Source organism: Lagenorhynchus albirostris, chromosome 3 (assembly GCF_949774975.1).
Source record: "Lagenorhynchus albirostris chromosome 3, mLagAlb1.1, whole genome shotgun sequence".
Taxonomy (NCBI): Eukaryota; Metazoa; Chordata; class Mammalia; order Artiodactyla; family Delphinidae; genus Lagenorhynchus; species Lagenorhynchus albirostris.
This window is the reverse complement of record NC_083097.1, coordinates 148,834,783-149,123,140: the sequence shown is the minus strand read 5'-3', so window position 1 is coordinate 149,123,140 and position 288,358 is coordinate 148,834,783. Positions and strand designations below refer to the sequence as shown.

Genomic DNA, 288,358 nt, shown 5'->3' with positions numbered 1-288,358 from the left:
TTGTCCCCATCACATTAATGCCTTTGTAGGGACGTGTTCGTTCCAGCTGTGGCTTTTCACAGCTTCCCCTCTGGAAATCACGCAGGACGTATCCCTCTGGGCACTGTGGGAAACTGTTTTCTCTCCTGCAGCCCTGCAGGAGCTGCAGGCCATCCCCCAGCAGGAGCCCGTCTGTGGCAGGACCCTGCGGAGCATCATGGGTCTCTCCTGATTCTTTAAAGTGCCAGGGCTCACTCTTGGGGTCGCTGCAAATTCAACCAGGAAACAAGAGGGGGAGGGAGGAGCTGGGGACTCTCAAGGAGACCTCCTTCTCTACCAGTGATGCTGGAATGTGTCCCAGCCACGATGGCATCAGAGCAAGGCCTCCAGGTGGGCTTCCCCAGCCCTCGCATGTGGTTTTAAAGCTCTGAAGTGGTTCTGCCTTTAAATACACACAACCCCAGCCTGGTCTCCCAACCTCACCAGCAAACTCACCATCGAATTAACCTCTGCCTTCAAAACAAGTATCCATTGGAAGGAACAGGTAAAGCTCTCCGACCCCTCCCTCCCCTCTAGGGCTTCTCTCAAAAATAATAGTAACCATCACAAATCCTTGCCACTGAAACAAGAGAGGATGTTACTTTAAATAAAAGGACACTTGTCCAAGCAGAAATAGCAGACATGAAGGAAGAGATAGCCATGGCCCAGGCGGCTTTGTCCAGCTAGGAGGGTCCTGCAGACTTCACCCTCATCTTGCCATCATCAGAGCATCCTCCAGGGCCTGGCGTCTAGGCTTGGAGGCCAGCTAAGATGGGTCCCAATCAACGCTCTGAGAATGGTCAAGGGATGTACAGAGCTGCTGCCCGTGCCCCTGGGTCTCCTACAGTTTATCCAATTCCATGTGGCTTTTGTTTAGGAGTTTCTTGCGTGTGGTTTCTGCAAAGTAGAAGATACTACCCAGCCCAGACCAAGCACGTGATAATTTCTCCTCCAATCCCTGGTATGCCAGGTGTGTTTGCGACGCTGGCTACATCTGGAAGTACCTGCTGTTACTGCTCCAGCAGTGGGCTGGAGATGCAAAGCATTAGGTTTAACAGAAAAACAAATGTCTTTAGAGAAAAGGGAACACTCTTGCACTGTTGGTGGGAATGTAAATTGATACAGCCACTATGGAGAACAGTATGGAGGTTCCTTAAAAAACTAAAAATAGAACTACCATACAACCCAGCATCCCACTCCTGGGCATATACCCTGAGAAAACCATAATTCAAAAAGAGTCATGTACCAAAATGTTCACTGAAGCACTATTTACAATAGCCAGGACATGGAAGCAACCTAAGTGTCCAACGACAGATGAACGGATAAAGAAGATGTGGCACATATATACAATGGAATATTACTCAGCCATAAAAAGAAACGGAATTGAGTTATTTGTAGTGAGGTGGATGGACCTAGAGTCTGTCATACAGAGTGAAGTAAGTCAGAAAGAGAAAAACAAATACCGTATGCTAACACATATATATGGAATCTAAGGGGAAAAAAAAGGTCATGAAGAACCTAGGGGTAAGGCGGGAATAAAGACACAAACCTACTAGAGAATGGACTTGAGGATATGGGGAGGGGGAAGGGTAAGCTGGGACAAAGCGAGAGAGTGGCGTGGACATATATACACTACCAAACGTAAAATAGATAGCTAGTGGGAAGCAGCCGCATAGCACAGGGAGATCAGCTGGGTGCTTTGTGACCACCTAGAGGGGTGGGATAGGAAGGGTGGGAGGGAGACGCAAGAGAGAGGAGATATGGGGATTTATGTATACGTATAGCTGATGCACTTCGTTATAAAGCAGAAACTAACACACCATTGTAAAGCAATTATACTCCAATAAAGATGTTAAAAAAAAGTTAATAAAATTATAAAAGAAGGAAAGGAAAAAATAAATAAATTCAAAAAAAAAGAACCATATGTCTTTGATCTTGACATTTTGGTGAACTGTTAAGACCATTTTTCTTGTTATAAAAAACCCACTTCTAGAACAAAAGCCATGGTGGGTGGATCCATTTCCTATGGCTGCTATGAGAAATTACTATAAACTTGGCGGCTTAACAACACAGTTTTATTCTCTTACAGTTCTGGAGTCAGAAGTCCAAAGTCAGCCTTATGGGACTAAAACCAAGGTGTAGGCAGGGCTGGCTCATCCTGGAGGCTCTAGGGGAGAACCTTTTCTTGCCTCTTGCAGCTTCTAGAGGCTGCCCTCATTCCTCAGCACGTGGCCACATCACTCCCATCTCTGCTTCTGTCATACAGCAACTTCCCCTCTGACCTGACTCACCCTCCATCCTCCGTGGAATTACACTGGGCCCACAAGGATAACACAAGTCCACCTGGGGAGATGGAAGTGAAAACCCATTGTACACGATGGGGTTCAGGACACATTACCCCAAAATATGGTACCTTGGTACATTAAATACCTTAAGCTGAAGGAGTTTGAGAAAACAACAAATGCAGGGTCACTCTGACCTGCCCCCAACCCTTGCCCTTCTTCTCTGAAACAAGCCATGAAACTCCCAAGCAAAAGGTACCCTCCCTGTACCAGGAGGAAGGAAGATATTTTTACCACCAGAGACAGGAAATTTGGGGCTGAGCTGGCTGTATAAAAAACCGTGTTAAATTCACCTTTATCATTCTAGTTACTTCTTCACCACTTGCTACCCCAAGGCCAGACGCCACCGGCAATTCTTCATTTGCTTCTTTGTCGAAAAGGTATAAAAGTTTCCTACCCTGGTCACTTTTTCAGGTCTTCATTCCCATGGACATTTTCTCCTGTTGATCTGTGTTGGTCCGTTTAACTGCCAGACGCAGGCAGGAACCCTAAGAGAGTGGAGGAAAACATTTTCCTCCACTACATACAACACAGTCTGATAAGGGCAGCAATAGAAGTAAGATTAACGAGGGGGAGGGGTCTGAAATTAAAAGACGAGGGAATCCTGTGCACATCATTGGGGCAAAGGCTTGGAGGAGTCTGACAGTCTGGTGTGCCTGTGAGCTTCAAGGAGCTGATCTGCTTCTCCACTGGTTCCCCCAGGCTGCTTGAAGGTAAGATGAGGTGACGTGTGAAAAGCGTTTTGTGAACCGCAAGCCCCGCCCCTCGTGTCTCAGCACCTCCTCCCTGCTCTGGTTGCCAGATGAAGCGAAGTGACAGAACTTGGGGGAAAAAAATTAATAAAAGGTCAACGCGTAAATCTGATCATTTCTCCTTAGGTTAAAACCCTCCCATAGCTGCCATCCCTCTACAACAGAAGCCAAAGTCCCTTCCTGTCCCGGAGTGGGCGGCAGGGGCAGGGGGAACAGAGTGACCCAGCTCTTGCCCACGTGACTCCCCTGGACCCATCTGACTCCCTCCCACCCCTGCCGTCTCTCTATTCCTTGAACAGCCCGAACCTGCTCTGACACTTGCTAGACCCTCAGTGTGTAACGACCTGCTCTGAATCCTCTCGCCTGTCTCTTTCTTGGCCTTCAGCTCAGATGTTCTCCTCAGAGGCCTCCTCTGACCATCTAGCTGAAGGGGTCTCCACATCGCCACTCCGCCACACACCCCAGGCCCATCGGCCTCAGGTTCTCTTTTCTTTTCCTCCGGTAACAAGTATCATGATGTGGAGTTACTTTATTCCGGTATTTACTTATTTGTCTCTCAAATGGGTTATAAGCATCATTGTGGGGACAGGCACGATGCCACTTTGGCTCACCTCTGCATCCCCAATGCTTAGGTGACGCTAGCCTGTGCAGACAATCAACATTTGAATGATTATTCCTGAAGGAACACATGAATGAGTGAAATTAAAACGAGCCCGCCAGTGCTCATGGCCTTGTCGCGTGCAAACCAAAATGGAGGTTTATGAACATTTGAGCATTTTTATATCAGACTATGTTCAGTTCTCTCTTCCGGAAAGTCACACAGCTGGTGAGAGCACTCACACATTCTGGAGGAGAAAAAATGAGCATATTGCTTTAGCGTTTATAAAGAATTTCAATGCACTTTACCTTGTTTTTCTTTCCATGAAGACCCCGCATGTTAGCTGGTATTTCATCATTTTAACACATGAGAAAACGGAGGCCCAGAGAGGCTGTGTAACTTGCCTGAAGTCACACATCTTAGTCATGGTAGACCCAGGCTCCTAGGGATACCTATGTTTAGAAACACTCTATGCAGTGCCCTTCTCTCTGTGAACACTAATTTCTGCCCTTTGTTATTAATTTACCTGGACTTAGGCATTTCCCTAAGGTATTAACAGCCTAGAGGGGGAAATGGATTCTGATGGATACCAAGTTATGGTTGGTTCTGCTCTTATTGTTTCCCGTCTAGCAGCCAACCTTCCTCCCCCCGGGTCACAGCCCTTTATTTTCCTTTAAAGAAGCATCCCCTTCCCCATGCTCAAACCGTGTAGCTTGGTAGGGCTGCCTGCATCCTCCCAGGATAGGTATGTGATCCTTATCTGGTCATGTGAAGTCACAGTAGTTGGGTCCGTTCAGGTACCTGATGAAGGGAGACCAGCAAGCAGCAGTCCTAGGATTTTTTCTGGAACATTTGGGAAAAAGAATTTTTCTTTCCTCAAGGCATTGCTTATCTGCTGAAATATAAGTTTAAAGTTACCAGTGGCTATGTGAGAATGAGCCCCACACAACAATGAAGCAATTTCTCATTGATCTTTCATTAGCACCTGGATCAAGCCATGCCTGAAGCTGAAACTCCTTAAGGCCAGTCAGAGTTGGGCCTCTGATACTTACAACTGAAAGATTCCCAGTGAATGCAAGATGTGTGAGTTATTACTATCTCGTGCAATAGGAACACACTGTATGGGACCTCACCATTTGGAGGCCAGGAAAGCCTCATAGAAGAAAGGAAATTTAAGGTTGAACTTAAAGGATGAATGGGGATTCTTGGGCAGATCTCCTGGTGATGGGAGTAACATAGATAACAACATTGCCGTGGGATTAGGCCCAGGGTTGCTTGACCACAGAGGTCTTCAAGAGGGTCACGCCAAAGAGTTTGAGTTTTATTCTGCAGGCGGTAAATTCTCATTCAGGAACTTTCAATGGGGCGGGGGGAGGGGAGCAGTGGGGAGGGGCTGGATTTATGAATTAACACACTGCTCTTTAGAAACCACCCTAGAACAGGTGATCCCGGCTTCTTCCCTCCTGGAATCCTGTCATCTCCTCTGTGGGCGGATTGGCCGCCCCCAGCCCCACCTCAGGCTGCAAATGAATGGCACTGACATAATTAAGCCATGCTGGGCAAAATTCCAGATGAGACCCAGCCAAGGCCCAGGAAAACTGTGATTCTATGAGAGTCTCTTAATTTCTTTCAGACTCAGGAATTCTCCTTTTGCTCATTTCCACCGCAGAAACAAAGCACGACACGCCTGTAGGAGCAGGCTCTTCGTGCTGTGGGGCGCTGGGTTCTGGGGGACTACGTGGTCCCTCCAGCAGCATTCATGGGCCTTCCTTGCTGGCTGTGACCCAAAGACTCAGAAGATGGGGTACCCACCCCAGCTGCCTTCCTCTTGACAAAGGAAGACCTAGGACAGAGGAAGAAGCAGGGAGCGGGACTGAGCCAGGAGGACGGAGCTAAATTGTGTCTTCATGAACATCTTAATTGTGCAAAAAGGCCTGGTCTCACCCTGGCTTGGAGAGGGAGGAAACTGGCTGTGAGAGTCACCTGGGAACCTGCCATGGGTGTCAGGATAGCCCCACACCCTCTGAGCTTAATGTCCACAAGCAGATGCCGGCGTACTGCCTGGGGGTGGGGTGATGGCAAAGGCTGAAGCAGGGAACTAATATGTGACCCTCACCCCGCCTCTTTGCGCTTGTTCATCCTGTTGCCTCCAGCCCACGCCCACCAGCTCACAGCATTGCTGCCCGGCTGGCTCCGAACCTTCCTGCAGCCCACACGCCAGCTGGACCTGGGGGCAGGTGGCCACTGAGCCTGAGAAGGAAATTACCCACAGTAGCTGGGGCCTGATGCAGCAGCGAGGGCCAGTGGGCTGAGAGGGAAGATTCCAACTGTACCTGACAAACCTGGTTACCCCTACTTTTTCTTAGTTTGCTGCTCTCTTTACTCAAAACAACTCTTCTCCCAGAAATCCATATGCTCCCTACTCTTCTCCTTCTCCTCCATCTCCATCTCCATCTCCATCTCCTCTTCCATCTCCTCTTCGACCTCCACCACCTCCCCTCCTCCTCCCCCTCCCCTTGTCTTCCCCCTCCCCTCCTCCTCCTCCTCCCCTCCCCTCCTCCTCCATCTCCTCCTCCCCCTCCCTTCCTCCTCCTCCTCCCCCTCACTTCCTCCTCCTCCTCCCCCACCCTTCCTCCTCCTCCTCCCCCTCCTCCCCTCCTCCTCCTCCCCCTCCACCCCTCCCCCTCCTCCCCCTTCCCTCCTCTTCCCCTCTTCCTCCTCCTCCCTCTCCCCCCTCCTCCATCTCCTCCTCCCCTTCCTCCCCTCCTCCTCCATCTTCTCCTTCCCCCTCCCCTCGTCCTCCCCATCCCTTCGTACTCCTCCTCCCCCTCCTCCTCTTCCCCCTCTACGCCTCCCCTTCCCTTTGTCTTCCCCCTCCCCCCCTCCTCCTCCTCCATCTCCTTCTTACTGGCTGCTGCCTGGGGGTTGCTCTCAGCTCCTAGGAGTCATTCTCAGATTCTTGCCACATGACCCTTCCGTTGACACTCTCACAACATACACATATATATTTTAAAACTCACTTATTAACGCTATCTCCCCCCTCTAGAACATAAATTCTATGAGGGCATGGATTTGTGTGGGTTTTCCCTAGCATCTAAAGCAGTACCTGATACACAGTAGTAGCTTAATAAATGTTTATTGAACAAATGGCTATAGGGATTAAGAATGTACTCTAGAGACACAGGTGGGGTTCGAATTCTAGCCTTAGCATCCACTAGGTGTATGGCCTGGATCCAGGTGCCTGACCTCTTTGGGCTCAGATTTCTCATCTACAGAGGGGAGGTGGTTTTCCTAGGATTGTGGAAAGGCTTCAGTGAGATCGTGCATGGAAATCACATTACAGGGACCTGGCCTTGAGTGAGCGCTTAGTAAATGTGAACCACTCTGGTTATTATTTCCTTCCATAGTGGCAGATAACTGGCCATTTTCTTATTGTAGCTCTCAACATGTGGACAGAGAAAGGAGTATTTCAGCCTAGTAATTTGCTCGAATTGGCACCACGAATGAGTGACCAGTAGGATTAGAACCCAGGACTGAGTTACTCAGGAACAGGCCCCACAAGGTAGGGATGATGGGGAGAGAGGGGAGGGAGGGGAGGGAGGGGCAATGGGGCAGCTGTGAGGCTGTCACAACCGACTGAGAGCAGGCACGGTCCAGGGGACCTTGTGGGACATGAGAACGGAATATGGCCTTTCCCCTCACAGAGTCAAAGGGAAAAAAACACCCCAGGACATTTTTGTACAATTGTCTATGAGCATAACAAACTGCACATTGTTGCTGCTTCCATCTGTTGTGTGGGCGTCTGTCTTTGCCTGCCCAGTGTCTATCCCCCATCCATCCATCCAGTCCCAGTGCCCTGATGTTGTTTTGGGAACCAGTCCTTCCCCAACCTCAATCCATGTGGTTCTAGTGGAACTGACCACAATTCTCTGCTTCAAGAGTGGACCTTGACAGTGATTGGATCAGGATATGTGACCCAGCCTGTGCAACGAAATCAGTCCTGGAACTGTTGCTGGAACTTCTGAAAAACAGGCTCTCTTTTCTATTAAGGTTGCTAAGCTAGTAGGATGCGAGCGGGGGCCATATGGAATCCCCTTAATAGGAAAAGTCTAAATAGGAAACCAAAAAGCCAAAACAGAAGAAAAGCAATGGAAAGAGATAAAGAGAAAGGAAAAGTAGGAGAAAGAAAACAACTTGGTGACATCATTTAATGCCCTGGATCCAGCCATGCCTGAAGCTACCCCTGGACTTCTCATTTGCATGAATCAATACATTTCTTTTCTGCTATAAGTCAGTTTGTGTTGGGTTGCTATCATTTACCGCCAAGAAATTTCTAATTAATTCACCTACTCCCCAACCTGACTAAGCTATTGAGAAGCTTGTAGTGGGTTCAGAAGTTTAAGAACACTAGGGAGAAAGAAACTACCATCTACAGAAGACCTAGCATATCCTAAACCTTTGCCAGAACCAACTTATCCTTCCCCAAACCCTACGAGCTAGAAGTTATTATACCAACATCACCAATGGAAGAACAACTGCCCAGTAAAATGATTTCCAGAGCCAGGTTGCAAAGCTGAAGGTCAAATCCTACACCCTTACCCCTAACAGTGCAGCCTTCCACAGATGAGGGAGGAAGATCTTTTAAAAGAAAGGATTTTGAGACTCACCATGAAGAATGAAAGTGGTTCTGTTAGGCCAAGATGGGCTGGGAAAGGAGATCTAAGCAGAAGGGACAATGCAAAAGGCAAGTTCAGAAGCAGGACCATTCAGAACTAGTTTAGAAAACAGCACCAAGACCAAACTGGCTTGAGGCTAGAGCTCATGTAGGGACAAGGTGGGAGAGACTGGGAAGCAGGGAGCCACCAGATCACCAAGGCCTTGAATGTCACCCAAAAGCATTCGACTGTAACCTCTGACTTCAGGGAGCTTTGAAAGGTTTTGTGATTTGGGAGGATATGCGGGGTGGAGCATGGGCTGGGTGAAGTGAGGCCAGTTGCGGATGCTTGTAAATGGTCCCAGATGAGAGAAATCATGAGGCCCCAGTAGGCAGGGCACAGAGGATCAGGTGAGGAGGCAGATAGGAAGAAAATCGTAGAGGAAAACATGTCCACGTAACCTGACAAGTGATGGATTGAAAAAGGAGTCAGGGAGACCTCCAAGTTTGGAATTATTTACAGGAAACAGTGAATTCAACTTTTCGACACCAGAAAGTGGAGGCACAAGCAGACAGCAAAGATGGTGACGTCCCCTGGCAGTGCTGTGAGCCTGGAGGGTAGACTGTCCGGCTAGCCATGGATGGGCAGGTGCTGAGCAATTGATCTCAGGAAAGAAAGTCAGGGATGTGGAATGAATTCCGGGAGACTAACGGCATGAATGGGGTCTCATGACCCCTGCCCCATCTGCCATCACTGCCAGACTGAAGCACGGAAGAGGGAACCTGGGGGGACCCTGACCTTAGGGTCAGGTAGCAGGGCAAAGGCTCCCTCCCTCCCACTAACGAGTATGTTTCCATCCCTGTACTGCTGCGTGGCCTCCCTGCTGTGTGATCTTGGGCAAGTAACCTTCTCTCTCTGAGCCTCAGTTTCCTCATCTGCAAAATGGGGTTCAGGGCTCCTACCTCAAAGGGCTGTTGTAAGAAGAGATGAGCATACAGTACGTTCACAGCTCTTTGAAGCTGTGTAGTTTCCTTTTTTCTAACCATCGCGTCTGATGAAAGAAGGAATGTTTATTCAGGGACCAAAATTTACCTGCAGACCTGGTAAGAACAGCATTTTTATGGCCTCGTTCCTCTTGCCGCAGGGACAAAAAAGGCATTTTATGGTGCAAGAACATTTCCACTCAGTTCTTTTAAATCTTCCTTGCAAGGCTCTGCACAAAATCACTCAGACCGTAAACAGAATTGAAAAAATGACCGAGGTGATTTCCCCTGGCACCCCGAGCCTCCCACTTACCTTTGCACGGTGTTCACGTTTCTCTGACAGCTGTTCCTAGGAACCTAAGGTCAAGGATGTTCCAGCGCATGGGGTTTGATGCACAGCTGGTTGAACAAAGTCACTGATTATTTCCACTAGTGTTTGTTCCTGATCAAACGGTTATCAGTCGATGTGGCTTTGACCTCCCGAGATGCTGCTGTGTTTTTCCAGCTCTGCACATATGATATGCCAATTTCAAAATGCATTCATTATTGTTGCTGCAATTTCAGCCCTAGAGCAGGGGTCACAAATTCCTGTTCCCTCAGGGACCAAACTGAAAAGTGAAGAGTGAAGTTTGCTGGGTGTGAGGTAATAGGACGTGAAGGGACCTCTGGCTAAACTGCTGAGCCAGGCCTCCCCCAAGTAAGGCAGCTTCCCCTGGGCTCCACCCGATGGCTGCCACGTACAAAAGTGATTCTAGTGTTGCTGGAACTTTCCAGTTTTCTAAATAAACCGGTATTGTTCCATGAAAATTTCTGTTTCGGGTAAGGCAGCAAAATCCTCAGGCCACCCATTTTCAGATTTACCCCAAACAACTGTATGGTTGTTTAAGTTAAAAAAATAACAGGTAGCACTTGTCTGGTACTCTTCAGGTTACAGACTACTCTCCCATGCTGACAGTGTGGTTTCTAATTTTTCTGAGCCTCTGCTCTGGGATAAGCCCCATGCTGGGGTCTAAGGGTGCAGAGACAGAGCAGACTCATTCTTATTCTTGGGGAGGTCGTGGTCCTGCCAAAACACTCCCTGCGATGGTATCATCAGGATCTTCATTCCTCCCAGCTGGGACCCCAGGCGTGAAAGGGAACCACCACCTTGGTTTCTAAGCCCCAGTTTCCTCATCTGTACCATGAGGCTAACACCATCTAATTGGCAGGAATGTGGCGAGGACTAAATGAGATGGCAGATGTAAAATACCAGCCCAGAGTAGCACATAAATATTAGCCTCTATTTCTTTTTTACCTAAAACAGCACAGGAAATTCAGAAGCCCTGCCTTTAGCTCTCAGGTTCTGAAACCTAAGGCTCATGACCCAAGGAAGAAGGAAGCGTCCATGTAAAGAAGAGTCAGACAACCTTGGATCCAAATCCTGGCTCCACTACTCGCTGTGACCTTGGACAATTCCTATAACCTCTCTGACCCTCAGTTTCTTCTTCTATAAAAAGGGGAATAAAACCTACCTCATAGAACGAGCATGAAATGAAGTCACATATAGATAGCAGAGCCTCTGGCGCTTAGTAAACACATAGAAAACATTCCCCTCTTATTCCCTGTGTCCCAGGGGAGAGTACCTTAAGTCCCCAGGTTTCACTGACTGTGTACCACACCCGCCCCTTCTCCGTTCTCAGTCCTGGCTCTTGGACCCTTGCTGGGGCTTAGCCTTCCCTACCAGCTCTTCAAGGAGGAGGGTCTATACCCTCCTCAGCCACAAAGACTCCGCATGTCAGGATCTAGAAGAGTACGAAGGAAACTTATGACCTCTAAGCCACCGGAGAGGCAGGAGGTTTGGGGGAAACCTTCGGATTCTGGCAGGAAGTCCAGAAATGGAAACCAACCTCCTCCATGCCCTTGTGAATTTGATGTAAAACTCAAGTGAGGAATACTGACGGGGCTTGTGGGGGCAGGGTTTCATTTGTTTAGAAATCAGGAAACTTGCCTGCATCTCTGCATCCAGTGTGTGAGGGTAGACATTTGACTTAAAGCACTGGATCTCAGCCCTAGCTGCACAATGCAGTCATCCTGGGAGCTTTCAGTTCTGCTGATGCCTGGGTCCCAGCCCCAGAGATTCAGGTGAGATCGGCCTGGATGCCATCCTGACACCAGGTATTTAAATTCTAATGTCAGCCAGGTGAGTGTAATATGCAGTCAGGTCTTGGAACCACTGGAGAGGAGAGGTGAGGACGACATAATTTCTCACCTTCTGATATTCCTAATGCTAAATTCCATTGATGCTGAGATGCAATTTTCTTTTCACATTTTAATATCTCTGAAATAATCATGTGTTATAATCACTGTGATAAGAAAAGGGCTGCGTTGTAATTTAGTTGACAATGTTCTTTCTGTCTCAGTGATATCTGGAGTAATGGTGTGTCTTATAATCAACAGTGAAATATGACCTTAAATCTTAATTATTCTCAGGGAGGCAGAGAGGAAGAGCAAGTTGCCACCCTTGAACCTGCGTCAGATTTGCCTGAAGGGCTGTTCACACAGTTGCTAGGCCTCACCCTTCAGCAAGTTCAGGGTGGGGCCCAAGAATTTGCATTTCTAACAATTTCCTGGGTGGTGACGCTGATGCTACTGCTTCTGGTCCTGACTTTGAGAATCGCTGGTTAAGTGAGCAGTCCTGGTGCTGAATATTTGTGTCCTCCCAAAATTCATGTTAAATCCTAAAGCCCAGTGTGATGGCATTAGGAGGTGGGGCCTTTGGGACGTACTTAGGTCATGAGGGTGGAGCCATCATGAATACAATTAGTGCCCTTATAAAAGGGAACCCAGGGAGCTCCCTGACCACTTGTGCCACATGAGGTTGGCCACCTATGAACCAGGAAGCAGGTTCTCACCAAACACCAAATCTACTAGCATCTTGGTCTTAGACTTACCAGCCTCCAACACAGTGAAAAATAAATGTTTGTTGTTTAAGCCACCCAGTCTATGGCCTTTTTCTATGGACACTGGAGGACAATGATATCTGGGAAAAGAGATAATGATGGAGACTGACACAGCTTTTGATGCCTGGGGCTGGGCTAAGTCCTTTCCATGGCTGAATACACTTAGTCCTGACAGCAATCCCATAAAATTGGTGTTACAATTCCCCCATTTTGCAGAGAAGAAAACTGAGTCCGTGAGCGGCTAGGACAGCCAGCAAACCTAGAGCCGGGATTTGAACCTAGGCAGTTAGACCCACTACACATTTCCACAGCGCTGCCCCTTGTAAGTGGCATCAACTTGGAAAGTCACCTCCTTTTCCTCATTTGTAAGATGTGGCTACTGGGCTTTCTTCCTCTCGAGGGGTTGTCATAAACAAGCTAATCTTTCAGCCTGGAGCATCCCGTAAGTGCTCACTGCGTGGTAACTTCTATTTCTACCTATTTTTCTCCACTTCTGCTCAACCACAGGGAGGCAGTGTGATGTGGTGACCAGACCTGCCCTTGGGAGTCGAAGAATAGAGTTGACAATAATTTTTGCCACTGACATTGGCCAGTGGGAAGTCGCACTGGTTGAGCATGTGTTACACATGGGGACCTACATGGCCCCCAAACAGGGGGTGGCTGAGATTCAAGGCCATCAGGCCTGGAAGGCATTTGCCTGAGTGATACCAACTCTTTGTTTTACAAGTGACAAGACTCAGGTTGGGAGGAGAACAATGACATTACCAGGGCCACAGAGCTTAACAGTCATTCAATATTCAACACAAATTTATTGGGTACCTGCCATGTGCCAACCGCTGTGCTGGGCGTGGGGAGAGAGGGCTGAAGCAGATGCACCCCAGGACCTTGCATCCTAGTGTGTGAGTGGAGGGATGGAAGAGGGAGAGGCATAAGAGAGATTAATAAACCACACATGAGTGAGATATGTGATAAGCGCTATCAGGACTATAGTCTGATTTGCCAGAAGGGCTGGCAAGGTCATCATAGATAAGGATGGTCAGGCTTCTCTGAGGAGGTGGCATTTAAGTTGGAAATTGGAAGACAGTGTGTGCATGAGCTAGTAATAATAACCAATTATTCCTTAGCACTGACTATGTGCTGGATACTGTGCTAAGTTAAATGAATACTTATCACAGCCCTTTGAAATAATTACTATTATGATGCCCATTTGATAGAGGAAATTGAGGCTTAAAGGGGTGAAATAGCTGGTCCACCAGAAGCAAAGGGACCAGGATTCAAACCCAGGAGATCTGATGAAACGGGGTGCCCCCAGCCACCGCATTTGACAGACTCCTGGGACCAAAGCCCAAGGCGGAGGGAACTGGGGTGATCACGGGACGCGCTACAGTACAGAGGCAGCCAGAGCTGGATGTGAATCCCTGGTACGTGACCTTGAGCAAGTTACGGTAACTCTCTGATGTTCAGGTTCCTCCCCTGTGAAATGGAGAAGATAACAGCAATGTTTCCCCTGGTGGGAATTCAGCCCCAGATCTTTCGCTGACACCCATCCTGATTTTTCATTGTCTTGGAAGAGTATGAAACAAATCCATCCTCCACCAGTGGGTTCTTGTCCCCCATCCGTGAAAAATCTTTCTTTCCTCCTGACTTTGTGCTTGCAGGATCGGGCTGGTGAGAAGCCGGGTCTGTAAGATGTTGCAAATTGAAATGATCATCTGCCCTAATCCTAAATCCTCTTGTCCTCATCTGGGGATGCCTTAGCAAGGGAGATACCAAAAGTAAATTTGCAGAGCGAATTTTCTTTTCATCCTGTAGCTTTTTCCTTTTGGCTTCAGTCAGAGTTGGCAGAATTGGCTTCGGTTTCCAGCCAGAATCCTAAAGCAGTTATCACATATGAGCTTACACACATACGGCTTTAGTTTCTGAATCATTTTAACCACTCAGTTTATAAATCCCCAGCCTCTCACATTGTACCACCTGCTCCCCCCCTACCCGTAAGTAAACTCTGAATCCAGTTCAGTTCAACACTCACTGAGCACCTATCCAAACCCAGACAGCTAGATGGTGCAGGGAGATTCTGGGACAGTTCTGTACAAACACCTGCCCTTGGGTGCCTGCCATGTGCCAACCACTTGAGGAGTGCTTGGTATCCTGAAGGTCAGATCTGGTCACTCCTCTCCTTCAAACTTTCCATGGTGTCATGGAGACAGCCTTTTCTTCTTGGGTACACAGCTGAACCACATTTCCCAGCCTCCTTTGCAATTAGGTGTTACCATGCTTTCTGGGTTGAACTGTGTCCCATAAAAGTGTATATGTTGAAGTCTTAACCCCAGTACCTGAGAGTGTGACCTTATTTGGAAATAGCGTCGTCACAGATGTAATTAGTTAAGATGAGGCTGAACTAGAGTAGGGTGGGCCCCAACCCTTTATAACTGGTGTCCTTGTTAGAAAGGGAAATTCAGACAGAGACGCACACACAGGGAGATCACCACGTGGAAGATGAAAGCAGAGACTGGGTGACTCTTCTACAAGACAAAGGCACACCAGAGATTGCCAGCAAATTGCAAGAAGCTAGGAGATGGGAGCACGGAACACAGAACGTGGGCAGGAGCATGGAACAGATTCTCCATCACAGCCCTGAGCTGGAACAAACCCTGCCAACACCTTGATCTTGGACTTCTAGGCTCCAGAACTGATAGATGGTAAATTTCTGTGTTTAAGCTGTCAAGCCCATGGTACTTCGTTCTAGCCGCCCTAGCGGACTAACCATGTGACTGCATAGTAACAGACAAAATGCGATGGAAAGCTATATGTGCCGTAGACAGCCCTTGTCCCTAGAAACCTCCCACGCGTCCCCTTCCACCCTCCATCCTCCCTCCTGGATGTGGACACACAGACAACTTGGAAGCACCATCCTGAAGGTGCCATGGCTCCATCAGCCTGGGTCTCTGCATGACCGCGTGGAGCAGAGCCACCACCTCCAACAGTGACTGGATCTGATGTGGTAGAGAAATGGACTTCAATTTCTTAAGCCTCTGAAATTTGGGGGTTCATCTGACAACCCTGTTTAAGGTAGCCACCCCTCAAAAGAGGAACCCTCCTACACTGTTGGTGGGAATGTAAATTGGTGCAGCCACTATGGAGAACAGTATGGAGGTTCCTCAAAAACATTAAAAATAGAGTTATCATATGATCCAGCAATCCCATTCCTGGGCATATATCCAGAGAAAACACTGATTTGAAAAGATACATGCACCCCCAATGTTCATAGCAGCAACACTATTTACAATGGCCGAGACATGGAAGCAACCTAAGTGTCCATCAACAGATGAATGGATAAAGTAGATGTGACATATATACAATGGAATATTACTCAGCCATAAAGAGACTGAAATAATGCCACTTGCAGCAACATGGATGGACCTAGAGATTATCATACTAAGTGAAGTCAGTCAGACAGATAAAGCAAATATTATATGATATCGCTTATATGCGGAATCTCAAAAAATAATACAAATGAACTTATTTACAAAACAGAAATAGACATAGAAAACAAACTTATGGTTACCAAAAGGGAAAGGGGGGTAGGGATAACTTAGGAGTTTGGGATACTACTATATATATAAAATTGATAACCAACGAGGACCTAGTGTACAGCACAGGGAACTATATTCAATATCTTGTAGTAACCTATAATGGAAAAGAATCTGAAAATGAATATATATATAAATATATATATATGTATAACTGAATCACTTTGCTGTATACCTGAAACCAACACAACATTGTAAATCAACTATAGTTCAATAAAAAATAAAATCAAGTAGTCACCTCTCCTTTTCCTTCATAGCATTCAGCGAGATGTCTAGCCATATTTTTGGTTTGCTTCCTTGCTTATTTTCTGCCTCAGCCACTTGATCCTAAGTTTCACAGAGGCAGAGGGTCTGTTCACAGGGCACTGTTAAACAATGCTGTTAGTTCAGTGCACTGCCAAGTGCCTGGTGCCTAGCAAGTTCTCCTTCCATGACTCTGGATGGAATATTCTGTCTGGTGGGAGGAAAGCATGGGGAACAGACAACCACTACTCACTGTGACATCAAATGACCAGGGTTTGAACAGGTCCTGGGGAATGATGCCTTTGGGGAAAAGAAGAGAAGGGCAGAACAACCTCAGAGAGGGGATGATCCCTGAGTGGGTGTGACGGGAGAAACAGGGGTCACTGTGGGAGCTGGAGAAGCCTTCCGGGCAGAGGGACAGCTCAGGTGGCGGTGAGAAGGACCAGAGGGCACGTATGTCCCGCAGCTGAAAACTGGAGTGCCGGCCACGCGTGGGCAGAGGAAACTCCAGGGGGTGCAGATGCACAGGGTTGCAGGAGCTGGACCATGAGAGCCTGGAAAGCTCAGATAAATGTTCACTTAACTCCACCCACTTTCAAACTTCTCAGACCACACCCTATAGAAAGAAAACACATTCTACAACTCAATCCAGGACACATGCATTCAAGTCTGAATGTAACAGAAAAAGTCTCAGTACATAGGACTGCCTTTTAGAACTGTAAAAAATCTTGTATTTTCTATTCTATTCCAAACTATTCTAAAATGCTGATCTCTTATGCTAAATGGATTTCACAGTACTACTGGGTTGTGACCCAGAATCTGTACCTCTCTGCTTCCGGCCACAGAACTCCTGTAGATGGGTTCTGAGCCAGCGTGGGGAGGGGAGGAGAGGATGGATGAGGGGAGAGCAGGGCAGCCAGCCCAGCAGGAGATGCAGGGCAGCCCAGGCCAGGGGCGTCTGCACAGGGCAGTGGCTATAGAAGTTGGGTCGGTGGGTGAGATCCTGGGAGCGGTGGGTGCATGGGAGGTTGCAGGACCTCGAGTGTAGGACTTGGCCCTGGTTCTTTCTAAGGACCTGGCTGAGTGCTGTGGGGAGAGTCCCAGGCCGTGTGCTCCCCTGGGGGGCCTTGCTGACTGATGCTTGGACTGCTTCTTTGGAGGGGAGGGTTTGCTGAGGGGCTGAGAGCGCACATCAGCCTCGGGAGTGACTGGCATGGCTCAGTGCCCACCATCAGGGTGACTGGCAAACCCTTAACACAAAGCCAGGCTGGGCTGTGTGAGCATGTGCGTGTATCTGCATGTGCGTGCTGTGTGAGAACATGTGTGAGAGAGTTGTGTGTGTGTAAAGTATGAGTGTGTGAGGGATTCTGAGTGTCTGTGTTCCCACCTCAGTGACTTGAGGGTAGCAGTCCCTTCCCTGCGGGTGACTTCGTGAGGCTCTTCTAGGAAAAGTGTAGAGACTCCCCGGCACATGGCCGGCGTGCTAGGAGCAAATCGTAGCTGCCCATTTCAGGAAGAGGAAAGCTCTGGGCTTTACTTCATTCCCACTGGCACCCCTTGGGCTGATACCTGAAACGATTTACCTCCTTCTAAACCTCTCGAACTGTGGAGGCTGCGGCAGTAATCATTTATCACTCTGCACGCCTTTCCCCACTCTCCCCTGTAGGCCCTCTCTCCACCCTGGTGACTGATGGATCCTAGGTGACAAACCTCGAGACTAAGAGCTCCCCGCTGCTTTCCCAGGCATGGCCCCTCTGAGGCCCCCATGTCTGCATCTGTGCAATGGGCACATGACCCATGCCTCCATTTGCAGGATGAATTTGTGAAGAGCTAGTGAATGACACACCTGGAAAGTCTTTGTCAGCTGTGAAGAGGCTCAGGTGGTGACAGGATAACTGGAGATGGCGGGGATGATGGCATCTCAGGCGAGCCCCTGACAAAGTCCTTGCAGAGAGCTGGGAACCCAGAACAGCCCAGCCTGCTCAGGACGCTGGGGGTGGGTGCAGGGGCCACAGGCTACAGAGAGAATCCCTCCTTCCTTCACGCCTCCCTGCGTCCCGCCCCCCCCACCACCTCCTGCTTATATTTGGGTTTGGATGTGATCAGAGGAAAGGGGGCAGGTGTTGCTCCAGAGAGGGCCCTGGGTCCTGCCAGACAACAGCTCGGGCCCCCTAAGTACCTCCTTTGGCTCCAACAGAGCCCGAGGCAGGACCTGAAGCAGCATCTTCACCGCCCCAGCCCCAGTCTCTGCAGCCAGCCCTGCTCCCTGAGCCACGGGGAATAACTTCGCAGCCTCCAAGAGCTAGAATTCTCCAATTCTTGCTGTCACCCGGTTCCCATGGCAACCCGAAGCTCTCCTTTGCCACCTTTGGGAATGTCATTAGGCTGTGAGGGGGAGAGAGCAAACAAAGGGAGAATGTCAGGCTGCAGCAGCGTTTAGGAGGATGGCTCTGCGGGGCAGAAGCTCTTTTTGTAGCAGTTTTTTTTTTCTTTCTTCTTAAGTAAAATATACAAACCATTTCATTATATCAAACGAACTAAGTCCTTTCTTTTCTAAGGGAAAAAGCAAAACTAATAAAATTTACTTGAGTGCCTCACCGAGGAACCGGAAAATAGATGCTCATGTCTTTAGAACAACAGTATAAGGACAACAGGGACTCCACATGCTCCGTCACCTTAAAGACTCCCAACCACCTCTTTTCCTGGTGAAGAAACTGAGTTTGAGAACGATAAACAGCCCTCTCAGGTCACAGACCAATAAGGAGAGGGCAGGGATGTGAGCCCATCTCAGAGACCTGCTCAGCATGGGATGTGCCTGCCAACGTGCTGTCCTGGAAAACAGTGATCACGTCATCAGCACCGGATTTAAGAGCCAAGCGCCTGTGGGAGTAAGGAAGGGCTGCTGAAGGTTTTCTTTGCTCTCTACCCCCCAGGTCTACTGAATCAAACCTGAAAGCAGCCAGAGCCCCAGGTATCTCTGGAATTCACGCCCATGCCATCTTCCAGCTGGATGACTTGAGCCTCCTCTGTCTTTGTCTCCTTAACTTCCATCTCTCCACCCCAATGCCCACTTCACTGAGGCCACAGAGTCTATGCAAGCATGGTGTGGCCACGTCATCTCACATCTACTTGGACAGCACAGGACAAAGTCCAAACTCCTCAGCATCAGCCTCAGGGTCCCCCGTGCCGGGTCTACCATCAACCCTCCAGCATCATCCCCCAGAAATGAGCCCTTCAGACTGAGCCCTGCGTTGTTAACCAAACACTCCCTGTTCCATCTTACCTCTTTTTCTTTACTTTAGTTGATTCCTCTGCCTGGAAAAGTTCCTTTCCCCATGAGCCACATGAAGTCTGATTGAACATCCAACTTCAGCCTGTGTCATCTCCCTGTGAGATTTTCCCTGATTTCTGCTCCCGTCCACCTCCATGCAGACTTAAATCCATCCCTCTTCTCAGTCCTTAAAATATTTAGACTTGTAGCACTTACTTCCTTGACTGAAATTACATACATATCTGCCTCTGCTGCTAGACTGTGAACGCTTTGAAGACAGACTGCATCTGGTTCATTACAGTAATCTGAGCACATAGTAGATGCTCAGGAACTTTTAAATGATTGACTGATACATACACACACACACACACACACAGAGATGGACAGTGGAAAGAAGAGAGCAGGCAAATGTGATTCGAAGTCATTTTAAGCTCAGCCAACAAGAGGTGATGCCAGGATGAGCTACTTTTCAATTTGAAAATCTCTTCAGAGTTGTTGCAACATGATTTATGTGATATAAACGAGTCCAATCTGATGTTGGACCAATGACCGGGCTCACAGCACGGTTATCCAGGCATGCTGGAGGGTTAGCAGAATCTTGTCTTATCTAGTATGGCATCATTAACATCTCCAGCTAGTCCACCCACTTAGAGAAAAATCTATGGCCTTAAATGCATTTATTAGAAAACCACCCAGATTGACAAGAAAAGGACTTAGCATGCATCTATAAAAAAGGCAGAAAAGAACAAAATAACTCACTCTCTGAACTAAAAGAAGCAATTAAGAAAGATAACAGCAGAAATTAATAAAACAGAATACAAACAAAACAAAATCAGCCAAAGATTGTCCTTTGAAAAGACCAATATAATAGACAAATTTCTGGGAAACTTTATCAGGAGAATCAGAGAGAAGATATTAAAAAACAACTTCGGAAATGAGAGAAGACAGGAGCTATAGATAAGAGTGATATCAAAAATGTATTTAGGAATGCTAGGTACTACTTAATGTCAAAGAATATAAACTTCTAAAGGAAATGAATAACTTCTTAGGAAAATATAAATTATTAAAATTCATTTAAGAAGGAGTAGAAAACATGAATAGATCAGTAAACATAGAAGAAATTGAAAAGGTAACCAAAGAACAATTTCTTAAAAAGGAAATAAAAACTCAAGTGATTTATGGTGAGTTCCACCAAATTTTCAAAAGTAGATGTTATCTATGATATATAAACTGTTCTAGAACATAGAATAATGTGGAAATCATTTTTCCTTAAGCTCTGAGCAAAATCCTGACATCAAAACTAAAAAAGGAAATAGTAGGCCATATTCACTCAGAAACATAAACATCCTAAAAAGTATATTAGCAAAGTAAATATACTACCATATTAAAATCATAATCCAAGGATATTTTACTATTGAATATCAGAAAAATCAATATATTCACCAACCTAACAGATAAGAGAATAAAATATGATTTTTTCAGTAGATGTTTCAAAAGCACATGGTAAAATTAAAAACCTGTTTCTGCTGAAATAAAGTCATAACCTACTAGGTGATGTTTAACAAACATCAGACAGGCTGGTGAAATGTAGAAGCATTCCCTCTTAGGACTTGAACAAAGTAAGGATACTATCTTTATCATCCAGCTACATAACATTTTACTCAATGTCCTGCCAAAGCAACAAGGCAAGAAAAAAATAAAGGAATAAAATTTCAAACAAAGACAATTGTCATTACTTGTAAGCAATATTATTATCTCCCTAGAAAATTAGCTAAGAAAATAACAGAGCTAATAAAAGACATCAGTAAAGGAGGAATAGGTAGATATCTACAAAACATTAAAAAGTTAATAATTTCCTTGACTACATAATAATCAATTATAGAATAGAATTAACATTTTCACTCATAAGGAAAAACAAACATACACACAAAAGCTAAGAATAAACCTAAGAAGAACTGTACAAGACTTAAATGAAGAAAATTATTAAACTTTATGAAATGAAGGTTAACAACAATAAAAAATCCTGAATAATGGAGATTCATGCCCTAATCCTGTATGGGAAGATAGATTATAAAGATGTCAATTCTCTCCACATAATCCTCATACTCAAGGTAATCCCAATCATAATTTGAGCATGACTTTAATGAAATGTAATAAGTGGACTTGACATTAAAAATGCATTAAAATTGCTAGGAAAATTTCAAAATGAACAATAATACAAAACTTGCTATACCACATTAAAAAAAACACTATAAAGCTATAGTATATATAATACAGTGTGTTTAGTGGCTTAGAAATAGACAATCAATTAATAGAACAAAATAGAAAATATGTAAATGAACCTGTATACATTTAAGAACTTATTTTATAATAACGTGGCCAACTCATTAAACAATATTTTATTCTCAGTTGGAAAAAATGAGAATGAAAGTAAAAGATTTATGGAATATCATCATTAAAAAATAATGAAAAGATTACTTACTGACATAGAACGTTTTCCAATATATCAATATATTATAAAGTGAAAAACGGTAAGTCATGGAAAAACATGCATACTATAATTCCATTCTGATGTAAGATGCAGGTACATTTGTACATGTTTGAATGTAAATGCATAGAAAAGAGTCTTTAAGACAGATGTGAAGCTATTTACAGTGGAGACTTTTAGAGAGGAAACTGGAATGTGGAGGGGATATGGAGAAAGTTCTCATTTTGATCTGTTTTGTTCTAGAATATTTTAATCTTTCAAACTGAAAATGTATTCGTGCATTTTTAAAAATTTTATGCATTCAATAATAATTGTCCAGGAGGAAAACCAACAAAAAACAAAGAGCAATTCCATAATACACCATGGGAAAGACCCTGGGTGCCTACAAAATAGACCTGGAGCTTTGGAAAGCTCAGGAAACTCTGTGGACTCATCCTCTGCATGCTTCAGGCCTGCCCACTGTCTTCAGACACAGTCCATTATATCTAGAACAAGTTCCACCTCTGTCTGGGTCAAGTTCAAGAGCTGTCCCCTTGAATTTGGCCCTCACTCAGATGAACATCTGGTTCCTGGGACTGCCTTCACCCATGGACTTCATTCTTCTGACATTCCCTAGCTTTAGCTCCTCACCCCCAGGCCAGTCCTGGCTCATCCAGCCCAATGGGGGAATCCAGACCTTCCTATCTGAAGTGTGTAGAAAGTAGATGCCAAAGTCACGGCTCCAAGGCACCTGAGCCACGTGCACCACCCCCCAAGGAGAAGCAAGAAACCACATGGCAACCTCAAGCATCCATCTCTTGTCATCACCCCCAGCCTTTTACATCATAATTATTTTCACACAGCAAACTATTTCCCACTAGAATGAGGGACAACAGGGACTTGATCTTGTCCACCGTTTATCCCATCCCCAGCACCTGGAAGCATGGCTGGTAGGCACTCAAAGAACTCATTGGGTGAGCTCAGGAAGTCACATGTCCTGTCTTTAAATCCACCCAGTGTGGTCAGTTTCAAATTCTGGAGACATGTACGCTCAGCAAACAGAAAAGGAGTAGCTTCCTCTGCCTTGCCCAGCCCTGAGCAGCTGAGCACCCAGAAGGCCTGGACCTCTCCTGATAAGATCTTCCCTTCTGATTTCTGGCCTCTCAGGGTTGGGTGCAGGATGCCCTTCTCCTGCCTGGTGGGCAAGTCCCATTTCCTCTCCCCAGAATTTTTCAACAAATCGTGAAGCACCTTAACTTGTAGGCCTCAGGCCATTTTCCTCCTCTAAGCCTGAGTTTTCATTTGCTGAATAATGTAATCCCCAAATCCCCATGTCAAGGACAAGTCAGGACTCTGCAGCCAGCACCATTCCTGGCTTCTGGGACAGCAGTCACGGAATTTGCATTTTTCTGCGAGCTTGGTCTCATAAATTCCCCCAACACACCCTGGCTGAGGATTTATCAGACTAAAGATTTTCTATATCTCCTTTCCACAACCAAACTCAAAGAGAATTTCTAATTTTCTGCCGAGCCCCAGTGCTTCTTTCCCAGGGTTTTGCTTCACCAAAAATATTGATTTCTTGAGGAAAAAGCCACAATCGATCAAGCTTTCCCAAAAGCCTTAATGATCAGAGCTTCTGCCAGGCTGAGCCATGATGGTTGATGTTCCAGCAGGAGTTGAGGAGGACTTTGTCACAGGACACAGCCGTACGCAGCCCCCCAGGAGGGAGACTAACAGGTACCTCGTTAACTGGTTCACTCTGCACGGAGGCGAGAGCTCTGGGCGAGGAGGCCTTGCAGCTGGAGAACAGAAAGGCCTAAGTAGGGGCAAGAGAAGCAGACCCTTTGCATCCTGTGAGACTGCGGGAATGAGGGCTAACTTCCCTGGGCCTCAGTCTCCTCATCTGCGAAATGGCTATAATCACGCTCCCCTCCTGCAGTTCCAGGACTGTTACCAGACAGAGTGATCAAATGTGCCCAGCACAGACCCAGGTGCCCAACAACTGCTTCCTTTCCTTTCCCTCTGGACTTTTATAAGCCTGGAACTAATTCCCCCACTAAGAAAATGAGCCTCTCACACAGTTTTTTTGTTTTTGTTTTTGTTTTTCTTGGAATCATGTGAAAGTATCAAACCAAAGTTTCATTTGGAGCATGGACTTTGCACTTAGCACTGGGCCAAAGCAGCCCAGGAGATGGTAAAGAAACCTAAGTGGCGTCTGCTGCCCGGGGAGAATTTATAAGTTGCTTGAAAACTTAAAAGGGAATATTGGCCAGTAATGGATGCCTGATAGAGGCAGCTTTGACTCCGAAGCCCTGGGGACAGAGTCTGGCGCTGGCTCCTGCCAGCCGTGCCATGTGGACCATTCCTTAGTGTCATGGAGCCCGCTTCTGTATCTATGGAACTGACTTTTTGACATCCACCCTCTGGGGATGTGGTGGAGATTTTTTAAAACATAAATAAAATGGTGCAGGTGAAACATTCAGTATTGTGCCAGGAGTGTAGCAGACATGCCATCAATGCTTTTTGAATTTTATGACCCAACAGTCGGGGAATAATTAAGTGCAATGCATCCCAGGTATGCTGGAACCGCACTAGATGGAAATGAACGGAAAATGCTGAGGAACCGCAGCCGTGGTCCTTGCATCTCGATTCACAGCGGCTTTTGCTGTTGCCCTGAGAGTCCTTCCTAGCAGGAGGCGGCAGGCACAGGTAAGCAGATAGACATGTACTGCCATGCAGGACATACTTGGGTTCCAAATCCAGTTTCACAGGTCACCTGCTGTGTGACCTTGGCTGGGTAGTGGACCTCCTAGACCTCCGTATCTTCTCGTGTCTATAGGATGGCCACCATGACAGTCGCCTTCGCACAGGCTGGGTGAGGATGAAATGGTGTAGGATGCGTGGGACTGGACCACGGTGAGGCTCAGGTGTGAGTTAATATCAGGAGAGTTTCTGAGCCTGTTCCTCTTTAGGAATGGGGCTTCCCAAGGCCTCGGTGAGAAGCAAGGAAGAGAGTTGAGGAGGGGAGGAAGCGAGAGGGATGGAGGCCCCTCACACATGCAGCGTGAAGGGACCGGGAAGGGAGTCAGCATCACACCAGGAAGAGGGAGAAGAGAAGTGGGGTCCCTCAAGCCCCGGAAACTCCTCAGTCCCAGGTAAGCCGGGACAGTTGGTCACCGTAAGGGTGTGATTGAAGCAGCAGCAGTACAGGAAGGAGCTGGGCCCAGGCAAGAGGACAGTGCAGGAGATGCAAGGGGAGCACTGGAGGGGTCCGGGCAAGGTGAGCTAAGCCCCAAGGAGAGTGTTTCCCAGCCCTGGGGCTATTGTTCAGAGCAGAAGCTCAACACAGGGCCTTTGTTGTAAGGACATCTTGTCAACCACCTCCCTTGCCCTACACACCCACTAGCACCCTGCCTGGGTTGCACCAATATTGTTTCCCAAGCTGGTGAGTTTCCTGCCATGGGACTGCCACCAAGAGAGGGGATGCTGGAAGAGCCACTGGCCCTTCCTTCCAACTAGTGAGAGCCCAGGAATAAATAGAGATGCTAGGAGGAAAATGAGGCATCAAGATTAGAGGACAGAACAAGGAAATGGGCGTGTGCCCAGCCCCCCAGCAAGGAAGCACTGACAGCTGAAATCCTCAAAGGGATTTGTAATCAATGTGCATGTGTTTCACTTCACAGTCTAACGAATGTGACTATAACTGCATAAACCATGACAGGCAGTAATAATCACGAGGACAGCTAACATTTCTGAGCATTTACTGTGTGCCAGGCACTGACGGGTTATATCCTCTTTAAACCCTCAGAGCAATCCCATCACAAAGGTACAATCTCTGTGCCCATTGTAGAGATTAGGAACCTGAGACTTCCTAAGGGCTGCTCACTTGCCAGGATCACCCGGAGCAACCGAAGAGCTCAAAGGGCTGATTGGCCAAGTCTGGGCTTTGACCATTTACACCTAAGAACTGCAAGTGGGGGAAGCAGCTAGGGTAGGGGGTCCCTGGAGAAAGAGAACCGAGCATGGCTTTCTTGACATAAGAGAAGCCTTTTCTTATTTTTATTTTTTTTTGCAGTACGCAGGCCTCTCACTGTTGTGGCCTCTCCCGTTGCAGAGCACAGGCTCTGGACGCGCAGGCCCAGCAGCCATGGCTCACGGGCCCAGCCGCTCCGCGGCACGTGGGATCTTCCCGGACCGGGGCATGAATCCTCGTCCCCTGCATCGGCAGGCGGACTCTCAACCACTGCGCCACCAGGAAAGCCCGAGCAGCCATTTTTGACCTCAGCCATTTTGTGATCTAAGCCCGGCCACAATGCTTGCCTTTGAACAGGTCTCAGTAATTAATGATCTTAAGGGAACAAAGAATGCAGATCAAGTGGAACTTAAAAGATGATGATGTTGAGTTTTTCTGACCCTCATGACTTCAATCAACTAAAGCTTGGACTCTGTCAACCGCCCAAGCCCCTTCATAAATATGCATGTACCCTTAGCTTAAAATTTCGCCCAGTTTTGCAGTTTGCGAAGACACTGCTTTGAGAAAGATTCCCAGTGTTCTCCTTACTTGCTGCAAGTAATACATCCTTCCTTCCCCTGATCTTTGGTTTGGCTGTCTCTTTTGGCTAAACACCCAGCAAGAGGTGAACCCAGTTTCTTTGGTAGCACCCCCAAAATCAAGATCTGTTACTCAAATAAGGAGGAGCACAGCTGAGCAGACAGCACCCAAGCCCACAGCCCACTGTACCTCAAGACACACTATCATCCAATGCTTGCCTTTAGCACCAGCTGTACGCAGTAAAATCTAATCTAAAATTAAAGGCTTGCCTCAGCCTTTTTATGTTTCAGTGGTAGAGTCATTAAAAGTAAAATATCTTCTAGAGGCACAGTCATTGGCCATACGCTCCACATCATCCAGCCCCCAAGGGCATGCTTTCACATTTCAAATTTTCCGCAGTTCAGTTAAAATAGTTGTGTCTGACAATGAGTCAAGAACTCTCCCTCAACCTAAGAAACGTCTTATTATTTCTTTTCTTTCTATCTCCAGGAGAACAGGGTGTGTAATTATAAGAACCTAATGATGAACCCCTTCAAAAGAATCAGGCTGCTTGGGCTGCGTTTGTGGCGTTGGACTCAACAGCACTGAAAACCCTACTTGCACCATATTATAATTATCGTCATCGGTCATGATCCCTTTGAAGCACTAAGCGGGGACATTTTCTCTGGAAGGGAAACAGAGCAAACCCTTTCTCAATGACAAGTAAGTAGCAGCACGAGAGGCAGATGGCTTAGTGGTCTGAGTCATCCAGATGAGAGTTCTGATCCCAGTCCTGCCCTCAGCCTTGACCTTGGATGAGTCACCTTGGATGAGTCACTTAACAGTTCAGCGTCTCGGTTTCCTCATCTGTAGAGTGGGGATGAAATGGTTTCCCTCACATCATCGTGTGAGGTTAGCAAAACAATGCATGTCACAGCAAGTCCCAGAGTGCCTGACCCAAAAGAAACACTTGCTAAATGGTAGTGGCATTTCAGGTTGATATCTTTGTATCAATATTATTTCGTCAAATGAAGATGATGGGCTGGCGCACTCTCGGTAAACTGCTGAGTCCTCTTATAAGCTATTGTTCGTTGTCCAGGTAAGAAGCTCACCTCTTAGACCTGAGGAAGTTACCCTCCCCCCAACCTCTTCCTTGGGAGAAGCCCAGATCATAAAGCTCCAAGAGACATGAAAAGACCAGCGGCTTAGGTTCCCTGGCCTCAGTTTCCCCATCTGTAAAGTTGGCTGGTCATCTTTACTCCCTGGTTCGTTGTGAATATTAATAAAACTATATGAAGTGTCCTCCTCAGCACCCAGTACCTAGTTGCTGCTCCGTCAGGGAGTTTTCTCCCCTCTGGTGCCCGCTAAGCCATCTCGTGCTCCCTGCACTCCTACGAGGGAAGCAGCACAAAGATCTGTGTTCCCACTGGATCAGAGAGGTCAACGGACCTCTTTGATGACTCTCAGCTGGCTAAAGCTGGAATGCAAACTCGGTCTCTGGGCTCCTATGCTCTTTCAGTGCTCCAAAGCCACTCATTCATTCATTCACTCAACAAAGATCTCCTGAGTGCTTCCCACGGGTCGGGCTGTGGGCTGGACTACTGCACCAGTCCAAGCTTGGTTTAACCAAGGTCTGAGCCCGGGTAGTGGCCACACAGAAGGGTAAGGGGGGCAGCTTCTGTGTCTCTCCTTTCCATGCCTCCTCCTCTCTCTTCCCTTCTTATTCTTCCTCTTATTTTCTTCTCTCTGGGGCTTCACTACCCACACAGCCACACTCTGATGAAGTTAATAATCAAGGCGTCAGCTTTAAATACCAGTTAGCTCAAGGAAGAGAACCTACTTGCCAAAAAAAAAACCTAACAAAAGGAAAATTCCAGTTGAGCTAACCCACTACCATGTGCTCAGACTGTACGACATGGTTATATTTCGATTCATTCATTTTCATTCATTTATTCTTGAAACAAGTATTTATGCGCATCTCTCTATTAGGTGTTAGACATGGTTCTAGGCCAGAGGTCAGCAAACTTCTTCTGTAAATGGCAAGATCTGTGAATATTTAAGGCTTGTGGGCCATGTGGTTTCTGTCACAACTACACATTCAGTGCTGTTATTGTAGCATAGACAGTACACAAGGAAACAGAGGTGGCTATGTTCCAGTAAAATTTTATTTACGGAGAGAGGGGGGTGGGCTGGAGTTTGCCCACCCCTGCTCTGGGCACTGGGACCCAGAGGAGAAGGAGACCCAGGCGCCCCTGTGGAGGTCAGTGTTTGAATGTGAACCTATTTCCGGATGAAGCACTGTGATAAGAGCGAGGATAAAGGGGGCGATGATGATGATAGACAGCAGGTAATTATAAGGAGCACCTACTACACGCCGGAAACTTCACCTGAGTTATTTCATTTATTTTTCCAACAACCCTGAGAAGGAGGTATTATGTATCATCATTTATAGATGAGAAAAATGAGGCTCAGATGGGGAAATGACTTGCCTGGACCACATGGCAGTGATGGGTGGAGACTTTGAAGGGGAGAGGGCTGGTGTGCAGACAGGGCCTCCGATGGTGACCCACTGCCGAGCTTGGTGGAAATACCAGTTGGGGGAGCCCCTCTCCTCCTGCCACAGAAGACAACCCCTTCTCTCACTGGACAAAGCGAGCATGAATCCCAGGAGTGTCCACTGTCCTGGAAGCATCCCCAGGGCAGGAACTGAGTTTTGTCCACTCTATCTCCCCAGGGCCCTGAAGGAGGTCCTGGAAATCTTGCTGAGTTGTTGGCTAGCTGCCTCCCCCAAGGAAACACAGCGTATGTGACTGGATCAAGCAGAACTCCCTCCAGTTTTGACTCCACCCTCCTAAGAGCTCATCAGCTTGACCTAAGGGCAGGTGTGTGTGTGCCCCACTCTCAGGACTGAAGGCTGCATCCCACACTCTCACTGAAAGGGAGGGGATGGGGCTTCTAACCTGCTCAGGTCACTGCAGCCTTAGCAGCAGCTGTCACAGGAAGAGGTTAAAGAGGGAAAAGAACTTTCTTTAACACACACCCAGAGGAACATTCATTTCCTAGTAAATCCTAACTGGTAAAAGCAAAATCAGCCAACGCTTCCATAAATGAAACATCACATTCATCTTTTGTGAATCCATTCTGATCTCTCACTTTCCCAGTACAGCAGGCAGATGTGTGTCGAGTAGAAACGACTGTCCAGGGTTACTTATTCCTTTATTTTAAAAAAATGAACAGAAACGGTAATCAAATTTTTTTGCCCATTAAAAATTTCATTTTCCATACCTATTATAACTAAGGTCAGAAATGCAGGCGTTGGATGAAATTAATTGTTTTTTACTTCTGCTTTTCAGTCTGCAATGGCACATTTGTGAGCTTCCTAGGAATGAAATGTAGTAAGTAGCCTTTCATCACATCTCAAAGAGTTCCAGCCCACAGGATTGATTATTGTGACGATCGCTTTTCTGAAGCATGTGCCCTCTTGGGGTGGGTAAGAGTGGTCCAAAGAGGTCCAAAGAGGGACACATTTTAAATCATTGACATTGAGCTGACTGCCAGTCTGTTTCTGGGTAAATTCATGTCATAGAAATCTGCAAGGAATTTTTTTAAGAGATAGAAAACAATATATTCCTTTTGACACTATCTGGATGCCAGGAGTATGTTTCCAAACTTCATCTCAAGCACTGGGCCCAAAATGTGTCATTACCCTGCAGGCTGCTAGTGGAAGGACCGTGTACAAGAGAATGTGTGTGGTAGGATTCGGTCTATATTCAGAAAAAAGAATTTAAAACACTCATTATCTCAATTCCTCTCTCTAGGGGAAAAAGCAGTTGTAGGGATGCCAAAAACTGTAGCTATATCTGTTTGCAAGCGTTTTCTCTTTTACATTCATTTAAAGGAAAGCTATCATAGGGAGACCTGAGCTTATCACATTGTTTTCCACCTTCATCTTTTGTACCCACTGATCTTCTTGTGTTAGATGCCCTTTCTCACTATTTCTGCATAAAGGACGTCTACTTTTCCTTTCAAAATGCAGCTCAGAATTCTGCTTTGAATGTGGTGAGTTAACTCCTAGCAGACACCAGTTCTCCCAGAAATTACCACTATAAACTACGCACAGTATATAAAAAAGCAACTACATTGAAGGCTCTGGAGACTGATCGAAAGCAGGCACATTTTGGAAGGGAGTCAAAACATAGAAAGGACTGGAACAGGGTGAGTTCCCCATTCTTGAAGCTTTGGTCTGGGGGTGGGCTGTGATCTTGGAGTGGTGATAGGAAACCCACCGTCTTTCTGAGCAGAGGAACAAGCAGATAGAGCCCATCAGAAAGTGAGGGGAGGAATCTAGGAGAGGAGAGAGCTAGAGAAGGGGATCCTGAGTATAAACTTCGTCCATGTGCCTGGTCAACCCCATGGACCATGCATGCCTGGGGAAGACTTGAAAAGCCCAATAAGGATCAAATACTGCCCTGAGAATTGGCTGGCCACACCCACAGGCAAGCCAGAGATGACAGTCTGAATCTGACTAACTGTCTGCTTAAAAAAAAAAAAATCAACATTCTTGGGAGGGATATACCAGCAATTAGGAGTTTCCACAGCATGAAAACCAAAGTGTTCAGGGTAAAATCCAAAATTACTCAATATATGAAGAACTAGGAAAATACAACCCGTTTGCAAGGGAAAAGAAAGCCGAAAGTGGTAAAACACATGATGATTCTGATGTTAGAATCATTAGAAGAAAACTATAATTGTGCTCAGTGAGGGAAGAGAAAATATGCTAAAGGTGAAAAGGAAATATTAACAGAGAAATAGAATGTGTGTGTGTGTGTTTATACCAAAAGGGAAATCCAGACCAGAAATACGTAATATTTGAAATTTAAAATACACTAGGTGGATAATATTGGACTTCCAGCTTTAGCTTAGGATATAGAAAGCTGGAAAGAACACTGTTCTCACCTTTACAAAAACCACAACAAAATCCAGACAATCAGAAAAATTAAAAACACTTCTTGAATTCATTGCATACAGACACTGGGCCTATCATATTCAAATTGTTGAAAACTTAAAACAGTACCTTGGAGGTAGCCAGAGGAGAGAAAGATACATTGCATTCAAAGGAACAAAGATAAGAAGTCCTACGGGTATGATTAGAAACTATGCGATCCAGAAGGCAACAGAGTGACATCTTTAAAGTGATGAAAGAAAAATGCTGCCAACATGGCACTTTATACCCAGCAAAGACACCTGTTAAAAAGGAGAGAAATGGGCTTCCCTGGTGGCGCAGTGGTTGAGAGTCCGCCTGCCGATGCAGGGGACGCGGGTTCGTGCCCCGGTCCGGCAGGATCCCACGTGCCGCGGAGCGGCTGGGCCCGTGAGCCATGGCCGCTGAGCCTGCGCGTCCGGAGCCTGTGCTCTGCAACGGGAGAGGCCACAACAGTGAGAGGCCCGTGTACCGCAAAAAAAAAAAAAAAAAAAGGAGAGAAATGAAGAATTTCTCAGACAAACAAAAACAGAGAATTCATTGCCAGCAGACCTACACTATAAGAAATGTTAGATGTTCATCAGACAGAAGGAATATAATCCCAGGAAGAAACTTGGAACTACAAAAAAAAAAGAAAAAAAATAGGGGGTTGGGGAGAGGAAGCACTAAAAGTAGAAAAAAATGAAGTTAAATATCAAGATCATTTTTTCTTATTTTTAGGTGCATCAAATCATAACTGACTATCTAGACCAATAAGAGTAGAAATGTGTTGTGTGTTTATAGCATATAAGAAAAGTAAAATGTATGTTAACAGTAGCACAAAATACTGGTGGGAAGAATTGGCTGTGTACTATTGTAAGGTCCTTACACTACAAGCAATATAATATTGAACAATATCATACTTGAAGATAGATACTTCTGCTCCTCAAGACACTGTTTAAAAAATGAAAAGAAAAAAATAAATTAAAAGAACAAAAAATAAAAAAACAAAAAAAGAGACAACCACAGACTGGGTGAAAACATTTACAGATCATATCTCTGAGAGAGGACTTGGATCCAGAATATATAAAGAACCCTCCAAACACAATAATAAGAAAACAAACAATGCAAGAAAACATGAGGGAAATAGTTGAACAGACACTTTATCAAAGAATACGTACAACTGGCAAATAAGCACATGAGGATACGCTTAATGTTGTTAGTTATTAAGAAAATGCAAATTAAAGCCGCAGTGAGATACCGCTTTGCATGTATTAGAATGGATACATAAAAAATTCTTTTGACTTTCAACATCAAATGTTGATGAGGATGAGGAGCACCTGGAACTTTCATACATTGCTGGTAGGAGTGTGAAATGATACTGTCACTGTAGAAAACAGTTTGGCAGACTCTTGTAAGGTTAAATAGACACACATCACAGGACCCAACAAATCCATTCTTAGCTCTTCACCCAAATGAAATGAAATGTGTATGCAAATGTTTACAGTGGCTTTATTTTCAACCAACAAAATCCAAATACAAGCCTAAATATTCTTTAACTGGTAAATGTAAGAACAAATCAGTACATCCTTACAATGGAATACCACTCGGCTACAAAAAGAAACTAGCCCTTGGTACATGATCGAGATTCAATGGCATGGAAAAATCTCAAATTCATCATGATAAGTGAACGGAGCCAGCTGCCATATATACTGCATAATTCCACTTATATGATATCCTGGAAATATAAACTATAGGGACAGGAAACAGATCTGTAGCTGCCACGGGCTGAGAGTGGGAGAAGAGTTGACTACAAGGGACCTGGGGCAATTTGAGGGATGATTAATGGAATTGTTCTATATCTTCATTGTGGTGATGGTTACACAATTCTATACATATGTCAAAACTTGCAGAGCCATATACTAAAAAGGGTAAATTTTACTGAAGGTAAATCATACCTTATTTTTATTTATTTATTTATTTTTGGCTGTGTTGGGTCTTCGTTTCTGTGTGAGGGCTTTCTCTAGTTCCGGCGAGCAGGGGCCACTCTTCATTGCGGTGCACGGGCCTCTCACTGTTGCGGCCTCTCTTGTTGCGGAGCGCAGGCTCAGTAGTTGTGGCTCACGGGCCCAGTTGCTCCGCAGTATGTGGGATCTTCCCAGATCAGGGCTCGAACCCGTGTCCCCTGCATTGGCAGGCAGATCCTCAACCACTGAGCCACCAGGGAAGCCCTATTTTCTTTCAAAGAAAAAAGTCACTATAATGATTGAAAGTAGCCATACACATTCTGCGTGAGTCCATTTATATGGAATCCTAGGAATGGCAAATTAATGTATATTAATAAAATTTGGATCAACAGTTGCCTGAGACTGTTGGCTGGGTGAAGGAGGCATGGACTGGAAAGGAGTATGAGGCGTATTTTGGAGATGATAGAAATAATTCTGTATCTTGATTGTGACACTTTTCCATGGATGCATACACATCTGTCAGAAGTCTCTGAACTTTATCTTTTAAATGGATGCAGTTTATTGTATATAAATCATACCTCAAGGAAGTTGATTTTTAAAAATCCAGCTCAAATTTTGTGTTGCCTGTGAAGCCCTCTAAGACCTCCTCAGGCATCATGGATTCTCCCTTCCTCTGGACTCCATGGATATATTCTATACATGGGTACCTTTCACAGAAGTGGCTTTTCATGTCTCGTTCTTCTCCAACACCCAGCACAGAGCCTAGAATTCATTCTTGCAAAATAATTATTTCATTACAAATATGTAATGCACACCTATTAAGAGCTAGGCAATGACTGTGCCTTCCTGAAGATTACAGTACAGCTGGAGAGAAAGATAATAATCTCGTAGATAAGTAAACATAACTTCTCTGAGCCTCAGTTTCCTCATCTGTAAAATAGAGGTAATAATAACCATCGGGTCGTTGCGAAGATTATAACAACCTTATAACATTATATGATGTTATACTAATGTCAGTGCCTGACACATAGTGAGTACTCAGTAAGTGGTTGTCATTATTAAATTTAATTACTACTGTGACAATGGGTAGGAAGGAAATTAACTTCATTCAGTGATAGAAAAAATGAGAAAGTACCTACTTTAGAAAGGGTCATGGGGTACCTTTCTTCGAGGGGACATTTAAGCTGGAACTTGAAATCTGAGAAGGCACCAGCCAGGCAAACTCTGTTCCTGGCAGATGAAAAAGCCTATGTGATGCTCTTGAGACAGGGAGTTGGTGGGCCTCTTGGAGAAGCTGTAAAGGAATCAGGTGTCTTCAGCCCAAGCAGGGAAGGGGAGAGAGTAGAGGAGATGAGAGAGAGGCAGGGGCCCCCGCACCAGGGCCTCATAGGCGCTGACATGGTTTGGGCAAATCTTGGTAAATGTTGGATGGATAGGTGCCTGTGTTGATGGATGGACAGATGGAAGGATGGATGATTGGATCGTTGGGTGGATGGATGTGTACATGGTCAGATGGATGGCCGCTCAACTCAGAAGTCACACAGATCTGAGTGAGCCATCTTTGCCTCTAAGCAGCTATGCAAACTCAGGTAAGTACCTTTCCCTATCCCAGCCCCTGCTTCCACATCTGCAAAAATATTGTTTATAAGAGTAGTGATGCCACAGGATTATTGAAAGAATCAAGTAAGATCATGCACAGAGGCTTCCATTTAGTAAATTTCTTCCATTTAGTAAATTTCTCTCACTGTCTCCCCTCCCCCTGCCGTGTGCATGCATGTATGTGTGTGTGTGTGTGTGTGTGCGTGTGTGTGTGCATGTGTGTGTTTCATACACCCAGGTCAGGAGCCTTGCCTCAGCTTGGCAAAACCAGAAACAGGACTTGGTGAAGCAACTGGAGCCGACTGGGCTCAGAAACCATCAGACTCGCCAGGGTTGGATGCATAAACCGGAAGTCATGTTCTGTCATGCCCTGAGGAGGAGGGACTGGGCCATTGAATGAGGACATTCTTGGAGGTCATCGGAAGCTGACTAAGGCAGGGCAGGGTCAGGGAATGGATGGACCTCAGCAGCAGAGCAAAACGAGGGAAAGGACAAGGAAAATGGTGAACGTGTACGCAAGTCTTCTTAGGATGGGAAGCACTTACACAGATTTTCTCATTTGATCCTCACTACAAAGCTAGGAGGAGCGTACTATTTTTATCAACATCCCCATTTCACAGATGACGAGCCAGAGGCTCAGAGAGGTACGTCAGGCTTCCCACCAAGGCACCCGGTTCAGTTAAGGGTGTGCTGAGAAAGTATGGGTGGCCTTGGCATTGCATTTCTGACTGTGGGCAAACTCATCTGTCTTCTCCCTGGCAACAAACAAATGTGTACATTTTCTGTGTGTTCTTTGATATGGGAAATGATAAGAAGCACCAGGGCGATTAATTTACTCAAGGTCACCCACTGGTGAGTGGTGGAGGGGAGATTCAGACCCTGGCTCCCAAGCCCACCCTCCACGTCAGGGAAAGCCCTGCTATGCACACACCCGAGCCCCAAGGTCTCACTCCATGGCCACCCTGCTCTCCTCACCTCCGGCAGGATGCAGTCGGTCATGAGTCTCTTTTACCCTCCCACAGGCCTGGCGGGGCAAATACAACTCCATCCACTCTAGAGATGAGGAAATTAGAGAGCCCTTCATGCCCGCTTCCCACTTGTAGAGCTTTGTCCAGGCTGTGCCTTCTCTGCCTACCCAGAACCGGGGCAGTGGGGCTGGGATAGAAGATGCTTGGTTCTAGAACTTCCTGGGGCCCTCGGTCAGCAGCTCCTTTGCAAGCCTGGTGACCACTTCCTCACCCAGCCTTCCAGGCTCAGCTCAAATCCCACCCCTTTTGTCCCACCCCCAGAAAAACCTAGTGATTCCTCCTCACTCCAAGGTTTCCTTACAGCAGCTCCTCCTGGGATTATAACTGGCTCTGCATCAGCAGCAGCCCATTCTGGAAAGAACTTTGGGGGGAAATATCTGCAGGGTGGAGGGCCATGCACAGGGCTGGGATTTATTGGGACACAGAATTAACAGAACTTGGAGATGAAGTGGATGTGGGAAGAATGCTAGAGGAAGGAGACATAAATACTCCCAGCTCTCTGGTATAAGCAAAGGTGAAAGACGATGCCATTTGCTGAGAGGGGATGGAGGAAGCCAGCTGGGGCATCCGTGGAGGGGCAATTGGAAGTCCCATGAAAGCTGGAGTTCCGGCACCAATGACAACAATCTCACAGCAAAGAAATCTTGACAAGGTGTTGAAACCTTTGGAGGCAGAGTCACCAAAAGGCACCCTTTCCCTCAAGTCCCAGCCATTACATTTCTAGACCTTTATTTAGATGATGGAAGCACCTAGAAAGAAATGAAACCAGGAATTTTCAGTGTGGATGAGCTCAGTCGAGCTCAGATGGCTAGGAAATGACCTACCTTTTTGATTCCAGCTGCTGTCTAATGAACTTCCTGTTTGTGGGGAGGAAGTAGAGAAGGGGAGGGGGAGGGGAGATGAATGTCAACAGCATCTGGGGTGCTGGGCTAAGCATAGGGTTGGCCTTGGAGTCAGCAGGTCTGCGTTCTCACCCCAGTGCCACCTCTAATGAAGGCTGTAAGTCTGGCGCTTTCTCTGGAATGCCTGGAAACTTTCTCCTTGTTTCAAGTCCACTTTCTGTGACTCTTGTCTCACTCTCAGCAGAGTTAGACATTTTCCTCTTTGCTCCTCAGCACCTTGTTCATCCCTCAATTACAGCAGCTGCCCTATTTAATTATGATCATTCCTGGTCAGTGGCACCAGTAGAAAGAACCAGGAAATCAAACAGTCTGGAGTTCCTGTTCCAAGCTCTTTCTCTCACTACGTGTGACCCTGGGGAAGTCCCTTTTCCTCTTTGGGTCTCTAGCCCTCAATGTTGTCAGGTTTCAAACATAGGAAGAAAAATGCACATAAACTGCTTGTTATCATTATGGGCACGTGTTAACTGTGCAATAAAGATTAGGTCCTTGCCCCAAGAAGATGGGAAGCTCTATTAGGATTGGGACCCTCTATCTTCTGCATCTCCAAGGATCTGGACTTTGCCACCAGCTTGAAGTGTGTTCATGTCCTGGCTCTGCCCCTTACCAGGTAAGTGACCTTAAGGCAGGTCATTTTATTTCTCTGAGCCTCAATTTCCTAATCTGTAAAATTGTGGCTTTTGTTAGGAAAAATCATAAATGTGAAGTGTCTGGTGATGTCTGTCACTCATTACTATAAAAACCTCAAATTGTTGAATTAAGCCTTTCAAACTGCAGAGTCTGAGATCAGGAACTGTTTCTATCTTCACTAGTGTAACCCCAGGGCTGCCATGTTCAGTTGCACAAATTGTGCACTGCACTATCCCAGAGCACCCTTCATACAGATTTGATGTGAATTGTGCCAACTAGAGTTGTACAGTGCATCAGCCCTGCAAGCACCATGCCTGGCATTGTTCTAGGTGCTATAAACAGAATCAATTCCTGCTCTCATAGAGCTTATATCATAGTAAGGGGGGGGGAAATAAACAAGACAATAAATTAAATGTTACCAATAAATACAAGAGGAAAGAGGGTGATGTGACAGACAGTGACTAGGCTAGGGAAGCCTTTAAGGTGACAGTGACATGAGCTGTGGCATGAATGTCAGCTGTGCAAATATAGAGTGAGGTGTTACAGGGAAATCACAAAGACAAAGCATGAGTGTGCAGAGAAGTGGGCAGAGGGCCAGCCATCGTGGGCACACAGTCCCAGGTAAGGACGACATGCCCTTCTAAGGGCTCCAGGCAACCTCAGGAGATTTCCTTCAGGGGCAGGACATGATAGAGTTTGTGATCTACAAAAGGGAGGGGTGGAAGCAGGGACCAATCAGGAGGCTGATGCAGTCATCCTGGTGGGAGATAAGGGCCACTAGGACCAGAGGGTGAGTATTAGAATTAGAGAATCCAGTTAGTGCATATCAGAAGTAGAGAAGTAGTAGACACAAATGAATGGGCTATGGAAGAGAAGGACCGAGAATTGTTCTCATCTGGGGTGGATGGAGAGCTACTCATGGAGTTGGGAAGCCTGGAAGAGGGATGGGTTTGAGGAGAGTTTGCAGTGCTATGAGGCAGCCTCGTGAAGCTGATGAGTCTCAACTGACGCTCAATAAAACCCACTGGATGAATGAATGAATGAACGAACGAAGGAACGAGGTTCCATGTCCTCTCTAACCTGGGGATAATAATCCCTCCCCTGAAGAGGGATAAATGGTCCCAGTGGTCTGACCCTGAGCTGCCCTCTGTCCTCCCATCCACACCCTCCATGGTGGATGGGAGGTGGCATTCCTGGTGTCCCGTGGAGGGGCTGGGCCTCTGCAGGACAGAGCTGCTGCTCTTTCCCTGTGCTTTCCTGTAACTCCCTAACCCCACTGTTCACCACACTTCTCTGCTCCCTTCCCCCCATTTTGGTCTTTTCATTTTCTGGCAGGTGTCATCTAACACCGTGGATTTGTGAAAATGTCAGTGCTCTTCTTTCTGCCCCATTTCACTTTAAATGCTCTTCAGAGAGACCTGCAACTTCACAGCAGAGCTATGGGACCAGAGAGAATTGGGCTTAGATCCTGTTAGTCACAAGCTGTGCTGCCTTGAGCAAGTCGCTTCCTGTCTCTGAGCCTCAGTTCCTCACCTGCACGATGGGCTACTGGTCCAGCCTGAGAGCTTACCCTCGGATGGACCCTAGACCTCAGCAGAAATTCTGGCCCAGAAGAGCAGCAGATTGAATGCTAATGCTCAGCTTTCTCCCAAATGAATGTAAGACCCCAGGAAGCTCGCTTCCCGGATTCAAACATCTACCCTTCCGCTGTCAATTCGTTCAGAAAGTATTTCTTGGGCCTGTCCTGTGTGCCAGGGCCTGGACCAGATATTGGAGCAGATGAAGTGTTAAGTGAGATGTGGAATCCCGGTTCTTGGTAAAGGAGAGTCATGTCAATGGGCAGAGAGGGGACTGCAGGATGACCTAGCAGTCAAAATTCACCCCCAGTCAGCCTCCAGGAAGGCTGCTGAGAGGAGGGGTGTCTGAGCTGAAACCTGGAGGAGAAGAAGGAGCTCCCAAGGTGAAGGTGGGGGACATCATGTGCTCTGAGGCAACCAAAAGCATGAAGCTTAGAGAAAAGGAAGCACAAACAAAAAGGAGGGAGGAGGAAGCATGAACTAGGGAAGCAACGCCATCCCATCAAAGAGCGCCTTGCTCCTTCGGTATACTATAAACCACTAACTGTTAAAAAGGGATGAACTTTAGAAAAATATAGTATAGTTTTTCTGCATTTATATTATGCAGCTGATGTAGAATATCAAAAATTCTTTATTTTGAAAAACAAGGTAATCAATTTGACATAATTCATATATATTGAACCTGTGGTACACACACACAATAAAACTTACATTCAAAAAAAAAAAAGAAGAAAAAAAAGAGTGCCTGGCAGCTTCAGGCCACAGGCAGCAGTGCTATTCAACTTAAGGAGTATCCTAAGGGCACTGGTAGTGTGCGTGGGCTGTGGCAGGAGCACACGATCTGATTTCTGGGTGCTTTGCAGAGAATGAATTGAGGATGGTAGATGAAGCAGGGAGTGCTGAAATCAGGCACGAAATCAAAGCAGAATTCCCCTTCCACTCACGAGCCCCGGAATCAGAAGGCCCTCGGTTTAAATCTCAGTTCCACCACTTAATATTTAGGTGGAATTGGATAAGCCACTTTTCCTCTCTAAATCATGGGTTTCTCGCCTATAAAATGGGAGTAGTTATAAGATGCACCTTGGAGCTGCTATAAAAAATTAAATGAGTTGATCCACGGACAGTGGTTGGCACAGAACAAGTGCTCGGTAAACGGAAGCTATTACAATTGTTCCTGGTGCGTGTAATCCCCCACCGCCCTAACATACCTTTGGACTTCAGGGTATGTGAAGTCCAAAGTCCCTCCCCATTTTCACAGCCAATTCCAAGGCAACAGCTGTGAGCAGGTCTGGGTTGAAGGGTGAGTGGCAGAGAGGCCTCAAAGGATTTGTGCTGTAGCTCCGTTGCCTAGCAACAGCATCAGCTTCTGCATCGTTGCAGAGCCAGGCCACATCAGGCACCCTCAAAACAAAGGCAGCAGCAGAGATGACTCACAGCCAGTCTTTGGGAACTGGTGGAAGCAGGGCCTTTTTGTGGGGGGGGGGGTGAGGGGGATCATGTATACCCAAATTCTAGCTCTAGGGAGGGACCAGCCTCAATTCTAGCTCCTGCTTTCCCCCCAGGGGACCATCCTTCTCACCATCCCCTGGGCCTTCTGGTACAAGGTGGAGACAAAGAGTTGATTTTGTGCCCACTGTATGCCAAAGAACTCTGTGTGCACTATGTGTACCATCTTCAGAACGGTTCTTTTTCAATTTACCATGGAGGACTCCGAGGCCCGGAGAGGAAAGCATTCACAGTCAGAGTCTAGCTAGCCTCAAAGCCCATGCTCTTGTCATTATGCTGCAGGGTGCCTCCCAGATCCTGTTCCCCGGCCGTCACCCATCTGCAGAACTCTAGACCCAAATAGGCAAGCAGTCCTGGCACCCATGGAGGAACCACAAGCTCCACACTCAGGAAGATCCAAACTGGGCTCGTCTCCCTCCCTCATCCAGCTCCCGCCCCTCCTGAGTCCTCTTCTCTGTGATGTGGCGCCAGTACCTACCGGGCAGCCGCATCGAATAAAGTAGGCGTCATCGTGGGCCTTTCCCTTCCTCCTCGACCTCAGTGCCACTCACCAAATCAGCAGCTGTCCCTTTCTCCCCCCACCCTTTCTTCTCAGTTCATCTTTCCAACGCTCATCTAGCCACGGTCTCCTGGACGGTATGTGCTCGCCCCAGGCCAGCCTCGGCCTCCCGCCCCATGCCCCATCCCGCAGCTCCTTCCAAAGGCCAAATCTGACCGAGGCACTTTTTGCTTCAACCCTATGTGGCGCCACCAACCACAATTCGAAGCCCAAGCTTCTTACCAGGGCCTGCAAGATCCCTCACAATCCGGTCCCCATGCCGGCTGCCCACAGCACATGCACAGACATTCATGCACACACATGCTTACAGACATGAACTCACACACACACACACACACACAGCCAGCCTGGAAGCGGGTCCTGCTCTCCATCAAGCCTTCAGATGACCGCAGCACCGGCCAGCACCTGGATGCACAGCCTCATGAGAGACCCCGACCCCAGAACCACCCAGCTAATTCACTCCGGGATTCCTGACCCACCGAAACTGTGAGATAATAAACGTCGGTTGTAAGCTGCTAAACTGTGGGGTAATTTGCTCCACAGCCATAGATAACTAATACCGTTTCCTAGAGTAGATCACTTAACCTCGCTATGCCTCCATTTCCTCATCTGTAAAATGGGGTTAATAAGAACACGTGGACAGGACTTCCCTGGTGGCGCAGTGGTTAAGAATCCACCTGCCAATTCAGGGGACACGGGTTCGAGCCCTGGTCCGGGAAGATCCCACACGCCGCGGAGCAACTACGCCCGTGCACCACAACTACTGAGCCTACGTTCTAGAGCTCACAAGCCACAACTACTGAAGCCCGTGCGCCTAGAGCCCATGCTCTGCAACAAGAGGAGCCACTGCAATGAGAAGCCCGCGCACCGCAACGAAGAGTAGCCCCGCTCGCCACAACTAGAGAAAGCCCGCGCACAGCAACAAAGGCCCAACGCAGCCAAAAATTAATTAATTAATTAATTAATTAATTAAAAAATAAAGAGTTACTGACTAGGAACTGCTTATCACAGTGCCCAGGGTGTATGAAACATTCAATAATTATCAGGTATTAGCATGATTTCTATTATTATTTATTCTAAAAGGTTTCATTTTCATTTCCGAAGACGCTTTCATTTCCAAAGTGTGACTTTCCTGAGTAACACTGAACCGCATCTTTAAAATTGGGGGTACTTTATTTTTAAATATAGCTTGTTATGTTTGATAGTTTGTGGAATAACATCTTCCAATATTCTCTATATTCAATGCTAAATACCAAAAAGAGAACAAAATTAAGGGCTTGCGCAATACCCGAACAGGTGTTCTCAGCTTATTATGTCTTCCATAAAAAGCCTATGTACCGTGATCGCTGGAAGTCAATGCCATGACTCTGCTGAGAAAAAATTTCAGCCCGATGATTCACAGCCTTTTCCTGCAAAGTGACGCTTCCCCTAAAAAACAATAACAATAATAATAGGTAACCAATCTCTCGCGCCTAGTTCTCACTCTGCTAAGTGCCTTACGTGCATAAGCCCTCACGTTCAGGAGCATCCGGTCAGGGACCGATGGGGAACTTGAAGCTCAGAGAGCGAAGCACCGTGGCTGAGGTCTCCCAGGGAACAAGCGGCAGATCCAGGACACAAGCCCGCTCCATCTGACATAAAAGCTGCTGCTCAGGGGCGTTTCGAGACCGGACCCCTCCTCTCACCTCCCCAGGCACTTCCAGAAAGGCTGCCATTGGCTGTGGCCAGAGCTGTACGCCTGCTCTGAAGTCAGAGGCACTTTTTTTCTGAGGCTACATCTTTAGAACACGCTCCCACCTGCACTGCAGGGACACGGGGACGCAGGGGGCCCTCCAAAGCTGGGGGCCGCCTTTTGCTTCAGGGTGTGGCACATGTCCCTAACCCCCATGCCATCCATTCGCTGCCCCACAGCCCTCTGAGGCCTCCAGATCCGAGGAGGGCCAAAGGCCCGGAGTGAATGAAAGTGCCGGCCAGTCACAGCTGCGTGATTCCAGCACCCCCTTACTGAGACGTCACACAGGCCAAGGCACCAGAAAGCAGGAGGGGCCTGGCCCCTTGGCTCAGGACTTCCGCTCAGAGCTCTGCCACCAGCACCCTCCTTGAACTTGTCTGTTTGGCAAGTCCTGTTCCAGCCACCCTCTCTTACCCAATAGACACCCCAGCGGGTGGCTGGCTGTGGCTGGAAGCCAAACAGTGACCTCGCCAATGGTCATCAAGAAAGCCGTCTCTTCTGGCCCTTTGTCCTGGGCTCAAGGACAGGAGAAGGTGCAGGACTGAGACTCTGGCATCTATGTGAGGCCCATCAGACGTTAAAGTTCAAATGCTTTGGGTCCATCTGCCAAAACGTGGACTAGTTTTCAGACCATCTTTCTCACCCAGGAGGAAGAAGCACACACCTCTCAATTAGAGCCTGAAAGAGGGCAGGCTCTGCTTCTTGTTATCTCCCAGAGGCAGGGGGACAGAGAGCCTTTATGCACCTGGAGATGTGCTGTTTGCACATTCTTACAGTGAGAAAGCCAGACCCTGAGAGCGGGCAGAAGAGGCCACATAGCTTAACTCTCACCCCGTTGCCTCCTCTGTCTCCTTGTGTAGGGGATACTCAGCTTCTCCTTGCATACCTCAACTGACGGGGAGCTTACCACCTCCCAAGATGGCCCTCTCTGGAACCCCGATTTTGGAATCAGAGCCCTGGATTGGATATTCAGTTCAGCACATGACCCTGGGGAAGCCACTTCACTCCTGTGGGTTCCAGTGTCTCCCTTTCCATAAATAGGGCTTGTGGTCTCACAGGTCTGCAGGGAGATTCAAATACAATATTGGCTATGCATGTACTTTTGAAATGGAAAGCCACGTGCAGCAGTGAGTGTTATTTTTGTAGTAATTGCTGTCATTATGAGGCTGTCATACAGCACAAATTGTTCCGGAGCTTCTCTGATGTAGAGCCCACACTCGCTCCCCATCAGCTCCTACGCTCTGGATCTTCCCGCTGTGGGTTAATCACAGCGGTTGTGGTGAGAGAGAGAATATTGGTCAGCTTCGTGAAGACGCCAATCCAATCTGAGAATCGTCATTCTGGAAAAATATGGACCGAGGGTGCGCTCACTTAGACTCCTCACTAATGAGCTAATCACAAGGCCACGTGCACCCAAGAGAGGTACGTGCTCTCACCACCCCCCTCTCTTTCTTTCTGTCAGCAAGCATTCTAGTGCCTTCTACAGGAGAAACAGAGAGATCACCCAACATAGTCCCAACACACGGCACCCGTCTACTCTGTCTCCTGCTGATATATTTCCTTCTCTCCTGCTTATCGCTATCAGACGTTTTTTATTCATCCATTTGTTCCCCATCTGTACTCTCCTGCTACAACAGAGCCTTCTCTGTCATGTTCTCCACTAGGTTCCCAGTGCCAGCCCAGGACCTGGCATATGAGATATTGAATCCATGTTTGTTGGATGAATTTATAAATAAATGGTGAGCAAAGTGCAGCCTCTGAACCCAAAGAATTCTGTCCGCTTGGGAACAACAGACAAGCATTCAGGTGGTATCAATTCAATGTGATCATGATAACAGATGAACAAGGAATAGTAGGGACAAAACAAAAAGAGACAGGAACTCTGCTTCCACGGAGTCCAGGAAGGCTTCCCTGGGCAGAGACTTGAGTTGGGCCTTGAGGGGTGAGTAGGAGTTAGCCAGGTGCATGACGAAACTGTGGTGCAAAGAACCAGGGTATTGAACAACGAGATGCATTGGTGGTAGGACACACTGTTCCTTATGGCTTCAGCATAGGAAGAGAGCTCTGGAGCACTGAAAGAAGTGAGGCTGGGGTTCTGTTCCTAAAATGCAAGGTCAGGACTTGTGTGCTTCGCAACGTGGTGTTCTGAGAGCTCTGAGCAGGAGTGTGGTGGGATCAGAATCACAGTTGGGAAGATCACTTCGGTGCAGTGGGTTAGAGAGGGGGTGACTGGAGACAGGGAGGCCAGGGAGGAGATGGGTCCAGGAAAGGGGCAGGTCCAGAAGGGGGCAGGTCCAGGAGAGGGGCAGGGCCTCCTGAATGGGGCAAGGGCAGGGAGTTAAGGAGATGGGAATGAGAATGTCTAGAGTCAAGATGAGAACAAAATTAGGAACAAAGAAGAACTGAGAGATTTTTAAATGAAAAACTCATCTGCTTTATGATGTTAGCACTAGTCTAGATTCCCCAGGTAGAAAGGGAGGAGCTGAGACCCCATGTTGATATTTACCATGTGCCAGATACTTTTCGTTCGTTGCTTCGCTCAGTCCACGAGGTGGGCATTATTCTCTCCATTTAACAGACAAAGAAACCGAGGCTCAGAGAGGTTGAAGAATCTGCCCAAGTTTTCACATGGAGGGCAGAGCCAGGAATCAAACACAGTTCCTTCTGACATTAAAATCCAAGTTCCTCACCTTATATCACCTGCCTCCCAGAAGACTCAGTGGGGGACAGGTTTTGGAAAGAGGGGAAGAAAAGAAAGTAGCAAGGGACAAAACTGTGCTGCCTGCTATGGTCTGAATGTGTCCCCCCAGAATTCATACGTTGAAATCCTAACCCCTAAAGATGGTATTAGGAGGTGGGGCCTTTGGAAGGTGCTTAAGTCATGAGGGTGGAGCCCTCATAAGTGGGATTAGTGCCTTTCTAAAAGAGGCTTCCGGGAGCTCCCTTGCCCCTTTCGCCATGGGAGGACACAGAGAGAAGGTGCTGGCTTGAACAAGGAAGAGGACATTCCCTGGAAGGCAGCAACCATGGTGGCACCTTGATCTTGGGCTTCCAGCTTTTGGAATCATGAGCAACACATTTCTGTCATTTGTAAGGTAGCCAGTGGGTGGTATGGTGTTATAGCAGCCCAAACCTACCAAGACACTGCTCTTGGAGCTCACCTTCAAGGGGATCTTTCTTTCTCATTGCCAAATTGTCTTGTCTAAATGCCAGTAGTAAAGAGAACAAATTATCTTTTTTCTTCTGTGCTAATTATGCTAACATCAAAGATTTTTAAAAATCCTTCCTCATTCCTGATTCAGGCACTAATTTCCTTTTCATACTTTATTTAAACTGAGAGTGTGGAGACATAAACTGTGACCTGCTTTTCTCCCTCTCTTCTCGTGCCAATTGTTGGAAAAACCTTTGGCTTTAAAATGAGAATTTCAAAGCAGACGGTCCAAGTTCTTAAAGAGAAGGAAAATCCCAGTTATTGAATAGCCAGGAGAGTGCTATTACTGTAGGTGCCTTCTATGCAAGATTGTTGAATCGTGACGTGTTATCATCTTCATTTTACAGGTGAGAAAACTGTGAGTCAGAGGTGGACTTTTTCACGCAGGGTCACACTGGTAGGCGAAGACGGAGCATGTCAGGTCCATCATGTGGATCTATGCCGGCATGTGGCAGAGCCTATGGCCATTTCCTCATCGCTGGGCACAGCTTGGGCACTGAACAAATGTTTGCAAAATGCACGTGTGGGTAGACACATGAGTGTCATCTTGCTCACTGTGACATCAACTTCTATGCCTGCATTTTCATTTCCAAGTATAGGCCTGATACCTAGTGTTTACTCCATCCGGGTTTGTTGAGAAGACAGACGAATCATGTCCTCATCGGTGCAGAGTGGCAGAATGGTGTCCTGCTGGGGTTCTAACAATACACCCATAATACAGAGCTGTCCCTGCCCAGGTGACCACGACCGACAGAGGGCCGAGCCATGAAGGTGGGCTGGAGTAGAGCCACTGCATAGAAGACAGGCTTGGAACTCACCAAACCCATTTGTCTAGATTCCGAGGCACAGAGCGACCTCCCGTTTGTACACAGGTGGAGCCACGTGACTGGAAGAGAAGGTATGACAAGAGCAAAGGTCTTGAGTCAGAAGCTAGCAGGATGCATGCCTGAGGTACAATAAGAAGGAAAGTGTAGCTGGAGTCCACCATGGTCACTTTTACCTGACATGGCTTTTTTGAGGGTCATACAAAGTTAGATAAGGGAAAAACCTCAGGCAGCAGACTCCTCTTTTCCTCCTTCTTGGACCTGTGGCAGAGAGATGGACCAGCTGAAAAGATGGGCAAGAACTTGAGCTTAATGGGAAGTCGAAGATGATGGGATTGGAGTTGATGATGGTCCAGGAGTGTACCACTGGGTGGCTTTCAGTTGAAGTGACAAAAAAAAAAAAACGCCCTGACTCTGGTTCCTGTACTAAGAACATGGATTTATCTCTCATAGAAAAAGTCAGAAAGTAAGTGACCCAGGGTTGGTGTATCAGCTCAACAATGTTAGTGAGCTAGATCAATACCCCTTGAGTTCTCTTGTCCTTCTTCTCATGGTTACAAGATGGCTGTCATGGCACCAGGCATCACAGCCTCACTTGACCATCTTCAAAGACAGAAGGCAGAGAATAGTAGTGACATGGTGGAGCAGAGTTTATCCTCACATGCCTCCTTTTCATTATGGAAAATACATTTTCCGGAATCTTGTCAGCAAATTGACTGGATCACTAGTCATACACTGGGAAGGGACTAGTATTTTAGATTGCTGTGGTCACCATGCCCACAAAGTCACTGCTCAGTCTCTAAAGTAATTGGTCAGTTCAGGATAAGTAGACAAATAAACACATTGAACTAATCAATCAGGAATAACAACTCATCTTTGAACAGTACTTTATCATTATAAAATGATTTCACATATATTGGCTCCTTACATCCTCATAGCCAACTTTTCAAGAAGGGGATATCATCCCCATTTTACAGATGAGAATACTGAGGCTCAGAGAGAGAGTGACCAGCATATGGCAGAGCTAGATTCGTCTGACTCAAAATTTCCCCCGCTGCATCTACTTTCTCTTCCTCCATCCAAACCATCTGCCTGGTTGGCTAAGGGGACTGCTTGGTTCCCATTGCCCAGAAGTCTCCTTCAGAAGGAAAGGGAGGGGAATCCTGGGCTGTTGATTCCCTACTGTGTGCAGAGAACAGATACACAAAGGGCAGAATGATGTCTCTAGATGGTCATTTGGGGTTGGTTCACATTCTGGGTTCTACTGACCTTTCTTTAAACAGTTGGAGCCCTTGGCCTGGCCTTGAGGGGAATCTGGGTTGTTTAAGCAGGAAGACCAAGAGATAGACATGGTGGATGTGTACTGACTCCCAAAATCAGCTCTGGAGAATCAACAGGGGAGGTTGTGCAAGAAGTTTGGTGCAGGGCTTCCCTGGTGGCGCAGTGGTTGAGAGCCCGCCTGCCGATGCAGGGTACACGGGTTTGTGCCCCGGTCCGGGAAGATCCCACATGCCGCGGAGCGGCTGGGCCCGTGAGCCGTGGCCGCTGAGCCTGCGTGTCCGGAGCCTGTGCTCCGCAACGGGAGAGGCCACAACAGTGAGAGGCCCGCGTACCACAAAAAAAAAAAAAAAAGAAGCTTGGTACAGAGTTTATGGACCTAGATTTGGAAAAGAGAAGAGGGGGACAGTTAAGCCTCTCCTGCCCCTTCTTGTGCCCCAGGCATGGAAGGAGGAAAGCCAGGGTGTGGAGGATAAGGTGGAACGTGACACCACATTGAGAAGCACAGACCAGCATCAGGAAAACAGGAGAGTACCTACCGTTCTCAAGTCAGGGACTCCCAGAGGCAGCGACACCCACCCCACCTGTGGATGGTCCAGCAGAGACTTAGAGAAGCTGAGCCACATCCAGAACACCGCAGGAGGACACCTCCTTCCAGCAGCCAAGGTCACATATAAGCTCTTCCACCATATTCCTAGACTGAAAGCTGGGGCCTGTGACACCCACAGGGGATGCTTTGGTGCTGAAGGGTGGCCCCAGCATCTAGGACTCAGGTGGACAGGTCAGAGTCAAAGGTCCCACCCCTGATGACAGAAGCACAGTCTCTTTGAATCTCAACAATGAGTCTAGAAAAACATATATTGGCATTTTACCATGATACAGAGCAGGTAACAGACTCAATGAAGTTCCATATCAATTACCAAAAGAAGGAGGTAGGATTTGAACCCAGGATTGTCTGTTCTTTTTCTGCCCTTGAAAAGATTGTTCCGAAATCACAACGTGTCTTCTTCATACCATGCATGTTGCTTATTCATCATTATTTTCATCTATTATATATTATCACTACTATATCTTTTTCATTGTAGAGTATCGTTCTGTCTTCAAGGATTAGGAGTCTCCTGAAAGCAAAGATGCAAATATCTGGAGGAGAAATAAACTAGCCTCACCTGTATTTTAATAGGCTCTCAATCCTCAAACTTGTCCAGAAAGACCTAGAGGCCTGGGGACAGTGATTTCCTCCATCTGCAGATGCCTCCTCACTTGCTTCCTGGCCCTGCTGTTTCCTCCCCTGGGGAATAGCATTAACTGTCTACTTTCTTTCAAAAACAGAAAGACACAAGAGTCTCGTGGCAAAACTTTAAAGTATATCTGATCTGATAACCAGGTAGACAAGCACAGTCGCTTTAGAAGCCGTGTTCAGATCCCAGGTAAACTTCTCTTGCTCTTGGGAGGGGGATAATCTTTGAACCTGGTGACTAGTATCCTCTCTCCTCCCTCCCCATCTTCACATTACTTTCTCTGCTCCTTGCCGTCCCCTCCCCTGCCCTTGGGCCCATCCTGCTGGCAGCCTCAGGGATTAACGTGGGCAACTAAAGCAGGAAAAGGGGGACTTCCTCCTGGCTTTTAAAAACCTAAACCCTCAGGACAAGGAAATCTCCTTACAGAGCAGGCAAAATATTTAGGAGAAAACACGAGGCTGTACGAACAAGGTCTCCCCTTCCTTTGTAGCTCACCACCCTGCAGATCAGAACTGATTTTTTCCAGACTGGGGATAGCTCTCCTCTGAAGAGAGGGTCTTAGAGGAGAATCAAGATACTCTGGGTGGGTCCTAAAGAAAGAGCCCTGATCTCTCTCCAGGCTAAGCCCCAAGAAGGGAGCCAAATCCCCAAGATGTCTGTGCGATTCCAGAGGAGAGGGGACCTGCCCCCTTGCAGCCCACAGGAGCCCAAGAGAGGGGAAAGAGACCACAGAAAGTGATACATGGTGTATCTTGGAAACAAGTCTATGAACAGCCTCACACAGATGTGTCAGGTACCAGGAGCTGCGGAAACAATGAAATAACCTCTGAACATCCAAAGAGCCAGAGACTCGGTCAGGGGCCAGCAGAGCCAGCACTGCTGAAGGAAAGCAGCCCTTCATTCTCTCTCTCTTCTGTCTCTGTCTCTGTCTCTCTTTCCCTTCCTCTCTCTCTCACTCCCTCTGTTTCTCTGTCTCCCTCCCTCCAATGTCTCTCTCTGTCTCTTTACATGCGCGCGCGCACACACACACACACACACACACACCATTAGAAAATCTCAGACTGATCCTTCAAAACATATCTACATAAGAGATTGTCCCACTAGTATTATTATTTTCACATCGACTTTCTCACCATCCTCACACCCTGGACCCAGCCATCACCGTCTCCCCTGAGACGGTGCTGCATGAGCCTCCCACCTTATTTCCACACTTATTCCACTACAGTTTTTCTGGCCACAGCAGTCAGCGTGATCCTTTAAAAACAGGTTAGATCATGACATTCTTCCTCTGCTCGGAATCCTGCAGCAGCTTCTCATCTCACGCAGCACAAACTGCAAATTCTCTCTGTGACCTACAAGGTCGTACCTGCCCGCCCCTCAGAACTCATCTCCCAGTTACATCCTCCGTGCTCACGCAGCACCCGCCACTCTAGTTCTCCTCAGACACACTGAGCTCACACCCCACCTCAGGGCCTTTGCACAGGATCTGGAATTCTCCCGGGCTGGCATGGACCTTACTCCCTTAATTCATTCAGGTGTCGGCTCAAACACTACCCGAGAACCCAATCTCTATAAGCTCTGAAAGCATGGTTTTGTCTAGTTCTTTCAAGTCTCTATCCCCAGCACTTCGGAGAATGCCTGACATTTCCTTTGTGATCAATGACTATTTATTGGATAAACAAATGTCCCATGTTGACAACTAACCAAGGGCCTGTCGAGTAAAATGCTGAGGTTTTTTTTAAAATTAATTAATTTATTTATTTTTGGCTGTGTAGGGTCTTCGTCGCTGCGCCTGGGCTTTCTGTAGTTGCGGCGAGCAGGGGCTGCTCTTCGTTGCGGTGCGCGGGCTTCTGACTGCGGTGGCTTCTCTTGCTGCGGAGCATGGGCTCTAGGCACGCAGGCCTCAGTCGTTGTGGTGCACGGGCTTAGCTGCTCCGCAGCATGTGGAGTCTTCCCGGACCAGGGCTTGAACCCGTGTCCCCTGCATTGGCAGGCGGATTCTTAACCACTGCACCACAAGGGCAGCCCAGCCCCCTGAGTTTGAAAGGATGTAGTCAAAGACCAGAGTAGCCAGGCCCTTCTCCAGATCTTAGGCTCCACCCTAGGAAGAAGCAGGGGAATATTTGATGGTGTCCACCACCCTAGAATGGGGACTAAAGATAGAATTAATGTAAATATAGAAAATGAAGTTATGTTTCTTGCCCTAAGCTTGTGGTCTGAGATTCTCAGTAGGCACACTTTCCTCGAAGCAGAAATCCTCAGCCAGTTGGTGGCAACCTCTCAACAGCCTCAATGATTTTCTGTTGGACCCGCTCACCTGCTTCCTTCATTTCCAGGCATCCTTAAACAGCACGGAATCCCTTCAATATGCCATACGTAAGCTGGTGTCAATACTAGGCTACTATCAATAATAACGATGAACATTTATTGGACTTTTACAGTTCCAGAAACTGTGCTAAAGGCTTCCTATGGGTGATGTCCTTTACTCTTCCCAACGGCCCTGTGAGGTTTGTAAGGCTTGCACTATTATTAATCACCTGTTACAGATGGTCCCTGACCTAGAAGCACTCCGAGTTCCATCAGGAAGACAAAGACATGAATCAATTACCATAGGGCATGAGCTTGAACAGAAGGAAGCACAATGCTGCAGGGACACAGACGGAAAGCTGATTAATTCTCTTTAGGATGGTGGGGGGGCGGTCAGCGAATTCTGCCTTTTGCAGCTACCAGAACCCTTCCAGCCTCTTCCTTTCTAAGGCTTTCAAATCTATCGTGCCCTCTCAGACACCCCATCCTTAGCTCTTCCCATGGCTCCTCCTTTTTTAGCTCCAGTCTCCTTCCAAATGTCCCTCCAAAGTAGAGTCCCATCTCCCCCACTGGAATGTAAGCTCCCTGAGGGCAGGGCTCCCTCCTGTCTGGTTCATTACGGTATTCCCCAAACCTGGGTAAGTGATTGACACAGCAGAGGTGCCCAGTAAGTATTTACTGAACAAATGTCTGTATGAGTGTGTGAGTGAGTTAACTAATTGAAATTACAACAGGCTCAGTAGGCGGGGAGGAGGGAAGAGAGGAACAGAGAATTCTCCTTTTTGAATGGGTAAAGCTGGAGGGAGGTTGCCAGAACATATGGCAGGGAGGAGCAAAGACCCACCAAAGATGTCCTCTGCCTCACTCTGCTTAGGGAGCCTCATGGTCAGTTCTCCTAGGCCCTCGCCCCCAAGCAGAGTTCTTAGAACATACTAGTCTCCTGATATTTGACGAATGAGGGAATGACTAGGAATCACCCCAGCTGAGCAAATGCATAGCCAGATGGTGCTGCCTCTCCCTAGCATTCCTTCCTCAACGAGTAAATGGTCAGTTCACTGTTTTTCTCACTAGCCCATTCATTGGAAGTTTTGATGTCGGGCAGATCTGTGTTGGTACCCCAACTCAACCACCTTAGACAAGCTGCTAAGCCCCTGAGCCCCAGTTTCTGCACCTGCAACTAGAGGTAACAGTACCTGCATGAGAGCTGTGAAGACTGAAAGAGATGAGGCCTGCAAAGCCCTCTGCATGATGACCGGTACATAGTAAGTGCTCAATAAAACACTGGATCAATGAAGGAATGGATGAATGAATGAATGAAAAAGGGAATACATATTTTTGGCTAGACCTTAGATTTAGTAAATTTGAGACAACTTGATGCAAGAGAGGCTGCAAATCCTCCTTTCCAAACATCTTGAGAGGTAGTGCTTATTGAAAAGCATACTGAAGACTCTTGACAGACTAGAGTGGTGGCTTTAAGGGCATGGGCCAGGGATGCTGATGTGATGATTGGCATCATCCTGGCCCGTGTCCTGGCCAACACAGGCAGAGGGCTGCCCCAGCACACGGAAAAGGGACCCCACAGAGGGGCCTGGGGGCTTGAGGCAGTGCCCCCAGCAAGCTTGTTGGCCCTTTGCAGACTTAGTTTAGTTAAGTCTGAGAGTGTGGACTCTGGAACTGTCTGGGTTCAAAAGTCAACCCTGCTTCGTATTAATTGAGCAGGTTTGTGCAAGTCACATGACCTCTCTAGGCCTTGGTTTCCAAATCTGTAAACTGAGAATAAAACAGCATCTGCCTCATTGGGTGGTGGTGGGGACAAGTGAGCTCCCACGGGGACAGCATGAGAACAATGTCTGGCACACTGTAAACACCCAAGAGACAGATATTGGCTGAAAGTACAAATAAAAAGCTTCTGGCCTTATGTAACTACCCTCCACTCAGTGTCTCCTGTGTTCTGGATTCTGGACGTGGAAGACGCAGAGATAAATAAGCTATGACCTCATTGCTCCCAGGCTGGTAAGGAAGGAAGCTGTGTAAACAGACAGTGGCCCCCGATGACACTGGGGCTGTGGTGGAAGAATAATTAACACGGGAGACCCTCAGCAAGGGCACCCAAGCCAAGCCTGGGAAACCAGAGAGTCCTTCCTGGAGGAGGTGATGAACTTCAAGTGGGAAAGGGCACGGAGCCGGGAAGAGGGGAGGGAAAAGGCATTCTAGGCCAAAGACTGTGAGAGCCGTGGCCCAGAGGCGAGCATGGTTGGCACAGCCAGGGGATAGGAGGACGAGACCATGAGGGCAAGGTGGGAGATGATAGCTGTAGGAATCTGCAGAGCACACTCTGTGCGCCAGACCCTGTGCTCAGCATGGGGGGTACGGGGAGAGCGAACAGTAGCAGCTCTCCTGGGGCATACAGTCTAGTTAGAGAGATGGAGACCTAGATTATGATATTATAGTCATAATAATAATGCAGTACGGCAGGTGCTACGGCTGAGCTTTGCCCAGCGGCTGTGGGGATCCCTAGCTAAGCACAGGAGAAGAGTTTTGAAAGACTTCTCAGAGGACAAAATAACTGCAACGATCTTTCTTCTTTCCTTCCTTCTCCCAAGAGGTAGTATAGGATGTGGCTGAGAGTGCCAACTCCCTGTTCATATCTCCGTTCTGCCCACTTAGCAGCTGTGTGACCTTGGCCAAGTCTCTTAAGCTCTGTTTCCTCATGGGATTGTTATAGAATTAAACAAGCTAATATATTTAAAGTATTTAAAACCACACCTACCACAAAAGTAAGTGCTCTCTGTGTTGGATGTGGTAGATTCGCTTATTCAGTATCTGTGTATTAAAGTGCACCGCTTGTCAGCTCAGACATTGCTCTAGTCACGGGAGACATGATAGGGGACCAAATAAACAAGGTCCTTGCCTTCATGCAGTTAAGATTCTAGGGAGGGAAGATAAGTAATAAGGATGCAAACAATAGATGAACAAGATAACGTGTGCAAGTGGTGATGGCACTACATCAGAGGAGCGGGTGACTTAGATAGTCTGCTCCGGAAAGCCCTTTTAGATGAGCTCATTCTCTGAGCATAAGGAGAAGCCAGCCGGGGAAGAGCTGGAGACAGAGAGAGCCAGACATTGGCCACGGCAAGCCCGATGAGCCTGGATGACCGCATGAAAAATCAGCTCAAGACTTCCCACTAGGATGTCTCCCAAGATGTCAGGAGCCAGCGTGGCGTGTTCAAAGAGGGGAAGGAAGATCAGTGTGGCCAGGGCAAAGTTCAGAAGAGGAAACATGGGAGGAGATGAGATGAATAAAATATGGCCCAGAAAGATGGGATGTGATGGAGTTGGGGCAAGAAGACCCTTTACGTGGGAGACTCCTTATGGGCAAAGGTTCAAATGTGTGGGTCTGGCTTGCTCACGGCTGCGGCTGGAATTTAGGGTGGATGGTGAGGGTAATGGTTGGAGAGGACGTTGCGCGGATAAGAGGGTATTTGAGCTCTAGCTTCTATGCGACGAGAGCCACCACAGACCAAACTCGGTGTTTTAGAAAGATCGCTGTACCATGTTAGTTTCCTCGGGTTGCTGTAACGAAATGCCACAAACTGGGTGGCTTAAAACAGAAATTGATGGTCTCACAGTGCCAGAGGCTAAAAGTCTGAAGTCAAGGTGTCAGCAGGGCTGTGCTCTCTCCGAAAGCTGGAGTGGAGAACCTGCCTTTCCTCTTCCGGGCTTCTGGTTATTTGACGGCAATCTTCGGCATTCCTTGGTTTGTCCAAGCTTCCTACAGACCTTCAATCTTTACCTCTATCATCACATGGCTTTCTCCCTCATATGTTTGTGTCTTCGGTCTTTTTTTTTTCCTCTTCTAATGAGGATACCAGTCAAATTGGATTAGGACCCACCCTAATGACCTCCACTTGATTACTTATTTCCTAGTAAAGTCATATTCACAAGTACCAGGAATTAGGATTTCAACATATCTTTAGAGGATGCAATTAAACCTATAATAAGTATGGATAATATCAGAGTTGTCTCTGACCCAAATTAGCAGGTATCTGTATGCTGGAAAACACAAGAGGCTGGCCTTGGAGAAAAGGTGAAGACCCATGGGAGCTGTTTTTTTGCAGATTCCAACCATAAGCATTTGCCTTTAAGACCTTCTCGGACTTCCCCAGTGGCACAGTGGTTAAGAATCTGCCTGCCAATGCAGGAGACACGGGTTCAAGCCCTGGTCTGGGAAGATCCCACATGCCGCGGAGCAACTAAGCCCATGCACCACAACTACTGAGGCCGTGTGCCACAACTACTGAGCCCTTGTGCCACAACTGCTGAGCCCGCGGACCTAGAGCCCGTGCTCTGCAAAAAGAAAAGCCCCCGCAATGAGAAGCCCACGCACCGCAACGAAGAGTAGCCCCCGCTCACCGCAACTAGAGAAAGCCCGCGCACAGCAATGAAGACCCAACGCAGCAAAAAATAAAATTCATTCGTTAATTAAAAAAATAAAATAGAGTCCATAAAAACAAAAAAGACCTTCTCAAAACAGTGTCTGGTGGGATTTGTTGCCTGGATCCACACAGCTGCCACCTTCCCGCTGATGATATGAATCAATAATCTTTTCTCAAAGGCTGTGAAAGTCAGGACCTTATCTCCTGGCTGGAGATGGCTTTGCCTTCCCCGACTTCAAACGCACTTCAGAGGCACACACTGTTTGCCTGCTACCTCTGCCTGAACAGCAGCGGGCTCCAGGGCCTGTATGCCGGCCACCCCCAAGAGGGGCACCTCTCTGCCTCTCTGGTGTCGGCGGTGGGAGGTAAGAGGAGGTGGTGGGGTGGAAGACTGAGACTTCCCACGCTCTGCCATGTGCCCGCACGGGTGCTGGGCTCAGGAAAGAACCAGAATTTGAACCCAAAGGCACTAAACTTCTCAGCCTTTGACACAGTCACGCCTCACCCATCCCACTCCCCCCCGCCCCCAGCCTGGAAGCGCTAAATAGGCTGCAGGCTTGCAGAGCCCTCCTAGATCCTTTGCATGTGTCAGGAGAGACTAGTTGCTGTAACAAACACATTTCAGTGGATCATCATGAGAATGGCTCATTCACACAGAAGTTCAAAGTGCGTGTTCCTGGGGGGTAGATTCCCTGGGTAATAAGGAAGAACTGTGCGGGTCTAAGGTTTTACCCTGCTCGCAAGCTAGCAAGTTGGCTTGCCACCATCCCGCGGATGCTGGCAGAAGGCACAGGACTCTGAGTCAGAGACAAGGGACGTGAGTGTCAAGTTCACATTGGTTCTCCTTGTTGCCAGGCTCCACAGCAGAGATGCAGAGCAGCCCAGGAGGGTGCTGCACAGCGGGCTTACATCACAGACGAGGAGCCCCATGCTTCTGGAACCCAAATCTTTTGGCCTGGGTGGTAAGTCGATCTGATCTTTGCCCTGAAAGGAAGTATTATCTTTATTCTACCAGGCAGCGAGCAAATCTTCCCTCTGCTCCAGAAGCAGACACCATCTTTATCTCCCAAAGCTGTTCATTGTACAAACATCCTTGAAAAAACAGTCTGGAACAAAAGCTGTCAGTGCCTCTGCTCACAAGACATACAGAAAGGAGAAAGTCCCATGAACAATAATCTCCCAAGAGTAGCTCCCCAGTAAGCAAGGACTCAAGGGCCCAGGTTCCTTCCAAAGCCTCCTCCATATCCTGAGAGCTTTCTCTATACAGATGGAAAATGGGGGAAGAGGATAAAGGATCAAAAGGGAGAGAGGATCTAACAGTGTAGGCTTGAAGGAGTGTGCTGGGATTTCACTTGCCAGAACTCGGTCACTGAGCCATGCTTTCCACGGGAGACTGAGAAGTGTAGTGTAGCTTGTGCCCAGAAGGAAGAGAAAAAAGGAATGCTTTGGTGAACCGCTAGCCAGGCTCTGCTGTTCTGCTTTTTTTTTTAATTGAAGTATAGTTGATTTACAATGTTGTGTTAGTTTCAGGTGTACAGCAAAGTGATTCAGATTCTTTTCACATTCTCTTCCCTTATAAGTTATTACAAAATATTGAGTATAGTTCCCTGTGCTATACAGTAGGACCTTGTTGTATATCTATTTTATATCTAGTAGTGTGTATATGTTAATCCCAAACTCCTAATTTATCACTCCCCCACCCCCTTCCCTCTTTGGTAACCATGAGTTTGTTTTCTGTGTCTGTGGGTCTATTTCTGTTTTGTAAATAAGTTCATTTGTATCCTTTTTCTACATTCCACATATAAGTGATACCATGATATTTGTCTTTCTCTGTCTGATTTACTTCACTTAGTATGATAACCTCTAGGTCCATCCATGTTGCTCCAAATGGCATTATTTTATTCTTTTTCATGGCCGAGTAATATTCCATTGTATATACCACATCTTCTTTATCCATTCATCTGTCGGTGGACATTTAGGTTGCCTCCATATCTTGTCTGCCATTCTGCTTTAATTCTAAGCTAAACTTTACAAAGATCCTCCAAGGATTTCCAGGAATCTCCTGGGAAATAGAGGTAAGGATAATGGGGAGTGTGACTGAGAAACAGAAAGAAAGAAGGGAGGACCACTCCTCTGAGTATATAGTATATAGTATAGTATAGTACTATTTAACAAGAGTACTAGATTTGAAAAATAAGAAGCACAATTTTAAATCCTTGAGACCATACTTCCCTAGAATGACAACCATCCCAGACTGAGTGTTTCTCGAGATGCGGGACTTTGGGTATTAAAACCAGGAGAGTCGTGGGTCAACTGAGGCAGCTGGTCATCCAATGTCTTGGCTGTGTAGTCTCAGGAAATGATTTCCTCTTTCTGAGCCTCACTTTCTTCACTTAGGAAGGAGACATACCCTTGTAGGCTACCTTACAGATATGTGATGAGGGACCCAAGGAGATGGTGCATGGAAACATCTTTTATAAAGAATCACATACATGTGAGTGTAGCTTGAAATATGTTTTTAGAACCCAGAAGGTTGAAGTGGGGCAGAGGGAATTGGATCCAAGTAGGGGGAAAGCTCAGAGACGCCCTCCTTGAACAGTTTAACCTATAAAATGAGGAAACATGAGATTCAGGACAATAAGCCAGAGGAAACGCACCCAAGCCCCACCCCAGAGAGTCTGTGGCAGAACTAGGCCTCTTAGCAGTGAGTTCGGTACCTTTCCTCTGCCTCTCGTGGAATTTCTTGCCTTCTATTCCCTGTATCTAGCAGGACCCTTGTGGAGTCCACGACACCCCCGCAAAGATGAGTACTCAAAGCCATTCTTGTTGTAGATGGGGAGACTCCTTGTCAATGTTCAAACCCACATTCACCCAGTCCTCTGGCTTTGTGGCCACCAACTGGTTGGGAAAGGAAATTTTTGTCCCTGTCATGAGTATTTATTTCCTTCGGTTAACTCTGGCATTGTATTATGAGAGCCCTAAAATATCGATATTCCCCATGATTTGGAGTCAATAGGGAATAAAGTACTTTGCACAAATCCTGGTTTATAACTCAGATATTTAAAAATGAACTCCAGCATTTCTGTTCAAATTTCAAATAAAAACCTCATATTCAGTCTGGGTCTGCTCAATTTTCTAACCTTCACTGGAGTATAAATATGATTTGCTTCTTCTTGAGTCCAGAAATTTGCTTTACTAAGTCTCCTAACCATTTTTGTTTAAAAAGGCTAATTTATCACGGCAGCATGTGTAGGGTTAAGCGGAGAATCTGCTCAAATGGACTGCCCCAATCTTTATCTGCGATGAAACACTTACATGCTTCATCATGAACACACCATCATGTATTGACAACCAAAATGGAATTCATTTTTTTTTCTCTCCAAACCTGGTTCTCTTCCCAGGTTCCCTGTCCTAATAATGCCAGCACAGTCACTTAGATGCCCAGAAACACAAGACTATTCTAGACTCTTCCCTCTCCCTCACCCCCGCCCCCACACACTCAATCTGGCAGGTGCCTCATCATTTCCGTCTCCTCAAATATTATCTTCTAAATCAGTTGACATTGCTGCAGCTCTACTACTTACTTAGTTCAAGTCTTATCTTCTTTCCCCTGGCCTATTACAGTAGCCCCCCGACCGGGTCCTCTGTCCCCCGTTCTCCCACCTCTGATTTCTACACTACCTAGGCGCGGTCACACATCCTTCTGACTGTCTGCATTTTTCTTGATTTTACATTTCTCTCCTTCCTCCCTGATTCTTTATGAGCATCACCCACCTCGGCACTCAGCCTAATGTGTCTCATATGTGGCCTTAAATATGCGCTGATTCTTCTCAGCTAAGTGAGGTTGCTTGGTATAAAATGAGTTTTAATTTAAATAAATAGTATCATGCTATTACGTTCATTTGGTTTCCCTTCTCTTTCTCAGTTTTGCTGCACGGAGACCTTTTCGTGTAGCTGTCAATACACTGAGTTTGTGGTTTCTGGCTTCCGCAGAGTATTCCACAGTGCGCATCCACCATATTTTATTTGTTCTTGCCCCAGTGGTGACCACTCAGGTTGCCTTCCATCTTCTCTTGCCCTTCCATTCAGACCCTAGCAATGACCATCCTAAGACATGCTCCTTTGCAGACCTTGGAAGCGATTTATCTGAGCTGTATACCTAGGAATGTGTCAACGGGAACATATGGCATATGGACATATGCATGCTTCATTTTGCTAAGTGATGCAGAGCACTTTCCAGAAGACTCTGCCAGTTTATGTTCCTGCTTCTGAGCAGGGGAGTTCTGGTCTCCCCACATCCCCATCGGCATGTGGAATTATTCACGTACTAATGTTTGCCAAATTAATACATGGAAATCCGTTATCACAGTATTGTTCTCACTTCCATTTCCCTCATTACTAGTGACTTTGAGCCCTCCTTCATATAGTGCTTAGCCATATGAATTTCCTCTTCTGTTCCACTCCTTTGCCCAATGTCCTATTGAATTCTGTCTTTTTTAAAAAAATGATTTGTAAGAGTTCTTTACATATTACAGGTACCAGCAACTTGTTGATATGACATACTGCAAAAATCTTTATACAGCCTGTCATTTGTCTATTAACTTTTCTGGTGCAATTCGTCATTGAGAATGAATCCTCCATTTTAATGTCAGATTCATCCAGATTTTCTCTATGGCTTGTCAGGACACCCCTTTTCCCCCCAGTTTACTCCTGGTCCCAACCATGTGATGATGGCTGAGACAGCCACGTGCCTGCAGGGTTATCTTGGCTTTGTGGACACAAGCAGTTGGGTCACAGGTGGGCACCTGGCCCCACTGGGCCAGTGATCCCATTATTAAGGGAGGCAAAATGGGGGCTGAGTGCAAATCAATCAGTCTCTTTCCAGGTGGCTGTCAAATTTGGGAGCTGTTGATGACTATTTTCTACAGGGTGACACCAAAATGTAATAGGTATGTGGAGAGAAGCAGAGGAAGGGCAGGATAGGAGGGCATCACAAATTTCCTTCCCATTCTCTGGTTCCTGAGTTCCAGCTCCGTAGAACGACCCAGCATATTCTTGACTTGTATTTTCCAGTTACCTTACAAAAAGCCATATTTGGGCATTCAAACACCATTTTTAAATTAACCACATCCTTTTGCCATATCTACTGCCATTTGCTTAATACTATTCTTTCAATTGACCAGATATTTTTTCTTAAAACTTTTGATTCAAAGAGGAAATTTCAGATCAAGACTGTAAGTAGAAAGTTAGCAGTATTTGCTACACCTAGAGGTAATGATGGAAGTAAATAGAAATAAAACGATGTAAATGTTAACTAGATGCTGTCACATGCTGAAGAAATGCATTCAGGCAGAGCAGACCTAAACTGAGACTTTCTTCTCAATGTAATCAGGATTTATAGAGATTTAGGGAGATAGTAACGCTTTCTTGGTGTGATTCAATGTTATATAGTGCCTTCTCTCCAACCTCCTAAAAGCATCTCCCTGTCTCAGTGGTACCTTTAAAAGCTAGTGTTCTAATAAATCTTTCCTCTCTCCCTCTGACAGGTTTTTATTTTTCTTTTCCTTAATCTATGTTTAATAATAGGTTTCTGATCATTGAAACGAAAAACATAACAAAATGAGGTTCCTGCAGTTAAGGGGCCCAGTAGTTCTAATTTATCATTAAGAACCAGGTTTATGGGAAAATGGTTGTAGATCACCTTCTGGGACAAGTTGTCCAGGACTCAGGCATAGGAACCCCTCCTAGAAGCAAGGGGGTCTGGGAAATGTAGTCCAAAGCTCAACAGCTGATTCTTTGCAACAACTCTACACCATGGAGTGAATGCATGGATCTCTTATGGATGGTGTCTGCCACACACTGTCACCAACAGCTCGCACAGGGCTGAATATGTTATAGGAGCTCAGATGAGAGAGGGAAGAAAGGTAGGAAAAAGGGACAGAGGAAAAAAATGTGCCCTATTCCTTTCCTTTAGGTGAGAAAAATTCTATTCATCCTTAAGTCTCATTATTTTAAATGAGCATGAACTACTTTTTCCACAGCTATACGGATAGTCAACATAAAGCAGTGAAAACCTTATGGTTTTATTAAGCAGATTAATTTTCACTCCCAGAATCTTTCTGGGAGTATATCATATATAGATTAATTCCTGAAAGGTCACTTGAAAAATACTTTTCTATAAATTAAATCTTGTCTTCCCCTGACCTTCATGATGCTATCAGAGTTGAGTTTCTCTGGGAGCATATTTCTAAGTCCTATCATCTTTAAGAATCCAGTGAAACATAATATCACAAACTGGAGCGTGTGTGTGATGGTTCTCAAAGCAAGTCACACAATAAAATGGCCTGGGACTAAGAATTGCTCTGAGGTTGTATTAGTTTTCTAAGCATGCAGTAACAAATTACCACAAGCTGGGTGGCTTAAACAACAGAAATTGATTGTCTCATAGCTCTGGAGGCCAGAAGTCTGAGATGAAGATGTTGGTGAGGTTGGTCCCACCTATTGACTATGAGGAAGAAGCCATCCCATGCTTCTCTCCTGGCTTCCGGTGATTTGCTTGTCATCTCTGGCATTCCTTGGCTTGTGGATATATCGCCTTGATCTCTGCCTCCACGTTCACATGGCATTCTCCCTAGGGCATGTGTGTCTTTGTGTCCAAATTTCCCCTTTTGATTGGGACACCAGTCATGTTAGATTATATGACCTTAAAGATCATCTGGAAAGACCCTACAGTATTTTCAAAGAAGGTTGCATTCTGAGGTTCTGGGGGGTTAGGACTTCAACATATGAATTTGTGGGGAAGCAATTCAACCCATAGCAGTCATTGTCTCAAAACCAAAATGTTTAAAGGAGAAATAGTAGGGACCATGTAAGAGAACAAAATGAACTGCACGGAAGCCAGCCAGCCTTTGTGATGCCTCCTGGTCCACAGCTAGAGAACAGAAAATACTTCTGATTTCTCCAACCTTCTTTCCCAGGACTTAAAATAGCAACTGACCCCTAAAACAATGGGCTGCGGGCTTGTCGAGAGGATTAGAAGGTGGGTCCTAGAGGTGGAAGGCTTGGGCTCTGATCCAGGCTTGCATTGAACCAACTATATGAATTTATACATGAGCCTCTGTTTTCTCATCTGTAACCTAGGCTGATGCAGACCTCATAAGATTGTCCCGATGATTCAGTGAGCAAAATGCCTGGTAAGTAGTTCCCAGCAGGCATTGCGTTAAGTGCTGGGTACAGAGTGGTGCTTAGGACAAGCTTACCTTAAAAGAGTTGTATGGTGACCCTCCACACGCCCATCGCCTAGATGTGATCAGTGCTTTGCTGCATCTCCTCCATCACATACCTCTCCATCTCTCCGCCCCCTCTAGCCTTCTGTTACTCCATCTCATTTTTAATGCATTTCAAAGTAAGTAAGTTGCCAACATCAGTACTCTACCTTCTCAACATTTCAACATGCATATCATTAACCAACGTTCAATATATTTTTTATTTTGAGATAAAATTTAGTACAGTGAAATGCACAAATCTTAAAAGCACCCATTGGTGGGTTTTGACAAGTGATACCACTGAAATGCAAGCATTTATCAAGACACAGAACATTTCCATCACTCCAGAACCTTCCCTCATGTCCCTTCTGAGTCAATCTCCACATCCGCCTACTCCCCAGAGGTAGCCGCTGTCCTGATTTCTATCATTAGAGACAAGTTTTGATTGTTACAAAACTTTATATATGGAATCAGACAGTAGGTACTCTTTGAGGCAAGCTTCTTTCACTCATATAATGTTTTTGAGATGCATCCATGTTATTGCATGTCTCAGTGGGTCGTTCCTTTTGTTTCTCAGTCACCTTCCATTATATAGATAGATCACAGCTTGCTTACCCATCCTCTTACTTATGGACACCTGTGCTGTTTCCTGTGTTTTGGCTGTCCTGAAAAACTCTGCTATGGATACTCTTACACGAGTCTTTGTGTACACATGTGCTTTCATATTTCTTGGGAATGCAATTGTGGGTCATAAGGTAGGGATATGTTTAGAGTTTTTTTTTTTAATTCCAGAATGTTCTACAAAGTAGCTAAATCATTCTACACTGCCTTCAATTTCCTAAGATTTTGAAAAGGGAAGATCACCCTGGTGGCCTCTGAGGAAGGTAAACTGGAGGAGGAAGGGCCCAGACCAGGCAGGTGATGGACTGAGAGGCCTTTGCAACATTCTGGAGTAGGTGACAGGAGCTGCACAAGTGCCTCCTAAATCACCAAGACCTTGCTCTTCTTTTTAAAAGGTTTATAATGCAGCAGGATTTTGCTCCTGTGTGTGTGCTCAGAATAATCCCAAACTACTACCAGGACACAAGACAGGGCTGAGAGAGAGAAGTCTTCATTCTGAATTTGTACAGTAATTTCTTGGGAGAAAAGCGACTTATAAATGTGGACTATCTTAACATTTGTGCCAGTGTATTCTCTTATTAACTCTAACGAGGTTTCACCTATTTAATATGGGAGGGGGGCCAGTCTGGGCTGAGAAATGAGGAGATTTCCGGGCTGTTTCTCCATTCCTTCACCGCCCTGCAGCTGGTACAGTGAATGGCCTCCCCAGCAGCTCCCAGCAGCAGGGTGTGGGCGCTGCCCAGAGAGCTAAGCCTGTGTTGGGGTCTCCAGCCCTCTCAATGAAGCTGGGAACCCCTTAGCCAATTTTAATCAATCCCTTTTTCTCCTATACTAGCCGGCAATCTTCAAACTGGGGTGGGGTGCAGATCCCTGAGAGGATGTAAAGTCTCGGGTTTTAGGGAATCAATTTCCAGATCTTCAGCTTCCAAAAGCCCTTGTTTCTAAAATGGGCCCTCTGGTAACTTCCAGGGTCTGCCTGTTCTTTTCCACCTTCTCTTTCATAATCACACCTCTTGCACTTAACAAAAGAAAGGCTTGCTTCTCCTCCTGCTTATTATTGCTATAAAGGGCAAAGATCTCCAGGACCAAATAAAGGGGAAAAATTTCAGAAGGACAACTCCAGAGTCGGGGAGCCCCTTAGCAAAGACCTATAGTGAGGAAAACTGGAACAACCTCTTTGCAGGATCCCCTAACTTTATTCAACTATCTATTTATCTGTCTCTCCATCTATCGGTCTGTCTATCTAACTTAGAATTGTTTATTTTTTAATTTTTATCGAAATATAGTTGATTTACAATGTTGTGTTAGTTTCAAAGTGATTCAGTTATACATATATATATTCTTTTTTAGATTCTTTTCCATTATAGTTTATTATAAAATATTGAGTATAGTTCCCTGCGCTATACAGTAAGTCCTTGTTGGTTATCTATTTTATATACTAACCTAGAATTAGAATTCAGAAGTGCAATAGTTGTCTCATGGTCAAGTTTATTTGAACTAAGTGATGCAGTCAGATGTTTTCTTTCAAACACTTTTTTTTTTTTTTGCGGTACACGGGCCTCTCACTGTTGTGGCCTCTCCCGTTGCGGAGCACAGGCTCCGGACGCGCAGGCTCAGCGGCCATGGCTCACGGGCCCAGCCGCTCCATGGCATGCGGGATCCTCCCGGACCAGGGCACGAACCCGTGTCCCCTGCATCGGCAGGCAGACTCTCAACCACTGCGCCACCAGGGAAGCCTTCAAACACTTTGATCTGGCTGATAGTTTCAGTAAGTGGCCTTGCCATTTAGGCATGGGGGCTGACATTTTTCAAAATTGAAAGCACTAAATGTGCAGCTTCAAGATTTCAAAGAAAATATATCTAAATCAAATACTTATACAATGAATAATAAGGTACGTCTTTTACAAGCATCTAAACTCGTGACTTAAAATAATTTACGTTATTAACCTGAAAAAATGTGCAAGAGAAAAAGCTTTTTAAATTATTATTGTTTCAGGGGGATTTGGAGTAAAATTTTCCAAGACCTCTGCCTTGGGATATCACCCTTCATCCAAACTGGCTTCTCAAGGTGTTTCTTCCAAATAAATACTATTGTGCTCTTTTCAGGTGGAAGTCTGGAGAATTGAATTCTCCCCAGCTCATAACTTAAGGGGAAAGAAATGATAAAGCTGTCCCTTTGCTTTTGGGAAAGGAAATGCATTTGCAAAGGATTTGATCAGCCACAATAAAGCTGCCTGATGGGCCTTGATGAAAGGCTGGACATATCACAGACCAACAGAATCACAGGGTGCTCTTTTCGGCCAATCCGTATCCCGAAGGCCTCCATTGAAAGAGGCTGTCTTACCAGAATTGCAGGAAGGGGCTGCAGGCCGAAGCCCAACCAAAAAGTACCACTTGGTGCTTTTCACCCAACAAGGCTTTGCCACCTTCACTTGGAGGACAGCTCTCCTCCAACGAGGAGGCGTCCGTATCAGCAGCGGCCCCTCTGCTTGCTTAGGAAGTGTGGAGAAAGGATGCACCTGACTGCAGGACTGGCTCGAGCCCAGCTCCACCGTTCATGCGTGTTGCTGAGAAAAAGGTCAAAGAACAACTAATTAAAAGCACCACTTCTCACGCTGGAGAAAATACAATAATGACTTTAAAAGATTTTCCTGTTTTCTTTCCAAACGCAATTAGATGCCAAGCACCTTGACTGATCTCAATTCCAAATAGCTGATGCTATTTTATCTAACTCAGGATTACAAAAGCGTTGGAGAGCTAACAGCAAATATGCTAGGGAGAAAGTTTGTTTTCCAGCTCATCTAGTCCACATGAAGTTTTTCTCCTATTTTTTTTTCCTCCTGGCCAGCTCATGGTTGGGCTGCGGTGGTAGGTGTGGCAGTTGTTACTGCCTGTGGAGTGTGCTCCCCTCACCACACTGTGAAGCTCCCGGCACCAGAGTTCATGGCGGACTCCCTTCCCATGGCCCCCTCTAAGCTGTGTGTAACACTGCATCCTGCCTTGCAAGGGTCAATCTGGGAGCTCTGTAAGGGTGGCACCAGGTCCTCCCACCTGTGAGTCCCCAGCAGCTGATCCAGGCAGCCTGGGCACTGCCTGAATGATTACAGGACATTTAAAAGGTTGAAAGAGCATCCCTCTGGAGCTCTACGTGTTTGGCATCTGTCACTATCTCCTTGAAGGTGGGGTCTGTATTTTAGACGTCACTGGCTCCCCAGTTTCTAGCGGAGACTCTACATTTGGGAGGTGATCAGTGAACACTGAACTGGATGGATCACTCAACTTTGTGTTCATTTATTGTAACAGTTACACAGTGACTAGTTGCTACATACAGCTCAGAGAAAGAACACAGCCCTTGGGTTCTGCATTCATTTGCTAGGGCTGCCAGGACAAGGACAACAGACTTAATGGCTTAAAATAACAGAAATTTACTGTCCTCATCGCTCTGGAGGATAAGTCCGAGATCAAAGTGTTGGTGGGTTGATTGGGTCTGGGATGTGAGGGAGAGTCTGCCCCGCCCCTCTCTAGCTTCTGGTGGTTTGCAGGCAGTCTTTGCGTGTCTCAGTTTGTAGATGCATCGTTCCAATCCTCTGCCTGCACAAGGTGCTCACCTCGTGTCTCTGGTTCTGTGCCCAAACTCACCGTTTTTAGAAAGACACCAGTCACATTGGATTAGGGGCAACCAATGACCTTACTTTAACTTGGCTACCTCCCTAAAGATCCTATTCCCAAGTAAGGTCACAATTTGAGACACTAGGGGTTAGGACTTCAACAAATCTTTTGGGGGGACACAATTTTAAAATTTTATTTTATTTTATTTAATACAGCTGGTTCTTATTAGTTATCTATTTTATACATATTAGTGTCTATATGTCAATCCCAACCTCCCAATTCATCCCACCACCACCCCCACCCTGCTTTCCCCCCTTGGTGTCTGTACATCTGTTCTCTAGAACTGTGTCTCTATTTCTGCCTTGCAAACATGTTCATCTGTACCATTTTTCTAGATTCCACATATAAGCATTAATATATGATATTTATTTTTCTCTTTGTGACTTACTTCACTCTTTATGACAGTCTCTAGGTCCATCCACATCTCTACAAATGACCCAATTTCATACCTTTTTATGGCTGAGTAATATTACATTGTATATGTGTACCACATATTCTTTATCTATTCCTCTGCTCATGGACATTTAGGTTGTTTCCATGTCCTGCTATTGTAAATAGTGCTGCAATGAACATTGGAGTGCATGCATCTTTTTGAATTATGGTTTTCTCTGGGTATATGCTGAGTAGTGGGATTGCTGGGTCATACGGTAATTCTATTTTCAGTTTTTTAAGGAACCTCCATACTGTTCTCCATGGTGGCTGTATCAATTCACATTCCCACCAACAGTGCAAGAGGGTTCCCTTTTCTCCACATCTTCTCCAACATTTGTTGTTTGTAGATTTTCTGATGATGGCCATTCTGACAAGTGGAGGTGATACCACATTGTAGTTTTGACTTGCATTTCTCTAATACTTAGTGATGTTGAGCATATTTTCATGTGTTCATTGGCCATCTGTTTGTCTTCTTTGGAGAAATGTCTCTTTAGATCTTCTGCCCACTTTTTGATTGGGTTGTTTGCTTATTTAATATTGAGCTGCATGAGTTTATATATTTTGGAGATTAATCCTTTGTCCACTGATTTGTTTGCAAATATTTTCTCCCATTCTGAGGGTTGTCTTTTCGTTTTGTTTATAGTTTCCTTTGCTGTGCAAAAGCTTGTAAGTTTCATTAGGTCCCATTTGTTTATTTTTGTTTTCATTTCCATTACTCTAGGAGGTGGGTCAAAAAAGATCTTGCTGTGATTAATGTCAAAGGGTGTTCTTCCTATGTTTTCCTCTAAGAGTTTTATAGAGTCTGACCTTACATTTAGGTCTTTAACTCATTTTGAGGGTTCTTTTGTGCATGGTGTTAGGGAGTGTTCTAATTTCATTCTTTTACATGTAGCTGTCCAGTTTTCCCAGCACCACTTATTGAAGAGACTGTCTTTTCTCCATTGTATATCCTTGCATCCTTTGTCATAGATTAATTGACCATAGGTGCATGGGTTTATCTCTGGGCTTTCTAACCTGCTCCATTGATCTATATGTCTGCTTTTGTGCCAGTACCATATTGTCTTGATTACTGTAGCTTTGTAGTATAGTCTGAAGTCAGGGAATCTGATTCCTCCAGCTCCATTTTTTTCCCTCAAGATTGCTTTAGTTATTCGGGGTCTTTTTTGTCTCCATATAAATTTTAAGATTTTTTGTTCTAGTTTTGTAAAAAAAATGCCGTTGGTAATTTGATAGGGATTGCATTGAATCTGTAGATTGCTTTGGGTAGTATAGTCATTTTCACAATATTGATTCTTCCAATGCAAGAACATGGTATATCTCTCCATCTGTTTGTGTCATCTTTGATTTCTTTCATCAGTGTCTTATAGTTTTCTGAGTACAGGTCTTTTACCTCCTTAGGTAGGTTTATTCCTAGGTATTTTATTCTTTTTGTTGCAATGGTGAATAGGATTGTTTCTTTAATTACTCTTTCTGATCTTTTGTTGTTAGTGTATAGGAATGCAAGAGATTTCTGTGCATTAATTTTGTATCCTGCAACTTTACCAAATTCATTGCTTAGCTCTAGTAGTTTTCTGGTGGCATATTTAGGATTCTCTATGTATAGTATCATGTCATCTGCAAACAGTGACAGTTTTACTTATTCTTTTCCAGTTTATATTCCTTTTATTTCATTTTCTTCTCTGATTGCTGTGGCTAGGAGTTCCCAAATTATGTTGAATATTAGTGGCGAGAGTGAACATCCTTCTCTTGCCCTGATCTTAGAGGAAATGCTTTCAGTTTTTCACCATTGAGAATGATGCTTGCTGTGGGTTTGTTGTATATGGCCTTTATTATGTTGAGGTAGTTTCCCTCTATGCCCGCTTTCTGAAGAGTTTTTATCATAAATGGGTGTTGAATTTTGTCAAAAGGTTTTTCTGCATCTATTGAGATTATAATATGGTTTTTATTCTTCAGTTTGTTAGTATGGTGTATCACATTGATTGATTTGCATATATTGAAGAATCCTTGCATCCCTGGGATAAATACCACTTGATCATGGTGTATGATCTTTTTAATGTGTTGTTGGATTCTGTTTGCTAGTATTTTGTTGAGGATTTTTGCATTTATATTCATCAGTGATATTGGTCTGTAATTTTCTTTTTTTGTAGTGTCTTTGTGTGGTTTTGCTATCAGGGTGATGGTGGCCTCATAGAATGAGTTTGGGAGTGCTCCTTCCTCTGCAATTTTTTGGAGGAGCTTGAGAAAGATAGGTGTTAGCTCTTCTCTAAATGTTTGATAGAATTCACCTGTGAAGCCATCTGGTCCTGGACTTTTGTTTGTTGGGAGATTTTTTTTTTAATTAACTTATTTATTTATTTTTGTCTGTGTTGGGTCATCGTTGCTGCTCCTGGGCTTTCTCTAGTTGTGGCGAGTGGGGGCTACTCTTCGTTGCGGTGTGTGGGCTTCTCACTGTCGTGGCCCCTCCTGTTGCGGAGCATGGGCTGTAGGCGTGCAGGCCTCAGCAGTTGTGGCACATGGGCTCAGTAGTTGTGGCTCTCAGGCTCTAGAGCTCAGTCTCAGCAGCTGTGGCACATGGGTCCAGCTGCTCCGCGGCATGTGGGATCCTCCCCGGCCAGGGCTCAAACCCGTGTCCCCTGCATTGGCAGGCAGATTCCCAACCACTGTGCCACCACAGAAGACCTGTTGGGAGATTTTTAATCACAGTTTCAATTTCATTACTTGTGATTGGTCTGTTCGTATTTTCTATTTCTTTCTGGTTCAGTCTTGGAAGGTTATAGCTTTCTAAGAATTTGTCCATGTCTTCCAGATTGTCCATTTTATTGGCATAGAGCTGATTGTAGTACTCTCTTATGATGCCTTGTGTTTCTGCACTGTCCAGTGTAACTTCTCCTTTTTCATTTCTAATTTTATTGATTTGAGTCCTCTTCCTTTTTTTCTTGATGAGTCTGGTTAAAGGTTTACCAATTTTGTTTATCTTCTCAAAGAACCATCTTTTAGTTTTATTGATCTTTGCTATTGTTTTCTTTGTTTTTATTTTGTTTATTTCTGCTCTGATCTTTATGATTTCTTTCCTTCTACTAACTTTGGGTTTTGTTTGTTCTTCTTTCTCTAATTCCTTTATGTTTAAGGTTAGATTGTTTATTTGAGATTTCTCTTGTTTTTTAGATAGGATTGTATTGCTCTAAACTTCCCTCTTAGAACTACTTTTGCTGCCCCCCATAGGTTTTGGATCATCGTGTTTTCATTGTCATTTTTCTCTAGGTATTTTTTGATTTCCTCAGTGATCTCTTGGTTATTTAGTAATGTATTGTTTAGCTTCCATGTGTTTGTGTTTTTTTACAGTTTTTCCCTGTAATTGATTTCTAATCTCATAGCATTGTGGTCAGAAAAGATGCTTGATATGATTTCAGTCTTCTTAAATTTACCGAGGCTTGATTTGTGACATGAGATATGATCTATCCTGGAGAATGTTCCATGTGCACTTGAGAAGGAAGTGTAATCTGCTGTTTTCGGATGGAATGTCCTATAAACATCAATTAAATCTATCTGGTCTATTTTTTTTTTTTTTTTTTTTTGCGGTATGCGGGCCTCTCACTGCTGTGGTCTCTCCCATTGCAGAGCACAGGCTCTGGACGCACAGGCTCATGGGCCCAGCCGCTCCGCGGTATGTGGGATCCTCCTGGACCATGGCACGAACCCGTGTCCCCTGCATCGGCAGGCGGACTCTCAACCACTGCACCACCAGGGAATCCCTGGTCTATTTTGTCATTTAAAACTTGTGTTTTCTTATTAATTTTCTGTCTGGATGATCTGTCCATTGGTGTAAGTGAAGTGTTAAAGTCCCCTACTGTTATTGTGTTACTGTTGATTTCGTCTTTCATAGCTGTTAGTATTTGCCTTATGTATTGAGGTGCTCCTATGTTGGGTACATATATATTTATAATTGTTATGTCTTCTTGTTGGATTGATCCCTTGATCATTATGTAGTCCTTCCTCATCTCTTGTAACATTCTTTATTTTAAAGTCTATTTTATCTGATATGAGTATTGCTACTTCAGCTTTCTTTTGACTTCTATTTGCATGGAATACCTTTTTCCATCCCCTCACTTTCAGTCTGCATGTGTCCCTAGGTCTGAAGTGGGTCTCTTGTAGACAGCAAATATATGGGTCTTGTTTTTGTATCCATTCAGCAAACCTGTGTCTTTTGGTTGGAGCCTTTAATCCATTCACATTTAAGGTAATTATAAATATATATGTTCTTTTACCATTTTCTTAATTGTTTTGGGTTTGTTTTTGTAGGTCCTTTTCTTCTCTGTGTTTCCCACTTAGAGAAGTTCCTTTAACGTTTGTTGTAGAGCTGGTTTGGTGGTGCTGAATTCTCTTAGCTTTTGCTTGTCTGTAAAGCTTTTGTTTTCTCTGTCAAATCAGAATGAGATCATTGACGGGTAGAGTAATCTTGGTTGTAGGTTCTTCCCTTTCATCACTTTAAATATATTGTACCACTCCCTTATGGCTTGTAGAGTTTCTGCTGAGAAATCAACTGTTAACCTTATGGGAGTTCCCTTGTATATTATTTGTCATTTTTCCCTTGTTGCTTTTAATAATTTTTCTTTGCCTTTAATTTTTGTCAGTTTGATTACTATGTGTCTTGGCGTGTTTCTCCTTGGGTTTATCCTGCCTGGGACTCTTTGTGCTTCCTGGACTTGGGTGGCTATTTCCTTTCCCGTGTTAGGGAAGTTTTCAACTAAAATCTCTTCAAGTATTTTCTCGGGTCTTTTTCTCTCTCTCTCTTCTTCTGGGACTCCTATAATGCAAATGTTAGTGTGTTTAATGTTGTCCCAGAGGTCTCTTAGGCTGTCTTCATTTCTTTACATTCTTTTATCTTTATTCTGTTCCACAGCAGTGAATTCCATCATTCTGTCTTCCAGATCACTTATCCGTTCTTCTGCCTCTGTTATTCTGATATTGATTCCTTCTAGTGTATTTTTCACTTCAGTTATGGTATTGTTCATCTCTGTTTGTTTGTTCTTTAGTTCTTCTAGGTCTTTGTTAAACATTTTCTTGCATCTTCTCGATCTTTGCCTCCATTCTTTTTCTGAGGTCCCCAATCATCCTCACTATCATTATTCTGAAATCTTTTTCTGGAAGGTTGCCTATCTCCACTTGATTTAATTTTTCTCTGGGGTTTTATCTTGTTCCTTCATCTGGTACATAGCCCTCTGCCTTTTCATTTTGTCTACCTTTCTTTGAATATGGTTTTTGTTCCACAGGCTGCAGGATTGTAGTTCTTCTTGCTTCTGCTGTCTGCCCTCTGGTGAATGAGGCTATCTAAGAGGCTTGTGCAAGCTTCCTAAGGGGAGGGACTGGTGGTGGGTAGAGCTGGGTGTTGCTCTTGTGGGCAGTGCTCAGTAAAACTTTAATCCACTTATCTGCTGATGGGTGGGGCTGAGTTCCCTCCCTGTTTGTTGGCCTGAGGCAACCCAGCACTGGAGGTTATAGGCTCTTTGGTGGGGCTAACTGTGGGCTCTGGGAGGGCTCATGCCAACAGAACTTCTGCTGTCAGTGTCCTTGTCCGGGGTGTGGGGGGAAAATATTTCAACCCACAACAGAGTTCACCAGACCTAGGTACATTTCCAGCAGTGGGACCCTATGCTCTAGGGTCCTAAGAGGATACACCCCCTACTTGTGTGTTTTTCTGCAATATAATGTAAATGAATATTCTTCCCCTACTGTCAGAGCACCTTGGAATTCCCAAAACATCTGGATCCTTTCTCAAAGGACCTTTCTAGCCATGTATGAAGTAGGGATCAGGACCCCCACTTCACAGATGAGGAAAGTGTGGCTCAGAGAGGTGAAGTGACCTGCCCTAGGGCCCGTGGGCAGAGAGCAGTGAAACTGGGATTCAAATCCGGGTCTGTTTGACTCCCAGCCCAGGACTTGGATGCCACCTATTTGCTGACAGCGCCTTCATTTTCTCTTTCAAGAGCTCACTGGTCTGAATTGTGTTGTTGTTGTTTTTTTTCCTTGTTAATTAGTGGGACAATTTGCATAGAAGGGAATAAATTGCTGACATAGAGAGACACATCCTCCTAATCAAATGTGTTTGTTTAAAGCTGCAGGGGAAAGAGCTGACCTGTGGAGATGCTGTGGATGCTGTCATCCTGCAGGAGAGTGGGACTGGGGGCCTCCAAGCCAGATGGCAGAAGGCCACAAGGAGGATGGAGGATGGCGAGGGTGGGCACAAATGGACTCCACACAAGTGTGCAGAGACGCACACCTGGGTGCCAGAGCAGCAGGGCGGGTGTAAACCTCAGCACCTGACCCCTCTGAGCCTCTGTTTCTTCATTTATAAAATGAAAGAATAACAATACCTACCATATATTCTACTGTATATATAAAGAATTATAAAATAAGTAATGTAATAGAGGAATAGACAAGGAGCTACGGAGGCCCAGAAGAGGGGCAAGTCTGTACCACGAGGCTGACGAGAGTGAGCCTGAGAATGGTGAGAAGGGCAGGGAGGGTATGAAACTCACTCTGTAAGTTCAGGTGGGCAAGATCGCTCTCTTTTTTTCCCCCAAACTCAGTTAAACTCCTGTCTTGAGCCTTCATTCTGCTGGGCCAGCAGGAGATGTAGCCTCAGCCATTCAAGGAATTTGGTTCTGGGATCTGAAGCATCTCTTAGAGACACAGCATGCCTGTCTCCATGGTCTTTTCAGTCTGCTTTTGAGCCACAGATGAACCCCTACAGCCTTCTGGATGAAGACTGTACAGCATGTCCATTCTCCGGACATGCCTTTGCTCTCTGGGGCCTAGGTGCCCTTGGGTGGGGGAGGGGGCACTTGGTGCCCTTAGCATGCAGGGTCCCTCTTCTCTCTGAGATCCCCAACCTCTCTGCTCCATCCGCTGCTCCCTTCAGCCCAGGGGATCCTTTCTGGAATGAGACAAATCTTTCTACATGTTTCTTCAAAACACTTCATCTGTACCCAGGAATTATCTCCCCTCTGTGGTGTAGATTTTGGAAACAAAAGCAAGAAGTTCAGGAAAGCGCTTCCTGCTTTCCTTCCTGCCTTATCCTTTTCCCACACAAGAAGGATACCTATTTCAATAAGGCATGGTGAGGAGGATGGAGAGAGGGGAAAAAATGAAACAGTGTCCCAGCTTACAGGGCATTTGAGGCTGTGGGTGCTGTGAAGGGCCATCTTGGTGGGACTGAGTGTGTGTGGTGAGGGGGGTGTGGTCCATGGAAGATATGGGGGGGTGGGAGGAGCCAGGGTGCAGACTGCAATGGGCTTTCAACGTCAAGTCTGGGAGACTGGATTTAATCCTAAGGACCAGGAGGAACATTGAGAGGCTACAGGCAGGGGAGTCATGGGGTCCATTTAAGCCAGTGAGAAAGCTGGATGGGAAGAAAAACTAAAGGAGGGAGATTGTAAGGAGGCATCTGAGGGAAGAGTGAGGGGGACCTGGACTCAGATTCTGGCAAAGGAAGGGGCCAACTCAAGTCACTTTGAAACTGGAATGGTCAGAACTTAGCAGCCGATAAAATGTTCATTGATATAAAGGGAAGCATCTAAAATGGCACCTGGGTTTCCAGTCTGGTGACATCATCACCCAATTTAAAGCACATGGGCATATAACATAGTTGGGGGAAATATGATGAAGGTTCCTGGGAACATGTTCACTTTGAGGTGCCCGCAAGGGTCGTCAGTTAGCAAGAAACAGCATGAAGAGATATATATGGGTATGAATCTCAATAGAAAGATCTGGGCTGGAAACAGACATTTAGAAGTTATTGGCATAGAGATTTTTTTTTCATCCATCCCTTCAACCATCCATCCAGGAGATCACTGACAAGTAATCTGATGATAAAAATAGATTGTAGCCATTCTGTGATACAGGGATACACAGGATTTGGGGGGACTGCCATGGAGAATCCTACCCAGTTTGGAGAGATCAGGGAGATCACAGAAAAAGTGACACCTGAACTGAGTCCTGAGGTGTGAATTGGAAAGTGCTTGATGGATGAGAGAACTTGGAGGCTGAGGAGGTCACCTGAGGATGGAGCTGGAATCATGAACATAACCCCAGAGGAAGGTCATTGTCACAACCAATCCTAAACAAGGCATGGTGTTCAGATGGAACATGGATTTCATTTATGTATTGGTCATGGTAATTCTTTTTACTGTAACAAATAAAACCCAGAATTTCATTAATAACACCATAAAAGTTGTTTTTCATTCATGTAACAGCCCAGTGTAGGCAGGCGGCTCTCCATATGGTGATTCAGGGATCCAAGCTCCTTCTATCTTGTGGCTCCATCATCCCCCCAAGAGTCCTCAACTTTACAACATCGCAGAGTAGGGAGGAGTGGGAAGGAAGAGACAATAGAGATTCTGCACTATCTGCTTAAAAGTGCCATCCTAGAAGGGACACACATCATTTCTACCTTCCACTCACAGTCGAATGCTGAAAACTAGTATATAATGAAGCTTAGAAACAAGAGTGGGTGAGAAAGATAATCCCTTACCAACTGAAGCCCTCATGGTGACAACTCCATGCTATAGAAGGTGGTCATGGACTTTCAATAGAACCAGGGATCTCTGTCACTCTCAGCATCAAAGTGAGTGATAGAGGGAGCATGGGTAACTGTTGTAGGGGAAGATGATTTGGCTGCAATAGGGCTCAGTAAGAAAGCTGATGTGACAGATTCACAGTCTTCCACGGGTGCAGATAGGAGTAGTTATGGTGCGTGGCCAGTTACTTCCAACCCAAGCGTGATAGCTCTTCCTCAAATTTGCCTTTTAGTGAAGCCCTATGGATTCATGTTGGGGCCCCAAGTAGAGTGTGCAGGAGGTAAAGGTGCTGTCAATATAATAAAAGAATAAAAGAGCTGTTTGGTTAAAACTCTGTAGGGCACAGGAAACACAAGCAGTCCTGCAGTGGTCCTCTGATGATAGACTGAAATACAAAGAGAAAAGGGCATCTTCTCCCTTTACCCCACCAGAGCCTGAGGAAAGTGGAAACTACAGGACCCCAGGGCATCAGTGGCCCTGCCCATCAGAGTCTGAGAAATTCTGGGTATCCAGGGAGCTCAGTGGATAACAGACCCAAGCAGGTTCACACCTGTTCTCCAGCACATGTGAGAGTCCACCTGGGCTAGGAAGAGTGGTCTTCATAAGAGGATGGAATCTCCCAAAGGCAGATGGGGACAGGTGTCTATGACATTTAAGGTGTTATTGTTATTAAGACCCCATCATTACTCTCAGTGGTGAGGCCTGAGAAACTCAGCTTAAATATAACACAATGCATTGAGTCATTCAAAAATGTTAGCTTTCAGAAAATAAATGGCTCTCTATATATGTCTTACAACGAAACACAAAGCAAGATGGTTACCCTAAAACACAAAGTTTACGAATCAAAATGTGTCTCTAGTGATGTCAGAAATTCTAAATGTCAAAAAAGGCATGTATCTGAAACATTACATGTATACGAGAGATGAATAAGTAAATATATTGTAAATAATAGTCATCTGTCTCACTGTCAGAGAAAGAAATTACAATCAAGCAAAGAGAGGATGTTAGAATAAACCCTTTACATTGGAACCAGAGGTATCAAAATAAACTTATGTTTGATTTTGATAGAGATAGATAGATAGATGATAGATGATAAAAGAGAAATATGGAGAGAGAGAGAGAGAGAGAGAGAGAGATGGAGAATGACAGAGAGAGAGAGAGAGGTGTGTGTGCGTACATGGACTGCTGTACCTCCATCATTTCCTAACTCTGTCCACTGAGAGGAACTAGAAGCAATGGCACTCCTCTAGCACAACTAACATCAGATCTTGGTTTCTAAATACGATTTCTCAACAAAAAAGAATCAGAGCTCCTGGGAGTCATGGTTGATTCCAGGACTGGGAAAGGGAGAACACAAGATGAGCCTGGAGCATCTTGTAGTGTCAGAAACTAAGAAAGCACTGAAAACAAGTGGGATGTGTATAAAATAGATGACTAATGAGAACCTACTGTATAGCTCAAGGAACTCTACTCAGTGCTCTGTGGTGACCTAAATGGGAAAGAAATCCAAAAAAGAGGGGGTATATGTATACGTATAGCTGATTCACTTTGCTGTACAGCAGAAACTAGCACAATATTGTAAAGCAACTATACTCAATAAAAATTTTTTTTAAAGTTAAAAAAAAATAAAGTGAAGAAAACAGAAGTGGGATGTGTCAAAAGGACACAGGAACCAACCTGAAAGAGCTTCCAATTACAAAAGCTGAAACAATCTGAGCAACAAAATAGAGTATTTGATTACAACCCAAAGAATATATAAATATCCTTGAGTCCACACTAATAAAATGAATGATTAAATCAACACATAAATGGGGACAAGAAACAACTCTTCCTTTCAGAAGAATTCTGATAAATAAAAGTAGAAGAAATAGAAAATTACTACTAGAACACTACAGTAGTAATTGCTGCAGGCAAGACCCACTGATGTATGCTAAAATTAGTGTCAGAAAGTTTAAGGAGAAACAGGATATTTGTACATCCTCCAAGTACCTTCCCCCCAATTTTTACTAATTACAGAGGGAAACATGGTAACATTACAATGGAGAAACTTGGAAAACACCACCTAAACTGAGGGGTCAAGGTTAACAACACTAAGAATAAGACAGATCAATATCACATACCCCATAACGTGATGCACTAAGAACAGCATATCCCCTCAGAATCCCCAAAATCATATCTTCAGTGTAACTATGGGAAAACAGCAGACAAACCCCAAATTGAGGGACAATCTACAGAACAGTTCTCTTCAAAAGTGTCAAGGTCATGAAAGACAAGGTAAGACAGAGGAACTGTCACAAATAAGAGAAGACTAAGCAGACGACTAAATGTAACGTGGGATCCTGGAAGGATTTTAGTGGAAACCTCGTGAAATCTAAATAAAGTCTGTAGTTTGGTTGTTTCTTTTTTTTTTTTAATGCATGTAAGGAGTTTGATCAAAATTGTTTCTGGAAATGTGATGGAGACCTCAAAGCAATATTTAATGTCTTAGCAGCTGCATGGCACAGAGATATCCGCTCGGTGCTTTGTGACCGCCTGGAGGGGTGGGATAGGGAGGGTGGGAGGGAGGGAGACGCAAGAGGGAAGACATATGGGAACATATGTATATGTATAACTGATTCACTTTGTTATAAAGCAGAAACTAACCACCATTGTAAAGCAATTATACCCCAATAAAGATGTTAAAAAAAAAGAATAAAATTACAAAAAGTGACATTAGCAACCATTCTAGAAGAAGCACACAGCCTCTGTAGAAATACAAGTAAATTCGCTCTTTTTCCTTAAAAAAAAAAATTTAATGTCTTCATTAAAATGATATATTTGTGTCTTAGTTTAGCAAATAAAAACTGTTAGTAGACAGAGGAAGATGGGGTGCATGTGGCTCTGAGTCAGGGAGTCTGCTCTGACGATCTCTGGGAGGCCTGGAAAGAAAGGGGTGTGCCCATGAGCTTCCTAAGGGCCCATGGGAGGTAATCGACTTCTGGGCTATGGGCACTTCACAGCCACTGCATTATTTTAAGCCACGGCGACTCTACTGGGTCGGGGAGGGGGGTGTTATTTATAAATAATTCCAATTTACAAATAAGGAAACTGAGTCTGAGTGAGACTTATTAAGATATAGCAGCCACAATTTGTTGAGTGCCCGCTACAGGTAGAAATTTATTATTTCATTGCATTCTTGCAAAACGAGGTAGATACAATTATTATGCCCGTTTTAGAGACTGGGAAGCTGCAGCTTAGAGAGAGGAAGGGAACTGGCCAAGGCTACAGAGCCAGGAGGAGCAGAGCCTGGGAGCCACACTTCTCCAGGGCTGTCTCACCCTCTGCCACGCACCCCACTTCACACCCAGCCCAAACCCAGCACAGAGCCCACCATGGACCTAGAACTGAAGCATAATTACAGCAAGTCAGTTCGCACCTCCAGACACCGTTTCCCTTGGAAGGAGACAGTCAGTTCGCACCTCCAGACACCGTTTCCCTTGGAAGGAGACAGTCAGTTCGCACCTCCAGACACCGTTTCCCTTGGAAGGAGACAGGGAGGCAGAGGCACAGACAAGGACAGACAAGAACAGAGACGAGACAGAGCAGAGAGTCTGAAAGAGGTGTGGCCACCTCTCAGGGCAACTCGGACTCATGGTCTCTGGGGCTGGGTTCTCAGAAACACATCATTTCTGACAAAAGAGCAGAGTCAGATGAACACCCCTCTGTGCCAGACTGCATCTCGCGGCATTGACATTGCCAAGGAAACCAGCCCTTAACGGTTCCCGAGAGCTAGTTTTCTAAAGAGACAGTGTTGTATACTTCTTGAAAAAATTATCGGAGATTTATTTCTTTTCTTTTCTTTTCTTTTTTTTTTTGCGGTACGCGGGCCCCTCACTGTTGTGGCTTCTCCCGTTGCGGAGCACAGGCTCCGGACACGCAGGCTCAGCGGCCATGGCTCACGGGCCCAGCCGCTCCGCGGCATGTGGGATCTTCCCGGACCGGGGCACGAACCCGTGTCCCCTGCATCGGCAGGCGGACTCCCAACCACTGCGCCACCAGGGAAGCCGGGAAATTTATTTATTCTTCCTCCACATGAATTCCCCCTGGGATTAAAGCCCATCGTAGGGGTGGAGGGGGGATAAAGTGATTCACAGCAACTCCAAGTGGTCTTTCAATTTTCCAGAAAAATGTACATCTCCCTAATATGTTCAAACCTGATTGACTGCTGGGATCACCCCAGGCGCCATTCCTGCCTCTCCCCAAGGTGAAGCGATTGTGCCTTCATTTATCTCCCCCCACCCCCCTGGCCTGGACCGTGAGCCCCAGGGCAGTAGCAGCAGCTTCCTGTGCGCTGCTTAATCTTCGCATCCAGCACTGGCACTGGGGAGACATCCCAGGGGCATCTGTGAGGGGCAGCCTTGGGCTGTCTCCTCGGCACCTTTATGAGGCTGTTCCCATGGCCTGGGAGGACGGCTCTGCGGTGTCTTCTCTCCACCTCCTGATTTCTTCCTGTCAAAATGCAAAATCCTTCAAGGTCCAGGTCTAAGTTCAGTTCCTCCAAGAACCCCAGGTTGGCACCCCACTGCCACGCTCTCCCCTCCTGAGAACTTTTGTCCCAGCTCCTCTCCTGCACACCTGATTGTCTGACCTCCCCCAAAACTGTGACCATCTTGAGAGAGGTTCCCACTGCTGGAGAGCAGATTAAAAAATGAGCAAAAGCCACGAACAGATCTTGTTCTACAAACCAAGGCACTGTTTTTATCATCATCTCCTGGTTCCCCTTGGCCCTTTGTCAGCCAGCAGGGCCCTGCAAAACCCCATCCTCCAAAACCCAGGGCAGCTTTCCCCTGACCAAACCCCCTTTGGTTAAACTCTTCTAGAACCAATCTCCCACTCCTTGGATACTTGTGGGAGGAGTTAAGCATCCTCCTTTTTTCTGATGAGAAAATTCCAACTCCGCCAGGAATAGCACATGGCCCCAGGGTCGCTCCTAAAATCAGAAATCTCTGTCCCCGTCTCCTGTCCCTGACGTTCTCCCTTCCTTCCAGTCGTACTCCCAGAGCCTGTTCATTCCAGAGAAAAGATAGCTTTCGTTTATTTTTTGAGGCAATGGAGTGGCAAATCCATTTATGACAGAATGTTTGAACATGTGTTCACTAAGTCTTTAGCTGACTTTGCGTAATTGGGAAAAATAGTGGGTGTTTATGCATTGGCCATAAGGATGAGGCTGCCTCTGAGAGTGGGAGGCCAGCCCACAGCCTGGCCCTGCCTGCCCAGCTCACCAGTCCCTGAACAGAGGCTGCAGTCTAAGGCCTTATGGGTGCAGGTGCGGTTGTCTAAGGCCCATTTGTGCTCAGCCGCCTTTGTGCAGGAGCCGTGCTACCTCTCTCCTCCTTCCCTCCAGCAATGCCTGCATGGTCACCACCCCCAGTGCAGCAATGAGGCTGGGGAATCAGCCTCCAGCTCTGCCCACAGTCAATCTTGACCTCTCCCCCAGTGGTCTGCCATCTGAGGTTGAGAAGAGCTGTGAACACAAACTAGAAACTCCCAAGCAAAAGGCAGAGATAAGCGGTTACTGCTGGAATGGCACTGTGGTTGAGAAGCTGGTACCCAAATATGTGGGTTGGAATCACGCCTCAGCCGCTCCCTAACTTCAGGCCTCAGGTGGAGGTGCTGCACTGCTCTTTCATCTCAAAATAGGTGTGATGATGACATGATGACAGTGATGTTGAGTATGGGGGTACCTACCTCACGGAGATGGCGGAAGGGTTACAGGAACCAGGATGCTCAAAACGCTTAGTGCTTGGAATGTAGAAAGGGACCTTTAAATGGTTTGCTATCCTTAACATTCACTGCTGATACTGAATTCAGGCTGAGAATAAGCTAGTTCGCTTTTATAAGTGTGACGTGACTTTCTGAGGCATGAACCTTGACGGCATTGCTTTGGGGTCTTACAGAAGCAGTCGAGGGGGACACACACACCTGGGTTTGAATCCCAGCTCATCCGCTGTAGCCCCAGGGCAACTCTCCATCCCTCTGAGCCTCGGTCTCTTCATCTGTCAAATGGGGACCAATAATCTCTACCTGCCTAGGTAATAATAAGCCTTAAATGAGCTCATTATGAAAAGGGACCACTCATCACCCACCAGCTTCCTCCTTAAGCTATTGGCCAAATGCATTCTGTCAATGGCACCCTCAGACTCTTCTTGTGCCAATGTCTGTTTCCACATCCGACCCTACCTGCAGACTTCAGAGAGTGAATATGTGTCATTCGTGGCTGAATGCCCCATGCCCGGCACAGCCTGGCCCTCTGCAGGTGCTCAGCAGATGCTCATAGGATGAAGGATGTTGGGCTGCAAGATAAGAGCCAGGTGCACCTCTTGGTCCTTTGCTTTTGATCTCAGCATCATTTCAGACCCATTCGGCTGAGGATGGAATTCCCTCCACAGCCCAGATCCAGCCCCAGCCTAACAGGACACTCTGTCCCCAGAGCTCACCCATCCTCAGGGACCCCTGCCCCCAGCATCATCCCCAGCAGGCTCACTGAGCAGAAGATAAAGAAAAATGCAAAGGAAGGTCAAGACCCAGACACATCTATCTTTATTTGTTTCCTGTCAGAAAAGTCCAAGGATTACACCAAAAAATACTTCAGCCTCTGCTACCTACCGACAAAAATACACCACAAAATTATAAAGCGCTCAGCAGTTTTGCTAGGGACAACTTGTTATTCCGCTTTAGATGACCAATGAATTTACAAGTGACTCGAGGTGACTGAAGGGTGGGGAGGGAGGAAAGGTCAGATGATAGCTTTCAGCAGACTAGTTTGAGCTACGCTTGTCTTATTACCCAGCTATTATGTACGATGATTTCAGCATCATAGCAAAGCCACACACAACAAAATGCCCTTTAAACGGCCTGTTTGAGCTTCGAGGGGAGCCAGTACCACATCTCATACAGCCTCTCCCAGCCAGTGCTGGTTTGCTGGACCTGAAGCCAACGCCACACAGAGGGGCTCTCCCCAAAACGTTTGCGGGAGCGCCTGAGGTGGGACCAGGGCCACGGGAGGCCTGGGCAATGTCGGATGCTGCCACCTGGCTAGGAGCTTCCAGAACCAGACTGCGGAGTTTGGACGGTGCCCCCTGTCAACACAAAGGAGTGGCCAAAAGACGGCCACAGGTCTTAGCTTCCTTTAGAAATGATTTGGCTTTGCTGCAGCTCCAGTGAAAAGTCTCCCTGGCTGTCACCTGAGGTTCCTGGTTAGGACCCTTCCTGTTCTTCCTCGTGTTATTAGCACTTTGGGAAACAGCAAACAGACACAGATTTTAAACTTGGTGCTGTGCTTATAGCTTGGCCAAATGTCACATGCCCACGCTGGGCTTTCTTCCCGCAGCCTCTCCTTTCTTCTCTTTCTACCCTTTCTGTCTCCTGGGCAGTACCCAGGTGTAGGGCTAGAAACACAAGAGAAAGACAAAGGAAGTCTGTCCGCTGCTCGGTGTTTCTTATGCCCTACACATCCCTAGGCCATGCAGCCCGGCCCCAGCTCCGATGCCCATACAGACGAGTTTGTGCTAACTTTGCAAAACACACGACGTGGTGGAGGCTTTTCTCTCTGGGTTGCATGCATCCTGGGCTTATAAATGCCAAAATCAGTCCTTCTCTCCAACTCAGAAGTTCCTAACTTCTGGTATTCCTCCCCTGCAGACCGGAGGCCAAGGCAAGCAGCCCGCCTGCATCACTCACAAGTTCTGGACCTTCCGAAGCTCACACGGAAGCTACCCTCTCTCGTCTAAGAGGCCCAGAGCATCTGTGCTCTTTACTACCCTTCAGTGTCTTCCAGGTGCAGCCAGTCTCACCCTTTTTTGTTCATTTTCTTTGTTTCTTTCCTCTTCCGTTTTTAAATTTTCCTAACAAATAATAAGCAGTGGCTTTGAAAATATCTTACATGGGAACAGTCAACACGAAACATGCCTTTGTACATGAGCCTGACTCGGGGACGAATCAACCATACCAAAGGACGAAAAGAAATATTGATTCAGACAACTCCAGTGCAGGAGATTTTCGGTGAGATACCCCCACCCCCACCCCCGGCCCCACCCCCGCCCCCATATCCCGGGAGTACAGTGTTGTCTTCTTGTAACTGGAGCTTGGCTTAGCCCGCGGGGGTCCCCCTCTCCGCCCCCGATTCTGGCTGGGGGTGGGCCTCTAATGGCCCTGGGTCTTGGGCGGCTTGGGCTCGTGGATGACGGCGGCTGCCGACAGCCACGGCCCGATGGCCCGGGCAGTGCTCTGCTTGGCCACGCTGTAGTGGCTGATGACCGTGTAGAAGCGGCTTCTGGAACTGGGGTCCTGGGATGAGTAGTAAGCATCCAGGGAGGCCGGGATACAGCGCTTGTGCTGGGGAAGAGAGAGACAGAGTCAGGGGTAGCTCGATGGACTGCTTCCGACCCGCCCTGCAACACGGCCACCCCACCTGGGGCCCACAGGCACGCCAGGCTCTCAGCCAGAGGGCGGGGGATGGTACCTGGCCTGCGCCTGGCCCTCATCAGGCCTTCCCCAGCGTCATCACCATCATCAAAGCTGCCACCTACTTGAAGCCAGAAGAAACTAACCTGATGCTAGGTTGTAGGTTCCCAGAGGTGGAGAGGTGGTAGGAGAAACGGGTGAAGGTGGTCAAAAGGTACAAATTTCCAGTTATAAAATAAATAAGTCCTGGGGATGTAATGCATAGCATGGTGACAGTAGCTAATAATACTGAAAGTTGCATTTTTGAAAGTTGCTAATAGAGTAGATCTTAAAAGTTCTCAACACAAGAAAAAAATTTGCAACTATTCAGGGTGATAGATGTTAACTAGATGTATAGTGGTGACTATTCTGCAATATATACAAATATTGAATCATTATGTTGTATACCTGAAACTAATATAATGTTATATGCCAATTACACCTCAATAAAAAGTAAAGAAGAAAGAAAGAAAGAAAGGGAGAGAGAGAGAAGGAGGGAGGGATGGAGGGAGAGAGAGAGGAAGGAAGGAAGGAAGGAAGGAAGGAAAGGAGGGAGGAAGGAAGGAAAGGAGGGAGGAAGGGAGGAAGGAAGGGAGGAAGGAGGGAGGGAGGGAGAAGGAGAGATGGAGGGAGGGAGGGAAAGAGAGAGGGGAAGGAAGGAAGGAGGGAAGAAAGAGAGAAAGAAAAAGAAAGAAAGAGAAAGAAAAGAAAAGAAAGAAAGAGAGGGAGGGAGGGAGAGGAAGGAAGGAAGGAAGGAGGGAAAGAAAGAGAAAGAAGGAAGGAATGAAGGGAGAAAGAGAGAGAGAAAGAAAAGAAAGAAAAAGGGAGAGAGAGGGAGGGAGGAAGCTGCTGATGATACTAATTCAAGGTCAACATCCTCTGCTTACTGACTGCGGGGTTACAGTAGACACTTGGTAGGTCTTTACCTGGCTGATTCACCCACCCCCTAACTCCTCCTCTGGGCCACTGCCTGCAGCCAACTGCTGTCCATTTCATTCCCTTGATTGGATAGTTGTAACTCTTTTCTCTTATACCAAAAGCCTTGGTTCCTGACAACATTAATATCATTATATATTTGCATTATCCTACAATATATATCAAATGGTCACAAAATAACAGCAATATTATGAGTAATAGACTACTGAAGGAACTATAGGATTTCTCTGCAGCTCTCTGTGTCCTTAGAATATATGCCACTGAGGGTGTACAGTCAATATACTGCATTCTACAGTCATTTGGAATATTTATTTTCTTGGTAAGTTTATGTTCCCAACTTGATATACAGCTAGATTTTAGCTTGTTTTTAATTTCAGGAATTATTTTTTTTTATTTATTTTTACAAATACATCAAACACTGATACACATCAAGGACGAATGTAGAGCAAGATACATCCAGAGCAGCCCTGCTCCCCAGCCCTATTCTTTCTGTCCCCTCCCTGCCCACCTGAGTCACCATTTTTCTTAGTTTTTTAAATTTATCCATCCAGCATTTCTTTCTGAAAATAGAAGTGAACATCCCTGGCCTCCCCTTTTCTCACTCCAATGTGGCACCTTCTTTTCTTCACTATTATCCTGGAGGGTATTCTGTGTCCATGTCTGGAGCCCCCCCCCCACTCATTTTCACAGTTGTTTGAAATTCCATTGTGCGGATACATCGTAGTTTATTCCACTGTCTCCTATTGACAGTTGTTGCCAATCTTTCCGAACCTCAGCTTCTAACAACTAAAAATGTCATCTTAGGAAGTCATGTAGCATAACCAGAGGACATGTGTTTTTTTGTTTTGTTTTTTTTTGCAGTACGCAGGCCTCTCCCTGTTGTGGCCTCTCCCGTTGCGGAGCACAGGCTCCGGACGCGCAGGCTCAGTGGCCATGGCTCACGGGCCCAGCCGCTCCGCGGCATGTGGGATCTTCCCGGACCGGGGCACGAACCCATGTCCGCTGCATCCGCAGGCAGACTCTCAACTACTGCACCACAAGGGAAGCCCTCAAATTAGTGTTTTCATTTTCTCTGTAGGGAGGTTGCCATACCCAGTGCCATACCCATTAGTGTTTTCATTTCTCTCTGTAGGGAGGTTGCCATACCCAGAATTTAAATGTTGATGAAAAGAAGACATTGATAAACCCTTTAATTGAAGCTGACAGTCACCTGGGCCACTCCCCTGCCAGAAGTCCCTTACCTTATAGACAAATCCTTCTGGGCAGCTGTGGTCATAGGTGAAGGCTTTGTAAACCACCAGGAACACGATGCAGGCGAGGAAAGCTAGGGCCAGGCTGACGAGGATGGTGACCTGGAGAAAACAAAACAGAATCCTCCAGCCTCAGCTTGCCTGACTTCATTTCACGTGGTGCAGCCTTCGAAACCCAGAGCCGATAGGCAGCCTGGTATGTTAGAAAGAGTAGGGGGTGGCCAGGGGCCCAAAGAACCAGCTCTGTCTCAGCTCTGTCACCAACTTGGAGCGTGAGCCTGAGCAAACCATCTGCAGTCTTTGGGTCTCAGTGTCTCCTTCTTCCAGAAACTCTCGGAAGCTCCATCTTGGCCCAATGTGTGATTTCCACCCCCTCCCCATTTACTTTTCCTGTTAACTCTGTGGGGGCAGGGGGATGACCATTAAGCCCTCACTTATGGTGTTCCTGCCTCCCATCACCTCCCTCCCTGCCACTGCTGAATTCCAGTCTCAGGTATCAATGCTCATTCCACCTCCACTTGGATGTCCAGTACTCACCTGAAGTGCGTTCTCAAACAAAACTCTTGCCTCCCTCCCATCCCAAACCTGCTCCACGCCCCGCATTTTTACCCATCTCAGGAAAGGTCAACCCCACCTTTGCAGTCACTCAGGCCAAAAAGTTTGAAGTCATCTCTGACTCTCTCTTCTTCTCACATTCTACGTCCTAGTTACTGGCAGAAGCTGTCATTTCTGCCTTCCAACACATCCATAATCCAATCACTTCTGACCCCCTAAATCATCTCTTTTACGGCCAAAGCTATCATCACCTCTCACCTGCAGTACTGAAACTGCCTTCTAACTAGGGGCCTCCTCTAACCCCTACATGTATTCACACACAGCAACCTGAGAAGTCCATTCAGACTTGAACCCAAGGCATGTCCCTTCTCTGCTCAGAAGCATCTAATGGTCTCCAAATTGCTCTTAGTGAAAGCCCAGCTCCTAACCGTTATCAACAAGTAAGCTTTAAAAAAAATACAACACCAAACAAACTGAAGTCACCAACAGGATTTACCAGAAAGGACTAAGTAGCTAATTTCAGAGGCACCTCCAGGTTTGCACTGGCCCCATCCCACCGCCTGTGTACAAAGTGGTAGGGTAACCCCCATGATGCTGGGCACCTAGTCTTATGAGCAGACTTTTTCATGTTATTTTTAAAGCTGCTGGGCTTTTGAGTCAGTTGGCCTAGAAATATGGTAGAATTCCTATCACGGAGAGAAGGCTTATTGTGATTCAGAAGAAAACTAAAATCAACTTTGGAGTGTGGGGGGGCGTCCCTATCCCATCTCCTTCCCACCTCAGGACATGGTTTATAAGGACAGGAGGAGATGGGATTCTACATTACTCCAAATGGAGTCATTTGTTAGCAGCTGTAAATACTGGATGGAAGGAATTTGAAAAGGAAAAGAGGAAGATGGGTGTGGGAGACATCCATCTGAATCCTATGGGCAGACACTGTCCGTGAGAAGTTCCTGCGCATGTGTGTGTATGAAGTTTTAGGACGATGTGCTATTGTGATGTAAGAAATATATCTATTTGGTCTTGTTCCCAGTTCCTGGCACAGGGCTAAAACACTTGTAATTTCCTAAGTGATAAGAGCAGGGTAGCAGCATCTTTTGTTGTAATATTTGGTTTTTGTGCCCAGTTCCTGAAATAACTGATCCATAAAGGTGAAAGGAGCAGCTTCTATTATTCATAACAACCCCTTTTCAACTACACCTGAGTTAATGTTATGTTATATTATGTTATGAGGTGACTTTTGGAAAGTCCCTAAGGATGGGGGCCGGTTGCCAGAGGAACTAACCATTGATTGGAGGGTTGTAACTTAACTGCCTCCCCGACCTCCAGGGAGGGAAGAGGGGCTGGAGATGAAGTTAACCACCCATGGCCAATGCCTTAATGAATCATGAAGCTTCCAGAAAACCCTAATCGAAGGGACTCAGAAAGCTTCCAGGTTGGTGAACAAGAACACATCCATGCCCCTGAGGGTGGTGTACCCCAAACTCCACTGGTACAGAAACTCCTGTGCTTGGGACCCTTCCAGACCTCACCCCATGTATCTCCTCATCTGGCTTTATCATCCTTCATAATGAACCAGTAATAGTAAGTAAAGTGCTCTCCTGAGTTCTGTGAGCCATTCCAGCAAATTACTGAACCTGTGGAGGAGGTTGCAGAAGCCCCCAGTTTATAGCCAGTCAGTCAGAAGTTCAGATGTCAGCCTGAGATTTGTGACTGGTATCTGAAGTGGAGGCAGTCTTGTGGGACTGAGCTCTCGACCTGTGGGGTCTGTACTGACTCAGGACAGTTAATGTCAGAGTTGAGTTAAGTTGTAGGAAATCCTCCACCAAGAATTGGAAAAGTGCATGGTATGGAAAAAACCCCCACACATTTGGTGTCAGAAGTGAGAGTATAGAGAAAAAAATGTTTTTTCCTTTTACATGGTGACACATAAAATTCAGTTCTAAACTACTGTCCACACAATGTGCTGCCCACCCTCTCCATTCACATCCCAAACCCTCAGCTGCAGCCTGTTGCTCACTCATCAGCCTCCTCCCCAGGACTAGGGTGGTGACAACATGGGGTGAGATGGTACAGAGGTCAGACTGGAGTCACCCAGCAAGATGTGGAGAGAGATGGAGATGTCAGAGGCCAGAATTTGGAGCAAGAGGTACCCCCAAAGACGCATGCACCCCTTAGAACCTCCAAAGATAGTATTTGATTAGTACAGGGACAGGAGCCACCCAAGACAACTACTCATTGCTGAGGACCTAGGAACACCCAGTCAGCAGGTGTTTGGAGTATAGATGTAAAGAATTTTAAATGCCCAGTTTTCCCAATAGCCAAAAGGTAGAAATAGCCCAAACATAATCAACTGATGAATGGATAAACAATTGTGGTCTATCTGTACAATAGAATATTATTCAGCAATAAAAAGAATGAAGTTCTCGTACAAATGTGGATGGGCCTCGAAAACATGCTGAATGCAAGGCCACCTATTGTATGATTCCGTTTGTACAAAATATCGAGAATAGTAAATCCATAGAGACAGAGTGCAGACTGGTGGTTGCCAGGGCCTGGGATGCGGGGAACAGGGAATGACTGCTAATGGGGATAGAGTTTCCTTTTGGGGTAATGAAAACCTTTTGGAACTCGATCGAGGTGATAGTTGCACAACATCGTGAATGTACTCAATGCCACTGGATTTTTCACTCTACGTTCTCAACTTTATGGTATGTGAATTTTACCTCAACTTTCTAAAAAATGCCCAGAGCTCCGGCTGACTTTGTCAAATGGACCTTAAACTCCTGCTAGCACCCCCTCATCAGAGCCGCCCCCATGACGGGGACAGACACGCTCACAGTCGCCTCCATGGTCGCAGACCTTGAACATGCAAAGGAAAAGTCGAGAGCTGCAGCCCGCCCTGCCACCACCTGAGGCAGGATCTGGGGGAACCCTCAGAGAGCTCCCCCTCCAAATGACCCCATACAGCCCCAATCTCCGACTGAGCAGAGAGCCAGGTCTCTTCACTGACTCGGAAGCAGGACAAGACTCCAGTGTGGGCGTCCCCGGGCAGGGCTGGACGCTTCCCCTGGTTCCCAGCAGGCTGGTGGTGGAGCTGGGAGCTGAAGCAGGGCCCGGCAGGCTGGCTGTGAGACAGGTTCCCTTTATGGTGGGTTTTTTTTTGATGGTGGTGGGGGACCTCTTTCATTCCTAACAGCCCTGAGTTAACAGCCTCCACCTAGGAGGGGCAGGATCTGATTCCCCATAGCACTCCTATGGCTTGACGGGGTGAGCATAGCAAATGTTTCTGGAAAAAGAAAAGAGAGGGAGGAGAGGAGAGAGAGAGGGGGGATCCTAAAGGATTCAGTGCTGATGCCTAGACGGCCACTACCCCAGTGGATTCTGATTTATCTGGTCAGGGATGGTGGGTCCAGGACACTCTCCAGGTAATTTTAATGTACAACCAGACATGAGACCCGCTACTCCAGTATGACTGTGTATGAGGGTCCTTGAGCTTAGAATCACCTGGGCAGCGTTTTAAGCGATCCTGATGCTCTGGCTCCGTCTCAGACCAATTACATCAGAATCCCAAGGCAGTTGCTGTGTGCGGGCAAGTATTGAGAAGAGTACGGGACGCAGACCCCAGGCAGGGTGGCCTATATGACCATCAGAGTCAAGGTCTGATGCTGACTGGGACGCCAGGGGTGCAGCTCACCTCAGGGCATTCTTCCGAGCAAGGCTAACTTCTGCCACGTGTTCCGCGGCCCCAGCACGAGGGTGATGGGAGGCCATTTTAGGCGAAGATAAGTCTGCCTCCCCGCCCTGAATCTTGGTAACTTCTGCAACAACTAGAGGCCGGTCATTCCTTAAGAGCCTGTGGAGGTCAGAGAGTTCAGGGCTGTGAATCGGGCACAAGCCCTCCCTCAAGTCTTCACAGCCCACAGGGCGGGGGAGAGGTGGACAGGAGGACACAGGCACCTTGTAACACAAGGTTGGCACCATGAGTGAGGACATCAGTACAGAGGGCTGCTGGGCCTAACCAGCCTGCGGTTGGGGAGATCAGGGAAGGCCTCCTGTGGGAGGTGACTCCGGAAGTAACTTCAGGGAAGAATGCCAGGATAGGGGAGGAAGAAGGTTCTGAACGGGGAAGTCACACCTGCCACAGTGCAGAAGCTGGGGCTGTTCTGGAAACATCATATGGTTTGTCATGGCTGGTCCGGAGGATGCAAGTGAGGGAGAGACAGGCCTCAGGCAATGGGTAGGTAGGAAGAGAATAGATAAGGAAGGACCAAGCTAAAACTTGGGCTTTATCTCCAGGGTGGCAGAGAGCCCCTGAAGGTTTTAAGCAGGGGAATGACAGGATTAGAATGACGTTTTGGAAAGATGGTATGGTGGGGGAAGGGAGGAGTGAGGTGGACATGGAAGCAGGTTTGCAGGGGCAACGCCGGAGGCAGGGAGGCTGATGCACCAGGACATATGCCCTAAATAGGCCAGACCTGGGGCTGTAAGGGTGGAAGGGGCCAATGGCTTGAGAAGGCCTGGGAGGTGAGCAGAGTGGTGTGAAAAGGAAGGAGGAAGGAGGAGGTTGAGCTGGGTCTGGATTTCTATTCTTAATGACTGAGTCAGTGTTGGCTATTGGCTGGGGTGGGAGGGGGAGACCAAGGTTTCTGATTGGTTCCAGGGTGAGATTTTTCCTGAAGGTGGGTCTCCGTGGGGCATCCTGAAGCTGGCCTCTCCCTTTCCGACAGATTAGATTCTTGGAAGTCAGAGGTCCTAGTGCTTGGTCCCTGCAGCAAAGCTCCCGATGTGGCAGGGGAGCCTCAGAGGACCCGGGAGAGCAGTCCCCACTTCCCTCACACAGCACCTCTGAATGTGAAAGCCAGCAGCACATCAGTATTGATTGACTCAGTTTATATAGCCTTGTTGCTTGGAAACATTCTAAAGCCCTTGGCTTTACCTCCTGAACGTAACAGCCTTGGATTAGAAATAAACAAGTTCTCAATGCTGATTTGAGTGTTTCCTTAGAGACTGGGTCCTCTCTGCTCCCCGTCTCCCTGCTCATCCCTTCATGCACTCAGCACATTGTTTATTAAAGGGCCCACTGTGAGCCAGATGCCGCCATACAGTGGGAGTTTACGGCAGGGAGAGGGTCAGACGCCGAACTAGCAAATCACCAAATAAATAACTTCAAAACAAGACCACAGCAGGATCTGGAACAGTGAATAGGAGGGGAGCCTCAGATATGGTGGGCAAGAGTGGGAGAAAGAGCCCCACACAAGAAGACCCTGGGCCAGAGCCACCTAGACCGAGGCGCAGCCCCAAACCCCTAAAAAGAAGAGGAGCTCAGGGTCTCAGTGGACCTGGAAGAAGCGGTCTGACTGAGATGGGAGGAGGGGCAAGGGGGAAAGAGTGCTGAGGTGAGACCCTATAGGCCTTTGGAGACCAAGATCACCCTTGTCCTGCCCAGGAGAGGAGCTTCCTCCAGCTTCCATCCAGTGTTTTCCAGGTAATGTCCTGCTCAGCCTTGCATCCCTCTGCCACCCTCCAGCCTCTTAGGCCACCGGTCCCTGGCTCACAGTTTCCCCTCCAGCCACCCCCCACCCCCAGGCTGCTGAGGGCTCCTTCTGTCATGCTTATCCGTGCCTTGCCCAGCCCTGGAACACATCATCCCCACTACCGTGTCCTTCCTCATCAACCTCCTGGTTCAGCCCTGGGGCCCCTTCCCTGAACACCTGATCCTGCCCTGCTCTGTACCTGGGGCCTGCTTGACCTGCCCTGATGGGATCCACCATGTCATCCTTACCTCCTCATACCTCTGAACCCTCCCTCTGCTGGGAGTGCACTGGGCAGCCAGCAATCTCATCCTTTCCTCTATACCCAGCATCATGGCTCCCACGGTGGGGGTCACCCGTAAACACTTCCTGAACTGAAATGCTGAATTGACTTAAGACCTAGAGGATGAACACACCCATATACACATGCACACACACACATGCACACCCTTACTCCCCACATACACACACGCAGACACTCAACCTGGTCCAAACCACATCACATGGGATGGGGTGGGGCACTGAAACATTTGTACTTCTCCAGCCCCTAGTCTCAACCCCTTCCACCACCCGCCCATACACATGCTCAAAATAAGGTACCTTAACCTTGAAAAAACTCAGGGTTTGGGTTAGCATCAGCTAAGACCTCCCCAAGATCTCTCCTCCAGCTTTTGGGCATAGGCCAGGGAGAGAATAGAGGAAGAACTGAAAACAGAGTGTGCAGGCAGGGCCTCTGGTGACGGTGCACTGAAATGGCAGTCATCGTGACCACCCTATGATCCACACCTCCATCTAGTGATAATAGCAGCAGCAGTGGTAGTCACAGTAACAAAAGATGCCAAGAGTTATTGGGAGCTTACTATATACTAATATCACCACCATCATATGAAGAAAGTAGAATTCTTAACCCCATTTTGCTGATGGAGAAACTGAGGCTCTGAGAGGTTAGGTGACTTGCTTCAGGTCCCACATTTAGTAAAAGATAAGTCTGAACAATGCTTCGAGGTACCTCAAGGGCACCATGCCAGAACCAGCCTGCTGTCTTCCCCTCAGCTGTGGTGGGAAGCAGCTCTGCCCACTCGCCTCTGGACCTTGCAGAGGTCCAGAGGCGAGTGGGTTGTCCTGCAGCCAACCCTGCCAGACCTCCCGCTTCTGTCCCCAGCCCCACCCGTCAGCCACCGGTTCCCGGAGCTTCTGCCTCTGGTGTGGTTTGTTCATTTCTCTCCACCATCTTCATCATAACTTCCCTGGGTAGGACCACCATCACCTCACCCCTGCATGCAGCGGCCTCCCTGCTGCTCTCCTGGCCTCCAGCCTCCCGGCTTCTAAGACCACCCTAGGCTTTCTAACAAGCCAGCCTGAGCATTGCTGCTTCCCTGGTGAATGAGCCATCACACCGACAGGGTCAAGCCTGAACTCGTTACGGAGCAGACAAGGCCCTTCCTGACGGAAACTCGATGTGCCTCTTCGGCCCCAACCCCTCCCCCTGCTGCCTGACTGCACCCTCATTTCCCCCACCTCGAAGCTTCAGCACTGCTGGGCCCTCTGCCCGGAACGCCAGCTTCCCCTCCCAAGTCCATTAAGCTCCTGCTCATCCTAGACTCAGGTCAAGTTTCTTCTCTTCCCCAGAGTCTTCAGGTGCTATTTAGCCACTGCCCTGTCTGCTCACCGCTCCTGACACACTTTTCCCAGAGCACTCTAATTAACCACCACGTGTATGCCTCCCCTCCTGAGAGGCAGTGTGGAATAATACAACACACTTCCGTTTACTAAGCACAGATTGTGTGCCAGGCACTTTTCTCAGCACTGGACGTGGACTTATTCTTTTTTTTTTTTTTTTTAAACATCTTTATTGGAGTATGACCGCTTTACATTGGTGTGTTAGTTTCTGCTTTATAACAAAGTGAATCAGTTATACATATACATATGTCCCCATATCTCTTCCCTCTTGCATCTCCCTCCCTCCCACCCTCCCTATCCCACCCCTCTAGGTGGTCACAAAGCACCGAGCTGATCTCCCTGTGCTATGCGGCTGCTTCCCACTAGCTATCTATTCTACGTTTGGTAGTGTATATATGTCCACGCCACTCTCTCACTTTGTCCCAGCTTACCCTTCCCCCTCCCCATATCCTCAAGTCCATTCTCTAGTAGGTCTGTGTCTTTATTCCCGTCTTACCCCTAGGTTCTTCATGACCATTTTTTTTTTTAAGATTCCATATATATGTGTTAGCACACGGTATTTGTTTTTGTCTTTCTGACTTACTTCACTCTGTATGACAGACTCTAGGTCCATCCACCTCACTACAAATAACTCAATTTCGTTTCTCTTTATGGCTGAGTAATATTCCATTGTATATATGTGCCACACCTTCTTTATCCATTCATGTGGATTTATTCTTACAACAGCCCTACAAGATGGTCCATTTTCACTTTTTAGACTAAGGCACAGAGAGGTTACATAATTTTCTCAAGGTCACACAGCTAATTAAGTAATATAGTCAGGAGTCTAACTCTCTGGAGTATGGCCTGGGCTCGTAGCCTATGCTATACTTCTCGTAAAGCATTTATTCACTAAATATTAAGCGCTTACATGTGCCAGAGAGGATTCTACACACTGGGCGTACAGTGCTGAGGAGGACAGTGAGGTTCCTGCTCTCATACAGTTTACCTTTAACTGTTTCAACAAGTGTCCACTTCTGCAAAGGGGAGTAATAGTAGTATCTGCCCCTCAGAATTCTGAGGATTAAATCAGATAATGGATGGGAAGCCCTATAGTGCGTTGAATGGTGGCCTCTCAAAAGATATGTCCACGTCTTAAGCACCAGAACCTGTAAATATGATCTTATTTGGAAAAGAGGTCTGTGTAGATGTAAGTAAGCTAATGCTCTTGAGATGAAATCATCCCTGGATTGTGCAGGTGGGTCCTAAATCCAAGGACAAGTCCCGTTATGTGAGACACACAGAAGGAGACAAACACACAGAGAGAAGAGAAGGGCATGTGAATCGGGAGGCAGGGATTGGAGTGATGCAGCCACAAGCCGAAGGACACCTGGAGCTACCACAAGCTAGAAGAGGCAAAGATAGATCCTTCTCTAGCCTTCAGAGGGAGCATGGCCCTGCCAACACCTTGATGTTGAACTACTGATCTCCAGAACTGGGAAAGGATGAATTTCTGTTGCATTAATCCAGTGTGTGGTCATTGGCTGTGGCAGCCCCAGGGTGCTTTCCCACAGTGTCTGGCATATGGGCTATATAGATGTGCACTCCTCCGTCTCGCCATATCATCTGCCATGCTTCTCAGCAGGTACTTCAAAGGCTCCAACCACTCAGGAAGACTGCCATTTCTCAACATGTATTTCTCTTGTATACCTTTTCAGCCCTTTTTTCCTTGGAGAACTCCTAGTCATGCTTCAAAGCCCAACTTACAACATCTCACCTCCTCTGGGAAGCCTTCCCTTGCCAATTTGTGTTCTCACCACACTTTTTTTCCCTTCACCACTTAGCACTCAGCCCCCTGTATCACGACTATCCATTCTATTGTATGTTTGCCTCTGTGGTCCCAGCTCAAGACCTGGCACAGAGCAGAATGTACATCCCACATTCCCTACCCCCACACCTCTTTCTTCATTTTTGGCACAAAACACTACCAAGAGTGAATTTTAGGGCCCCTTTTAACTGTTCCACACCTGAGAGGGTAACTGGATAAAATCATTGCACTGGGTCATCTGAAGTAGTCTGTATGATGCTGGGAAATGATTAGTTTTGCCCCTGAAACAATCTCCTTGTCTGCCTGCTATGCCCTAAAAGACGGGAAGCTTTTCTCTGATGGCTGGGTGAATTAGACCTTCATTCTAGTCAACGTCCGTGCAGTTCTCTGCAGTAGCTATGGCCCCATCCCTACAAGGTTCCCATTCTGCTTCTGCCTCTGATGAGCTGTGTGACCTTCAGCAAGATGCTTCACCTCTCTGAGCTCCCGTCTCCTCTTCTGTTAAATGGAAACAAAAATCCCACCCCACAAGGTTGGTGTGATGATTAAATGAGATGATGTCTATAAATTATCCAGTGCTGTCCTGACCCCTGGGCTTAACCAATAACTTATTGACTGTAATAACTTATTGACTGTAATAGTGCACTGGTACTGTGTCAAGAGCTTTTCATATAATATCTCCTTTAATCCTCATGATAGCCCTATAAGCCTAAGTATTACCCCCATTTTACAGTCCCCCCGTGCACACGAAGGCACAGAGTAACTTGTCTGAGCTCACGTGGTTATTGAAGTAGCAGAGCCTGACTGGAACTGTGGAATATCTGATTCTGTAGCCCTCAATCTTAAACACTACCTTAACAGACTTTCTGATAAATATTCCTCAGTCCTGCTGCTGCATTTGCTTGCAATAGTGCAATGAAGCAAGGCGATGTATACTGTAAACTTATTCTAGGAGGATGTGTCACCACAGACATGAAACCCCAGGAGTTAGGAAGAGAGAGGAGAAAAATAAAAACCCTCCCACTTCCGCCAAGCCAGGGTGCTGATCTAAGACCCTCATTATGCCAGCAAACATGAACTTCATTAACATTCATGTACTGCAGCATCTCGGCACCACGATACCGAATAAACCGTCCTTCTTTATGGAGAATGCAAACCCTGGAAATCTCAAAGCAATAGAACCACTCATAACAGGGAAATTAAACTTTGTGGGGAGATAAAAACAGAGCTTCCCAACAGACATTCGTCTTTTGTATGTGACAGCTGGAACCTCCAGAGACAGAATTAGACCACCCGGCACCCTGCTCCTGGCTCTGCCCCAAAGATCCTGACAATAGGGCTTAAGAGGAAAGTGCAAGAGAATCACGGAATCCATAAATCCTGCCCAAATGACACCCTGGTTTCCCTGGCCCTCTCCCTAGCACCCAGTAACGAATAGAGTCGAGTCTTTGGAGCTGGATCGTCAGTCTGAAAGCCCAGCTGTGTCACTTATTACTGTGTTCCTGGGCAAGCTGATTGTCCTTTGGAATCCTCTGCCTACTTCTCTCCACCGGCTGTTGTGAGGCAGAACCTGCTAGCGTCTGAAGCCCTCCAGCATAGGCCTGGCCCAAAGTAATGACCTTCGTTAGCATCCAGGGGGAGCACACACACGTTACATCGTTTTGTGTCCTCACAATTCTATGGGGAAGGCACTATCAATGTGCCCATTTTACAGATGGTCTATCAGAGGCAAATGGAAAGACTTTCCCTATATGAGGCGAGAACTGAGTATTTGAACTCAGGTCTGTCTAACTCAGAAGTCCAGCTGCCTAACCATATGCTATATTGCCAGTAAATCTATAACTATGTTAGAGTTCATTTTTATTAAAAATGTATTGTACCATTATAAGAACAATATTGGAAATCCAAGAGGAGAAACGCCCATTACAATTCTGCCACCATCTCCAGTCCGTTTTTACACGCTTGTTGTTTGTTCCTATCCACGTGCCTCCCTGCATAAATCTTGATTCCTTCTGCTTCTTCCCATTTCACCCATTTGTGGCCCATCCAACTTTCTCTGATCACGTAGAATATCGTCCCAAGCCTAGTCCGAGCCACCCCAGAAGAAGAGAGGCCTCAACTTCACCATCTGCAAAGTGGCCCCAAATCATTACACTGATCTACACAAAACTGTCATGAGGTACAACCGAGATGAATAACGCAAACAGCAAATTGCCACGTAAAGGCAAAAATGATAAGCTAATGCTTCTTGTTGCCACCACTGTTATCCTAACAATTGTACAACATCAGAGCTGAGTGTGGTTCAGTTATTTCCCCAGCACGAGGACCTTCAGCTGTTACACTGTGTTACCATCACCTGTGACCTGTCCTCCCAGACCAACTAACAGCCGCCCCTCAAGGGCAGGGCAGTGTCCTCTGTCTTTGGGCTTCTGAGGGCCTGAGGGTCCTACTATTTAAAGGATTTGCTGGTGATTCATGTTGATGGGGGAGAAAAGCATCTCTGCCATGGGCCATCTCCTCCCTAGTCTCTGCTGCTTCTCACTCCCAGTCCACCGTCCCTGCTGGCCACCGATGGGATCTTCCTATATTAAATTACCCCTCTGAACCTTTCACGGTAGGGCTGAAGATCCCACGTGAGCCTGCTTTGGGGCAGATTTTGTGTCCTGACACAGTGGGTCCAGGACCTTACTGAGCATCAGAGCCCTGACGCATCAAATAGAGGTGATCGATGAGATGCAGAGCCCTGGACCCTGCACCCAGAGATCCGGGTTCCCTCGGTCAGCCCAGCACTCACAGGTCAGCATTTCCACACAAGTCCAGGAGGTTTGGATGCAAGTGGCCTGGAAACTGTAGTTAGATCAAGATGAGGGCCAAAATGCTTTGGCTTCTGAGGAGAAGAAAGCAAGGATCTCACATCCCTGATGGTCAGATACTCAGCATTTTCCATAGATGACCTCACTCAGTCCTACCCAGTGGCCCATAAAGTGGGTCCTGCACATATTCCTGTTTCTCAGATGATGAAACTGAGGATTGCAGAGGTTGCATACTTGTCAGGATTTTCCAGACCATCAGTGGTGAAGCAAGTCCCAGAAGCCAGGTCTGTCTGGATCCAAAACATATTTTCTTCCCTCAGCACTGCACTGTCTTCATCCTCTGGCCCCCCACTTACCTGTCCAACAGCACCAATTGCTTCGACCCTAGGAGCCCTCACACACACACAGAGAAATGCACTGAGACACACACAGAGACACACACAAACACAGACACACACAGACATATATAGACACACACAGAGACACATGGGCACAAACACACACAATAACAAAGACACGCAGACACAACAAACACACACGGACTCACATAGATAGACATATCACACAGACACACACAGACCTATGTAGACACACACACATATACACACACACAGTACAGTCTTAGTTCCTGAAAGTTCTAGGCTTTCTGCTACTGGCATGCCTTTCCACTGTCTTCCCCTGGAGGGTGTCACCCCCACACACCAGGCAGCCTCCACAGATCTCTCCCTCAGGAGTGAGGTCTCTCTGGGTTCCCCCTCGCTCCATCCTCACCACCGTCATGTGTTGCTCTGTGTTATGACGACTTCTAGACCTGTCAGCACGCCCTACTGCACCGTGAGCTTCTCAAGGGCGGGGAGCGTACCTCACTGACCTCCTGCCAGCTCTCAGCTGGGGCTCAGCACAAAGAGCACATGTGTGAGCTTCGAAGGGCTCACATCCATTTGCTTCAGCCAGCCCAGAGCCAGGCCCCAGTGCAGGGCAGGTGGTCTCCTGCCCCAGATGGCTGACTACACGCGTCCTGGCCACAGTCGGAGGTGCACCGCTGCCTCACCACATCCCAGCCGAGCCTTGTCTAGATGCAGCCTGCATCCGCATCTCCATGGAAACACCAACCCTGCAGGCCAGATAGCCTATTCCATTAAGCTACTTTCATTTCTCAATCCCCTTTCTTGGCAGAAGAATTGATATAAAAAAAAAAAAAAATCAGGTCAACAAAATTGGTTTGGAAAATTAGAAATCATCTTCTCCAAGTTCCAATGTGTAGCACTGCTAGGCATGCCAGCGGGGGGTTCTGAGCCAGATAAGCTACTCCGCGGCTTCCTATAATTCCTGCAAGGCTGAGAACGAATGCCTGCCAATAACACAGCAGCACACGCAGCAGGATCGCCTCTGGACAGAAGGTGGCCATCTTTGGGGGAGGAAGCGTTCCTGCCTCTCCTCAATTTCTGCCTCAGAAACTACTCAGAAGTAGTAGTTTCTGCTACTTTTGTCCATGAGGAGGAAGGAAACTCTATCCAACCTTCTACCTCCTCACGCCTCCCGCCCTACACACTTACACCCACACAGACACAGACACACACTCCCTACCTGGGACGAGTCCTGGAGTGTTTTCACAAAAGAGTTAACACAGCAGACCTGAGACAGCTGCCCTTGGAAAAGCCCGCTTGGGAGGCTGAGCCCTGGCTGGCGTCCTGGAACTTGGACATCGGGAGGGCTCCCACGATTCCCAGAACTAGTAAAAGGGGCTCACGGTGCGTAAACCGTGCAGACAACGTGGTTTAGGCTGAACACCTGCCTTCCTTCTGGAGTCCGGAACTTGGGTACGTGCTAGGCAGCGGGTGCCAGCCCCCAGCAGAAACCTTGGGCACTGAGCCTCTAATGAGTTCCCTGGTCCACCACTCTCCATGAGTGCGCTCACAGCTCGTTGCTGGGGGAAGCGGGCGTGTCCCACGTGACTCCACTAGAAGAGGCCTCTGCAAGCCCCTGTCTGCTTTCCTCTGGAGGTCGCCCCCTGCACCTTTTACCTTTGCTGCCTGTGCTTTGTACCCTTCCACTGTACTAAAGCGTAGCCAAGACTACAGCTCCACCCTGAGTCCTGTGAGTCTTTCTAGTGAATCATCGACCTGGGGGTGGCCTCAGAGACCTCCAGCACAATTCCCCTTGCTGTCCCCTTTTCGGTTTCCCCTGAAGGAGAGACACCGTGAATCTTATGTTTCAGAGGCTGGCAGCAATGGCTATGCTACACTATGGATCCTGTGCCTTAAAGGCAGCACCAGGTTCTAGCTGTGAACTCTTCCCTTCCTGCCCCCCAGAGCCCAGGCCCCATGAACACCTCTTCTCTGACTCCTTGCCTCATGGGTCAGGATGGCTGTAAAGTTCTCACTCTTCCGACATGGAAGAAGCCTGGGCCATCTCTTTCGCGTCCATCCCTCCCCTCCCCTGCAGCATCTTGACCAAGGTTATCACTAGGTGAACCCGATATTAGGAATTAGGAACAGACACTCTCTCTCCTACCTCCCACCTCAATTTTCCCTCCAGTGATGAGTATCCATCAGTATGAGATCTCTTCCTGGGGTGAGGGTGGAAAAAACAGGGTGAGAAGCTAGAGAACCACTTAGGCCTCCCACTCTGAGCCTCATGCCCAGCTGTGCTCATGGGAGAAGCTGCTTCTTGGGTTATTGGGTGCCCACCAGGTGAATAAGGCAGTTCTTCATCTGCCATTTGGGGTCCATCCTTATGTGCAGACCTCCTTGGCAGGGAGCCTCAGAAGGAAACAGCGGAAGGATTCCGGAACCAAAAACTCTTCCAACCCCTTGTCAGTCTACAGCTGTGGGTATGTAGGCTGACCCCTCAGCTACCTGGCCCTGTCAAGGGCTCACCATTCTCACCGTCAAGCAGCACCTAGAAGTTGAATCTACCCTCCAAGCCCGAATGTTCTCAGATCAGCTATGCATGTGTCACTGTGGCCTCAGATGGAAAATTTTCCATCAGTCTGTCCTGTTGCAAGAAAGAGAGAAAAATGGGGTGGTGGCCAGAGCCTTGGTTTGGAAGCCAGAAATGCCCATGTTTGGATTCTAACCCCAGCACCTCCTGGTTCTCTTATTACATTTCCTGGGCCTCAGTTTTCTCTTCTGGAAATTGGGATCCTAATAATTATACTGAAGCCCCGATGTAAAGATGAAATGAGATCGCTATGTGAAAACACAGAGGGCAACACCTGGCACAGAGCTGGTAGCCGGAGATATTCATCCCAAGGATCTGGAAAGAATGAACACGCCTCAGGATCTAAAACCACGTGCCCTCTGCCTGTCCCATGGTTCCATGCTTTGAGTGATTTCTTTTTTCACGCCAAACAGACGGCATTCGCTCAATGTTAATGAATTCATTCTCCTATTTTGGACACATCAGACTCACGCACATAGCTGTGAATGGGAAATAACCAGAGGGGCCAAAACAACAACCCATGGTGTTTTTGTTGGTTTGTTTGGACTAATCAGGAGAAAAGAAACCGTTTCCTTTGGGTTTTATGAAATATTGGGACGAGGCTGCAGACGGCCATCACTACTAACCAGAGCCAGTCTGGAGCCAGTGCAGACTCTGAGAACATACATGCTCTCCATTGGCAGCTCCACCCCTCCTATCTGTGTGACTTCAGACAAGTTCTGTGACATCTCTAAGGCTCAGTTTCTCCATCTATGAAATGGGAGTTACGATGATCCCTAGCTCCCAGAGGCTCTGAAAGGCAACATGAGGTCATACAGATCACCTGCCTGGCTTTGGTCCGAAGCAGTGTTCGGTAAGTGCCTTCTAAGTGAATGTATCAGAATGATTTCTGTTGAGATGTTATCTCTTGGGTTGAAAAGCAAACGCTGAAATGGCAGGTCAGGTCTGGAGGGTGAGAATCCGTTCTGTTTACTGACCGTATTCTGTTTCATTCCTCACTTGGGGTCAGTTCCTGAAGAAGGAGTTGGCTTTGCTTATGGTTTTGCTTTATTTCTTATTGAAAACTCTTAAAACCAATCCTATAAGGTAGGTCTTATCGTTTTTCCTGTTTTATAAATGAAGAATGTTGTAAGACCCAAAGAAGTTAAGTCACTTGCCCAAGTAAACTCAAATAATGAGTGGAGAAGAAGCTGAACTCAGATGTGAACCCCAAGGTTGTGTGTACATACGCTTCCTCTGGAATGGCTGCTACCAGAGTGGCTGTTTGGAATACAAAGGTTCTCTCCATCCCAAATCAAAAAGATTATGTTTGGTCAGACTCTTTGATCAGCTTCCCATGGAAGCCCCCCAAAAGCCATTAAAGAAGCCCATTCTCTAGGGCCCCAGTGAATCCCGCTGAGGTAATTGCCTTTTGAAAGGAAAGGGAAAATGAAACATCTGTGGCCTCAAACTTTATATGAGCAAAAATTCAAGAGTCTCTTTCAGAACCCAGAAAGGGCAACTCCCCACGGAAGGTGGAACGGTACAGAAGTGTGATCCCGGCCAGAGCCAGGAATTCATTTATATTAGTGGAAACCTTGAAAGAGAAAAGGCACAATTTAAATTGGAACATTCCAAAGCAAGAGCTCGTTTTCCAATTGAATTTGCTATTGGCATAATCATTAGAAAGAAGAAACAGGGGCCCTGGGGCCCAGGTTATGCAGGAGATAAATCTCTGGACTCCTGAGGTATTTTTCATTTTGCAAGGGCAAACCATTGTTCAGCTTGGGCCAGAGGATATTAAGACCTTTGAGAGTAAACCTTTTACAGGTTGGAGAAGCTGAGGTCTTACTTCACAAGGCTGTGTCTTTATCAGCCGATAATCAAAGGCAAATGCAGAATAGAGATCTTAACCAGTGTACCTAGATCTAAACAGCCTATCAAAGAGAGAAGCCATCCTTTCCTGGTCACCTACTATGTGCAACCACACAGCAGACAAGCCACATAACTGAGGCAAGAGGGCCAGGTGTGGAGACTGGAGGGAATGGAGGAAACATGTCCCGTCCACATGGGGTAGTTGCTCAGCCCCAGACAATTGTCAAGGATGGGAATGAGGCCCTAATATGGCTGTTCTTCTCCTTTTTCAAGAAAAGACAGAGATTCTGCCCACAAGTGAAATGTCTCAATTTTTAAATTGGGGGCAACAGATACAACACTATGGTTTCTTTCATTATTCATTCTAAACCTTTCAGTGACTCTGTAAAGTCAGTCTTTTTAACCCTATTTTATAGGAAATAAGGTTCCAAAAAGTGTTTGGTCCAGGGTCAAACAGCCAGTAAAGGCTGAATCCAGGACTTGCTCCCAATTTGTTCTGGGAGGGAGGTAACGAGGTCCAAGGTGATGAGCTGGGGAGTGTGACTGGTCTGGGGCTGAGTGGAGAGCCAGCCCAGGTGGCACCCAGAGCACCTGTGACACTTACTGTACACGGCAGGGTGGGGGAGGACCTAGTATTTATTGAGCAACTACTAGAAGCTAGGCCCCAGGCTGTACATGCACTGCTTTACTGAATCCACACAACTACTTGAAGATGTTATTATTCCTGTCTTCATGAGGGGACTTCCCAGGACCACACAGCCAGCCCGGGTTGAGCCTCTTTGTTCTAACATTTGCTCAAAACACCTGGATCTTCCTCCTGCCCGGGCTTTAGACAAGGAGAAGCCTGGAGCTTCCACTGCAATGTGGTCAATCACCAGTATTTTGTAAAAACCGGTCTGGGCCAGAAGGCCTCACAAATCTTACCAGGGTTATTTTGCACAAAGTGGAACTCAGTGAATTAAGATGTTGCACAAGCCTTGCTGTTTCCATGGGGAGGGATCATAGCTACAAATCTGTCCCAACGTGCAGGCAAATGGGCTTTGAGCAGATAGGTCTTGAAGTTTGTTTACTGCTGCTGTGATTATGATTTTTGCTTATTATTAAGAAAATGAAAGGCATCCAAGTGTCCAGGGTAAAGGCAGTGTGGCTGTCCAATTTCAGCTCTGCAGAGACTGGGATGCAGGCATCTAAAAGGGAGGCAGTGCCAGGTGGTACAAGAGGGAGCAAGCCTGGATCCAGTCTCTGCTCCACCACTTACAGGCTGTGTGACCTTAGGCATGTGATGCCACTTCTCTGAGCCTCAGTCTCCTTAGCTGCAAAAATGGGATTAATCATAACAGCCACTGCCAGGCACATTGGTAGGACTCCCAAGGACACTGGATGTAAAGCTCCCAGCAAAGTTGGATATCATCACTGTCGTTATTATTAAAGTACATTCCGTAAGCAGTCGCCTATAAAACCACCTGCTTGATGTCCTGTCACTAAAATAGCATGATGCCTGGACCTCTTAATTTCATCAAAACGGTCTGTTGAGTCACAGCTTTAATTAACTTTCCCATGATTTCACTGGGAAACCATGTTTCAGGCCCTTGCCTCTTGCCCCCTATCCCTGGCTCCAAACAATGGAAGTTCATGTCTCTTATAAACAAATTCTGACTCTGCGAAGACGAGCAAATCACCCATTGACACACAGGGTTGCACACACAGCTAGTCTGCGATGCTGCAGAGACCTTTCCACAGAGCATTAAGGTAAGGGCTTGGAACCTAAGGAAACTGCCTTTCCTCAACGAATTCCCCATAGTGGCTGCAATCTGGGTCCCTGGTTTGTGTGCATATTCAACTGTGACCGCCTGCTGTGTCTTCCCAGCAGTCCTGGCAGGATGAGCTGGGCACGGTGACCCAGAGCAAAGGATCATTGTGTTTCATATATATGCGAAGCTGCTCTTTGCAGGGTTGCAGAAAACCATGGGGCTGGGGGTGAGGTTCAGGTCAGGGTTGCTTCCTGGGTACAGAAAATAAAGCAGGACAGAAGAGGCAGAATGTTCTCAGCTAGAGGCTCCATGGTGGGAAACCACAAGCCTGTTGAGAATGCCTACGGGGGACTTGAATTTTGACTGAGCTGTTTCCTCCTTGGGGGCCCCAGCCCTGAGGATTCATCTTGGTAGCCCCTGCATTTGGCCAAGGCTTGACTGCAGTAGGTGCTCAATAAATCTGTGCTTAGTAAATAAATGCCCCTAACTAGTTTCATTCATCTGATTTTCATTACACCCCTATCTTTTCCCAGAAATGATTTAAGGTGCATGATTTAATAATCATTAACATTCGCTAAGTGCTCCCAGTTTGCCAAGTTTTGCCCTGAGCATCTTATATGGTTTCCCCATTATGTCTTCACAGCAATCTTTGTGATAGGTATTATTATTACAGCCCCCATTGCACAGATGAGGAAAGTGAAGTAAATGAAGTAAACGAAAGTGAATGAACGAAGTAAATGAAAGGAACAAGGATGGACATACATCAGAAGCAGGTGTTATAACAGTGCCTGTACTTGCAGCAGGGGGGCTAAAAATTGGTACAAGATTTTCTGGACACCTAGCCACAGATAGGAACTGGATCCTTTATAACATTCAAGAGTCCAGAAGATAAAAATAAACTGATTGCTCAGGAGATGCACAAATGGCTCCTATCTAACATGTGTGGCCTTGGTCAAGTCACTTCTTTCTCACCCTCCGGTTCTTTGGTTGTTTTTGGTTTTGTTTTCTGTACAAAGAGAGTGATTACAATAATGTCCCCAACACAGAGCAGTTACGAAGGTCAAAGGAGATGATAAATGAGGCAAGCCCAGTGCCTGGAACCCAGAAGATGCTCTATCAATTATTCACCCTGTCATATTTCTGGCCTTTTCTCCCCCTCCACTTATTGAAGGAGGCATCTTGGAGTGTGGGTGTTTAACTGTAACATCATCAGCGAGGCTGCCCAGCCAGCTCAGTGTTGCCTAAAAAGAAGAAAGGAGCTATGCAGGGCTTTTCAAGCAGGCCTGCTCCTGAATTTCACAAGCAGTGGGTGGCTGAATTGTTCGGTGAGTTCCAGCCTGGGCCCCACTTAAATCCACTTTAAAATGAAAGGTGCCTCTAACGTCCCATTATAGGGCCTTGCCCTAGGAGGCTCAGGAAAGTCATGCTTTTCCATCGTCTCCTGCAGCCAAGAAATGCAATTGATTCTCCTGGTCTTATTTTCATATTTTAAAGAACTGTTTCCCCCGGGCTCCTCAGAGAACCGAAATGGAGAAAATCTCATTCATATTTTACCATGTAACCCAAAGACTAATCATGCACCTGACAACAGATACTAGTGGAACACCTGGTCCATAGCAGGTCTAGGCCAGGCACATGGGATTCAGGGATGACATATGTGTGGTCTCTGCCCTTAAGAAAGACTTTAGAAGACAAAGTGAGAAGTACTGTGATGGAGAAAGCACTGGGGAAGGGGTCCTTAAGCCAGCCTGGAAAGAGATGGAGAAAGGGTGATTCAGGCAGAGAGAACAGTCTGTACAAAGATATGGAGGTGTGGGTGGTACATGAAAGATGACGCTTAAAAGGTAAACAGAGGCAAGCTCAAGAAGGAGCATGGGTGTCAGACTAAAGAGTTTACTGTGAGCACTGGAGAGCTAACAGATGTTTGACATCTGGTATTCACTGACATGGCTCCATTATTTTAAAATGGAAATTGAATGGATGGGTGGAAATTGAATTGGACGGGATGAAATTGGGAGGTAGGAGAATCAGAACGAGGGCTCTAAAAATAGTCCAGACCTAAACGAGTATTCCATGAATGTCTTCTTCACAGCCCAGTACTGAGCTAGCTACTTTGGGAAATACCAAAAAAAATGGATGCCAACTGTGTTTTGATGCTTTACATTTACATACTCATTTAACTATCACAAAACAGGATTAGTATCTCCATCCTACAGATTAAAAAGTCTAAAGTTCAAGGAGGTAAAGAGAAGTGAGTCACACTGGGAAAGCCCAGGAGTAAGGCAGGTCTGACGGGCTCCACCCACTGCTGACCAACGTGGCCCTACCCTGCAGACCAGCATCAGAAACGGAGCAGACTCAAATACAGAAAGGAAAGACAAATTGTTACATCTCTGTGTGCAGCCTGGAGTGAGATGTTTTACTCTAGATCCAAGAATAACTAATGTGTGCCTAAAGGGTGATCTGTAAATACAGAGCCCCGAGCTCTATTAATATTCAATGATGAATGATGTTTCTTTCAAATCAAATTCACATAAATGGAGGTTTCAGCAGTATGCCAGCTCCTGGGAACATTTGACTGTGGGCCATGTCAGGTACTTCCATGAATCACCTGTACCACCTACCTCAAGGCCAAGGACACAGTGGCTACTCTATAAATACTTGTTGACTGAATGGGGCCACTTTGAGAAAAATCACTGAAGGGAGTTACAATTAGGAGAATGACAGTGGGTGCATTTCATAATGTCATCTTTTAAAGCTTTAGAGAGGTAGCTGGGTACAAATGGAATTTTTTTATTAATTCTTCACATATTTACTGAAAACTATCCACACCCTCCCAATAACACTAAGCCAGAGGATTTTATGAGTTAATTCTGTTTTATAAAAGACTCAGAGAAACATTATTTCTCTACTCTTTCCAATTTTCTAGAACATGGAGAAAGGAAAAGGCATGTATATTCTCTTTACAAACACAGCATAACACTAACAACCTTACCTGACAAAGACAGCACAGAAAAGAAAACTCAACACAACCTCACAATATTATTAAAGCAACAATTTAAAATAATATATTAGCAAACAGAATTCAGTGGTACACCATGACCAAATGAGGCTATGTAAGAATGCATTAATATTTAAAAGTCTATCAGTATAATTTACCATAATACTAGGTTAATGAAGACAAACCATGTGATCATCTCCATAAATGCAGAAAGGGCATTTGAGGGGAAAAAAAATCCATCAAAATTTAAATGGTGAAATGCTAGAAACAGCAGATCTGAAGGTATTCACCAAAGCAATTAGATAAGAAAATGACATTAGGAGTCTAAAAATTTCAAAAAGGAAATAACATAAGAAAACGATGTTTCAGAAAAGGGAAGCTATATTAGTATTATGGACAGATGATACAATTATATATGTAGAAACCCAAAGAATCAAACTTTTTAACAAATTATTTGGAACAACAAGAGAAGTTGGTAACTGCCTAGTGGCAAATAAAGGTACAAACTTCAAAAACATTTTTATTAAGTATAAATAAAAACTTAATAAAAATTAAATTAGAAAATATAATGGAAGAAAAGGGCCTTTTACAATACCAACAAAAAATAGGTAAAATACTTCGGAATAATTTTTTTTTTTTTTTTTTTTTTTTTTTTTTTTTGCGGTACGCAGGCCTCTCACTGCTGTGGCCTCTCCCGTTGCGGAGCACAGGCTCCGGATGCACAGGCTCAGCGGCCATGGCTCACGGGCCCAGCCGCTCCGTGGCACGCGGGATCCTCCCAGACCAGGGCACGAACCCGTGTCCCCCGCATCGGCAGGCGGACCCCCAACCACCGCACCACCAGGGAAGCCCCGGAATAAATTTAATAAGAACTGTAAAGATGATTTTAAAGAGCAGTTGAGAACCTCAAAAGAAGATGTCAACAAATGCAAAGTTAAATCTTGTTTGTAAATAGACTCAATACTTTAAAGATGTAGCTTCTCTTCAAGTTAATCTTTGAATTCATGTAACCCAAATTTAAAAAGTTAACAGGAGTTTTTTGGACCTAAAATATATATTAATATTTACCTGGAAAAGTAAATGTGCAAGAATGGATTAGGAGTTCCTGAAATGTAAAAGGAATAAGAGAAGAAGACTTTACACAGATTTTTAAGTGTATTATAAAACTACGTAATTGAGACAATTTAGCATTGTCTCTGTTATCAATAGCAAATAATTGTCAGATCCATGGAAGAAAAGAGAGCAGAGAAGTAAACTCAAATACATATGGGAACGCAGTATCTAAAAACTGTGGCATGTCTAGTCAAAGAGAGAAAGGATTAACTAATAATCATCGATCAACTGTCAAACTCCCATTCAAAAAGAAGTCAAGTTGGATTCCTACCCTGCTCTTTACAAATTCCAGAGGGATCCAAATTTTAACATAAAAAAAAAATCATAAACGCAGCAGAAGAAAACATGACGTTAGGGTGAGAGAAGGCTTTGATTTTTATAGAGTCAAATGTACCCATAATTTCCTTTATGCCTCCTGGAGTGTGTGATTAATTTGAGTTATAAAGCAAAAGTAAGAATTACTGAAGATATAAAAAAGAAGTTGCACCATTAACAAAACAAAAAGGCAAAGGACAACTGAGAAAATACTGAATAAGTGAGAATGACTAAGTTCTCAGCTTTTGGAAGAGGCCACGCAAATCAACAAGAAGGAACAGCAAGTGGTCCAACCAAGTAGGATGTTTTCCGGGAAGGACACAAACAGGCAACTGGTACATGGAAAGAGGCTCGATCTCACCAGTAGTGAAAGACATACAAACTTAAGCAAAGGTGAAGAGCCATTTTCTATATATCAGATTGGTGAAACTTTTAAAGTTTGTTAAAACAGGTGCTGGCAATGTGGGGAAGAATACATTCACAGGCACAGTGGAGGATGTATATGTGGTGGAAAATTTTTGGAAGGTAATTTGGCAAAAGCTATTAAAACTGAAAATTCACATTCACTTTGGTAAAGTTTTTAAGATAAAGATTCTCATACCTTACAAATATACTTGTAAAATATATGAAAGATGTGTGTGTGTGTGTGTGTATGTGTATGAAAATACACATACTAGGAATATTACTGAAGCAGAGATCTTAGCAGCAAAAGACTGAAAGCTAAAACAATAGGGGACTGATTAAGAAAGATTGTGAAAATCCTCAGTCTACAGTCATTAACAAGAACAAAAAAAAAAAACAAGAACAAAAAAAGATCTCAGTGTGGTGATGTGGAAAGGTCTCCGAGATATATTATTAAGAGAAAAAAAAGCAAGGTACAGAAGAATGTATATAAAATGGTCCCATTTGAGAAAATGAAAAAGAATATCAAATATGCATATGCATATATAAATACAAATATGCTGACACGTAGAAAACGCCTCTGGATAGAAACATAAGGAGATATTCCTAGGCTGTTCTATAGAGCTTTCTGCAATATGGAAATGTCCTATAAATCTGAGCTGTCCAATATGGTAGCTGCTAGGCTCACGTGGCTATTGAGCGCTTGAAATGTGGCTTGTGTGACTGAGGAATTAAATTTTGAATTTTATTTTATTTTTCCTAATTTAAATGTATACAGCCATACGCGGCTCGGAGCTTCCAATTTGGATAGCACAGACTTAGACAATGGATAGTTTGGGGGAGAAGGATTATGAAAGGAGAGAAAGGGAGATCTTTTTTCAGTTTATGCCTTTCTATAGTGTTGGAATTTTGTGCATGTATTATATGTGTTACTTTTTTAATAGTTTAAAGCACATTTTATTTGCCTTCAACTTATTATCTGTGTAGAATATACTCTACACCGCAATCTGAATGCTCTTCAATGGGCATTTGATTACACAGAATCTCCAAAACTTTTACTTTATTTTTTTTTCTTCCAGTTTTATTGAGATATAATTGACATACAGCACTGAATAAGATTCAGGTGTACAGCATAATCTTTTGACTTACATACATTATGAAATGACTACCACAATAAGTTTAGTGAACATCCATCCTCTCATATAGATACAAAATAAAAGAAAAAGAAAAAAAAGTTTTTCCTCGTGATAAATACTCTTAGGATTTACTCTCTTACCAACTTTCATATATAACATCCAGCAGTGTTAATTATATTTATCATGTTGTACAGTACATCCCTATTATTTATTTATCTTTTTTGTAAATGGAATTTTATTCCTTTGACTACCTTCATCCAATTCTTACTCTTATTTAAAAGTTACTGACCACCAAGGTCCCAGGGTCGATAGTCATAGTAGAGGATTTAGAAGTGAATCAAAGGTGGTGTCTGTCCTCAAGAGTCCAGGCTTTCTTAGGGCCATGAGAAAACACATGTAAGGAAATAACTGCACAGAGGAGGTCAAGTTGACAAACTCCCCAGTGAGTAAGGTCCCCAAGGAAGAAAGGGTCAGTTCCACATCTGACAGTGGGGAAGAGAGGAGGGGCTATTAGAACAGGCTTCACCCAGAAGGTGATGTGTGAGCCAGCCTACGAGACGAAAAGGTGCCCGCTAGACCATGGGGGAGAAAAAAGCACTCAGGGCGGAGGAAACAGCTATTTGGAGGAGTGGAGGCAGGATAGGGCAAAGTATGCCCAGGATTCCACGAGTAATTTTGGTTGGTGGGAGGGGTGTGAAGTCAGAAAGGAGAGGAGGTTGAAGAGAGAAGAAAGAGGTTCTGAGGATCAGGGACAATAGACTAAGGAGTTCAGATTTCACCCTGAAGGCCAGGGAAGCCCCAGAATGGCTTTAAGCAGGAGAGAGAACTGATCACACGTGACTCTCAGAAAAGACGTCTGTCTGGCTATGGCTTGGAATGTCAAAATCAAAGACAAGCTGGAAAATGAGGGATGCAATTGAAATATTTTTATCCTATATAGAAAAATAATAAAGCTGTTTATGGATTTAAAATTGCATTTTGTACATTTTACTTTGCCCATGAACAATCACCTTTGAGCCATTAAGAGTTATGCAGAACCAAGGGGAAAGAAAATTCAAAGGAATTAATTTTTCCCACCTCCTGTGACCATCTCATATTTTAGTAAGTCCCTTAGGACCTTGAGAGGTCTTTTGTCTTTTTACTAATTTTTCTAGGGCTTCAAATCTCCAGGAGATGGCTAAGATAAGAAACTGAATACTCAACAACTCTGACATGTCGTGGTGGGACATAATTCCTATTTTCAGGCAAATAAATATGGCGATAAATCCTAGGCCAAGGTTTTCTCAGCCTTGGCACTATCGATATTTTAGGTAGGATAATTCTTCATTGTGGAGGGCTGTCCTGTGCATCATAGGATATTTCACAACATCCTTGACTTTAACCCACTAGATACCAGTACCACATATACATACAAACACACACACAGAATGGTGACAACCATAAATGTCTCCAGACATTGCCAAATGTCCCCTGGGGAACAAAAGCATCCCTGATTGAGAGCCACTGTCTTAGAACATCTCAGACAGAAGAGTCCTTGGGGACTGTCCCACCCAACTTCCTCATTTTACAGATGAGAAAACTGAAGCTCTGAGGCTGAGACCAGAAACCAGGTTTCCTTACTCATTTTAGAACTTTTTTTTTAGAGATCAGATATATTTCTTTTTTGCTTTTTTTGAACTTTTTCTCCAGTTTTACTGTTTATTTTATTTATTTTTTGGTCACGCTGTGCAGCATGTGGGATCCTAGCTCCCCCAACCAGGGATTGAACCCACGGCCCCTGCATTGGGAGCATGGATCTTAACCACTGGACCGCCGGGAAGTCCCGAGATCAGATGTCTTTTTCTTAGCCTCAGAGAAATGCAATTTTCCACAAAAAAAAAAGTTGGAGGAATTTTAAATCAAATCAGTTGCACATGGATGGACCTGGAGATTATCATATTAAGTGAAGTAAGTCAGACAGAGAAAGACAAATATCATATGATATCACTTATATGCAGAATCTAAAAACAAAAAATGATGCAAATGAACTTATTTACAAAACAGAAACAGACTCACAGACTTAGAGAACAAACTTATGGTTACCGGGGGAAGGGTGGGGGGGAAGCTATAGATTGGGAGTGTGGGATTGGCATGTACACACTGCTATATTTAAAATGGATAACTAATAAGGACCTACTGTATAGCACAGGGAACTCTGCTTAATATTCTGTAATAACCTAAATGGGAAAAGAATTTGAAAAAGAATATGTATATGTATATAAAAGAATATGTATATATATATATACATATATATATATGTATCTATGTAACTGAATCACTTTGCTATACACCAGAAACTAACACAACATTGTTAATCAACTCTGCTCCAATGCAAAATAAAAAAAAATTTTTAAAGATAAGGAAAAAAATAAATCAAGTCAGTTTCATCTAGCTGAATATTCATTTATTTTTTCTCTCTCTCTTCTCTCTTTTCATCTCTCTCGTTCTCTCCCTGATATACATGACTCAGCCTAGAATTTCGATTTACTAACTTGTTTTTCTAGCTACAAATGCTACCAAAATTAATAACAATAATGATGATGATAATAATAATAAAAGAATATGAAAACATCCATCCTTCTCTAATTTAGCATTTTTCTTCTTTCATTTTTTCACAGCGAAGAGGTGAATGGGAAGACGTCTAGTATATATCAGAGTTCCTGTGTGTCAGGCACTCTGCCAGGCGCATCCTAAACACAGTTATTGCAACAACCCTCCGAAGTGGGCGTTGACATACCCATGTTACTAAAGAGGAAACTGAGGCTCATGCAAGTGAGATGACTTGCCCATGTAGCCACTGAGTTCTAGAACCAGCATTCAAACCCAGGTCTGTCAGATTGCATAGTAAAACTGAGTTCGGGTTGTGGAGTCTTAGAGTGCATTCATGATTATCGCCCAAGTGAGAGTTGAATCCCCTCTGAGAACCAAATCCACCTGCAACTGCTCAGATCACAGAGCCGAGGAGCTTGCCAGCATCTCCAGGAGGAAGCCAGGCCTATGTGGCAGTTGCTATGACGACTAGTTTTCTTATAATTATAGAACATGATGGTGACACAAAAAGCCACACAGTCACTTTGTTAGGACCTGTCTTCCTCTGACAGTTCCAGGAGCTTAAACATCATAAATTTTTTTTTAATCCCGTTTAAAATAATCACACATTGCAGCAGCAGAGGCCCAGAGAGCAAGACAGTCAGGAGATTAATCCTCCCACTGCGTGAGGGGACCGTGAGACAAGCCACATGACAAGCCATGAGGAAAATGGCATGTCTTCCTTGGGAAATGTTTGCTTCTCTCCTCTCTTTTGGATCAATGCATTTAGGACTTGGCCAAACAGTGTATTTAAAGAGAAAAAAGAAGAGAGCCAAAGCAAAATTGGCCTAATGCTTGGCAAGTAACAGGGATAGGCAGCAACATTTTAGTATTCTAGCAACCACTTTTCAGTTTAGTTTAAGTTAGCCAATTACCCATATGTACAGGGTTTCCTGATTTGGAAGCTGACAGAGACAAAAGAACACACACATACTCTCATATACATACCATAGACATACATACCCCTCTGGTCCAGAAAAGCCTGACTCTTGCCACTTATTGGCTGCATGACCTTGAATACCTTCATTAAACTCTCTGACCCTTGGTCTCCTCATCTGGCTATCAAAAATAACGCCTACTTCAAGAGTTAAAGATAAAATAGAAAATGACTAGCAAACTACCCAGCATATAATAGGAGCTCAGTGAAATGGAAGTTATTGTTATTAATTAATTACAAATAATAAATCTTGTTTTACTTTCCACAAGCATCTTCCTTTCATTACCCCAACATGGGATGTGAGAAACCTTTATGAAGCCCTACCTTCTGCACTACTTTCATCAATCCAGCCAGGTAGCAGGAGAACTCTAGTTGCAGCCAATGTGGCATCTCAGAGCAGTGGTGGGTGCAGGCAAAGGCTGGGACATTCTCCAGATGAGAAATTGACTTGGGGAATCAAGGACAGGTTTCTGGAGGAGGTGAGCTGGTCCACAAGGCAGAAAACGTGGGCTGGCAATAGAGCCAGAGGAAACTGCACGGGCAAAGACCTGGAGGGGTGAAAGGGCATGGTGGTTTTATAGAGCCATGAGAGGCCCGGAGCACTGAGGACACAGGAATGGTGGAGGGACCTAGCAGCAAGGACCACCTTTGCAAGAGCCTGCAATATCACGCAAAAACCTCACATTTTTGCCTGTCGGAGTGGGGAGCCATCAGAGATTTCTCAAGCAGGATCTGATGATCATTCTGACTTCATAACAGGTAGAAAGGGGAAGATGAGATGAAGCTGGAAGGTCAAAAGCTGGCCCGGCAGGAATGGTGGGCAAGGAGGAGCAACTGAGCCAGGGCAATGTCAGTCGAGACAGAGGGTCTAGTGAGATGGAGCCAGGCGTGGCTTCCCACTGAGACCCACCCTGGGTGGAAGCATTCCGTCTAGCCGAATGACCAGCACCTCAGCAATGAAACTATCATGTAACAACAAGAGGCAGCTCACATTGATCAAGCTACCATGGGGCTTATATTATCTCATTTTGTCCTCAGGCCAGGCCTATGATGTAGACAGCATTATCTCATTTTACAGATTGGGAAACACAGGTCCAGAGAGATGAAATGACTTGCTTTAGCTCATACATACCCACAGTGACAAACCCCCAGCCCATGTATTTCCCCTTTTCCATACTGCCCTTCACACAAGTGTGCTGGTAAACCCTCCTGGGCTGAGAAAGGGGGGTGATGCATGATTTACACTGTTTGCTCATTTCCATGGTGTAAATACTCCCACCATGGTTGGTTACAAACTTCCAACGGTTTAACGAGCAGTGTGCAAACTTTTAATCAGCCAACTCCTACAGGAGTCCCATAGGAAATAAGAATATTCACTAAACTCTAGAAGTCATCTACACTAAACTTATAAACAAGTGACTTGCTTTATTACAGCATTTATCTGCCGATGTTTGAGTCAATGAGAATGAGAACCTGGCAATAAAAGCAGCCCAGTCATTAGGTTGTGGAGTGGTCATTGAATCTCCCAGTCCCACATCCAAACCCTGAGCACATTTGTCCTGAGATAGCACCACAGATATTTTCTCTCCCAGGGAAATGTTTTGTTAAAAAAATTAAGCCACATTTGCTTTTCAGTTCTCAATAATATATGTTTTTGAAGGTCACTCTAATAGTACCATTCCATGAGGCCAGGAGAAAGCACCCAGCCATAAACATAGGCCTACATCTTTATTCTGATTTTTGATAAAACCCTAGCCAGAAGTGCGATCATAAACATCAGATACTATTGCAGATTTTCTCCACCAAGCGCTCACATGTAAATTCTTTCTGTTCCAGATGATGACTCTGCTCCTAAGCCAGCAAGCAGTGTTTTTAATAACTTACCTTAAATGTTCCTCAAAAGTTAAAAAAAAAAAAAAGAGGGCAATAAAAACCAAGACAACAGATAATAAAGTAAAATCGCTTATCCCCATTTGCTGCTGTCAGCAAATATTAGAATCCCACCAATGGAGGGCAGCCCCTGGGGTTTTGATGAAAAATTGGTAGAAGCAAATGGCAAAGCTATAAATGAGGTCTCACCTCCCAGGGAATGTGACACCAGGAAGAGGACATTTATGAGAATGTGTCATCGGCAAGAAGCTTAGAAGCAAAGATAGAGCCCCGATTTTAAATAAAGATATTGAAAATGAGGCAGCCAGAGCTCTGGTATTTATCAGTGTGTAGTTTTCCATCAGCCAGCTATTTTTGTTTTCTCATTAACCTGTTTATTTAGTTATTAAAGACATCATTTGGTGCCAGGTGTGGGCCGGCACTGGCTAGTTTCTTGGGGAGCAAAGATAAAGAAGACACCATCCCAGCCTCAAGTCAGTGGGAGACACAGCAGGTAACGTTGATGCCAACACTGTATAACTGGAGGGTTATATAGCAGGTGCAGGAACCCCGAGGAGGAAGGACAGACTGCGCAAGGGCTGGCAGGCAACCCCTCACAGGCCAGAGCCATTTGAGTTGGGTGCTGAGGGATGAAAAGGGAGTTTGCCCAATGATGGAGGTGGGAAGGGCATTCCAGTGGGAAGGGACAGCACGAACAAAGACAGGGAGGCATACGAAGTATGGTGTCACGAGGGAAGGACCAGGACTTCGAGCAGGTCAGGGAGAAAGCAGGTGAGCAATGGAAGCTATGGCAGGGTTAGAGGATGGCAGTGTCCTTGCAGGATATGCACGTTAGAAAGAGTCCTCCTCTGGGGAGGTGAGAAGAATGGGCAGGAGGGGGCTGAGAAAGGAGGCAGAGGGACCCAGAAGGAGGATGGGCCGGGAGATGATGGGTTAGAGAAGAAAGCACAGTTACCAGAGACTCTCAGGAAGGAGAGGGACCTGGACTCTGCCGGCTGTTAGATGTGGCCACCTCCCGACACCCAGCCGGGGAGGCTGATTCTGGTGTTTTGCCATGTCTTTCCCAGGTTGGAGTTAGAAGGAATGTGAACAGAGTTGAGGCCTGAGACAGAGTGCAAACACCCCCATCCCCTGGCTGGGTGGAAGAGGAAGAGAAGGAAAGAAACGTCTGGCAGGTAGACTGGCCCAGCAGCATCCCCCGGGAGCTATTCACTGGTAGTCAGGCTCCCTTCCACTGGCGGCAGCTTCCCTAACCTCTTACACCCGGCCACGGCCCCCTGCTTTGGACCTGCGAGTACATCCCAGCTCCACAGCCTCCTGGGCGTGGAACTTGGGAAAATTCCCAGCCTCTCTGAGCCTGGTTCCCTCACCTGCAAGTGGGGTGACAGTCTCGCCAGCCCAGTTTGCTGGGATCATTCAGTGGGATACCTTACATAAAGCGCCAATCACAGGTCAGGTCAGGAGCAGAGCACAAGCCCCCAAAAGTTGAGTGGATCAGTGAATGGATGGAACACTGAAAAATCAACACCCTATAATATTAGGCCTGAAGCTTCAACTGGATTTTCGTTTAGTTTTGTTCTGTTGGTTTGTTGTTGTCGTTTGTTTCTAATAATAGCCCACAGACACCAGCTCCTTAAAAATTGCTAAGCTCTCGCTTCTAGTTCTCCCCAACCAGCTTTATTTTAATGCGTCCATTTGCTTGACGGGAATGGTTGGTTCTGGTCCCTTTACCCTAATGCATCCCTCCCATTCTGGATTCTCCCCACTGACTGTGCTCAGGGTCTGGTCTGTAGGCATCCCCAAGATCTTTCCCCATGTGCCCGGACACCCTCTAATCTGAGCTTATCCAGGCCATAGCCACCAGAGTCAAATTTCCTGAACCCAGACTCAGCATGTTATTGGGGATGAATACTGAGGCGGTCCCAAAAGTCTGGGGCTCACGTTGCAGCACACGTGACACCCACTCTATGCCAGGCCCTCTTCTGGGAACTAGGAACACATGAGTGGGCCAGTGTGATCCTACCCTCCAGGGACCAGAGGCTGGAGGGGGCTGAAGATGCCAGAGTAGCCAGTCACAGTACAGCAGCATTCGAGAACCCCATATGATCTGCAGAGCCCAGAGGAGACACCAAACCCAGCTCAGAGGATCAAGGGAGGCATCCCAGAGGAGGTGACCATACAGGGACAGTATTCCAAGAAATTGGCCAGGACACTCTTGTCTAATCCACACCTTTGCAAGCTCCTCCAGAGCGAGGATTTTTTCTTGCATATCCGTGTGTCTCCCAGCAACAGGCATCCAGCCCAGCCCAGAGCAAATTTGATAAAGACAAAGAAGAAAGGGGAGAAAGGGCAGGAAAGGAAGAAGTCGGGCAGGAAGGGAAGAATTCAGACAGGCCACAGTTTGGCAAGGACAATGGCAGGGTGGCATCAGGTGTAGCAGAGAGAGTGGGATGTGGAGCCATAGGGCTGGGTTCTTATTTTGTTCTGACACGTCCTCGCCGCGTGGCCTTGTCAGACAATTCACTTCTTTGAGCATCAGTTTCCTCGTCCGTAAAATGGGGATAAGAATAAGAGTAACAAGGTCACAAGGTGGTTGTTAGCCTAAAAAGTGGACGTTAAGGCATTTTTAACAGGTACTAGGATTATTCATTTTATAATGGATTGTTGAGAATTAGCCTACCAAAAACTATTGCCTACACTCCCCAGGAGGCAAAGAGATAGCTCTCTAGGTCACTGTAGAGAGCCAGAGGCCACCCATGGATCCTGACATTGAACTGGCTACATTTAGAACAGTTCCTCCAGGTTTTCCCAGCCACATTCCCAGGGAGAAAAAGCCAGGAGAGGGAGGACCAGGTCTGCCTCAACCAACACACAAAATTCAGCTAATGAGGTAGCAAGCTAAGAACCCGGGGTGAAGGAAAGGGATATGAACAGGAAGAGAATAAAATGATCATTCATTGAGAACTAGAGTGCACCAAGGCCTTACACTTTATGCTATTGTGTCCCGGTTTACTGATGAGGAATCAGGAGCTCAGAGAGGTGAAGGGACTTTCCCAAGGTCAGGAAACTAAGCTAAGAGGTGACAGGGCTGTGACCCAAGTTGCCAAGTGGATCTAGCCCCAAAGTGCAGGTGTTCCCTGGAATACCTCTCATCAGCTTGGCACCAACAGCCTCCAAATGCAAGACTCAGTTCCTTCTCACAGGTGAGCCTGGGGACAATCAGATCTTAGGGCATGGGCGGATGCACCAGCTCCTTCGATAGCATAATCAGCTTTAGAAGAACCTCCGGCTCCCAGGACTAAGAAAGAAGGAGAGGCTTCTCTCTGCACGCTCCCATCTTCTCAAAGAAGCCTGATGAACGGTCTCTCAAGTCTGTGGCCCTTGGCAATGACTGCAAGAGGCTTCATGTTAAAAAAAAGTTCCAGGCGATTCTTTCAATCTTTCTCAGTTCGTCTCTCCCTCCCTGCTCTCTCCTCTCATTCTCTCTCATAGAGAATTGCTATGAGCTGATCTCCCCAGGTCAAATTTGAGATGTGAACTCACAAACTGTGCCACCTCCATGAAGATATTGGAACGAGGGAGGGAGGCATCTTGCCATCCCTGTGGTTACTTCTGCCACGGGCAGTATCCTGGAGGGGCAGCCCGGCCACTGTTTACCAGCGTTATGCTCTCTAAGATGAACTGGGAATTCTCTGACTTCCAGCCCCTGTGGTCTAGCCGAAATTTCTATCCTGAGCTCCAGACCCGTTACATCCAAGGGTGGCCAGACTGCCTCTGCCCCACCCCTCCCATGGTCCCCAGGCACCTCCCAGTCAATGCATCTCCCACTGCCCGGTCCCCCACCTCCTACCCAGTGGACAGCATCCCACTCCCCCCCGCACCCCCCGGCTCAGTCAGCCAAGCCAAACACGGAGGAGCCCCTGATGCCCCTTTCTCCAACCAGGAACCATTCTACCTCCATAACAGCCCAGCTGGACCCCCGAGTCCCACTGCAGCTGACAGCTCAGACCCTCAGACGCTTCCTTTTTTTTTTTTTAACATCTTCATTGGAGTATAACTGCTTTACAATGGTGTGTTCGTTTCTGCTGTATAACAAAGTGAATCAGTTATACATATGTTCCCATATCTCTTCCCTCTTGTGTCTCCCTCCCACCCTCCCTATCCCACCCCTCTAGGTGGTCACAAAGCCCTGAGCTGATCTCCCTGTGCTATGCGGCTGCTTCCCACTAGCTATCGGTTTTACATTTGGTAGTGTATATATGTCCATGCCACTCTCTCACTTCGTCCCAGCCTCCCCTTCCCCCTCCCCGTATCCTCAAGTCCATTCTCTAGTAGGTCTGTGTCTTTATTCCTGCCTCAGACTCTTCCTGCCTCAGAATCGCCAGCAGCACAACCTCCTCCCTAGGGTGCTGCATCCACCTTCACCCCAGCAGATGCATCCTTCACGTGGCCCAGGGGGAGCTCTCTTTAAGGAAGTGAAAAGCCAGGCTAATAAATGCTCACAGCTCTACAAAAGTAAACAATTTTGCTCCATTCCTCCCATTTTGTTCCAAGCGGCAGGGCCCTCCGCCCACACCTGACAGTCTGTGCTGACAAAGGGCTGCCCCCAAACCCCAACGCCCTTTCTTCCCAACCCCCAGGGCCAACTGAGTCAAGCTGCGTGGGGCACTTCCTCAGGCCCTGGACCCTGACAAGCCACTCATTTTCTCCTGGCTGACTCGCTTCTGTTCTAACCCATAGTTACCCAAAGCAGGCAGCACAGATGAACAGAAAGGCGGGGGGTGGGGCCGGCTTTCAGCACTGGCCCTGCCACTTGCTAGTGGGTGAGCAGGTCATATCACTGCTCTGAGCCATAGTTCCCCTTGAAAAAAACGGGATTATATCAGCTTCTCAGGGACTCATGGGCATCAAATATGATAAAATTGCCACATCATCAAAAGTTGCCAACAAAGAGGAAAAAAAAAAAACAATGACAACATGGTCCAACACCACGGCTGATAACACAGCCACAAACGACATTTTGAGACATTTCTTTCCATGTCCTTTTTCCTCTGTATACTTGTGGTTTTTTTCATAGTTCCAGCCATAGAAAACATACAATTTTAACCTCTGCTTTTTTCACTCAGCTTCCTCTATGAAGCATTTGCCCAAATTATTGCATGTTTTCATAACCATCATCTTACATGATTGCTAAATAAGGAATAATTCCATCAAAAACTGTAACACTCTATTTGGCAAAAAGAGCAAATTTTTAAAATATTCTAATTTTTTTCTGATTATTGTAACAATTCATGCTCGTGTAAAATTGAGAAAGTACAAGAAAGATGAAAATATCTCGTTAAGCCCATAATTCAGAGTAAACTAAATACTCTCCCTCCAAAAGTGATTCCTAAGAAACTGTTGAAACAGTCCATCCTATGCATGTGGTCTTACATATGGAATCATGAGAAAGCTGCTGAAAATCTAGCATTGTTTCCAATGCTTCGATTTTACAAATAACACTGCAATAAACATTTCTGTGCATGAATCTGGGCATACTTCTGATGATCTCTGCTGCCAGGAGGACAGGTCAGCTTTACTCCCTGGCCTGATGCTCATACATTATGCACCATGATACTCCTACCCTCCGCTCACAGCTACCTGCTGGTTCTTGCAGATACCTGCATGCAGTTCAGGCCAGGTCAGCGTTCACTGGGCCCATGCTGTGTGCCAGACACTAAAGCTACAGCCAAAAATAAAAGCAATTCCTGCCCTCAAAGAGGGGGTCAACATCCAGGGAAGTCCCACATTCCGGGGGCATGTACACAGACGTGCCATATTCGCTCCCAGGCTCACACACCCAGCTGCTCTGACACAGGTAGCAGGGAGACAGATAGGGACAGAAACGGACCAATATGCTTATCCATGTATAATACATACTCCAACCAAGTATGTATTATACAAATACATACAGACAACCAACCAACGGCTGTTTTCACTTCCAAAGCCCTCAGCCACAGTTGATACAAAATAGTTACTATTAATCGTGCACTTATCACGTATAGATCCAAGTGCTTTGCATGTGTTCTATATTCCATTCTCACAGTAACCTTCTATTATCGCCATTTGATAAATGAAGTTTATTGACTAGCTTGTGGCCACATGGCTGGTATGAGGTGGAAACAGGGCTCAAACCCAGCCAGACTGCGTCAGTTTCCATCCACAGAACCACTTATTCTACTGGCTCCATGGCTGATATTGCCTCCTAAGTATCTTTTAGGCCTCTCTCCACTCACCTTCCTTTGCTAAGCCACTATTGTTTTTTTACTTGCAGTAACCCAGCCGTCTCCCCGCCCTCCCTCTATTACTCATGTAAAAGCCAGCATGCTTTTTCCAAAAACCCAGTTTAATCATATCCTTCCTCTTCTTGAAGTCCTTTGGGGTTTCTTTCATGCTTCTAGCCTAAAATAATAATTCCTCCACACAGCCTACGATGACTGGGACTGTCTGCCCTCTGCCCACTTTTCATACCTCATCTCTGTCTGGTCCCCACACCCCTCCTAGAGCTGAGCTTCACTGCCCTTATTCCTATTCAATGTTGGGTTCAACTTCCCTCCAGCCTCAGGGCCTTTGCACAAGCTGTGCTCTCCTTAGCCATCTAAGTGACTTCCCCAGGGTACTTCCCTGAGCTTCCTCCATACATCCTCACAGAGCAGCCTTCATGGCTCCTTCACGCAATTCATCACAGTGATATATATTCACCAGTTCTCCTAGTGACCCGGCCACCAATAAATAGAAAATCAACCATTCGTTTTTTACCACTAAGAAGTCAACTTTTCTCTCCCTTTGTCTTTTTTGTATTTGTTGCAATCAACCAATGTCTAAACTTTGAGTTTCTTTATACATTTCTATCACATTTCCTGAAGATTGTGATGGAAAGGCAGACAGACAGGGACAGGAGGAAAAAGAAGAAATGAGACACATTTATCAATTACCAAATTGTCTGAACATTTCGGAGTAGGAGAGAGGATAACTTGTCCTCAAGAGGCAGAGCTTTAGTTATGTGATTAGACTCAGTGACCCACACCCAGTCTTTCTGTTACACCATCAAGACACTGACCGTAAATTCAGCGATTTTCGGCACCCGGAACTTCCCTTTGTTCTTCTGTTCGGGCTGATATTCCGTTCTTGTCTTCACAATCACCTGAAATGTTCAACCAGTGTTAGCATGCACAGAGGCTTGAAAGACTTTTCTGTAACTTTTTTTTAGTAACTAGAATTTACCGTATATTGCATAAAGATCAGAAAATAAAGAGCCTCCCACTCAAACAAACACAAGAAAATAGAAAATTCAAATCACCCATAATACTTTCCAGTTCCAACAGACAGCCATAGGTGACAATTTTGGTCTCACCTTTCCAGTCTTTATATGCATATATATGCACATATTCTGCATATGTATTTGCTATTTATGCAAATATCTACTTTATGAAACGGATTCATACTTCATTTTATCACACAACACTCTACTAACATTTTCTCCATGTAGAAAAATATATGATTTCATTTTGCCTTTTGATGTAGCTTAATATTTCATTGTATGCATATACCACAATTAATCTAACCGGTCTTGATGACTGAACACGTAGGCTGTTTCCACAGTTCAGGGTATATAAACAAGTTATGATGAACATCTTGTAGCAAAACTTTTGCACATATACTTAATTCCGATTTCATTTAGGGACTTCCACAAAGAAAAACAGAAAGGTCTACTGAATCTATTGTATCATTTTATTTTTCTGAAGTCTGAATATTTTGCAGAGGTGGTTAATATCTTTTCCAGATAAGCTGTCAACCTGCCAAGACATTTATGGGACTCCATCCCACTGTGTAGGCAAAGTGGAAGAAAAAAGAAACTTGACAGACAATCAATAACTATTGCCAAGTGTCACAGTGTCATGGGTAACACAGAAGATGTCTGAGTCTCGGGGCCTCAGCTGTAAAATATGGACAATAATCATAATCATAACCCCTAGTTAACAAGGCTGTTTTGAGGGTTGAATGAGATGATAGCAGGTAATACTTTTGGAATAATTTATTATGTGCCACAGCTAGATCAAGCCCTCCATATACTTTATCTACATACCACTGCTATTTCCATTCTCCTGAAAGGAAAACTGAAGCACAGAGCTGTCAAGTCACTGGTCCAAGGTCACACAGCTCAAAGGAAGCAATCTTCTAACTATGATCATTCTTCTCATTAGTGCTTAAATTAACCAAATTTTCACTGAAAACTTTCACCAAGTTTTCCTAGAGACAATAGTCAAGTGTATGAACTCCTGCAAGAATTCTTCTATGAAGAATTTTCTTTAAGGTCTGTGAGGCATACCTTGGACAAAATATAGCTCAAAAAGGAAAGGATGGGGAGGAACTACTATTATTGAACATCTACGGTGTGGCACTTAAATATGTTAGTTAAGGAGGATCTGGGTCCCAGCCCATCTAGAACATCACTCCTTCCCTGACATTTAGAACTCATTTGCAAATGTAAATTCTGTTGTTTTGCTCCACCCCCTTTGGATTCTGCTTCTCCAAATATTAAAAAGTGAGCCCTGGCTTCCTTAAAGAAATGGTACAGCTAAACAAGGATGAGGGTTTTGCGGGGGAGTGGGGTGGGGAATGTTCTTTTTATTTTTTTCTATCTCCTGTTCCAAAGAATAGGAAAGCAGAAGCTTCTTTGCCACAAGTAATAAAAATATCCCTCATGCTTTGCAAATTTACTATACAGCAGACACTGAGTGCTTGACATGCACTATCTCACTTAATTCTGTGCTGTGGGGCAAATACTGATACTGTCAATATTGTAGGGAGAGGAAACATTGTGCTTTGGGTTTGAATCCTGGCTCAAGCACTACACCTTCTGTGTCTTAGCTTTCTCTTCTATTAAATGGGAAAATAACCATCACTACCTGGTTGGGTTGTTAGGAGGCTTAAATGAGTTAATATAAGTTAAGCACTCAGACCGTTCATTCAATAACAATGTTTTTTTGAACACTGCCTCTGAGTGCTGCCAAATGTTCTTCCAATAGGTGTCTGAGGCGGATATGCAATCGGGCCTCTCTTGCACCTGTCAGCCTGCAGGTTCTCCCTATCCAGCTCTTCGAGAGCAAGGCAAGGATTTCTCAAGAACAATACTGTTCAAGCATGGTCTGAAAAAAAAGGTTTCAAGGATGAATAGAAGTTTCCTGGGTGAACAAGACAAGATACTTTATGCAAAGTGAACCACATGGTCAAATAAACAAAAGTGTAAAATAGCATGTAATCTACACATTTGGCCGTTTTGGTGTTATGTGAACTTCAGTGTGTTAGTGAGAGTTAAGAGCTAATATAAATGTAAGAGTAAATGCCAAGGCACGGTTCACAGGCTAAGTGTTTCTGTTAGAAACTCACAACATTCTGGGAAGGGCCAAATGAAACAATGTACGCGCAGGTGCTTTGTGAACTTAAAAGATATTCTACAAATTGTAATGATTAAAAATATTTGGAATAGCACTAGATCAACTGACAGGCTATGAAGTATATTGAAAATTTAGATGTCTGATCAGTTCTCTGAATCCACATTTTTAGAAATATTCACAAACTGGAAATTATAGTTTCTTCTCCCAATTCCCCATGTTGTGTGTGTATATATATCTAATGTCTGTTTGTATATATATAAATATATTATAATACATCTCAATGTCTATTTCTATGATAGTGAATTTCCTGGTCAGTGTGCCATGTGACCTATAAGCCTTAGGGCAAAAACTACCTTTGCCTTTTATGATAGACAGCATTCTAAGACGGTCCCCAAGCTTCCCACCCCTGTGTACATGCACTGTATAATCTCCTCCCTCAAGACTGAGGACAGGACCTGTGAATATGATGGCATAGTCACTCCCATGAGTATGCTATGCAAACTCGGTCACAGCAGACTGGAGAGAGATTCTCTTGCTGGCCTTGAAGAAGTAAGTCAACATGTTGTGAGAGGGCCATGCAGCTAGTACCTGAGGGTGGACTCTAGGAGTTGAAAATGACCCTGATCAACAGCCAGGTCACTCAAGAAAATGGGGACTTCAGTCCTACAACCAAAAGTAACTGAATTCTGCCAACAACCTGGACCCTAAGAACCAGATGAGAATGCAGCCTAGCTGACAGCTTGATTTCAGACCCAGGAGACCCCCGAGCACAGAACCCATCTAAACTGTGCCTGAACTTCTGACCTATACAAACTATGAGATAATAAACTTGTGTTGTTTTGAGCCACTAAAGCTTTGATAATTTGTTACATAGCAACAGAAAACTAATATGCCTTCCCACGTTGCAAAGTCCATCTCAACCATCTCTTAGCTTGAGTCCTTCATTTCTAGATCCTTAGCCATCAGACTGGTCTCAAGCATAACACCTCAAGTGTTAAGAAGCATTTAGCTTCTTAGTTCTTAGCTTCTTCTTAAGCTTCTTAGTCTTTCCCTCTGCCCCTTTATTTTTATAAACATCTTTCCCAAAACTTCTCAAAAAGCCCTAAACCATTTATATCATTCCATGTAACTTTTAAAGACCTCATGCAGTGGCCAACATGTTGAGATAGGAGCCAAAACTAAACAAATATTACTGTTGGAATGAGACAATGAATAACCATTACAGCCAATATCATTATAATTGTCATAATAAATATTTTGTGGTTGCTTCTCTAACATCCATTTCCTTCTTCAACCCAAAACCCCCGCCCCCCACCGCCCAATATTGCTTTCAAGAACTCACCCCTGTCCCATGTGGTTTGGTGGAACTGATGACTTCCTTGATGGCGGGGATGGACCCTAATTAGGTTAAACCAATCAGAGCATATTATTCTATTGATCACAAAATTTGATTGGCTCAGAGATGGGCATGTTACCTAACTTGCATCAAAGAGATATGAGGCAATACTGACTGGGAACTTGGGGGAAGACACCTCCTTGCTCTTTATGAGTGTTCCCTAAAGAACATGTTTTTCCTCTGGATGGTGTGGTGAGGACTTAGTTCTGAAAGTGCTGAAGCAATTGTTGCTACTATGGGGAGGAGCCAGGATGAGGTAAAAGGCAGCATACAAAAGAGGGCAGAGCCAAGAGGAACCCAGAGAAGTGGAGATGAGCCCTGATGACACCCTGCCCTCTAGATCACACCTTGCCTGAAACCAGACACATGCTGTGCCCTGCAGTCATGGGGGTGGGGAGGGGGGCAAATATATACTCTTTGAACCTTAATCCAAGTTAGGTTGTGTTTTCTAGTACTTGAGGTGAAAAGCTTTCTATCTGATAGAAATGTGTTCCAAGAAAAAATGAACTGAAAAGCTATTCGAATTTAGTAAGATGTTCAGGTACTAAATAAGTATAACAAAACCAATAGATTTTCTCTGCACCAGCAAAAAATCACCTCAAAATATGATGAATCCACCAAAAGATACACACAACAATGTTCATAGCCACTTTTTTTTCATAATAACACAGAACTGAGAATAACCCAAATGTCTATTAACAGGAGAATGGATAAATTGTGGTGTATTCATAAGATGGAATGCTACACAGCAATGCTACATAGACATGGGTGACTCTCACAGACAGTATTATATTGAACTAAAGAAATCTGATGCAAAAAAGTATTTTTTTATGTCTTGTGCGATTTCATTTATATCAAGTTCAATATATATAAAATAATTTATATATTATCTGAATAAATATATATATTTAATATGCCATTTACCATCTGCAGGAGGGATGCTGAGTTTAGGCAGAGTTGGGGTCATAGCCCTCCTCCAAATCCATATACTACTTTGCCCTGAACCCCTATGAGATGTTGCTTATGTCCTGAGTGAGTTTCTAATGAAAACACTTCTTTTGGCTTCAGAACACTTCTCAAACCACTGAGTTCAAACTAGGCCAACAGACAGGTTGACTGACCCTGCGTCAGTCCTCAGTCATCTGCTCCTCTCTTTAGCTATACCATATTTTCTCCAAAAGCAACCCAGGTAATATTTTACCTTTGCCCCTAAGGAAGTGTTAGCTCATTAGAACCCCTTCTCCATGTCAAAAGCAGGTCTTTGCCTACTTGCCTGGAACAAATGTGCAGTCTGCTGGCCTCATCTTCTTTGACCTCTCAGTAATATTCTTTGACCACTCACTCCTCCTTAAAAGTCCTCCTCCCGGGTGCATGGTCTTCTCCCCGCTCACTGACCAGCCCTCCTCAGGTTCCTCCCGCCCTGCTTGACTTCTCAATGTTAGAATCTCTCAGGGCTAGGTCATGGGCATGCTTCCTTCCTACAAGTCCCTTCTGAGTGTTCTTACTCCCATCATTTCCAAGTCCATCTTTATTCTCATAAGTCTCAAATTTACATCTCCAATTCGGACCCCACCCAGCACTCAGATTACCCTACTGGACATTGGCCCTTGGATAGACACACATAAATTTACCATGTCCCCAGCAAAGCACTTGGGTTCCCTGACCCACTTTCCCCAACCATCTTGCCCTCAACATTCTCTTCCCCGTGTAATCGCCAGATAAGAAAATAGCAGCATGATACGTCATTGTTTATGTCAAGTCATATACAGGAATCTCTCATGACCCGTCCCTTCCCTTCAGTCTCCAAATCCATTCCAATCACCAGTTCCTGCTTCCTCAAAAATTTCTCTCAAATAAACCCATTTGTCCAGTTACACTGACAACACCCTAATCCAGAGCATCATCCTCTCTCCGCGATCTTTTGCTCTGACAGCTTCCTTGTTTCCGTCCTTGCCTCCCCAAACCCAAACAAAAAGAGATTTCTAGACCAAGAGAGCATCATAAACCAGCAAACATTCAGAAGACATCCAGGAGGCTGGACCTGGGAAAACCACAAAGAGGTAGTTTTGAGTGGCCAGGGAACTGGGCAGGTGAAGTGAGCGATAAACAGAGGCTCTGAATGCCATGCCTAGCATCTTGAAGATGAACTTGAGAACAGTGAGGAACTGAGGAAGGATTATAAACCAGAGAATGGCTTTCCAGGTGTGCATTACACGTAGAGGAAAAGCCTCTGGCACAGTGAAGATACGCTGGAGAGATGTAGAGAGCAGGAAAAACCAGCCCTACAGTTACTGGAATCAACCAGCTATTGGGCATGTCATGGAGCGTGGTGTGCTGCTCCCATGGACTGGAGCCAGAAACAATTCCCTTCTATAAAAGGAGATATAGTAACAGTCAATTTTTTTTAGTACTATGAAGGGGAAAGCATAAGAAATGTTAGCCAATCGTTATTAATTGTACCTTGGAGGAATCAGCTTGCATACGCAAAGGAAGAGAGAGAAGAGAAAATAAATTTGCAAAGAAAGGGTCTATTTTCTGCAGCTGAAAAAAAAAGTGGAGCAAAACAGAGCCCTGAGCTCCTTGATTAATAACAGAAATGGGAGGAAAAAGTGGAGAGAGGGGAGGAAAAAATTCTTTCTACTCTTGTTATTATTAAAAGTGGGGTTTTATAGACACTTGGGAGAATGAAACTCCAGGTTTTCAAATATCATTGTGGATATGGGCAAAGAAATAAACTTGTTTTCTTTTCATATCAATACATCAGTCCCCATTGTTCGGTCAGCAGCTGATATGAAGAACATAATTTAACATAATTGGCATTGTGAAAATGGGATAAATTATTCATCCCAAAAGGACCCCTCATCTGGATATATTCCCCCTTTGCTGGCAAGGCCAGATAATACATGGTGGTTCAGATGGTGCAAAGTACAGATCATAAAAATTTAAAATACTACTTCCCAGGATTATCAATAATGAAGAGGTTCGTACATGGAGAGGCCCCAGGATTGGCAGGAACAATAAATAAAAATGCAGAAGTGCTGACAAGGAGCATGATTGTATTTTTATGAGCTGGACTTGCACAGGCCAAAAATAGACCTAAGCTGTATCCTTCGGCTCATTCCTGCAGCAAAGAGAGAAGTTCGGGGCAGTACAATGAAAGGCTAGCCCCTGAGCACCCCTTGTGTGCCAGACGCTGACCTACAGGCCCTACTGATGTGTCCTCAGTTAGTTCACACAACCCCCCTCTCCGATCCTCACATCTCTCCTTTAAGATCATTATTATTCTCATTTTTCAGATGAGGAAATTTAGCCTTAGAGACTTCAGTCACTTACCTGTGATCAAATGACTGGTAAGTGGTTGAGCTGGTATCCAAACTCAAGAACACGTTGCTTTTTTCTATCATTTTTTTAAGGTACCCACTATGTGCCTGGCACTGTACCAAAAGCTTTACATCCTATATCTCTGTAAATCCTCTCAATCACTCTGAGGTAGGACCGATTATCCCCATTTTATAGGAACCTGAGTTTAAGGGAGCAGAAATGACTTCACAACCTCACATAACCACTAAGGGGCAGAGTCAAGGCTTGAATCTGAGCTTCTGGCTCAGATCAAGTGCCACTAGTAAGGTCATCATTCAAAACTCGTAACACTCAAACTCTGATCCTATGGCACCTGATGCTCCATAAACGCTATTAACTGAATGAACAAATGAATGAATTCTTCCTCTAAAGAGACAAGGTGAAGTCACCCCAATGGGGCCTGAGTACAGAGTTGGGAACCTTCTCCCATTGACTGCCTCACTCCTCAACCCACACTCCATCTCTTTGCGTTCGAGTCTTTCCCTGGACCCTTGAAGTTTGGTAGTGGGCCCAGAACACAAGGTAAAATGTCAGTGCTCAGAGTACATGAGTGACAGTGTTGTCCAATCCCACCCATTCACCGACGGGGACATGGAAGCCCAGAAAGGGAGAGGGATTTGCTGCAGGTCACACAACAAGGCAGTGTCAGAAGTAGGACTCTAGTATGGACCTGCTGACTCCCAGCCCAGGGCTCTTTCTGTGGAATTGAGTCTCTTTTACTTGCTGGGCCTTTGATTTCTCAGGGCAGAATGGAAGTCTGGCCAGTATGGCCTCAAATGGATGGTCTAGCCCAATAAGTCTATGACTCTCCAACTCTCAGGCAAGGCACAGAATTGGGCAAGGTGAGCGACTCTTCATTGACTCCTACAGGGACGGCCAGCTCCTGCTCTGAGTAGAGGCTAGCTGCCCGGGGCCGGAGTCACTACAGCAAGGCTGGCCCACAGCTCTGCCACCCAGGCCTGTCCCCTATAGGGCAAGGTCCAGCCCACCTCTCTGCTCAAGCCTTCTTACAGCCTGGGGCCAGCCCCGTGCACTTCAGGAAAAACAATCCTGATTCTGGGACTGAACTGATGATGATGATAACAGCAACAACCATAAAAGCAACCTAGCATTAAGCAGTTACTCTCTGCCGGGCACTGTGATAAACATTCGATGTGCATTTTCTCATTTTACCCTTTAAACAATTCTTAGAGGAAGATATTGCTGTCCTCGTTTTAACAACGAGAAAACAGAGAGACAGAGTGGTTAGTAAACTGGCCCAGGGTCACACAGCGAGTAGGTGGTGGAATTAGGATTCAAATTCAAACTGCATTGCTATAATGCATGTGCATCTATACAGACCTCCCTCTACATGCAGGGGCACTAGCTCGTTCCACAGTGGTCTCTCCGTGTGTGAACGTGAGCAAGTAAGTAAGTCACTTCAGCTCTTTGAGACTGTTTCACCATCTGTGAGATGGAGGTGATTTTTTAAAAATAGAAAATTTGATATATGCTCATGGTAAAAAAAATGTATGAAAATTGTAGAATAAAAGTTTTCAAAGGGACCCCAACCACTCCATCCATACTCTAACCATCTAATGGTTTCTTGTGTGTCTTTTCAAGACTATTTTATGAATTATAAGAATGAAACATACACACGTGTTTCCACAAATGGGATCACTCCATACCACACTCTTTAAAGTTGTTTTAATAGAGCAATGTGTCTGTTGCTTTTTCCACATTAGCGCAAACACAAGCAAATCTGTCTCATCCTCATAACAATTGCTTACTATTCCACATCCATGCACCAGGGTTTGTCCAACCACTCCAATCTCATGGATCATTCCAATTGTTCTCTCTCTCTCTCTCTCTCTCTCTCTATGTGTATATATATATATATATATATATATATATATATATGCCTTTGCATACTTGAAAAACATACCCATAGAATAAATTCCTGCCAGTAGCAAACATACCAACTAAATAGGATATACAGTTTAAATTTATAAACAATATCCAAATACCCTCTAAAAACCATTGCATCCCATTATATAACCAACCGGAGTGCAATGAGAAGATCTGCTTTCTCCCAGTGTTAGCAACACTTGGCACTATTACTTTTTTTTTTTTTTGCCAATCAGATAGGTAAAAATTTATGTTTCATTAAAATTATATTTTCAAATTATAAATAATTTTTAATCTGCTTATAGGTCATTTTTTGTCTATTTTCTGGAATCACCTAGTCAAAGCCTTTGCCCAAGTTAGGGTGATTTATAATCTTGTGAGTCTCTGAAGAGCAGAACGAGGGGGCTCAATGAGCCTGGAATCGGCAGAGACGTGCATTCTCTGCTCCCCAGGGAAAGGCTGACAGTTCTCTGATCCTGTGTATCAGGGAGAAAAAGAAACCCTCTAGTGAAGCCATGAGAATGACCAAAAAGGTATGGAGGACTCAGTGACAGGAGCAGCATCTCCTTTGCCCAACATCCTTCCAGATCCGTCCTGTCGGACCCCTGCTCCCCCGCTGTTGAAACCCCATCCTTCTCAGCATGTCTCACGTTTACAGTCATCCTCCAAAAATGTCACCTTCGGTAGACATATTCCGAATATCCAGTGAAAGAAAGGAAACTCTATCAATGAGTACCATCTTTGTGCCATTAGACAATTTTCACTTTTTATTTTTTCCTCACAGTAAGCCGGTTAGGTAGCTATTATGTTCATTTTACAGAAGGAAAAAAAAAAAGCCCAGAGATGCCAAGCAACTTGCCTAAAGCCACACAGTACATAATTAGTTTAGCTGAGAGTTGAATCCAAGTCTCTAAGACAACCAAGCACATACGCTCTACCACACAGAGTGAAGGGTGCTAAACATCAATAATTGATATTTTAATGTCTGTGTTCCTTTCCTCCCACAAGCAGGTGAGCCAACGTCCTCTAGGATGTGTAAAGACTTAGTAGAAAGGAAAGGTACATTTGCTTAGAGCCTGGCAGCTGGCTTGATGAATACACAGTTCATCTGGGGCTTTGCCAAGGTGGGGTTGTGCCGGTCTGTGGCTCGCTTTCCGCAGACCAGCCATCCCTTAGCTGGCATTTCCCAGCACTCTTGGGTGCAGATCTTGGCTGCACTGTTTTCTTTTGGTGTGTCCTAGGACAGCATTCCCCTTCTCTGAGCCTGTTTTGCATGGTTACAACCTCACAGAGGAGTTGTGGGGACATCTGGGTTATCGTGGTCACTTAGGTAAACCAAAGGCACGTCCTGGAAATTGGTATCTACAGACTGATGTTCCAGCTTCTCAAGAGCTTGCTCCCATGACCTAGTGAGAGCCATCAGACTGCTTAGATTCAAGTGGAAAAATTAAGCCCAGCCTTACCCTAGGCAAGGGGCAGGGGGCCTCATTCAGCCAGCATTTCCTGCTGTCCGCCCTATGCCAGGACTAAGGGTACAAAGATGAGACAGAGCCAGGACCCTCAGGCCTAGTAGGAAAAGCTCCTCAGTGCTGACCCAGCACCAAGTCTCCATCAATCCATCCACCTCCCCATTTCTGCTGCCACCGTCCTAGAACCCACCACCACCATCCCCTTCATGAGCACAGCAGTAACCTTCTAGCTGATCTCCTGCCCCCCACTCTTTTCTTCCACCGTACATGGCCAGGGCTGGGAGGTTGGTGGTACTGCAGGAAACCCAGTAGCCTCTGTTTTGGGGACATTTCTCTGGTGCTGCCTCATTTGGAAGATGGATTGGAGAAAAGAGGAAGAAGAGACCAGGAGACCAAGCGTGAGTCCCTTGGCCCTAGGGTGGCCCACTGCAGCCAGAGGAATCTTCCTAAAATAGAAATCTGATCTCTTCTTTAAACCTCTTCAGAAAAATGCATGGGGCCCCTCATGAGCTGGTGCCCACCCCACGTCATCTCCCAAGTCTCTCCCCCTCCCTCAGCTGACCCAGCCAACCCAACCTCCGGACTGTTCCTCCCATTCCCTCAGTGTCTGTCCACATGCTGGTCCCTCTGCCCCCTACTCCCTTTACCAACCCATCCTCCATCTCTCAGCTCTTTCCTCAGAAGGACCTCCCCTGGCCATCCTGCCATCATAATTTAATCCCCTTAAGTTTTTTTCTTTTGCGGTATGCGGGCCTCTCACTGTTGTGGCCTCTCCCATTGCGGAGCACAGGCTCCGGACGCGCAGGCTCAGCGGCCATGGCTCACGGGCCCAGCTGCTCTGCGGCATGTGGGATCTTCCCGGACGGGGGCACGAACCCATGTCCCCTGAATCGGCAGGCGGACTCCCAACCATTGCGCCACCAGGGATGCCCAATCCCCTTAAGTCTTAGCGTCTCTTAACAATACAGCACCTTATTCTTTCCTTAATAGCCCTTCTTGCAGTTTGCATCTCTGTATTTCTATTTGTGTGCCGGCTTGTTTGAAGTCCCTCTGCCCGCAACGGCCATGCCTGACTTTTCATGGCTGTATATGCATAGCTTAGCATAGGGCCTGGCACATAGAAGTGCCCAATAGACATGCTGGATGAGAGGGTGAGTACCTTCCAGTGTAATAAGTATAACCTTAGCTATAATTATGGGTGGTCAGGGAAGGTATCCAGGAGAGCTGCCATCTGAACTGGGTTTAGAAAGATGAGCACTGGCTTATCAGACAGGCAAAGAGGCAAGGAGAGCATTCTGGGCAGAAAGAATGGCATGGGCAAAGAGGAGGGAGCAAGAAATACCCTGGAGAGTGTAGAAAATTCCAGAGCGGGGTTTCTCAACCTCAGCACTGTTGACATTTTGAGCAGGGCAATTCTTTTTTTTGGGGGGTGGGGGGGTGGAATTTTGTGCATTGTGGGATATTCAGCAGTATTCCTGGCCCAAAACATTCCTCCTCCTATTGTCACAACCAAAAATGTCTCCATGTCTCTCTGGGGGGAAAAGTCATCCCCAGTTGAAAACCACGGCTCTAGGTAGTTCAGACATGCTGGTGTTCAAGGTACAAAGTGAGGAGTGATAGGAATGGAAGCCAGGGGGGCAGATAATGGAGGACCTGGAGTGCCAAGGTCAGGATTTGAGGACTGTACCCTGTGCGGGTGACTGGACAGGCTTTCCCTGGGAGAAGGACTGGTCACAGCTCCAGAGGCACTACTGCAGGTGAGCTGTGGAGGATTGATTAGCGTGATAGAAGAGGTGGGGAAACAACCACGAGGCCAGCCAATCTCGTCTCCTAAGGCATGCACAGTCCCGCTAGCACTGGGTAGGGAAGGAGCCCTGGAGGCCGTGACATTCTCTCTGCAGGATCGCCCCAGGCCCCACCTGCATGTCCAGGAGAGCTCAAGAAGAAGCCATGGCCGTAGATGAGGGAATGCGGAGTTTGAGGAAGCACTGCCTGGGGATGGGAGGCTTCTTGTTATCGAAGGTAGCACCGTGCAGAGGGGAAAGCTGTGGTGTCAGGTGCACCGGGGTTCCAACCCCAGCTCTTCCACTCTCTCTGTGAAGCTTGGACAAGTCACTCCATTGATCTGAGCCTCAGTTTCCCCAGCAGTGAAATGGGTGCACTAACACCCACCTCACAGGGCTGTTGGGAAGATTAACTGAAACGACAGCTATGAATGCCCTGCACGGCCCATTCCTGGCCCAGAGCAAGGGTTTCAGACATGCTCGTCCTCACTGCTTAGCCTCCAAAAGCTTTTCCCCAGAAACTCGCATTCCATACTAAAGAGTATGTAGTGAACAAGATAATTGTCAGTATCACACACCAAGCACACTCCGTATTTTACATTTTCAAGAGGAAAACCCATGATGTAACATTGGGGCTAAATATACTTCTTTCTGATAACCTCTTTAGCTTCAAACCCTCACCATCTGGCTGGACATAGTGAGAGAGCTGACAACTGTGTCAGAACTCACCTTGCCTTCTCTACAGCCCCTTGAGGTTGAGTCCCCCCTCTACCCACAAGGAGGCTGAGGCTGAGGCAGTTAGAGAACCTCACTCAAGTCCTCAGCCAGGGTAGGCTTATAAAAGGTAGAGCACTGAACCCCCCAAGAGAGGGGCTTCCGAGTCTGTGCTGGTAAACACAACACTGCTCTCAGCATTTGGCTTCTTGAGTGGAATTTACTGTTAACACGTCTGTTCTAATGTCAGGGGAAAAAACCTGGTTTACTCTTGTAAATATTATAAAATCTAAATCCTAGCACAGAAAACTCACAGGAGTTGAGCTGAGGTTGGTGACGGAGCTCTTGCTAGAGTCCAAGTTTGGGGACTCCCAGACCAGCTGGCTCCCTATTCCTGCTGAGGTGGAAGGTTCTAGAACAGCACTGCCTGGGCTCTGGGTTCTCCAGATTTTACCAGGAGGCTTACCAACTCTGCGCTTTGGGAAGTGACTTTACCACTCCATGCCTGAGTTCTATCGTCTTTAAAAACTGGATCAAAGTAGCAACTCCCTTATTAGGTCCTATTAACTATTGAAAGGATGAAAGAACATTGTGTGTGTGTGTGTGTGTGTGTGTGTGTGTGTGTGTGTATGTACTTGTGATTTACAACAGCATCTAGCATTTAAGAAGCACATGAAAATGATAATTTTTATTCTCTTATGGTTAGTTTTGTGCCAGGCACTTTATTTATAAGACCACATCTAACTTTGCCCCAACCACTGTGAAGTAGGTGTGATCCTCCCCACGTCATAGAGGAGAACACTGAGGTCCACCTGGTACAAAGACTTTATCATGAACATCAGAGTGAGTCTGTGATGTGCCCCTGTAGCAATGTGTCCCTTTAGGGATTTGCATCTTACAGGATACTTTGGTTTGCTTTCCATGCATGCAAGTCCACAATGTATTATCTTCGGGCTTTGGGACATCTGGACCAGATGCTCAGTGGTTATCAGGTGTGTCTCCTCTCTCAAGGAAAGAAAGAAGCCCTTGGAAGTGGGAAATGGGGTGGGGAAAAAGGGGAGACAGAGGCCACGATATCTCTGGATGACCCGCAGATGTGTGTAGAGCTAAGAGGAGAAGTGACCTCACCCCAATCCCTTTTCCTTGCATACCTGTCAGGGACATACAGATCTTCGAGACTGTAAAGGGTAAAGATTCTTCCTGAAACTTCACGAAACCTTGAGAGAATATTCCCTCTGCTTCTTCTCAATCTCCATTACATCTGGGATCAAATTCCATCATTGCCACTTACTCCTTCTGTGAATTTGGATAACTAACAAAATTTCTCTGGTCCTTCACCTTTTGCCCACAAACGTGGATGTATAATCCCTGCGTAATGTGCATCTAACACAGTGGTGCTCAACTTTGGCTACACACAGGAGTCACCTGGAAAGATTTAATTAATATTGACACCAGGGTCTCACCCCCAGAGATTCTGATACAATTGCTCTGATACAGATATCAGGATTTTCAAAGGCTCCCCGGGTGACTCTAATATGCAAGTCAAAAACTGAGAACCTCTGCTGTACAGGTAGCCAATACCCAATTACTACTGTTCCTTCACATTTCTTTAGTGCTAACTGCCTGTTCAAATTTTATTTTCAGAAGGTCTTACCAGTTTCTCAGAATGGCTCAAGGATTCTTTATTTCTGCCACCCTTATGCACATTTTCATACTGACAACCTCTGCACTTTCAAAACAGATGACTCAACCCTTAGCCAATCAGCCAGGACGTCTATCTAGCTTCGGCTCCTCTTCTGTTCATTGGATAGAGCCAATTGGTTAAGACACACAATGCCCTCCTGGAGATGCCGATGAGAAAAATCAAACAGATGGAATGGTCCATTGTTCACTCTTCAGCAAGGGAACCTCATCATTTGCCTCCAAAGCTCTCTCTTATGGTAGGTAAACCCTCACATTGTAAAACCCCAGGTTCTCTCAGAGGGATCTTAAACAATATCCTTTCTCCCACCTGTGTCCGTGGGCTAACTCCACCACTTTTGTATAATTGCTCACCTCCATTCCTCATGGACTACTCCCATGTCAGGAGACGTGCCATCAGCCAGCCACTCATTTCCAGCCACGCCCCCGCCAAAGACACTCTACTTCAGTCATGCTATTTCCCCAAAGCTCTCCATCCTTTGCATATGTGTGCCCTTTGCCTTAAATGCCTTTTCCTCCAATGGTCTACCCGGGAGGTTTTTACTCACCTTTAAAAGCCAAATTCAAATGTTCTCCTCTGCAGCTTACCTAATCTGTCCTCCCAGTCCCCTCTCTGCCACAACAGGGTTTAGTTTTTTCCACTCCTGTGCTCTCACAATCTTTGTAATGCTCAGGCACTGCATTTACCATGATGCTTTATATTAATTTAAGCGTTATCCTGAATAGGGATTTCGTAATGTGTCTTTTTATAACCAACTTGCAGCATAGGAATGGGGCCTTAGGAGGCGCAAACTAAATGCCTGCTGGACTGCATCCAATTCTCTGTCCTCAAATCTGTAGCAGTCAATTTTTGAAACACCTTCCCAAAATAATCAAGACAATTTTCTCTTTCATCATCTAGAAGCTTATTAGTATTCATCTACTATGATGGAACTTTTAAGAGGAAAGATTATTTTCTTGCCCATGTATGTATATGTGAACAACAAAAAAAAATGTATAAACACTTACCATAAATCTGAAATAACATAAGAGATGTCATGTCTCTGGAAGGAATAACTACATTTTACAAGATAGGGAATGTATTTGGCTGATGAGGGAATGAAAGGGTTTGGGGGAGGTGGAATTTTTTGCTGCTTTATTTCCTGGGAAGGGGGGAGCATGGGGGGGCTGATGAGGAAAAGAGCACCTGCTTTACCTTTTCCGGAGCAGGTAGCTGTAAGTGATTAACCTCCAAGGGAGTGATGAGAGGGACGGTCTGGAAGCCATCCTCAACCGAAGGCGGCTTGGTTCCCTTCTCACTGGGGTTACTGTTCAGCTTCACCATCCTTACGCCTTTCTTCCCAGACCTAAGGCAAGCAGTGGGATTCTAGTTACAGTGGGAAGTGAGGCAGGAAAACAGAGCGCTGACGACAGAGAAAATAGCGCTGTCCTCAACAGTTCCACTCCAGCAGCTTCAGTGTACAGATCAGTCATCGATCTTCCGCTAGATTTCCTGACATGATTCCCATCATCCAGTAAAACTTCTTTAATCATCCAGATATGCCACCTACCCACGGCACTTGAGAGCCTTCAAATTTGAGAAACTCAAGGAAAATCCTAGGCTCACGTACAAAATATACAATCTTAAAAAAATATCCAAGACACTAGAGCTAACATAATCATATAATCTCAGTGGAAAGCTTATTCTTAGTGAAAAAATAAATCCTATTATTCTGGGTCGCCCTGCAGTATGATAAATTTCACCTTACCATCTTGGTTGCTATTTTATTATGTTGTTGTTTTTTTTCCATTAATCTCCCTAGAATACAATAAATACATTCAATGCCCCTATGTGTAGTGTACCCTTTGACTCAATATGTAGGTTGTACAGGAGATACAATTTCCTAAAACAAAAAAGGTTTGGCTTGAACCTGATCCTGTTATTCAGCCATGGAATGCCTCCATTTCCTCAATAGCAAAGGGCCATTTTTTTTTTTTTTTGGTTCCATGGAAAGTTAGCAATCCCCATATTGCAAGATTGCCAACTAAATAAACAAATCACATTTATTTCTTTCCAGCTCCCTTGGAAGTGAAACGGTGATCCCACCCCAGCCCCAGAAGCCCAGCACAACTGAATTTTTCTTGTCAATCCTGCTGATGGAATGTTATTAGACAAAATAGGATTGTTGTGGGAGTGAAAGGGAAAGGGTTGGAGGACATTGGGGAGTGGTTTATAGCAAAAACAAATGCCTACTTACTGCGCTGCACTCTTGAGGGGTCAGAGCAGATTCAAGCCAATTTGAAGAGGAGGAGGTCGGCCAGGAGTCCTCCCTCCTCAGCCGGAGCTTGTGGTGCTGAAAGGACAGCGCCTTGCGTGCGTCTGGAGTGAGAGCTTCTGAGAGCGAGGCGCAAGCGAGCGGGCTCCTCGCAGCTGTCTGCCTGCTTGCTTGCTCGCTCGCTCGCGCCCCCTCCCACCGGGAAACGGGCTCCCACACCATCTGTCATCTGGCACCACCTGCTGTTTCTCATGCATGGCCACAACCACAGGATGGAACAAAATGGTTTCAAAAAAGTGGGAGGGATTCTGGCCATAAAAAATAAATACGCACCATATTATAAGCAATCCTTGAGCCTTTAGAAAAACTGGAGAAGGAGGCACATTCATTAGGAGAACGGACCACTCCTAAGATCCTCCAGAACAAAATCATGAAACAGAATTGTTCAGGACCTGCATCGTGCTCTGACCTGTGTAAGGAGAGAAGGAGAACTAATATTCATTATCTCCCATGCAGTGGGGACTTTTCCAGGCTTTTTCAGACTATTTCCCTCATTGGCAAATTGTGATTTCTAAGAGTACCTACATGATGGGGTTAGTGTGAGGTGTGAATGTGATAACTTGGGGAAAGCATTTAGCTCAGAGCAGGGTGCTTGGCAAGCAATGCATAAACATAAGCTCCTATTCTCACAATGCTACTGTCATCATGCAGGTCAGCTAAGGTCACAGAGCTGGTATAGCACCAGGAACTGGGATTTGAGCCCCGATCCATTGCTGTCAAAGTCTGTATGCAGTCCATGACATTACGGGGCTTCCAGGTTGGTGTGTGGAATCAGAGAGGGCAAAGTCCTAGTGTCAGCTCTACGAAATTCTGGCTGTGGGGATCTTAGACATTTTGCATTCACTCTCCAAGACTCCCTTTCTTTATCTCTGATAATAACACCTCCCTTGTAGACTGGTTGTGAATATGAGAAGAGATTGCACTCAAGGAAACCCCTTTTAGTTCAGGGACAGGGATCTGAATGGCTGAATTGTTTCATCCCTGGGGGTTGCTCTTACATGCTCTTCAAATCCTCCGAGGTCAAGGCTGTTTCCACTGGTTTCTCCCAGCTGTGTCCAAATCACATTCGGCCATTCATTCCCAGCTGCAGTGCTGTTTATGAGGCACTTCATGAGGTCTTGGCATTAGTAATAGCATCCCCTTTCACTTTCAAAAGTATCCTGGCTTGCACGATAAATTATTTGGTCACCTTAGCTGGTGTTCACATACTGAGCATATAGTCTCCTAGCTAAAAGGCCTGGAGAAAACATATACATTACCTGTACTGTTTAGGAATGAAATGTGTGTGTGTAAAAAGAGAGAGATGTTTCTGAGACAATAGAGGCTCTACTACATCAGAGCTGCATAGGGCACCTCTGTTAATAGAGGTATGCATATATATGAGAAGGAGGTATTCCAATAAATGTTAGTCCCCCACTCCCTGCTTTTCCAAAGACCTGGAGGATTTTCAGGTGTAGGCATTGACTAAGGACAACAAAATGTAGACAGCTACATGGAAACAATTGTGAACACTTGTATTTGATTCTATTATTGCTGCCTCCAAAGGAAAAGGGAAGTCCCTTCAACACCGCTGGTGATTGATTCACAAGCAGAAACTGTGCCTTTAATAACTCTAAGCCACAGGCCCTGAGAGTTTAGTAAGGTCCAGGATAAGGGCCTGTCTCATGGAAATGGAAAATCCAGGCTTCCTTATATGTGAGGACAGGAGAGAGGGTGCAGAAAGAAACAGGGGGCCAGAGTGATGTGGAGAAGCCCCTTGTTGAAGAATTATATTGAGGGGCGCTAAATATAATAGACTATTATTCTCCTGTAGAGCTCTGAAGAAGATGTTTGACAACTGAAAACAAAAATTATGATATTTTCTGATGAGGTCCTCCAAGTATGTAGACATAGATGTAATATATTAGACAACTGCAACATAATAAGTGAAGGATAAAGGGACCAATCTGGTGGTAATATATATTCCACTTGAAGTGGTAAAGTACTGATTCCAACTAAACTGTGAAAACTTAATTATGCTATTGTAATCACTAGTATAACCAAAAATATACTGAGATAAAGTCCAAAATGTGATATATAAATTTAAATGGAATACTAAAAAAAGTTCAGATAGCCCAAAAGAAGGCAGAAAATGGAAAACAGAGAAACAACAACAAAAAAAAGAGAGAACAAGCAGAAAACAAATAATGAAATAGTAGACTTAAATTCAAACATATCAATAATTACATTAAGTGTAAGTGGTCTAAACAAACCAAATAAAAAGAAGAGTTTGTCAAAATGAAGGAAAAGCATGAACCAAATATATATTGTCAACAAGAAACTCACTTCAAATAAAATGATACAGGCAGGATAAAAGTACTGGCTCAGACTTTCAGCTCAAAGGAAGACAAGGTGTAACTCTCTTCTGTCCTCCCACCTCTGGGTTCATCTGACACTAGCTGCCTCTGTCATGCCACCCAAGTGTGACCTCAATGAGATCAAAGTCATGAACCTCAGGTACACCTATGAGGAAGTCAGTGCCACGTCTTCCCTGGCCCCCAAAATCATCCTGCTGGATCTGTCTCCAAAAAATGTTAGTGATGACATCACCAAGACAACTGGTTACTGGAAGGGTCTAAGGATTATAGAGAAACCATTCAGAACAAAGAGGCCCAGATTGAAGTAGTACATTCTGCCTCTGCTCTGACCACCAAAGTCCTCAAGGAACCACCCAGAGACAGAAAGAAGCAGACAAAGAGTAAGCACAGTGGAAATATCACTTTTGATGAGATTGTCAACATTGCTTGACAGATGCAGCACTGATCGTTAGCTAGAGAACTCTCTAGAAACATTAAAGAGGTGCTGGGGACTGACTAGTCAGTGAGCTGTGATTTGATGACCTTCATCCTCATGGCATCATAGATGACATCAACAATGGTACAGTAGAATGCACAGCCAGTTAAAAACTACAAAGGAAAATATTTCACTAAAGGATTATTTGACAACAACAACAAAAAAGGTAATGAGATGGAAGAAGACGCATCATGATAACGCTAAGCAAAAGAAAGCTGGAGTAACTATGTTATTATCAGACAAAGTAGATTTCAGAGCAAAGAAAATTACCAGAGATAAAGAGGGACGTTACATGGGCTGAAAGGGTCAATTGACTAAGAACACATAACAATCCTACATGTGCATGAACTTAATAACAAAGCTTCAAAATACATGAAGCAAAAACTGACAGAACTGAAAGGAGAAATGGGCAAGTTCACAATTGTAGTTGAAGGCTCAAACACTCCTATCTCCTTAATTGAAAAAACAAATTAAAAATCAGCAAGGCTATAGAACAGAGTTTCTCAGCTTCAGAACTATTAACATTTTGGACTGAATAATTATTTCTTGTGGGGGACATGGGCTGTTCTGTGGACTGTAAGATGTTTAGCAGCATTCCTGGTCTCTACTACTACGTGTCAGCAGCATCTTCCCCCAAGTTGTGACAATCAAAAATATCTCCAGACATTGACAAATGTCCCCTGAGAAAGAAGGGCAAAACCACTACCAGTTGAAAACCACTGTTATAGAAGAACTGAACAACATCATCAACCAACTGGATCTAATTGACATGTATAGAAAACTCCACCCAACTACAGAAGAATATGTATTATTTTTAATTGAACTTGGAACACTTACTAGGATAGACTATATCCTGAGTTACCAAGATATACTATATCCTGAGTTATAAAACAAGGCTGAACACAGTTTTTCAAACGTCCTCTGACCATAATAGAATTAGACCTGAAATCAATGACAGAATGATAATGGGCAAGTCTCCAAACACTTGGAAATTAAACAGCAAACTTTGAAATAATCCATGTGTCAAAGAGAAAGTCTCAAGGGAAATTTAAAAATGTTTTGCACTGAACAGAAATGAAAATATGAGATATAAAAATTGGGGGAGTGCAGCTAAAATGGTGCTTAGAGGAGACTTTACAGCATTAAGTGTGTATAACATAAGATAATAAAGGTCTCAGATCAATAATTTAAGCCATCACCCAGAAAAAAAGAAGAGCAAAATAAACCCAAAGCAAGCAGAAGGAAAGAAATAATAAAGAGCAAAAATCAATAAAATTGAAAGCAGAAAAAACAATACAGCAAATCAATGAAACCAAAAGCCAGTTCTTTGACAAATTAATAAATCAGATAAACTTCTTGAAAAACTGACAAAGAAAAAAGAGAGAAAATACAAATTGCCAATATCATGAATGCAAGAGGGAATAACACTACAAAGCATACAGACATTAAAAGGATAATAAAGGAATAATACAAACAACTCTATGTACATAAGTTTGATGAACTAATTTAAATGGACCAATTCCTCAAACACCATAAATTACCAAAATTCACCCAAGATGAAAGTATAACCTGAATAGTCCTAACTATTAAGGAAATTGAATTTGTAGTTAAAAATCTTCCAGAAAAAACAAATCTCCAGCCCCAAATGATTTCACAGTGAATGCAACCAAATATTTTTAAAGAAATAACACCAATTTTACACAATCCCTTCCAGAATATAAAAGAGGAGGGAAACAATTCCTAATTCATTTTGCAAACCCTGCATTACCTTAATACAAAAACAGACAAAGACAGTACAAGACAAGAAAACTACAATTCAATATACCTCATGAACATAGGTGCAAAAATCTTCAACAAAATATTAGAAAATCAAATCCATCATTAGACAAAAAAAATGAAACACCATGAGCAAGTGGGCTTTACCATGGGGATGCAATTCAATGAGAAAATGATTTTAATAAAATTTAACATTCATTCATAATAAAAACTCTCAGAAAATTGTGAATAGAAGGGAAGTGCCCCAACCTGATAAAGGGCATAAGAAAGAAAGAGATAAAGGCAGGAAGGCAGGCAGGAAGAAAGGAAGAAAGAAGGGAGGGAATGAGGTAGGGAGAAGGGAGGGAAGAAGGGAGGAAGAAAGGAAGAAGAAGAAAGAGAAGGAAGGAGGGAGGAAGGGAAGAAGGAAGGAAGAAGGAAAGAAGGAAGGAAGGAAGAAGAGGGAGGGAGGAAGGGAGAGAGAAAGAAAGAAGGAAAGAAAGAAAGGAAGAAAGAAGGAAAGAAGGAAGGGAGAGAGAGAGGGAGGGAGGGAGGAAAGAAGAGAGAGAAAGAAAGAAAGAAGAAAGAAAGAAAGAAAGAAAGAAAGAAAGAAAGAAAGAAAGAAAGAAAGAAAGAAAGAAAGAAAGAAAGAAAGAAAGAAAGAAAGAAAGAAAGAAAGAAAGAAAGAAAGAAAGAAAGAAAGGAAGGAAGGAAGAGAGAGGAAGGAACAAAGGAAGGAAAGAAAGAAAAGAAAAGCTAATGTCATAATTAATGGTGAAAGACTGAATGTCTTTCTCCCAAGATCTAGAACAGGCAGGCAAGAATGTCCATTCTCACTACTCCTAGTCAACAGCATACCTGGAAGTACTAGACATTGCAATAATGCAAGAAAAATAAATAAGAGGTAAACAGATTGGACAGGAAGAAATAAAATTATCCTTACTTGCAGACAATATGATTATTTACATAGAAAATTCCAAGAAATCTATTTTTTAATTCCTGGGACTAAATGTAAATTTAAATCTCTAGTGTAGCAAAGTTGCAGACACATGGATGTATGCAACTTAATATTTCTATATTTTAGCAGTGAACAATTAGAAACCAAAAGGTTTTTAAGACATCATTTAAAATATTGTCCCCAAATGAAACACTTAGGTATAAATCTAGCAAAATATGTACCAAATCTGAATGGGGAAAACTATGAAATACTTATGAAAGACCTCAAATACGTAAATAACTGAAGACATACCACATTCATGAATTGGAGCAGTCAACATAATAAAGATGTCAACTCTAAAAATTTATTTATGGATTAATTTTCTATTATCTTCAGTAGCAATTTTTGTAACTCTAGATCATTCTAAAATATATATGATAAAAAAAACAAACAACCCAATCCAAAAATGGGCAGAAGACCTAAATAGACATTTCTCCAAAGAATATATACAGATTGCCAACAAGCACATGAAAAGATGCTCAATATCACTAATCATTAGAGAAATACAAATCAAAACTACAATGAGGTATCACCTCACACCAGTCAGAATGGCCATCATCAAAATATCTACAAAAAACAAATGCTGGAGAGGGTGTGGAGAAAAGGGAATACTCTTGCACTGTTGGTGGGAATGTAAATTGATACAGCCTCTATACTGGAGAACAGTATAGACGTTCCTTAAAAAACTAAAAATAGAACTACCATATGACCCAGCAATCCCACTACTGGGCATATACCCTGAGAAAACCATGATTCAAAAAGAGTCATGTACCACCATGTTCATTACTGCTCTATTTACAATAGCTAGGACATGGAAGCAACCTAAGTGTCCATCAACAGATGAATGGATAAAGAAGATGTGGCACATATATACATTGGAATATTACTCAGTCATAAAAAGAAATGAAACTGAGTTATTTGTAGTGAGGTGAATGGACCTAGAGTCTGTCATACAGAGTGAAGTAAGTCAGAAAGAGAAAATCAAATACTGTGTGCTAACACATATATATGGAATCTAAAAAAGATTCTGAAGAACTTAGGGGCAGGACAGGAATAAAGGCACAGACGTAGAGAATGGACTTGAGGACACGGTGGGGGGAAGGGTAAGCTGGGACGAAGTGAGAGAGTGGTATGGACATATATACACTACCAAATGTAAAGCAGATAACTAGTGGGAAGCAGCCGCATAGCACAGGGAGATCAGCTTTGTGCTTTGTGACCACCTAGAGGGGTGGGATAGGGAGGGAGACGCAAGAGGGAGGAGATATGGGGATATATGTATATGTATAGCTGATTCACTTTGTTATAAAGCAGAAACTAATACATCATTGTAAAGCAATTATACTCCAATAAAGTTGTTTTTAAAAAAGTAAAATAAAATTAAAAATAAATTTTAAAAAATAATAAGAAAAATATAAAACATAAAATGTATATGAAAAGACAAAAGAACTAGAATAACCAAAACCATTTTTTAAAGAAAAATAAAATTGAATGAATCACACTGCCCATTTTTAAGACTTACTATACACAGCTACAGTTATTTATACTGCATTGTATTAGTAATGGGACTGACATATAGATTAAAGGAAGAGAATAGAGACAACAGAAATAGACCCATATAAATAATAGTCAATTGTTTTTTGACAAAGTGCAAATGCATTTCAATGGATAAAAGATAATCTTTTTTAAAAATGGTGTTTGAACAATGAAACTTGACTTAAATCATATGCCTTATACAAATATAGATCATAAATCTAAGTGCAAAATATGGAAATATGAAATGTTGTGAAGAAAACATAAGAGAAAATTCTTTGTGTCCTGGGATTAGGCAAAGAGTTCATACACTTGACACCAAAATCACCAAAATCAATGTATAAAAGATTAGTAAATTAGTATTCATCACGTTTTAAAATTTTTGTTCTGCCAAAGAAACTTTAAAAAGACAAACTACAGACTGAAGAAAATATTTGCAAATTATATATACCTGACAAAATACTTGTATCCAGAACATATAAAGAGCTCTCAAAACTCAACAGTAGGGGTTTCCCTGGTGGTGCAGTGGTTGGGAGTCTGCCTGCTAATGCAGGGGACACGTGTTCGAGCCCTGGTCTGGGAGGATCCCGCATGCCGCGCAGCAGTTGGGCCCTTGAGCCACAACTACTGAGCCTGCGTGTCTGGAGCCTGTGCTCCACAACAGGAGAGGCCGCGACAGTGAGACGCCCGCGTACCGCGATGAAGAGTGGCCCCCACTTGCCACAATTAGAGAAAGCCCTCGCACAGAAATGAAGATGCAACATAACAAAAATAAATAAATAAATAAATAAATTCCTACCCCCAATATCTTCTTTAAAAAAAGAAAAAAACGACAGTAAAAAAGAAAAAAATGAAAATGAACAAAAGACTGAAACAAATGCTTCATCAAAGAGAACGAATAGGTGGCAAATAAACACATTAAATGATGTTCAAATATCATGAGCCACTAGAGTCCTAGAAGAGGACATAATTAAGTCAATCAAACTTTGTGTGAATGAATGAATCTTTATGACCCCTTCCAAGACTTCATAGAGAAAGAAATCGAGCATGATTAAATGGAAGAAAGAAGCTTAAAATGCTTTAAAGGTAAACTTCACCTACTTCCCAGAGGCAATAATGTGAAGTGGAAAAAGCATGGATGATGAGGTCAGACATGGGGCTTTGAACCCACCTCCAACATGGTTCCAGATCTTGAAGATGTCACAGTCCACTAAGAGACTCAACTAGCAGGCAGATACATAGTCCTTCCTGTGTGCCAGGTACTGTGATAAAGATTTTGTATGCATTTTCTCTTACACTTCACAACAAACTTCTGAAATAATGATAACAATATTTAACATTTTTTGAGTACTTACTATGTGCCAAGCAATAGTCTAAGCACTTACCATGTATAATACCATTAAATTCTCACAATTACCTTATAGTGTAGATACTGTTATTACCCCCATTTTACAAGAGAAAAAAAATCAAACTCATAGAAGTGACTGCCCAATGTCAAGCAGCTAGTAAGTCACAAAATTGGAAGTCTCTCTGAATCCAGACACTAACAGGACCACTATAATAAAGGGAAGCACAGACTACAGTAAGATTACTGAGATTCCACTACCCAGTACTAGCCTAGGAACAGGAAAGATTTCCCAGAGGAAGTCTTAGCTGAGATCCGAGGACAAATAAGAGACAGGAAGGCAAAGAGGGTAGAGACATGTACTGAGGCTTGGACAATTCCCAGGAATGCAGAGTAGTTTGGTCTGGCTGGAGTTCAGAGTTCAGAGCATGGAGTTTAAGCTACAGAAGAAATAGAGGAAGTGAGCAGAGGTCAGTTGAGGAAAAACTTTCCTGTGTGTTGTCATTAATCAGGACTCTTGTGATTTCAAATAACAAGTTTGTGGAGTCACCTTATATTGAATCAGAAATGTATTGGCTCAAATAGTCCAACCGTAGGGACCACAGAGATGGATCAATTGATTAATTTGTCTATCATTTTTTCTGTTTCTCTCTGTGTTGACTTTATTTTCTCAGATCATTTTCCTCCATAAAACAAAAGTTAAGGTTAACAACAGCCTTCAGGATTACCTCTTAATGGACAGTGAGATTCCCTTTCTCCGAAGAGTACTGTTTAATGCCCAAACATTTGGGGATTTTTCTAGATATCTCTTTTGTTATTAATGAATACCTTATTGTGCTGTGATCAAAGAAAATGTTATTTAGGATTTTATTCCCTTGAAATTTATTAAAACAGACTTTATGGCTCAGCCTATGGCCAATTTTGTCAAATGTTTCATGTGCACTTGAAAAGAATGAGTATCCTTGAATTGTTGGGGGCAGGATTCTGTATAAGTCAACATGGTTAGGGTTGTTTATCATATTGTTCAAATCTGCACGTTGATTTTTTTCATCTGTTTGTTCTATCAATAACTGCAATAAGAGTACTAAAGTTTCCTACTGTAATTGTGGACTTACCTACTTCTTTTATTTCTGTTAGTATTTAATCCCTATTTCTGTTAGTTATTTAATCCCTTTTTAAAATATTTATTTATTTATTTAATTTTTGGCTGTGTTGGGTCTTAGTTGCAGCACATGGACTCTTCATTGTGGCAAGGGCGTCTCTCTAGTTGTGGCTCGTGTGCTCAGTAGTTGCAGTGCACAGGCTTAGTTGCCCCGCGACATGTGGGATCTTAGTTCCCCCACCAGGGATTGAACCCACATCTCCTGCGTTGGAAGGAGGATTCTTAACCACTGGACCACCAGGAAGTCCCTATTTCTGTTACTTTTGCTTTACATATTTGAGCGTACAAAATTAAGTAGATACAAACTTAGAATTGTTTCTGTTGGATTAACCCTCTTCTGCCTTTATGAAATATCCTCTATCTCTACAGCTGCATCTTGTTTTAAAGTCTTCTTTATCTGGTGTTAGCATAGATGTACCAGCTTTCTTTTGTTAATGTTTGTACAGGAAATACTTTTTCATCCTTTGATGAAATCTTCAATCTCTCTGTGTTCTTATATTTGAGGTATGCCCCATGCAAGCAGCATATACCTGGGTTTAAATTTTATCCAATCTGAAAATCTTTGTCTTTTTACAGACTTGCTAACACTGAATCTAATTATTGATATATCTGAGTTTAATCTACCATCTTACTATTTGTTTTCTATGTGTCCTATATATTCTTTATTCCTTTCTCCTTTTTTACCTTTTTTTGGGTTATTAAAATATTTTGTTAGTTTTACCTATATTTGTTTTAATTATTTCTTTTTTTATTACTTTGCTCATTAACTTGCAGATTGCAATGTGCAACTTTGATTTATTATAGTCTAATATAAATTAATATTTTTACTTTTCAAGGACTTTAGAACAATTTAACCACACTCTATTACTTTTGTGATCCTGCTGTCATAAATTTTACATTATACATATATTGAAAACCCACCAGAGATTATTTTTTCTTTTCTTTTTTTGAATTTTATTTTAATTTTTTTATACACCAGGTTCTTATTAGTTATCTATTTTATACATATTTGTGTATATATGTTGATCCCAATCTCCCAATTCATCCCACCACCACCACCACACCCCCACTTTCCCCCCTTGGTGTCCATACATTTGTTATCTACATCTGTGTCTCTATCTCTGCCTTGTAAACCGGTTCATCTGCACCATTTTTCTAGATTTCACATACATGTGTTAATATATGATATTTGTTTTTCTCTTTCTGACTTACTTCACTCTGTGACAGAGTGAAGGTCCATCCATGACTCCGTGACAGTCTCAAGGTCCATCCATGACTCTACAAATGACCCAATTTCAGTCCTTTTTATGACCGAGTAATATTCCATTGTATATATGTACAACATCTTCTTTATCCATTCATCTGTCAATGGGCATTTAGGTTGCTTCCATGACCTGGCTATTGTAAATAGTGCTACAATGAACATGGGGGTGCATGTGTCTTTTTGAATTATGGTTTTCTCTGGGTATGTGTCCAGTAGTGGGATTGCTGGGTCATATGGTAGATCTATTTTTAGTTTTTTAAGGAACCTCCATACTGTTCTCCATAGTGGCTGTATTAATTTACATTCCCACCAACAGTGCAAGAGGGTTCCCTTTTCTCCACACCCTCTCCAGCATTTGTTGTTTGTAGATTTTCTGATGATGCCCATTCTGACCGGTGTGAGGTGATACCTCATTGTAGTTTTGATTTGCATTTCTCTAATAATTAGTGACGTTGAGCAGCTTTTCACGTGTTTCTTGGCCAACTGTATGTCTTCTTTGGAGAAATGTCTATTTAGGTCTTCTGCCCATTTTTGGATTGGGTTGTTTTTTTAATATTGAGCTGCATGAGCTGTTTATATATTTTGGAAATTAATCCTTTGTCCACTGATTCATTTGCAAATATTTTCTCCCATTCTGAGGGTTGTCTTTTCATCTTGTTTATAATTTCCTTTGCTGTGCGAAAGCTTGTAAGTTTCATTAGGTCCCATTTGTTTCTTTTTCTTTTCATTTCCATTTCTCTAGGAGGTGGGTCAAAAAAGATCTTGCTGTGATTTATGTCAAAGAGTATTCTGCCTATGTTTTCCTCTAAAAGTTTTATAGATTCAAGTCTTACATTTAGGTCTTTAACCCATTTTAAGTTTATTTTTGTGTATGGTGTTAGGGAATATTCTAATTTCAAGTACATGTAGCTGTCCAGTTTTCCCAGCACCACTTATTGAAGAGACTGTCTTTTCTTCATTGTATATACTTGCCTCCTTTGTCATAGATTAGTTGACCATAGGTGCATGGGTTTATCTCTGGGCTTTCTATCCTGTTCCATTGATCTATATGTCTGTTTTTGTGCCAGTACCTTATTGTCTGATTACTGTAGCTTTGCAGTATAGTCTGAAGTCAGGGAATCTGATTCCTCCAGCTCTGTTTTTTTCCCTCAAGATTGCTTTGGCTATTCTGGGTCTTTTTTCTCTCCATATAAATTTAAAATTTTTTTGTTCTAGTTCTGTAAAAAATGCCATTGGTAATTTGATAGGAATTTCTTTGAATGTGTAGATTGCTTTGGGTAACATACTCATTTTCACAATATTGATTCTTCCAGTCCAAGAGCATGGTATACCTCTCCATCTGTTTGTGTCATCTTTGATTTTTTTCCTCAGTGTCTTATAGTTTTCTGAGTACAGGTCTTTCACCTCCTTAGGTAGGTTTATTCCTAGGTATTTTATTCTTTTTGCTGCAGTAGTGAATGGAATTGTTTCCTTAATTTCTCTTTCTGATCTTTCATTGTTAGTGTATAGGAATGCAAGAGATTTCTGTGCATTAATTTTGTATCCTGTAACTTTACCAAACTCATTGCATAGCTGTAGTAGTTTTCTGGTGGCATCTTTAGGATTCTGTATGTATAGTATCGTGTCATCTGCAAACAGTGACAGTTTTACTTTTTCTTTTCCAATTTGTATTCCTTTTATTTCTTTTTCTTCTCTGATTTCTGTGGCTAGGACTTCTAAAAACTATGTTGAGTATGAATGGCAAGAGTGGACATCCTTGTCTTGTTCCTGATCTTAGAAGAAATGCTTTCAGTTTTTCACCATTAAGAATGATATTTGCTGTGGGTTTGTCATATACAGCCTTCATTATGTTGAGGTTGGTTCACTCTATGCCCACTTTCTGCAGAGTTTTTATCATAAGTGGGTGTTGAATTTTGTCAAAAGCTTTCTCTGCATCTACTGAGATGATCATATGGTTTTTATTCTTCAATATTTAATATGGTATATCACATTGATTGATTTGCATATATTGAAGAATCCTTGCATCCCTGGGATAAATCCCACTTGATCATGGTGTATGATCGTTTTAATGTGTTGTTGGATTCTCTTTGCTAGTATTTTGTTGAGGATTTTTGCATCTATATTCATCAGTGATATTGGTCTGTAATTTTCTTTTTATGTAGTACCTTTGGTTCTGGTATCAGGGTGATGGTGGCCTCGTAGAATGAGTTTGGGAGTGTTCCTTCCTCTGCAATTTTCTGGAAGAGTTTGAGAAGCATAGGTGTTAGCTCTTCTCTAAATGTTTGATAGAATTCACCTGTGAAGGCATCTGGTCCTGGACTTTTATTTTTTGGGAGATTTTTAATCACAGTTTCAATTTCATTACTTGTGATTGGTCTGTTCGTATTTTCTATTTCTTCCTGGTTCAGTATTGGAAGGTTATACCTTTCTAAGAATTTGTTCATTTCTTCCAGGTTGTCCATTTTATGGCATAGAGTTGCTTGTAGTAGTCTCTTATGATGATTTGTATTTCTGCAGTGTCCGTTGTAACTTCTCATTTTTCATTTCTATTTTTATTGATTTGAGTCCTCTCCCTCTTTTTCTTGATGAGTCTGGCTAAAAGTTTATCAATTTTGTTTATCTTCTCAAAGGACCAGACTTTAGTTTTATTGATCTTTGCTGTTGTTTTCTTTCCTTCTATTTCATTTATTTCTGCACTGATCTTTATGATTTCTTTCCTTCTACTAACTTTGGGTTTTGTTTGTTCTTCTTTCTCTAGTTCTTTTAGGTGTAAGGTTAGATTGCTTACTTGAGATTTTTCTTATTTCTTGAGGTAGGATTGTACTGCTATGAACTTCCCTCTTAGACCTACTTTTGCTGCATCCCATAGGTTTTGGATCATCGTGTTTTCATTGCCATTTTTGTCTAGGTATTTTTTATTTCTTCAGCAATCTCTTGGTTATTTAGTAATGTATTGTTTAGCCTCCATGTGTTTGTGTTTTTTATATTTTTTTCCCTATAATTTATTTTTAATCTCTTAGTGTTGTGGGTGGAAACAATGCTTGATATGATTTCAATTTTCTTAAATTTACTGAGGCTTGATTTGTGGCCCAAGATGTGATCTATCCTGGAGAATGTTCCATGTGCACTTGAGAAGAAAGTGTAATCTGCTGGTTTTGGATAGAATGTCCTATAAATATCAATTAAATCTGTCTGGTCTATTGTGTCATTTAAAGCTTGTGTTTCCTTATTAATTTTCTGTCTGGATGATCTGTCCATTGGTATAAGTGTGATGTTAAAGTCTCCCACTATTATTGTGTTACTGTCGATTTCCTCTTTTACAGCTGTTAGAATTTGCCTTATGTATTGAGGTGCTCCTATGTTGGGTGCATATATATTTATAATTGTTATATCTTCTTCTTGGATTGATCATTTGATAATTATGTAGTGTCACTCCTTGTCTCTTATAAAGTCTATTTTATCTGATATGAGTATTGCTACTTCAGCTTTCTTCTGACTTCCATTTGCATGGAATACCTTTTTCCATCCCCTCACTTTCAGTCTGTATGTGTCCCTAGGTCTGAAATGGGTCTCTTGTAGACAGCATATATATGGGTCTTGTTTTTGTATCCATTAAGCAAGCCTGTGTCTTTTGGTTGGAGCACTCAATCCATTCACATTTAAGGTAATCATCAATATGTATGTTCCTATTGCCATTTTCTTAATTGTTTTGAGTTTCTTTTTGTAGGTCCTTTTCTTCTCTGTGTTTCCCACTTAGAGAAGCTCCTTTAGCATTTGTTGTAAAGCTGGTTTGGTGGTGCTGAATTCTGTTATCTTTTGCTTGTCTGTAAAACTTTTGACTTCTCTATCAAATCTAAACGAGATGCTTGATGGGTAGAGTAATCTTGGTTGTAGGTTCTTCCCTTTCATCACTTTAAATATATTGTGTAACTCCCTTCTGGCTTGTAGAGCTTCTGCTGAGAAATCAGCTGTTAACCTTATGGGAGTTTCCTTGTATTTTGTCATTTTTCCGTTGTTGCTTTTAACAATTTTTCTTTGCCTTCAATTTTTGTCAATTTGATTACTATGTGTCTAGGCGTGTTCCTCCTTGGGTTTATCCTGCCTGGGACTCTCTGTGCTTCCTGGACTTGGGTGGCTATTTCCTTTCCCATGTTAGGGAAGTTTTCAACTAAGATCTCTTTAAGTATTTTCTCAGGTCTTTCTCTCTCTCTCTCTTCTTCTCGGACTTCTATAATGCAAATGTTAGTGTGTTTAATGTTGTCCCAGAGGTTTCTAATGCTGTCTTCATTTCTTTTCATTCTTTTTTCTTTATTCTGTTCTACAGCGGTGAATTCCACCATTCTGTCTTCCAGGTCACTTATCCGTTCTTCTGCCTCAGTTATTCTGCTATTGATTCCTTCTAGTGTATTTTTCACTTCAGTTATGGTATTGTTCATCTCTGTTTGTTTGTTCTTTAATTCTTGTAGTTCTTTGTTAGACATTTTCTTGCGTCTTCTCGATCTTTACCTCCATTCTTTTTACAAGGTCCTGGATCATCTTCACTATCATTATTCTGAATTCTTTTTCTGGAAGGTTGCCTATCTCCACTTCATTTAGTTGTTTTTCTGGGGTTTTATCTTGTTCCTTCATCTGGTACATAGCCCTCTGCCTTTTCATTTTGTCTGTCTTTCTGTTGATGTGGGTTTTGTCCCACAGGCTGCAGGACTGTAGTTCTTCTTGCTTCTGCTGTCTGCCCTCTGGTGGATGAGGCTATCTAAGAGGCCTGTGCAAGCTTCCTGATGGGGGGGACTGGTGGTGGGTAGAGCTGGGTGTTGCTCTGGTGCACAGTGCTCAGTAAAACTTTAATCCACTTGTTTGCTGATAGGTGGGGCTGAGTCCCCTTCCTGTTGGTTGTTACCCAGCACTGAAAGCTATAGGCTCTTTGGTGGTGCTAATGGTGGACTCTGGGAGGGCTCATGCCAAGGAGTACTTCCCAGAACTTCTGCTGTAATTGTCCTCGTCTCTGCAGTGAACCATAGCCACCCCTTGCCTCTGCAGGAGAGTAGGTCTGGTTCAGTCTCCTATGGGGTCACTGCTCCTTCCCCCTGGTTCCTGATGTGCACACTACTTTGTCTGTGCCCTCCAAGAGTGGAGTCTATGTTTCCCCCAGTCCTGTCAAAGTCCTGCAGTCAAATCCCGCTAGCTTTCATAGTCTAATTCTCTGGTAATTCTTCCTCCTGTTGCTGGACCCCCAGGTTTGGAAGCCTGACATGGGGCTCAGAATCTTCACTCCAGTGGGTGCACATCTGTGATATAATTGTTCTCCAGTTTGTGAGTCACCGACCCAGAGTTTATGGGATTTGATTTTATTGTGATTGCACCCCTCATACCATCTCATTGTGGCTTCTCCTTTGTCTTTGGATGTGGGGTATTTTTTTTTTTTTTGGTGAGTTCCAGTGTCTTCTTGTCAATGATTGTTCAGCAGTTAGTTGTGATTCCAGTGCTCTCGCAAGAGTGAGCACATCTCCTTCTACTCCGCCACCTTGAACCAACCTCTCCAACATAGATATTGTTTTAATTAAGTTTTATTGTCAATATTCATTTAGATTTACCCAGATGTTTATCCTTTATATCACTTTTTATTGCTGTCTGCATTTTGCACTTCCATCTAGGATCATTTTTATTCTCAAATTTATTCTAAAAAAGAATAGTCTTTAGTATTTACTTTAGTATAGCTTTATTGTAATAAGATCCCTCATTTTCGCTTGACATTGGCTTTCTATTAAAAAGGATATTTTTGCTCGGTATAATGTTCTTGGTTGGCAGTTGATTTTATTTTTCAGCCCTTTAAAAGGTGGTATCATATTGTTTTCATTTTTCTTGATAAAGCAACTGTCTATCTTATTGTTTCTCTTTTGAAGATAATATTTCTTTTTTACTTTGTATCCTTTTAATATTTCTCATGGCTTAATTTTCAGAAGTTTTATTATGATGTACCAAAATGCGTTTTTACTTTATCTTGAATAGGGTTCATTGTACTTCTTGAGTCTGTGGTTTGATGTCTTTTGTCAGATTAGAGAAATTTTCTTACCTCATTTTTTAAATATATATATATATATATATATATATATATATATATATATAAATATAATTAGAGCAGAAAAACTGAATGGAAGGTACAGAGATTTGCCATGTGTCGTCTGCCCCTACACATTCATAACCTCCTCCATTCTTAACATCCCCCACTTGAGTGGTACATTTGTTACAATTGATGAATCTACATTGACACATCATTATCACCCAGAGTCCATGGTTTACATTAAGTTTCACTCTTGGTGCTGTACCTTCTATGGGTTTGCACAAATTTATACTGATATGCATCTACCACTAGACTATCATACAGAGTAGTTTCAGTGCCCTAAAAATTCTCTTTATTCCATCTATTCACCACCCTCCCCCCAATCTTTGGCAACCACTCCGTCCATAGTTTTGCCTTTTCCCTAATGTCATAATTAGAATCCTACAGTATGTAGTCTCTTCAGATTTACTTCTTTCACTTAGTAATATACATTTAAGTTTCCTCCATGTTTTTTTTATGTCTTGATGGCTCATCTCTTTTCAGTGTGAATAATATTCCATTGTCTGCATGTACCACAGTTTATCCATTCACCTACTGAAGGACATGTTTGTGGCTTTCAAGTTTTGGCCGTTATGGATAAAGCTGCTATAAACATCTGTTTGCAGGTTTTGGTGTAGACATAAGTTCTCAATTAATTTGGGTAAATACCAAGGAGTTCGATTGCTGGGTCAAATGATAAAAGTATGCTTACTTTTGTAAGAAATGGCCAAACTTCTTCCAAAGTGTCTGTACCATTTTGCATTCATACCAGCAATGAATGAGAGCTCCTGTTGCTCCGCATCCTCATCAGCTTTTGGTGCTGTCATATGCTTATTTGCCATCCATATATCTTGTTTGTGTAGGTGTCAATTAAGGTCTTTGGCCCATTTTTTAATTGGGTTTTTTATTATTGTTTAATTTTAAGAATTCTTTGTATATTTTGGTTAACAGTCCTTGATTAGATACAACTTTTGCAAATATTTACTCTTAGTCTGTGATTTGTTTTTTCATTCTCTTGACAGTGTCTTCTGTAGAGCAGAAATTTTAATTTTGATGTAGTCCAGCTTATTACTTCTTTCTTCCATGAGCCATTTGTTTGCTGCTGTATGTTAAATGTCAACACCAAACTCAAGGTCATCTAGAATTTCCCCTATGTTATCTTCTAGGAGCTGTATATTTTGGCAATTTACATTTGGGTCTTTGGTCCATTTTGAGGTAATTTTTGTGAAGGGTATAAGATCTGTGTCTAGATTCTTTTTCTTTTCTTTTTTTGCATATGGATGCCCAATTGTTCCAGCACCATTTGTTGAAAAGACTCTTTTCTCCATTTTATTGCCTTTGCTCCTTTATCAAAAATCAGTTGTCTATATTTATGTAGGCCCTATTTCAGGGTTCTCTATTCTGTTACATTATTCTACTTGTCTATTCTTTTTTTTTTTTTTTTTTGCAGTATGCAGGCCTCTCACTGTCGTGGCCTCTCCCGTTGCGGAGCACAGGCTCCAGACGTGCAGGCTCAGCAGCCATGGCTCATGGGCCCAGCCACTCCACCACATGTGGGATCTTCCCGGACCGGGGCACAAACCCGTGTGCCCTGCATTGGCAGGCAGACTCTCAACTACTGTGCCACCAGGGAAGCCCTACTTGTCTATTCTTTCACCAATATCACACTGTCTTGATTAGTGCAGCTTTACAGTAAGTCTTAAAGTCAGGTAGTTTCTGTCCTACAACTTTGTTCTTCTCCTTCTATATTGTGTTGGCTATTCTGGGTCTTTTGCCTCTCCACACAAACTTTAGAAGCAGTTTGTTGATACCCATAAAATAACTTTTTCTGGGATTTCTACTGAGAGTGCATTCAATCTATAGATCAAGTTAAGAAGAAACCACATCTTGAAAAAATTGATTTGTCCTACCCATGAACATGGAATGTTTCTCCATTTATTTAGTTCTTTGATTTCTTTCATCAGATTTTTGTTGTTTTCATCAGATTTTTGTTATTTTCCTCATATAGATCTTGTACATATTTTGTTATACCTAAGCATTTCATATTTTAGTGATACTGTAAATGGTATTGTGTTTTTAATTTCAAGTTCTACTTGTTCATTGCTGGTATATAGGAAAGCAATTGACTTTTGCATATTGTTTGTTTTCTGCAACCTAGATGTAATTGAGTATTAATTCCAGGAATTTTCTTGTTGATTCTTTTGGATTTTTTACATAGACAATCATCTCATCTACAAACAAAAACAGTTTTAATTTTTCCTTCCCCATCTTGTATACCGTTCATTTCCTTTTCTTGTCTTAATGTATTATCTGGTACTCCCAGTATGATGTCAACAAGCAACGGTGAGAGGGGACATCCTTGCCTTGCTCCTGATCTTTGTAGGCAAGCTTCCAGTTTCTTACCATTAACTATGATGTTAGCTGTAGTTTTTTGCAGATAATCTTAATCAAGTTGAGGAAGTTCCCCTCTATTCCTAGCTTGCTGAGAGCTTTTATCATGAATTGATGTTTGATCTTATCTAATGCTTTTTTGCACCTATTGAAATGAACATGTGATTTTTCTTCTTCAGCCTATTGAGGTAATGGATTACATTAATTGATGTTCAAATGTTGAACCAGCCTTGCATACCTGGGATAAATCCCACTTGGCTGCGTGTGTAATTCTTTTTATACATTATGGCATTCAATTTGCTAATATTTTATTGAGGATTTTTGCATTTATGTTCAATAAGAGATATTGGCTTGTGGTTTTCTCTTTTTGGTAGTGTCTTTGTCTGGTTTGAGCATTAGGATGATGCTAGACTAGGACTAGGATAATGAGTTTGGAAGTTTTTCCTCTGCTTCTATCTTCTGAAAGAGATTGTAGAGAATGGTATCATTTTTTCCTTAAGTATTTGGTAGAATTCACTGATGAACCCATATGGGCCTGGTGCTTTCTGTTAGGGAAGGTTATTAATTATTGATTAAGATTCATTAATAGATATAAGCCTATTCAGATTATCTATTTTTTCTGTGTCTTTCAAGGAACTGGTCCGTTTCATCTAGGTTATCAAATATGTGAGCAAAGAGTTGCTCATAGTATTCCTTTATAATCCTTTTAATATCCATGGGATCGGCAGTGATGTACCCTCTTTTATTTCTGATATTAGTAATTTATTTCTTCCCTTTTTTTTTCTTTGTTACCTTGGTAAGAAGCTCATTAATTTTATTGATATTTTCAAAGAATCATCTTTTGGTTTCATTGATTTTCTCTGTTGATTTCCTGTTACTTTATTTCTTCAGATATTTATTAGCACCACTTTATCCTCTTTTTCTGGCTTGCTAATTACATATGCTTTAGATTTTGCCCAGTATCTCTTATGGTATTTTCTGCATTTTTCATCTATTTTTATTTTTCTTTTACATACTTAAATATTTTCCATCTTCCACTTGACTAATCTTTTCATCTGTGTAATCTTTATGGGTTTTATTTTCTGTTTAATTTATCCAATTTACTGTTAAATCATCTATCGAGTTCTTGATTTTAGTTATTAAATTTTTTCTAAATAGTTTTTATAGTTCTTTTTATCAAATTCAGGTCTTTGGTGACACTCTGCATCTTGTCATTTTTTGATGCTATTACTCACATATATTTTTAAATCCATGTTTGATAACTTTAGTATCTGTATCTCATGTGAATGTCTATTATGTCTTTTTCTCTCCTGACTTTTACTAATTAGATTCTGGCATGCCTATTAATTTTTTATTGAATGTCTTACATTGTATATGAAAAAAAGTGTAAAGGAACTAGATACTATTTTCTTCTAACAAAGTTAAATTAATTCTCACAGGGAGTTAAGTAGGAGCAATTCACCTTGGTCCACTTAGGGATTGAGATAGAGGCTGAGTTTCAGTTCTTGTAAGGTCTGGTCTATTTGGGGTTTCAACAGTCCCTTGGGGGTTTCAAACAGAAGCCTAGGTCATTTACCAAGACTCCTCCTCCAAGGCAGACGTTGAACTCCAATTGTTGTCTCTTGTGGCACCAGGAGGCTTCAAATGTTCTGTTTAAGTTTCTTAACCTCTTCATATCCACTTTACATTTGGGCCATCAGTCTCAAGTACAGACTAGGAATCAGAAAACATCTTGAGGAAAAAAAATGGTAGGGAAGTTTGGGCTGACTGCTCAGCAGTTCCCTTTTCTCTGGGAACATGTCCCCTTCCAGTCCTGGATATCTTGGTAGCAATGAACCCCAATGTTTGATTCCCCAGTCCCAAGAGACTGCTGAAAGCTCTCGGCCACTGCTTTCTTCTCAGCTTCTAGGTCTGCCATCAAGAATTGGCAGTGTGAAGGAGGAAAGCAGTAGAGAATCTGAGGCTTGCCCCAATCCATTATTAACTTCTCTCCAGAACCATAGCTCTTCAATTCCTTGCTTCATTGGTCCCTCTCTTTCAAACAGCTACTTTGGGCTTTGTTTTGTTTTTAATTAACAGGCTTTGTTTTTAAAAGCAGTTTTAGGTTTACAGAAAAATTGAGTGGAAAGTACAGTTTTCATATATCCTCTCTCCTGCCACCCCCCACCCCACACATGCACACACAGCAAAACACATACACAATTTCTCCTATTATTAACATCTGACATTAGTGTGGTACCTTTGTTACAATTGATGAGCCAATATTTATACATTATTATTAACTAGAATCCATTGTTTACGTTAGGGTTTACTTTGTGTTGTACATTCTATGAGTTCTGGCAAATGTATAATGTATCCACTAGCACAAGTATGTAATATACTCATTATTACAGTATCATACAGAAGAGTTCCACTGCCTTAAAAATCCCTTGTGGAAACCACAGATTATAAATTCCACTTTTTCAAAATGACATAAAGTTGGAATCTTACAGTATGTTGCTCTTTCAGATTGGCTCCTTTCACTTAGCAATATACATTTGAAGTTCCTCATGTCTTTTCATGATTTGACTGGTCATTTTTTACTACTGAATAGTATTCCATTTTCTGGATGTTCCACAGTTTATTTATCCAGTCACCTATTGAAAGACATCTTGGTTGCTTCCAACTTTTGGCAATTATGAATAAAGCTACTTTAAACATGTATGTGCAGGTTTTTATGTAAACATAGTTTTCAATTCATTTGGATAAATACCAAAAACAGTACTATTGGATAGAACAGTAAGAGTATGTTTACTTTTGAAAGAAACTGCCAAACCATCTTCCAAAGTGTTTGAACTATTTTTCATTCCCACCAGCAATGAATGAGTGTCCCTGTTGCTCCACATTCTCACCAGCATTTGGTGCTGTCAGTGTTTTGAATTTTAACCAATCTAATAGGTATGTAGTGGTATCTCATCGCTGTTTCAAACAGCTGGTTTTATTTTAACCAAAATTTTAGTTGTTCTCAGCTGAAATATTGCTAAGATAATCTCCTTCATACCAAAGAACAACATGAGACTTGTTCTCTCAGGTCCTAAGTTCAAAACTTCCAAGGAAGGACTCTGGTGGGCACAATTGAATCCAGTGCCCATTTCTGACAAGAGAAATGAGATCTGAAGATGACCCCCTACTCAAACCAGATGGTTGATGGGGACAAAGCCATTTCTTGGAAGAAAGGAAGGGAGTATTCAAAAAGTTGGAAGGAGTGTTGAGCACTCAAAAAAAAAAAAAAAAAAAAAACAACCAAAACTGATGTGTGTATACTACAATCCCCTGATGAACAGTTTAGTTTATCAACTTTACTTTTAAATTAATAATACACACTTAAGGTAGTGTATAGGCACTGGCTTGGATAAAACAAAGAAATAGTTATTCTTTTGAGCATTACCTGATAATTCCAGGTGACTGTTACCATATATTACTTATAAAGAATATGTTTAAATTACCCATGTTTTTAGCATAATATCATATGGCTTGTTTTCACTTATAAATTTTTAAATTGTATTTATTATTTCCATGAGCTTGTAACTATTTTCCTTCATAATTGTGAGTATAGTGTGAGAATTAAGGACATAGTCTTAGCAGCCAGACTATCTGGGGTCAAATCTCAGCTCTGTCACTTCCTAGATTTCTGATTTGGGGTAAAATTACTTAACCTCTCTGTGCCTCAATGTCCTCATTGTTAATTGAGAGTACTAGTAATACTTCATAGGCTCATTATAAGGATTAGATGAGTGTGTGTGTGTGTGTGTATATATATATATATATATATATAGCTTAGAACAACAACTATAAGTGAAAAATAAATATTTACTCTTATTATTCAATTATTAGATAAGCATTTTTTATAACTAGCTCAGGGGGGTTTTTTAGTTTTATAATTTATTAACTTATTTTTAAAATTATTTTCTTATTCTTCACTCCCTTGTTTGTATCTCATTTTTCTCTTTTGAACTTCCTGGAACAAATATCTAGTTTATTGATTTACTTTCTTCCTGTTCTATAATAAAATAAATTAATGTTATTACTTTAATGTATCTCTGATTAGTGCTGCTTTTTTATTATCCTCCTTTAAATGTTGTATAACTGAAGATTTGCTTCTCTGACTCAAGAGTCATTCAGTAAAATAATTTTGTTTCATTTTAATTCCTAAATGCTTGGTTTTCATTGTTACTAATTTACATCTCTTGAGACTAGTTTCTGGTTTCATTGCATGTAGTCCAAGAGTGTTTTCTGTTTTTTTTCTGATTTGGGGAATGTAGTAAATTTTCTTTGTATCCTAACATATGAACTATTTCTGTTAAAATTCTCTTAGCATAAAGAAAGAAGTCATATTCTATATAAATGCAGATTTTTATACATAACTATTAAATCAAGTCTGTTCCTTAAGTTATTTAAATCTTCTATACCTTCATTGATTTTTTACTTGCTTGATCGGTCAAGAAATGAGAGAGGGGTGTTGCTGTTTTCCATTATTGTTGTGATGTTTCTCCTTGCATTAAAGCTACATTATTTGGCACATAGTTTCATGATGCCACATCTTCTTATGAGTTTTGCTTATAGATGTAAAATAACCTATTAGTCCTATTTAATATTTCATGATTTGGATTCCTTTCTATGTAAAATATAATTGCAAACCCTTCCTTCTGTTGTTTGTATTTTGCTCTTACTGGTCTTTTATAATTGGACTTTATTTCTTGACTAGGTCATGTTAAGTAACCTTTTAAAAAATATATTCATTTATTTATTTAATTTGGCTGCATTGGGTCTGAATTGCAGCACACGGGACCCTTGCTGTAGCATGCGAAATCTTTTGTTGTGGCGTTCAGACTCCTTGTTATAGAGCTACAGTGGGTGGGCTTCTCTCTAGTTGTGGCACGGGCTCCAGAGCACATAGGCTCAGTAGTTGTGGCAGGCGGGCTCTTCAGTTGTGGCACACAGGCTCTAGAGCATGCAGGCTTAGTTGCCCTATGGCATGTGGGATATTAGTTTCCTGACCAAGGGCCAAATCTGTGTCCCCTGCATTGGCGGGCAGATGCTTAACAACTGGACCACCAGGGAAGTCCCCAAGAGCACTTTAGGGGCCTCCCTGGTGGTGCAGTCGTTAAGCATCTGCCTGCCAATGCAGGGGACACAGGTTCGAGCCCTGATCCAGGAAGATCCCACAAGCCGCAGAGCAACTAAGCCCGTGTGCCACAACTACTGAGCCCGCATGCCACAACTACTGAAGACCACGTGCCTAGAGCGTGTGCTCCACAACAAGAGAAGCCACCCCAGTGAGAAGCCCGCATACCGCAATGAAGAGGAGCCCCCACTCGCCACAACTAGAGAAAGTCCACGTGCAGCAACAGAGACCCAACACAGCCATAAATAAATTAATTATTTTTTTAAAAAAAGCACTTTAGATGTCTCATTATAAATCTTGTTTAGTTGTCAGTTTAAGAGTTTATTCCAAATTTAATGGTATGATAGGAATATAAGCTTTTTAGAAATCTGTCCTAAGACTCTCCCAGAGGCAAGCATAAAGGGAAGCTAGGCTCATATTATTGCTAGGAGCTCTATATTTAAATTTCAAATAACAGCAGTCAGAAAGCTATGAAAAGCTTGAGATTCTCTTTCTTCTTAAAAAGGGAAGGGGACACTGCCTACTTTTGATTTAAAGGGAAAAAGAACAATAGAGAAACAGAAAGGCAAGTGGCAGAAAACCCAGTGCAAATGTCTCCTCTAGTTGGCTAGAAATAGATGAAGAAGGAGATTCTGTAAAGGAGGCAAGCCCTGGGGGTGAAAATTGACATCAGCTTGATACAGGAAGGCTTACAAAGAACCATTCCAATTAAGGGCTGGGGATCCACTTAGAAAGAAATAAGCTGATAAGAATAAAGGCTTTTTGAGAAGTTTCTAAATTTTGCCTGGAAATGTATGGTTTAAAAGGCATTCCAAGGGGCTCTCTTCCTGTTAAATAATCGATCCTCTCATCTGTCTCATCTAACAAAGTGCTTCCCAGTCTATGCTGTAAAATAAGTCTCAACTGAGTGGAAAGTTCTGTTGTGGGACAGGTTTCTCCAAAAGCCAATTTTGAGAGTTTGAATGCAGAAATTTTATTCAGGAGTGCTCTCAGGATAAAGAAAGGAAGGGAAGGAAGCAGAATTGGTTAGAGGGAGCACTTGAATGGTGATACAGTCTCAACAAAGCCCTCAGCCAATCTCACAAGTACCTATAAAGCTGGGATGGCCCTTCATAGTTGTCCTGAGTTGAGATGCAAGTGAACGCCCTTCCCAAGAGGGCAAGACCTCGGCCAAAGTGTCACTCTTCAGCCAAGGGCAATTCCTGGAGATGGTTAATAGCTAAGGCTGTCAGCCAACAGCCAAGGGACAAAAGACTTTCCATCCTGAAGGGGGATCTATCTGGGAGCACAGCATCCACCACAGGCTCTATCCTAGGCTGTCCTCATATCATATTCCTTCACTTGGCAATCACATCCTGAGACTTCAAATACCATTCATATATAAATAACTCCTAAATTCCAACAGACAGATTTCTTCTCGACTCCAGACCCCTATATACAACTGTTTCCTCGACATCTTCATTGGATGGTTCACAGGCACCTGAATCTCAACATGTCCAAAACTGAACTCCTGGTCTCTCTCTCTCAAAAATGCTCCTCCTCCTGTTTTGTCTTTCAGTGAATTGCCCCATCATTCATCCATTGCTCCAATCAGAAAATTGAGAGGGACCCTTGAGGTCTTCCTAACTCCTACATCCAATCACCAAGTCCTGATAATTCTCCCTCCCAAGTATCTCTCACACCAGTCCACCCCTCCCTATGTCCATGACTCCCCCTAATTGCTATTTCCCTACCTAACAAGTCTCCTGACAACTGTGCTTTCCTCCGCACCAATCTATTCTTTAGACTATAGTCCAAGCAACTTCTATAAAATAAAATTCTGGTAGTGTTATTTCCTTGTATAGAACTCTTGAGGCTTTTCTTCTTTATTTTTAAAAGATAAAGACCAGGAGGGATCTTCAAGACGGTGGAGGAGTAAGACGTGGAGATCACCTTCCTCCCCACAAATACATTAAAAATACATCTACATGTGGAATAACTCCTACAGAACACCTACTGAACGCTGGCAGAAGACCTCAGACTTCCCAAAAGGCAAGAAAATCCCCACGCACCTGGGTAGGGCAAAAGAAAAAAGAATAAACAGAGACAAAAGGGACAGGACCTGCAGCCCTTGGAGGAAGCTGTGGAGGAGGAAAAGTTTCCACACACTAGGGAGCCCCTTCACTGGTGGAGACGGGGTATAGTTAGGGGAGCTTCAGAGCCACGGAGGAGAGCGCAGCAACAGCGGTGCGGAGGGCAAAGCGGAGAGATTCCCGCACAGATGATTGGCGCCGACCAGCACTCACCAGCCTGAAAGGCTTGTCTGCTCACCCGCCAGCGGGGTTGGGGGCTGGGGCCTGAGGCTCGGGCTTCGGAGGTCAGATCCCAGGGAGAGGACTGGGGTTGGTGTGAACACAGCCTGAAGGGGCCAGTGCGCCACAGCAAGCTGGGAGGGAGTCCGGGAGAAAGTCTGCAACTGCCTAAGAGGCAAGAGACCATTGTTTTGGGGTGCACGAGGAGAGGGGATTCAGAGCACCGCCGAAACCAGCTCCAGAGATGGGCGCGAGATGCGGCTATCAGCTCAGACCCCAGAGATGGGAATGAAACGCTAACGCTGTTGCTGCAGCCACCAAGAATCCTGTGTGCAAGCACAGGTCACTATCCACACCACACACACACACACACACCCCAGCCGCCCCCCACCCCACCCCAGGGGAGCCTGTGCAGCCCACCACTGACAGGGTCCAGTGATTCAGGGACCATTTCCCCAGGAGAACACACGGCGTGCCTCAGGCTATTGCAACGTCATGCTGGCCTCTGCCACCACAGGCTCACCCCGCATTCCAATTATAACTACCATACCCCTTCCTGCCCCAGCCTGAATGAGCAACAGCCCCCTAATTAGCCGCTGCTTTAACCCCCTCCTCTCTGGGTGGGGAACAGACACCAGAGGGCGACCTACATGCAGAGGTGGGGTCATATCCAAAGCTGAACCCCAGGAGCTGTGCGAACAAAGAAGAGAAAGGAAAATTTCTCCTTGCAGCGTCAGAACAGTGGATTAAATCTTCACAATGAACTTGATGTACCCTGCATCTGTGGAATACCTGAATAGACAATGCATCATCCCGAAATTGAGGCGGTGGACTTTGGGAGCAACTGTAGACTTGGGGTTTGCTGTCTGTGACTGATTTGTTTCTGATTTTTATGTTTATCTTAGTTTTTAGACCCAGTTATCAATGGTGGATTTGTTTATTGATTTGTTGCTCTCTTCCTTTTTTTATTATTATTTTTTAATTATTAAAATTTTTTTTTCTTTCTTTTTTTCTCCATTTTCTTCTGAGCCATGGGGCTGACAGTGTCTTGGTCCTCCAGACTGGGGTCAGGCCTGAGCCTCTGAGGTGGGACAGCCGAGTTCAGGATATTGGACCACCAGAGACCTCCCAGCCCCACATAATATCAATCGGTGAGAGCTCTCCCAGAGATCTCCATCTCAACACTAAGACCCAACTCCTCCCAACGGCCAGCAAACTCCAGTGCTGGATGCCCAATGCCAAACAACTAGCAAGACAGGAACACAACCCCACCTATTAGCAGAGAGGCTGCCTAAAATCACACTAAGTTCACAGACACCCCAAAACACACCACCAGACGTGGCCCTACCCACCAGGAAGACAAGATCCAGCCCAACCCACCAGAACACATGCACCAGTCCCCTCCACCAGGAAGCCTACACAAGCCACTGAACCAACGTCACATACTGGGGATAGACACCCAAAACAATAGGAACTACGAACCTGCAGCCTGCAAAAAGGAGACCCCAAACACAGTAATTTTTAAAAAATAAGAATACAGAGAAATATGCAGCAGATGAAGGAGCAAGGTAAAAACCCACCAGAACAAACAAATGAAGAGGAAATAGGCAGTCTACCTGAAAAAGAATTCAGAATAATGATAGTAAAGATGATCCAGAATCTTGGAAATAGAATGGAGAAAATACAAGAGACATTTAACAAGGACCTAGAAGAACTAAAGAGCAAACAAACAATGATGAACACACAACAAATGAAATTTAAAAATTCTCTAGAAGGAATCAATAGCAGAATAACTGAGGCAGAAGAATGGAAAAGAGACCTGGAAGATAAAATAGTGGAAATAACTGCTGCAGAACAGAATAAAGAAAAAGAATGAAAAGAATTGAGGACAGTCTCAGAGACCTCTGGGACAACGTTAAACCCACCAACATTCGATTTATAGGGGTCCCAGAAGAAGAAGAGAAAAAGAAAGGGTCTGAGAAAGTATTTGCAGAGATTATAGTTGAAAATTTCCCTAACACGGGAAAGGAAAGAGTCAATCAAGTCCAGGAAGTACAGAGAGTCCCATACAGGATAAATCCAAGGAGAAACACACCAAGACACATATTAATCTAACTATCAAAAATTAAATACAAAAAAAGAATATTAAAAGCAGCAAGGGAAAAGCAACAACTAACATACAAGGGAATCCCCATAAGGTTACCAGCTGATCTTTCAGCAGAAACTCTGCAAGCCAGAAGAGAGTGGCAGGACATATTTGAAGTGATGAAAGGGGGAAACCTACAACCAAGATTACTCTACCCATCAAGGATCTCATTCAGATTTGACAGAGAAATTAAAACCTTTACAGACAAGCAAAAGTTAAGAGAATTCAGCACCACCAAATCAGCTTTACAACAAATGCTAAAGGAACTTCTCTAGGCAGGAAACACAGGAGAAGGAAAAGATCTACAATAACAAACCCAAAACAATTAAGAAAATGGTAATAGGAACATGCATATTGATAATTACCTTAAATGTAAATGGATTAAATGCTCCAACTAAAAGACACAGGCTGGCTGAATGGATACAAAAACAAGACCCATATATATGCTGTCTACAAGAGACCCACTTCAGACCTAGGGACACATACAGACTGAAAGTGAGGGGATGGAAAAAGATATTCCATGCAAATGGAAATCAGAAGAAAGCTGGAGTAGCAATTCTCATATCAGACAAAATAGACTTTAAAATAAAAACTATTATGAGACAAAAAAGGACACTACATAATGATCAAGGAATCAATCCAAGAAGAAGATATAACAATTGTAAATACTTATGCACCAACATAGGAACACCTCAATACATAAGGTAAATGCTAACAGCCATAAAAGGGGAAATCGACAGTAACACAATCATAGTAGGGGACTATAATGCCCCTCTTTCACCAATGGACAGATCAACCAAAATGGAAATAAATAAAGGAAACACAAGCTTTAAATGACACAATAGACAAGATGGATTTAACTGATATTTATAGGATATTCCATCCAAAAACAACAAAATGCACTTTATTCTCAAGTGCTCATGGAATATTCTCCAGGATAGATCGTATCTTGGGTCACAAATCGAGCCCTGGTAAATTTAACAAAACTGAAATTGTATCAGGTATCTTTTCTGACCATAAGACTATGACACTAGTTATCAATTACAAGAAAAAGAACTGTAAAAAATACAAACATATGGAGGCTAAACAATATGCTACTAAATAACCAGAAGATCACTGAAGAAATCAAAGAGGAAATCAAAAAATACCTAGAAACAAATGTCAACGAAAACATGACGACCCAAAACATATGGGAGGCAGCAAAAGCAGTTCTAACAGGGAAGTTTATAGCAATACAATCCTACATCAAGAAACAAGAAAAATGTCATATAAAACGCCAAAGCTTACACCTAAAAAATTAGAGAAAGAACAAAAAAACCCCAAAGTTGGCAGAAGGAAAGAAATCATAAAGATCACATCAGAAATAAATGAAAAAGAAATGAAGGAAACAATAGCAAAGATCAATAAAACTGAACGCTGGTTCTTTGAGAAGATAAACAAAATTGATAAACCATTAGCCAGACTCATCAAGAAAAAGAGGGACAGGACTCAAATCAATAAAATTAGAAATGAAAAAGGAGAAGTAACAACTAACACTGCAAAAATACAAAGGATCATGAGAGATTACTACAAGCAGCTATATGCCAATAAAATGGACAACCTGGAAGAAATGGACAAATTCTTAGAAATGCACAACCTTCTAAGACTGAACCAGGAAGAAATAGAAAATAATAAACTGACAATTATAAGCACTGAAATTGAAACTGTTATTAAAAGTGTTCCAACAAACAAAAGCCCAGGACCTGGTGGCTTCACAGGCGAATTCTATCAAACGTTCAGAGAAGAGCTAACACCTATCCTTCTCAAATTCTTCCAAAATACAGCATAGGGAGGAACACTCCCAAACTCATTCTACAAGGCCACCATCACCCTGATACCAAAACCAGAAAAAGTTGTCACAAAGAAAGAAAACTACAGGCCAATATCACTGATGAACATAGACGAAAAAATCTTCAACAAAATACTAGCAAACAGAACCCAATAGCACCTTAAAAAGATCATACACCATGATCAAGTGTGGTTTATCCCAGGAATGCAGGATTCTTCCATATACGCAAATCAATCAACGTGATAGACCATATTAACAAATTGAAGGATAAAAACCATACAATAATCTCAATAGGTACAGAAAAATCTGTCGACAAAATTCAACACCCATTTATGATAAAAACCCTCCAGAAAGTAGGCATAGAGGGAAGCTACCTCAGCATAATGAAGGCCATATATGACAAACCCACAGCTAACACTGTTATAAATGGTGAAAAACTGAAACCATTTACTCTAAGATCAGGAACAAGACAAGGTTGCCCACTCTCACCACTCTTATTCAACATAGTTTTGGAATTTTTAGCCACATCAATCAGAGAAGAAAAAGAAATAAAAGGAATCCATATTGGAAAAGAAGAAGTAAAACTGTCACTGTTTGGAGATGACATGATACTATACATAGAGTATCCTAAAGATGCTACCAGAAAAATTCTACAGCTAATCAATGAATTTGGTAAAGTAGCAGGATACAAAATTAATGAACAGAAATCTCTTGCATTCCTATACACTAATGATTAAAAATCTGAAAAAGAAATAAAAGAAACACTCCCATTTACCATTGCAACAAAAAGAATAAAATACCTAGGAATAAACCTACCTAAGGAGACAAAAGACCTGTATGCAGAAAACTATAAGACACTGATGAAAGAAATTAAAGATGATACAAAACAGATGGAGAGATATACCATGTCCTTGGATTGGAAGAATCAACATTGTGAAAATGACTGTACTATCCAAAGCAATCCACAGATTCAGTGCAATCCCTGTCAAACTACCACTGGCATTATTCACAGAACTAGAACAAAAAATTTCACAACTCTTATGGAAACACAAAAGACCCCAGGTAGCCAAAACAATCTTGAGAAAGAAAAATGGAGCTGACTCCATATATATATATCTGCAGTGAACATGGAAATGCAGATATCACTTCAAGACACTGATTTCATTTCCTTTGGGTATATACCTAGAAATGGTATTGCTGGATCATATGTAGTTCTATTTTTTAGTTTTTTAGGTACCTCCATACTGTTTTCCATAGTGGTTGGACCAATTTACATTCCCATCAACCGTGCACAAGTGTTACCTATTCTCCACTCACTTACCAATACTTTTTATCTATTGTCTTTTTGATAATAGCCATCCTAACAAGTGTGAAGTGGTATCTCATTGTAGTTTTGATTTGCATTTCCTTGATGCTTAGTGATGTTTAGTGTTTTTTCATATACCTGTTGTTCTTAAAGTACCACCAGAATATGAGTGTCCCTTCCCAGGAAATGGACTGTGTATCTCCACTAAGGAGTGAGAGCTTATAATATTTGCAAATTCCCTGTGAAAATTTCCTTTTTGTAGAGAAATTTTACTTCCTTTACTTTTTACGTTCATGTTAAAGAATGGGAGAAAAACTACCCCCCACTGACTCATATAAGGTAAGAAAGGCCTGCCTCCTCTCAGTTCATTCTCAAAACAGTTGCCAAAGTAGTTCTGTTAAATGTTAGTCAGTTCGTGTCAATCCCCTGCTCAAAACCTTCCAGTAGTTTTCCATCTAAGTAAAGTCCTCAAAATAGAACACCTCACTCTCTACCTTCTCACCTCATCTACTATTCTATCTTTCTTACTCCACCTGAGCTCTTCTTTCTTTTTTCTTTCCTTTTCTCCAGCCTCAGGATATTGGCCTCTACCCAGAATGTTCCTATGCTCTTTCTGCACATCTGGCTTCCGAACTTCAGGGTTTTATCTAAATGTCACCTTCTATGTGAGGCTTTCTCTTCACCTCCCTACTTAACACTGTATCCCTTGACATACCTGCATCTCCTTTATTTTTCTCCATAGTATATTTTTATCATATTTCATTCACTTCTGTTGCCCCAGGCCTAGAACAGAATTAGGAGCATGATATAGACTCAATAAATATTACATAAATAAATGAGTGAGTGAATGAATGAATGTCCCACTGGAACCTGACTCACATAAGTTAGCACTGGATGTCACCACTCCTCCACAAGCTCTATCCTAGACCATTATATAATTGAAGACTCCCACCTTCAGGCAGGAGTGGGTAGCACATGTTTGGTAACTACCTAGTATTACCTTTTGTTGAGATAATTTCAGTTTTCAGTTGGTCTCTTTTTCTCTTGATGTCCGGAAGATTCCATTTCATGGTGATATTTTAAAAAGAAAATAAAAGGTCAGGCTCAGAGAGGATATTTCCTCTCTGAAATATACCAACTTACATAATTCATAGATTAAAATACTGCGACGAATGGAGTCATCCATAGTCAACTAGGCTATTTCCAGTTATTTGAAAAATTTCTCTAAACTTCACCAGACTCCTGAAATAATAAGGTACCATAAGGACACATTAGGGTCATGGAAAGACCAACATGAGAACAGACAACTAAATGGAGTCATTTGAGATCATATTGGAGCATGTCCTGAAATCTGAAAAAAACTCCCTCATACTCAGATTCTTAGAAAGTAGAGAATAGGGTAAATGAGGATATTTCATGTCAGGTCTTTCAACTGGGAGTCTATATATTAATTTGATTTTATACTGTAACTTTTCTAGGAATATAAAATGTTTTTATACATGCAATCAGATTTCTAAAAGCATAGGAATCAGAGGTCTCTTTTAGGGTTATTGTCATTTATTATCAATAAAAGTAAACAAATTAAGCAAGTGGTAAATGAGTTTATCATGATCATGAGGAAAAGTGGGATAATCTGGGCTCAAATTGTGTTATTCCCAGGAATGTGGATATTTCCCCACACTTTACTTGACTTTTAAAAAGTTCTGAATAAAACAAATGAACCATGATGACAGTCAACAATATGCATAAATTTTACCAATGTAATATTAAAAAGTAATATTAGGGCTTCCCTGGTGGCGCAGTGGTTGAGAGTCCGCCTGCCGATGCAGGGGACATGGGTTCGTGCCCCGGTCCGGGAAGATCCCACATGCCGCGGAGCGGCCAGGCCCGTGAGCCATGGCCGCTGAGCCTATGCGTCTGGGAGAGGCAACAACAGTGAGAGGCCCGTGTACCGCAAAAAAAAAAAAAAAAAAAAAGTAATATTAATGTTATATTAAAAGTCTAAAAAGATTATATGTAACCTAATGTCCTTATTAGAAAATTAAACACCTAGATTTATAATGAAGTTTTAAAAAGACATATAATTGCCATAAAACTATATAAAAAGCAAAATAAAGAAATCATATGCATGGATTCAGTATGATAGTTATCTTGAGTAGAAAAAGCAAGAAGAAAGTAGCTATAATGTAGCTATCTTGAGTAGAAAAAGCAAGAACAAAGTAGCTATAATGACATGATAGCATGAAATTAATCATAATCAATTAAGAGTAAATGGACCAAATTTCTGAATTCAGCTTAGTATGTGCCAAACTGGAAAGAGCATCACTCCCACCATAACAAAAAGAAAGCTGGATAACTGAAAAGTCACAGTTTTTCTTTAATCCGTCAGATTGCTGAGGGAGCAGTACAAACAATTTAGTTGAAATTTAAGGAAAGACAGGCACCTCCAAGAAGAAACAAGGTGCTAGCATTTGCTCACCTAGGGTAAATGCCAGACATTGTACAAATTGGTAAGAACAATTCAGCTTAAAATTTTGATGGATTGCTAAAAGTTTAATGTGAGCCACTGTGAAAGTATAGAATGAATCCCCCAGAACCACAGACATGAGAATTTTCACCTATTCACAAGTCTTCTACACATATCTTCCCAGGTGCTCACAAGAAAGACCTCAGACAGAACAGAGACCCCAGACAGCCTCCCTTATAGTGTAGAACTTGGATAGGAAAATAGCAGCACTGAAAGAAAGGCACAAAATCCTGTTCAGATCTTTCTTCCCTATCTCCCCTAAAAGCAAAAGAATTAAGCACTGATGATGTATCCAAAAATTAAGAGACACATGAGGAAGCAAGGACAAAAATTCAACACACAAAGCAATCAAAAGAAAAAGATTCATATGTGATGCTGTTGTTGGAGTTAACAGACAGAGAATTTAAAATAAGTCTGATAAATAGAACAAAGTGTCTAGTGGAAAAGATTGCCAATATACGTTGACCAGATAAGGAATTTCATCAGAAAAATAAAAACTGTTAAGTTTTTATTTCCATTTTCAAGTGGAAATGCTAGGAATAAAAAAAATGCTGGAATTAAAAATTTGTAATGCTAGTAATGTAGTGCAATGCTAGCAACAGAGATGAAGAATGCCTTCTGAAGGCTCGTCAGCAGACTTAACACAGTGGTGGAAAGAATCAATGAACATGAAAATAAATCAATAGAAACTGCCCAAACTGAAAAACAAAGATACAAAAGAATGAAAAAAAATAGCACGGAGCATCCACAATCTGTGAGACAATATCAAATGTCTAATATGTATAATTTGAATACCAAAAGAAGAAAGAAAGAATGGAATGGAAGAAATATTGAAGAGATAATGACCAGAATTGCCCAAAAGTATTAACACCAAAAGAAATATCCAAAAAGAGGACACCAAGAAGGATAAAAAGAAAAAACAAACTACCACAACCTAGACACATCATATTCAAACCACTGAAAACCAAAAATAGAAGGAACCTCTTGATGGCAGCCAGAGACAAAAGAAACTTTACACACAAAGGAACAAAGACGGAAAAACAGCAGATTTCTCATCAGAAACTATGCAGTCTAGAAGGTAATGCAGTATCATCCATAAAATGCTTAAAAAGAAAAGTTAGCCCAGAGTTCTAAACAGGGAAAATATCCTCCAAAAATGAAAACAAAACTTATAAACATAAATAAATGAAAATCACTAGAAATGGCATGAGTGTAAATATATACTTCACATTTTTATTATTTTTTAATTGCTCTAAAAGGTTATTTGAAGGTAGGCTGAATAATTTAAGGTATATATTGAAAACCCTAAAGAGACCACTAAATCTTCTTAAGAGTTAATAAATAAAAATCTGTGGTAGGTACATTTCTAAGGTGGTCACTAATGATCTCCACTTTTGGTATTCACATCCTCATGTAATTGCTTCCCCTTGAATACAGAAGAAACATAGTGACTTGCTTCAAACTTATATAACTTGATAAAAGTGATGGCAATACTTTCACTATTTTGAAGAGGCCCACATTGCAAGGAACTGAGGGTGGCCATAAGCTAACAGCTAGGAACCAAATGCTGCCAACAACCAATGAGAGAACTTGGAAGTAGGTCTTTCTCCAGGTGAGCCTTCAGATAAGATCACACATGCTGAGCTGATACTTTGCAGCCTTGAGAGAGACCATGAAGCGGAGCCTTCAGTATAGCTGTGCCTGTATTCCTGGTTCATAGAAATTGTGAGATAATAAATGTGTGTCTTTTTAAGCCACTAAATTTGGGGATAATTTGCTGTGAAGCAACAAACACACAGAATGGATGCTTTCTGGTGAGTGTTAGCATGTAATACAAAAATCTTCACACTTTGTGCCCCTTCCCATATGTCTAACCATAAGCGTCTATCCCAGACCTTCTTGTCTCCAATCTTCCAGTCTTTCCTACCAGGCCCCAGATCAGATGGCCAGGCCCTTGCTTACAGCCCAGGAATTCATACAGATTCTCACTGTGAGTCACTTCTATAATAAGTGGATGATCAGGTGTGTTGTTTTCAACTCTGCTCTTTTCCCTTTCCAGTATCTTTCAGGGCCACTCTGGAACATGACTGTCATGCTGCCACCATATATATTGGCTTGCATCCATGATCAAGCCAATCCATCCAAAGAGAGCTCAGACTTTTCCTGCTCTTTCAGCTGGTTGTATGAGACTGCCCATATGGCCATAGGTGCAAGCAGGGGGAGGGGAGCTAGTACAAATGATGCAGGTGATCTACCTGTTCATGTGGCTTGTTTGTGTTCTCTGGTCCTGCTTAATCTTCCTTCCCAGATGTGCTATTTCCATTTTATGATACTCTGCTGCAGGTACTCCAATTTCTTGACTAGATGGGTTCAAAAGAATTCTTTTCATAAAGTGAAGTTTCAGATTCACAGTCACTTGGTACTTCATGACCAAGCAATCTGTCTCTACCACAGCCCCAAAACATGTTGGAGCTGTTTCTCAAAAGGCATTTTATTTCTTGATGTAGACATAAATTTATCATTCTACTATGATTTATAATTCTATTATGGGGCCTGTGTTAAGCTTTTCATAAGCTTCACACTACATCTTTTCCCACTACTGATATCTCCAACACCACAGGGTCTTCCAAATCTTATGCCAAGCAGCAGGACTGCTTACACCACAGCCTGGTCCTATTGCAGATCTCTTTCCTGCACTGGGTCCCACTCAAAGTTGGCAACATTCTATGTCACCTAATAAATGGACCAGTTCAATATTCCTAGGTGAGAAATGTGTTTTTTTCTAGAATTGAAGCACCATGCATGTGCTTCAATTTCTGTGGTAAGGGAATCAGGATGCATGCTTTTTTTTTTTTTTTTTTTTTTTTTTTTACTTTGGAGGGGATATCCTGGCATATTCCTGACCACTGGACTCTAAAAACGTCACTGAAGTTTTCTTCATTGGAATCCTAAGATTTCACTAAAAATTCAAGCAGGTCTTTGAAACTTTGCAGTTTATCTCTCACACCCTCTGGAGCACATGTGCATTATCAAGGCTTTCAGAGTACTAGCCATCTATTGTTTGACTTACCTGATCAGCATTGTTAATGTAATGGATCACTGTGATGTTCTGTGGGATGACCAAGCAGGCGAGCTCTCTTTGGACTACACTATGATGAAAGGCAGGAGACTTAACATAGTCCTAAGGCAAAACTAAATGAACACTATCTTCCCTGAGTGAATGCAACTGTCTATGACCTCTGATTGGGATGGAAAAGACTGCATTTGCCACATCAGTGGCTACACATCATGTTCCTGCTCTACCAATGATATTTATCTAGCACAGCAGCTGCAAACAGGGCTACTGGTTAAGTCTGCAGTAGTCTACGATCACTCTCCGGGATCCATCTAGTTTCTTCAGGGATAAGAGTGGTATATTTAACAGAGGTCTGATAGGAATCACCATCCTTGCATCCTTTAGATCTTTAATGGTGGTGCTAATCTCTGCCACTCTCCCTGCATCCCCCAGAATGTGATCTTGTGGTTTTTTTTTTTTTAATACCTTGGTTGGGAAAAGGGGGAAGTTTCAGACATTTCCACTTGTCCTTCCCCACTATGAGAACCCTTACCCCAAATGACAAGTATCCAATGTGGAAATTACTCCAACTACCAGGTATATACCAGGTATATTCCTGGGGACTATGGGAATGACCACTGAGTAGCTTGTAGATCCAGTGGGCCCACTGTAAGCCAGACTGTAACCAGGATTCCATTTATCACCTGGTCCTGAGATGTCCCCACTCTAATCAGAGTGCCTTGAAGATGCTTTGGGGCTCCAGATATCCAAGTAAATTCAGAACCTGTGTCCAAGAATCCTGAGTATTCCCCTTTTCCCATGTATCCCAAGAAAGTTCCTCCATGTCTATGAATTCTTTATTATCTATAGTCTTACGTTTCAGCCACTTTGATCAGGCACCTCAAAATCCAATCTCTGGGGTATGCTCCTTTCTCATGACACTGCATGCTAGCTAATTCTTAGAGTTCTTTCTGTGTATAATCTCTTTCCTGCCTTATCTGGCCTAGCACTTTTCCAGTTGGGTTACCCTAGGATTTAACCTTAGTTATGGCCTAGTAGCTAGGAGAGGAGATAAGGGCAGCTCCTGAGGAGGGCACCTGTTGCCTTGAAGGGGAAGGGCTTCTGCAACACCTTCCAGCACAGGGGAAGGGTGGACTACCCTGCAAATTCCTAGGGTTCAGGGGAATCTGCAGAGCCAACACCTTCAGGGAAATATATCCAGATAGTGCCATTACACATTCCAGGGCCTCAGATTTCCCCAACCTGTGCCTTGACTTTGTCATAGCAGACCTGCCTTAACACATCATTTATTCACCTCTGGAGCTCTTCAACTTTAGCTCTTAGACCCTCTAACTGCCACTTAACAAGGTCCGCTCTTCCACTGCAACAGGTAAAGACCTTTCAATAAACTACCGGAGAGACACTCTGGTCCTCACATTTATTCTTTAACTGCTTGTTAATGGACATACAGTTTTTTACTATCCTCTCTGTAGAGTGTTAATACAACATAGCTGTAACCAGACAACTAAACCATGTTTGAAGGCATTACTTGCCCCTTATCTTTCAAATGCTTGGATCATCACACCTGTGAAGATATTCCACTCCACTGTGAAGTTTTTCCAAGTGACCTCAGTTGAGATCTTTAAGAATAGGACCACCACCGTGTGCCAGGGACTATCCATATTGCACATACCACTCAGAAAGTGTCTTGTTGCCATCCGGATGGTGAATATACCATCCCAGTGCCCCATCTTGCTGCCTACTTTATCAGACCACTCCCGACATCACTTGCATTCATTTGAGTCCTCTCAGAAACAGATGCCAAGGTGGAATTAGATGTGCAAGTATTTACTGGAGAAATGCCTGGAGGGAAAAGAGAGAGAGCCAGGGGAGCCTAGGAGAGCCATCCCAGCATGACGAAGGACTGATCTCTGCAGGGGAGAGAGGGAAGGAAAGATGGTTGGGTAGGAAAAGTCTTAGACTCTCTCTCTGCTGTGGTTCTAAGAAAGTTTCAGTGAAGCAAATGGGGAGTCTTTGAGGCTCATCTCACAGAAATGTATCTGCCTTAATATCCCTGCCATGCTTAATCAGTGGCTAGGAGCAACTAGTTGGGAAGCAGGGCCTCATACAAATGTAATAGTCAATGCACAATGCAGTACAGGTGGGCCATCAGTCAATTATGTCCCCCTATGTGGTAGGAAATCTGAGAAGCGTATTTACATAGCTGCCATAGATATATGGTCCCTGACTTAGGAACTTGTGATGCTACTCCAGTGGCATACCACTTCCCAGCCAAGCATTCTCCCTTTAATTAATGATGCACTAGTGTGTTTCCACCTCCACTCCCACAGGCCTGGCTCCCAAACTCAAGACTAGTCTCTCATCATTGTATTATAAGCCTACTCTCAAAGACTCCTAGGTTACCCAAAACTTCCCCCAAATTTTAACCTTTCTTCAGCTTATACTAGATGGGAAAATGTCTTGAATTTTAGTTATCTCCTTTGCTAAAAGATCCCATTCGTTTTCCTAATAGTTCCAAAGCTCACCTATAATCCTCCAGATGACTGGAATAAATGGCTGAATAATATTCTGAAGTACTGACATGTTTCTCCTCTATTCTGTACTCACCCAAATGCTTAATTTGAACCACTAAAATATCTTTCCTCCCCAGCATGCACAGCTAAGCATGAAACACTCACTGCAGACTCCAAAACAGAAGTTGCAAATACTAGACTATTGGGCAAAAATAAAATGCCTTTGGTCCAAGCAGAAGAAAGGAAGAGTCAGGTATACATTATTAAATGAAAATTTAAAGATTTAGAGGAAATATCTAGAACATTCATTTTAGTAAGAGTCTTCATTACTCCACAGTTCTAGAACAGTGAGACCAAGCTTGTATCCAGCATTAGACTCATTTCTAAAATCTAATAAATATTGACACACTTGATAAATTAAAACAGACTACTTCACTATGTCAAGTAGTATAACTCACATAAATATAAACTTACATTGAAGCAAACCTAACATCCTCATTCATGTTCATCACAACACTTTATGCAGCATAAATTGCAGTGTAAACAAGTAAATGCCTCATTTTACAATGATTTAAATTGTATTAAGCTAAAATTTGAAGCTTTACCCAAGAATTTAGCAGCCTGAAAATTTGCCCAGTGCATTCCAAAGAAGTTGCATGACCCTCGCTGCCGGGGGACCTTTGGACACTGCATGGCAAGCAGGGCCCATTCACTCAGGCAATGTATCCTTCAATGGGAAACAGATAGATTTGGTAAACAGTCACAAGACCATGTTACCACAAACCCTAGTCTGTTCTAGGCTCATGAAGTAGTTAACTTGTAACTAGAAGAAACAAAATTATGAATTATTTTACAATCCTTACATCTTGTACCATTTCATGAGAATTCTGTATTACTGCCACTGTGTAATGCCATTGTAAGAGAAATGAAGAGGCTCACCCTCTCAGTACCCTCAAAAATAATGGATGTCACTGTCATCATCCTGGATAAAAAAAGAGGACCTTCACCTCAAGGAAAGAAGCAAGGAGTGCACATGGAGCTTGATTAAGGGAAAACCTTTTGTCTCCTCCCTCCCACATTTTCAGTTCCAGCCTTTGATACAATTTAGGGAGAGAGACTGCATCAGCAAAAAGCAGAACTTATGTAGGTACTAGATGATTACTACTAATATTGAGTAGAATATAAAGGGACTTCACTGAAAAACACTTCTAAATTATTTTCAGAGTTCTGAATCTCTCATTTACTGATATAAAAATAATGTATCTAATTAAGGGCCTGGAAAGGAGAATGTCTCCTCTGATCTTTATCCAGAAATTTCCCTAAAATACTCCACTTTACAATACAGACTCTGCATAAATTTACTAACTTTCCCTAGGATAAAAAGATGGCTTAAATAACTATTAAACACCCCAAATAACTGTTTGCTATGTAAATGGTAGGTCTTTATCATAATTGAGAAATTTAGAAAAAGTGAGGAAGCCAAAAATAATTTAAATGAATCCAAATTTAACTTAAAACAATTAAATCTATATGAAGGGATGAATAAAGCAGTGGAGGTGTAGGCGGTGCGACAGCCGCTGGAGGGCAGCGGAGGCGGGTTCGTGTTTCCCGGGCCGAACGGGGCTCTGGGGTGCGCGGGGCCGGGCCCGGGAGCGCGGCCCGTCCTGTCCTCGCCATGAGGCCGCAGCAGGCGCCAGTGTCCTGGAAGGTTTTCATTCAGTGAGACTACAGCAGTGGCACCCGCTGCCAGTTCCAGACCAAAGTTCCCCGCGGAGCTGGAGAACCGGATTGACAGGCAACAATTCAAAGAACAGTTCGAGCTCTAAATAACCTTTATGCTGAAGCAGAGAAGCTCGGGGGCCAGTCCTATCTTGAAGGCTGCCTGTCTTGTCTAACAGCGTACACCATCTTCTTGTGCATGGAAACTCACTACCAGAAGGTTCTGAAGAAAGTCTCCAAATACATTCAAGAGCAGAATGAGAAGATCTATGCTACCCAAGGCCTCCTCCTGACAGATCCCATGGAGAGAGGACTTCGAGTTATTGAAATTACTATTTATAAAGACAGAGGCATGAGTAGTGGAAGATAAACCATAGGATTAAAGGCCCACCTCCAGCTGGGACCCTCACCTGTCCACCGGCCGACCACAGAGTGTCCCCCACCTCCTCTCCAGAGCATGATTCCTTCGTATCTGCTGCCAGAGCCAAGGCGCCATTCACTCCAAGGACTGACTTTGTAAAATTCCACACCTGGAGCGACCGCTAGTCGCTCAGCATCCACTTTGTGTCTCCAAATTGTGTAGGACTCTGTAATCTTTTGATTAGTTTTTGAGAAAACGCAATGAAGCATTTCACTTTTTTTATTCAAAGCCATTAATAAAATATGCAGTTGGTCAGCCCAACACAGTTTATTTCTTACCTGCCACCAGTGCCAGTGGTTCTCGTCATTCTTTGGGCTTCAGCAAGTCGTAAACTAGCCAGTGCTCAGTCTTACTCCCCCAAATTCATAAAATGCTTTTCTCCAGGATTTTGGTGAAGGGTGGGCTGTGTCTGGTTTTGCTAATGCATCTCCCAGATTTCAGAGAATTACCAGTTTTGCCATGACTCAAAGCTTAAAGATCAAGTTCTGCTGTTCAGTTTCTCAAACCAAAGCTCATTGGAAAAATAATGTATAATGTTACTTGTTTTATTATAGCAATTCCTGATTAAAGCAGTATTTAATGCAATTTCCAGGTTTTTGTTTTTTGGGTTTTTTTTTTTGAGAATTCTGTTATTACTGCATTACCTTGAACATTGGGAAGATGTGGTATGTGTTGCTTGTTCCTTATAAAAATAAGTAAGCACAATAAAGTGGATGCTAAACCATCAAACACAAATGTCCCTGCTGTGTCCCTGAATAAGCAAGTGTTAATAAATATTTTAATTATAGTTTTGTTATAAATATAACTTAAGAGAAAAAAATTTGATAGGAATACTACTATATATTGCTAATTTTTAACTATCCCTACTGGCAAACCTTATGATTCCTAGACTTTCCTCATATACAGTATTCAGTGCACAGAAATATTATGATTGGTTCAAGTTCAGTAAGTTAAGTGATTTCCAACTAAAAGTCTCAAGTCTGGGTCACTGTTTCTAGTTCTTTTTGGCTGTGTGTTCTTAGTATTGGGATTTCCTGTGCCCTTCATCTTTGGGGTTTGAGAGCACTGTATTTGGGAGAAAGTTAGGACATATACTAGGAGAGAATGAAACGGTTAAAAGTTTTACTTTCAGAGATATTGTAGGTGCTAATACTGGATTTAACATTTCAGATTTAATTTCTTTTATGGGTCTGTTAGTTATTCGGTAAATCCCATAGGTCTATGTAATATTTTAATTGTATGAAACTTGTTACTTTATAGCCTATAATAGTGTCTGTCTGCCTTTTAAACCCATTGCAATAACTTTGCTGAAATATTAACACATTCGTAAAACTTTTCTTAAACAAACAAAAAAAAACCAGCAGTGGATGCAGACTCACTAATAAAAGGGAAAAGTTGGCAATTTTAAATGCATGCAATTATATTGATATGCTAATTTAAATTTTATGTAAAATATTAATTTGAATGAGTATGGAATAAGTATTAATTATAAAAATAACACTTGTATGCATATAATAACAATATTTAACTAAAATTTTTATTAATTTGCAAAGAAACACTACTAATTGATAAAGAACATAGTTTTTTCTATTCAACTATTAAAGTCCCAATTCCAACAAAACACATCAAAATTAACATATAATTATGATTCAATTTAAAGTTCCATCTTTAAACTCTTCATAATCTTCTTTGGTAAACAGATCCAAAAATAGGTTAACCCTAAATAAAAGGTGACAAAATTGAATCTTGTTAATACAAAATGTCATAATCAGTAGTCACTGAAAAATTTTAACATTTCTAAAACTGCAAAGCAACAGTTAGCGACTCCCTGCATTTACTGTTTTGATTTTTACTTTCTCTAGTTGACCATAAAAAGCTTCTGATGGACTCAATATGTAACTCATATTTTCTTCTCCACTCCAACTCCTGCCAATACCCTATACTTCAACAGTCCCAATTACAAGAACTGTGCCACAAAAAAGACTATATCACAGGCCTTTATCTCCAGGCCTCTCACAAGCACTCACAAGCGAAGTCACTCAAAAGCAAAGTCACAAGCGCTCACAAGCAAAGTCACTTCAGCCACTCACAAGCAAAGTCATTGCTTGGATGGTCACTGTCATCACTTGGAACTTCTACTTTACTTCTAAGCACTGGAACTCCTAAAATATTCCCAGCTGATATACATATACTTCTATACCCCTACTTTTTTGTACCCCAATACTCTCACTGAACAAGGTCACTGTCCTTTAAACTGTTGATCCCTTGATCTCCCACAAGCTTCATTTGTATCCCCCCAAACTGACAATTATTTCTCTCACTACTCCTAATTAAGCCCCTAGGATCCCTCTTCGAGGGACTGAGACTTCCTCTTCATCCTAGACGTTGCCTGACATTCTGTTCTCAGTCCTCTCCTCTCCTTCCATCCCCGCACTGAGGTTTCATCTGCATCTACTGCTAGAACTACATATGACCTTTATGCAGTATAGATATCACACTGGATCTGATATGACACTTCCAATTGCTTACAATTTTCACCTGAATACCTATCGTCTAAAATTGTACGTGCCAAAATAAAACTCAGTAGCTTCACAAAACCAGTTCTTTCTCTTGACTTCCTTATTTCTTATCTGCTCATTCTCAAACCTTAGTATCATCTCTCATACTGTCCTACATCTAGTCATCTGTATCCTCTCCACTCTCATTAAGTGCATTTCACTTTTCCCTTGGACTGCTGTTACAATCCCTAGATTTTCTTGTTCACCTCTTATCTTGCCTCTATTCCAAACCTTTTTATAAAATGACACTGGATTCTTTCTAAAATGCAGATCTGATCAACCCACTGCTTTAAAATGTTCTATACTGATGATATACAAGATATTTGCGTAATTCCTAATTATCTTTCCATAAAATACTTACTAATTACAAAATGAAAAATAGTAACTATATATAGTGGAGGAATGGACATCTTAACCAATAGATCAAAGTTAACATCCTCAATAAGGGATAAATGAAAATCACATGACTCCAGATGTGATGTTCTGAGAGAAGGAAGTAACATTACTTATATAATGTTCCAGCCAAAAATGCAAAATATGAATCAAATCATGGGAGGTATCAGCAAGTCCAGAGGGATAATCTGAAAAATAATAGGCCTGCATTTTTCAAAAATGTCAATGTCATAAAAGACAAAGAAAGGTTGAAGAACTGTTACAGATTAAAGAAGACTAAAGAGACATGACAATTAAATGCGATACATGACACTGGACCAGACCTGCTAACAGGAAAAAAATCCCATTAAAGACATTATTGGCACAAGAAAAAACTGGAATACAGACTATAGATTACATAAAAGTTTTATACCCATGTTAAATTTCCTGAATTTGATAACTGTAGTGTAGTTATAAAAAAGATATCCTGGTTCTTAGGATATATACACTGAAGTATTAAGGGGCAATACTTGATACACATAACACACAGAGAAAGACAGAGGAGGAGTAGGATAATGATAAAGCGAAGTGGCAAGATGTAAAAATCGGTGAACCCAGGTAACGGGTATTCTGGAGGTCTTTGTATTCTTCTTGTGATTTTTATGTACATTTGAAATAATTTGGAATAAAGGGTTACGAAAATGTTCCATGTTTCTTCATTGCCTACTGAACTGAGTACATATCCTTGGCCAAGTATCCATGTGAGACCATTTGAAATACATTCTCAGTACATTGTATACCTTTCTTCACTATGACTACCTTGAAAAGCTTTAATCAAGCTGTATATTCCTAAACATTTTCTGTGACTCCATGAATTTTCTCATGTCCATGTCTTAAAGTATACTCCCTTCCCCCACATTCCCACTTATAAAAGTCTAATTTCTCTGTTCCAAAGCCCATCTTACTTACCTTTTCTACTACTTTCCAAACCCCACCAAACTGGGTGTAACCTATTCCTAAGAATTGAATGAGCCCAGATGATTAGTAAATCAGGGCACAATTGAAAAAAAAAAGTGGGGGGATGACATGCTCAGTTTAAACCATGTGGCATTTAAAAGTAACTGTAGAACAGCCTAAAGAAATTCAGAGGCACATGACCAGAGGTCAGAAGTAGGATAGAGATTTAAGGGTCATACACCCAGAAAGAGTAACTGAAGTTATAAAATGGGTGAGTTATCTCAGAATAAATATGTAAAGAGACAGCAGGACCAACAATTACTCCTAGGGAAGCATTTGTTATTAGATGGTAGCAAAAGGGACAAATAAAAAATACATAGAAAATATGGTCAGAAAGGTAGAAAGAGAACCATGACATAGTCTTCAGGATAATAAGAAGAAAAATTTGAACAAGTAGTAGTAAAACAATATTAAATGTGACAGCATGTTCAAAAAGAAAAGAGAACTAAGCAGAGATATGAAAAAGAAAAAACATAAAACTTGGACCATAGAGAGAGTAGTTTCAATAGCATTGTGAATATGAGGCCCAAATGAAGCTTATTAAATTTCAACAAATATTTAATGAGTGCTTTCTATGTGTCAGACACTGGGTTTAAGGAAGGAAACAGGCTAGAATTAGCAATGGGTATATATTAAAGGTTGGAGATGGTAGGATGTAAAGGGGAAGGAAAAAGTCTACACCTTTTCATTGTTATCTAAGTGGATTCTTACCAGAAGATGACAAGAAGATTCATTTTGTGTAATTTGAATCTAGGAACAACATAAAATATAAGGAAAATTCAAGTTGGTCTCTGGCATTGGCTTTCCCATTAATAAATATATAATAAGGAACAAGAATTATAATACATTTTTAAAATATAATTATTAGTTTCTATAATCAGGTTAAAAATTGTAATAAAAATAATGAATTACAAGGATACCTTTCATTTATAAGAGGCTATTTCTGGAAAACACAGCATATTATTTTAAATTGCTAAATAATCCTTACAAGATCATATTACAAGATCATTGATATTTAATAGAAGGTCTATTGCTGAGGCACAAAAGAACCCGACAAGTTCAAGGTAATGGCCAGAGCAAAATTAGATGTGATCTAGTACATTTATTAGAGTAATTGGATCTGGATTAACACTCAGAACAATGTCCAGGGTTTGTGCACATTTCTCTGCCTGTTCAAACATCTTTGTCACCTAAGAAACCACTGACAACTTTTTTCCTCTTAAATGCCCTCTGCTTCATTCTCCTTCTTAAATGGATAAGAAAAATAAAACAGAGTATCACTAATGTGAACATTAGTTCATGTACCATGATTGCAAACAATTTATGCTATTATGGATGCAATATTACAATAACAGTAATGAGTTTCCAGTGTTACACTGCTTACAAAATGGCATTCTGTTTTAATTATCTTACGAAAATATTCTTCACAAAATCAAATTATGCAGATTTACTGACTGTCAATATAAAAGTTGTCCTTGAGTGATTGCACTAAAAACTTATAGAAGCATTCAGCATGGTAATATATGTATTAGGACATGCATGTAAAGGAAAGAAAATGCCTTATGATTTAGCAATTCATGTTACATAAATTTTATCCAACTTAACTGTTTGAGCATCCAGAACTTCCAATTACTTTAATAAACATACTAGATTACATCTAATGCTCTGGCCACAATATCAACTCACTGATGCAGCTTAAAACATGGTTTAATTTATGAATTGTTTTCCAGGAATGAAATAATGACATCAAGGCCATAACTCAAGGGCAGATTTTGCTAAATGCATTAAATTGGACTGCAGCATCATGAAAAGGAAGTGACTGTATGAAGCAACACAGAATTTATACTTCTATAATACAATTAAAATGTTTTTCTTCATCAATATGGATGAGTTTTGTAATCTGTATTAAAAATTTGGCGTTTTTAAAAAAAAGTTGGCATTAAAATTCAAATTTAATAGACAAGCGTGTTCCCTTGACTCAGTCAGTTCCAGTCAACATTCACCTTCTGCACTCTTCCACACACACATACACCTGTGGTCTACTCTACACTTAATGCTTTACAATGCATTGACTTTTCATTACAATGAACAGTGATAATATGGTAGCCTTCTATAGCTCTATACATTGAATGTGACAATTAGGAAAACTACTGGTCTAATGTAATCCAAAGGTAACTAAACTATTAGAGAAGCAAGTTCTCTTTAATACAATGAAAATTGTGTTAACTTACTTTCACTACATAATTTCAGCCTAAGTCTGTATTTTTCATTTTCTTCAAGCATTTTAGAAATGACTTTGTACACTCCATTCCATACTGAAACCTTAAAAAGGTAAGCACAGTTAAGGAACACTGGGCAGAGAATCTGGACTACATTGTGATGTAGGCAATTGGGAGTGAGCCAACTGTGTTGCATGCCAGTTTTGATATTATCATTATAAAGCAATATTATACTTAGAGATCTAAAAATTAAACATGATTGTTTTCCCATATTCAGTGAATTCTCTGATATCTTTTTCCAACTTCCTAGCATTTCCTCTCTGCAGTATTTAAATTAACTGTCCTGGTCGAAGGCAATGTCTTTCAAAGGCAATATCTAGTAAGTCCTATGGTTTCAACATACTCAATTTTGTTTTGAAAGGTAGTAAAAATAGCGAATTTCTATTCCTATGTCTATGTCTAAACCACTGGACAATGATATGATTTTAAATGTGTTTTATTCTACTTAATAATTAAACATTTCTCCTAGGACATACCAAAGCAAACTTACTAGAGAACATGAATATACTAGAATAGGAAGAATGGAGACTATAGAAGCAGGTAGATCTAGGCTCAAATTCTGGCTTCACCACTTAACCAGTTGCTTGACATTGGGCAAGTGTTTTAATCTCATTTAGGAATAACTTCAAATACTGGATTATTAGAATTAATGAAAAATATAGGTAAAGCACTTACCCCAGTGTCTGGCACAAAGTAGTTACAGGTAAATATTGGCTATTGCCCAAGAGGAATTGGTTCTTAGAAGAAAAATTTCTTAGTATAGTGGGAAGATTAAATGCTCACTCAAAATACACTTGCTGCAAGGATTAGTTACTTTGAATGCTATTTTATACTATACATGTATTAGAAATCAAACAAACTCAAAGCTCAGAAATAATATAATTTTATGTGTCATTATCAACTAACAGTTTCTTTAAACTGAAGTGTAAAATATATAGTGGTAAACAAAGATTAGTAGAGTAACTGATCTTGAATATGTTTAATTAATTTTACTTATTTATTTATTTTTCGCTGAGTTGGGTCTTCATTGCTGCGCGCGGGCTTTCTCTAATTGCCGCAAGCGGGGGCTACTCTTTGTTGCGGTGTGCGGGTTTCTCACTGCGGTGGCTTCTCTTGTTGTGGAGCACGGGCTCTAGGCACACGGGCTTCAGCAGCTGTGGCTCGCGGGCTCTAGAGCGCAGGATCAGTAGTTGTAGCGCACGGGCTTAGTTGCTCCGTGGCATGTGGGAGCTTCCTGGACCAGGGCTGGAACCCGTGTCCCCTGAATTGCAGGCGGATTCTTAGCCACTGAGCCACCAGGGAAGTCCCTTGAATATGTTTAAAACACTCAAAGTTACCATGACATCTGGACAGCCAGACATGAAAATGGTTCAGCATAAAGGTTCATGCTTGTCAGCTTTCCTGCTAGAAACTTGTACACCCCTTGCCTTTAAAAGAGCAATATGACACCAATAGAGATGCTTTTTCTTTTCTGTGAAATCCATGATTTTCTTACGTAACACTATCTGAGTTTGTTATATTCTATGGAACATATATTTTCATGCTTTGAAAAAGCTCACAGTCAGCTACATTTTGATTAAAATGCATTTTATGTCTTCAGACACTGGAAGGACTACTCTTTATGGTTAATAAATATTTCCAAACCCAGTTTCATTACTGCTAAATTAATTCTATTTTCTCATCTCAGTAAATTAAATTTTTCAAAAGATGGCACTATTTTTAATGTCTTGAGTATCTTCACACGTTTGTATTTAGACAGGTTAATCTAAAATTCAAAATATCACTCATTCCCCTTTACAATAATATACCTTTTTCTTTTTCTTCACTATTTTGGAAGCTTCATTCAAAGGTATGGGGAAGTCAAACTTTTTAGCTAAATTCTTCTGGGTTAAACCTAATTTAAAAAAAAAAAAGAGAGTCACAAGGTAAAATATCAAGGTCAGCACAGACTTTAAAGGATTCACTATCCTGAGAATTGACAATTATAAATGTCTCTTGAGCTCTCTTTGGGGATATTTACACTTGTTGGTATATTTCAGATCACTAGATAATACCAGTTTACCAATTAGCTAATACTATATTGGAAAAAAAGAAAACTAAGGATAAACTACCTTGGGGGTGCCTAGGAGATCTCCTTCCTTTACTGATTTGAAAGGTGAGCCCCAAAAAGGACAGCAACAGAGTAAATAAATAGCAAAAAACACATCTTGCCCCAGGCTGTCTCTATAGTCTTTCTTCTCTGTTCAACTCCAGGTACACATTATGCTTCCAATTGCACAGGAGACCATGTGGTTCCTCAAATACATCTTGTTCTTTACCCCTCCCAGTCTTTGCACATGCTGTTCTATTGGGCTAGACCACTGTGTGCATGCATGCCTGTACACACACATACAGACATACACACCTGCCAGGCAAATGTCTACCTGCTCTTCAAGACTCAGCCCACACATCACCTCCTCTCTACAGCCTTCTCTCAAACACCCACAGCCCCACAAACAGCGGGGTAGACAGCACTGGTTCCAGGAACAGGTTCCAGGGACACTTTGTTCACAGCACTCAGCACACTTTTATAGCATGTGTTTATACAGTTTCTGACACTAGGCTGTGACCTCCTGGAGGGTCAGTGTCACTGTGTGCCTTATTCATCTTTCTATCTATGCTACCAGACACAGAGTAGGTACTAATAAAGGTTTGTCAGAGTGATAAGCTTCCTGACTCTACTCACTAAACCATGCTGCCTTCCCAAATATTAACTGTGAGAAGAAAACCTAAGGGATTGTGTGTCCAAAGACAAACCTGTACAACAATGAGCATGTGTTCCCTGAAAGCTTTTATATTTATTCTCCTTTTCTCTGTAACACTCTATATGTACCCCAACCCTTCCCCACCTCATTCCTGCCCTACCACCACTCTATACCTGGCTTTCTTCTACTCCTCCAATACTTAGCTTTCCAGGGGTGGAGGGCCTTCTCTGATTCCACAAAGCACCCTATGCTCAGTTATCATAGGAATTATCACATTGTTTACTTGAGGAGTATGTTCTATTCTTCATTAGAGGTCCAGTACTGTATAAATTAGATACACAATAAATATGCTGTTTGTTGAGTGAAATAGAGTATGTTCTAAAATGGTATGTCCCTATTTAAAATGATGAAGGGGAAAAACCTACAACCAAAATTACTCTACCCAGCAAAGATCTCATTCAGATTTGACAGAGAAATTAAAACCTTTAAAGACAAGCAAAAGCTAAGAGAATTTAGCACCACCAAACCAGCTTTACAACAAATGCTAAAGGAACTTCTCTAGGCAGGAAACACAAGAGAAGGAAAAGACCTACAATAGCAAACCCAAAACAATTAAGAAAATGGTAATAGGAACATACATATCGATAACTACCTTAAGTATAAATGGATTAAATGCTCCAACCTAAAGACGTAGACTGGCTGAATGGATACAAAAACAAGACCCATATATATGCTGTCTACAAGAGACCCACTTCAGACCTAGGGACACATACAGACTGAAAGTGAGGGGATGGGAAAAGATATTCCATGCAAATGGAAACCAAAAGAAAGCTGGAGTAGCAATTCTCATATCAGACAAAATAGACTTTAAAACAAAGACTATTACAAGAGACAAAGAAGGACACTACATAATGATCAAGGAATCAATCCAAGAAGAAGATATAACATTGTAAATATTTATGCACCCAACATAGGAGCACCTCAATACATAAGGCAAATACTAACAGCCATAAAAGGGGAAATCGACAGTAACACAATAATAGTAGGGGACTTTAACACCCCACTTTCACCAATGGAGAGATCATCCAAAATAAAAATAAATAAGGAAACACAAGCTTTAAATGATACATTAAACAAGATGGACTTAATTGATACTTATAGGACATTCCATCCAAAAAAAAACAGAATACACTTTCTTCTCCAGTGCTCATGGAACATTCTCCAGGATAGATCATATCTTGGGTCACAAATCAAGCCTTGGTAAATTTAAGAAAATTGAAATCGTATCAAGTATCTTTCCCAACCACAATGCTATGAGACTAGATATCAATTACAGGAAAAAACCTGTAAAAAATAGGTCTTCCCTGGTGGTGCAGTGGTTGAGAGTCCGTCTGCCAATGCAGGGGACACGGGTTCATGGCCTGGTCCAGGAAGATCCCACATGCCGCGGAGCAGCTGGGTCTGTGAGCCATGGCCGCTGAGCCTGCGCATCTGGAGCCTGTGCTCTGCAACGGGAGAGGGAACAACAGTGAGAGGCCCACGTACCGCAAAAAAACAACAACAACAACAACAAAAAAAAAAACTGTAAAAAGTACAAACACATGGAGGCTAAATCATACACTACTTAATAACCAAGAGATCACTGAAGAAATCAAAGAGGAAATCAAAAAATACCTAGAAACAAATGTCAATGAAAACACGATGACCCAAAACCTATGAGATGCAGCAAAAGCAGTTCTAACAGGGAAGTTTATAGCAATACAATCCTACCTTAAGAAACATGAAACATCTAAAATAAACAGCCTAACCTTACACCTAAAGCAATTAGAGAAAGAAGAACAAAAAAACCCCAAAGTTAGCAGAAGGAAAGAAATCATAAAGATCAGATCAGAAATAAATGAAAAAGAAATGAGGGAAATGATAGCAAAGATCAATAAAACTAAACGCTGGTTCTTTGAGAAGATAAACAAAATTGATAAACCATTAGCCAGATTCATCAAGAAAAAAAGGGAGAAGACTCAAATCAGTAGAATTAGAAATGAAAACGGAGAAGTAACAACTGACACTGCAAAACTACAAAGGATCATGAGAAATTACTACAAGCAACTATATGCCAATAAAATGGACAACCTGGAAGAAATGGACAAATTCTTAGAAATGCACAACATTCTGAGACTGAACAGGAAGAAATAGAAAATATGAACAGACCAATCACAAGCACTGAAATTGAAACTGTGATTAAAAATCTTCCAACAAACAAAAGCCAAGGACCACATGGCTTCACAGGCGAATTCTGTCAAACATTTAGAGATAGAGCTAACAACTATCCTTCTCAAAACTCTTCCAAAATATATCAGAGGGAGGAACACTCCCAAACTCATTCTACGAGGCCACCATCACCCTGATACCAAAACCAGACAAGGATGTCACAAAGAAAGAAAACTACAGGCCAATATCACTAACGAACATAGATGCAAAAATCCTCCACAAAACACTAGCAAACAGAATCCAACAGCACATTAAAAGGACCATACACCATGATCAAGTGGGTTTTATCCCAGGAATGCAAGGATTCTTCAGTATACACAAATCAATCAATGTGATACACCATATTGACAAATTGAAGGAGAAAACCCATATTATCATCTCAATAGATGCAGAGAAAGCTTTCGACAAAATTCAACACCCATTTATGATAAAAATCCTCCAGAAAGTAGGCATAGAGGGAACTTACCTCAACATAATAAAGGCCATATATGACAAACCCACAGCCAACATCATTCTCAATGGTGAAAAACTGAAACCATTTCCACTAAGATCAGGACCAAGACAAGGTTACCCACTCTCACCACTATTATTCAACATAGTTTTGGAAGTTTTAGCCACAGCAATCAGAGAAGAAAAAGAAATAAAAGGAATCCAAATTAGAAAAGAAGAAGTAAAGCTATTACTATTTGCAGATGACATGATACTATACATAGAGAATCCTAAAGATGCTACCAGAAAACTACTAGAGCTAATCAGTGAATTTGGTAAAGTAGCAGGATACAAAATTAATGCACAGAAATCTCTTACATTCCTATACACTAACAATGAAAGATCTGAAAGTGAAATCAAGAAAACACTCCCATTTACCATTGCAACAAAAAGAATAAAATATCTAGGAATAAACCTACCTAAGGAGACAAAATACCTGTATGCAGAAAATTATAAGACACTGATGAAAGAAATTAAAGATGATACAAACAGATGGAGAGATATACCATGTTCTTGGATTGGAAGAATCAACATTGTGAAAATGATTGTACTACCCAAAGCAATCTACAGATTCAATGCAATCCCTATCAAACTACCACTGGCATTTTTCACAGAACTAGAAAAAAATTTTTCACAGTTTTTATGGAAAAACAAAAGACCCCAAATAGCCAAAGCAATCTTGAGAAAGAAAAACGAGCTGGAGGAATCAGGCTCCCTGACTTCAGACTATACTACAAAGCTATAGTAATCAAGACAGTATGGTACTGGCACAAAAACAGAAATATAGATCAATGGAACAAGATAGAAAGCCCAGAGATAAACCAACGCACATATGGTCACCTTATCTTTGATAAAGGAGGCAAGAGTATACAGTGGAGAAAAGACAGCCTCTTTAATAAGTGGTGCTGGGAAAACTGGACAACTACATGTAAAAGAATGAAATTAGAACATTCCCTAATGCCATACACAAAAATAAACTCAAAATGGATTAAAGACCTAAATGTAAGGCCAGACACTCTAAAACTCTTAGAGGAAAACATAGGCAGAACACTCTGTGACATAAATCACAGCAAGATCTTTTTTGATCCACCTCCTAGGGAAAGGAAATAAAAACAAAAATAAACAAATGGGACCTAATGAAACTTCAAAGCTTTTGCACAGAAAAGGAAACCATAAACAAGATGAAAAGAAAACCCTCAGAATGGGAGAAAATATTTGCAAATGAAGCAACTGACAAAGGATTAATCTCCAAAATTTACAAGCAGCTCATGCAGCTCAATATCAAAAAAACAAACAACCCAATCCAAAAATGAGCAGAAGACCTAAATAGACATTTCTCCAAAGAAGATATACAGATTACCAACAAACACATGAAAGAATGCTCAACATCATTAATCATCAGAGAAATGCAAATCAAAACTACAATGACATATCATCTCACACTGGTCAGAATGGCCATCAACAAAAAACCTACAAACAATAAATGCTGGAGAGGGTGTGGAGAAAAGGGAACCCTCTTGCACTGTTGGTGGGAATGTAAATTGATACAGCCACTCTGGAGAACAGTATGGAGGTTCTTTAAAAAACTAAAAATAGAACTACCATACGACCCAGCAATCCCACTACTGGGCATATACCCTGAGAAAACCATAATTCAAAAAGAGTCATGTACCAAAATGTTCATTGCAGCACTATTTACAATAGCCAGGACATGGAAGCAGCCTAAGTGTCCATCAACAGATGAATGGATAAAGAGGATGTGGTACATATATACAATGGAATATTGCTCAGCCATAAAAAGAAACGAAATTGAGTTATTTGTAGTGAGGTGGATGGACCTAGAGTCTGTCATACAGAGTGAAGTAAGTCAGAAAGAGAAAAACAAATACCATATGCTAACACATATATATGGAATCTAAAAAACAAAAACAAAAAAAGGTCATGAAGAACCTAGGGGCAAGATAGGAATAAAGACGCAGACCTACTAGAGAATGGACCTGAGGATACAGGGAGGGGGAAGGGTAAGCTGGGACAAAGTGAGAGAGTGGCATGGACATATATACACTACCAAACGTAAAATAGATAGCTAGTGGGAAGCAGCCGCATAGCACAGGGAGATCAGCTCAGTGAATTGTGACCACCTACAGGGGTGGGATAGGGAGCGTGTGAGGGAGGGAGATACAAGAGGGAAGAGATATGGGGATATGTGTATATGTATAACTGATTCACTTTGTTATAAAGCAGAAACTAACACACCATTGTAAAGGAATTATACTCCAATAAAGATGTTAAAAAAATAATAAAATGGCATGTCCCAGTTTGTGAGAAACATGCCACTGATTCTGAGTGGGGCGCAGACATAGCACTAAAGAATATTAACTCACATGGTGAGAAACTCATTCCCTTTCAAATTCTTTTTCAATCTTCTGATTACAGCCAGGAGAAAGTCTGAGTTTGTAACTAGTATGTCATTAAGACTTTTCTAAGACTTGCTAATCTCTCTTTATGACTGCAGCAACCTCCAGCAGGCAACCTATTTGGCTAGAATTTAATATTGTTTTACCTTTATTAGATTGTTTTTAATTAATTTCTATTTATGGAAAATGATACATGTTTTCCACTGAGGTAATGATGTAACGTGTTCTAAAAAGAAAATTAGTTGGGAGGAAAAACATGTACCTATTTAAATAAATACATTAAGTAAATGATAGTGCAGATGATGTGCAGATAAAACATAGGAAAATAACTTAAGTTTGGGAAACTCAGCTCTTCATATACCCATATGTATCCTTCCCTCTAAGTACCTACAACCTTTGGAATACTATACCAGCATCACTTCCAAATGTTTTCTGTTTGTTAGTCTTACATAACCTAGACATATACTCCTTGAGGTCAAGATAGGAGCCATCACGTCTATCTGTATTAGTTGGGAATATAAAATATGTCAAGGAGTATAGCGGATGGGAAAAAGAAAAAAGGCAAAATTATTTCTTCCACTTATTTTGTGTACTTTACTGAGGCTATGGCTCCAGTGTATACCATAGATTTTTGTCCCAGCTTATGCTTCAAATCTGCCTCTCCTCCTCTTTCCACACACTCTGACCCAGTCAAAACACACTTCTCCTTCTTCCCAAATCATTATCCATCCCTGATCCATACTCAATGCTTCACTAACATGTTTTTTCTACCTGTAATCCCCTCCTATCTCAGGAATATGTGTAAACTTCATGGAGCTACTTCCACCACCACGAAGCCTTCCTTGATTTCTTCATCCCCAAATTATTCACCACCTCCAAAGCATTTATTTGTACCTCCACAACAGCATTCAACATCCTCTACTATATATAAATTATGGGTATGTATCTCAAGTTCTGTGAGAACAGGGAACCAGCTTGACTGATTAGTCTTGTTTGAAACATTAGAAGAGTTACCTGACTTGGCTGCCCCTGGATTTCTAAACTATAAGACATCTCAAACGGCTTAAAAGCTTATCTTCCAGAAGTGTCTGTATCTCTGATAACTCGACTCCACCATTCAAAAATCTGCAGTGATTATAAAATTAGAGTCCCCAAGGCATTCCACAATGTGGTCCAAAACTAATTTTTCATTCATTCAATAAATATTTAGTGTATGCACTATGTGCTAGACACTGGGCTGATCACCTTCTCTTCCCTTAAGCCATTCCTGCTGAGTGTGCCAACATATACTGGGCACCTACTCTATACCAAACACTGTGCTAGGCATTCTGCATGCATTACTTCATTTAATCTTCATAGTAGCTCATTAAAGTAGGAACTATTATCCCCATTTTACAGAAAGGGAAACTGAACATCAGAATAGTTAATTAACTTAGCCAATATTACACTGCTAGTAAATGAGAAAGCCAAGATTATGACTTTCTGACTTCAAAGCCAAAGCTCTTGATAATATCCACTGTCCCACTAGCAATTTCTCCATTCATTACCTTGATTTCTTCCTTCTATGTCTCCCTTTTCCTGAACTACCAAAGCCCTTCTAAGTTGTCTCTCTTACAGCACTGATGCCTGCTAGCTTATATTTCCATTATTCACATTATTCATTTATAAGTCCCTTGAGAATAAAATATTTGTCTGATCTATCTGTGTCACTAGCACCTGACTTAGTGCCTACAGTATGGTAGATGTTAAATAAATGTTACTGAATGGGTAAATAATTCACCTTTGTTTCCAACAGAGAGCCAGACAAAAGTATGCAATGAATGTCCACTTAACGTTAATACTAAATACATCCAAGAATGAGTAAAATCATTAAGCACTTAGTGATTTTACTCATTTTACTTAATGAGTAAAATCATTAAGCACTTAAGCACTTTCTGGCTTGATTGAAATATAAGTCTACCTCAGGACCTCCTTCCCTTGACTCTATTGTTGGTTTCACAAGCACAGCAGATTGGTCACCAAAGTTAATGGCTCCATCATCCACCCAGATGCCCAGCAGATAAACTTCAGACTTGGCCTCAACCCATCCTTCTCCCTCTTCCAGCCAGTCATCAGTCCTGTCCATTCTGCCTCCATTGCCACTGTCTTAGTTCAGGCCTTCTATCTTTCTACTTTATTACTGCCTCAAAACTGGTTTCTGGCTTCCAATCTCTCCCAATCCCACTCCCTCCCCATTATCCTCCCTCCAGCTCTGATCATGTCACCCCTGCCACAAAGGAACGGCAAAAAATTCCAAAATTTCAGGACCAAACTTCAAAACAAACTGCATTATTGTTTGTTTCCCAGAAGAGAAGCCAACTAGAGGAAAGCCATTCTAGGTCAACACAAACCAGCTACAAGAGCAGAAAGCTGGTTTCACAATCTCAGCTCTTTGCCATCCTGTTATTTCTACCTGACTTATGTGGGGATCTCCAGCACTAATTCATGCATCCTTTCCCTTCCCCGATGAGCTTCTTCACCTGTTTTTCAATGTTCTTCACTTCCAAGCCACTATCTTAGTGCTGGACTATTATTTGTCTCTTTGATCTGTTGGTGCTAATGCAATACCAGATCCATTTTATTCTTTCCTCACTTCCTGCTCTCTCCCCTTTAAAGGTGAAGAGCTCACCAACACCACCATACTCGCTCCAATTCCTAGAGTAAATCTTTTATCTGTTTTTATTATTCAAAGGAGGGGGAAACCTAGTGCTAAAGTGTCTTATACTACCCCTAAAATTTTTTAATCACCAGCGCAGGGGCCAAAAAAGACAAAAAACCTGCGTGCCTTTTAGCAATGGGACCTTTAGAGGAGCATGAAGTCTAAAATAGTGCCCCTGATGAAGGATCTCTGAAAAGCTTATTCTCAGGAGTCAATCAAGTTACACAGAGTACAGTTTTATACTTCCAAATTATCAAAGTAAATTTAAGTAAGTTAAATTATCAAAGTAAAATTAAGTAAGTTCTGAAAGGATACCAAAAAATATATTTATATATTTTTCAACTTGAGCTTCAGTCTTGCCTGCCTCCAATGCAATCTCCCCTATACAGCATGAACTAAGTAAATCTGACCCTATTACTTCTCTTGTTCAAAACCTTTCAAGGCAGAACTTCTGGGTAGCTCTAGACGATGTGATGGGGTTGGGGGGAGAGGCAGGGTATAGTAATCAACTTCCCAAAATTTCTCCCCAAACAACTTTACATTACAAAAATTCTACACAAAACCACACCCTCAGCATTACTTGAAGACAGAGAATGCTGGAAATGAAAAATAAATGTAAGCAAAATGAGAAAAGTCATTACATCGTGGCACTATGATCCCATTTGCTCAAACCTCACCCTAAGCAGGGTTTTGTGGCCAGCAAGGAAGAGAAAGGAGGGACCCTAGAAAAGGTGGCTGCGGGAGAGCTGGGGCAACCAACAGCAAATTGAAATCCACCCTAACTCTGAAAATACTAGAAGATAACCAGGCAGATCACAGCACAGACTACAGGAAAGAATTTCAATGTACGATTTAAAGGGCCAGACGCCAAAAACGTGCACTTTAATGAGACTGATTTGGTTAAAGGGGCAAGCATGATTTAAAGGGTTAAAAACAACTTAAAAGGACAGTCTTCCAATCTCTTGGCTTATGGAGGAGAGAAAGAACCAAAAGGAAAGCTCATAAATTAGGTCACAAAAAAAACATCAGTAACATCCATAAAGTGGAGACATTACAAACAACACTCTGATCACATGCAATAAAACTAGAGTTTACTAGGAAAAAAAAAAAGAAAAAGTCCTGGAAATTTTTGAAAAATTAAATCTATTAAGCAACTCTAGAGTGAAAGTGATAATACAAACTGAAATTACAAAAAAATATATTTTTAAATGGTGACAATAAAACCACTATACATTAGAAACACTGGGATTTAAAGTAGTGGTTAGAAGAAAACTCATTGCACTAAACACTTTTATCAATAAAAAGGAAGAAAAAAATTAATTAAATTTCTTGCTCAAAATAAAAGCACACAAGAACAAAGTAAACCAAAAGAAAGTATACATAAGGAAATAATGAAGTTTTATCTTTATTATTTACCTTTATTATGGAGGAAGAGACTAAAAAAACAAAATACCTAATTAACAAATCAAAATCCTGTGTTTTTAAAAAAATTAACAAAACACTGGTGAACTTGATCAAGGACAAGGAAGAAAGCACATACATCAAAAAAAATGAAAAGGGGGAAATAACCATTGAAACACAAGGAATTTTTAAAAATCATAAGACACTATTTTGCAGACCTCTATGCAAATAAATTTGGAAACCTAGATGAAATGGATAATTTCCTAGGAAAATACAGATTACCAAAATTGACCCATTAGAGTTGGAAAGTGTAAACAGACCAATTTCCATAGAAGATACAGAAAAAGTTATTAAGGAATCATCCCACAAAAAGCACTAGACCTAGATGGTTTCACAGAAGAATTCTACCAAATCTTCAAACACCAGATAGTCTCAATGTTCTATAAATTATTCCAGAGCACTGAAAAGGAAGGAAAAGTTCCTAATTCCTTTTATGAACTAAGTATAATCTGATACCTAAACCAGATGAAGAAGTACAAAGAAAGAAAAACGACCCTGTCTCAAATTCCAATGCAAAAATCCTAAACAAATTATTAGCAAAGAGAGTCTAACACTATATTAAGAAAAAAGTACATCATAACCAAGTGGGATTTATTTCAGGAATGCAAAGTTGGTTCAATCTTAGGAAATCCATTTGTATCATACACCATGTTAATAAATCTAAGGAAAAAATATTATCTCCATAGATCTAGGAAAGCCTCTGACAAAATTCAACACCCATTCTTAGTAAAAACATTGAATAAAATTAAAATTGAAGAATACATTTTAATGTTTTAAACATACACCCCGTTAGTCTTAAAGCCAATACCTTATTTAATGGGGAAATACTAGAGGGATTTCCCCTAAGATCAGGAACAAGGCAAGAATGCTCACTATCTCCACTATTATTCAACATTCTATTCATGGTATTAGCCAGTGCAATTAGACAAAAAAAAAAAAAAAAAAAAAAAATCAATTGCAGGCATAAAAATGGGTTAAAAAGAAATAAAATTATCTCTATTTACAAAAAATATGATAGTATACCTGTAAAATCATGAGCATTAATGACAAAACTAACTCAAATAATAAATGATTTCAGTGAAGTACTAGGATCAAAAATTAACGTACAAAAATCAGTAGGCTAAGTGAAAGAAGCCAGTCACAAAAGCGCCAATATTCTGTGATTCCATTTATATGAAATAGGCAGAATAGGCAAATAGGCAAATCCAGAAATTTGCAAATTTGGTATTTTCCAAATTTGCCTATTGTCCAGAATAGGCAAATCTATGGAGACAGAAAGTAGTTTAGTGCTTGTTTAGGGCTGGGGTTGGGGGCCGTGAAGGGGCACGGTGAGTGACTAGTTGCTAATGGGTACAGGGTTTGTTTGAGGGGGTAATAAAAGTGTTCTAAATTGATTTTGATGATGGTTGCACAACACTGTAAAAAAATATTGAATTGCCCGTTTTAAATGGGTAAACTGAGCGGATTGTAAATTACGTCTCAATAAACTGTTTTTTCTTTCTTTCTTTTTTTTTTTTAAGCACAGGTAGAGGGATGGGCTCTCAAAAAGAGGTAGGACTTTTCCAGGTGATGGAAATGTTCTAGATCCTGATTGTGGTGGTGTACTATCACGTGTATAACTTTGTCAAATCTCCTGAAAGTTGTTGGGTTTGTTTGTTTGTTTGAATCAAGAGGCTTTATATACACAAACAATGAACATCTGGAGGACATTACGGAAGAGGAAACCCCATTTACAACAGCAGAGAAGATCAAATACCTAAGAATAAATTTAACAAGATACATGAAAAACCGATAGAAGGAAAAATTTTAAAAACATTCCTGAAAGACACAAAAGTAGAGTGAAAATGGAAAGACATCCTCTCCTCTCTTTTCAAAGAGGAAGTGACATCATTAAAGATGTCGGTTCTCCTCAGGCTAACTTATAAATTCAGTGAGTCCTGAAAGGAATACGGACACACACGCCAAGGCCCCCATCATTCTGAAGGACTTCAGCGGCTCCGTTCAAGAGCCTCCCCTCTCGGATTCGGAACTCAAATGACCTTCACTTGCACTTCAGCGCCCTCTCGGGGCAACACCGAAGCGCAGGTCGGGATTGTCTCTCAGCCCCGGACAGACAGGAGGGCCGACCACTGCCCGCGGCCAGCGCCGAGGCCTCTGAGCGACACTACGAGCCCGGAGCGGCCCACCGGGAGGGAGGCTGACCGGAAGCTGACAGGGAGGCCGCGAGCTGAGAAGCCGACCGCCCTGAGACTCGGACCCCAGGCAGGACGGCTGCCGAGGAGGACGGAAAGGCGGGCTGACCAGCCGGCACCCTCCACAGGCCGGGGGCCCCCTCCCGAGTCCCCGCCCGCCCGGCCCTTCGCGCCACCTGCATGTGCCTCCTGCCGGGGCCGGCTCCGCGAGCTCGACGCCCGCGCCGGAGAGGAGGCCGCGGGGGCCCTGGGCGGGGAGCCGGGGCACAGCTCCCCGCCGCCCGCGGCCCCCGGCACAGCCGCCTGCGGCTCCTCCCGGCTGCGGCCGGCCCCGAGCCCGGGCCTACACAGACCCTGAGCCCGGCGGCCGCCCAGCTGAAGGACGGCGCCGCATTGGTGCGAGCCGAAGCGAGTCACGTAGACGAAGCGCGTCCGGTCCCGCTCCTGCTCACGGCCCGCCGCCGTCATCGCTGCCTTTTTCGCGCAACCGCCGCGCAGTGCCCTCAGCGGCCAGCCCAGCGCGACTGGGGGCGGACGACGCGCGGAGGAGGGGGCGACCTGGGGGCCAGACCACTGTGTGTGTGTGTGAAGGGGGGACGGGTAGAGCTGAGGGGCTGGACCACTGTGCACTGTGTAGGGGGTGAGGGGCGAGCTGTGGAGCAGGACCCTGGGGGCGTCGGGGGCGGCAGGTGGGTTGGGGCGAGATGAGGGATGAGGGAACAAGTAGGGGAGTGAGAGAGGCTACAGAGACCGGTCACCCTGTGGGCAGCGGGAAGAGGGGAGTTTGGACCACTCTGCACGGAGTGGGGAGCAAGAAGGTGTTTGGTTGGGGGGTGGATGATGGACCACTCATCTGAAAGGTGGAGTTAGAGTTTGGAGACCAGATCACTTAGGGGTGGGGAGCAGACCATGACGGGCAGATCTCTCTGAGAAAATGAACTGAACCAAGAACAAGGTGGGGGGAGAGGGAAGAGACCAGGTCAAGTAGCTTTACCATGGACCATCTCTAAATCCATACAGCATTTTACAGCAGAGGATCTGGGGCTCCAAAATGTAGAGTGACTTCCCCAAAGTAATAGACAGTGACAGAGACGTACTCTCTTAAACCTCAAGAAATTGGATTATAAATATGTGCAGAAAAGTGCACGAATCATCAGTACACATTTGGATAGATTTTCACGCAGTGAACACACCCACGTAGTATCCGCTGAGGTTAAGAAATGGTGCACTGCAGAAGCACATCACGTCCTTGCCCAATCCCAATCCCTTTGCCGCCTTTTCTGATTTCAAACAGCATCAGTTAGTTTTGCCCATTGTGTTTGACTTCTTTCACTCTGTATGTCTATGAGACACAATTTATTGCATAAGTTTATACATCATTTGAATATACTACCATTTATTCATTCATTCCACTGTAGAGGGAAATTTGGTTGTTTCCAATTTAGGGTAATCATCAATCAATAGTGCTTCTGGGAACAACTATATATATATAGTTGAATATATGTTATAGGATATGTACCTTAGTGTGGAATTGCTTAGGGTATTCATATGTTTAGCTTTAGCAGCTACTGACAGACAGGAACCTGAAGTGGTTGTACCAGTTTTCACTCCCACCAGCAAAGTATGAGAATTCCAGTTTCTCCACAGGTTCACCACCCTTTGGTGTTGTCAATCTTTTTCATTTCAGCCATTCTAATGGATGCGCACATTAGGACTCTCCAGAAAAAGAACCAATAGGATGTGTGTGTGTAGACAAGTCCATAATCTTCAGGATAGGTCAGCAGGCTGGAGACACAGGAAAGAGTTGATGCTGCAGTTCAAGTCTGAAGGCCTTCTGCTAACAGAATCCACCCTTCTTCAAGAGACATCATTCTTTTTCTGTTTTTTCTATTAAGGCCTTCAACTGACACCATAATGAGGTCCATCCATATTATGGAGACTAATCTGTTTTACTCCAAATCTACTTGTTTAAATGTTAATCTTATTTAAAGAATACCTTCTCAGACACACCTAGCATGTTTGACCAAATATCTGGGTACTGTGGCCTGGGCAAGTTGACACATAAAATTAACCATCACAATGTGGTATTACTTTCTTATAATTTGCATTTTCCTGATGATGTGTGAAGCTGAGCTCATTGGCCATTTGGATATTATCTTTTGCATTTTAATCTCTTGCCTATTTCTCTTTATTTTTTTGGCTGCACTGGGTCTTTGTTGCTGTGTGCAGGCTTTTCTCTAGTTGCGGTGCACGGGCTTCTCATTGCGGTGGCTTCTTTTGTTGCAGAGCACGGACTCTAGGCGCACAGGCTTCAGTAGTTGTGGCATGCAGGCTCAGTAGTTGTGGCTCTCGGGCTCTAGAGCGCAGGCTCAGTAGTTGTGGCACTTGGGCTTAGTTGTTCCGCAGCATGTGGGATCTTCCCAGACCAGGGCTCAAACCCATGTCCCCTGAATTGGCAGGTGGATTCTTAACCACTGCACCACCAGGGAAGTCCCTCTTGTCTATTTCTATATGGGGTTCTCATAATGTTCGCATTCATTAAGAGGAGTTCCTTACATATTCTATATATTTGCTATTTGTTAGTTGTATATATTGCAAATTTTCTTCTCATCTGTGCTTCACCTTCTTATTCTCTTTATAAACTCAATAAATAAAAAAGTTTAGGGGCTTCCCTGGTGGCGCAGTGGTTGAGAGTCCGCCTGCCGATGCAGGGGACATGGGTTCGTGCCCCGGTCCGGGAAGATCCCACATGCCGCGGAGCGGCTGGGCCCGTGAGCCATGGCCATGGCCACGGAGCCTGTGCTCCACAACGGGAGAGGCCACAACAGTGAGAGGCCCGCGTATCACAAAAAAAAAAAAAAAAAGTTTAACTGTAACGTAGTCCAATATATCAATGTTTTTCTTTAGTATTATACTTCTTGTGTTTGGTTAAATAAACCTTGACTATTCCAAGATATTCTCCTCTGTTATCTTCTAGGAGCTTTACTGTTTTATCTGTACATTTAAATACTCAATCCACCTGGAATTGATTTTTTATGAATAGTATGATGTAGAGGGACAAGATTATTTGTCCGTATGTATATCCAGTTGATTCAGGCTAAAACTTCCAATATAATATTGAATACAAATGATGATAATGAACACCCTTGTCTTGTTTCTGATCTTAAAGGAGAGTTTCAATGTTTCACTATTAAGTATAACATTTGCTGTAAGTTTGTTTTTTGTCATATCATTTAACAGATTAAGGAAGTTCCCTTCTATTTTTAATTTGCCAAGAGTTTTTGGTAATAAATTGGTGTTAAATTTTATCTGATGCTTTTGCTAAAATCTATTGAGACAATTATTTTACTTCTTTATTCTGAAAATGTGACGTATTACATTGATTGATTTCTAATGTTAAAACAAACCTGCATTTTGGAATACGTCCAACTTGTTTGTAACATATCATCAATTAATATGTTTGACATACCTCTAAATTTGATTTGTTCGTGTTTTGTTTAGATTTTTTACTTCTATGTTCATGAGAGAGAATGGCTTCTTCCTTACGTATTTCATAGAATTCATCATTAAAGACATCTAGTCATGAAGTTTTCTTTGTGAGTAAGGTTTCTGGTAATCATAAGATTATTCAGATTTTCTATTTCTTTTTGGGTCAGCTTCAATAAATTGTGTTCTATGAATTTGTTCATTCCTCCTATCCTTTAAAACTTGATGGCAAAAAACATGTTCAAATATGTTTTCATTATCTTCTTAATGTCCCTAGGAGCATTGTGATATCCCTTTTTCATTCCTGATACTGTTACTTTATGCTCTCTTTTTTTAAATTTGATCTCAACAGTAAGTTATCAATTTTATTAATCTTTTCAAGGAATCAACTTTGACTTTGTTGATTCCTTCTATTGTTTTCTAATTATTTTTATACTATCCTGTGATGGATACTTAAATCATTGATGTTAAGCCTTTCTTCTTTTCTAATGCAAGCATGTAATGCTATTCATTTTCCTCTGAACATAGCTTTAGCTGCATCCCACAAGTTTTGTATGTCATATTTTCATTACTAGTTAGTTCAAAATATTTTATTATAATTTTTATAAGACCTATGGGTTATGATAAATATATTGTTTCACTTTCAAGCATTTAGGAACTCTCTACTTTTTGTTGTTTATTTTTATTTTTATTCCGTAGTGGTTAGTGACCATACTCTGAGTGATTTCAGTCCTTTGAAATTTTCTGAGACTTGATTTAGGAGCCAGCATGTGGTCCACTTTTGGGAAGTATCTGTATGCATTTGTAAAGTATGTGTATACTGTAGTTGTTGTGTCTAGTGTTATATATATACAAAATTAGATCATATTTGTGAAGTGTCTTATCTGGGTTTCCTATTCCAAGTATACTTGTTGATCTTTCTTTGATCTATTTGCCCTATCAATAGATCAGATTGTTCTATCAGTTACTGAGAGGGGTATGCTAAAAATTTCCCTCTACAGCTCTGAATTTGTTTGTCATTTTGGTTATATCAATATTTACTTTATATGTCTTTAACTGTTGTTAGGTGCCTACACATTTAGAATCATTTTGGTAGTTTGACTCTTTTATCTTTAGGAAGTGTTTCTTTGTCTCTAATGCTGCTTCTTGTCATATATTCTTGTGGTTAGTGTATCATGGTGTTATCTCTTTCATTCTTTTACTTTCAACCTTTTTTCATTCTTATGTTTATAATGTGTATTGTAAGCAACATATAGATTTTTTAAAATTCTAGAATATATTTTAAACACCATGAGACATTAAAATTATTATTGTTTTATATAGTCAATACTCATTTTGATTTTCTGATATATTTACACTTTTCATTGTTTTTTATTCATTCTTACATATCCATTCTTCCAAATGGGGTTATTTTCCCTCTACCTAAAGAACAACCTTTACACATTACACTAGTATAGTTCCACTGGAGATGCAGTCACTTAGTTTTTGTTTACTTGATATGTCTTTTTTTATAACTGTATTTTTTTATATAACTGTATTTTTAAGCAATCATTGCTGGGCATAAAATTCAAGGTTGCCAGCTATTTTTTTTGCAGCACTTTGATACATTCTGTCTTATGGCTTCTACTATTTTTATTGAGAAGTCAGCTGTCAGTCATATTACTGCCCCACTTGAAAGTAATACATTCTTTTTCCCTCTGCCTGTTTTTCAGATTTTCTTTTTGTCTTTGCTTTTCAGACATTTTACCATGATACAGCTGAGCATGATTTTCTTTGCATCTATCTTGCTTAGACTTCATAGTGCTTCTTGAATATGTGATTTGTTATCATTTATCAGTTTTGGTGAATTCTACTCTAATCTTTCCCTTCTTTTCTGAGACTCCACTACACATTTTATATCTTTGTACTCAGTTCCATTTACCTCTTTTGCTCTTGTCTGTAGTCTCTGTCCTTGTTTCTCTTGAAGCTTCTGTCTAGTTATTTTCTACTGATCAATATAGCAGTTCACTAATCCTCTCTTCAGTACCATCTAATCTTCCATTAAACTCCCTTACTGAGTTCTAAATTTCAATTATTATAGTTTTCATTTCTAGAATTTCATTTCCATTCTGCTGAATTTTCTTCTTCAGAATTTCTTCAGAATATTTTCTAGAAATGTTGATCAGAGTTATTTTCAATACCATTATGATAACTGTAACAACTTTTTTCTCTCCTGTGTTTTGGTTATCTGATTCTTTTTTAATCCTGGTGTGATAGGGAATTTTTTTAACCAAATGCCAGATATTGTATAATTAAAACTGTAGAGTTTATTGAGGGGTTGGGATGATGTTATCTTTTACAATTTACTTTTGATTCTGGCAGGCACTTAAGGTAGGGGGAGCTCATCTTAATCCTATCAGAAATTGAGTTGTTTATAGCTTGGCTTCAGTCTTTACATAGGCGAGTGTATATCTTGTTTGGTCTTACTCTTTAGTGCTTAGCTCTTCAGGTCTCCCAACTTAAAGTCTCGGGCCTTCGCAGCGCTCCACCCGAGATCAGCATGGATGGATACTGACGGGGTGACCAGCAGGATGACAAGAGAGCCTGGTGGGTGAAAGGGGTTCACATAGCCAGAACCTTCTCACCGTTCAGTTCTCAGCCTATAGGCCCCTCCTGAGAGCGCCCACCCTGGGACCCTCTGTCCAGAGCAGCCCCTGTCCCCAGTCCCTCCCTCATACATGGTCTCCACCATGGCCTGAAACTGTCTTTCTCATTTAGTGGTTTACTTGTTTATTGAGTGCCACCCTCTCCCCACAACCCCACAATTGCTACATGAAAGTGAGGACCTTGGCCCTTTTGTTCCCACAGCATGTACCCAGGTGCCTAACACAGTGCCTGAAACACACAGGCCTTCCACTTTCATTTGTTGTATTAATAAGGAAGTACAGGCAGACCCCAGAGATATTGTGGGTTCAGTTCTAGACCACCGCAATAAAGCGAATACCGCAATAAAGCAAGTCGCACGAATGGTTTGGTTTCCCAGCTCATATAAAAGTTATGTTTACACTATACTGTAGTCCATTAAGTGTGCAATAGCCTTGTGTCTAAAAAATGTACATACTTTAAAAATACTTTATTGGTCAAAATTGCTAATCATCTGAAGCCCTCAGCAAGTTGTAGTAGTAACATCAAAGATCACTGATCACTATAATAGATATAATAATCATGAAAAAGTTTGAAATATGGTGAGAATTACCAAAATGTGACACAGAGATAGGAAATGAGCAAATGCTTTTGCAAAAAAAGGGAGTGGATGGAGTTGTCCAAGCAAGGTTGCCACAAACCTTCAATCTGTAAAAAAAGCAATATCTGTGAAGCGCAATGAAATGAAGTGCAATAGAATGAGGTCTGCCTGTAACTAAATGAATGGGCAGACAAATTACAAAAGGGCAAGAGTAGAAGGAATGAACGGCAAAAATCCCACAAGAACCATCTCTTCCACACAAGACCTTTGCAAAGAGCAAACTTCCTCCTTTCCTGGGTCTTGCTCTCTTCCAGCCCCACCCCTCCCTGCATGCAGCCTCCTGCATATCTCCCAGAACTCACTTTCTCCCTCAGAAAACTTCACCCTGCCCAGGAGGAGCTTATCCCTTGGTCCCTTCTTGTGTCTTGGAATCCCAAGCAATGCCTTTGGTGTCCGCCAGGCAGGCGGTGGCCTTCTCCGCTCTGTCCTACCTGATGGGGAGGATGGTGGTCGGACTTGAGTCCTAAGAACCAGGGTGGATGGGAGTGTCCCAATCCCAGTTGGGTCTCTCTGTCAGCACAGCTGCTTCTCTTTATTAAGTCACTTAGCGAAGATAAACATTCATTTTCTGTGGCTACATACAGGTCAAAACTCTGTGGAGGAAGAGCTGTTTATTTCCCCTGCTAGCATTAGAGGCCAGATCTCTAATTCTCTCCTGTTCTCCACCTCACCTTGCTGGTGCCATTTCAAAAGAAGCCACCCCTGTCCTTAAGTGTGTTTCCAAGGGATGGTACCAGCTTCCGCATATCAGCTCCACCAGCTTCCTTTGACTTTAGTGTTCTGATAACAGGGGGAGAGAGTGTGCTTGTTCATTCCACCATTTACCTAGCCAACATTTCCTCCTACGTGATCAACCCTTTGTACCAGGGTGTCCCACCTCTGCCATTCCACTGACATGACAAGGTCATTCTCCACTTTTGACCTTGCTCTCCCGATTTAACCTCACCATGGCTCCCCGTTGCTCTGAAGACAAAATGCAGTCCCCTTCATGGGCCTCGTAGGGCCCTTGCGGAGCTGGCCCCTGCCTGCATCTTCACCCTCATCCCAGCTCTCCCTTGGCCTCCAGCCCTACCCAACCTCTGTCAGTTCCTCAAAGGCACTGAGTCTGATTTCACTATGAGCCACCGCGAGCAGCGTTTCAACTCTGCTCGAACCCTCTTCTCCTTGCCTCAGTTGGCTACTCCTTCTCATCCTTTGGAACTCAGCTTACAGCCTCCTTCTTCACAAAGCATCCCCCTCCCCAGGTGTTAGTTGCTCCTTATGTGCTCCTAGGGCACTGAGGACCATCCTGGAATAAAGTTATTTCAAATTATAATCACCCGTTTACAGGTCTAACTCCGCAGCTAGACCCTGGGGGTAAGGACCATGTCTATTTTGCTCTTCTTGTGGTTATTTGCTTGCTTGTGCCTGAATCCCTCCAGACAATGAACTCGATGAGATCAGGGCAATGTTTCTGCTCACCATCATATCCCCAAGGCACCACAGCATGCCCAGCACATAGTAGGTCCAAAGGTGCCCACAGCCCCATGTTTTTCTCCACACCATACCACCAACTAACTTTAACTGAATGCTTTCTGTGCACCAGATTTGTGCTAACCGTTTGTACGGAGCGTGTAGTTTATGTCTCACAATCACTCTATGAGATAGGAAGTGTTAGCCCCACTTCACAGATGAGGAAGTAGAGGCACAGAAGAGGTTTAGCAGCTCAGCCAAAGTCACAACAGAAAAGTCTTAGAGCAGGGAATCAAACCTGGGCCGTGTGGCTCCGGCACTCACGCCCTTAACCCCTACTCGAGACTGTCCCTATCACAGCATCCATCCCACTGTGCGGTGGCCAGCCCTCTCCTCCCCTCCACGGAGCTTCTCCGCGTGAAAACAATTGAGAAGAGGGAAGAAATGACTGAATGGCTGACTCATTAAAGCAGCCCTTTTAGTTGCTCAGTTAGCTTCATCCACCAGGTGGCAGTCGCACCTCCCAGATAAAATCATCTCTCCCTTTATTTCCCCCCATTTCCAGAAAGAAAGAACTCAATTTTTATATTTACCAAGGAATGAGTAGTCTGAATTCAAACCTCGACTCTTTTCGGTTGAGCTTTTTGAAAATGGTGCTTGGAGAAAGTGCGTTTCTAATCCCTAGGCGCTGTGGAGTGCGCGGCCCCCGGCTGCTCCGCCAGGCTGGTGGAGAAGTTCAGCGCCTGCCTGGGGGGTGCCCTGCATAGAAAGACCGGGAGCAACTGTGCGAGATGTCTTTTCAGCCAGCGGAAGAGATGATTTGCTCCTCCCCCCACCCCTCACCGAACTGCTGCAGGAGCAGAAAAGCAAAAGATGCATATTCCTAGTCGTGAATTCCATTTGGCCAGCAGCAGGCGTGGGGACATACGGTCCCCTGAGGAGATAGCCACAGATGACTGTCAGAAAAGGGCCTTCCCACCTCATCTGCGCCTGAAATGTTGTTCCTTCCTTCTCCACTGGCTCTGCCACACGCTTCTGGCAGCTTCCACCGTGTTCCTGAGAGTGGAATGGGTTTGGGGACTGAAATGGTTCTTGCTGCCAAGCCCACCTTGACTTTCCAAAAGCTAACCCCAGGACTTCGAGAAAGAAAGAAGCCCAGGCCAATTCCATAGCAGGAGGAGGGAGGCAAGGGAAAAGGTATACTTTATTTTTTATTTATTTATTTGCGGCACGCATGCCTCTCACTGTTGTGGCCTCTCCCGTTGCAGAGCACAGGCTCCGGACGCGCAGGCTCAGCGGCCATGGCTCACGGGCCCAGCCGCTCCATGGCATGTAGGATCTTCCTGGACCGGGGCACAAACCCGTGTCCCCTGCATCGGCAGGCGGACTCTCAACCACTGCGCCACCAGGGAAGCCCAATATACTTTATTTTTAAATGAAGAAATTGTGATATGTTTTAAATGCTTACATCGAACAAATAAATGCTTACATCGAACAAATAAATGCTGTTAACCCCCAAAATACAATGTAACAGAATTATGCTTTTCTCTAAGAAATCCCAGGAGTTACTTTTAAGACTGGATTCTTTGTGTTACAAGCAGAGGAATGGCCCTGAGCTTAAAGGGGTGTGATGGCTCGATTCTGTTCTCCTACTTGTCACTGGATCTCTGTGGCCATTGTTTAATGTCAACTGTCTCCATTTTTGGCTCTTTGTGAACGAGAGGATCTTGGGTCCCAGGGGACCTAGCCTAACACTGAGTTTGTTGGGACCAAATGGATGGGAGGACCCCACCCTATGGGGAATTGAGAGAGAATCCTCTAGGCCTGGTAGCAGGGAAACTCAGCCCATTCCCCCTCCCCTGCTGCCTCACCATCACTAAACCAACACAGAATTAGAGCCTGTTCAATGCCACTAAGTGCCACTTGTTACTTGTTAAAGCAGGATCTCTTGTGCCCTTTCATACAAGCCAAGCATTTCAATGAGACTTCAGAGGACAGGGAGGGGACTGGGGTAAAGATTGCCCTTTGTAATCAACACCCTCCTTTCTGAAGCTTCTGTGTATCTGGGTAGGATTAGGACGGGCCTTGTTTCCTTCTGCTTTCACAAAGGTTTTGCCTTTGCCGAAGTGTTCCGAGGGAGTGGGGTTAGTACTGCATGGTAACTTGTATCTCCTCCAAAAATAGTGCAGCATGTGGGATTTTGCCAAAACCCAAGTCACTCTCAGATATCTTCCTCACTCCCCACCTTTCCTCAAGCCAGTGTCATCCACTGACATCCACTGACATTCACCGTCATCCACCATTATCACTCACAGAGACCACTGCCACCCCTTCCTAAATGGTTCTTCTGCTCCCACTCTTGCTCCCCTACAATCTATTCTCCATGCAATTGCCAGAGTGATCACTGATCACTTCCCGTCCCTCTGCTGCAGCTAATCTTCGGTGGCTCTCCATCTAATTTAAAATAAAATTCAAAATTTTTACCCTGGCTAGCAAGGCCCTGCCTTATCTGGCCCCTTGACCTCTCTGAGCTTATCTCATGACCCCTCTATCTTGTCACAGCCTTGATATATCAAGCTCAGTCTTGCCTCAGGACCTTTGCATATGCTGTTCCCTTGCCCAGAACACTTTTCCCTCAGATTTTGGCATGGCTAGTTTTTCTCGTATTATTCAGATCTCAGCTTAAATCTTACCTGTCAGAGATGCCTTCTCTAATCTCCCCAGTTCAAGTAGCCCCTTCCCAGTCTCCACCATATTATCCAGTTTCGTTTTTCTCATAACACTAACAGTAATAACATTTTCTTGTTTATATATGTGCTTACTTGGCAATTGTCTGATTTCCTGTTCTGAATATAAATGCCAACAATATAGGGACTTTCATGGCTTTGCCCCCATAATATTGCCAGAGTATAGAACAGGGCAAAACAGGGCAAACACTTAGATGAATGATTGAATGAGTAAGAAAACTCCTTGATACGATTCTCCTTTGCAGATTGCCACCTTTGGCTAACAGAGAGCAAGTTCAAAATTCAGATTAGTGGTTCTGTGAATAATTATAAAACCTTATCTTTGTAAGGCATTATCTCCTGAGATCCACCCAACAACTCCCAATGCTGGGTGTGGGCATCACATTTCACTAGGGCTCAGATTACTGAAATGACTCACCAAAATCACATAGACACACACACACACACACACACACACACACACACACACACACACACACACACACACACACAGAGCTTAGGGCTCAAATCCACGTCTTTGTCCCCAGAATGTAAATGCCAAGAGGACAGAGACTTTATGTGTCTCATCCCCACAGTATCCTCAGAATAATGTGCAAATATTTGTTGATGAAATGAATGAATAAATGAATGAGCAAACTCCTGGACAGAATTCTCTCTCTGGGACTAAGGCAAATTCTAAGACATAGCAGCTCCCAGCCTCTCGCTGTATCTGGCTGGTCTGTTCTAGCCTCAGGAGAGACCAGCTCTTTGCTCCTCCCCCTACCTCCACCCGGGGGCCTGGGTCCCCCAGTCTCCAGTCCACAAGCTGTGTCCATAACCCAGCCAGACTCTCTTCTCTCAGCACCCACACTATCCCTGTCCTTGTTACTCCAAGGCTTCCACAGGGACTTGCTTCTTTCTCCAGCCTCCAGCGTGGTCTGAGAAGCTTGTTAGAAGTGCAGAGTCTCAGGCTCCCAGGGAGGCTGAACCAGAACCCACATTTGAGCAATATCCCCAGGTGAACTTGGCACCCATTAGCATTTGAGGACTCTGAGCTGCCTTTATCGAGCATTCTGATCTCTATTTTGCTTGGGAAATACCTTAGGCTTGGGGCCCCATTGCAGCACAGCCATCCTCTTAGTGGCAGTTTTGAGAGCCGGCCTGGGAAAGAGAACTAACGTCAGGATCCTGTGCGTCACCCACTCAGCAAACATTTATTAAGCACTTATGATGTGCAAGGCGCGTGACAAGTCCTAAGGACACAATATGATTAAGACAGCATTTGTTTCCCCTACCCAAAAACGCAGGTACACAAATTACATAGCGTGATAATTAGTGTAATAAATGCTACTCAGAAGGAGCGCTTGTGATAAGAAATCAAGTGTGATGATGATGAGTCGGGGCGGGGGGAATCTTTAGAAAGGGTGATTCAGGAAGTTCTCTCGGAGGTGATGTTTAATCCAAGTCCCAAAGGGTGAATGAGGAGCCTGGTCTCTTCTGAGTTGAGTTGAAGTGCGGGAGAAGGCAGAGAAGGGCAGGTGGATAATTTCTCACAGGAGGAAAAAAACGAGAGCGAACACCCTGCCCGAGGAAAGGGGGCTTTTAGCAAAGGTTTTAGCAAAGCCTGGCAAAGCCAGATTTCTGTTCCACTCTAGCTGCAGGGGGAGAATTGCAGCAGGGTGAGTGTGGCAGCGGGGAGGGGCCGCCAGGAGGCGCTGCTGCAGCCCGTGGGGCACTGGGCGTTCACATCACTTGATCCTCACCATCCCCTCCGTACAGAGATGGGTGGGGTAGGGTGTAATATCGCAGAGGGGAAGGGACTTTGCCGAGGTAGTTGCTGCCAGTAATGGCCAGATCTGGGGCAATAATGGTGACGATAATGAGAGTCTCTAATGTTTATAGTTGGGGTGTTGTGTGTGTGTGTGTGTGTGTGTGTGTGTGTGTGTGTGTGTGTGTTTATGACTGCCTCATTTAATCTTCACCTCAACCCGATGGAGGTATTATTATTTGTCCCTTCTGATGAATGAGACCTCAGATACTCAGAGGTTACCTACTGTGGCCAACGTCACTCAGCCAGCAGTGGCAAAGAGACAGAAATCCTGGGCGTCTCACCCCAGAGCCACGTCCTTAACCCTGGTGGTTCCTGTCTTTGGGGTTTGAACCCAGCTTTGCCTGACTTCAAAACCCATGTGGTCTCTACGATCCCACTCTGTGCCTGGGTCACTTTGCCTACAGTTTGCCACTCATTAGGGCAAAGGGGAAATAATCGAGGAACTGAAAATCGTATTTTCTCAAAAGCAGTATAATGGAGCTGTCAGCTGAGAGACCCAAGGTCTACTTTCCAGCTCCACTCCTCTTTTCCTGTTTCTTTCCCTAAAGAGAAAGATTCCAGACAACCAGGGTCCCAAGACATAGCCCCTTGGAGTTCATGCTCATGCTGGTAGCACAGACTCAGCCCCTCTGTTGCAGAGTGTGGTCGCCCCATGGGAGGATCCCTGTTCCTAAGATGGGAAGGAAAATAGCAGGAACTGAGCACAGCAGCAGTGGGCACTGGGCCTGGAGTCTCTGCTTTCTCCATCACCATAGCAACTCTGCCGGGGTGGATCTGGTTGAACCGTGAGAATAAGCAGGAGGTGGGAAAGCAGCATCAGAGGGTTCCACCTGCTGCCAGTGACCCTGCCGCCCACTCCTGCCCCCCCCCCCACCTAGTACAGGGACTCGCAATTCGTAAGGGTGTAGATAATAATAATAGCACAACAACTGTCATTATGATGCTACTAATTACAGGTAAACATATTGAGTACTTACTCTGTGATAACACGCACTAACTCCTATCAAAAAAAGACATGGCTGGAACCCAACTTTCGAGAATTATGGAGCTCCACTCTTCATATGTAATTCAGAAAAGAAACTATTATGATATAAAACAAGTATAAGGAAAGCCAAAAAAGATTCCAATTTCCCCCCTTTATGGGGGACTACAGCGTCACTACAAAATCGCCTCGCCCTGGGAGAGAGAGAGATGAGATTGCGATCAGGAGTGTGGGACGCTGTGTCCTGGTTATGGGGTGTATGGGGGTGGAGGGAGGTGCCAGTGGCTTCTGGACACTAAATTGCACCTGACAGTTGCATTCCACTGCCCTTCTCCTCCCATCCTTCCCATTCCCTCCACGCCCGCCTTCACCTACCCTCCTCCCCACCACCTTCTGACATCCCTCGAGGAGGGCTGCTGATCCTGATTTAAGTCGGACTCTTTAGGGCAGTAAATCTGCGTCCCCACTTGCATCCCTTCCAATTTTAGAATTTTGCATTTGGTCCTTGATTTGAATTCTTTGGGTGGCAAATAAAAAGGAAGTTACTGATGACTGTGTTTGGCTATGGCCTTAGTATCTCCCTCAGAAGAACCATTGTGCTGCAAATCTATGTTCCAGATTCTAAGTTGGTTCTTCCAGGCTCCACAGTGTCACAGCTGTTCAGGCTGCAGCAATGATCAAAGCTCTACATTCCAGAGCTCCGGTGCTCTAAAAATGGCAAACACTTCTTCTTTCTTTCTACATATATATAAAAATCAGGAACATAAATTCTCTGTAGAAATCTATTTTAACGATTCTGACATCTCAGCCCAGAAGCAAAATACTCAAGGGCTGTTCTGAAATTCAACAGGGCACACCAGTAAGAAAGCCTTTCCCCCGCTCCTTTGGATTTTCAGGACTATTTTTGTTCTGATTACAGAGATGGTGCAGAGTCTCAAAGGATGAGATTCATGAGGAGGCTTGATTTCTATATAGAACGTGTTGTTCAATTATAGTTCTACAGAAGGAAGTAAAACCCTTTCTCTTTGGTGGGATTTTCCTTGAATCTCAAAGAAAATCTGATGTATAGTTCTATACCTGTGTACCTTATCTGTATCTGTCTGTCTTGTCTGTCTGCCTACTTACCTACCTACCTATCCACGTAACCATCCATTCTCCATCCGTTCATCCAACCATCTGCCCATCCATCCATCCAGCTAACTAGAGATCCTTCCTTGGCACCCACGTGATAATGATTGGTTGGACCACTTCTTCGTCACCCGACAACTTAGCGGGCAACATAACAACCACAAGGAATAGCCATCACCTTATCTTTAAAGACATCCTTGTCAAACAAAATAAAGGAAAATAATTTTTTGATGGGTTTCTAAAATGGTATGTATCCTTTCGGTATAACGTCTTGGTGATTTCTTAGTCAATGCAGGGCGGGGAATAAAATTTTACTAAAATTTCTTTCTTGTTGGAAACTTACAAGGGGTGAGAAGAAACAGCACCTGGGTGTGAACCCTGATTTTGAAAACTGGTTAACCTTTCTAAATCTTGACCATGTTTAAAAGGAGCATGCTAACAGTACCTGCCTCATAGGACTGTGGGCAGAGGCAGAGAGGCACGATGCCTGCACCTGGTAAGCACTCCATCGATGCTAGTAGATGTTATCATTATCATGATTATTATTCTCACTGCCAGAGCTGCTTGTGTTTCTGGGATCTGGGGGTTCACAGTACTAGAGAAAAGGCCCTTCCTTTTTCCTTGTTTCCTGCCCCCCAAACTGATACGTGTCTTTTCCTGGTGGTGAAGTCAAAGAGAAAGGATATGCACTCAGGAGTCTGTAGTCCCTTGAAGTGAATAGAAATGACATTTCAACTCCCTTGCCCCTACTCCTGGAAATGTATACCCCAGTCTGGCTGCTGAATCACATACACACATTTAAGGGAGGCCAGTGGGGCAGACAAGAATTGTAGAGGTAAACAGGAGCCCCCTTTGGCCTCATAGATGGAAGCGCTTTGGCCTCCTTACCTGGCCTCCCCTACCCACCTATATGACCTTGAGCAAAATCCTTTAACCAAGAACCAGTTCTTGGGGGAGCAAGTGACCTCATGCGTGGACTCCAATCAAAACTCACCTTCTCTCTAGTGAATTGCTTCATCACCCTCTCTCTATACTTTCAAATACGAGAGCTTGCACCCGGATTAGGTTTAGGAATGACATTTTTTGTTTTGAAAACAAACCTAACTTAAAAAAAAAAAAAAAAACCCTGTCCATTGCTATTCCAGGGGCAGTGAGGTTTATAGAGGAAGAAGGGTTGTGGTAGGTGGGGATTGGAGTCCAGGCTTCACCACATACTAGCTGTGTAAGCTTCCAGGTCACCCAACTGCTCTGGGACAGGACACAGTTCTGTATTCTGTTCAGTGCCTCACGGGGGGAGGGGGGGAATGGGGGTTAACCTGCCAAAGTACGTAAGTGCCTGATGCACCACAGTCAATCAGCAGTCGCTAGCTTCCTCTTCCAGAACCAAACCATCGATCGTCCTCGCGGTCATGAAGCCATTCCACATCCCCTCCCCCACCCCACACAGTTAAACACACAAGGGGCCACTTGTCTTTTCCTTCCAATATGAGAGGTGAATTATGCCTCCATTCGTTCAAATAAGGAGGCTCAGGTCTTTCCTGGATTCTGTCTAAAACCTTTTACGGTTTCACAGACTTAGGTTACTGCCAGTTCCCTTCCTGCTAACAAGTTTTAAATGCCCTCTTGTGTTTAGTGGGGATCCTTCCTGGCTATGTTTGGTTCTTCTCTCTTTTGGTGTTGGGAGTAGGGTCGGAGAAGCATTGAAAATAATCTCTTTAAAAATGGTGACATCTGCTTTGATCGCAGTGACATTTTGATGGTGTCAAAGCCCTGCTTACTGAAATAGAACTGCAATGAAAAGGTGAAGAAAGTGCAGGCTGAGCTTCTGGCATTGTATTCACTGATTCACCACCCTCTGCCTCCCACTTACCCACAAGCAGGTTTTTACCGACGCTTAATCAGATTATCCGCAATAGCAAACACTGCGGGTTTGGGCACACGTTGGATTTTGACGCTGCTGTTCATTTTTAACTTCCTTGAAACAAACTGTACTTTGCCAACTCTGGTCACCACAGTGAATCACAGTAAGACAAAACAATGACACCCAATTTGACTAGAAAAAGATTCCAAGTTAAAATACACCAACAAGACTCAGCAAGCCAAAACAAAACGTTCTCTAATAAAAGAGACCGAATGGGTACTGCTAGATAAGGGGCTCATAGTAGGGTAGAAATATTCGTTTTCTGAATTCTTAAGTGTATTTGAAGCCTGTGGTCCCTATTCTCAGAGCATGGGGTGTGGGGTGTGTGCTGGGGGAGGTTGGCAAAGGAAATTTCTGATGGAGGCAAATGATATGCGTTATCAGAAAGGTAGACAGTGCACCACTGATTCAGAGTACAGGTTGCTTGGGTGACGTGGTATTTGTGGCACTCGTGAGAAATAAGGGCCGATCTGAGTCAGCGAGGAGCATAATCAAAATAGCATTGCAAGGTGATAGTTTCTGCTGCAGAGTAAACTCTTTTTCTCCTGGGGTGGGAGCAGAGGGAAGAGGGAAGAAAGGAGGTGAACTGGAAATGGGACAGGGGTCAGAGGCTAGGCAAGTATGTCGAACCCAAGTTCAATGCAGACCATGGCAACAGCCAAGGATATGACTCAGGCGGGGCAGGAACAGGAGCCCTTGCAGAATACAATCCAAAGTGGGGTTCTAAGGCTGACACCAGCAAACGTACTACCAAGTAGAGCAGTGCACCCAAAGTATGTGCCATGGGATCCTGCATTACCTGGAAACAGAGTCTACGGTCAAAGCAGCTCAGGGGGAAAACGCTTGAAACAAAGCAACTAGGTTTCTTCACTGTGGAACTTCTCAAAGCCTTAATAAGTCAATTGCCTATTTTCCAAGAAACAGGATGCTTTATTTTCAGTGCTAATTTAATGACAGAACTTTTTATTTTTTTTGTCCTTTTCTCGCGGTAAGGACTATTTTAATGCTCTGAAGATGAGAATCTGGGAAACAAATATTAAGAGTTTCTTGTTTATTATTCTGTCATTACATACTTCAGAAAAATAATTACCCTTTCAATGTGTTTAACTCACTTCATTGACACCTTCAATGTTCCTTAATTTTTAAAATCAGGAACTTATTTTCCCAAGGACTTTCTTTCTCTGACTTTAAGTATTTCTCAAACTTAAAAAAAAAACTTACTTTCCTTCTGAACTGTGTATGAATACAAACCCATTACCAAAAGAAGTTATGACATAACTTCATTGTTAAGGACCGTTAAGAATGTAGTAAAGAGCTTTCCTTGTTGGGTGGGTTTAGGTAAGCTACCATTGAATAAAATAAGAAAATGCAGCCCTTATAACCTCACACAACCTTTCCAGATTCACTATTCCATGACTTAAGACACCAGAAGTACTACACCTACATATTATTTCAAGATACCAGTTACATCACTTATAGTTGATATATCACTTGCCTAAAATAAATATTTCCTCAAATAAAGAAACTAAATCTACTCATGTTTTTTTCTTCCCCCCTCTCCTACAGTGCTGAAACCATGCCAGCATGCCCAGGGATACAGCAGAGGTGGCAACCAAATGTCACCCACATCTCCTATGTCCTTGGGGCTTTCTCAGGGGCCCTTCACTGAACTCTGAACTTAAGTTTTGGCTACTGCCAGCCAAAGCTTCTGTGACCTAGTACTCCTGGGGGCTCCTATGCACTGCTGGTTCAGCGTGAACTCTCAGAAACCCCTACAGTTGGAAGAGTTGTATATTGGGAATATTTAGACAACTTAGAAGCAGAAGACCTCCAGAGTCCGTTTGTCTCAGGACAGGAACTGCTTCTTCTAGTCTTAGGAATACAATACCCAAGGTAAGAAAGAGCAGAAATTAAATTTGACAAAGCAGGATATATTCAGTGTTATGTTTTATGCTATAATAAACCCTTAAAAGCTTGAAAATGCACTCTAAAATACAAATGACTAACACATCACAGTATTCAGTAGTCCACATGATTTATGGACCAACCCAAAGATAATACTTTCAATTCACATGCTCTACTGATTTTAATCCCAGAGGCCACATCCTGTGACGTCAGGATCTAGGGAGGAACTGGGTGGTTAAAATTCCAGAGAGACTTGTTAACAACCCAGATCCTCTTGTTAGAGTGGCCAGAAATCAAGGTTCTTCACTGACAAAGACCCAAAACTAAACCTCTCAAATACTCATCTTCCCTATTAAGTAAACACGTGTTCCCTTACTTTCATTGGACATTTGGCCTTAAAGCAGATGACTGAACGCTCGGATCCTGGGCTTAGGCCTCACACACATGCTGAAGGCTAAAAATGAAAAGACTTCTGCAGGGCAGCGTGTGAACTAACAGTGCAGGCCAAAGACGACCACCCCTGACATTTATGGGTTTACATAAGCAAGGCACACTTGCCAGGAGTACTTATATGACCGGACATCTTTTCACTTCAGTTCCTTCTGCTTTGGCCAAAGAGTACATTCCTCCTATTTTTAAATGTTATATCCCCAACCGTGGAAGCATAATCTACTTATGTTGAAAATAAATAAGTATATTAAAAGAAAGCTGAGTTAAAAGTTTTATTCATTCAACATCTCACATTACAAATATTTAAAAATTATATGCATACTGGTATAAATAGTCATTTGCAAACTATTTAATAACATTAATTTTCCACTAGCACTTCAACAAATGAACTCTTTTAAAAAAGGAACTGTGTTATATAACTTAAGAGTAGAACATACAAAAATAGGAACTTAACGTGAAAATGACTTTAATAAAAAATGAATTACCCTTATTTAAAATGCTATAATAAATACTACAACCTCCCCATACACAGTAAAAACTATATGGAAATTCAGCCAAGTAGTACAATTAACTGACATACTTAAATAACTTTTCCTTCTGATAATATGAGCAATACACTGGAAAAAAAAAATTAGGGATTAGTAAAAACTAGACACCCACTTGCTAAAAGTTTCACTTCCAAAAAATATAACAAAAATCTGATGAAAATTATAAAAACTAATTATACTTTAAATTTTAAAAATATAAAAAATAAAACAGTTGAATACAATATTGTCCCAATTCTTACAATGCTATCAATCACAGTAGCTTTAAAATAAGATAATAAAATAAAGCAAATGACCAAAACCTCTTTTATTCCATTTTTAAAAATAATCTCAAATTTACATTAGTAGAAAGATTGAGTTCTGATTCTTTTCTTTAGAAACACCAGCAAGAAAGAGGATTACTCTTAACAGTAGAAAATGACATTTTTAAATGTCTGTAATTAAAAACAAAGAATTACACTGCAAAGATCTTTCAAAAGTTTGAAATAAGTATTGCACATAACTTGAAGTTAACTTGCCACAATTCATCACATTCAAGTTTTAAATCACCTTTTAACAGAAGATTCAACTCTTCAAAACAAAAAGGGTGAATTATCAAGTCTTTCCAACAGCACTCTCATAAAATGCTAAATTCATTCACTGCAAGTTTTATTTTGCATTCTGCAGAGGTCTGTGTATGGAGAAGTATATATATTTTACCGAAGCTTGGGGACCAGAAGGGGAAGGGAGAGGGTTCCTTTACATAGAAAATAATCAGAAACACTTTATTTTACATTGCAAAAATAACCATGTAATTACTCTGTAACTACATTGTAAGTACATGGCTGGTGCCATGCTAGTGCGCTAGAACTACATGCTTGGTACATTGAAGTGATACCCTAAAATCTGTAAACTAATTACATGTTAATTATGTTTTGAGTTACATGGTAACTCCCAAGTACAATCCCATGTAATCTGAAGGACATGTAATCAATAAAGTCCAGAGTAATAGATAATAATTGTTTATGCCCTGTAAATTGAAGTGTAACCAAATAATCTGTAAACACGCTTGTCACACAATCACAAGTAAATATTAGTAGAATAACAATTTCTTACATTAGTCATGCATACTAACATTACACACCTGTCCCACGGCAGGCTATTTTTTTTTTCTTTATATATAATTTAAAAGAGCAGACATCTCTGAATCAAACACTTAACACCAATTTATTAATATTAAAAATGGCTAAACATTCACCAAAAATGTCTGCATTATGAATAATTTTAAAAACTTAGTAAGAAGCTGTAGACAATTTTGTTATTTTAAATTTCTACCCTATGCTTATGCATTTCATTTTTTTTTAAGGAACTACAGTGTTATCTGTCATTTTCATGCGAATTTTTTTTCATTAATTTGTGACTTTACATAGACTATTTCTTAAATTATAGGTACACCAATAGCTGGTGCTGGGGAAGGATGTTTAAGCAACATGCTTTCTCTTCTCTGCAGACTCTAAAATAGCATTGCCAGTGCACAACATTCATAATTTAAAATGTATGCAGAGCACTGAAATGTATAAAAAGCAGAATATAAGAAAATAAAATTTATTAAAATTATTTATATTAAAAAATGAAGTATATGAAGATCTCTCAGTAATAAAAGTACAAAAAGCTACTCTTTGCAATATGAAAAATTGAGGTATTGCATAAAGAGATATCCCGTCAGTGAAAAGTGTGCCTAAAAATGTTCACTGTTGGAAAAACAAGATATACAAAAGTAGTGCATAACAAATATACATTATGTGCATGACAAAATAAGTTAGCTACAAAAACACTGTACCGAAATTCAGCAGGTCATGTACAAAGGGAAAAATTATTATTCAAAGCTAGTTCTTATTTCTTGTTAGCTCATCACACCTGTTTACTGAGTAGGAACAGCACGATAGCACACCCCAAGCCACCTACAAGCACTGAAAAGAATAAGAAGAGGCAAATGAACATTCCAATTAGAATTATGTCGTTCAGGAGAAAAGAAAAAAAAGTCCCTGACCAGCTACGCAAGAGCACCCTCCATTCACATGACCGCTTTCAATATTTGCAGGGGATTCTTTCAAAGCAGCTCCCTTTCTGTATCTAGCAGACAGCAAATGCCTCCATTTTGACCTTTGGAACTTAATAGGTATATAGTTCATTAAAGCCTGGATTAAAAATAAAGGACTGCTTTTCCAGATCAGTAGGGGTCATCAGCCAGGTGGTTCCACCGCACTCCTGGGGCAAGTCTTTGGTTTTGAAGGATCCAGATGGTACTGTTAGGTAGCACAACTAGCAAGATTGCCATTAGATTTTTTTTTTTTTTAATGTTTTGCACACTGATGATAATCCTTTTCATGGTGGATAGGGCATTTCATAAGAGAATGTCCATAAAAATAAAAGTTACTTCCATGACCAGGGCTTCAAGAGACTATTTTCAATTTACCCCTGAAGCATACTGTTCAACACATCATAACGCCTTTCAAAAGCTAGTTTTATTTATAATAAAGCATGCATTACTTGATGAAGTTGGCACTTCAAACACTGACTATGTCCCATGCTAAGTTCTGAAACTGTAATGTTATTTTATTTTATAGGAAGAGTAAGATAAACAGACGTACCTTTGCACAGATTTACACAGTTACTTAGTTCAACAGTGCAAAACACTTTGCAACTACTTAACTTTTTTTAAACTTTTTTTTTTCGTTTTCTATGTTACAACTAAATTACAGGATACCCAAAGTAACTTTAAATCTAAAAGTAAGCCAATCGGCAGCCAATTTGAATATTGGTTTTGTCTTCCAGTTTGGGCTACACACGGTAGTCTAACACAAAATCAAAAATGATATCCTTGAGGTATCTCTAGATCTGTTTGTTTTTTTTTAACGTCAAAATGGAGAGCAAAGGCTGACACCTGATGAGTGTTAGTAAATTAGGATATAGAGTTTATATATAACATCAAAAATAAAATTTATATATTTGTTCTTTAGGAGAGGAAATGCTAGTTTTCCCACCAGTTGTCATTAACTCTAGCTTTGGTAGGTTTCCTGGGGCTGTGACCAGATAAGTTTAAAATAAATAAGTGCACTCCCCTCAGAAGTAAATGTACCCAATTTTTATATTCTAAATTTAAAAACCTGTTTAAAAGAAAATAAACCTAGCTCTGCCTACTTTACTATTTTTTTTTCTGATGTGGTAGTAACTTTGCGGCATAATGAAATCACATTCCGCCTCTAAACCCTTAAAATTAGTTATAATGCTGCTTCAATCTTGCTCATGCATTTGTGTTTGCTTTAACACGCTCTCTCCTGTTAATAATTGTTAACTTCTTCCATTGCTGTTAAAAGAATAAAAAGGGGACGGAAAAAAAGAGAGAGGCAAAAAATATGAAAGAAAAGAAAGAGAAAGGCAAAAGCACTTCCCTGGGGGAAACCCCGCGTCAGGAGAGATTGATAGTGTTATTGTTATGTGGTTATTTTAATAAAAGTATTCTTATCTGTTACATTATTAACAATAATTTAATTAAAAACCCAAAATACTCTATTGTTTCATTTCTCTTTTAATATTTCTCTCTCTCCTCTAAGAAAATGTTGCGGGAAGTTTGGATCCTCTTGGTCTCCAACAAAACAAGAGAATGAAACTTCCATGCAACATGATGGCAATACGAAAAAGGAGTTCATACATATTGTTTTCAGTGACACGAGAATCTACAAAATGCCTATATTATAGGTCATTCTTTCCATTAGACTTATTGTTAAGTTACAGACTGCACAAAAGGACATGCCAGCATGAAGAGGTTGAGGAAGGGGGCAGAATTAACAGAAGAGTGCACTTATTCTGAGGCCTGAAAATGAGCACTGTAGTTATCCTTTAGTTCCAGCGGAATGAAATATGTCGAGGACGGTCACCGCCTTCCTTCACCAGGGGCTTGTGGAATTCCCTGCCAGCGCGAGAATGAATAGCAGCCCAGCAATATTCACAGTAATACTGCAGACAGGTAACATTAGCACAGAAAAATGGAGCAAATTTTCCCCCACAACGGGCCCCCTGACATTCATCACACAGCTGATCGTCCAAGACATATGGCTTAACTTCCACCTGCAATCAAAAATAAAACAAGGGTGTTTACATTTCTCAGTGAATGGACCAGGCAACTCTTATACCGTGTACGTACATTTCCATCCACTGTCTGAATGAGTCTGTGCCAAGGTACCCCAAAGGAAGAGTCAATAATTCTTTTACTGAAATTAGCTGTCATCATTTAAGAAATAAACTGGTAAGGCTTTTATGCCCATTGTTTTACATTTTTGTCTTATTAAATAAACAGTTTTCAAATGAAAAGCAAGATCCCAGCAGAAAGTTAAGAGTGAAGCCAAGTTAACGTTTACGAACATTATGAGATTAAACCCACAGGAGAGTTTTCATAGACACAAACCGTCACTTTAATTAGTGGATCTGGATTCTTGTCATATGTGGAATTATAATTTACACAAGACCAACTGAGAGATTCCCAGTGCCACAAAATAACACTTCAATGTACAAATCAGAGGGAAGCTGCCTGCCTTCTGCATCACAAGCCTCTGAGCTGTAATAAGGTTTGGGTCATGGTTTCTATTTACAGTGTACACATCTTGGGTTATAATCACAAACCTCGAACTCCAGGAAAACAAGATGCAGCCATAGTACTCATAATCTAAAACCTTGCTTTGTTCTTTGTCAGGAAGAATGGTTTACTTCAGTCTAAAAGTCAGAGGTGAATTTATAAAACTGGGTCTGTTCCAGTGTTCAATAGGCCAATGTCATTTGAGCCTCTCAAGCATTAAAAATAACCTGGCTATTAATTCTCCAGTGGGAAAAGAGTTGGTTATTTTTAGTCTTGGAGAGACTCATGATTGAAACTCCCTTATACCAGGCTATGACTACCACTGGTGCCATCCACTTCTGACAAGGAATTCTGAACAAGGTTAGCTGTGAACAAAAAGAGAAGAATGATATGGAAGGCAGGGAGAGCAGATGTAATCAGAGGATTAGGCTTCTGGCCCCGAGGCCATTCCATAACATCTACAGAACGGCAGGAACACTGGTCAAAGAACTGGATCCTGGAGGAAAACAAATTACGTCTGAATTTCTAATGGCTAACCTTACAATTCTGAAACCGATGATGGAATGAAGCGATGAGGTGGGAGTGTCCGTTTACTCAGATGCACATATTTTTTAGTGTGAATAAAAACCAAGGAGGCATGTTAACATATACTGCAACTAATCCTGCCCCCCTCCTCCATGTTTACAGTATAATGTATACCTTTCTCCTTAATATATTCACAGTATGATGATCACTACCATGGGAAACTTTCAGCTGCCACCGATGTGGAATGTACATGAAATGGAACATAAGCAGTAAGTGTAAACCACTAGTGACTTGATAGTTTCTACGTACTGAATTGAGAAAGGCACAATACAGTCAATCAACAAAGACTTTTCTGAGCACAATGCCTTGGAGTGTTGGATACCTAAGTCAGCCCTAATGAAAGTGCCAGTCTGCCACGAAATGAGGAGCTGACACCAGAATGTAAATCAACACATTGCTTTCTTCATCAAGAAGGTCTTTCTATGAAAAAATCTCAACTGAACTATAAACACTGTGCTTATTAATGCAGCAGATTCACATTCTGGTATAAATTCCTATGTCACCACAAACTCCTAACAAACCATTTACCAACTGGCAGTCGGTTCACAAGCCGTATTTTGAGTAGTACTGGTGTAGGATAGAGTTCCATCCACCAGAACATAAATCCATGAGGACAGGGACTTCTTGCCCTAGGCACTAAAATGTTTGTTGAATGCATGAAACACAAAAATAAGAAATTCGTGAATGCAAAGAAAAAAGACATATACTGGAACACATAGTCTCAAACACAATACATTAAAAAACAGAAGAGTTAACTTTGAGGGTTTTTTTCCAGGCTTTTGATTCGGAGGATAAACACAACAAAGAGGAATATAAAGTGTGAAAATAATGCTAATGAACTACTATCTAATTTCAGGCAGTAAAATAGATTACAGATGAAAGGATTCTGAGTTCTACTTAATCTGTTACAATGAAATATTTCTTATACATGCCATCCTAGAAATGAATTTACTCAATCATTTGTTACATAGGAAAATAGGGCTTGCTGAGGTATTTTTGATATCCCAGGTTTAAAAAAAAAACCGTGAGGAGATCTCAAGGGTGTTCATGTTTGTATAGTTGATATAACATAGTACAAAGGATTCGGCAAATATGCACTGAATGACTAACTGAATAAGTGAATGGATGGAGGTGATACCTTAGGAAAGATTAAATGGACTCGAGCAAAGTGACTGTAATGTTCTGGTTAGGCTATTCAGAAAACTAAGAGACAGAAGAAATTCATATGAAACTCTTAGATGTATCCCAGAGCATGCATCTAATGGGTCCTACGGGAATAACTATCAGCTGTCAGTTTACTGTCACATAAAATTCCCCCACTCCAAGCTCGGTGATGACATAGACGGCCATTTCTAGAACTTGCCAGAATGTAGTCCAGGACTTACCCGTTTATCTATCTCTCCATGCTGCAGCTGCACGAAGCGGGCACTGATAGCAGCTATGTAACTCTGTTGATTAGAGAATGCGACTCGCCCAGCTCCTTTTGGGTATTTCAGCTCAGGGTCGGTATCAATCCCAGCATAGCACACGCCTCCATACAGCCGGTCCATTATCATGGCAAGCTCCACTACATACGGAAGGAGCAAATGGGACATTTGAAATCAGGAAAATTCATCTGGCTCTTACATCAAAAGCAGTTCATCTGTCTGTCATTACAATAATTATTAAAGTGAAACTAGTTATTATAACCAGTTGTACATGTGTTCATCTTTAACCTACTGTAACTAAGGGCAGGGACTCTGCTGAGTATTTCACATATGTTCACTTTTAATCTACACAACAACCCTATGAAGTAGGTAGTAATTTTCTGGGGAAACTGAGGCACAGAGAGGATGATTAATCTGTGCAAAGTCATGGATAGTTAAGTGATTGTGCTGCACTTGGCACCCTGGTCTATCTGCTCTACGCCACGATGCACCATATATTTACCAGTTAACAATGTACTGCTTAATATAAATGATCATTTGAACACTAGAAAGCTGATTGGCAGGCTCTTTGGGGGTCCTTTGAGCATATTTCCAACAAAATCCTTTTTACCTTTCCTTACCGTGTAGCTATTTGCCAATTTTTCACATAGAAGCTTGAAGTAGTGCTTCCCTGGTGGCGCAGTGGTTAACAATCTGCCTGCCAATGCAGGGGACACGGGTTCGAGCCCTGGTCCTGGAAGATCCCACATGCCGCGGAGCAACTAAGCCCATGCACCACAACTACTGAGCCCGCGCTCTAGAGCCCGCATGCCACAACTACCAAGCCTGCGTACCACAACTGCTGAAGTCCGTGCGCCTAGAGCCCGTGCTCCACAACAAGAAAAGCCACCACAGTGAGAAGCCCGTGCACCACAGTGAAGAGTAGCCCCCCTCGCTGCAACTAGAGAAAGCCCGCACGTAGCAACAAAGACCCAACGCGGTCAAAAATAAATAAAAAATAATCAATAAAAAAAAAAGAAACTTGAAGTAATAAATGCATCTTCTTCTCCATGAAATGTTACAATTTTGAAACTGCACTCATGTTCATTTTATGTTCTTTATCTCACTTATACTATTAAACCTCAAATTACTTGAAGTTGGGGATGAAATTTCTTCTGTAAGCACTGCTCTGAAAACACAATGCACTGCTAAGAACCCTGCTGTATTTCAGAGCTCAGTAAGCAGCTGTTGAGCACATGGGGACGTGGAAAACAAACAGCAAACATCTCGATACCTAACCCATCCCTGAAGGGTTTTTTTCTCTCAGATGATGATGAGAGCGATGAGCATTAGCATTACGAGACCGTGCGCTAAGCACTAGGCATCCACAATCCCATTTAATCCTCAAAACAACTCTCCATAAAGGACATACTTATAACTCCACTTGACAGATGAGGAAATTGAGAATTAGAGAAATTAATTTGAGCAGGGTTACTCAGCTATTAACTGGAAGCAGAGCACATGGATTCAAGCCCAGTTACTTGGATTCCAGAACTCTCACTCCTAGACATGAACTCAAATGCTTATGGAGAATTTATCCTGAAAAATCTGTATATTTCTTATGCTAACGGATAAATAGGGTTTTTTTGTTTGTTTGTTTCTTTGTTTAATCATACCAGCTCGCAATGGTCGGGGAACACCACCAACAAATATAGTTTTTCGTGGGTCAAGAGGCTGTGAACCATCCATCACAAAGTCACTGTCACTGAGATTCCAAGGCCGAATCTGTACCTAGAGAGTGTGCAAACCAGAATGTCTCATTCTCAACACAGACAATTTATGGAGAAAGGAAGTTTAAAATTATTGCAGAGTATTTTACTTTTAAAAGCAATAATCCATGTCATTACAAATCAATAAAACTGGAAAACTAGAAAAGACTTACAAGTAGCATATTCCAACCTTTCATTTCACATTTAAGAGTAGACTAACCAAGGTGGAAAGTTCAATTTAGTTGCCTATTATAACCCAAATCACTTAACACTAACATGCCCTTAATTATCTGCAAGTTAATTAACTATTTTACAGCTTATTTGGGCCCCTCTCCTACGCAGCACCCCAGTAGCCATATAATTTAAATTTAGCACGGTATTGGATGTTGATTAGTATTCAGTGCTATGTGAACTAGGACTGTGTGTCCAATCCTATGTCCAGGAAATGCAAACTACTCCTGATACTAACAAATCTGTTACATTGTTTCAAAAAGCATTTCAAAATAAAAATATTGATGATATCTGCAGTAAGCTTTTTATGATAAAACACTTCAGTGTGTCCATTACAATAACCAAGGATCAAGTACCTCAATTCAATTGTTTGCGTGTATAAACTGTTACCAATGCCCACACCAAAGGCTAAGGGGTTGATAGTGGGGTATTCCCAACAGCTACACCAAACTAAGTCCCAAGGCCAGAAGGTCCCAAATTTAAATACCTAAATTTAGGGACTGGCAGGGAACAAGCAAGTCAAATAGAGTCTAGCCACATAAGAATTCTGGGACAACCCTAAGACACTAAGAGGAGCTCCACAAATCACTGTTTGAGCTGAGCCCACTGGCGCCTCCATCCTGAACTGGACCCCATCACTAGGTACTGGCTGAGCGATACCAGATTGTTGGTTTGCCAGATTTGTCGAAACAGGCTAGTTGCTACTATTCCTAAAGACTAAATTTTATAATAAAGAAAAACTTCTTCAGAAAGAAACAATATGCAATGTACATTTATGTATATACATAATTCATTTTACCTGGCGAGTACCATATGCAAAAAGTTAAGGATAGTATTGGGTAAAATCTTGATCAAAGAGAGGAAAGAGAAAGACAGATCTATTTGTGATTTGAGTTCTGTCATTCAGAGGAAATTCAGCTACTTTATATTTACCAAATGCATTTCCAGGTGAAGTCTTTTAATAGAAAGATTCACCAATATTTTAACTAACCAAAAATTCAATGTCAAAATAATGTGCACAAATATACAGAATGTCAATGCTAGGAACCTGACAAAAACAAAACTTTTTCATTTCGATTCTACTTAAAACATGTCAATTAACAGATACATAAAGATGTCTGTGGGTTTTTCAGAGCTAACAAATAGAGGCAAAAATGAGAAGCTATTTTCATGCTAGACTGCACTTACTGGCTTGTCTTTGATAGTGGGACTTGATACACAAAGGTAGAGTTTTCCATCTTCTTCAATACATGCATCAATGAGAGCCTGAACAGAGCTTTCATCTTGAAATAGCAGGAATGCATAGCCTAATAAAAAAATTTTTGAAAGGTTTATATTTTTCCTATTTTTAAAATAATTCTTCGAGGGAAAGGAAGCATAAAACTAAGGAAGGGAAAAGGTGTAGAAAAAAATGAAAACAAACAGAAACCCCTAAAAGTTAAATCTCACCCTAAATCTGATAATATCAACATAAAGTTCAGTTTGGTATTATCTTGAAACCTCTTTTAGAGTAAAATTAAATCTGAATTGAAAGTACATACTAAATACAAATTTTAAAGACATATTTGGGAAAATGTAAGTTTAACAATGAAAAATTGTACAGTGAAGGTAAACATTTATGAAAAGAACATAAGGAGAAACTATGCATGTATATTGAATATTGAAAATTACCTTTAGGAGGAAAATAGGATTTGCTCTCTGCTTTATGAGGCCAATCCACAATCAAAGGGCCAAAGCGACGAAAACTAGCTGTGATCTCATCTAATGAACAACAAACCAAAAAAGTAGATTGAAGTATTTTTATGTTCATTTTTGGGAAATAGTTTAGAAAAAAAGTTTCCTATCTACTATTTACAAGAATAGTACACCAAGACCTCCCACATCTCCTTCATCTGGATTCCCCTTACTGTTAACATTTTGTGTGTTTGTCTTCCACCTCTTCCCCTTCTATCTATGTATGAATCTATCTATCTGTCTATCTATCTATCTATCTATCTATCTATCCATCATCTTTTTCTGACATGACGCTCTATTACCCCCAAACACAACTACTGGTACCTGCTCAAAGCAAGGTCACTCCCTTATGTACCACCAAACAACGCTGCTTCCAATCAGGAAATCAACATTGATAAAACACTCCCAATTCACAGACTCCATCCCAATTTTAAACTATCACAATATATCTCTTTTTTCCTTTCTGATCCAGAATCCTATCCAGAACCATGCTACATTTAGATGTCATGTCCCAGGTCATCAGTCTTTTTCAGTTTACAATAGTTCCTCATTCTTTCCTGTCTTTTACATGCTTAGTAGCTTTAAAATATACAGACCATTCATTCTGCAGGATGGCTCTCAACCTGGGTCGGTACTGTTTCCTCATGACCTATGCATTCCAAACAGGAAAACCACCATAATGATGCTATGTCATCCTGTCCTTTCACTAGGTATGTTAATCTTGTTCAGCTAGTCAAATTGATACCTGCCTGGTTTCTCCACCAAAAAGAAACCATTTTCCCCTTTGAATCTGATTAGTATTTTGTGGGGGAATATTGTGTTATCCATTAATATCCTGTTCCCTCATTAGACTTGGCATCCACTGAAGACTCCTACCTATATCAACTACCACAATGATTACTGCCAAATGCTGATTACCTATTTCTATCAATCCTTCTACATTTACTAGTTAGTATTATACAATAAGGAAGAGTTTTCCCTTCTCCCCCATTTATTTAGTCATGTATTTATTTATACCAGTATGGACCTATTTTATTCAGTGGGTTGTAATCTGATTCTCTCCTCATTTATTTTGATGTTCAATCTGTCTTCAAAATTGTCCCTGATTTGGCCAGTGGGGGTTCCTATGTCCTTTTGACCTATCCCCCCATCATCCTTCAAGGGCTTCCATACTTCCTGGCCCAAGAAGATACTCCACGCTTTCATCTTGTTCTTTCTCTGCCCTACCCTTAGAATTAGCCGTTTCTACCCCCACACCCCAAGAAATCCTCATTCCTTTCAGTGACAAAAGATATTCAGAAACTGAGATTTGGGTATTCCATATAGTCATTGCTAGTGGTTATTTATTATTTCTAATTCTTCTCAGAGGACCAAGCTAGGAAATATATGAATATACACACAGATACATTTACAACTGTTTCTGTATCTGTGTACATTTATAAAAATGAGTTCATACTGGCAATTGCAAAGTCCACTCCAACATCCCGTGTTTTTCTCTAGCCTTCCCCCCTCCCCATGTTTGTAAATTCCCTTCTCGCTATGAGAAACTAAGTTCTCATCATCCTCAATATGTTGGCTTCCTTGCTCAAAGTAACCCATCTTTCAGCTAGCTGCCCTGGCTGTCTCCTCTACCTTCCACCTCTGCAGCCTAGCCCTTATTGCCCTGATTTATTGGGCACCATGCACACTGCTGCTGAGGCCTCCGAGCAGGCCCCTCCATGTGTATACCTACACATGCCCTCCACTTGGCACCCTCTTCCCCCTCACCAACCACCTTCCTTGGACACCAATATCTCTGAGCCTTATGAAGAAGGTAAAGGAAGGGCACGTGGGATGGACAAGGAAGACTTGATCATATTTTCCTATTAATGTAAACGATACCAGTTATGCTATATTATATATTTGGAGAACTAATGAGTAGACTATAGGAAAATAAATTTCCAGGAAACTTCTAGAAAGAGTAGGTAAGCATATGTAGATAAGACCTGGGAGTAGGGCAGGAACAGAAAAGAGAGATGAGAAACACGTTCAAATTTCAGTCTGGTAGAACTGTTCTCATCTCCTCCAGATTGTGAAACAGTAGTCTGTTCGAACAGCTATTATGCCTGTTGCTATGGTACCATTTAGCTCGTGTGAGACTGATAAATAGGGGAATGATGTCAGTGTAACCTAGACATTATACGGGTTCACAAATGACTTTTCCTAAGCAAGGTGAGCTAGCATAGTGGGAGAACCATAACCTTCAGCAGGAAAGGAAAAAGCCCCCAGCTTGTGTGATGTGCAGGTAGGAGCCCCCTCAGCTCTATTATAAGAAAATAAAAAATGAGCACAGCAACCAAGCCTCTCTGGTCAGAGAGGTGTCCCCCCAACCTTGCAGGGCTCTTATCTCCTGCGAGTTTCCATTCCTCATCTGCTCAGAGGTCCACTTTCATCTGCATTGCCTCCAAGCTAGCAAGCCAGCATTTCTGCTCTATTGGTTTTGTGCATTTTCAATATTCCTTGAGGCAGCCTCTAACCATACTGAGCTGCTTGCCTGAACTGTCCAAGTTATTTCCAAGGTACTAATTCTCTTTTTGTTAGTGCTTCTGGTACAAAATTCATTAGGTTCTAAGTGATCTGCCTCTAGCCCCTTTTGCCCCACAAACTCTGTGATTCTTAGTGCACAACTCTGCAGAACACAGTATTCTTCATGAATAGGTATTTCACATTTTAATAGAAAGGGCTGCCTGCCTAAATTGCTACCAACTTATCAACATACATGGTCTTGAGGATAAAGTAAGATGACTAACACAATTCCCATTAATTTTGCTCAGTTTAAACCACCTCCTTTGCCAAACTGGTCAAATTTACCTGTGCCTCTAAGAATTTTAGGAACGATACATTTAAGATTGCTTAGTAATTTTCCTAAAAGATACAGACTAACTAAGCCAGAGAAGGAGCTTATCCCGAGCAAGGTCAGATAAAATTCAGTCTCCTCTTTCTGTATATAAGCACATAATTTCCTCATTGAAGTCCATCCAGGGCTCAGGAGTATTAAAGATTTGACCTCTAAAGGCTCATAAAACCTAGAATCCATAATGCTAAGGAAAGTGACGATTCCAGCTAGAGAAAAGAAAAGGTCACACCCAGGAGCTTACTGGAGTGAACAACATCATGATGAGGTGTTCAACCCAGGATGAACACTTTGAACAGAAGCTATGCCTTCTGACGACAGAACGGAGATTGAGCCAGTCTGGCCTAAAATTTCAGCACAGCTTCCTCCAGGACATTTTATCATAGACACACATACACAAAAAAAACCTGTGTTTATTTCAATCTTTGGCTGTTTTGAAGCCATTGTTGTTTCAATCTTCCAAAAGACTGATCATCTTAAGGAAAATGTAGTGGCTCAGTAAGTTTAACCTCAATCTAAATGGGAAGTTATTAAACCTCATTATTAGACCTTATAGATTTTTAGAGAAAACTCTTCTATCCTCCGTAACATTTCTTTCCATTTCCATTCAGGAAACCAAGACAAAATAGATTAGGAACAAAGAGCAAGCAAGGATATATGGTTGCTATATGGTCGCTACTTTGACTTTTGTCAGGGTCACTTAGACCCACAGGTGAATAAAATACTTCTGGACAATAGTCCTCTATGTCTTTTTGCATGACTGGCTCCTTATTCAGGTCTCAGCTCAAATACCATGTCCTCAAAGAGGATTTCTTTAACCACCTAATCTCACAAGTCTCCCTTCTGAGACTTCACTACATCACATCAACCTGTTTTCTTTTCAGTACTTATTCTCTAATATTTTCACACATTTTTTATCCCCCTTCCCCCGGTAGAATGTCAACTCTATGCGAGCAGGGGCTTTCTATCTTATTTACTACTTTAAACAATCCTAAGAACAGTGCATAACATTCAGAAAGCATGTAAATATTTGACAAGTGAAAAAATACTCAGAAAATGATACGACTCCAGGCTATATTTTTCAAAAGTTCAGGCTTATTCTAAGATTTTAAACAATTAACTGTACATTTATAGAGCACTCATGAAAGGTAGAAAATAGGAAAATGAATAATTGAATTTGGCCAAGGAAGGACACACAGACAAAAATGCAGTTAGCATCTGTGTTTGCCCACAGCAGAATCCTTGAGAGGTTTTCCCAGTGATGTTTGCTCTTTTTGATTTAGTCCAGCCACTTGCTTCAGCGGGTTCCCAAAGTCCTGCTCCCTTTCCTTCCGTGAACTAACCTTACGTGTTGTGTTAGGAAGACAGGACAAGAGAACAATGCAATCACAACTGAACACCTGGAGCTAGATAAGACTGTTATTATAATAACAGCAACCATTTCCTATGCATTACCTACTATGTGCCACAGTCTGGGCACCATGCTATAGACGGCTCTTTCTAAATATACCTTCATCGATGTCAGGAGGTAATCCGCCCACAAACACCTTGCGAGAATATCGTTCTACTCTTTCTCCATTCTGGTGAGTGAAGCAGTGAGGTGAACCCAGGCCACTATGAAGAGGTTGATCCCCACGGCCATCATCCAAGAATCCATCTTCCATTGGAAACAGTGAAGACTGACCTGGAACAGAAAGCAGGAAAAAAAAAGCTAACAGAAAATGTTCCTTGCCACTGATTATCTTACACAAGAAACAAGGAAAACAGCAGATCCAATAAAACTGCTGCTTTTATTTTTCTCACTGAACAACAAATCACTTAGACATGCTCTTGAATTTCCATCACCTTAAGGTCCCAATTGAGTCAGGGAGAAAGTACATGGCTCAACAGAGGGCTGCTCAACCATCCCACTGGGATCTGGAAACTTGAGTGAGGTGTAAGTACAATAGGAGACAGCACTCTTTTGAAAGCAGTTGGCAGCAGACTGCACCACCTTGGCAGGGCCCCACGGCCACTGGCAACCTACACATGTACACTAAGGATTAAATTTGACCATCAGATGCTAGATCACTTAAATTTCTTTAAAACATCATACAATATAGCCTGCCCAATTTCCTCTAAGAATGTCCCTAAAATGAACAAGTTGATTTTCAAAGTGAGCACTCAGTTTACCTTAACTAATGGCATGCCATCAAAATCCACTTGATGCTGTTATCCAATTTTGTTGGCTAGTCTTACAGAATTTAAGATTTTTAGGCATGCTAAAGATAAATTTTCTTTTAGTTGAGTAAATATCAGCTGGTACAGGTAGTGTCTAATTCTAAAAACTAGTCATTACGTTTGCTGTTAGAAAATACTATCATACAGAATATAAAAACAGAAAAAACCAGAGATGCCAATGTGGTTAATATTCTTCCCATACTTACCTGTCAGTAAACTATGAACGTATAAATCATAAGCAAAGCAAAGAGCTACAAAGAACTGTAGAATCTCTCAAGCACTGTTTTGTCACTTTTCAGGCTGCCAATTTACTTCTAGGTACTACATAAGGAATTCGTTAATGGATTCTGCAGAAATATATCTTAAGTGCTCTTCTTTTACTGAAACATTCCAATATCCTTTTGTCACCACACTTGTCTTCCTTTCAACTTTCATTATTAAACACAATTGACAGTATATTTGTTATGAATTTACCCTATAAAACCACAGTTCAAAAGAGTTATATAATGAAGATAAAAAGTGACTCTAAAATTGGAGGTTATTTCTGGATCTTCAAAAGTCACTTATATTTTAAAGCTACGTTATTTAACTGTCTAACTTACTTTCTTATAAAAAGGCAAAACTATAGTACAGGAGGCAAAAAATAAAGTTTATTCAGGCAGGCACTCTAGGAAATGATTCTTTGAAATTCTCTAAAATGTGTAGAGCTTTCCCCCCCAATGTTTGAAATTTATAGGATTAGTCATCTATTTAGTTAGTCTCATTTTAAACAAAATGCAGTATTATGCTCAGTAATAAATAGACAAATAAATAAAAATTTTTGAAAGCAGATTTAAGCTATTCAAGCATAACTGAACCTCCAATATAATCAGGTATTTTGGGACCAGTCACACTATATTTTCCTTTTTAAAGATTCTTAATTTTGTTCTCCTAAGAAATTCCTTTCACAAAGGAAAAAGGGAAACAAATCTTCAGATATAAATAAGGTGAGTTTGAAATTATTTCAATTCAAACCCAAATCCTACCATTCTGACTCCTTCAAATTAGAATGTCTATGTTAACTATAACATATAAAGTATGTATTGATCACAGCTATGTTTCATTCCCCCTACCCGCTTCCCAACAAGGGTTAGAAATTGAGCAAACTTGGGTCCTCTCCAAATACAACTGATACATTCAAAAGTTAGAAACAATAATGTTACCTCTCCTTCGCCCATATGTCCTTGCTGCATGTCAAATGAGAAAACAAAAAAACAAAAAAACAACCTTTCAAACATTGTCAAAAGAATCAACTGTGATTTCATCTACCAGCTTTAGAAACTGAAAAAAATTGGCTGTATTCCTCATTTCCTGGTAAGCATCTCAAAAAAAATATGGAATTTGGATGGTGAGAGGTCAATTTAATGCATTCCTTCTTTTTTAAGTTCAAGGACACTGTAAAAAGTGTATTGAGCCTTACTTGTTTTAAGGGAAGCTTTCTGCTCTGTCACCCAAGGTCCAAACTAGTATGAAACTAAGGGATATGTAACATGATCTAAACCAACTCCTACCATATTGATCTTAATTTCTCCCAGAATTCCCTGCTAACTAGCCATTCAGTAGATATTTCAATATTTAATTCATGACTTTTTCGCCACTACAGGATAAACAGCAGTTTTATACTATTTCTCAATTATTCCCTAATAAAGAAACTCATAACAAATGAAGTCTTTAGGAAATTTATAAACTTCCTTTTAGCCAGCTTCTTGTCCCTAATCAAATCTTCCACCATGGCCCAAATGTTGAAAAGTAAAAAGTATGGCATTTTATCACAAAGTAGGTTCCAACCAAGAAGAGAAGAAAAAGAATATAATATAGTATAATACAATATAATATAGACTTATAATTATTATATGTATATACCTGAATACTCAGAAAATGGCAGTATAAATTTCAAATCAGGAAACTTCTGAGAAAATGTCTTCCCTCAAACAAACTGGAACTTGTATGTGCAGTTTGTCCAAATACCCTAATTCTATTCAACAAACATTTCTTGAATGCATGCCTGATCTTGCTAAACACTATGGATGAATTGCACATGGGTCTGACTACATGGAACTTAAAGGCCAGGTGGCCACATAAGCAAATAACGGTAATGTAACCATTACAGCAATAGGCATGTTAAGTGTTAGGTGCAACAGAAGCAGAGGAGGAGGAGAAACTCGTTCTGATTAAAGAGACAGAGAGGGGAGGGTGTGGCTCTGAGATGGACCTTAAAGAGAAAACAGAGAAAGGGCATTGCAAGACCTGGCAGTGGCATGAATAGGGGTGCTGTAATGCTCAAGGAAAGATGCCGAGAATAGCAGCATACACAACAAGTGAGGTCTCTTGACTGGAAAGGAAGTTTAAACAGGAAGCTGGGATAGGTTTTCCAGTTAGAAATTATAGCACATTTTAAGAGATCACTACACTAACTGGTCAGGGTTTTCATTCTTAGCCCTCTCGATAAATGCTAAGTAAGTACAGCTCAGTTATAACTGAGTTATAACTTAGAAGTACCATGTACCTATTTTCCAAAATGAAATTATGTCTCATACCAAAATAATTTCTATCATTACTAGATAACATTGAATTTCACCAAAGTACTTAGGCAAATGGATTAAAACCAGTAAAATCTCCCTCAGCTGTTAGATTTTCACTTTAGTAGTTCTTAAATTTGGGGTGGCAGTGGATGTATTTTCTCACTTAGTGAACCTGACAGAGGTTAGAAAGACAAAAATATCATAGAAGTAGTTGTTTAAGAATATTCTATTCATACAACTGCTTCAAAGACAAGGGAGTTTGGGGAAATTAATTATTTGAATATCTTGGTTCTGTCAATCTTAAAAAGTTGATTGATGCTTCTTGGATTTCTGAGAAAACAGATATTTGAAAAGAGTGGGCTTTTAAAAGCTACAAAATTAACATTAAAAAATCTCATAGCTTCCGCTATTTCAAAAATAAGTAGAGTTTCAGGAACAGTAAAGGCTATATAGATCAAAAGCAAAAATCAAATACTCTCCAAGTCTTCAAACGTGTACTTTCAAACTTTGATTCTGTACCACAAAATTAAGCTGCTTAATATAAAAGAATTCATGATTAAATTCCACGATTAGATTCTAAAAACTATATTTAGAAACATTTTCCCACATTTAGGGAAAACAGGTTACAGGTGTACAACGCTTATAGCTACAAAAACTGCCTAATCAAATAGGCAAATTAATATAAAGTATTACCAAAAAATAAAAACAATGACATTCTGGAGCACAGAAAATGAGAATGTTTAAATTTTTTATTTCCACTTATTATAATGCTATACATTATTTTAATGTAGATTTTGACATATGACATATATACAGGAAAGTTGACAAATCGTAAGTGTACAGTTCAATGAACTTTCCATACCATGAACACACCTATGTAACCAGAACCCAGACATTAACAGAATGAATGGTAAGTGGTACCACTTCATCTATGTACAAAAGCGGTACTTAAGCACAATTCTCTCACCTATTTCAAATTATACTTGGTGAAACATATTATGATGAAATACTTATAACACAGAGCTTCACCACTTTCCTGAGGAAAATGTCAGATTTCCAATCTTATGATTGCAAGTGTTGCACATTATTTGATGTTTTTCAAATACTGGAGGAAGCGGCAGTTAAAAAAAAATCACTTTAAATATGTTTAAAGAAATCTATATTTTGAAAAACTTCTGGCTAAATCAGCTAAAATAAACCCTGCTTAGAATTTTCCATGAATTACCAAAGAGTATATACACTGTTAAAAGTTTTCAAAAATGCATACTATTATTAAATAAAAATCTTCTAGTTTCCATCAGAGTTAAGATTAATACTATTTATATGTTTATCTTTTATATTTATTATTTAGTTTTGATTTATATAATTTAATGTTCAGTATTAAAATGATTCAAGAATTTTTTTAATGGGCTGGAAACATTATGGCTATAAATTTTTATAACTTCTGGATGCATGTTGTTATTAGATCTATGATAAATACTTTATTTCCAAAGTGTCTTTACAAGATTGCTTAAAAATGCCCTATATTCATCAGTAAATTCCCTCTAGTAAAATTTCAGTAGTCTGGCATTCTAGACTTGCAAAAAGGTACAGAAAGACTTACCGGGTCTTTTTCAATACACATTATATATATATTTCATTATAAAAATGAAAATATCATTTATTTATCTCTTTAAAAGTATCTTTTTCTCATGTTATAACATTTGTTAGGCACAAAAGGAACAAATTATCCATAATAGTGATATGTTCATAACAAAAAGTGCAGCCATTTAAAAAATATGGCACATATTCATGTGTTCATATTAAAGCTCTCTAAAATGTAGTTTGCATGAGGTGCCTAAGTGTGTATTGTATGATTCTTATTACGTGAACTTAAAAATAAAGGAAATATAAACAGATATGTGGGAATGTACACAAATGTTTTTTCTAGAAACAACCACAAGAACCTTTGAGGATACGGACTGGGATGGGGAAAGAAGGAATGATTCCACTTCTTGTTTTATCCTTTTCTGCACCATTTAAATTTATTACTACTGTGTACACTATATTTGCTAATGGACCCTTTTGGGTTTTCTTCTTGGTACTTACATTAAAAACAAACAAATGATATATTAAAGAAAAGCATCCTTTCCTACACGAGGGCATCTAATCAACTCTGTAAATAACAGGGCTTTATGACTAGCTTTTAGTGGGCAATGAAAGATTGATCCTATTCACACTACCTCTGGCCTACCTCAGCCTCTCCATCTACCTCTCACTGCCCCCATGTTGAGAAGGCAGATAGCAATGCTACTTGGAAAAACAAGGGGAGAGGGCTCAGATTAAAAGATGTTATCAAATAACTGACTTTTCCAGTAGCACCAAAAAAAAAAAAAGTATGTGGGGGAATCAAATTAGTAAGTCAGTTAAAAAGATATAAATCAAAGCCTGGAAGCTAAAAGGAGTTGATTTGTTAACAAAAGAATAAAGGTGGTAGAACCCAAAAGCAGAAAATCATCACAAAGACCAAAGCATACAATTCAACAGAGATGCGAAGAATCATTTTAAAGGATTTTATAAATCACCTCCTAATTTATTAACGGGCTCATTGTCACAACATTACTTTAGATGTATGCTTAAGAGAATTTCCTATGTCACACTGGCTTCTGTTTATACTAGCCTGCTGGCATTAACAATATTCAAAGAATGTTGATAAGGTATAATAAAGATACGAGAGGATTATTTATAAAGAGCTATCTTACAGAAGGGCAGAGTGTGAATGTAATTCTAGTTTCTGTATATCCCTAATCCTCAGTTTCTTATTTATAAAAATGGAGAAATGAAGAGAGAATCATAAAAGATACCACATGTATATATGATGGTCAGTCAGACAGACGCTCAGTAAATAATTTTCTTCCTCAAAAGTAAACTCATATGTATAAATTCTTAGATTGGTGTTCGACAGTTACTTTCATCTTTCCATTACTATTCCAAGGCTAACAACTGTAGAGCACTTTAGAGTTTATAGTCTGCTTTCATATTGTCTTTTTCAAGAAGGGATCTCTCAACATGCTCCTTACTGTAGCAACTAGAACCATACAATATACATTTTCAGCAAGTGACTATAATCTACATTTCTCCTGGGTAAATTTTCCCCTCCCTTTTCATAGATTTCTGCCCCGCCCCCGTCCCCTTTAAGCAAAAATCTTCTCCCTTTCCTTCCAAAGAACTATAATTAAGAGGTGTTGTTCTATGCTAACCTTTAAAAGATCTCTTACTAATCTTCTCTTCTGGGAGGAGCAAACGTTTTAGCTGATGCTTCTAAGGGAGAGACATCCACAGAGGCTAGGAAATACATACATACATGCACCTGTTCGAAACTAATTTACTGGATTGGCCAAAAAGTTCATTCAGTTTTAAGTAAAAATGAAAGACGCATTTTTCATTTTCACGAAGAACTTTATTGAACAACGTGTTCACTGACTGAATGAACTTTTTGGCCAACCCAATATTTTGCTGTTCTATAACTTTCCCTGCCACAAGGTTCATTTTTGAAGCAGCTAATCCTAAGGGCTAAAGCAGTGAAACGGGAGGTTAGGGAAAAAAGTACCACACACGAGCACTTTTATACAGAGGTAGTGGTGGTTAAATATTAGTTTTCTTGGATAAAATAAAGCTTCAAGTTGGGTAAAAAGAATATTAATCATTTAATCTGATATCTATCTCAGAGCTAAACCAAGACACACCAGAGGAATATAAGGTGAGTCTGGCCTATGCTTAGCACTCCTTTCGGACTTAGCTGAGAAACTGAGTATGTTTCAGGCTTGCTTATCATAACATAAAATGGATATTCTAACTATCTTCCTACTAAGTATAAGATTAACTAGGAAACGGCATCTGTTACAGGATGAATAGTGTTCCCTCCTCAAAATTCATATGCTGAAGTCCTGACCCCCAGAACCTCAGAATGTGACTGTATTTAAAACAGGACCTTTAAAGAGGTGGTTAAGGTTAAATGAGGTCACCGGGGTTGGCCCTGATCCAATGACTGGTGTCCTTACAAGAGATTAGGACATAGACTTGCACACAGGGGAAAATCATGTAAAGACAAGGAAAAGACAGCTACCCTACAAGCCAAGGAGAGAGGCCTCAGAAGAAATCAACCTTGTTGACACTTTGATCTCAGACTTCTGACCTCCAAGACTGGAAATAAATTTCTGTCTAAGCCACTCAGTCTGTGGTACTTGTTAACAGTAGTCCTAGCAAACTAATCCCATATCCAGAAAGTAGCTAGAAAATTGTTTTGTTTTGTTTTGTTTTAATACATTTAAAATCCAAGGATTTTCCCCAAGAATGCCCCTCAAAAATATCTCTATGACTAATAACAACAATAATAATTCCCTAGAACATGCAATTATTATTTGTTGAATTATACTGGCAGTGTCTTTTAAAAGTCATGAGTGGTAATATGAGGGTAACTGCATAATCTGATGACTGAGTATAGCCAAGGGGAAAAAAGAAAGCAATCTGAATCTGATCCACTGGATAAGTAAGCTCTTTTTATCTTTGTACATGCAAATTCCAATATTATTCCAATATAAATTGCTGAAGCTAGTAGACTGACTACTCTGAATCTTTTTTTCTTTTTATTTATTTAGGATTTAAACCCCACTTCTTTCCAAAACGCTTTGTGATTGCTTGAAAATTTGAAAACAAGTTATACAATAAAAATCATGTCAAAATTCAAATGTCGATGTGAGAACCGTCTTTCACATTTTTATTCAAACAAAGCAAGAAATGGTTCTCAACTCAACAGAGGCTTGGAAGAAAAAGCTCTGAAAGTTATAGTTGAAGCAAAGTAGAGTATAGCTATATAATCACCTTTCTAAAGGTTTTTAAAAGCCTGAGTAGACTATTTAGGTGGACAGGAAAGAACAGCTCCTGATGGTTCCTTAAAGTCTTAAAATTGAATAATGAATATAAAGCAACACAACATATCTGGCTTTTATTTTCAGTTTTAAGAAAAAGCTGAATGGATGTAAGATGCAAAGGGACTGTATTTAAAAGTAAATAAAGTTTCAGGTTATCGCTCTTAATAAGACAAAGAAAGCATGTTCGTTCATAGACAATCATAATCCCTTGTTTTGTATTTTTTTCCCTTGTAAATCTTCAGCACTAATATTCCCAATCCCCCCAAAATGACATTCTAATTATTTAATTTGACTACATGCCAGGTGCTATGCTAAATGATTGCACATGCACTTAAATCTCCACCACAGTCCTATGAAATAGGTAGCATCTGTGATTTTTAAGTTTATCTTCATTAAACATAATGAATGGATTATACTAGATTTTCAATATGGGGATCCCCAAAACCTGAGCTATACTGAGAACAAAGCTACTAAGAATCAACATATGAATGAGATCAATTTATCTATAGAAGCAATCCACCACAGAGGATGGTTCATAAATTTGACTGAAGAGAATGGGCAATGCCTAAGGACTGTCTTAACATCCCTCCACCCCCACCTTGCTTTAATTTCAAGATTTTTAAGCAGTCTTCCAAAACCTGCACTTTGCTATCAAAGAATGGGTCTATCAGTAAATTCTAGCATCTGGTCTACCCAGAAGTTGTACTCCTCATTATGAATGCATAAATTGGCACCCGGTCCTAGTTGGCTTGTTATTAAGAACTAGCACTTGATCAAATCTGACAAAATCAAGTTCCGGGACCTTGCAAAGCTGAATACTGGATCTGAGAGCATGGCAGCCATAACCCCATATTCTGGGTCTTGCCTGAGGAGCCAGCAAGTTTCCCCTCTTTGACATCTCTTTGTTCTTTATCATCCTATCTTTCAGTCTGAGGTAATGTTAACCTCAGTCAGTATACTTCTATAACAAAATTTCCATGTCTACAACAGTAAAAACCATCTAGTCTCCTTCTAGAATCTATGGGCCAATAAAATTTCAAAACATAAACATTCAGAGGGGAAAGTTACCTTTCTTTTTTCTTTGCCAAGTAAGGGTTGTTAAAACATAATCTATTCTTAAATGAAAGAATATTAACGGGGCGGGGGGGAGGGAAGGTAAAAGGAAAGAATCTCATAAAAGACTCAAAAAATATTAAGTGAATTGGGCTTTAAGGGAAACCCACTAGAGAGTGTTTCTTTTTCTCATCTCAACAAAGATGACCCCAGGGGCAACTGATCTAATTTAGCGACTTCATGAAGCAATTGGGACAACAAAGAGTTGATCACTTTGCCTAAGATCACACAACAGTATCTCAAATCTTGGTTCCCTGCGATTTCCAGCACTTGACTCTGGAACTCGTTCCACAGGAAAAGATGAAACCATGCTACAATGGCAAGCCTTATATTACCCCCCTTATCCTGATGCCACTGTCACCACTGTGTTTGGTTTTCGGTCTACACACATTTACACTGAGATATTATATTTTGGCATTATTTCTGGCAAATGTAGCACGAAAAGACTAAAGACTAATGAACAAGTGAGGTTTTTACAAACCATATAGTCTCCAGAGGATCTAATGCACCCAGCAACTCTCATAAATCAAATCTCCTTCTAACATTTCTTGGCTCGACAATCTTACATTCTACAGAACACTGATTTTAAACACTAAGCAAAAAGAAATCCAGTCATAAAAGCAATTGTTAATTCCTCATTCATACTATAGCATGGACAAGGAGTAGGATTTTTTGGTTTTGCTTTGTTTGGGGAATGAGCAGAATATAGTTATTTGGTCAAGAGTAATTCACAGAAGTGGTGGGACTGAAAATGAGTTTTGGCAAATGGAAGGCATTAAGAACACAAATTTGAAATCCATATTCAACAGTAAAAGAGTGGAAAAGAAGTAAACAAGACTTCTATATTCCACCCAATTATTTTAAACTATAGTACTACAAAAAAGACAATTTTTAATTCTTTAATTCCTTCTGTGAGTAGATGGCCCCTCCTTCCGTGTGAAATTTAGTTTGCTTCAGAATATGCACATAAAAAGAGAACTCAACAGCGCAGTGGTAATATTTAGAATAGGCAAGGAGAATTTACCGAAGGCACTGCAAAGGCTAATAAAACTTCATTTTTCTTGTTGTCATTAGACAGCAAACAGTGAATGACCTTGTCCTTTGCAGTGTCAAGCCCTGTGGTCTCAGGCTGTTTTGTCTGACTTTCGATCTCTGATTACCTCCCCTTTCTCCTGGAACACTTTTCCAACTACATGGAAATGGTTTTTATGTTGACATTTCAAAGGTCACTCTACAGAAGCTAACATTGGATTAAGCCATTCTTTATGTGTCATTATGGGAGTCTCATTTATTCTCATTGTCACCAGTTTCAAGACAGCAAATTAGCTGGCTCTCAAAGTTTAAAAAAAGTTCCTGCTCTAATTTGGAGGAATAATAATTATCCATAAAATAGGTGATAGATTAATAGCAACTTGCATATTCATTACAGAGCAAACTAATGTCATTTCTCCACCTGCTGAGGCTTAACTACTGTATTTTCTACCCAGTACTAACTTGTTACAGTTCTTTGAACTTCACTAAGGTGAATCAATTATCACTTACCATTAATAAGCAGAGAGCTATCGGATCCTGGATATGAATAGTTTAGACGACCTGAGGGTAAAAGAAGGCCGTTACTAAATTTATTTTTTTTCATAGATGGTTTAAATGTATTCAACAACAAAGCTGAATTAATTGTTTAATAGGTATTTAAAAAGCCGTATTATGAGATAAAACTTAGCTGTGCTAATAAACACACAGAGTCAGTTGACATATCAAACAGCATATTCACAAACATTCAAAAAGGGAAAGTTTCAAAGTGGGAAAATAAAATACCCCTTATATTTAACTATTCGGTTATTCTAATTTCCAAATCCCCATCCAAAGGAAATTTTTATACCATTATGTTCTAATACCAACTCATAATAACAATCTTCATATTTTTCCCCATAAATGTGCAATTTTTCTTTCATGTGTAGTTTTTCATAGCTTTTTAAAAGTATGTAGTTAGCAGTAGCATTTTTTTATATAATTCGTAACAAAAGTGCCAGTCTTATGCCTACATGTACAGACACACTAATGGGTTTAAATTCAAATTTCGGGGAGTAAGTACAGAAGGTAAAGAGGCACATTTCATTGTACTTACACATGAAGAAAATATCAAAGTACACAGCACAATGCCCAGAGGCACAATAGCATTCAGCAAATGCTGGGTTAATTTCCTTCGAATTTTGAACCTAAAATGGGCACCCAAGATACCCTCCAGAAAAGGGTTTGTGAAAGTCTAAAATTTTGGGAGGATGCTCTACCTTCCAAATTGGTAGCCACAAATAAAGGCGGGGGGGAATGCATTTCTGTTTTGCAAGAGTTTCTACATGCAAGTTGAGGTAGCTAGACTACACATCACGTAACTAGTTCTATGCTATAAGTTACAAAACTCACTATGACAACATTTTCATGTCTCCATATTCCCCATGCCCTTCATAAGAATGGTGGAGAACCCTCAAGTCTTATTCATCTAAGGAATGGATAGGGGAGCTTCACTGTTAATTACCCACCACTGTCTAGCACTCTATACATCAGAAGCAGTGTGAGAATTTAAAATTGACTCAGAATTACAAACATTCCAATTAGGAAACCAGCAGTCTAAACTCTGACTCCACAGAACCACAACAGACTCTCTAAGACAATGAAAAGGTGGGTAAGCAGAGGCTCTCCCAGGCCTGGAGGCTGGGGCAAGCCTTTCAAGATGCCAGGAAGACTCCACCTAGTTCCAGAGAACACTGCGGGAGCCAGATCTAATACGTGGTCCTATCAATCCACCAGCCACACATTTACAACTCTTTAAAAAGGAACTTTAGACCACAACTATCCTTCAGTCTCTCAAAATCTTACTTCTTTGAAATAGTCTCCACAGAAATAAACTTATGCCATGAAAAGAGAAAACTGTTCTCTGTGGCTAACAGCTTTAATTAATCCACGTGCAAACCTTGGAGTCTCATGTGAAACAAAATCTGAACTTAATTTTTCTACCATTTAACACCAAATACAAGGATTTAAAAAATTAAGTTGTTAATTGCTCCACTTAAAATTTCAGCATGTTCCTATTTAGGGAAGAGAGGTAGGGATGAAGATGGGCAAGGAGGAGGTGAAAATTAATTTTGATATTTCAATTTCTTCCTAAAAATTGGCTTCATTATTTAATGCTCATATGCACACAGTCAAGTATCCAAATCCAGTGAATTCCAGCTGAACTGCTTTAACTACAAGCCCAGATCATATGACCTGTCACAAGTATTATCTTTAAAAAAGCATAGACTTGAGATGCTGGAACAAGAACATGACCTTAACTGTTAAAAAGTTGGGAGGGAGGGAGGGAGGGAGTGCTGTTTCTGAATCACTTGACTCAAAGTAGCAGCTGATTTTCCATGATGGAACATTTGCATTAATTTTGTAGCTGTAAAACCCTCTGGTAAATGAATTAACAGCTATCACTCATACCATTTTTATTTATCATAAAACATGTTTTAAAAAGATGATATAAGTCAACACAGAAACAAAAATATTTAACAATATTAACTGAAGTTAAGAAAATGTTTTGCTATTTCTAAGAAGATACTCTAACTGGGTATCTATAATTGAAGATACTCTTAACACTCCAACTGAAACCAGGGCTGTTCCATATGAACTATAATGCTTCTTACTTGATACTAAGGAAGGATAATTAACGATGAGGATCCAAAAAACAAATTCCCAAACTAGCTGGCCCAGTTTAACAAATCAAGTTCCACCTTATCAGAAACTCACCTTTGGGGTACCTTTTACGGAGAGAGAGAGAAGAATATTTCAACTTGACAGGCACAAAAATATCCCTTAACTCAGTTCTCTCAGAGTCTGCCTCAACACACACCTCCTAAAGAGATGCCACCCTCCACCCCCAAGGTAGGTAACGTTTGAGACTATTTCTGATCCTTAGACTTCTAAATGCAGTAGTTCTAACCTTCAGCTAAGACAATAGAGCACTGAAGAATCAGTGGCAAAATTCACAGTTTAACTCTCAAAGTGATACTTGTTTTTATTTTTTGACCTGTTCTCATGAGTCCTGTCAGGCTGGAATTAGTTCTGGCCTCTGAGTAGTAAAGATACCTGTAATATTTTGTTAAACCAGCAGCAATGCCTTCTACTTCAATTTTAAAATATTAGCAGTGACATTAAGAAACCTTTGAAAAAAACTTTTATAATGCTTCCCTATCCTACCTGCCCTTTCCTTCTATAAATTTCTTCTGTAATTAAAATATCTAGAGTCATCCACTCATGACATCTATTATGGAGAATATATATCACTTCCTTTCTGGAAATTCTCTGAAAGCTCCCATTATAAGTGCCATGGGACAAGTGCCTTGTCTTCTACAAGCCTTTCACCTTCTCCCTGTACCCCTTTTATTTCTGCTCTAATATTCTCTCTGCTCTACGGATGCTAATTTTCACCGGCATTTTTGCATTTTCTATTCCATGGCTAGATTACTGACAATCCCCTCCCTCCCTCTGAGACAGTGGCCCTCTTTCTTTGTTTCCAATGGAGGATATTTTCAAATCTTTTTTTGTTTGCTTGTTTGTTTTTCAAATTTTTTTCCAGGGCGCCTTTCCCAAAAAGGAAACCCCTTGTTATATTAACTCACCAGATTTTATTTCTATCTATATTGCAACAGCCAACCTTCTCACGTAATCATTTCAGCTACTGGCTAACTTTCTTATCTCTTTTAAGTAATAGCCCCCTTTAGGAACTAGAGCTTTTTTTTTTTTCCCCTGATAGAACACAGCTTGTGGGATTTCAGTTCCCCAACCAGGGACTGAAGTTGGGCCACGGCAGTGAAAGCCCAGAATCCTAACCACTAGGCCACCAGGGAACTCCCAAGAGCTTTTTTTTTTTTAAAACGTAGGTACCTCGAGTTTCCTGTTTGGGCACCAGGTAAGCATTTAATTAGTTCATTCCACTGAACTTAAAACACCAGCACTTCACAAATGAATAAAGTGAAGTAAAATAAAAATCCCTGCGATATCTAAATATGAATATAACCCAGTGTTTGTGGGTTTTGTTTCATTGGTTTCTTTGATAACTCATCTATCTATAAACATACCTCAGGTTTGGGCACATCTAGAATTGAATTCCTCAAGGGAGAAGGAAGGCATTAGGATTTCAGGCAAGTAAACCTATTTAGTGGATAAAATTCAATCTTTGGAGGCTCTTGGTATTGATTGTGTTATAAATGCAAAGAAATACTGCCAGCTCAGCAGTCCTAACCTTAAGGGACGCAATTGACAGGAAAAGCAGTCCTCTCTGGAGGCCAGCTGTGGCATTTGGAGCCAGAAGCCTGGCATACATCATGCAAAAGGCATAGACTATATTTGGTGACATGACTCAACCTAGCCAAATATAGGCAACTGATACAGTGTGACTCTGGGGAACTACACTACCAAATTCTACAGCCTAGAAAAGATTCAGACTCGAACTAGGCAATTGTATGCTAAGCATTTGCGAGTTGGAAAGAACCAATATTTATCAACCAGAATGACTAAGAATTGCTGGGGGGAGGAGGTGCTCAAAACAACAGTGTATATTATCATATTCTTTTAAGACACTAACTAAAGTAACTGAGTTAATGAGATGGAAGGAGAAAAGACTAGAAGGAAATACTCTAAAATGTTTCCATTATTTTCAAAATTAGGTAAAGTACCCTTGTTTTCTAAAATTTAACCCAGATACTATTGCTACCGATGATTCAGCAGTAAATGATACAATAAATGTTGCCATTTCAAACACACAAGCAACGAAAAATATCAAATGGTCTATAGCACTATTAGATTTCATGCTATGGCCTTCTCTTTTTCAGTCATGCCAGCATTGTTGGGGTCATGGTACAGGCCAAGGAATGATAACAGGGGATAACTCTGCAAGGTTGTCTAAAATATAGCCATGCAGTCCAAAGAAGTGACAAGAAGCATGAAATTCTGGGTTAGTATTTTTATTGACTCACAGTATAAAAACCTAGACACTCCAACAAAAAAGGAGAGGTTTTCAGTGGACATCATTAAAAATTTCTCATAGGGAAAGGATAGGCATGGACTTAGGTCCATTTCTAAAACCGATTAAAAGGTTTATGCACATGACACAACACACACACACACACACACACACACACACACACACACACATACACACACATACATACATACACACATATACATTACTTGTTATTGTTTAACTAGAGATGCTTCTCCTGATTTTGCTCCTGCTAATTTTATTTAGCTCATATCTAAGTAAGCCAAAGCTATACTGCCATAAATAATTTTTTAAAGGAGGTGCTGTAACTGCCTTTCTGCATCTGCTGTTTTTACCAACACTGCCTGAGACTTGCAGCAAGATGGCGCTGTGGGGGCCTGGATGACGCAAGCAAGGTCCAAGAAATGTGGAATAAATTCAATTTCTGAATACCAGCTTTATACTCACACAAACGCAGAACACGTATCAATATGAACTAATAAAAATGTGCTCACTATGTTCTATCATTTAATGATACAAGGATAATCATTTTTAATAATTTCTTCCAATGACCTAAAAGTAACTCCCCAAATCATAATCAGTAACCTTATTCTACCCCCTGACCTATCTGTGATACAACCGACTTCCAGTAAAGACGTTTCCACTCAAAACTACAAAGGAGACACTGGCTGGGGCTGACATCAACTGGATGGAGAGTCTTGCCCCCTCCAAAAGAGCCATTTAAATTACACACAGTTTAGGCTACACAAAACCCCTCTCCAGGACAGATTTGACTTTCAGTTTAAAGACCGGGGCTTGTAAAAAATACTTGAATTCTCTTGCCTACCTCTCTAGGTTCATCTCTCACAATGCCATTTCCCTTCCCACATGAGGTACTCTGCACGTTCAGAACTACGAGCCCATTAACTTTTACTTCTGGGTCCCTCCCTCTGTCTGGAACGCCTTCCTTTCTCTCTGGCCCCAGTATTTCACCACTCAAGCCTCCGCCGTTCTGTCCAGGTAGCTTCTTTCTTAGGCCTCACATCCTATGGAAAGTCCCTGCCTCAAGCCACGGGCTCCCTGGTTCAGACAGCCTTATGGGCTCCATAGAGCACGCTTTACACTTATTATGCTATATATATATATATATATATATATATATATATATATATATTTTTTTTTTTTTTTTTTTTTTGCGGTACGCGGGCCTCTCACTGTTGTGGCCTCTCCCGTTGCGGAGCACAGGCTCCAGACGCGCAGGCTCAGCGGCCATGGCTCACGGGCCCAGCTGCTCCGCGGCATGTGGGATCTTCCCGGACCGGGGCACGAACCCGTGTCCCCTGCATCGGCAGGCGGACTCTCAACCACTGCGCCACCAAGGAAGCCCTATACTATATTTAAATCACCTATCTCTAAGCTCTGTTCCTAGTCTAGGGCAACAAAATCTTTGAGGATAGATTTCACATCTTGCATCCCAGAGCTTAGAGCAGAGAAACGTACTCAATAAATAGCTGTTGAATAAGTGAATAAAACAAAGCTAGCAGCTGGTGGTCTCTCTGCCATGAAACACCCAGTGAAAAGTGCAGAGTTGGACCAATCCCATCTTGTGAGCTAGGTCAAATTACTCAGTTTCTCTGAAGTAAAACAGAGATATTTCTATTTACATGTGACAAATTCATGAGATAATTTTTGCAGAAAGCCCAGAAAATTCTCCCAGTATAGAGTATGTGCTCAATTAATATTAATTCCTTTTCTGTCACTGACTTATAAGCCAAAGATAACCAACAGTTTTCTACTTGTGAGAGAAAGAAAGGAAGGATTCCTCTTAGCCAAATAAGACCCAAACTGGAACCTTGGAGAAGGGAGTGGCTATCTGCGGGATTTTTGGCTTCAGAGAAATGAGAGTTTGCTAACGTTCTGAGTTACAAACAAGCATATCACTCTTCTCTGGGGGAGAGAAGAGAAAAAACCTAACTCTTTACTTTTATGATAGCCAAACAGGCAAAGTAGCAGAAATATTTTAGGAAATGTGAAAATTCAAAGGAACTTAAAAATGTTCCTTTTAACAAAAGCCAAGGAGGATCTCTTCTGTACCAATAGCTCAGATCTAATTTTTCAATTGTGATCGGATAGCTGAAAACCAGAATGTATAGTGGCCAAAAAAAAAAAAAAAGAAAAGAACCTCTATCTTTAAGGTAAGTAAAGCAATGGGATTTGTTTCTACAGATTGAGGAAGGGTTCGGAATAAAAGAAGGTTTCATAACAAAAGAAGGTTTGCTTTGACTATAACTCAGGGCAGGTGCAAAGATGGAAGATCTAAAAGCATCTAAGAATTTCAGGCAGAAGGGAATGTCTAGAGAGTCACTAGCAAAGAGCTGACCCAATTAAGGAATTTGAAAGATTTCCTACTGCCAGTAAATCTAACAACAAACCAGCAAGCAGGAAGGCAGGCTATTTTTATCCCTGCCAGAGGCCTTCTGACTCTGGATGCTGCATTTAGAGGACAGAGCAACAAGATAACTTGCCTTAAGAGGATGTTATGATACCAGTGATTAATGGCAATATTTTAAGCTTTAAAAAATTAGGCATAGTTTTTATCCGCAGTAAACCAGCCAAAGCCAGTTAAAAAAAAAAAAAGATAATATAATGGAAAGGAAAGTGGAAAAACAGACCAATGGATAGTAGAAAAGCTGTAATAATCCAGAAACAAAGCCAAGGCAGTAAATTAAAATTCTACCTTGCAAAAAGGTTGATTAAAAGAAGCATGTGTTGTAAGAGACATATTTTAAAAGAACCAGTGAATAAAAATAAATAATTGTAGAAGTGGCCAGAAGGTAAAGATGATGTTGAGCAACGGCTCTCTGTACTGACATGAAGAAGACCAAGACAAACTTAGGAAACCCCTAGGTACTATAAACTAAGTTACTTGCAAATGATTGAGAACTTTAGAGATGAAATAAGCCATTCTTAACACTGGTTACTTAAGTGCAAACCCCAAAAAGCCATCAGCAAAGTCAGTAGTTGGCTTTCTGCATACGTATCATCAACCCTAATCACTTACTTAATATAAATTCTGATGACTTTATTGAACCTTCATGAAGAATGCACTTGGATTTCATGCCTAACCTGATTTCATCTTTTGTTGTCTCAAAAGGCCAGTTCTTATTTTCCTTTATCAATACTAAAGGCACTGAGTCTTCCTCGTATTAATTAGCCCTCAAAACTAAAAAACAGGCTGTTCAAAGATAACTGCAAATTATTTGGAGAATAAGTTGCATGAGGCCAAGAGTCTTCGTTTTTATTTCCTGATATATCCCAACAGCCTGAAACAGTGCTTGATATTTATTTGTTTTAAGAACAGCCTCCCACAGCTTCAGACTTTACATACATATCTAAAGTGGTTCTCAAAGTAGAGTGAGGCTGAGGTTGAGAAGGGAAGAGAGTCTATCTGAATCACTTCCAGAACACATATGCTTAAGTCTCATGACAGACCTGGTGAATCAGAATCAGCGAAAAGAATAAGCCAGCTTGGAAAAGTTCCCTCAGTGATTCTATTTTGACCTCCACCCTCCAAGAGACACCCTTCAATAAGAAATCAGCAGGTGTGAGATCTGAATCTTTTACAGAAGATTATGATAAAATACAGATTTTAAATTCTGTCCCCAGTCTCCTACAGAGAAATTAAGAAACCTGAATGCCTGCTCTCTGTCTAAAGTATACTAAGACAAACTTTTTTAATGTTTGTTTCCCTCACAAATGCTACACAATAAATACCTAAGCTACTGAACCAGAAGTCAGAGGCTATGTGTTCCTATCTTGATTCTCTAGGCACCAGTTAGTCGAGTGACTTTACAAAAGCGGTTGTATCTCTCTGAACTGCAGTTTCTGCAACCGTATATTGGAGATCGCAAAACTCACATGGAAGGTTATTGTAAGGATTTAAATTAGAGATAATTCTCAGAAGTGGCAAAGAATAAAAGCCAGAGAAATGGTATCAGAAGTAACTGCCCTTTCACTTGAAACTGGTTGTTAACACTGTTTCCTATACAGAATGTCCACGTCCACCTCAAAAAACAAATATGTAGCTCAGCATCAAATGTGTCCTGTGGTCTACTACTACTCGGGACACGGAATACACTCAAATGTGTGTGGAGCTGGAATACAAGCAGAAGCTAAAATGTAAGGTACTTCCAAACCATGTGGTTGAAGAAAGCCATCTCCCCCTCCTAACAAGGGCTACCATGTTACTCCACTCCAGGGCGCACCCCTCCTGTCACAGGGCTCCCCCTGCCCCCTGGCACTGTGCCAGATGTAGCCTGACAAGTCCACACTCCTAGACATGCCTCAAAAGGCAATAAGATGGCTTCAGATGCCAGAGACAACATTCCAAAATGCTACTTGGTGGAGATGATAATCTAGGATAAGGTAAGCGACGACTCCTCACTCCTCTTTGTCCTCGTCCCCACTATTTCCTCTATTAAATTCCTTTTTTTGTTATGTTCTTTTTTGGTAATGGGGGACATTCTAATGGTAGGAGTTTAAAGCGGAACAATTAGAGAAGTTCTCTACAGCAGTGTGTTTCATAACCTTCCATGATTATTAAGACCTACTTCAATCAAAATATTTCAGAGAGGCTCCCCACCATAACACCTGAAGCCCTCAAGCCCCACGCCAGTGGATACTACAAGTAAAACAACCACAACAAAAACCCTTAATAATAAAAGGCTACTATGAATTCAGCAACACCTTTAAATATATTTTCATTGTATTACATCAGCATCCATGTGCTTTTGGAGGATAATCATGCAACACATACATGACAAATCTATCAACTAACTAGAATGCTTGGTTCTAATAGGTTCCTAGACCCCATCAAGTAATTCCCATGGCTGAAGAGGCCCGTGGTCCACAAATTGAGAACAGAAACATTATATCAAGCCAAGTTTAAACAACTGCTTCCTTGACATAGTATTTTTGGGCCTATCTCAAAAAGAAAAAATGCAGTCTAGAAACAAAGCCTTCACTCAACTGAATAAATTTGATTGATTTCTGGTTCTATCCCTTCTTACAAGCTACTCAATATTAAATGCTGCCACACCCCAACTCACATGAAATCCATGATACTTTCAGTCATTCAACTATAAAAACCTTCAACTTTGTCACTGAGAAATACCATGCCAGAGAGACTGCGTGGAATTGCTGATAGCAACTTAAAGATCACTAAATTCAATCCCTCCATTTCCTCCTGCAGGTAGAGAAACCAGGATCTAGAGGGAAGTGACTGACATAAGCCATGTAACTGTTAATGGCAAAACCAGGTCTTAATACACTCCTAAATGCTTCTCTTTATTTCTAACAATTTGGGAAAGTCTATTATAAGCTAACAACTTCTGATCTTTTACAATAAAGAGATCAAGTGGCCAATTTAAATATCTCCATTTAATTAACCATGCCAGACATTTATTATTTGGAATACTATAGCCAGTAGAAGTTAGACTTTTTTTCTTTTTTAGATTCTTTATACTAATTAACACTAATTACTCATGGCTGCTCTTCAGAATGAAGATCTGCACTTTAGTGCTGGTTTCTCAAGAATTAAAAAAGGGTCCTCTAATTGGTTGATTCCTCCTTCTCTTCCCAATGCATAACAACTGGCATCAGCCCAGTTGGATTCCAAAGAGATTATGGAACTGCTCTCCCTTCGGAATTCCACTAATGTTCTTAATTGACTGGTTACCAGGTAATACCCAGAATAAAACAAAGCCTTGCTTTTAGAACAGAGTGTGCTAGTGTGGGACTGAATTCAGACTCGGTCTATCAGACAAGATAATGAAGCCCAGAGTCAGCCTAGCCATCTCCATATCTGATTTGAAAAGTAGTAACTAGTTTAAAACTAGCTAAAAGGTATTCCTTTTGCAAATTTTTACTGCTGAACAGCAACAAATGCATCAAGTTTTTTCTCTTTTCCCTCCTGTAACTTAGGTAATGAGGATAGTGGCAACATGAGGGGAAAAAACTAAGGAGTAGTGAATAAAGAAATTCACAAATCAGGTATACACAGCTGCTAAGTGAATCAACTGCCTACAATATTCAGGTAGAAATTCCATGCATGTCAGGAAGAAATAATTTTGTGGCACAATTGTGCAACTATTCTGCTTCCTGTTGTTAAATTGAATGCAAAGAGAATCTTGCATATTTTTATGACAGCTATGAATCAGGTGGCATTGCTTCCACTCCCTTAAAGTCAGCAAATAACATATTCCAGGATTATATAACAGGATTAAAGAAAGTCTTAAGACCTTCACAGACAACTCACCATTGTATTTACTCCATAATCAAAAGGGCTTTCATTATGCAGATTATTAGCATATAGGGCTGTTCTAGTAGCTGTCAGGAAATGAAACAGCAAGTCACCTCTCTACAGAATTTTATAATATAGAAGGAAAAAACAGAAAAATAATAAGTGACACTATCAAAAGGTACAATATATTATTAATTTGGACATGGTGCATGAACAAAACGGATCTCTATAAATGTTCTGGACCTCCTTCTACTTTTTTACACGGTAGGGAGGTCCCTAATATTTGACACTGACAAACTGCTGACAAAATCTGAAAACCTTACTACTTGAATTTATTCAGATTTCATTTCTGAATGGAAAATATTTTTGTCTGTCCACATGGTAATATCTATACTTACTAAGCTGTACACAGTACTTAGTGTGAAAATGTACAAGATCACAGAAAAGCACTCACTAATTTGCTACCTGACTGCTGCTTGTTTTTTGATTTGGTATTTCTAAGTGTTAACTGTCACATATAGTTTATTCCTTTACCAATCCCTGCCCTGAATGTGAGTCTAACAAAATCAAGTTACAACGGCCATAAAGTACGTGAGCCTTAATACAGTTGTAAAGAAAAAAAAAAAAAGTTAATCAGTTAAGAGCACCTTTGAAAGAAATCGTTAGGCTCTTCAACCTTCTAATAACATAAAAAGTTTACTGTCATTTTCCCCTCTGTCCCCCTTTACCCTCATCTCTCACCCAGGTAAAAGCAGAGTTGCCACAATGTTTTAAGATACCTACTCAGTTTTCCTGGGCTCAAGACTCTCTGTGCTCAATGTTCAGAATTAAGATAAGGGACTGCTTGAGTAATTATGGGCCCCCATCACCGATGACATACGACAAATTCCCCCTTTGTGACAACTGCTCGTATGATTTTCGGAACAAATAAGAACAAGGGTCAATATTCTATCACAAACACATGGAGGGCAGAGGACAGAGGATCACTACTTTGTACTTACCAGTACATATTATATAAAAAATCGGGCAGATGAGGATCTGGCCAAGGCACAGGAGCATTTAGTATGAACCAAGTTGGTTTCACTTCAGAGCCTAGAGTAAGGAAGACTTCAATCCAAGGCTACGAGCGCATCCGTGTTCACAAACATCACATTTTGTCCTCCCAGGCATTGCCCTTTCCCCTCCTCCCCTTGAAAAATTTAAAACAAAATACAACAAAGCAAAAAACAACAGCAATCCTCAACGTGGAAAAGTATAGTCACACAGTTTGAAACCGACACCTCTGTAAACTCTGCCTGCACTGTGCTGTGAGGAATCAGAAAAATCCTGACCAACAGTAAACCAAAAAGGAGACAGTGGGTCCGAATTACGAATACACCCTGCACCAGTAATACGCAGAAAATCATGCCCCACCACTTTGCCCCCTTCTTCCTCACAAAGGAAGTTACCTCAACACAGAAGCCCAGGTCCCATCCTACGGCACAACTAAGTCAAGCAAAAGAGAAAGACTGTTTAGGATGTTCCATTTCAGCAGTCAGGAAAGGGAGAGTGGGGAAGGAGAGGAAACCACCTCACTTCTAACAGCCACACGCGAAGTTCAGCTGTAGCCACGTTTATGAACTGTATTCTTTGCTGTGTGCCTTACTCCATTACTCATGAAGCTTCTAGGCGTAAGGCAATTTTCTGCTCCCCAGAGACTGCAGCCACTCCCCTGCTATGCTGCTTTGAATTACTTGGTATCACCCAAGCAGAGCAAGAAAGAACCAGCCGAGTTCAGGAAGGCTCCAGCCAGGTTTGCAGGGCTGCTGCCTGGAAGACACTGAATCTTCAACACTTGTAATATTTAAAGCTCCCCCAATTCACCAGAAGACATCTGATACCACATAATGGTAATTTGTTAAGAAGGAGAAATTTGATTATGAATCCAAGTAAAATTTAGCCGTTTTGCTTTAACCGTGTCTTCTTTATGGTACTTTGTATCATGGCCCATTAAATATCCCTTGAAGAAAAACGTCCATCTAATCCTTTAAAAAGGTGACTGGGGAGTGGGGTGCAGAGCAGTGCATAGTTGTCTCTCCTCAAATTGCCACAGGCAAACTGATTTAAATAGGAAAAGGTTAAATACTGTAAGAGATTACATCTCCCCACAACTATTTCAAATAAATCATTTAAATAATATTACAGCAACAGAACTTATTCGGTAAAAGTTCCTTTCATTTTTTAGAACTGTATTTACTCTGAAACTCAGATTTATAACTGAATGATATTAAATTTAGTCCTATTGTCAGCAATTCTCATGGGAGTTTTCCAGAGCTATCTCAGTGTACACAAAGTCAGTATATAATATCTGTTCAAAACATCTGTATCGGTATACAACATCTGTTCTTGAAAATACTGAGCTAAGTGACTGCAATTTGGAGTATAGGAATATTAAAACAATTGTGGATCGAAGGAAAATTTAAGGTTTTCTGGTTATTATTTATGATATCTTTTTAAAGCAGCACTAACTTTATTCCTTCCCCTACTGTAAAGATATAGAATTTAAATAATTATCCCAACAGTCACTCTCTCCCACAGTGACATAAAAAATCTTATAGAAAATTAACAAAACTGGCTTTGTGTACTAAACTTTCAACTGAGTTTCATGATTTTCTTCTAGAGATTATTATAAATGGTTCTGCTTAGCAGCAAAGAAAAGAGGCACAGATGGAATCATCACTTGCCCACTCGTTGAAGCATTTGTTTCAAACAAATTCACAGCCATGAAAAATAGTTTGGAGAGGGCCCCTAATTTAATGTGTAGATAAGGAAAAAAAAATCTCAGAAGTATTTTAAAATGCAAGGTCACAGTACCTTCAGCAGTCTGGAATTAAATGCATAGCATTTTTGGAGTAGGTCCAGCTCTTAAAATAAGTTCTTATTAAATTAATGCATGAGGCAAGTGAGGCAGTAAGGTCTAACACACTCCCACTACTTACTTGACTGACATATGCAATAGGTTTCTCGGGCACAACGGGAATATGTAAAAGACTGGCACTTTAAACAACTTGCATTTCTGAATGCAATCATCATTGCCCACATGCAAATTAAGTATTTAAAATGCCTGAAACTCAGAGGGACTGGGGTAGATATGCTGAGCTTCCCCTTCCAAAAACTGGAAGCAAGATACTTCCTATAACAATATGAAGAGTGGAAGACTCTAATTTCACAGTATTCTGAAGAAAAATAAAATGATATTCTGATTCATAATTTAGTTAATTAATATCTGAAGAACAACTATATAATGTTTTGACAATTTACAGATTGCCTTTGTTCTCTCAATAATTTTGCTGTCTCATTTGGCTTTCTAGTGAAATGAAGCAAACTGGATATTAAATTGTTTTCATATATATGATTTAAAACACTCAACCACTACTATGAAACTCTGAATTGTTCTACTCTGACATCTGATAATTTTCAAATACTCGTTTTTGTCTCTTTATTCCAGTGCTGTCTCCCTCTGCTTCCATTCCATGAACTACTGCTTCTTGGTTTATACATATATTCCTTTATTCCCTTCACATACAGGAAAGAAAATTTTAAAAGTCTCCTTAATTTTTAGAGGTTTCTCCTACTGTACACTGAATGTAATACCACTTCATGAATCTTTATTTCACTGTGTCCAAACTATGCTTCATAAGGGCTGAAAACAGATGCACTCGCACGTGTTTTTAATCGATTTCATGCTGCTCCATTTCTAAACAATAAGTAGCAATTTCACAGGCAGGAAAAAACATAAATAACAGTAAGATACAATACCTCCCAAATAATCATCTCAGCATCTACAATAGTAAAAGATTTTCCTGTCCAGGTGAAGAAAATACTTGATAAGCCTAATAATTATAGTAGCAATGCACAAGCTGCCATCTCAGAGATCAAAATTCAAAAATTAGTCTACAGAGCAGGCTCTTAGCTTGTAAGACTGGGTGTGCAGTGAGGAAAATGAAATCGTTCTCTGGGGAAGAAGTGCTACAGACTGTCACTTGTGTTGGTTATGGAGAAGGCAGTACATAATTTTGTGGATAAAAATACTACATACAGACATGCCAGCTGATCAGTGAAAGGACATGGAGATAAGGCAGAGGGAGGACCCTTTTCTTCTCCAAGAGGTAAACCTCTGTACATGGAGAAAATGACAGTAGCCTTAAAATTCTTAGAAAAACTATTTTTAAATGAACTGTAAATATATATATATATAAATTATGAAATGAAGGCTAGCTATTTGTTTGCACATTTCTTTAAAAAAAAAAAGGTTGCTAAACAAGCCAACTGGAATCAACAGCATATTCATAAAAGATAAACTCAAAAATTATATTTGAAAGTTCCTAGGCATATTAACATCTTGTCTGTTGATGGCAAAAATAAAATAAAATTTTAAACCCACTTCATTAAGGGAGATTTTTTTCTTTTTTCCCAAAAGGAAAAGGCAAATTCAATTTGGGGTTTCTTTTTTTTAATTTAAATAAATAATACAGCCTTAACGACTTCATTCAATTGACAGGTCTTGTATCAATTTTAGGCTTCATTATTTAAACACATACACACAAACGACATATCTACGAGGAATTGCAAATGAAAATAAAAATAAATGAAAAACAACAACAACAACAATAAATAAATAAATAAAGTCATTCATAATATATTTTATAGTTATTTTTAAGATAAAACTAACCCAAATATAAAACCTGCCTCCATATGATAGTTTTTTAAAAACAATTTTCAAATTAATTTTTTGAAAGGCATATTATTCTATACTAGTCTCATAGAAATAATGCCCATTTTCTGTTTTATCTGTTTCTAAGGAAGCAGAGCACATGAAGAGGCTATTTATTCATTTTCAAAATGGACAGGCAGTTTTATATACTTACTTTAAAAGGACAATGTGTTAGATTTTTTTAAAGATATTCAGCTTTTATTATCACCTTTAAACAAAATTTCACAATAGAACCACTGTTAAAATCAAACACAGTTTTCCTAAAATAGCTATCTAAATCAGAGGCGAGTTTGACAAGAAATAAAGTATTCCCCTGAGCAAAACTGCACTGCGATAGACTACAATGGTATAAAGTTCATCATCTTGGTTTAAAAAAAAAAAAATCAAGCATAACTGCAGTCTGGCATTTTAGGACCATGAACTCATCTGTGAATTCCTTACTTCTCTTAGAAGGAAAAAATACACAAAGTTCATTTAATATGCTTAAGTCTCCTTGGCACTCATATTGAAACCGGTTTTCTCATTTGATAAGCATGAAAACAGACTTAATAGATGTTTAGTAATACTCGATACCATTTATTGAGTGTCTTCTCAATGAACTGGCAGTATGCTGTATTTTACAGACATATGATATCATTTAATCCTCATAACTACCACAAGACTGTAGTGGCAGAATGGCAATTTATTTTTTTATTCATTTTTTTTTTATGGTACGCGGGCCTCTCACTGTTGTGGCCTTTCCTGTTGCGGAGCACAGGCTCCGGTCGCGCAGGCTCAGCGGCCATGGCTCACGGGCACGTGGGATCCTCCCGGACCGGGGCAAGAACCCGCATCCCCTGCATCGGCAGGCGGACTCTCAACCACTGCGCCACCAGGGGAGCCCCAGAATGGCAATTTAAATCCAGGTCTATGTGACTGCAAGACCCATGGTCCTTCCATCATGCCACACTTCCTCTTTTATGTCATAATTTCACAAAACATTTGTGTTCCCACGTTAGGTCAATCAGTTAATTTTTTCTGTCACCAGACTTAACTTTTAATTATCTCTACAGAATCAGCCTAAAGAAACCTAATTTAGGTAAAAAGTGGTAAGAATAAATTTAAAAGGGAATATAGAATAAAGGCAGAAGTTTACACAATGAGCCACTTAGCAAACTAGAAGAAAAAATAAACCTGAGTTGTCCTCACTGTATCCGATAAACCAAGGAAATGTTGTTAATCCTATTAGAATAATGTGTGCAAACTCTTACATAAATACTAGTTAGAAGCTTACTTCTTAGAAGCATCACATAATAAAGTGTTTATACTGCTGCCATTTGTAAACTGTTTTCTCTGATAAAAGACATAGGTACTTATCATGAAAATGAGTTCTAATTATTATCCCTATTATCTAGTACATAAGAGAAGAGGCTCTCAAAAAAAAAAAGTTGCTGAGGAAATCAATTAAGGAAAAAAACTGTCCTTTAGAAACTTTTTCTGTACTTAACTTTTAATTCTGAAACAAGCATAGATTCACATCAAGTTACAAAGAGTAGTACAGAGAGCTTCTGTGTACCCTTTTTCCAGTGTTCTCAACTGGGAACATCTTACATAACTATAGTACAAAACCAGGAAAGTGAGACTGTATAATTCACAGACTACTCGGATTTCTCCTTTAGCTACTTTATTTTAAAGTGTGCAGTTTTTCTGGTGCTAGACAGGGCCTTAGACTCTCCTAATTTTTCTGATGGGAAAACAAAGGTTCGAAGAGGCTGAAGGACTAGCCAAAGTCAGAATGCTAAGAAGTGACCAAAAAAAAAAAAGCCAATTCTGAGAGACCTCTTTCCTCAGAAACAAAGTATGCAATCAGATTACAGGCCATCAGAATTCCCTGAGGAATTCAGTCAAGCCCTTCAAAATAATCCCACTTCAAAGTTAGTTCATCAGATGGACACATATTTTTTCACATATTATTTTTCATTTCTCCAGACCTCAAAAAAATTCCTCATAAAAAAATTTATTGTTATAGGTTTGCTGAAAAATAGTTTTACTGCATCAGTAATATGATAAACCAAACTCAAAGGAAAACTAGGCCAAGCTGGTTACCACTTGAAGTCACAGGCTCTTTGCCACCTTTGATCCCAGCACAAAGCTGTGTTGGCACAAAGCAGGCTCAGAAACATTGGACGAATGAATGAATGAGCGAACGAACAAACAACTTGTGACAGGACCAAATATATCAAACAACCCAAATGTCTTTAAAAAATAAATAAATAAACTCTTCAGTCTAGTAAAACGAGATTTTTTGCAGAAAAATATTTTATTTTGTGGGGTAGTTTTCACAAAATCAGAGCTAGAATGGCCCTTAGAGAACATCTAATCTGCTCATTCTCAACTCTGGCTACACATGAACATCACGTGAGACACTAAAAAATATCATAAGCCCCACCCCACACTTGGGATGGGGTCCAGGCACCTGTATTTTTAAAGCTCCCCATTATTAAGTCCCTTACCATAAGAGTGGTTCTAAGTCCCCTATTAAAGATGAAGGAATTGAGGCCTAGTCAAACTGCAATATCTTATTCAGGGTAAAAGAATTGAGACCAGAATCCAAGTGGGAATAGCACTATTTTTTTTAACATAATACAGAAAAAGTATTTCAAGAACTACAAAGCTTCATTTTAACTTTGAAACTGTTGGCCATTTTAAAAAACATGAAACTAGGCCAAAAAATCTATCAACATTGGAACTCTTCCTAGTGTATAGGCACTGTCATTGGTGAACAGACATAAAGGTTTTGCGGCACTTAGCAGGTTTTGCCTGAGAGATTAAAAAAAAAAAAATTAGGAGTATGGTTCCCATCTTTCCAGTTAACTGCCCTCCCTTAGCAATTAGTAACTCTTGTAGGTAGTTCCTTAATTGGTATTGTGAAGGGCTTACAGCGGATGCGCATAAAATGTTTGTTTTTGAACAAAAAGAGGTACATGTATAAAATTGATGGAACTGACTGGATATAAAATATGAATCTATAATATTTGCCATATTGCTCATCATGTTACATAGGTAATACACATTTTAAACTATTTACTAAAATCAAATAGTTACATTTGGAAAATTACCTTTAATCGAATCATTTTCAGCTCTCATTATGTCAATGAGTGAACTCTCCAGTGAGTGCATGTCAAAAGTCCTGGGACGATCCTGTAAACACAAACAGCCACAAACCACTTTTAAGACAGCATTTAATTATAAAAGAGGATAAGAAGCTGTATTTGATGGGACACATCAAAAAGTGGCAATTTTCCTCCCTCTCTGTATAAGGCACTTTATTACTACATTTTATTTTTAACATTTCCAAAACACCAAAACCACAAAAGTTAGGTACCCAGGGCTCAGCAAAGATTGATTTGATTTCTAATAATAATTTCAATAATTTTCATATGATTAAGAATATTAAATAAATGTAAAAATAGAATTCATAATCTTTCTCTGTCACTTAAGATTGCAGTCATGTGGCAAAGCTTCCCAAACTTGCTCCAGCAGTAATCTACTAAGGTGGCATCTACATGTGCTATTCAGAATAGCTATATTTACTTATAAGCCAAGATCTGAAAATAATCATCAAATGTCTGTAAGACCACTAAGTGGTCTTACAAAGTATTCTTGCGCAAGTATGTGCAAAGTATTCTTGATTTTTCTGCCATTAAAGGAAAGACAGGGTGTGGAGAACACTGCTGGTCTAAACCCCGGCTTAATGAAATGCACTTCATGAGTGGGTGAGGAATCTGAAAATATACAACCACCCCAACTGCTGGGGCATTCTTCAGGACAAAAAGTACTGGAGATAACTAAAATTAAAGTTTAGCTTGACAGTGAAAAGTAGATGAAAAAGTTTTCAAGTTAAATACTGAAGGGGAAGAAGTAATACATGTTTCTGACCCACCTTAAGAATAAATACACACATTAACACATATAAAGACCACAGCAAGGGTATTAAAGAAAAGGAGGTCTCCAAAGCCCTCTTTATTACATTTTCTCTCTCATTACTTTTTTTTTTTTTGGCGGTACGTGGGCCTCTCACTGTTGTGGCCTCTCCCATTGCGGAGCACAGGCTCCGGACGTGCAGGCTCAGCGGCCATGGCTCACGGGCCCAGCCACTCCGTGGCATGTGGGATCTTCCCGGACCGGGTCATGAACCCGTGTCCCCTGCATCGGCAGGCGGACTCTCAACCACTGCACCACCAGGGAAGCCCTCTCTCATTACTTTCTAACTCAAAGCTTTGGCTTTGTAAAAGGATTCGCCTCATTTTATCCCTTTTTTTTTTTTCCACGCTTGTTGGGATCTCACTTCTCCGCCTTCCAGCTTCTCTAGAACTTTAAGGTTGATAGGGCAAAAGTAGTCCTTTTGATCATCCTGACATTTCTCCTTTGTCCTTCCATAACACTACTCACCCTGTACTATTATTATCCTTCCATAAAATAGGGACCACCCCTCCTGACCCCACCCACCACACAGATATCCAGTAATATTCACTGAATTGTTTTAGGATACAAACTTTTTTTTTTTACTTCTGCAACCTGAGGGGTCCAAGGGCAGTTACACTGGGATATAATCCATATTTAAAGTAGAGAGCATTACAGGTTTTTTTCCCCGGGGTGGTGGGGGATGAAGATGGGAGGGGAGCAGATGCCTTAACATGCTCTTCGGCTCCAAACTGGTATGGCTCTTCCAGAATATCTTTCCCACTTTTCCTCCTGATCCTTTCCTCATTGTCCTCATCTTCTCAATACGGTCCATAGAGAGGCAGGAGGACAGGTGGCCAGAATGAGAATTTCTAAGATTAGTGTTCACAAAAAGGAAAAACTCTTCTGTTTTTATCCTTCCTCATCTCACGCCCTGAATTAAATCAAAACTTTATTGCACATTCTTTCGGAAGCCAAGTGGATTTGAGGCATAACTGGAGAAACAAGTTAAGACAAAATTCCGCTATCTCTTTCTGCAGTAGTTGGATTTGTCCTCCCTCCAACAATCTATGCACCACACTCAAAATCAGGCCAGCCACTATCTCTTCTCCACAACAAAACCAGTCTTGGAGACACTAATGCTCAGTGTCTGTTCCCTTGCCTATGTTCTCTGTCAGTTTCCCAAGGGTAGGAAGTATGTCTTACATCAAAAGTTCCCAATGTTTGTAACTCCCAAAGGGTGATGGGTGTGCCAAGATATCATCTCCTCAACCCACAGGACTGCCCAGAGGGCCTGATGTGGCAGGAACTCCCTGGCAGATGATTTCTATTTCTATATTATCATTTTCTATGCGTGCCATGATGTGAAACAGGTTGAGAAGCCTTGTTCCACATATCTGTATCACTGTGCCTCACACAGGGCCTGGCAGCTTAGAAAGCCTGCGTATGTTTCCTCAACTGAGGAATGAATGAATTCCTTCAAGTAGTTTATTTTAAATGTTGGAAATATTTCTTTTCTCCTATTTCCTTATCTTGAGGTTTGTTTTTATACATCCCCTTTCCGGCTATAGAGTTGTAGGGGGTTTTCTGGGTCAAAATGTAATGGTGGTGGGGAGAGATGGAAGAGGAGACCTCAGCCTTTTTTTTTTTTTTAATGCAACTAAAGTAGTAAGCAACCTGTGAACTTCCAGAACTTGCATTTTGCCAATCACTGAATGACAAGAGCACGCAAGAGAATCAGTCAATAAAGAATATTATACAGTGTTTTTGTTTGTTTTATGACAGCTGTTTCCATCCAGTAAGTAAAGAAGCCTCCTTTTCACCTATAATTTAGCGAAGCCACTTCATACCGCCCCCCCAGCCTATTGCCTAGAATATAAAGATTTTTGCTAAAATAACCACTGACTTCTAATTGGTACCTTAAAACTAAAATCCTAAATGAATATTTAAATTTTCAGTAATGCTTTGTGGGATTAAAAAACAAACAAACAAAAAGCCCTCTATCCTTTTTACACTTATACTAGCTTTCCTTTCATTCATCACGGTTTAATACAAGGATGATAAATAAATACCAATATACAAACTCTGATCAACTGGTACTGACTCTCAGATGCAATGTGTTGAGAAGAATTTTCAGGCTCTGAATGGAATTAGAAGAAAACAGTGTCTCAACAGACACTTGTAAGTGCAAGATACAGACCCAATGGCACAAGCACCACATTTTTGCCAACCCTGGTCTAATATGTACTCCTCCCCACGATCCAACCTTATTCGCAATTACAATTATTATAAACTACTTTACATTTGTATAACACTTTGTTTCTTATGATGCTATGGTAATTCAGAGTTTCAAGCCACATATTTTGTCAAGTAAACATTCTGTTCTCAGAGAGGGTCCAAAGTTTATCATTCTTGATTTCTCCCTCACTGACTTTTTTCTGTCTATTTTAAGTATCTAATTTTACAAAAAGGACCAAAATGTAAATGTCTGTGTCATTAAGAAGTAGGTGGAGGGGTACAGACACAAATAAACCCAAGGAATAAGAACAGCACAAACAATGTTGGTTTTCCTGCCCAAGAACCAAAGTGACAAGTCAAGAGAGCTTTGATTTCTATATTTCATCCTTTGATTTTTCCTTTCTGGCTTGCTAATTGAGCCAAATATCAAAACCACTTACCTGTTTTCTAGAATCCATTTCCCAGAAAGTAAACTAACTATAAAATAGAAACCTTGTTAAGTGACAGCTCTTCTTGATTGAACTTGAGCTGATGATCAAAATATGAACATCAGCCTAAATCAGTGGAACCGAGCATTAGGCACTAGGAAGCCTGCAGTGTCATGTGAGCTTGGCATTTTCATCCTCTAGACCCTTTTCCTGATCCGAAAAAGGAAAGAGTTTGATTAGATCTCTAATATTCCTTTCCCACAAACAAAATACACTTGTATCCTAGCTTTCCGATATCCTAAGATAGTCTGTGCTCTTTCAAGATTTGCAGTTTAAATTATGATGAGTATGGAAGGAATCAAAGATGTGAACAAGAATGACTGATCAAAGTTTATCACTTCTTGCCCACAAAAAGGTGGGGGGGGGTCAATGACTGATTAATAAGAAAATGAACTTTTATAGTCTTAAAAGGACAGTCACTGCGTTTTCATTACGCTAAACATAATGCAAAATAAGAAGCATTTTCCAAAAAACTTACTTAAAACAATTTATTGAAGGGGGATGTCCTGATTTCCAATAAAAGTTCAAAGACTCTATTGTAAAACAAAAAAACACTCATCTGCTTCAACCCACTGCTGCCAGTTTCTCTTGGCAGACTACAGAAATAAAAAGCAGAAAAGCAGAGCTACCCTTTACTGAGCATCTACTGAGTACCTGACATTATTCTAGGTACTTTTTAAATACTGTCTTAATTAATGTTCAAACCTCCTTTTAAGTTAGATTGTATTATTCTCTTTTTTTTTTTTTTTTTTTTTTGCGGTACGCGGGCCTCTCACTGTCGTGGCCTCTCCCATTGCAGAGCACAGGCTCCGGATGCACAGGCTCAGCGGCCATGCCTCAAGGGCCCAGCCGCTCCACGGCACGTGGGATCTTCCCAGACCGGGGCACGAACCCATGTCCCCTGCATTGGCAGGTGGACTCTCAACCACTGCGCCACCGGGGAAGCCCTATTATTCTCATTTTAATGACAAAAACTAAGACTAGAGAAAATCCACAGTTTACTGCACAGACAGGTTACTGCCTAGTTCAGCAGCTTAGTCAGGATGCAAGCCCAAGTTTCACTCCAAAGCAAATGGGCTGCCTTGGGTAAAGTAATGGTCATGGCAGTCAAAAGACCACATTAGTTAAGATATATATTAGAATAAATGAGATACTCTGTCTGCCATAAGGGTGCTAGGGGCAGGAATGTGCTGGCTAGTACCTGGCAAACAGTAGGCACTAAAATATTACTCAATAAATGAAAGAAAGAACAAAAATTATGTATAAGAGTAATACAGGATAATATCGGAGATACTAAAAACATAAGAAAAGATAAAGAAGCTTTATCTTCCTTCTTTCTGTTGAGATGACAGACAGATGTGGTCCACAAATTAAAGACCTAACACAAATGTATCTCTAGGTTAACTACGGCCAACCACAGGAGCAGAAGTGGTAGTAATAGCAATAATAATAGTACCAGCAGCTAACGTTTAACAAGCTCTAATGCTTTACATGCATATTCTCATTTATTCCTCACAAAAATCCTATACAGTTAAGTGTTAAGTTATTATTCCATTTCACAGATGAAAAAAGTGAAGTTTAGCATGATTAAGTAACTTTACCAACATCAGGTAATGGAGAAGGCAGAATTTGAACCCAGGCCTTCTGACTCTAGAACATTTCATGAATGAAAATAAAAGACCATCAATTATTTTCAAGGCTCAGCAAAGCAAACTTGATTACAATGTGTAGACCTCTTTTTATTTTGTAAAAATTAATTGTATTTAATATATTGAGTTGTAACTTGTTGGTTTCAGTTTCTGTCATCTCTACTTCACAGGACAATTTCTAAAGGAAAAACCACACAAGCCACTATGAAAATCAAAGTTGATAAAAATAACCTTCTGACAAAACAAATTAGTATTTCAAACAGCAGGACCTGTCCTTTTAATATACACCTGAATAATCCTGACTGCCACAGCAAAATAGGAAGACCTACGTAAGCAAAGAACTGATGACACGTCTTTTTATAACATCCCAGAGTAGCCACAAGAAGGACGTGAACCTGTTGGGTCTATTACAATCAGGATGAACAACCAGATTGCAATTATGCCACAAACCAAAATTATCATTTTTGTAGCTTTTAAAAAAAAAATCCAGATGGATAATGTAAGCCAGTGTTTCTCATACTTAAGAGTATATCAGAATCATCTGGAGGTCCTGTCAAAACAGACTACCGGGTCAACCCGCCAAGTTTCTCATTCAGTAGGTCTGGGTAGGGTCCAAGAATTCACATTTCTAACAAGTTTCTAAGTGAAGACAGGACCACACTTTGAGAACCACTGAGTTAAGCAATTCCATTCCACAGGTTAACTTCATTAGATACTTGGGGGTGTGAGTTGTAGCTTACATCCTGTTGACAGCTGTGATGCAGTCCAGCTTAAATATTCTACATCAACCATTCTAAGGTTTCCTTATGAAGAGAAAGGGCTTTGCTCTCAAAACCCAAATCAAAGCCCTCTCTTCCAAGCTCTAAGATGCATAAATTGGAAAAAAGATTACAATTCAGTTCAGTTTCAACAGAACCACCACCTTGACCACTCCACTAATTGTTCCTGTCTTCTTATACTTGAGTTAGTATGTTTTAGCATTACTAGACCTGGTCTAAAACACAAAATGTACTTAATTGAACGTGCCCACATTATTAAGAACCAAAGCCAAAATTCAGCTACTCCCTTTACTCACTGCCTTCCTATAAAGACATACATTACTGTGAGCATCACTTCTCAGACTGCTAGGTATCTGTATCAGCTTATGGAAGTTTCTCTTTCCGGCTTAAACTTTCCCTGGTGAAGAAGGGAAAGGAAAATATTTTGGTTTGAAAGGCAAAGTCTATGCCAGTGTATAGCTGCCAAAATAAATAGGAAGTCTGAGATGCCAGCACAGCCCATAATTAATCAAAGGTAACTCTGGGAGTTTTAATCCAAAGTTTGCCAAAATGTAAATATTTTTCTTGGATTAAGTATTTAAGGCCACAGATACCAAAGGCTGGCAATATAGTCAGCTTTCAAGATTCCACTATCAGATGACCCTTCCATCCCTGTGCAGGCACAAGTCCCTTTTTCCCCATATCCCCCTAGAACGCTGACAGCCCACATGATATTGACAAGTTCTGTTACAGCTACCCACCCCCTCTGCCACTGGACTGCGAGCTCCACTCACCTCCACAGCCACAGACTGTAGCGACTGTGCAGCATCCAGTAAGTCCCTCGTCATCGTTACCATCATCATTAAAGTGGCTAACGTGTCCCTCCTGGCTCCGTGTTGTGTCTCAGATGAATGATGTATGATTTACGTACATTAGTTCCTCACAACCATCATGTAAAGTGGATACAATTATCACCCCCATTTTAGGCAAATGAGTTCTGAGAAGTTAACTACTTGCCCTCAAAGTCACAAAGTAAGTGGTGGAGTCTGACTTCAGAGCAGAAGCTCAGAAAAGTGGTCCATTTAAATGAGCTTTGTCATGACCTAGAAATTCCAATCTATCAACACCTGCAAGGTATGAAATCCTTCACTGTATACAGGGTCTGAATGCAGAGAACAAGTGTCAGAGGTTAAAGTGAAAGAGGTAATTACCTGAAGTAGGAGAAACCACATTTAATAGCATCTCATATTTCTTAGCAGGATCCCTCTTCAGTCAGTGCTTTCTCATTAGGACCGCTTTATAATGAGGCAGAGTCTTCCAGATCTTGGGCTACCAAGTGCTTCCTAATAGAATAATAAACTATAACAAAATGAATCAATGTCTTTGGGGTATTACCCTGACTGGATCAATAGCTCCATTTTCTGCCACATGAACTGATGAATCTGATCTCTCCAGAAAGCCTTTGAGAAAATTTTCTTTTATCCCACCTTCACTAAATAAACCACATTCAGGTTCACCATTAGAAATCCTTAAAGTGGTAAATATTTCTTGTCACCACTTGACTGTATTAAAAACACAACTTGGCATTCTAGACTTGATTAGTCAGTTCCTAAATCAATAGACCCCTTCCTCTTGTTAACTATTTGCTCATTTTCACCTTGCCTGGCAGAGGGAAATAATTAAAATCTAGTCCAAGACCTGCGTGTAAATCACCACTTAGAAGACAACTGATCTTGACACTGCATTGTCTCTGAACCTTGATTTCATCATGGAAATAAGGATCCCACCTCCCTTATAAAACTGGGGTGCGGAGAAATGAGACAAGGTCCGCACCACACCCGCCAGCTAGGAGATCCTCTCAATAAACATTCCCTCTGCCCCTTCTCTTTCTGGTGAAATGGCAAAAGAGCCCGAAACTAACATATTAAATTAGGTATTGTTTGTATCTGAATAATTCAGCTGTTCTCTGCTATTTCCCATAGCTCACTTTCATAGAGAAACAAAAAAGGGGAAAAAAAAGATATTTCCTACCTAATAAGCTATTTGGGGCAAGAGGTCATTAGTTCAGGAAAGTGGGAAGAGCTACTAAAACTAGGCCCTAAGGAATGAAGTCATTTAGACCCTCTGGCCACTCCTCTAACTTTGGCTGCTTACTGGCAGTCAGCAGTCCTCTGCTATACATCTGCTGGGCCTGATCAGGGTCCGGAGTCAGCAGAGAGAACGGTCACCCAAATACACAATCTTTATTCTTAAACTGAGGCTTGTATCCTATAACCCATAACATCCATAATGTCTCTTCTCTTTCATGAGCCTTGACAGCAACGTCAAAAGGCAGCCTGTGCCCAGTGTCGGCCTCTGGGCCCTCACAGCTCCCCCCGCCACATCCTTAGCTCTCCAGTCTCCGGAGCAGAAGGCACTTCTCAACACGCAGGCACAGAGCAAGAGGTCACCAGACTGTACAGTTCACGAGGACGAGCATGTCTGCCTTGGTCATGTACTCCTAGCACACAGTCCATTGAAAGCATCAAACATTTGTGGGTTGAAAAACAGCAAGAGATGAAAAAAATGTGATGCAGTCCAAAGGCCTGCAAAAGACCCCAAACCTTTAAATTTCCCTTTGGAAAAACAAAAACACATTAACAAACAAAAACACAACCAAAACGCTCTCAGTCCTGTCCTGTTCTCTCTCCTTTTGGAGATCCTTCCCCCAAGTCCACAGAAGCCTGAACCCAGAAGAAGGCTGAAATGAAGAGAGGAAAACTGAACAATCTCCTCCCAAATTTGTGGTAATCAGCTGATGTTTTGGTGTCTTGTTGGATCTCTTTTTTTTTTTTTTTTTTTGACGGCCATGTGACCACCAGCACCCTTCTTGATCTAGAAGGGAGATGCGGCCAATAGTGGTTTCTTTAGAGATTAGCATCAGGTTGAGCAGTGAAACAGGCTGAGCAGGTACAACAGAAATGTGGGCCTTGCTTCAATTTCTCACTATCTTTCTTTAAAAAACAACTAGAAGATATTTTTGTATGTTTTTAAGGGGGGAAAAAAAGACTATCTTTTAGAGACACATACTAAACCATTTACAGATGAAATGATACAATACCTGGGAAATGCTTCAAAATAACATGAAAGCAGGAAGAGACAGTTAGGAAGATGGATGAAAGAGGACTGTCCAGGAGCTGATCATTGTTGGAAGCCAGGTGACATGTATGTACATGGGAATTTGCTATACACTACTCTATTATTGAATATGTTTAAACTTTTCCATAATAAGAAATGAAAAAGACTTGGGGGGAAAAACTTTATCCAAAGAGGAAACAAACAAACAAAAAAACCAGTTGGTCACTAAATTTTCCAGCAATGTTCAAGAAAATGGGAGCATCATCTGGGCTGACTCCCACTATTAAGTATTGAGTTTATTAAACAAAATTATAGTTCAGATTATAAAATTCTTCTTTAGAGTTAAACTCAAATTACCATATACCAGTTACACAATGGTTTTCACCTTTTAAGAATCTGTGCTATTTGCAAAATTTTGAATTAATATTTCTATTTGATGACTTTCTTATACCAACAGAATCTTTTGGAAGCCAAATATTAGGCATATTTCATTTTACTTCAAAAACACTGGACAAAAGAAATGTGAAAATGAAGGATCAGGAAAGTTGAGGAGCTTGCCTTAGGTCACACAGCTAGTAAGTGGCAGAGCCATCGTTGAAACTCAGATCAACTCAGATCTGACTTCCATAGGATAATTAGGAGGTTTTTCTGAGTAGCAACTGTTCTTACATTGTTTGGTTCTTTTTAAGGTTCTTAGAGACAGTAAGGCTACAGCAGTTATTTTACTGACTAGCACCAGATGCATTCCTCAAAAACACCTGGGAAAACTACTATTAAAAGTATGTTGCATAACATTTAAATATAAATATGGCTTTAAAGTGTATAATACTGAGGAATTAACTATAACTTATTTTAGAGCTAAAAGCAAGCAATGACTGGGATATATCTGGTAAATATGCAGCAAATAGAAATTGCCCAATCTAAATACTCTACAATATGAAAAGTACTTCTTCAGCTTAAGACTTTAAACTTTAAAAATTCAGTTTGCAAACATGAGGGAGAACCTGTGACTGATGGAGTTTTTTTCCTTGACGTGTAATGAGACCTAAATTCTGTGACCCACAGGCTAAAGTTTGCCTTTTGTAGTACCATTTTGTCACAGAACTTAAAAAAGCACATGTTGTGTACAGGTGTATATTTATAAATGTGACCATTAATAAAATATTTGGAACTGTCATTTACACTCTGTTTCTGTTATACCTAAAGTTGAACCTGTTAGTTTGCCTTGAAGTTTAAACAGCTCATGGATTAAAATGAAATATAACTATTGGGCTAGTTGCTAATTTGTTTACAATGATAAAAAATGCATGTTCAGTATCATTCAAAGATTAGCACAGGTCAGAAATACATTATGAATCAAATCAAAACAATTTTTATGAGATATCTACCTATGCCTAGTCCATAACATAGCAGGTACTCAATAAATATATGCTAAATAAATTAATTAAAATATAAAAAACGGAACTTAATTCCAGGATAAAAGCTAAAATATATTCAATTCAAATCTATGGCACCTTTTCCTGTCTTTTAATGAACAAAATCATAAATTCTTCATTAAAGTATGGTCTCCTTCTAAGTGTCCATTGACAGATGAAGGGATAAAGAAGATGTGGCACATATATACAATGGAATATTACTCAGCCATAAAAAGAAATGAAATTGAGTTATTTGTAGTGAGGTGGATGGACCTAGAGTCTGTCTTACAGAGTGAAGTAAGTCAGAAAGAGAAAAACAAATACCGTATGCTAACACATATATGGAACCTAAAAAAAAAAACAAACAAAAAATGGTTCTGAAGAACCTGGGGGCAGGACAGGAATAAAGACGCAGACGTAGAGAATGGACTTGAGGACACAGGGAGGGGGAAGGGTAAGCTGGGACGAAGTGAGACTTATATATACTTATATATACTGCCAAATGTAAAACAGATAGCTAGAGGGAAGCAGCCGCGTAGCACAGGGAGATCAGCTTGGTGCTCTGTGACCACCTAGAGGGGTGGGATAGGGAGGGTGGGAGGGAGACGCAAGAGAGAGGAGATATGGGGATATATGTATATGTATAGCTGATTCACTTTGTTATAAAGCAGAAACTAACACACCATTGTAAAGCAATTATACTCCAATAAAGATGTTTAAAAAAAAGTACAGTCTCCTTTAATGTATACAAAAACAATCAAATGTTCTAAATTTCTTAAAAATAGGCAAAATCTTTCAAACTACTGAAAGATGCAGGCTGCCAATGCTAATAAATGTTTAAGTATATAAACAATTATTAAAACTTCTCTTCGGGCTTCCCTGGTGGTGCAGTGGTTGAGAGTCCGCCTGCCGATGCAGGGGACACGGGTTCGTGCCCCGGTCCGGGAAGATCCCACATGCCGCGGAGCGGCTAGGCCCGTGAGCCATGGCCGCTGAGCCTGCGCGTCCGGAGCCTGTGCTCCGCAACGGGAGAGACCACGACAGTGAGAGGCCCGCGTACCGCAAAAAAAAAAAAAAAACTTCTCTTCAAGAAAACTGATAATTCTGCTAAATGTTTTATCTGTCCTGGGTTGCATCTAGCTTATTTAAAAGTAGTACTCTGAGAAGTGGAGCATATATGATAAGACAAGCAAAACTAAGGACTGCTCAAAATCTTTCATAGATACCCAAGCTTTTTGTAGTTATTTTAATTTCCTGATTTTACTCAATATTAGAGATTTTAATTTTATTTTAAACAAAAAAATGTAAGCTACCTAATACGGCCACATATTTAAAGTACCTTAGAATAACCCTTCACTGCCAGGTCTGTGTTCTCAAATTTAAGTGACTTGCTCAAGGTCACACAGCTAACTAGAGTTCAGATCAAACGTAAGTCTGTTTGGATCCAGGGCCTGTGCTTCAGTCTACTATATTTTTGGCCTCACACAATAGCCTTTCTCAGTAATTATCCAAGTGTTAGCTTCAGAAATTGATTAAAAATAGGATCTATATAGATCTTTTATCTTTCTATTGAGAATTTTCTGAAAACCTTAAAGTGTAACTCCTTCTGTTCCAATATTATACAATATGATGAGAATCTACGCTAACTCTGAAGTAAAAAATTCTATACTGCTATAAATTTATCATGGTAAAAATATACTTTAATTTCCTCAAGAACAATTTTGTTTGAACAATTAAATACAAAATGACTTTTGTCAGGAAAAATTAAAATGAATGCTCATGTTACAAGCTCCCTGCCTTAAATAGAAATATATTATCTCATCTGTGATGGGACCAAAAACTGAGGTAAAATATAGTGCTGAAAAAATGTGATAATGGAACCTCAAGCTTATTTTCCTTAATAGAAAGAGCAAAAAAGTCGTAAGGAAAATAGATTTAGACTGTAAAATTCAAAATAGGCATATGTTAACTTTAAGACTACTTTTCCATTTCTTTCTCGTGAACACCAACAAAAATTATTCTCAAAAGCATAAACTCATGAACTAAATAACATCTTTCTAGTTGCAACTAGCAACAAGCACATTCACTAGGCTTGCAATAACCAGGTTTTTCCTGAAAGATGTTGGAACAGTGTGTTGATCATATTCCATGGCTTCCCTGAAGACACATCAAAAAATAATCAAAAAACTACCCTGTCCAAGTTTCAATTCCATCAGAAAAGCAATTAAACCTAGTTAAAAGGCTTTCTACAAAAAGGTGTAAAATGGTATCTGGTAAGCTTTTCCCAAACTTTTCCAATATTTCAATTCTGCTGGAACCAGAACCATCCAACCCATACCTTACAGTTAAAAAAAATTACTTTCCCATCTTCTAATATAGATTAATACAAAGTCAAAGAAAATGTTTCCTATATCCCTTGGGACTATATGAGAAAACAAAAAATGTAACAACGTTGCACTTTAGGTAATTTTAATATTGATAATTCACCATGACTTTCAGACCCGAAGCGATGCAGTAACTTTCTGTTTTCAGATATAAGATGCCATATATAATTTTGAGGATCAATAAACTGAAAACACAAGGAGAGTTATTAAAGTAACATAAATTATTTGCCTGGTTAAGACAACTTAACAAATCCATGGTGACCAAGTAAGAGCAAATGGGCTCCAAATCCTAAAATGTCTCCCTATCAATCAAGTTTTAGGATCATCTTTGTAACAGATTTTGTCTCCCCCCTTTCCTTTTTCTTTTCTTTTTTTTTTTTTTCTTTTTGGTCTTCTTCTTGGTTCTTAGCTAATGGAGATGGGGGCATAACTGAGCTGAATATAAGAGAGTACTAGGATATATAGCATACAATTCTCCTTTACATTCCTGTAAGGACAGAAGATCTAGGCACCCCTCCAAAGAACTGCTATATTCAAATTAATTACTGGCAGGTGCCCCAATATATTATTTGGTTTGGACATCAGGATTCCAGGATGTGTTTGGCAGGATGGGTAGGATTTTCCTCCCCTTAATGTAAGGGTCAAATCATGCCTTTAGTCACATAAACATGGCCCTTGTTTCTTCATTTTGAAATTAAGACAATAAAACTAAGCCTCATAGGGTTGAGAAATCCTATACATGAAGTGAGATAACATATGTGAAAGCACGTAGCTCAGTACCTAGTATATAGTACGTACTAAAATCAAACAAAAAAATATTGATTTGAATATTATTTGTTTAATATTTTAAAGTTGACAAATAAATATATTCTATTATTTTCCACTTTTCAAAACTTTATAATCAGCTTTTAATCATCAGGTATCAATGATTCACTGTAAAAATTTTTCTCTCATCTTACACGTTTCCGGGAGGCATTTACCGCTGCCCCCATCTGTAACATGTCTATGTGAAAAGACACTGTAGTATAATGGTTAAAAGCCAAATCTCATGTGTGAATAGTAATAATAACAATAATAATTTCTACTTCATAGGATTGTTGAATGAAGTAAATGAGTTAATACATGTAAAACACTTAGACTATCAAAGGCATGTTAGCTATTATTAAATACATATTAGTTTAGTTGTATCTGAAAACTGGATTTCAGGCATGTTATCTGCATCCACATAATGAAAACTTTAAGCTAAGCAAAAATAACTTAGAAACAAATTTTAATACAAAGAAAATCCCAAAATATAATGCCTGTCGTGTCAGTTATTTAGAGGATTATTCACATATTTGGAATCTTTGCTCCTGCTCCATAAACATGGGTAAAAGAGAAGGTTAAGATTGGCCCCCAAAATTAATTTAAAATGTCATCATGAATTTTAATTCACTGTATGTACCCAAACCTAAATTAAACAAATGTAAAAACCATTCTGATTCATTTCAAATTAAAATAAACACTGCCCAGTATTAGTTACATTTCAGGTAAATTATTTCCTTTTAATATAATAATTCCATGCTAGCCTTTGATTGAATGCCAATATTATAATATAGCCATGTAAATTCTATCCTGTAATTTCTGTGGTAAATTTTAAGATCTCTCTATAACACCTAAGGAATGCTTTCTAAAAGCAACGGAAATTGAATTACTAATCTATAAAATGTCTTTCCTAAAATTAATAGTGTTTAAGGCAATAAATTTAAATAAGATAGCAGTGTTTAGAAAAAAGTATGGACTGTGATTGCAGCAGTTTAAATTTCACAGTAGCTTGCTTTAGAATCATAAGGAACTTAGGAATCACCTAGGTCACCACCACCCCCAATTTTATGAAGAAACTGAGGTCCCCAAATGCTATGACACTGATAGGGCCAAGACCACAACCTAGGTGTCTGGGCTCCCAGTCAAATAAATGTTTCTTCAAATCTTTTCATATCAGATTTAACCAAGTAATTCATATCAACTCAAAACAGTATTTTTTGCCAAAAAATTATTCAAAAGAATAATTCTCTAAAACACTACACACACAGAACTGCATTCATTTAAGTAAGCACCACGGTACTCAGTTTACTAACTTCTTATATTTTCAAAACCCTATTAGGAATTTCTTGTCATAAAGATTCTTTTCAAATCACTTATTTTTATTGTGACTTACAACTCAACCCAATGCTTGCTCTCAGCTCCCCATCTCCCAACCTCTCTCTTTCTCTCTCTTCACTCTCTCACACACAGAAATATACACACTCTCCTAAAAATGGTGGGGATGGTGAACAGAAAGCAACAACTTAGTTTCTAATCCTACCAAATTTCAGCCAGGTATATTGACTCATCCATTTTCCATTCTCAGCATAACAGACAACAATTCTAAGGGAAGAGTTAGTTTCTAACAGTATCTTTTAGTATCAATCTTAGTCTACTATTATTTCATACACCAGCTTAATCTCTAAGAAACCATCTGATTAAAAAAATTTCACATGTTAAACACATCCCATTAGCTCCATAAAAATATTAATAATGTGCATATACATATAGTTTATACATTTTCTGAAATTTTTATTTTTCCCAAAGCAAACCTTTATCAAAAGTCAGTAAACTGAGAATGGAAAACAAACTATGAGGTCACATAAATTCATTCTGTCACTTTATAAGTAGCAAAATAGAAAAGAAAAGTATTTTTAATTCTGAGCCAATCTTAACCCAGTTAAAATGTTGAGAATGCCGTCTTAGATTTTTTCAATTAGGAATATATAAATAATTCATAAAAGTTACCTTTGCATTAAATTTCCCTTAAATTTATGTTCAAAGGAATATCAAAACCAACTTTTTAAAAACAGACTTCATGGGATTGCCAATGTCTTCAACAGCCTTTCACCTGACCACTAAAGCGTGATAATTGCTCTCTTCAGTTTGAGTAAAAACCCATTCTAAAAACAAAAGCCAACAGCTTTTTTTATACCTGGGCAAAAAAATTATTGAAAAAAAATTTTTTTAACTAGATTTCACCAAATATTTTAAGATACATCCTAATCATTATACCTGAATCCTTAGAGAAGGGATATTTAATTCCTTGGAATGACACAGGGTTCTCTTAGCAAACTTCCCCTCCCTCTGAGCAAATCATTAATTAAAACAGATAATTCTACTTGTGTTGACATCATATATGGAGACATTGCAATTATTTTGAAATCTGTCTGAGCCTTTGCCGAAAGATCTCTAAAATAACCCTCTAGATATAGCACATGTGTATGCCTACACATGTATGTAGCATTTTTTAATCCTTGCTTTTTAACCTAGAGTTTGTACTCTTATCAGCTGTGTGCTCTTGGGCAAGTTATTATATCTTGCTGATACTCAATTTTCTCATCTCTAAAATGGGGATAATAACAGAACTTATCTTGTGGGGTTTGTTCTGAGGACTGATTCAATGTTAGCTTAAAACCCATATAAATTTCCTAAACACATATAAATGATCATACCCCCAAAGTATACAAATTTAGTGGGGCATCTGACGTTCAGTTAACTATGAAATTCCCTTTATCCTATGTCTATCAACTAGACTGGCTGCTCATTAATTAAAAAACATGAAACAATGTGACTCTTGCAGAATAAGGATACACTGGTGGCAAGAAAGACAAGTGATCTTTGCCTGGGTCTATTTTTAGGAATGGTTTAATTATCTACACCCCCAGTGTTAACACGGGAAAATAAACAAATGGGTGAAAGGCATCATAAAAGACTCACTCTGAGATCAACAGTTTCATAGTATGCAAAAATAATTGGGGATGAAGAAAATATTTAGATCATTTCTCTAGCAGTCCTTACTGACACAAGGCAGGCCAGAATTTGCAAAAAGGTTTAACAGGAATTGCCGAATTGATGAATTCAAACTGTTCAGACCGCAGGGTTCAGAGAGGTTTCAGGTTTAAAATATAACCAGTGAGAAAACTATAATTCAATAGCTGGTTTTCAGTGAATCACTACCTTACAGCGGACAAAAATTAATTTGCGAGGTTATATAGTTATGCAAACGGGTAGAAAATGCTCATCAGTTTCCACAATGAAATATATTTATATCTACATTATTTATTCTCACTTAAATAAGTAGGGAAAAACCAACCACGATTCTCTTGTCAGGCTAGAAAGGTATTATAGTTAATAATCATGACATCACTAGCTACCTGGTATTCATAATTATGATAATTTATACGATCATCTAGGGGAAGATAACAATTAGAAATTTACCAAAAAAAAAGCTGAATATTTTGTTCCAAATTATACTCCTCTCCTGCCAAAATCATGTCTGGTAATTAACTCATTTTCTAAGAAGAGCTCTGATATGAATACAGACAATTCAAACTCTCTTCGTTACATAGATACTACACCCTGCCGTTTCCTTATTTCATCTTAATCTATTAATGGAACATAATCTTACCGGAAAAGGAAAAATGTTGTCAGCCCTGTTCAAGCTATCTTCCATCCAGGATTTAGGAGCAAAGGCAGAGCTGGGGCGAGCGTACTTCTGGAGCTGAATATGATTGCTTGCAAAATTTTTCTTCAAAGGCGAGATGGAGTTCAGGGGCGTTATTCCTCCATTCAGCCCTCTGCGGTGATCTCGGCCTTGGGAACCTCCCCAGCCACCATATCCACCACCTCCTGGGCTCCAGGAAGAAGACGGTGTAGGAGAGGGGCTCTGGTAGCTGCTCCATGGAGAGGGGGGCTTGTTAAGATTATTCGCCAAATGAGGCAGCTGGTTAAAAGCAGCATTTCTATGTGTGAAAGGTGGGGGATGGGGACTGGCAGGAGACCTCCTTTGCTGCTGATGCTGGCTGTGATGATGCTGGAAATGAGGGTGATGGGGGTGGTGCTGTGAGAGAGGCCCGATCTGAGGAGAGAAACTGCCTCCAAAGCCAGGGCTGACATGATGGGGAAAATTTTGAAACAACAGAGCACCGTTATTAGCCGAAGCAGCCGGGACCCCTCCCTGGTGAAAGAAACTTGCATCTTCATTGATGATTGTAGAGGAAGAAGGCGCTATCGCTGCTGACCAGTTACTGAAACCAGTAAGAGACGACGCGCTAGATGTCAAGGGTTGGGTTGAAGTACCTAGCCCCGTGGCTTCTTGATAATCAAACCCTGTCAACACTGGTGATTCGATTCTTATTTTCTCCTTCCCGTTGCCATTTTCTGAAGAATTGTCCCCTTGATTTTCTTCAGATTTTGCCTTCTCAGTTTCAGGCAGTATTCCAGCTTCCTGACCTGGACTGGGGGAGAGCTGCTGCTTTTCTAAAGGGTCTTGCTGTTCCTGTTGCTGACTTTTTGCCTTTTCTGATCCCAAGATCTCATCCTGAATGTTATGGGTAGCCGGGGCAGGAAAGAGCCAAGCTGACCCGGCACTGCTGCCATTGGCAGCTGTGTTATTATTTATAAAAGCAGCGGGGCTGGGGGTGGCATTTTGGTGATGGTGTGGAGGCTGCAGATGTGGATGGAATCTGACTGGAAAAGCAGATTTATTCCCAGTATTGCTTTGCACTAGCACTCCAAACCCGTAATCCCCCATTTATTATTTTTAGGCTCAGAATCTTATGATTAAAAAAAACAACAACCTGATGTCTCACGCCTTTGTATCCTCTACCCCAAATTTAAGTTGCTTGTTTGAAATGTCTTATTTTTAGCTAGCTCAAAGATCGCAGCTTATCACCCTAAATAGTTCAGATTTGGAATTCTGGTCTCTGAAAGAAAAAAACTAAAAAAAAAAAAAAAAAAAAGGTCTTAAAACATTGACATGAATCCAACTTATTCTAGGAGGGAATAAAAACGAAGAGGGTAAAAATCAAGTCTTTGGTTAGTAAAATAGGCGCTTTCTTTTTCCAAAGGAAAACGTACATGAATGACAAAAACACAGCTTCTCAAGCATCTATGGATGTAGAAGAATAAGCATTGCGCGGAGTAAAAATATATATATATATAATTTAACAATCACATATGGTCTTCTTCAGCAGTTTAGATTCACTCACATAAAAATTAGAATAGGGCTAAGGGGAGAATACGTTCTTTTCTTGGCAGCTTGGTTAAAAAAAATCAGGAATAATTTAAGAACATTATATATTATATATTTATATATATAGATTATATTAGGTTATTTGGGGTGGGAGGCGAATTCCTGGTTGCGGGAGAGGAAATCAGCATTGACTAATGGAAAGATGATTGCAGGGAAGTTTCTGCTGTTCCTGGTCCTGTTTCTGATCTTTCACGGGGTGCAGTTTTGGCCTCTGGGGCTGTTCCTGAAGCTCTGGGTGCAGATCTTGCTGCGGTCGCTGTTCCTGGGGCTCCCCCCGGCCTCCTCTCCCCCATGAAATGGGTTGGAAACACCCGTTTCTCCCTCTTGGGGGTGTCGCGATCAGTACGTATTAGAGAGACTCGACGAGGACAAGCTGGCGGCCCCGGGGTGCGGGGACCAAGGGGTCGACCTGGAAGGTCCTGCGGTTTCGGCCTCTACCCCTCTCTGCGGCTCCGGGGTTTTTTTCCCTCATGGGACCCAGGGGCGGTTTGTTCAGTTCTCTCAGTTCGATTCTCCGCAGGGGGGAAAAAAGAGGAAAAATAGGAAAACCCCACCAGCGTAGTTACTCTAAAAGAGAAGGGCCTTCCCCCCTTTGCTCGCTCTCTCTCTTTTTTCCCCCAGATTTTTTTAAAAACTGTAATTTAGAAGGCTTTTGTTTCTCCTCACGGTTGCTGGGCCGTCGCCGCCGCCGCCGTCGCTTTACCCCGGTCCCGCAGTCCCCGCTGTCGTAGTTGCGGACTCCGCCTGGCTCTTCTTCTCTCCTCCTTCCTCCTCTGCTGTCGCCGCTGCCGCCGCCG

General features: G+C 42.0%; 3 protein-coding genes, 1 long non-coding RNA gene and 2 pseudogenes across 5 annotated transcripts; 3 read left to right on the top strand and 3 right to left on the bottom strand.

The window, feature by feature from the left end:
- Positions 1 to 84,884: 84,884 nt before the first annotated feature.
- Positions 84,885 to 140,801, bottom strand: NSG2 (neuronal vesicle trafficking associated 2). Its single transcript, XM_060146569.1, has 4 exons — positions 140,673 to 140,801; positions 124,829 to 124,912; positions 87,362 to 87,472; positions 84,885 to 85,076 (listed from the first exon to the last, which is right to left on the bottom strand). Exons 1-4 carry the CDS (start codon positions 140,799 to 140,801, stop codon positions 84,885 to 84,887), a joined length of 516 nt encoding a protein of 171 aa, XP_060002552.1.
- A 3,362-nt stretch (positions 140,802 to 144,163) lies between these two features.
- On the top strand, positions 144,164 to 144,734 carry LOC132518597 (large ribosomal subunit protein uL11-like; annotated as a pseudogene).
- A 38,859-nt stretch (positions 144,735 to 183,593) lies between these two features.
- LOC132518596 (golgin subfamily A member 7-like) lies at positions 183,594 to 184,854 on the top strand (annotated as a pseudogene).
- Positions 184,855 to 189,983: 5,129 nt separating this feature from the next.
- C3H5orf47 (chromosome 3 C5orf47 homolog) lies at positions 189,984 to 205,122 on the bottom strand. Its single transcript, XM_060146385.1, has 4 exons — positions 204,774 to 205,122; positions 192,194 to 192,279; positions 190,338 to 190,428; positions 189,984 to 190,006 (listed from the first exon to the last, which is right to left on the bottom strand). Exons 1-4 carry the CDS (start codon positions 205,120 to 205,122, stop codon positions 189,984 to 189,986), a joined length of 549 nt encoding a protein of 182 aa, XP_060002368.1.
- Positions 205,123 to 224,076: 18,954 nt separating this feature from the next.
- CPEB4 (cytoplasmic polyadenylation element binding protein 4) lies at positions 224,077 to 287,258 on the bottom strand. Of its 2 annotated transcripts, XM_060144216.1 has the most exons (10): positions 285,936 to 287,258; positions 268,569 to 268,650; positions 249,940 to 249,990; positions 241,016 to 241,039; positions 239,104 to 239,277; positions 234,638 to 234,727; positions 234,155 to 234,273; positions 232,643 to 232,757; positions 230,946 to 231,127; positions 224,077 to 228,470 (listed from the first exon to the last, which is right to left on the bottom strand). In XM_060144216.1, exons 1-10 carry the CDS (start codon positions 287,058 to 287,060, stop codon positions 228,243 to 228,245), a joined length of 2,190 nt encoding a protein of 729 aa, XP_060000199.1. In that variant the 5' UTR covers positions 287,061 to 287,258; the 3' UTR covers positions 224,077 to 228,242. The 2 variants fall into 2 exon arrangements, with proteins under 2 accessions (XP_060000199.1, XP_060000200.1); XM_060144217.1 differs by lacking the exon at positions 241,016 to 241,039.
- On the top strand, positions 229,264 to 232,031 carry LOC132517301 (uncharacterized). The gene is made up of 3 exons (XR_009539683.1): positions 229,264 to 229,551; positions 229,698 to 229,769; positions 231,615 to 232,031. It is a non-coding gene; the product is annotated as an uncharacterized LOC132517301 (long non-coding RNA).
- Positions 287,259 to 288,358: the final 1,100 nt, after the last annotated feature.

Coding starts and splice junctions, on each gene's coding strand:
- NSG2 (XM_060146569.1), bottom strand. CDS start 140,801: ATGGTGAAGCTGAACAGTAACCCCAGTGAGAAGGGAACCAAGCCGCCT. Junction 87,473..124,828: donor CGAAAATCGCTGAATTTACG/GTCAGTGTCTTG, acceptor TGTTTTCTCCAG/GTCACCATCCTCGTCAGCCT. Junction 85,077..87,361: donor CAGAAGGATTTGTCTATAAG/GTAAGGGACTTC, acceptor TCTCTTCCCCAG/CACAAGCGCTGTATCCCGGC.
- C3H5orf47 (XM_060146385.1), bottom strand. CDS start 205,122: ATGACGGCGGCGGGCCGTGAGCAGGAGCGGGACCGGACGCGCTTCGTC. Junction 192,280..204,773: donor GGGCCCCCGGCCTGTGGAGG/GTGCCGGCTGGT, acceptor TTTTTAAATTAG/GTTTAACCCAGAAGAATTTA. Junction 190,429..192,193: donor TAGTGAAGAAAAAGAAAAAG/GTATATTATTGT, acceptor TACCTTTTTAAG/GTTTCAGTATGGAATGGAGT.
- CPEB4 (XM_060144216.1), bottom strand. CDS start 287,060: ATGGGGGATTACGGGTTTGGAGTGCTAGTGCAAAGCAATACTGGGAAT. Junction 239,278..241,015: donor GACATATGGGCGAAGGAGAG/GTAACATTATTG, acceptor TTTCTGTTCCAG/GTCAGTCTTCACTGTTTCCA. Junction 232,758..234,154: donor CCACTATCAAAGACAAGCCA/GTAAGTGCAGTC, acceptor CACACTCTCTAG/GTACAGATTCGGCCTTGGAA.